General features: G+C 47.7%; 5 protein-coding genes across 8 annotated transcripts; 2 read left to right on the top strand and 3 right to left on the bottom strand.

Annotated features, from left to right (window-relative positions):
- The first annotated feature begins 10,340 nt into the window (after positions 1-10,340).
- Positions 10,341-20,074, top strand: LOC142573984 (uncharacterized). The gene is made up of 3 exons (XM_075683182.1): positions 10,341-10,390; positions 12,997-13,304; positions 17,959-20,074. Exons 1-3 carry the CDS (start codon positions 10,351-10,353, stop codon positions 19,930-19,932), a joined length of 2,322 nt encoding a protein of 773 aa, XP_075539297.1. The 5' UTR covers positions 10,341-10,350; the 3' UTR covers positions 19,933-20,074.
- A 14,925-nt stretch (positions 20,075-34,999) lies between these two features.
- LOC142573985 (sn-1-specific diacylglycerol lipase ABHD11-like) lies at positions 35,000-84,059 on the bottom strand. 3 transcript variants are annotated; one of them, XM_075683183.1, is made up of 8 exons: positions 83,821-84,059; positions 60,424-60,661; positions 54,194-54,375; positions 48,735-48,891; positions 42,433-42,606; positions 38,009-38,194; positions 36,747-36,931; positions 35,000-35,551 (listed from the first exon to the last, which is right to left on the bottom strand). In XM_075683183.1, exons 2-8 carry the CDS (start codon positions 60,451-60,453, stop codon positions 35,377-35,379), a joined length of 1,089 nt encoding a protein of 362 aa, XP_075539298.1. In that variant the 5' UTR covers positions 60,454-60,661; positions 83,821-84,059; the 3' UTR covers positions 35,000-35,376. The 3 variants fall into 3 exon arrangements, with proteins under 3 accessions (XP_075539298.1, XP_075539299.1, XP_075539300.1); XM_075683184.1 differs by lacking the exon at positions 60,424-60,661; XM_075683185.1 differs by lacking the exon at positions 42,433-42,606.
- Positions 84,060-93,744: 9,685 nt separating this feature from the next.
- On the bottom strand, positions 93,745-111,037 carry LOC142575838 (sn-1-specific diacylglycerol lipase ABHD11-like). The gene is made up of 6 exons (XM_075685537.1): positions 110,870-111,037; positions 110,614-110,764; positions 102,922-103,095; positions 101,659-101,847; positions 98,555-98,739; positions 93,745-94,074 (listed from the first exon to the last, which is right to left on the bottom strand). Exons 1-6 carry the CDS (start codon positions 111,001-111,003, stop codon positions 93,930-93,932), a joined length of 978 nt encoding a protein of 325 aa, XP_075541652.1. The 5' UTR covers positions 111,004-111,037; the 3' UTR covers positions 93,745-93,929.
- Positions 111,038-111,312: 275 nt separating this feature from the next.
- Positions 111,313-137,218, top strand: Arc42 (Activator-recruited cofactor subunit 42). 2 transcript variants are annotated; one of them, XM_075685534.1, is made up of 10 exons: positions 111,313-111,431; positions 112,071-112,213; positions 115,725-115,874; positions 116,770-116,881; positions 119,386-119,501; positions 122,417-122,623; positions 124,785-124,922; positions 128,054-128,149; positions 133,781-133,837; positions 136,702-137,218. In XM_075685534.1, exons 1-10 carry the CDS (start codon positions 111,359-111,361, stop codon positions 136,855-136,857), a joined length of 1,248 nt encoding a protein of 415 aa, XP_075541649.1. In that variant the 5' UTR covers positions 111,313-111,358; the 3' UTR covers positions 136,858-137,218. The 2 variants fall into 2 exon arrangements, with proteins under 2 accessions (XP_075541649.1, XP_075541650.1); XM_075685535.1 differs by having other exon boundaries at positions 111,403-111,563.
- On the bottom strand, positions 136,947-218,010 carry Traf4 (TNF receptor associated factor 4). The gene is made up of 4 exons (XM_075685536.1): positions 217,711-218,010; positions 143,987-144,145; positions 141,142-141,294; positions 136,947-140,519 (listed from the first exon to the last, which is right to left on the bottom strand). Exons 1-4 carry the CDS (start codon positions 217,822-217,824, stop codon positions 139,902-139,904), a joined length of 1,044 nt encoding a protein of 347 aa, XP_075541651.1. The 5' UTR covers positions 217,825-218,010; the 3' UTR covers positions 136,947-139,901.
- Between the last annotated feature and the right edge of the window lie 34,902 nt (positions 218,011-252,912).

Here is a 252,912-nt window from a genome sequence, read left to right on the forward strand (position 1 = left end):
CCGCTGGATACATGACAACAGATTCCACAAAACACTGCTTCCATTCATACACAACAGAGGCCTCACAGCACACGTATAATACACATATACGCATCAAGAATTATGCCTTAAGGGCAAGTCCTTATCGCAATAAAAAAAAAAGAGTGGCCTTAGAGGATCAGACAAAATAAGTCATGGTTGCACAAAATAAGTCATGGTCCGAAATGGAAACGATATCGGAGGGAAGGTGGTTCCAGTAATTGCACGTGCGTGGGACAAAAGAATAAAAAAAATATTAGTTCGGCAAGTAGTAACGTGTACCTTGTGGTGATCACCTAAGCGGACTGGACGATAAGACTGAGTCGTAACGAATTGAGCTTTCAAAACTGGGTGATAGTACGTATATCTTATGGAAAAGCGTAAGACGACATGCTTTGCGACGTATATTTTTAATTGCGAAAAAGAACATTATAGAAACGACGTTCCACCTTAGATTAGACTTAAATTTTCGAAATTTACTATCTTTGGGGGCCTCAACCCTTGGGCACAGTGAATGGAAGGTTGGCGATGCCATCCTGGATTTTATTGCAGGGTCAGAAATATTTCGACCTTAAGATCAGCACAAGGTATTGCTAAATTTCTACAAAATTCATTACATTAGCTGTATTTTTGTTTTCATTTCTTCCTACATTCTATTAAAATCATAAGCTAGACTATATCGTTCCCATACACCTATACACCTATTCCCATGGTTCCCACACACCTATTCATCAAATTTGTTTGCAGTTACTTCATGATTCTTTTTTCTCAGTGAATCATATGGAACTGATTATGCAAGAAAAGTTGGAACTACCTGGTTTTTGGCCAATCCTCCAGATTGGGTATGTGCCACTAACGCCTAGGCTCTACATCTACATCTACATAACACAAGCCATGTGTGTCATTGCGGGAATCAGCGCCGGAAAGACAGCCGGGTTACTAGGTGCAACCACCACATCATCTCGGGAAAATCGCAGACCAAAGCTTGGGCATAAACTTAGTACGTGGACTGCATATAACACTGAACTGAGCGCTCAGACAACGCGGAACTAACACTCAAAGGCAGTTCATGAGATTCCTGTGAACCAAGAAATCACGAAGCGCTCTGATGGCACCAATGTTCATTTCGCTAGAATAGCAGCTTGGGCTTGTTGGTTTTCCATCCTGCTAGTAACAGCGCAAAATGTAGACAAGGGACGAGACAAGAAGACACCACAAGCGCCTGCTAGTAACAGCGCAAAATGTAGACAAGGGACGAGACAAGAAGACACCACAAGCGCTGCCACAGCGCTTGTGGTGTCTTCTTGTCTCGTCCCTTGTCTACATTTTGCGCTGTTACTAGCAATGTTCATTGGGGCACGGCCGTGGTCCAGGCACTTTGCTCACTGATAAAAGGACGCCCATAAAAAAGGCGCAAACAGACACTTAGGCGATCCCGTTGGCATTCTATGTGTTCTACTGAAGCGTCAGGGTTGTCGCAGCAGCTACAGTTGAGGACAATATTCCTTTAATACGGCACACGAAGTGACATGCGTGAGCTACGTCCAAGCGCAGACGATGGAAGAGCGTGTAAAACTTGCAGTCAATTATCCCTCGAGCTAACGAACCTGTCTGAAGCTTTATTTACAAGCGGATGCTTGGAGCGACTGAGCTGCGTCGACGTTTATAAATACTAAATGTTCAGCTGCGTTCCAACAGGCGCGTCCGATGCTCAACGGTAACGTGCTAGCGCCTGCCTGGTCGCTGGTGAAGCTGTTGCAACTCCCGAGGTGTACGAATGCGGAGAGTGGAACCTGCACAGTGTAGCAGCATCCCGTGTTGCGCATTAGCAAATACTATCCGCGTTCTCGCAGTCGAATGCGGGGAAATTGAGCTTTTCAGTACGTGCCTGACTGCCGCTGGTACACCGATGTTTACTTCATGGTGGCACACATGCGCGTTTGTCAAAGTTAGATTCTGTCACACATGCGGTAGTGATCCCATGTCCTAGGATGACTTCTTTCTTTTCTATCACCGCGCTCTTTGTGTATTACATGTGTCCGCCCCCCCCCCTTTGTCTGCGTACTTTTTTTCTTTACTAGCTGTACATTCTACAACGCTGTATAGTGACAACGCTGTATTGTGCGTTCTATCCACTTTATCTTGGTCGCCACCGCATATGCTGGAAGGTTGCCCAGACTGCTCCGAATAGCCGGTCGGTCAATCCCTCCGCGTTATCTCGGTCGGAAATGCGATCCTTTTCTCTGCCCCTGACATGTTTATGCTGCACACCGCAGACCACTGCAGATATATATAACGAGCAAGACGCCCCAAGAAGGGCACGGCGGCCACTGGTTTAAGAGATTAGCGGAAGGTAAGAGTAAGAGAAAGGGGACGTCCTCGCGCTTGGACCTATGAGTGCGTGTTTCACTTTTTTTTCTTTTTCATACGAACTCACAGATAACTTGTCCGAAAACGGAAGAGCTGCTGAGTGCGTTGGTAAAGCACACTCGCACAAGAGCTACGGGCGTGACCTAACTTCACCTACCACGACGAAGTGCCACATATAGTGTTACTACTGCTGCCAGAGAAGTGTTTGCAGGAGACGGATGCCCATGCAGACGCTGACGAGCGATGTTATGTGCCAGACGGTAACAATATATGCCTGCCAGCCAGGCAGCCACCACGGACCGTTCGTTTAAAGCGCTTGCTGATTTACATACATTTGTGCGGGCTTTCAAACGTTCGTCTAAAGTGCACCAGTAGAATAAAGTGTAGTTCTATAGTTAAGTGAAACACCCCGCGTGCAGCGACTGACGTTGCCAGAGGGACCAAGGACAGTATTGAAACAGACCTCACTCATTCTGCTCGCGTTTCTGCGTGGCATTGATTTGGTGGAGGACTCGCAGAACGTCTCTGTGGCCTTGAAAGAGCCGCTCAAGAGGAGGAACTGCCGCCCTGTACTGCCGGGCAATATGCGCCTGCTTGGAAAATATGCAGCAGCGCTGCTAAAGAAGTCGCTTCTACTTTCTTGAACACTATATACATATCGGGGGCGTTAAACAAAAAGTCGAACAAACGAGGCTCACCTACGCAGTACCGTCCAACGGCAGAGGCTATTTCAACGCCGCTGCAAAGCAAGGCGTGCGTGTGTGTGTGCGTGTGTGTGTGTGTGTGTGTGTCATAGCTACGCGCATCCACAAATTACTGCGTAGTATTTAGTCTTAAATCGTGCCGTAATAACCCGACGAAGCCAACCCCTTACTTCGAGCAGAACGATTACCTTAAGATCTCGCTACAAGCTCTGCTTATCTTAAACTGTGCCTACAAACTATGATTTATCGTCCGTAATTGGGACTGATATACAACAAAATAAACACTATAACCAAAACGCATTATACTGACGTGTTTTTCTTGTGTGCGCCTCGTCTGTAGTACCAGGATGTATGCCAGAAATAGCGGCAAATGCGGGAGTAATGCTTAACTAAACAATTCAGGTGCGTGGAAGTTATATATATACGCGGGGGATACAGCTGAACCCATTGGACGCTTTGTAATATAGAGCAGCACGGTATTAACCTGAAAGTATTCGCATAGATGACTCTTTCTTCTATTGTTTGTTCCGTCGATAAGAAAGGAGCCCTCACTTGGATTTCTGTGGAAATAAAGAATGAAACATCTCGAAGTTTCGAGAAATAATGAGAAATCGGTATGAAAATTCTTAAACTTCCGGAAGAAAAAGCTACGGGCTGGTAGAGGCACTAATTGCACTGAGTTATGATCAGGGCTTGGGAAAAATTGGCCTTGCAGCCTTGCGTCAGAGCGTAAACAAACTTGACCCCACTCCGCAATGCCGGCACGCCTAGGGAAAAACGCCTACAACACGCGCCAAGAAGCTTCCTCCGTAGTGGCTAGGCAGATTATATATTCAAGCAGCAAAAGCCCCCAGATTTTCTCCCTTGCGCCCGCTCTTACTCGTGCCCACGCACAAACGGCTGGCGATCCCTCAAATGAACGTCTGGTCACGTGTACAGGCGGGGACAAAATAACAGTAACGGGATCTGCGAGCCATATACTGCATATACATTCTTGCGCCGTCTCCTGGAGCAAGCCTATCGTTTCGAGGCATGACAATGCGCATGCGCGCGGTCCTTTAACGCTCGTGTGCATGCCATACGTGTGCTTTAAAATTTAAATTATGGGGTTTTACGTGCGAAAAACCACTACCCGATTTTTACCACGTGTGGTAAAAAAAAAACATAAGTCATTATACTCTGTGAACGTGGTTGACCAGCGAAGCTGTTCAGCAGACGACACGGAGGTCACAAATAATTTTGAACACAAGTACGAACTCATTTATTGTCTTGATGGGTGGTCGTTATTTCACTTGCAACTGCAACCACATTCCTTGATAATGTCAAATCGATGCACGTACGCTGCTGGGTGGTTGGTTGGGCCGGATCAGTGTGGCATCGCAAGGGATATGTCTGCAACATGGAACGCGTAAACCGCTCCCTTTTCGATACCGATACATACACACTTAAATCACCGATAACGACAAGAGAGGTAGTGTCGTCGCAGCTAATTCACGCAGAGTGAGTAGCCATGAACCTTATGAGTCATTGCATTTTTTGCTTGCTAACTGGGGTATGAGCCATTGCTCACGGGGGTATGAGCCATCGACGATGACATTTTTCGACATGCTGCTTTGTATATTGTATGCGTGATTAGAAAGAATTTAAGCACTGTTCGCTTCACTTTACTGAGTGCTTGTAGCCTCTGCCGTACGGGGCTATGAGGCATTGTATTTTTTGCTTGCTTACGGGAGCATGAATCCTTACGAGGTATGAGCCATTGATGATGATAGTTTTTGTTCACGGAGAACAGAAATGCACGCAACTCTAGCCATATACACCTTCGCTGCAAAAGCGCCGCCATCGTTGCGATTTGAGCGTTGCTCCTTTTCCAGAGAACAAGTGTGTGAAATATGGAGTTGGATTCGAGACTCACAATTTTGCAATTGTCGTTGTTCTTCATTATCACTTCTACGTAAGAGTAAAGACATGCTACATTTTTCGTTGAGTGAATACCAGTAAATGGATCATAGACTTTTGCTCTGGTTGCGTTTGCTCTTATAACACAATATTTTACAAATCACAACCGAATTTTTCCTCTTACAGATTGCAAAGTAGAGGAATTTGGATATTAGTAGGATGTTTCAAGAGAAAAGAAGATTTTATTGCTTATTATTCAGGTTTCGCTGGACGGCAGAAAAGGGAAATATAACAGAAAATATGCTTAGCATATTTAGAAGTCGGTCCACTTCGAAACAATCCATTTGAGTCCCTGGTTTGCACGCTGATACCGACTAGAGGAAAAACGAGGGAAAGATGAGCAAAAAAAAGGAAAATATAACAAGAACAGTGAAGGGATAGCCAGAGTGGACAAACTCCAAGAGCAAAGACCGCTAGCAGTCGCAAGCATTCGTACACAGTCTGCAATCGTTTTCGAGAAGCACAGTTGGTCTTTGGGGCCTTGAACATCTATTAGTACGCAGGACAAGTTCCCGAGACACCTTCCTCCGAGCGCGGTCTGCCATCCAAGCGGCTAATACCGAGCCCCTGGAGTCGAGCGTGGAGCGTCAGGCGTTGTGTCCAGCCTGCGTAGATCTAACGAGACGCGTTGGCCTAGAGACGACAGGATGGTTGCTAATTCATTTTGATGACTTGCATAAGTTTGTCAGGAGACCCAAGACAACACCCTGTCTTCTAACAGTCTTAGTATGCTGGCGTTCCCGTACAGTAAACTCAGTTCTGAAGGGACGCCCACCATAACATGCGCTATAGTGTTGCTTACGTTTAACATATGTAACGTATCTCTCCTACGCATGTAAGCCGAAATACACTTTTCCAAACTGCCTGTTTAGAATAGCCTTTCGCTGAACCCATATTGTTAGTATCCCACAATCGCAAGAGTCAAAATTATGACTTGTTCTTCTAAGTTGTAAGCTGTCACGACGACTGAGTTGTCATTCAAAACGCCTGCCTCTAAGAAATACGCAACGAGGTATGGCCGATGAAAATTTAATTGCCAAGAATGGTATTCAGGAAGCGTTTATTACCATGAACTACGGGCGCCTGTACCAATACAAATGACGGATGTTGGGTGGTTACTGCAATCGCTTGCTCGCCACATGACACATTTGCACTGGAATTCAACTGGTTTCACCAACGCCCTCTTGTATTCTCAACACCCCTTAACTGGGACTTCGCCTACTACCAGGACTCTTCACTTTTTTCTCTTGGTGTCAGTCGTCCCCTTCGCAATGTGCTAAGCCGTGCTCCTCCCGGTGTTTGCTACTTCATTTTCTTTATAAATTCATTCATTCATTCATTCATTCATTCATTCATTCATTCATTCATTCATTCATTCATTCATTCATTCATTGCTGCAAAAAATAGCACTTCTTCCCCTTAGTAATCATCCTCTCTCTCACGTGGAATCTGTGTATATTTGTGGCAACACAGTGACAAACCTAGGCCTCAAGTTTAGCACAGAGAAATTGGAAATTATGATCTTTATTGCAAAGGCGAATAATTACATGGTGTTAATTTAAGAAGTCATACCCATAGTCAAACAATGTAAATACATTTGCGTATATACACGGTGTCCCAAGTAACTTGAGCCAAACAGTAAAAGTATGTAACTGCAACGTAGCTGGACAGAACGAAGGTAGCGTTGCTTTCCGTCGCTTGGAGATACTCAGATCATTTTTTTTTCAATACACCTAATACGATAATTAGTCTTAATTAATCAACATATCAAATATTATAGATTTATGAAAAGTGTCAATGAGAAAATCGTAGAGCAACATGAAAAACTCCCCATACAGCTTTCTGTTGCTCGGCTACGTAAAAGTGTCTTTCAGAAAATGAAAGAAGCCCACGAATAGACGTAAAGTGCCTCGAGCGGCCAGTCGCGATGAAATATTGCGTGTATTTGTGGGCTTCTTTCACGCTCGCAAAAACACTTTTATGTAGCACGTATTTAGCAAGAGAAAGCTGTATCGGGAGCCTCATGTTGCTCTACAATTCCCTCATTGGCACTTTTCACTTAAGAGGAAGCTTTAGCTCGGGCCCAACTCCGACGCGGCCTATTCAAATACATGTAAAATGCAAAAAACGTTTTTCTGAGATAATTCGTGGAGCGATTTTAATGGAAGTTGTTGCATTTGAAAGATGATGGTGAATTCTAGTGACTGTTGGTCACGGAATTTCGATTTAGGGCCTGAAGTTTATGAAATGGATTTCCGAGAATTCGAAAGTTTGAAAAAAAAAAAAATAGACGCACGAAGTTTACAAATTAATAGCTCTGCTTCAAAAACAGATATCGCGGTTCTGTAAACGGCGTACATTAGATTATTGCAAGCGGATAAACTCGATATGTCATTTTATATCATACATGAGTTCGATACGTCGTGTACAAGGGTTCGGGAAAAGCTGTATTTCCACATTACTAGATTTTTGCAGAGTCATGTGTGATGTATCAATTTTGTCCGCTTTAGATTTACTATTAGGTGCAATTCACATAATTGTGATATCGATTTTCGTTGCTGAGTTACAGAGTTGTAAACTTGATAGTTTTGTTTTCTAAAGACTTTCCATTTTTGTCAATTTTTAATAAGAAATCGACGACATAAATCGAAAATTCGAAACCAACAGTCACTATATTTTAAGTTTTCCTTTTAAGTGCAACAAACCTCGTCAAATTTGGTGCAGTGGTTGACGAGAAAAACGAATACTCCTTTTGCATGTAAATAGATAAGAGCACCTGAGCTAAAGCTTGCCATTAATCTTTTCACCTAATTATAATATTTGGGAAGCTGATCAATAAATTAAGGCTAATCACCTAATTAAGCCGAATGAGAGCCAGTGTCAAACTAGCGCCGCAATCTTTTTGTGTTGCCAAATTAAATCGCGTATGTCGAGAAAAACACGCAGAGCGGATGCCGCGATAGAAAGGAAAATTGTTCAGGTGAGGGAAAGTGCAATCTGGCGAAACGGAGCTTCAACGGGTATTTTAAATGCGAAGCATTTCTTTGCCCATTCGGAGCCAAGGTCAAACGCGAGGTTTTTCAAGGTCGCAGAGTTTGTCGCCGACGCACGCGCACCCCGACGCGCCCGCTCCACACGCATGCGCACTCTCTCCCAAGCTCCCGCCGCTACCGGCTTGGCGCCTCCTCTTTCTCCACTCGCCAGTGCGGGCGCGCGCGCTACAGATAGACGCGGCTCGGTTGCGCTAGCTACTCTGTGTTGCGCGTGACCTATACTTGCGGATACCTCAATGAGTACTGGAAAGTACCAAGCGGAAGAACGCCAAGGCTCTGCAGTGACTACGAAGGTATTGGATGCATGATGAAGCGGCGAGGCAGGATGGGAAGCGACACAGGCCAACGATTATGCGCGCGGCCAAAGAGCAGCGGCACGCCAAGCGAACGGCCGCCGAACAGTCCGCCGATACCAAGCGGCGCCGATGGGAAGGCCGTCACTTGTGGGACGCAGATGGTGTACTTTCTAAACCACTTTGTCGAATAAAAATTTGGCTCGGCGTTTAGCGTCTGCGACCACCTCTGGTTTCGATCGTACGTCAGGAGGACGCGTCGCGGCCCGCGCATGTGACAGCTCCTCGAGCGGGCGTTCCCTTGAAAGGACGTAAGTTCGTTTGTGTTTCGTGCCTCTCGCAGGCGACAAATGGTTCGCATTGACTTACATATTAATCGAGAATGTCTTCTGCCGTTCTTCTTTGTGCTGCAAATCGACGGCACATTAAAAAAAGAAATCATGAATGGTTTCAGATTTATTAACGTAATTTACAAAAGGCGACGACAGCGTCGGACGAGACGTAAGCAAATAAATTATTAATACTCAACCCTCAGCTTACATGCTGATGACAGTGTTGTTTACCGCAATATAACCATGCAACCCCACTGACGCAATGTCTTCCTTCAAACCGATCATAACAATGTCTCGCATTGGTGTTCTAAATGGCTGATGATGCTCAATATCCGTGAGTGCAAGTCTATGAGAATATCCCGCTCAAGTGGCCTCTCGGAACTTTACCCGTACACTTGACAGTGTACCCCTAGATTCATTTAACTCGTATAAATACCTTGGTATCCATATTACGAATAGCCTCTCATGAAAATGCACACTGACTACGTAATTATTAAACCCGATCGTAGCCTCGGTTTCAAACGCCGTAATTTCTCCTCTCTCCGAGCTCTCCAAGCTAACTCTCTACAAAACTCTCGTCGGGTCAAAGCTCGAATATGGCGCATATGTGTGGGATCTCCGTTCTACTCAATCTTGTTCCCTTGAATCAATTCAAAATCTATGTGCCCGTTTTATATAGTGCGAACTAAGTCCGCAACGCAAGCGTGTCAGCAATCAAGCATTCTCTCAACTACGTGACTTAGCAATTAGACGGAAAGGGGCCCAACTGTGCCTCTTTTCTGATAGAACTTTTTATCCGTATTCCAGAGCTATAACGTGAACTTGTCGCTGCCCCTTCATACATTTTCTTCCTCCCGCATAGGTCACAGTCTGAAGGTGCACGTACCCAGCTTCCGCACACACCAGTGCGAGAATTCCTTCATACCGAATATTGCCTCTGACTGGAACCACCTCCCCGCCTCCATCGACAGCAATACCGACGAGCCTTCATTCAAGACTGCCATTTCTGCATTGCTATTCATGTGCTAACCACTCCTCTATGTAACCTCCTAGTGGTCCTGAGAGTGTTTAAATAAATAAATAAATGCTAAATACATAAATTTGATTGATTCAGTTATTTATTTATTTATTTATTTATTCTATTTATTTATTTTCATCTTCTTTCTTGCGGGCCTCTAGGCCGACCACGCGCCATCGGCAATTTCTCCTCGTAGCCTCATGCCACGTGCAGAAGAAGAAGACGACGCTGACGAACAGGATGGATTCTTCGATGCGGTCTGCGACGGCGAGCGAAAAGAACGCCTCTGGCCGCTCCAAGTCCAGGGCCAAGTCTAAGTCCAAGAAAAAGTCCTCGCGGCGGTCCTCAAAGCGTGGCCGCAAACGCAGCACAACCTCTCTCAGCGTTACCGAGGTGGAGGATGCAGTCCCGTCGCTGTCCGTGGATTCCCGTCGGCCTAGCTCTGCCACGCAGGCCGAGGCGTCGACGAAGTCGTCGACTGAACGGCGCAAGGACCGTCGAGCCGCGAGCGAATGGACGTCGACCGCTGGGAGTATGGGTGTCACTGAGGACCAAAGCGCCCTCGCCAGCTCAGGTATTAATACTGTGTCGACCGCTGGGAGTATGGGTGTCACTGAGGACCAAAGCGCCCTCGCCAGCTCAGGTATTAATACTGTGCCAGTGTCATGACCCGCAAGAGGACGCCTGTAGTCATTCGAGTGGCGATGTAGCCAGTCATTGGTGGTTCAGGCTATAGTCGTACGATGCGCGTGGGCGGGCGCCAACTCAGTTATTGCCCATTCATTCATTCATTCATTCATTCATTCATTCCAGCATTCGCTTATTTGTTTATTTGCCTATCTTGTTTTGTTTACGAACCTCCCCCCTCCCCAGAAGAAAGAAGAAAAAGCAAAGAGCACGCGTTATAAGCGACACCGTAGGGCTCCCAAATAAACTTGGCCAATTGGTATTCCTGAAAGTGCAGGCTAAACTCGAAACACGAGAGTTCTTGCGTTTCGACCTCGATATCCACGTGCGTTCAATTAAAAGTGCTTTGCAACGCGCGCGCCCTAGAAAGCTTTTAAGGTGGCGCCACAGCGTCATGGTGTCGCAATTTCGTGCATTGAAGTCTTCAGAGAACGCGACCGAATGTATTGCGAATGCAGTTTACATTTAAAGGAACACGCCAGACCAACATTAGAAAAAGAAACGATGCAAGAAAAAAAACTTGAGTTAGTTTTTGCTCTGATGCCATTGTAGAACGGTCACGATAGGTACACGTGCGCAAGCGACGGACACATACACAAACAAACGCCAATTTGTTCGCGCCCGTGTGTCCATTGCTCGCGCGTAATTTTCGCGCCCTCCTATCAATATGTAAGATCTAGGTAGATAAGCTATACTTCAGGCCGCGCAAAAGGTTTTGGTCACCTGTTTACCCCTTTCGCTTTCTTCGCCTAGTCATCTAAGTTAATATCAACGCAACCAGTTTCACAGCTCCATATGCTAGCGAAAGCAGTCTGATGGGACAAACGGTGGTCATGCTGAAGGTGTATAGTGATGTAGCACGACCTCGAAGATCTCCGTCACGTGTGGCACGCTTCACATGATCACGGTCGATGCAGTCGAATCTTCGTTCAGCTCCTGCGCGCAGTATTCTGCAGCAGCTAGCTCAGGCTGTCTAACAGGCGTAGTTGTAAGGGTTGATCTTTTTTTTTCCCTATATAAGAAGAGTTAGCAGTTTGCAGAAAATTTTGTTTCAGTAACCGTGCAGTCCTCTAAAAGTAGATAGGCATGATTATCGCATGGACGGCAACTCGTCTAAATGCAAAACAAAATAAGACCTTTGTTGTTCACCCGAAGGCCACCACCCATCTCGTTTTGCATTCCACATCCCCACCCTTTCCACCTTTCCACTCTTCAGCAAAATATGTCCATAGAGGCTGGGTGTCGAACCGAACACCTCGGGCTCCGCAACCGGCCGCTATACCCAATGAGTTGTCGCGATGAGAACGCGGCCTTTTTCGTGCGTTAGCATTATTCGGGTATACTTCACTCATTTGCTCTTGGCTATGTATGTATGTATGTATGTATGTACGTACGTATGTATGTATGTATGTATGTATGTATGTATGTATGTATGTATGTATGTATGTATGTATGTATGTATGTATTTATGTATGTATGTATGTATGTATGTATGTATGTATGTATGTATGTATGTATGTATGTATGTATGTATGTATGTATGTATGTATGTATGTATGTATGCATGTTGGTGTCAACCGTTTTTTCCGCATACCTGGACCGGCCAAAGCGTAGTCCATTCACGAACGGGTAGCGCATCGGGCTGCTGTGCTGAGAGAGCAGAGCTCGAAGCCAACCGTCGGACCAACTTGGGTCACTCAGCAAGTGACAATGTGCACGTACGAGCCGCTATTCAACAAAACCTCCTAAGCGCCGACGTACATACATGGGTCAGGTGCGGCTGTCCAGTTACACTTACTGGCCGCACTGGGAGCACCACCACACGCTTTGTGCTGGTCTTCAGCGGACCTCCTTGACGCCAACTTGGCTGACTGGGTGTGAGCCAGTATAGGTGTGTGCCACTGTTCAATGAACGTCTTTAACGCCAACTTCGGTAACTAATTATGGGCGACTGTGAATGTGCCGCTTCAGAATGACAAAGAACGTGCCTTACATTTCTCCGATGCTTAACGGAATCGAGCCCACATCATGAGGGCATCACATCAACCCCACGCTGTAGCAGGTTGCGCCACAAGTGCACTGGATAGTTGCCGCTCTTCAATGAACCTCGCGCTAACTTGGGTCACTGAGTGAATGCCACTGAGTGTTGCACAAGCGAGGGAACAATTCTCGGCGTTCGCAGGCACCGGAACGCGGAGGTCACGCGCAAACTTCTCGGCAGCGCCTCTAGGTGGCGCAGCGTGTCCAGAAAGAAGCGCGAGTGAAGAAACCGGTTGCCGCATGACGCGCCTCTACGCGGTCGCACGCACCGGCGCGCCATGCATTTCGGAGGCCACGCGGAGGCTTCGTGGTGGCGGTGCTAGATGGCGCTGAGTGTTCCTAGGGAATGGAGTAAGACTTCTAGGGAAGCGCTAATGAGGAGCCCCGCTGCCGTACACGCTTCATACATCACTCGTTTCGGCGGTGACAATGTTGTGTAGCTACATCGATTAATTACTAAGCGCATTACCGTCGACACTAATACGTGAGATGGGTTCTGCCACCTCTTTATTTTTTTTTCAGAGATACCCCGATCAGCGCTGACATTTCTGTCGGCAGCATCGGAGTTGATGGCGGCGCTCGCATCGCCTGAGCCGACGGGGCTCGCTTCGCATCACATAGACGAAGAGGACATGGTTTCGCGGGCGACCCTGCCACCTCCGGCGATGATGCCAACACGTTCTTCGAGACAAAGGAAAGCCGCAACCAAGGACGCGGTGGCAAAGCACGAGTCCGGGATGAAGACAGGCATGACAACTGGACACGACATTGTCACCCCTCTCAACAGGATTGTCCCGTGGCGGAAAGACGTCCAACCAGACCTCGTCGATGTGCGTGTTTTTTTTTTTTTTGCTTTTGTATGCGCACGTCAAACTCTCACCAAAAAGAGATTGCGAAGATAGCGAACGATTTCCAAAACATAACCTACAAATTAGACATGTCCGAAATGTATCTCGCATATAATTCTGTCTACGGCATGAATAGTTCTCGAATGGACGAACTTATTTGTATTGGTCTCCAAAATAATTCGCCCTCAACGGTTTTTTCTGCAAGTTGATATAAGTACGTTAAGGTGCATCTCATGACGTAATGGTGCTTCGGTTTTGTGGATCTACTTAACTGTAGGTCATGCCAATAACTTACCCTCTGCCCTTTAAGCACAAGTAAATGTAAACACCGGAGCGTGAGTTCAGGAGAGAATAGCTTCTAATATTTGTTGAAGGAACAGCATTTCTATTGAATTCAAAATGGGGGAGGAAGAAATTCTCGAGCGATTCGTTAACCTCGAACAACGGTGTTACCGTCATCTGCAAACAGCGTTAATAAAATTTAGACGCAAATTAATATAGTTAGTTTGCACGAAACTGTAGAGCAGGACGACTACGTGTTTTCCTTAATCGTTGAATTCGTGCGACTCAATAAAGCGCCAATTCGGCGACAGCTCCTTTCCATATTTATTGGTGCTGGAACAAGTCTGGCTGCAGCATTTCGCTAATAGAAGCGTAAGATAAAGCAATGCATTGGAAGCTCCGAATGTGGTTCGGGTTCACATGCTAAGAAAAAAAACTTTTAAAGCAATGTGATACAGACCCTAGTTCGAAAACTATAGGTCCGTATCCGAAGTACCGCGACATCTTGAGGCAGGTAAAGTGCAAATAAAACACGGACAATGGAAAGAACGAGGTCATACAGAGCGCTTTTCTAACTAAATTCATCACGCGAGAAAAATGTATATAAACTCGCTCGTATACAGCGCTCTGTATGTCCTCGTTATTTTTGCTGTCCGTATTTTATTTGAGCTTTAGCCGCTTTAAGAGATTATTCGTGGAAAACTATTCCGTAAACCCTATAATCGAACTACTATATGAACAGCCACCAGAACGGCATGTATTGGGAAGTAGACTTTCGTACACTAGGCCAAGGACACCATATTCGTTTGCACAGTTGCCTGTAAACGAATATTAAATGTTTTATAGTGAGGAAATCGTGGTTCTGCGTGTGTGCGTGTGTGTGTGTGTGTGTGTGTGTGTGTGTGTGTGTGTGTGTGTGTGTGTGTGTGTGTGCGTGCGTGCGTGCGTGCGTGCGTGCGTGCGTGCGTGCGTGCGTGCGTGCGTGCGCGCGCGCGTGCGTGCGTGCGTGCGTGCGCGCGCGCGTGCGTGCGTGCGCGCGCGAAATTGTTGGTGTTCATGTGTCTATGGTGGCTGCTAGCTGTTCAAAATCTTCTTAGGGGTGATTAGATAGCTTTAGTATAGCGTAAGTGGCACCACGCTATACACAAAGAAATATCGGGTTCAAACTGCTCATGCGCCCTCCAGACGGTACCGTAGCTTTGCGCTTTGCATGCCTCCACTGTTTTTGCTTGCTTTCACTGCTCGCTAAGATGGTTTAGCGTGGAAGACATGGCGGCGCCTTCGATGTGAGAGTCGCCCGCTTCATATCAATTCTTTGCCCGGCGCTGTTTGGTTTATTCGTTCCCAACAGATGCCGGTAGCAGGGCGCTGTTTCCTAAATCAGTTCTTGATTTTTCGGGACTTTGCGCTTAACAGGAGTGATTGTACTAGGTACATGGCCTCCGAGATTGGACAGCGCGAGCGGCAAGACACGTGCGCAGCCCGATCTCAAAGGCAATTGATTACGAAAGCTTGTTTGTTTTTAGTACAGATGGGACCACAAGCGAAATCATAATTCGCGGAAAAGCGAAGCGCCACCGTGTTGACTGCTGTGCTCATAATTTGGATACATCAGTGTATTAGTGGGACATTTTATGTGCATTAGGCTTACTTCTACTTTGTGAACGTTTACATATATAGGTATACCGTCGCAGCTCTGCTTTTGCGTTAGCGCTCCGTTCGGTTTCGCTGTACTAAAAGACTAGTTCGTGCGGTGCACCCGAAACGTACAATAGCAATATCGTTTCGTCGCTCGCTAACACTCAAGCAAGCATTTTACGCTGTACTAAACTCTCTATTGCTATCCTCCGTTGGCGACTCCACTCGGATTTTGAGCTCTCTGCTCTGTTTCCCACAAGCTGAGCGGCTGCACTAGAACGTTTGAATAATAATATCAGAATGTTCGAAAATTATTTGACAAGTCGAACACTGCGTGTTCGTTTCAGATAATGAATTTTAGTCTGCGGCAATTCGTTCTACAGAAACTGCGAAACGCAATTCAAAGACTGGTACACGCACTGATCCGCCTATATTGCAATCCCCCCCATGTGCTAGGAAATTATTTGGAAAGTCGAACATATGCTCGGTTCGCTCTAAATAATTGACCAAAGGCCGCGATATTTCGTCCGGGAAATCGTGTCACGCGATTCAAGCACTGCAACAGATACTGACCGTCGTATTTTGGGCAATCGCGGCCTCCGCAGCGACTCCGCGTGGTACAGGCCAGTTCCGATCCTCTTGACTAAATTGACACTGTATACGTCCAAACACTTCTGGAAGCCGTGCTTTTCGGGGGTTGCTCAAATGATTTAGATGTCATGGTTCAGGAAGTGCCATGATTGTCGTTGGAAAAACCAAGAGTAAGCGCTATAGAGTCATCGCAGAGTGGCAGATCACTGTTTCCAAACTCGCTCAGGCCGAGCTTTTGAATGTTGCAGGAAAAATGTATTCTCAGGAGAAAGTAATCGCAAATAATACCAAGCTTTTTTTCCCCCCGTTTCTCTATAGGTTCAAGATTGCGGACGTTGGAGTCCTTTACCGACTTGATTCTTTCTCCCATTCTCTTATTCTGCACTAATAAGAGATAACTGCGTAGCATTCAAAAACAATATTCAACCAGGCATCTGTTTTCTTCCTTATTCAAGGTAGGCTGTCTGTAGGCTGTCTTAAGGCAAAGGAACTTAAAAAAGCTTATAAAAATCGATGCAATCGTGCATCAAGCAGGAACTCTAGTAGCGCTCTGTTAATGAGAATCATCTTGAAAACACCTGCTGAAGTCAGAATGCCGGTCAACTCCAGGGACAAGAAAGTCTGAGCAAGGGCTCCAGAATAGGTTGTAGGCCTGGGCAAGTCGACGGTAGGTTTCAGACATCGGCGTCTTGTGCTAGAGCGATTATCTTGTTCCAGGATCGTGCAGTCTGGGCACGTCCTTCATTAAAGACATCTATTCTTGACCTCTTTTGTGAAATAATAAAACGAAATCAGCAAAAGGACTGCGAAATCCGTGCCGACACACGTCCATGACGTCAGTGGTTGCGTGGGCGGTGAACTAGAGAAACTTCAAAATCTTGTTCAACTGCTTCGCCTATAGGCGAAGCAGGTGAACGAGTATACTCGTGCACTTTATGCTTGACGCAACCGAAAGCTGCAATGTGAATTCAAAAGTGGGGTCTCGATAGGGCTTTTCGTTTCATTTAAGGCGCTTTTCGTTTCCCATATGCGTTATTTTCTGTAGACCCGCCGCGGTGGCTTAGCGGCTATGGTGTTGCGCTGCTAAGGATGAGGTGGGGGAATCATATCCTGGTCGCGGTGGCCGCAATTCGATGGGGGGCGAAATGCAAAAACGCCCGTGTCCGCGTGCATTGGGCGCACGATACAAATCCTCTGGTGGTCAGAATTAATACGGAGCCCCCGACTACGGCGTGCCCCATTATCGAATCGTTGTTTTGGCACGCAAAACCCAGGAATTCAATTCATTTTCTATATAGCATTAGACTAAGCTCTCCCACTGGGTTAATGTGACTTGCTTACTGCAGTAGAGTTGAAGTGCGAAATTGACACAGGCGGCAGGGAACCAGACCTATATGGACACGCGCTCCCCTGTCCCCTGCGTCGACTTCGCGCTTAAAACTCTACTCATGGATCATCATCTAGCCCGCTCCCAAGCCTTACTTGGCGGTTCAGAAGTGTAATACTGCGAGACCTCATATTTATCTTCTGTGGTGATCCTCGCTTAGGCATACTTTAGAAAACGTCGCCGTGTTATCTACAAATTGGGCATAGGGAACAAAGTTGCCGTGGCCGAGTCCTGGCAAGCCCTCCTGAGAGAAAAAAAAAAGCATCTGAGTTGCATTTCAGCATTTTTGTCATGTCCGCCTTTTGTCTTTCCCCAAAAATCTTAGACGGAACACTCAGTGCTCTTTATTTCATTGCGCTAAAGAAAGCTGCCTTCTTTACAAATTATTGGCCGAAACACAGAGAATGTCAACTTCATAAACATGCTGCACTCTTTCAACGACAGCAACGTGATTATTCAGTATAGTTTCACACATTTTCATAACATTCTGTAGTTTACGAGGATTGCCCGACCTGCTGCCTACATCTTTAGGCAATGGCGGTGGGAGGCGGTTATGATATATTATGTTCTTGGGGCATACTTAGGATATTATAGCATTGTGAATATCTGTAGTAAGTTCTCTTGGTTAGTATTCTTTTTTGTCTTTCGATCTGTTCTCGGCAAGTGCGGGGCGTCGTTCGTTATGGTTAATCCGCTGTACATTCTTGTAGCAGCTAAATGCGTGCACCGTACACGCAGGTCACCGAAACTGGCCTGTCAATACCTCAATGGTTCATCACGGCTCTCATCGCCCTCATCGCCAGCGCCATCGTGCTCGCCCTCCTGCTGAGTAGCACGTTCCTCCCAGGCGTGAGAAGCATCCCGTGCATGACGCACGAGTGCCTCGAGTACGGGCGCCGACTTGCCTCCTCGCTGAACACATCGGTCAGTCCCTGCCACAGCTTCACCAACTTCGTCTGCGATGGCTGGCGGCGAGAGAGTGCGCTCTCGGTGCACGACGACCTCGTGCGGGAGACTCTGGACCGCATCGGGCGCCTGGTGCGCCGTATCAAGGTCCCCAGCAGTGGCCAGAATGACTTGCAGATGGCGGCCGCAGCCTACAAGAGCTGCTACGACGTAGCCCAGGGCGAGAGAGACGAACTCCCCGCCGTGAGGCAAGCCCTGGCCGAAGCAGGCATCACGTGGCCGCGCCGTCCCGCCAAAGTCGATGTCCTTCGCGTGGCCCTGTACGCGAGCGTCAAGCTCGGCTGGGACGTCTTCCTGCGCGTATTTCCCGCGCAAGTCGACGGTCGCGATGTGGTGGTCGTCAGTCGCGGCGGGTCCTTCGTGCAGCTAAACCACCAGTTCACGATGCAGAGGACATTAGTCGAGAAGGAAGACTTCTTTTACGCGCTCAAAAAGAGTTTTGAAAACGGCGACGCGGGCGACGAAGCGAACTTTAGGGAGTTGACGCACATTGAGAATATAGCCATGGGCGAGCTGTCGCAGGTGTACAACATCACGACAGCGCCAGTAGACCTGCCACCTGGCACCTTCAGTAGGTGGGGGTCGCAGAGTCTCTCCGAGATCAGCTGGCGCCGCGTCCTCGCAGAACTCGACTTCAATGTGACCGGCGACTTGGTCTTCCGCGTACTGATGCTAAAATACGTGAAAGCATTCGTCGAGCTGTGGCGCATTCTCGGTGACAAGAACCTGTACTGGTTAGTCTCCTGGGGCACAGTGCAGGTGGCAGCGCTGTACGCGAACCAAGACCTTATCCTAGCGTTTTACGGTCGAACGAACGTTCGAGCGTTGGTTCATCAAGGTGCCTTCTGTTTGAGCAGAGCCTACCGGTTCTCAAGACACGCCCTCTCCTACAAATACAGCGACGAGGCTTTAGACCTCTACACGCTCACCGCTGCCAGACAACTCGCTCTCCGGGTTCGCGAAGCCGTGCACCAGCTGCTATCGACGTGGATTCATTACGACGAGAGCATCGCTGTAGTGGCTGATTGGCACTCGCTGGACACGTCGTTCGGCGCGTTCCGCAGCCAAAGCGAAGTCAGCGCGAACCATGGCGCCAACCATTCATTCGCGCCTCAATCTCTGGATTTGGGCGACTCGTTTGTTGCGAACTGGCGCAAGTCAGTCCTGGTGCCCGACTGGAGCGAGTGGGACGAGGCCGTCGTAAGCGCCATCGCGTCGCTCGAGTCTGCCGCGTTGCGGCCGGGAGAGGACTTTCAAATGATGGTCTACTCCCTGACCTTCCTCCACTTCAACGTCGACCTGGTTCCCGCGCTTAACTATGGAGGCCTGGGTTTTGGAGTTGCTCAGGCGCTGGGCATGCTTTTTATCTCCGCCTACCTGCAGGACATCTCCAAGCGCAAGCACATCAGCGCCCTGTTGGACTGCGTCATGGCTGGAAGCTTCTTGCACGGCAGGAGCGCCATGGTTGCCTTGGCTGAGATTATCACTAGCAAAGCACTGATTAGCGCCTACATGAGCGGTGCGCAGCAGGACGGCGACCGACTTATGGGACTGGAATTATATGAAAACATGCAGCTCTTGTTTATCGCTGCCTGCTATATGAAGTGCGACGTCACGCAAAAGGCAAGCATGCTCGGACTCTGTGACTCGAGCTTCCAATTCATGCCAGAGTTTGCTGAAGCTTTCGGCTGTTCTCCAGGAACACCCTTGAACCCATTGAGACAGTGCAGACTGTCGAGTACATAGGTGAATGCACTGTAGTACTGCCACTAATCTTCAAGACATCCATGCTTATGCCGATATATTTATATTCATTTTTCTTTCAACTCTCGTTCGGCTTCATTGCACAACGCATGATCTTCACATCGCTGCACGCAATGTCTTGATAAATCCGTTTTAAGTAATCGTACATTTATTTTGTCTTTTTTTCGTAGTACTGATGCTAAAATACCTGAAAGCATTCGTCGAGCTCTGGCGCATTCTCGGTGACACGAACCTGAACTGGCTATAATCTCCTGGGGTACAGTGCAGGTGGCAGCGCTGTACGCAAACCAAGACCTTGTCCTAGCGTATTTTTAACACTCCCATTTTGCATCAAGGTCTTAATGTCTGCCACCGATTTGATTTCAAGTGGGAGCTAGGCATTCAAATTCGTTTAAACGATACCGCGCACAGCAAACCGTATCTTTCGAGTAAAACCATGTTGTGTGGTTATTAAGCTTACAGTGTTGTAATTGCGTTTAGTTCTTTTGTTTCTTACGGTCTCCTTCTTTCTTCTTTTTCTCCTTTTCTTGCGTGCGTGCTTGTTAAACGTATTTTACGAATATCAGTACTCAAAAGCTCTGGGTGACATCCTGTGGGAGGCATCTGATTGTTCCCACTAATTCCCTCCTCGCTCCTTTGCTCACATACCCGCTTTGTTACTAAACGCGTTAAGGGTCCCGTGTGGCAGAAATGCGGCGGCGGCGTCCCGCCTCCAGTCTCGGACGTCGTTTCGGTGAAATATTTTCGAACCATCCATACCCAGGCTCTCCCTGTGGAGCAAGGAAGCTATAAACTAACTGAATTTCTCAACCTAAAACAGCTGTGGCGTCATCTGCTAACTAGGAGTCAAACCAGTTTTACGGGTCTGTGCCATGTCTTTAGTCTTAGCAGCGTGAAAACAAACAGCCGATCTCAATAATTAAGACGAAACATACCTCATGATTTGACCTCAGCTTGAGATGAGACTTACCAATTACATATTTTGCCGGCGATTTTTTTCTGACAGGGCGGAGAGCCAGCATAACAAGCGCGAATTCGGAACGAAGCTGGTGGTAGGCGCTGTATGAACGCTTGCCATGTTGTTATAGTTGATCACGGTTATGGTGGATATTAAGGCTACCGACGGTAACTGCCACAGGAATTCTCGGTACATGACGTGCATGTGCAAACGTCCTAACATGTCACGTATCGCTGTGCCGTATCATGAAGCGATCAAAAATAAAACTTTAGTGTATACCTAATAATCGGCCAGTTACGCCCGGAACTATATACCGCTCCGCAAACATATTGGATGTGTACGCCTTGTACCTTCGGCGGTGTTGCAAGTGAGATGGAGATAGGAGCGGTGAAGCAAAGTTCTGTATCGTGACACAACGAGCACGGACAGCGGGTGTTGTAGCCAGGAAGGAAGAGCGAGACGGCCGAACGAGGAGCCACATGCGCACACGTTTAATGGTCTCTCAGGAGTGTTCTATCTCAAGAAGAAGAGCACGCGCTGCTAGATCGCCGACCAAGCGCAGTCGCGGGGAACTAGGTGTCCCCGTTTTCACTGGTTGGCAGCATATAGAACATCTCCCAAACAGAGCAAGCGAAGTTCGCTGCAGGCGGCTTCGCGTACCTTCCACTTCTAGTGTCCATCTGGGAAGTGTCTGGGCAAGACGAATGGGCGTCTGCCCATTCCCTGTCACTGATAGAAACACTTTCTGCGTTGGTTTTAGCAAGGGAATGGCGAACTAGCTGGGTCCTGTTCCTGCATACAGCACCAGTGTCGGTGTTAACCCAGTAGGTCCGAGGCTCATTCGCTGGGGCTTGTACTGTCGCTTTGCACTTGAGGTCTGTCAACCAGACGTCGTCTCCGTAGAATAGCTCCGGCAGGGCGCGAACTACGTGACGTCTGTCGAAGTATTTTCTTTGACGTTTCCGGTACTGTTCCCCGAACTTCCGAAGGCTCTCTTGATCCGGCAGTTGGGGTGTCAGCTTAAAAAATTATGGGGTTTTACGTGCCAAAACCACTTTCTGATTATGAGGCACGCCGTAGTGGAGGATTCCGGAAATTTTGACTACCTGGGGTTCTTTAACGTGCACCTAAATCTAAGTACACGGGTGTTTTCGCATTTCGCCCCCATCGAAATGCGGCTGCCGTGGACGGGATTCGATCCCGCGATCTCGTGCTCAGCAGCCCAACACCGTAGCCACTGAGCAACCACGGCGGGTTGGGGTGTCGGCTTGGTGGAACTAAGAGGAGGCTTGGTTCTTAGCTGACGACCAATCAGTTCCGCAGGGCTATACCCATTCTTCAAAGGAGTCGATCTGCAAGCTAGAAGCGTCAAGTAAGGGTCTTTCATCTTTGTCATGGAAGTCTTGATGATTTTTACCGCAGTCTCAGAAAGTCCATTGCTCTGAGGATAGTGAGGGCTAGAGGCAATGAACTTGAAGGCGTAGTCTTGAGCGAAGAGTGAAAACTCATTCGACGAAAACTGTGGGCCGTTGTCGGGAACCACTTCCTCGTGAATGCCGTGGCGTGCAAAAAATAGCTTGCAGTGGTTGACTACAGCTGCGAACGTAAACTTCTCGAGCCGAGCCAGTTCAGGGTATCTTTATAATCTGTTGCTATCAACCACCACCGGCGCTTGCAGTCCATCGCAATGCGTTGCCAGGGCCTTTCTGGAAATTCGGAACTTTTTAGGGGCATTTTCCTGCTACTTGTTGTTTCGACGCATTGCTGACATAGCTTCACCAGGGACGTGAGATCAGCTCCTATAGCGGGCCACGAGACACAATTTCTGGCTCGAGCAAGTGTCTTTGTTATGCCGAGGTGTCCTTCATGTAAGAGTCGTAGGTCTTCGTCTTGGCAAGAGCCAGGGACGTCAACTCGAGCAGCGTAGAGGAGTAAATCGTTCTCCAGAGTGAGCTGGTGTCGATGCTCGTAGAAGGGTTTTAGGTCCACTGGTAAATCTCGCCTGGAGGGCCACTCTTTTTTCTTGCTGCACCGGTGAAGTTGTGCACAAACAGGGTCTGTTTGTTGGGATTCCTTAAACCATTGAATGCAGTGCTCCTTTATGGGAAAAGAGGTTTTCAAAGAGCATACGAAAGCTTCCACGCTTTCTTCGAGCTATGTCTCTTCTATTTTTTGGAGAGGCGCTCTGGAAAGTGTGTGTGCGGCTATAGAAGGTCTTTGCCTGGAACGTATGCAATCTTGTGCTGGTATCGCATCATTCTCATCTTTAGCCTCTGTAATCTGAGTGTCAGGTCGTCAAGGCTCTTCGAAGTGAAGATGGGAACCAACGGCTTATGGTCCGTCTCCAGCTTGAAAAGCTTGACGACAAGATAATCGCCGAACTTGTCACATGCCCAGACTAAAGCAAGAGCCTCTTTCTCGATTTGAGCGTAACACATCTCGGTCTCTGAGAGTAATCGAGAAGCATAAGCGATCAGAGAAAACTTGCCACTCGTTTGCTTCTGCCAGATTAATGCACCAAGTCCGAAGGACGATGCATCTGCAGTGACGATCGTTTCTCTTGATAGATCGTAAACTCCAAGGACAGGGTGAAACGAGAGCATCGACTTGCATCTGTTGAACGCCTGCTGTTGTGGAGAATCCCAAGCAAACTCTTGCTTCTTTGACAGCAAAAGATTAAGTGGTTGCAGGACTTCAGAGAAATTGGGAACGAATCTGGCGAGGTATGTTGCCATTCCAAGAATTCTCTGCAGCTCCGTCCTGTTTCTTGGGCTCTCCATTTTCATCATGGCTTCAACTTTCTTTTTGTCGTGTCGTATTCCGTCTTGGTCTAGCCAATGTCCGAGGAGCGTGAGGCGCTGGACATTAAACAAGCATTTGGTTTCATTCAATGTCACTCCAGCCTTGACGAGTAGCTGCAGCGCATTTCTGAGTGTCTCATTGTGCTCATGCCCATTCGAACCCCAGATAGCGATGTCGTCCATATGACAGACAACCCTACCAACGCCTTGTAAAATGCATGACATCTGTTTCTGGAAGTGTTCAGCACAGGCACGTACCCAGGATATTTTTCGAGGGGGGGGGCAACCCAAGGTAACCTTGTATGCAAATGACGGGGGGGTACCTTTACTAGTACAAATATGAATAACGTCCACCATTCGCCATAAAGACGCGTAAACCCGCAAAAGAGAAATGAAATAAGGTGTATCTCACATCTAGGCCTGCGAGATACCACCTCTCCTTTACTTTTCAAACAAAGAACCACATCAAATAGACTGGCGCAGGAAAGAAGCACAGGAAGAACACTGCCAAGAACTAGTAAACAAGCGAAGTTGTAAAATAAATATTTCTATATTAGCATACAACTTAAAAAGAACTGCCGTTAGCAATCAAGGCACACGGACCACGCGGGGTTGTGTTATTCCGCCAGCCAATCATAGAAGCAAACAAAATCATCGTCATGCGGCCTTTTCAAAATGGCGTCGTACTTGATAGCTCCGGAGCATGCACTGTTCTTTACGAGTCTTTTCATCGGCGGTAGCAATGAGGTGTGCAACAGACATGGACAAAGTGTATGGAGTCTGAGCATTCTACTCTTCATACGTCTCTGGCACAGTTCATTTACCTGCTTAGCCCGTTTTACCTATGAAACTTCACTGCCAACTGAAGCGAAAATTGACTATAAATGGATGCAGCGAAGCAACCGTTTTATTTCAGTTCAATAAAGAACTAGACTTTCGCCATTCCACTATAATATGAGAAAGGAAACGTACAAGATTACACGCTAATAATTGTATTTTTGTGGTTATCGCCTTATTTGGGTAACAAGAAAAGTTTGAAGTACGGATTATTTGCAGCATCACGGAGGAGCAATGGATGGCGGTTATATGAGGGCGTGGGTAGGGCTTCACTGCAGACTTAAGTTGTATCCGACTATAGTAGCGTTTTTTTAATGAGCTCTGGAACAATTGCAGAGAAATATATATTTGCGGAACAATCACAGTTATTTTAAATCCTTCGTTTACTGCTCTACGAAGTGCTAAAACCGACTCGTATTGTTATTCAGGAAGTTGCGTAACGATGCGTGGCCGCCAGTCCCGTACAACTGCGTAGAGTGCAGGACGCTGCGGTTCTAGACGTACTGCGCCCACCGCGGAAGGTTACAAAACACCCACATAAGCACAGCAGAGAAGTGGCTACGTCAGGGGTTCGACTGATAACTGTTATAGGCGAGTTATAATAACTGATAAATCGAAGTTCCACCTCAATGAGTTTGTAAACAAAGTCACAAACACACACAAGCGGTCCTGATGTAGACCGCGATGCGCGTATAAACAGATGAGGAATTACACAGAGTTGAAATAATGCACGTACAGAATACAAACAAACAAACAAACAAAAGTGTAATGGGTAATATACTTGAAAAACCCGCTCCATCCTGCGAATACGGTTTCACGAGACACTTCGCGCCTCTAGCTTCAATGCCCGCACTTTTTCAGAATCTCTCTCTCTCTCTCTCTCACTCTCTCTCTCTTTCTCTCTCTCTCTCTCTCTCTCTCTGGCAGCTCGCGGCCCTGGCCCCTCTACTCGAAAGGGCTCCAAGGGCAGCGCCAAAGCAATCGGACTCTTGACTCTCCTCCGTGTTCCTAGCTCGGGTATACAGTGGCCGCGCGTCGTATGTCCTCAGTCTACATTGGTCGGTCGCGTTGCGCTGTCATCAGCAGGTATGTGTCCGGTGCGCTTAACGCTATAAGCGGGACAAAATTAAATCTTAAATGCGGAGCGTTTTAAAGGCCGGAACCACGATTCGAATATGAGGCACGCTGTAGTGTAGAACTCGGGAGTAATGGCGACCACCCGGGGATTCTTGGACGAGCACTCAATGCGCGGTACACGAGCGCTTTGAATTTCGGATTTCACTCTGAACCAGTAGGCCGATACAGAAACGAGTAGGTAAAACAGCAAATAATCTTTCTCGTTTCTTTCATTAAATGTGACAGGATACAGTTGCAGGACTACATGTTCAACCCTTTGCAAGAATTTCAAGGGCACTGTGTAATATTTTCTTGTCTTGACATCCATATTGAAAAAGAAAGGCGCTTTATACCGACAGGCAAAACACGGGTCGTGCATTGATATATTGGTTCGTGTTTGTCGGCTTTCTTTTCTTAAGTTTGAAACTCCAGGAAGCCCTCAGTGCCTTGTGTCAATACATAGAGAAGGTGGGACTTCATTCCTTCGGCTTCTGGATATGTTTGCGCGAGTTGATTCTGAAGCGTTCTCCAGCCTTCACGAAGCTTGTGGGATGAAGCCGATGTGCTTAGATACCTTCTAAGCAATAAATTGAAGGATTCGCTGACAGAACAAAAATCATAAAACTGATAACACATGATTTGCTACATTTAAGTTCCGTATCCCTACAGCTCAAAGTTGGTTTGAGCGTCATGTCGTTGCAACAATATAAAAAATGGCAACCTAACGTCTGCTATGGCTCATGGGGCTACTCACGGACCAGGCTGACGTCGACACAAACACTAGAACGAGAAAAAAAAAGAAACGTGTCTTAACACGTATACGTCCTTCAGCTGCATCATGCAATCCACCCACCTGCATAGAAAACGGATCTCGAACTTGTGGTACTTCGACATTCGAACAAAATGGTTCTATTTTTCGCCATGATACTGCAGCAGGCTAATAGTTATCTCATGCGCATTGAGTGATTACTCTAAGACGAAGACTGTACCTTTCGTCCTTTATGATTTGGAAGAACTCCTTCCGGGGTGCTTCGCATCACTGAGAGTCATGTACCGAATGAGTTCTACTTGCGGTTACATGGTCATATTTGTCCGAGACACACGGCGAGGCACGGAAGTCCCGATAGCCCCTCCCCCAGACAAAAATGAAGTTCATTTAGAAACCGGATTCACATGAGGGGGGGGGGGGGGGACCTCATTCCACGAACGAGCATTGTGCGGCTCAGCGCTGACCAATTACGCCCTCCACAAAAACGAAGCAGAGATACTGTATACATAGCATGCACGTACGTCATTCAAGGATACTCCGCGACTTCCAGTTTACGGCGGCGGCATATTGGGGAACCTATAGGCATTTGCGCGCGCCTGTTGATAAGGTTGCCCAAGATGGCGGAAGGTAGCGGAAGCAGACGACAGCGGAGAATGTGACGTCACGTGCATAATATGTATAGGCTGCAGGAGGCTGCAGTTCGTTGCCGCTTAAGCCACGTCGTGCTCGATTGTCCATGGATTTTGGTCCATCGTGGTTCAGCTTTTGCTGACGCAGTTGCTGTCGCAGAACTGACTTGCACACGGCCTACCTGCGTGCCCGCCGGCGTCACTGTCTGCTGCATTGTCTCGGTCTTCACGTATAGACGCCACGTCACGGCGCGAGCAGACGGCTCGGCGATGGTCGCCGCTCGCAAGAGTAGACGCTGCGTCATTGCAAAGCCGGCAGCAGTAACCATGGTAACACGTACGGTAAAAGGAAATTCAAAGTGGGCACTTCGACCGTGAACAGTTTTCTTGAATTTTCAACCCAATGGGAATTTATCGAGCTGTGAGCTTTCATTTTGCTCAACTATACGGGGTGATCACTTTTAAGTATCACGAAATTTTTTTTTAAATATCAGCTATGGCGGATAGCACAATTATAGTAGTCCTCTGCGAGGATTATTCAAAGAAGTGGAAACTACTTGCATGAGAAATCGAAGCGCATCATCGACTAATCAACAAGAATTCATGAATTAACTGTTTAATTAATTCCTTTAGGACCCATATTTCAATTTACGAATTCTAGCCTATGATGTTGCAAGGAATAACCACATAAAACAAGTTTGGACGATGGTATGGGTTTCTAGACACGCCCCATAAAACTAGCGGTAAAAGTGGACTGTTGTTCAACTTCTTTTTTTAACAGAACGCTCTTTTATGCATTGAAGCACAAAACTGGAACGCACATGGAATTTGTTGATGACTTTGGCAATGAATATCTCGAAACTGATGTCACCCTGAAAATTCATTACGAGTGGTTGTGTCTCGCCAATTCACCGGCTACCATTCGTGAATTGCAATGTGTGCCGTAAAGCAATTAATTGGCAATTACGAAAATTTTGTTGCTTAGTCGACAATATGTTTCGATTTCTCGTGCTATAATTGCCCGCCTCTTCGAACAATCCAGCTCAGCCAATAGAATTATGCTGTCAGCCACACGCGATTTTTAAGGTTTCTTCATAACTTGAATATGATCGCCCGGTATAGTCTATCGAAAAAAAAAAAATTCATCACCCCTTCCATTCTGTGAAGGACGAGCAGCGAAGCTGTGGTGTGTTTGACCTCAATCGACGCGTCTATGCATACGTCGTTGTCGTCGTCGTCGTTGTTGTTGTTACAAACATGGGACTTTCCGCCTCCCTCTAGTATAAGCCCATGTATTCACAGCAGACGGGAATTCTGTAACGTTTACAACTTCACTGTGAACTAAATAATTATGACAAGTAAATGAAACTCGGCGCTCGGCGTAATGATAGAGTCGTCTTCGCGATCAATTTCAGTGCATTTTTTGCCAAGATACCTACCTACATTAGATTGAGAGCTACAGAACATTCGCCAGAAACTGGCGATGGGATGTGATAACTTTATTTGGAATCCGGCGATTGGGAGGCCCGGGCCTGGGGCCGCCTGGACGGCCACTCGGAGCTGTTGCTCCCGTGCGGCTTCTTTGGCTCGCTGGACGGCTCAAAGTTGGTCTTGGAGTTCTGAGCTGAGAAGCGCGGCCGACCACCGCGCCCGTAGATTTTCCGGGGCGACTGCCATTTTATTTTGGTATATTTCACATCCCCACAACATGTGTTGAAGGGTGGCTCTAACAGACTTGCATAGCTTGCACATATCGCTCTCGTATATATATCGGGGTAGAAAGTGTGTAGTTGCACAGGACTCGTATAAGTTTGTTTGTAATCGCCTCCAAGTAACGGACTCAGCTCTGGTCAGTTTAGTGTGAGGCGGTGGTAACACTCGCCTCCGATTTTGATAGAATTTGGTAAAATCGCTAAATCTTGTTAATCTATCTTTTTCTCTCCAGATGTCCTCCTCCGCGTTCTCTTGGGAAGTCACTCTGCTCAGCTCGGCGAGTAAGACCTCGAGCTTCGCGGTGTGCTACCTCGTTGAGGTTGCTTGCGGGAATGCCTGTAGTCGTATGCGCTGCGAACCAGAACAATTGCCTGCCGTTCTTTTCTGCGTTCGAGAATTTCGCTTCATTGACTCTGATAATGTGCCATGCCTCAGGAGAGATCCTACCCTTTGCATAATTTCTAATGGCCGCTTGAGAATCGCTAATGATGTACTGAGCATTCGTGGAGACCAATGCTAGTGCAATAGCTACCTCCTCCGCTGTCTTGGAACGTTTGGTATTAACTGATACGCTTGTAAGGGGTTTTTGGATGTGATCTACGATTACTGCTACGTAGCTACTTCTGTGTGGGTATTCAGCCGCGTCTACGAAGGTTGCTCTGTCGTCTGACCCAAAGCTTCGGATCATTTTCTCTGATTTGCTCTTGCGTCTGCCGTTGTTGTAACCTGGATGCATGTTCTTGGGTATATTTGGTACTATAGGAGTTTGTCACGAATTTCTCTCGTTATCGTCCTCTTATCCCCGTACAGATTGTGGTAATTCATTCCTAGTTTGCTAAGTATATGCCGTCCCATTTTGGTTTTGGTTAGTCGTTCTGCCTGATATGTTTGGAAATAACACAGGAGGTTGGAGAGAAGCTGATCTTACATAATTATGTGGTTGTGAAGTGGGTAAGGATTGTGGTGCTTCTGATGCAACGGAGGGGAGTCCATTATATGGTGATTGGTTTGCCTCTAGGATGCCTAATCTACTCATAATGGCTGCTATTGCCTTAGCCATTTGATTCATCATTCCGTCCTAATTTTCATTTGACATTTGTATCTCTACTAAGGTCTTTTGAATATCGGCTAATGCTTTGTTTACCACTGCGTTATCTTGTTTATCACTTCTGGCTTGGGCCTTGCGTTTGAGGGGAGGGGGGTCATCCCCTTCGTCCATCTTATTGTCCGGGATTTCAGATGGCTCTTTCGTGCTCGCGTGTGGAGCGGAAGTTACCTGATTTATTTGCTTTTTTTTCCTTCCTTGAGAATTTTTATTTCATCACTCATACGTGCTAGCAAAATCCTCAACTGCGTGTTCTCGTGTTTTAGTTGCTTTATCTCGTTATTAATGGCAGTCTGCCCGCCAGCCCCCGGGCGCACGCCATCGACCACGTCTGCCAAGCTCATCGTGTTTGTCTGGTTTGCTGAAGAGGATGGCCGAGTTCTGGACTTGGATCTGGATCCGGGTCGTCACCCCGGTGTCCTGGGGCCGGACCGGGATAAGGATCTGGTGGTGGATGGAGACCTTGTTGTCGATCTGGAGCGTCGTTCCCTGGCGTTTGGGAGGCCAGGCGTTCCACAAGACATTGTTTTTCCGAAGACAAGCCGTTTAAAGTTGAAATGTCAATGTAGCAACTAACGTGCGCTGCCGAAAGCTTGCTTGGTCACAGAAATAATGCACAATTGAATGAGAGTGCAGATTTAGCGCGTCATTACCCTCAATACATTGCGCTGCCTCCGACGGAAGCAAGATAACGAAGGTGAGCCGATTGGCAACTTCTTGCGGGGCCGTGCCAGCCAAGGGCGGCAATACTGACGTCCAGGCGCCTTTTTTTGTCGGTTTCGCTTTCAGAAAGAGATAATGCTACAAATGCAGTGTCATTCGTTCTTGTCTCGTGGATTTAAATACGGGATTTAATGGTCTCCACATCGCGTTCCTTTCCAAGAGTAGGTGTTAGCAGGAAAATGTTCGCTCACACCCGCAAACGCACAAACACCCTCGCACGCGCACGCACGCACTCTCTCCATCGCACGCACAGACATCCATGCGCACACAAACACGCACACTTTCGTCCGCAGACATGCATGCTGAAACACTAACGCACATGGTCACACACGTGCAAATTTACGCGCCGCCGTGCATGCACCGCAAGCACACACGCATGCACTAACACACGCGCGCACTCCTGCACTCACAGATGGAGGCATGCACACACGCCGCGAATGCATACACGCGCTCGCGTGTATGCATATCCAAAAACGGAGGCACTAGCACGCGCACACTCTCTCCCTCGCACTCACACACACACACACTCTCTCTCTTTGTCTCCCTCGCACTCTCCCTCACACGCACGTACTATTTCTATTCGTCGTACGCGCACACACACACACAACGCGCACGCACAGACATCCATGCACGCACAAACACGCACACATTTGTTAGCAATCGCGCATGCCGAAACTCGAAGACACGTTGCCACGGGTACACGTTCACGCGCGCCCACGCATGCACCGCATGCGCGCGCACATGCGCACGCACACGCAGGCGCGCACACACGCCGCGAACGCTCACGCAAGCATACAGGCACTCGCGAGCATGCAAACGACATACCGAGGCACACGCCCGCACACACATACACAGAGCGCACAGGCCCATGCAACCATACCCAGGCAAGCTCCAAGACATGCACACGCATAACCACACTCTACAATTTCGGCTGCCTGTCAAAAACCAGCGCGTAATAACAGACTGTATGACACTCCGTCTACCATCTCAATGCCAATTCTAATAAATCGCTTTGTGGTTTAAATTTGGCGCTTCTTCAAGTCAATGTGCCCTCTACCGGGAGGGTGCAGAACAATTTCCTACTGTCGTGGGACTTCACCGGCCTTCTCTGACCTGCTTTAATTGCTTTAACGCACCACCAATGTTCCGACTAAGTGCCAGAATGCACACGTTGTTAGAAGGGACTACCGTCTTGTCGTAGTCAGTTGAAACTTTTTGACCCTCGGTCGATACTCTGAAATATCATTTTGAAAAGAAATTTTCCCATTGAGTTACACTTGTGCATTGCTGTGAAGTTCCGAAAGAGAATGTCCAGAATTCCTGGACATGTAAAGACTGAAATGACTTGTAATTACTAGTAATGACTACGAAATGACCACTATGTCTAACGACAACTCGTAACGACTACAATTCATTAATATGACTATGCTTAGTAATGACCAGTAATGACTAATGACTGAAATGACTTGTAATGACTACTAATGACTATGATATGACCAACATGTCTAACGACGGCTTGTAATGACCACAATTGATTACAGATGACTTAAAATGCTTATCAGTGAGCAGTAATGACTAACAGAAAGAAGAGAAACAGGCGGATGATAAGAGGAGGAAGAGTAGGCTTTCGCCGTTCCCCTCTTAAGAGAGATCTTAATAGGTCCTGTAATTTTTTCATTCTTCATTCTGTTATCATGCATTCCGCCAAGTGGCCGATATTACAACGATAACTCACAGCGCGGCGGCGTTGGTGCCAATGACCAAACGCAAGAAGAGCGGAAAATAAAATGGATCGTTATGAAATAACGATCCAATTCAGTTTCAACGCAAGAAAGGAAAAAGAAAGCCAACAAGAGGGGCGTCGCGCAAGCAAACATACCGGATATTCTGTAGGTGAAAATTAATTCATAGCGCTGCATACACAGTGTTACGCTATTCCACCCTAGGAGGCTTTGAGGACGCCGTGGGTCGTCAGTAGTGATAGCATCGTCGCATCGTCATCAACTGCGACGCATTCGTCAGCTGTCGCACCCACTTGTGTGTTAGAACCGCCACCCTACGAGTTGAGCGATTCCTGAAGCAGTACAGCAGGGCTGCGACACTGGCTGACATCGGCACACTCGTCGAGTGTGTCGCAAGCGCTGCCATTAGCGCTGCAGGGGAGCGCTGCCAAGTGGCGTCTGCTGTTGCGTACTCCAGGGTAGCGTACCGTACTGCTGCCGAGAAGTAGCGGCGCCTGCCTATCGAAGCTCGATCGACATTACTTATTGGGTAGCGTGGCGTTGTCGGCGGGCTGCAGGCATCCCGTAGATCATGGCGACCAAGCAGGGGCGAGACGATTTGCTAGTGCGAAACTTGCACTGTTTATTCAAAGGTAGTTGAAAGAAAATAAGAAAAGCATGAAGTATGAAGTATCAAGTATGAAGTCTCAAAAGTACATTTCGGAGCCCCTTAAATAGGCTCTCTACAAGTGTGGGTGGGATCTTGCTTCCGACGATGACGCGTGACAGGCACGGAGAGAGGGCCCCTCCTCCTGCCATACCGAGCACGGGCAGGAGAAGTCGATCCTCTTTTCGACGAATCCGGGGAGAAGGTCGGGTGAATGACCTCTCCGGCGTCGTGGGGTCCGGCCAAGAGAAAGTGAAGGGGATGAGGTAAGCACACACGATGCCACGACCAAGAGAAGGTGACGGGGATGAGGTAAGCACGTGGGCTCCGGCTCAGGGGGTAGGGTGAATGACCTGTCGCCACGTGGTGTCAGACGCCAACCCTAACACTGCGGAGGACAGATAACGCGGCTTTCGTTGCAGCAAGAAATAAGCTGTCGGGTCACCGGAATTCTTTCGTGGTACAGGGAAATTCGTTGTAGTGATCTTCGTTGAAGAGGCGTTCACAACACATGATAAAGGCAGGAACGCAGCAACGTATTCAATCCTTTGTATACAGGTAATTTTGTTGTAGAGAGGTTCGCTCTAGAGGCGTTCGACTGTACTTTATTGCCTCGTTCGATCGTATGAATTTGTATGCTTCCTTTTTGTTACTTTGTTTACTCATTTGATTCATTGATTAATTGACCGATTGATACGTTCCCTAAATGATTGATTGATTGGTTGGTTGGTTGGTTAATTGATTGATTGATTCCTGCTGCGCATACGCATTTTTCATAGATATTTGCGCTCGGCACATAGATAATTCAATCGAGTGAAGGCGCTGTTTGTAAGTGCATCCCGATGCCTGGATGTCCTGTGCGCACTGCAATTGCAACATAGACTAACTAACCCAACTTTCAGTAACTGTAACTCTAACTCACTTCCAGTATCCTACTACATTTAATTGGACATTTAGTCTGCAGTCAATTTGTCCACCCTGGTCAAGTTAATGTATTTCTTTTTCTTCCCGCGTTTTTCTGAAGGCATCGCAGCATTGGCAAATTCAAGTCGGCCAAATGGTAAAAAAATGTCCCTGTAAGGAGACGAATATTTGATTTCACTGTTTTCTCTTTCGCTCAATAGACTGAAAAATAAGTCACGCAGATCCCATTCACTGTGGAAGTCGGTCTAAGCGAAGCCGCGAGGCGAGCCGGTTAGACGAAAATCTGTATTAGCATCGGCGTATACCTTTCTATGCTTTCTCTTCACCCCACTAAGGTCTCGGGTGGTGCCACTAAGTTTTCGGGTCATCTAGCGCGAATAAAGGTTCATTCATTCATTCATTCATTCATTCATTCATTCATTCATTCATTCATTCATTCATTCATTCATTCAGCCCCGGTAGCTGCATGTCGATGGGGGCCAAATGCGAAAGCACCAGTGTACTTAGATTTAGGTGCACGTTAGAGAAACCAAGGTGGTTAAAATTATTCCGGAGTATCCACTACGGCGAGCCTCATTATGAAATCGTAATTTCAGCACGTAAAACCCCATTACTGTCTTTTTTAAATTTTTTGGGGACTCATAAAGAGTGCTTTATCGAAGTCCTTTAATTGGATGCAGTCTTTTTTTTCATATAGATTGCTTTGTTTCTCCTCTCATCAACGTGAGCGCGTTGAAACGAAACAATATTGCGTGGAAGAGCCCAGATAGTCGACAAGTCACACGTGATTGTTCCATTCTATCTTTCTTTCTTTCCGACGATGCACTTGTCAGCGGGCTCTGTCCTCATGTTCAACAACCTAATCGCAGCCAGGAATTTTATTGGCGTGTGAAATATGGGTGGGAAGGTGGGGAAGGAGTTGGATTACTGTACATGTGTATACGCCTATATCATGCGTGTGTTCCCAATAGACATGACCACACATAGCAACTTAAGAGGGGGTGGCAGTAGTTTACGATCACAGACCCCTCTCCACATTTCTTCAACACTACTTCAATCTTCAATGATACTTCAACACTACAAATCTTCAATGATACTTTATCCCGAAGGAAAAGTGCCGAGGAGTGATTAATATAAGACGAAAATCGTACAGGAACGGGTAAAAAAAAAGGGGACGTAGCCGGCCCCACTTTGTTGATACACTCATTCTTGTTAGGCGCTCAGCACCGACCGCAGATCCCTCTCCCTCTTACGTCGCCGTTACATCAACATTCGACGATACACTTCTATCCTGAAGCAAAAATTGTCGAAGAGTGGCTGAGACTACACGAAACGCGCGCAGGAATGGGTGGAAATGGGTGTCGACGGCCCCGACTTTGTTGACACACTGGTTCCATAGTTCGGCGCGCAGCACCGCCGAATTCGCGATCGCGCCTCGCTTTCTCCTCCTTGTTCTTCCTCATTCAAGCGGCCGACAGAGTTTTCTGCTGTGATTCCGGGCGACGCGCTGCCATGAAGTCCCTGACCAAGTCGACAAACTCTTCTCTCTTGTCGTTGTAGACCCAGTGGTTGGCCCCTTTTATGGTAACGACGCGTGATTCGGGAAACGTCTGCTTGATGGCTTTGGTGTTCTCGTCCCTGCGAAGACGAAACAGTCTCGGTTCACCAAAGCCAAACCCCAGTGCACGAGCGCCAGACAAAATGTACACGTTCGTCTCGGCGGTTCGCAAACTTAACTCTAAAAGATGCAACTGTATTCCACGGGCTGTGCTTCCACGTGAGTGCTAAGGATTCCCGGGAGAGACCGGTTTCAGGCATGTTTGCGATAACGCTTGCAATAACTGGACCACGACTTTCGCTATGCTGATTTGTACATTTCCAGGCGCCTAGTGTAAATTTCTTTCTTGCTTTCTGTATTTTTTTTCTTGCAGTGGCAAAGTTTGGGACGCCTTCAACAGTGTTAGCGCGCAAATTTACTGATCACGTTCACGCCAAAATCTTGACAGTCCCGGCAAAATCATTCGCTGAGACACCAAGTGTGTCCTGACACAGTGCCGTGATCAGTTTTTCGGTTTCATTTTATGATCATTTGAACGACAGAGCAATTGGTTACAACTCCCATGCAGACCATGGTTCCAAATCCAGGCAAAGATTGCAACTGAACCATCCATTAATGAACATAACGCGAGACAAACGTGAGTACAAAGTAACAAAAGTACTGGGAAGAGTACAAGGTTGAAATCTCGCAATACTAGACGCCTGACATTTCTCAAGACAGATTAACAATCAGCTCGCCCCCCTAAACTGTTCCGTTTATTTCGAAACTCGCTGTTCCCTCGTGGCAGCTGTTCTGGAATTTCACGACACGGTGCTATAGAAATTACACCAGGTACAATAAATTCCCGATTTGCTCGCATAGCTGTATTTCCGGATCTTCATAATTTGTCCCCCCACACGCATCCCTGACTAAATTTTGGGTGCGAGGGCTGGGCTTCCCATTCTTCAGCAACGCATAAAACGTTCGGCACGCAAACCCCACTGTGACAGCCGTGAATCGTATTATGCTGGGCAGAGTGCGCAACGACGGCAACCACCAGAGAGAGCAAGAGATGTTAGCCTCGAGAAATGCTGACGTACTACTGCAGAAGGCTATGGTGAAATGCGAACCGAAAAGAAACAGAAGATAAGAAAACAACAAAAAGGAAAGAAGAAAGGCTAAAAAGTAATTAGCGAATTTCATTTCAAACACTTTTAAGAAAATAAGCTACAAACGACACCCATTAACCGTTATCGCATCCCTTTTGTTAGAGAGCAACAAGCAACGTGCTCTTACGTGATGTAGACAGATCTGTCGGCTGAGATGAACAGTGCTTCGACGTGGGAAATTTTGTTGTTGAGGTAGTGAGCATCGCCCAGCATCTCGAGTTTCTGTCTGATGACCTTGAGGTTGGCCTGCCACTCAAACGTACGAGGTCCCTTGCGGAGGTTCGCTAGCATGTATCTGCGAACGTAGGGTTTCTGCCGGGAAAATAGCATAAACGTCGTATGACGATCCCAGAACGTGACCTTAAAGAAAGAAAGTCACAGCAGATTTGTTTGAGCTTCCAGAACGACAGCCCAATCGCCATCGGAGCTTTTAAACTTTCAAACGTGGTACGCGCAACTGCGAAAACAAGCCTCTCCGCCATTTTCTCCAAATGTAAACTCGGTGTTACATCCACGTCTCCCTGGACAACGGGAAACATTCTACGCACTTCATGATACAGCGCCACTGAAGTGAGAAAAAAGAATAGTGCTGGGTAGTTATCACCAACATACTCTTCATTAACATACTATCGTTAAAACTTGGCCCACACATCACGCCTAACGTGTCTTCCATTGCCTCCAAGTAAGAGAGTCGACTTCATACAGGAGCTTCGGAGACCGACTGGCGAAACCCTTCCGCGAACACAATTTATTTTTCGTAGAACTTGATGCAACATGTTCTAAAAATTGTGGAAACGAACTCCGAAGTGTAAACTTTACGAAAAAGTTCGGAAGAGTTGCCAAGTTCGTTTATGGCATATGTCTAGCAGGCGCCCGCGCGTGAGGCCTTGATGTAGCAAGACGTGTTGGAAAGTCACTAATTCACGTGCCGAAGTCAGATATACGAACGAGGCGCTTAGCCCGTGTCAGTTTTTTTTTTCGTTCTTGTGTCTCCCCTCGTGCTAGCTAGCTGCGACAGATCAATACTGCGTCCAAAAGATCATGTTATCGGGCTTACGTTTGCTACGTATTCCTTGGCTGAGCATAAATTAAAAAATAAATAAATAAAAACAGAATAACAGGCATGACTCATGATGTCTTCATCTCCTGCACCATACATCCAATCAAAAAAGAAAAAAAAGAAACACATTAAGAATTTTTATAACGTGACAGCATGACGCAGCAAACCTGACAGCAAACGTCGACACAGAGAGTGCTCGTTTGTTCTTGCGTTTAGGTTATGCGCGCCTAAATCGAAGCATTCGGTTTGATCAACAACTGACTAATGTTTATGAGCTGCCCAGCGCAATCTCGGCTGCATGCTCTTTCACGAGAAGGGCTATTACTCACGGTCACTTCCCTGCTGAGGTATTCATCGGCCAGCTGAAGAGCCTGATCGAGGCTCATGTCCGGTGACAGCAACGACAAGATGTGTTCCATCGCGTTTATTTGCCAAGGCAGCCACACACTGATCAGGTCATGGGGTAGGGCGCTAGGCGCGACGTCCACCGCGACCAGGCGCTCCACCGCAGAGGGCTGCGAGAATGTGAATTGTAGCGAAAAGAACGCGATAAAAAAAGGAAAGAAAAAGAAGGAAGAGAAAGAATTTCGGCAGAGACACTTAAGACTTCATTACGTGTGGGAATGTGAAAGCACATTAAACCGTTTGTACATCTCGGAACGTCATGAACGGAGTCGTTTTAGACACGCATGATGTGGTGCCACACATCCTCGCCACAGGCTGCGCCGTCACGTGACCAATGGCGCACTCGCTAGGCCACGCCTTTATTCAGCCACATGGCTGCGACGTGACGTATGCAAAGAGGCGAAGCACTAGGCACACCTTCATAGCAGGGCACAACCGTGGAGCGGTCGTGGTGACGGGAACTTGTATATGCAAAAGCGTCACAAAAGTTCGTCCACGTAGGTTTTGCGTTTTCTAGAACTTGGACGTAGTCAGTTCGTGATCTCTAAATTGCATACAAACCTAGTAATAGCAGGGTTTCAACGCTGCTGTTATTTTTGTCATCTTCCAGTGTCAGAAATCTTACGTTATACCAATTTGGGTATATCTGTATACGACAAATACAAGTCGTATGTTGTGCCAAAAGTGTGCTGCGTTTGTACGAAACAAAATTTGGCGTACTCTTAAGCTTCGCTTTCAAGAGCGGAACGCGATAGCGTTATCGCACCCCGTTCGCACCGCCCACTCATTCGCTCGGCATGCTCTTGAGTCACACAAAGACAGTTTTCATATACAACACTTCTAAGTCCACAGCACAACTTTTTTCTAATTATTTGTTCCAGGAGCACCACGCAGATGCATGACTCCTCGCCAGCAGCACGGCCTACATCGCAGGGGACGCTTTCCCACCAGACGCGCTACGGCGCAGCGATCACGTCAGAGGCGTCCCGCATCTGACGCTGCACCTAGGAATCGCGCTGTGAGCGGAAAGAGGAGCAGCGTCGCCTAAACACAAGGGTTCGAGTGACGCACGCTGGAAGTTGCAAGGTGAGAGCGAGAAAACTTATTAAACGCAAGAGTATTGGGGCATCCTCGCACCGGTCCCCGCACGGCCCCAATGCGCTCAAACGAGACGAAGGGGAGAAGCGGGCGAGTGGCGCGCCATCTGTCAGGGCAGCGCCGTACATTTCGAGGAGGGGGTTTTCTGTGTTTGCCGCAAGATGGCTCTGCGTGTGCGCCAAGCGCAGAAGAAATGTAGCGGAAGCGTTCTTCGCTACTCGCTTAACTGCGACTTCTGTAATTTACATGCCCATAATTACCGATATAAACCGCAGTATAACTTTCTATGGCACGTTTCTAAGGCAACACCGCATTCACTAGAGGCGCTTTTGTCCCGCTTTGAACCATCGAACTCTTGACTGAGTGCAAATAAAGAAAAAAAAACTCTTGGCTGAGTGGTTGCGTCTCCGACTCGCACTTCGGAGAGCCTGGTTCGATTCCCACCCATCCCATCTTGCAAGCGGTTTTTATTTATGAATGGCCTTCCGGTATTTTTCGCTCACGGCCAACGCCGCCGACGACACCAGCTTTTCTGCTACACGAGCTCCTTAACGCTGTCGCGTTAAAAATACGTGCTGCACTGCTTCTGGATAGGGGGAAGTGTGCTCGTCTCGCATCCCGCTGGCTCGGGTTCGATTCCCACTCAGACCGAAACGTGCAAAATTTTCTTTTCGACGACATTGCTTTATTTACAGGAACTGATAATAGAAATGTGACTCAATCCGAAAGCATTTCGAGGTAATTTTACTCTTTGCGCCGTCGGCCGTTGGCACCATCGCTTGGTCGCGCAGCCGTCAACGACGCCAGACTTTCGCGTAACCGACCAGTCTAGGGAGAAACCAGGAAGCGAATTTTTATAGCGTGCGTATAACTGTGAAGCGCAGACGCTGCATTAAGCGAGTTATTCGGCGCTATTCGCAGTAGTTTCGTATGATGCGGCATTCCCTGCTGCAGTGTTGCAGGGAATGTGTGTGCAGGAATGGCAGAGCATGTACTCATTACACGGTCAGCATACCGAGGGAACAGTATTCCAGTATATATATAACGTTCATCAACATTACGCCTCATCCCCCACCGCTGCCCCGAACAATAGATACAATTGGCGTACTCACAACAAGCACGGTGGTACCTTCGGAAAAGAAACCGACTGAAGGTACCGAAGACGACAAGATCCAGGGCATGCTGGAGCATGTATATGTATGTCGTATGTTTTTTTTTTCGCGACCGCATTGAGCCCGGCCGCCCAAATAGCGCCGGCCCCCAGATTCTACTTCCCTGTTCCGCATCGACATTCCGCATATGTCTTCGCGGACAATACCTGCCCTCAGTGTGCAATGCTGGCGTTGAGGGCAAGTTTTGGAAATATGTGTACACAACATCGAAGTGGTCCGCGGCGTCATTAGCACTGCTTCGGGATTGTGCGTACAACTCTATGCTTGCCTGTTTTTCTGCTCTCGCTTATCCTACAACCCCACATTCTCCGCTCGAGCAAAGTGCATAGAATCAGGCTATATAGAGACCGCTGGCTAAAGCTCACCTTAATTGAAAAAAATTTTCTCTTTCTTCTTGCCGGTGCGCGCGAATACATGTACTGTAAAATAATTTACACCCTTAAATGTGTATAAAGGTGCAGCTTAGTGTATAACTCGCACCATTACACTCTTAAATGTGAATAAGGGTGCAAATAAATTTAAAACGCACACCTCTGCACTCTTTTTTGGGATGTAACTAGGGGTGAGTTATAGACCGATTTACACCATTATAGGATTTTAAGTCTGTAGACTACTTTACAATGTGCCCTGTCGCCATTTACCTCCGTCTTTTTTCCATATGTGGTCATAAGCATTCACGTACATGCGACAGCGGCAGGCGCCGTGGCCGCCCGTATAACCCAAGATGGCGGCATATCCGCCATGAAAACTAGCTTTCACCTTCCAGACCTACCATCAAGGAGGAAACGCACCTGGTTATCACTCTTTCGTGAAATTTACTATACTAAACCAGACATTGTTTTAATTACCTTTTTATATCACCCCCTTACGTGTCACCGCGAATCGACCACGTCAAGACACAAGTAACAAGTTGCCGTGCAAACATTTTGTTCAACTCCAATTGCTGCCCGAGAAAACATCCGAATGAGCCACCTTTCCCGCCTCGGTCGCCAGCAAACCGGATCATTAATCTTTTTAGACTGCTGTATCTAAAATTGTATAATGTGCAACCACTCCCCTCTGTAACGCCATCAGACATTGAGAGTATTTTAAGTAAATGAATAAATAAAGAAATACCTCAGCCAAACGTGTTATTTCCGAGCAATATCTCAGTAATATTATGCACAGTTGGCTGATCTGCATGGAGTATATAGATTACGAGGGTAATAAATACTTTCCGAGAGGTATACATTGCTGTGGTCCCTTATTTCCGCAAGTTTATATATATATATATGTATATATATATATATATATATATATATATATATATATATATATATATATATATATATATATATATATATATATATATATATATATATATATATAAATTTTTCCTTATAATAATTACGGTCTTGCGTGCGCGTTGGTAAAAACATGTTCACGAAGGATTGTGAACGAAAGCAATTAATGTAGCGAACAGGTTGCAAATGTGTCTGTGCCGGAGATATCGGCCGTTGCAGTATGTCCTTCAACTTTAACGTGCGATACACGACTTGCCTATTTTAATACAAACGGCAACGTGCGCCCACTGCCCATTAAATTCATAAAGAGAGCGACACTAGTGAAAGAGGGAGAGGTTATAATAAATTTGTAGCATAACCCAGCATATCCCTCCGGATGATTAGAGTGAAAGGCAAGAAATACGAAGAAGAAAGACTAATAAAATAAAAATAATACTAATGAAAAATCAGGAGTAGATGATTATTTTTAAGAAAGACCTACAGACTACACATGGGCACACATTCATTAATATTATTAAAGCCTGCGCCACGCAGAAACGCCACACGCATGTTTGCAGCGCGATAGGCAAGAGAAGCGCCTTCTCAAAGGCCCGAAACACAAGGCGTGCATCGGCATGGACATTCAAGAGAACTCCTTGAGCGGCAGTCTTTCGAGCGTGGGGGAAACGCTTCCAAGTGTGAAATACGCGAGCCATGTGCCCTTTCGACAACGTTTGGCACTTTTGAGTAGGTGCTCTGCTGGATGTCTGAATGGGAGAAGCGATCGCCGAACTGTGACGGCGGGCGCTCGCTGACCTTGGTGACGGCGAGCTTCATGGCCGCCCGCCCGCCCATGCTGTGTGCCACGAGGGCCACCCTGGGCAGGCCCCGATCGTGCAGGAACAGCTCCAGGTCGGCGCTCATCAGCGCGTAGTCCATGTCATCCGTGTGGGGGCTGTCGCCGTGGTTGCGCAAATCCACAGCGAACACCTGCTCGAAGAAATTTGATTGATTGATTGGTGCATCGATCGGTGCGTGCATCGATTGATTGATTGATTGATTGATTGATTGATTGATTGATTGATTGATTGATTGATTGATTGATTGATGGTGCAAGAGCAACGTTACTGTAGTAGCAGTTGATTTATTGCTTAACGCGAAGGCAGGCTATGCTAGAGGAAACTGCTTTGCGAAAGCGTTTGGGACCCGCCCTTATGTGCTGTTTACGCTGCATTTTTTGTTTATCCGTAACAACCGTACGCATGACGCTACAGTCGATTCGTATGCATGTAAACGTTTGTACGGATATGCGTTCGCTGTTTCACTGCCATGTTAATTTGACGTAGCTGCGCACAAAACTGAAACGTTTGAAGACCAACATGACGGCAACCAGGAATTCAAGAAAAAGCTCTAAGGGCGGTTAAATAAATCAAAAGAGAGCAACCTAAAGTTGAGCTTCATTTTCTTTACCAACAATAAAGGTATTTCTGCGAAATTAGGAAAAAAGCATAGTTCTGAAAAATTATTTCATTAGCCTAAATTGGTTTGTTTCAGTGTCGGGTTTTTTGACCCACCTCCCGCGTCGGATGACGCATCTGACGCAGCCTGCGCACCTCCAGCGTGAGTTTTTTTTTTTTCTTTTCTCTGATACCATAGAACGAACGCAGCGGTTTATATATAGTCACGCAGAAGAGGTAAAAAATGACACGGAGAAGGAAAAATGTTCTCTTGGTATGCTTCTTACATTCCTGTCTGACGTCAGTGACACGGCGGGACAGAAACGCAAGAACGTACCGGTGCGCTAGTGCAACTGAAAGGATTTTAAAAAGAAATTTCGGACCGAACCCTCCACATGGTGGCGGATTAGCCAGTGAAGCTGTTTAAATTATTAGGTTTCCTATTATAGATAATACATTCACACACACGTATACGACTATATATCGACTTTATTTATCTTATTTCGAAACGATGGTTATCAAGGCTTGTTCGGCCGTGAGCACAACGCGTGGTCTTCCCATTTTTCCCCATTTTTGTTGGAGTTGCAACTGTTCCAGGGGTCTACCTCTACAATGCACGATCCGGTTCTTACAAACCGCGGCGGCTACCGCGGCGCACGTCCTCGTGTTTCTGCCCTCCCCGAAATTTTTTCGCGCCGTCATGCACCGCCGACCAACACAACCCCCGGCGCCAGAAAGCAGTCTGGATTTTGTCTCGAATGTCTTTTTCGCGCTCGAAAAGACATTTCAGTGCGGTAATTGCAAGCTCAGGCTGGATTTCGCGGCAACGCCCATGCACCGGGACTCGCATAGCGCAAGGAGCTCCATCCGAGCACAAAAATTCAAGGGCGTTTCGATGGCGAGCGGGCTCGTCGCGGCATCTCGCGGAGGCGCGTAATCTACGGAGTGCATGGATTTCAATCCCGAAACTTTATGGGCATAAAGTTCTCATAAACTTTTGATGGGAAAGGTGCATTGACATTTCCAAGCTCGTGCTTTAGATTTTCAATTCCGGAGCATTCTAGGTATAATGCTGTTACAAACATTTGACGCCAAAGGTGCATCAACATTTCTAAAGTCGTCCATCGGACCATACAACGAGAGAAGCCAAATCAACACACTAGCAGACAAATCGACAAAGCACGCAGCGAGGTGCGATGAGACTAAGCGCTGTGGTGGTTCATTTGTGCCGTCATGTCAAAGAAAAGAATATCAACATTTTTTTTTTCACCTGCGCCAAAGCATCCATGTCAAGACACTAAAGCAAGCAAAGGTAACTACGTTCTTATTTAGTTTACTACTTTGGCTTTTATTCGCGAGGACCCCACATTGAGCCTCTTCAATTTTCTTGTTCTCGCTACCCGCGGACTGCCAGAACCAGCCAGAGCGCATGCGTTTTTCTCGTGTTGCTCCGACCGAGTGGATTTTCGTCTGGCCGAGTGGAGTTTCGCCTGCCAGAGTTTTGGACGCTTTCTGGCTAGCAGACGAGAAAAAGAAACCATGGTCGCTCGCCGCCATCAGTGTGGGGACTCGACGCATTGCAACGCGTTCGCTTGAGCGCCACCTCTCCGGAAAGTCTTGTCTCGCTGGTGTAGGATACCTGTCACTGTGCGTATGGTTCTCTGTGGGCCAAGCGTCTCATGTTTTCTTCGATATTTCTTTGGTAGCCACATTAGGTGCCCAAAGTAGGCATTCGATTGTGGCCAATATGCTTTCCTTTGTATGTCTTTTTTTTCATTTCGGTGCTGTGTGATTTCGTGCTGGGTGATTTCGGTGCATTCTGTGATCCGTGATTGCCCAACATATTTATTTGCCTTGTTTGACGTATTATATACAGTGACGTTTTCTTAGATGTGTAGATTTATTGGATACTTATACGCATATTTAAATATCTTGTTGGCGATGTTTTGCGTATACGTGCAGTGAACTTTGTTTCCAGTGACACTTTTCTGCCCTTTATCAAGCTGTATCTTCGCATTTGTACATTCCAGTGTATATTCGCATTTATAATGCACGAGGGCGAGTCAAATGAAAGTGAGCCAATCCACACCGCGCAATAATGGTTCGTTTCATTATATGCGACGCATGCGCTTAGCACACAAGCATCTCTCATTTAGAAAAGTGACACGCGAAAAGTGTGAGGATAAATGTTCATGAATGCTCTCATACACTTGGTTGAACATTGTTGCGGGACATAATGGACTCTCCAAAAGTTCAACAGCGTGGTGGCGTGAGGTTTTTGACAGCTGAAAGTGTTTCCCAAACATAAATTAGTCGCCATATGTCTGCAGTGTACGTTGAACATTGCATTTCATTGGCCACTGTGAAGCGCCGGAGGGAACGGTTCTGAGAAGGACGTAATAGTTGCAAAAACGTTCCAAGACCGGGCCAAAGCCACCGTGCAATCACCCCCAACGCACTTGCAAAGGTTGATGAGCTGATTAGACAAGAACGGAGGATAAGCATCGATGAACTGGCAGAGCGTGTGAATATCAGTCATGGTTCGATACACGCCATAATTCATGAAAATCTCCATTATCGGCTCTTGTGTGCGCAATGGATGCCCAAGATTTTGAACCACCGCCAGAAGATGGAAAGGTTCGGTGCTGCCCTAACTCATCTGATCCGGTATCACAATGAGGGTGACGTCTTCTTGTCTGCAGTTGTCCCCGGGGACCAATCATGGGGCCACTATTACGAGCCTGGAACACGACGGCAATGCATACAGTGGAAACATTCGAATTCACCACTCCCAAAGATAGAAAAGGCCGTCATTTCCGGCGGAAAGGTGCTGACTTTTTTTTTTCGATCGTCAGGGGCCATTACTTATCGAATATGCTAAACCTGGAGAGACTGTCAATCGTTTCCGGCATAGTGAAACGCCGGATCGGCTGCGTGTCACAATCAAGAACAAACGACGTGAAACATTTACGAATGGAGTCATCTTGTTCCACGACAACGTCCGTCCCCACGTAGTTGATGTGGCTAACACAAAACTGGCAAAGTTCAAGTGGGAAACGCTGCAACATCCGGCATATAGTGCAGACTGGTCGCCTTGCGACTTCCACAATTTGGGGCAATTGTAGAAAGAAGCAGCTCGACAGAACCAGATTCGTATCGGACGATGACGGGAAGGAGTCAGTTACAGACTTTTTGAAGCAGCAACCTACGGAGCTTTATGAAATGGGAATCACGCGACTCGTTAGTCAGTGGGACAAATGTCTCAATGCTCATGGAGACTACTTTTAAATAAGTTATCCTATTTGTCATATATTCGCATTGGCTCACTTTCCATCTTTTTCGCCCTCGTATGTTTTGCAGAATTCCTGCTTTTTATGTGCTCTCTGTTGCGACTATAATTTCGGTGCAATTACTGACAATACACGACTGTTGACAGCTCCTCCTGCGCAATACATTGGAACGAAAGAAAGCGTCATTCAGATTTTACCCTGGCCGTTGCATATGTACACAAATGTAAACAAAGTTCTTGAACAACAAAGTTTCATTAAAATATTTGTCCTCGACATCTTCATATCAGCGGCATGCACTCCTTTGATGGCTTCAAATTGATACAGTTGTAAAGTTCGTGTGATATTTTCTTTACTTATTAAATAGACACAAAACATGGAAGCATTCTTATCAGTTATGCCGGGCACCATTTTTTCGATATACGAGTACATTCTTTTATGAAAAAATGCATATTTCACTTGTCTTGACAATGCATAGCGTTCAAAAATTTGTTTGCAGCATCTTGGGCAATTGCAATGCAGGTATTATTCAAGTAGTTGATGCCTCGACAAATTCTATAAGGAGGAGGCCGAACTACAACGTGAGCCCGTGCGTTGCGGTTTGGCCGAGTTGGTATTATGCGTGATCCGAAGTAAGTATTGCAAATACGTGCCTCCACGGTTCATTTACTTTACTTTCATTTACTAAATTACTTTACGCACATGTTGCAGCTTACGAATTGCAGCCGGTCAGTTTGCAAGGCGCATCCACTTGTAATGAATTTCCAGAACGACACCAGCTTGCCTATACGGGCCATGAAACTCGCCGTAAAAATGCGCTGTTGTTACACTCACTTTTGTTTTAACAATACGCTGTTTCATGCATCGAAGCACAAAAGTAACGGGAAAACCCGTGTATTTCGTCCCATACTTCGGGAAATGATACCACGAAACTAGCGTCATTTTGGAGATCCACGTAAGTGAGTACGTCTTACAAACTCACCGGCTACAAATAGTAAAGTGCAATATGTGCCGTTATGTAATTCACTAGGAAGCTAGTTAGTTCATTCTTGTTATTAGTTGATTATTCGTTTCGATTTGCCGCGCTAATAATGTCCGCCTCTTAGAATAATCCAGCTCAAGAACAGGAATTATGCTACCTGCCACAGGCGTTTTTTACAGCGAAGCTGTTTATGCGGACCGTGTGCCGTCGTTGCCGTACTTCGCTAAAGAGAGGCCACAAGACCTAGTGGGACAGGAAAAGAAGAGCTCAACAGGGAGAAAGGGGTCGGAGTGACTCCTTTCCCTCTGTGAGAATGCTATCTTATACGCGAATCTTATACTGTTGTCACACGGTGCATTTTATGCGATCGAGCCAGATGGGCATCGAAATTATCGACAACTGACTCCACCCTGCCGAGAAAGAAACCTATTATGCTGGCGTTTTGCCGCCATCGAACAGCGCCCAGCGACTGAAACGCGATACTGGGAGCGCGTGGTTGCCGGCACTTCAAGACATGACAGCGCGGTGTGCCATGCAGTTGTTACTCTTGATGTCAATAAAACTTACAATACTTGAAAATCGGCGCTCATTTTATTTGCGTAGCCCAGGCAAGGACCAAGCTGCCTCGTCTAGTCACGCACATGCCCTCCGGCTTCTCCGCTAGCGCTGTTATCTCGACATGGCAGCTACCGCCATCGTTACAGGCTGCGCGGTCGCGTGTTACGACAGCGGTTCCGGGTTCTTCGATTTTTTATTTCCCCAGCCGAGAGGGGAAGGGGGACAGCTATCATGTTTGCCAATGCCTCTGCCCTGTTGTCAGACTAAACGCCGCACGCAACAGCCGCGTCACATCAGGGAGGAGCTTTGCGCCGATCCTCACTCTCTTGCATGCGTACTCATGCGAACGACAATTAAAATTTGAAGTGGGATATCTCGAAGCACAGATACGCTAGAAGAATCCTTCCAACTTACACTGCGTAGAAACACGACTGCCTCTAACTTTTCAATACAAACATACTCACTTAATGCAGTCAACAATAAGTTAATTATTCATTTTTAGTTAATTGGGCAGCCGACCGCAATAATTATCATCTCACTTTGTGTCCCCCTGGCCACATAACTTATCTGCACAGATGGTCTTCGTGTGCCTCCCAGTGCCTAATTAAAAAAAAACCATAAAGCTTAATTTTGAACACCCTGTATATATATCTCACACTGTTAAATCTGAAACAGCTAAACACCCATGTGCGCCGTATATAACTAAAATAATACTGCAGCGATTCATTTCGGAGTCGCCATAAATATCGCTTCAAGGATCACAGCGAGCATCTGACGCACAGCAGACAAAAAATAAAAGAAAGAAAAATAAGCAGTGATATATATGTGTATTACGTTACGACCAGTCGCAGCGGCCAGCGCTTTAGAAACAGCGGCCATGTTCTCCTTGCGGCCAAACAATGCGTGCAGCGCCACAATCGGAGGCAATGTGGACGCAGTTGCGGCGTCGTCCGATTCGTGGAGAGTGTAAGACAGGCGCACGGCTCCGTCCCTGTAAATAAATAAATAAATGAACAAATAAATAAATAAATAAATCTGCAAACCGAACGCATGCACACCGAACGCACTCGTTTGAGTTTATGCGAAGCGAAGCTTTCTCGAAGCGATTAATTAAATACTGCACATAACACTGTTCATCATCTGCAACGTGTTTTTCCCAACACCGATTACGTGCTTGCCTGGCAATACGCAGAGGCCGCCACCAGAGGAGTCACGTCACCCACGTGACCGCGTAACAGACTAGCTCCGGGATCGGCCCAGCTTACCAACTTCCCTGATCCAGGATTATTCGGGGTGCGGCCGACCGGGCAGGCGCTTTAATCAAGGAACGATGCATTCGAGGGCGCATATGTGTTACAGTGAAGATATTTGGATACCGTTTCCTTACTTTCTTTTTTAAGCGAAGCTTCCTTTGCCTCTTCCGTCGATTTTGCCACTGCTGCCGCTGTCATGCACGCCGTGTCGAGAGGTAGTTCAGTGCGTGCGTGCGTGCATGGATGGATGGATGGATGGATGGTAGGTGGATGGATGCTATGAGCATCCGCTTTGAAGTGGGGTGGTGGGTTGCGTCGCCAAGCTCTTGTTCTTATTCTGCCTAATGTCCTACCTACCGTTAAAGAAAAAGAAAAGCCCAAAGAATTCCCAGCACCAAACTTTCTGAAACACTATTGGGAACTTTGATTTTTGCACACTTCCGTTGTTCGTGGTTTCCCCAATTTTCTGCCACCAAATATCTAATCGCCTCTTATTAATCTCTAATGCGGACATGTTTATTTTCTTCCTGCTCTTATAGAAATTCGGTGCGCTTCTACCGCTTCTGCCGCGTTTCTTCCATACACATTAATAAAGCATGACAGCGAAGAAAAGCGACGCGAAAAAACTCGTTTGGACATTTCCAGCTACCTGGGCGTCCTCACAATACACTTGCGACTGCTGTAATTATCCGTGACCCTCACCAAAAGCACTCCAGAACCACAGCGCTTACATTTGTACTGACCTAGGAGGTACCTAGGGGAGGTACCTCCTAGGGGAGCTAGAGAGAACGGTAGAGAGGAGTTTTGGAGAAAATGCAGAGAATGACTAGAACCGACGCAGTGTCGAAACGAGTAACAGCCTCGCCACTGTTCGTTCGCAGCTAGCATACATGGGGGGGAGGGCGGGCGAAGGAAAAGATAGCTACGTAAGAAGGCAAGGGAACGCTACTACTTTACCCACAGCAGCAGCTACGGTCAAACTGTATAAAATTAATTTTTAGCACGCTGCTGTGCGCTTCCGCTAATTCTGAAACACCGCGCAAATTTGCCAAGCGGACAAGCGACATAGAACATGCGGACACAAAGCCGCACTAAATCATCGCAGCGTTCAGACGACACTACGGAATCGCCGCCCGTCAAATCAACACTGCTCTACCGGCCCCGGTAGTGTTGTGGCAACTGCATTCATTGCTCGAGATTGCGAGTTGGATCCCAACCGCGGCAGCCACATTACGAATGGAGAGAAATTCAAGAATGCTCCAGAATAGTAAAAACGCTCGTTTTCTCAGATTCAGTTGCGCGTTAAAGAATCCCACAGGGTCAAAATTAAACCGGAATCCCCCACCGCCGCGCGCCTCATAATCATATGGTGAGCTTTACATGTAAAGCCCCCTTATTTAGTTAAAGTCTAACACTTCTGCCGAATGGGCTGCCACGTTTGAGGCAATGACAGCTAACCTTCCCAGAAGCTATGAACAATGGCGATCAACAAGCTCTGAAGCAAACACGTCTGGCTATGTGTTGTGTACTACACAGACAGACACAAATGAGGCACCCAAGTAATATTTACCATCAACTCATCCCTCTAGTATTATACTAAGCGCTGATGAACATTCGCCGTCAACACCACCGTCAATTACCTCCAATCAACGCATACAGCACAGGAAGATTTGCTTGCATAAATTCTCATAGTGCGTGGGATCCGTATAATGTTAATTTATGTTTTCATTGCGTAATTCTATAGAGAACAGTGCTAGCAACGAGCACATCTATAAAGCAAGTACCGATGGGACTACATATAGGGTACCCAAGCTAACGTTATCGAAGCTCTCGAACGAAACAAAAAAGAAGATTTAAAAAACAAGATGCGAAATACAATTTTAAGACTTGTGGTGTTCGGTGGCTGGACCTCTGAGGACCAAACACAATATGTCTTTTAAACGTATCTTGCACCGTGGTTTCTTAATCTTTAATATCACTATCTTTTTTTTTTTTGAACAGCTTGGCTAACGTTAGCTGGGGCACACGGTGTAAGTATGATTCGTTATACCAGGGCTGCCCCGCGTGTGAGCTATATGGCCAGACAGCAGCAGCAACAGCGACGGTCAGTAAACTCCGGGCGGCTTCGCAAAGAAAGCTTTCGCTGTAATAAATATGCTGGGTAGAGAGAGAGAGAGAGAGAGAGAGAAAGAAAAGGGAGGAAGGAAAGGCAGGAAATGCACGAAAGTATACTGCACAACATTAGCAGCATGCTAGACATCCTAGCATTCTTCCGGTAGCATCCGGTAGGTAATTAATTGTACAGTTCACTTCCGGGTCCCTCCGGCAACCCTGGGAACGAGGCAGCTCACAATATTGCTCGAGGATCTATCGGCCGAGCTGTGAGCAACACCTAGAGCCCGAAATACACAGAAGGAGGTCTCAGCAGCTTCCAGGAAAACACCCAGCACTTTAACCTATCTAGAAAAACGCTACCATCACTTCACAAAGCTCAAGAGGATAAATAGAGACAACTCCAAACCAATAATCTCTCCAACCCAGTCAGAATTCACCACATCAACTCAGACGAATTCTAACCGGACTGCTCAAAATGTGCCCGGAGAGCCACGACGAAACACATCTTTTGGGAGTGCTCCGCAAATCCACCTCCCGAAGAACTTCATAGGCTCGCAAAAGCGGGAGACCGTGCTGGCCAGCTCTACTCCGGAAGTACAAGTCCGGGCACAGCAGGAGCCCAAAAGGTCGCCTACAGCACCAACTGAGGGTCATCTGGCCATATATAGTGGGGCCGCAGAGCCCATCACACCCAGTACCGATAATAACGTTTTATGACTGACTGAGTGTACGCTTCAGACGAAACATACCTTAATTGTCTTGTGGCTTCATAGTACTCATTGCCGGATGACTTCATATTGTTTCCGCGCCCAGGCATGCAGGGAGAGAAAGCGAGAGAGAGGTTTAATGATACGAAACGCAGAGCGGTCGGCCTGGGATACATTTCTCTAGCACAGTCATGTATGGAGTTTACAAACTGGGTCTCCCGCAAAGCCTTATCCCTACGCGCACGTACAGTACGTACATGTCCAAAGCTATACTCTTTCATACACAACCCGCAACGTTCCGAGCAAACGGGTCATGTGCTGCGTCAGCGTAACACAAGCGCCGTTTCACGCGCGTACGAGCGAGCGTGTTTATGCAGAGCGCCGCAGATTGCTGTTTTCCTGCCACGTCATGAGCCCTGAATGTCCGGCCAACACATAACAGAGGGCAGTGTTCACAAAACAAGCGCCTTCCTTGCGCTTTCGTGCTGGTCTTTCTTGCTAGAACTCCCAGGCTGGTGGTGGTCGTCATTGCAGTGTTTCAGTGTTGTATACTCTTAGACAAAGGTACACCGTTTGGGTCGTATCTTGCCACACTACGATAATCGTCATCTGTCTTGCTTGCGTTTTCTTTCTTGAAAACGCTGCACTCGTTACTTTCCTGTAGAGAATGCTCTGTCATGTTAATAACGCGCATGCCGTTCGTGACTCGTAAGCACCGAGCTCGCAGTATTAAAAAAAAAGGAAATGCGGACAAGACATATGATGATCATTGTTGTATGGCAAGATACGACCCAAAGGGTGTACTCTTTTTGTGAATGTGTAGTGTGATGCCCACTGTGAGAAATAACAGCGTACATTCTTTAAAAAGTTTATGCCCCCCCGGATTTTGGGTCGTGTCTTGTTCCACAATCGTAATCGGCATCTGTCTTGCCCGCATTTCCTTTCTTTAACACTGCGAGCACCGTACTTCCAAGTCACGAACGCCTTCCGCGTTATCAGCATGACACAAAATTCTTGACAGGAAAGTAGCGAGTCCTCAAGAAAGGAAACGCAAGCAAGCGAGATGACGGTTATCGTTGTGGGAGAATCCCCAAAGTGTGTACTGCTATTCCTCCTTTATGTTAAAGACATCGTCCGCATAAGCAAGCTCCCAACTTTTTGCCATTCATAATAATGACACGTCTTTATTCTTGAGAGCCGCACATTTGCTAGATCTTGAGCAACAAGCCTCACATTATTTGCCCTCCATTCTCGAATGGTCTAGATACAATGCTTTAAATATAAACACCGAAAAAAAAAACGATAGCCGTGCTTTTCAGGCCTCGCAATAAGCTGCCCCGCGTGCCACCACTTTAACGGTGGGTTCGTCACTCATCCAAATAGTTCCAGCAATCAAAAGTCTAGGTGTCATCTTTAATGAATATTTATTATGCAATGATCACGTCGAAATGTTAGTGAACAAACTTGTTGTCCGTATTTTGTGTCGATTGAAATACTCCAACCCTAAGCGTATTAAGCAAATGCATATTGCACCGTTTTCTTATGCTGGTAATTGTTGCTTGCTGATTTGGGGTACCACATCTTTTACCAATATCAACCGCTTGCGACTCCTTCAAAAGAAAGGTGTTCGAAATATTGTGAAGGCTCCGCGGCTAGAACACACTGAGTCGCTTTTTAAGGCATTTGGCATAACCCCCCCTTCCCCGGTTGTACGAAATTTTACTCCTCAGACGGTACAAAGCAAGATTTATAAAAAATAACTGTTTTATGCTACAGCTGTCCACATTAAAATCCAAAGAGCCTACGTACTCAACACGAACTAGCTTGAAATGGTTTATACATATAGGACCCGAGCAAATTATCGTCGTCAAATGTTGCGCTACACACTCCCGTGTTAATTAAACAGGGAATCTCAATCGATGCACGTATAGCTAAACGATACCAGATTTCTTTATTTTCTGTTTTTTATCTCAAAGCTGTTTTTCTCTGAAAATTATTTCGTGCTGTTTTCTTGTACCCCTGCCGAGCCTCTGTAGGGTGTGTCGGTCTCATCAAGCCTTCTCACTGGCTTTTTGCCGTCGCATTTGACGTCCTTATGATGTTAAGGAAATATATTGTATTGTATTGTATTGCACTGTATTCTATTGGAATATCAAGCCCGATCGCGAAATTCGCGTGAATTCTTTGGGCAAAGTCGCTATACAAAGCAATTACGTACCTCGGCTGGCTACAGTAACGGGCGACTCCGAGTCGACGCCAACCCATGCACATTCTCCTGCTCGTAAACATCGTCGCGTGGCACTGCGCCAAGCTCGCCGAAGCCAGACGCCGAGTCGTCGTCCACAGCGAACGCGCCAGCTGAAGGCCTCGCGTCACAGCCATGCTGGAAGTAGCCCTTCCCTGCAGTGCGTGGGAGCAACACGGGTCACACATTCAGTTTCGTAGACTGGACACACAAAGCGAATCTGACGTCACATTGGTAACGTTCTAAAGAAGACGTCGCAGTTTCGCCCGCGAAATGAGCCGTCAATTGCGATAGCAAATGGCTAGACAGCTGTACGAAGTCAGGGTAGTAGATTTATCCACCGCACAAACTGGCAAACATTTGCTTACTATCTAAATTAACAAGCGTTGTGTGAGCGCGCACAGGCAAGCATGTGACACCGCGTACGTACACAAACATGTACTGCATATCACACTCGACGACCGCGAACACTCGCTGTCAAAACGTTGGCGTGAAGAAATGCAGTGGCAGCAGCGAGCGAAGTGACTTTCGTGCTGTCCCTCACTCCAGCGCAACTGAGCGGGGAGAACGCAGCACGCGCAAAGGTATGAGCCGCAGTCGCAACTGGACAGCCCCCGACGCAAATCGCTTTCAAAATAAGGCGCGCGCGGCCGCGAAATACCGGTGCACAGTGCCGCCGCCACCCCGCTCCCTCCCTCGCCTCCCCTCCCCTCCCCTCGGCGCCATGCGCGCGACGGAAGACGGCGTGTTTCCTCCCCACTTTCCTGTCGGATTCCACTTTCCTGACGTGTTTCCTCCCTACTTTCCAGTCCTGTCGTGTGTGTTCCTTCACTTCGTCTTCATCTTTAGCGCTCTTTTATGAAACACTGTCACTTTCATCCCTTGCGAGGCTGGCGCACGTTGTATACAAGGCCGCCGCCACCCCCCGTCCCTGCCCTCCCCTCGACGCGATGCGCGCGACGGAAGACGGCGCGTTTGCTCCCCCACTTTCCTCCCTTGCGAGACTGGGCGCACGTTGTATTATATGAGCTCAGGCATGAACGCGCTGGCACTCGATCATCGTGCGTGCACGTCCCTCCTAGCGCATTGCGATTAAAGCTCACGAAGGCGTCTTGCGCGCCGTTTACGTCAGTTCGCTCGTCACTTTACAGTTCCTTTTTTTTGCTTGTGTGGGCCTAGTGTGGCATGTTTACGCGACGATCTGTTTGAAGTGGTTGCCCAGATCTTCGAGGTTTGCTTGACGGCCTCGTACGTGTGTGCTTGAGCGCCGAGTGAGAAATCCTGTCCGCTTGGGTGTTGACACCTCGCTCGCTGGTATTTTATCTTCCCGCATATGTTTAGGCAAGCGCTTGCCTCAATACTTGTGCAACGATCTCTGTGGAATTCACTAGTGCGGCGGGGACGCAAGTTTCGCGTAGTTGACTTCAGAGCTGCAGATCTTGTTTGTTGAATATACCAACTGGATGCCCCGCAACCCTATCCCGATCCTTGGACTGTGTAGTGGCAATCATATTCAATTGCGGTCGAAAGTCTGAGCCGGATAGAGGCTCGATCGCGATCGAATATTTCATTTGGATGTGCCCGCAGTTCGACACACAAAGGAAAGCGATGGTCGGCAGCCTTTAAAAGAATGGTATTCGGCACAGAACCGTTGAAGGCGTCGTGCGGAATACCATTGAAGAGGGCGCTACGACTGCTGAATGCCTTCATTCGAGACACAGGGCTCTTCGACACCTGGTGACACGCACTGTGACACTCATAGGAGGCTCAGGCGGAACAATTGCCACCTATGTATGCCAGGCTAACCCCGCCTGCTGAAGCACCACCACCACCGCAAACGGGTGTTGTTTCCCAGTGCACGGGTACTTTCGATCGCGATCGAGCCAACTCCAATCGGTTGCTCCTACGCAGTCACTTTCGATCATGATCGAGCCTCGAACCGAATCCAGTAGGTCGTGAACCGCGCGTCGCGATCGAACTGCCGGATGGCGATCGGAAACCAACGTAAGCAGTTAGAAAACCAGACACAACGAGAAGGAAAGATAGCCGAAGAAATAACTCCCTAAAATGGCTATTGTAACCAGTAGTGCAAACAAAAAGATAATTGTCTTTATTTACGTATAATTTTGTAAATATTTGTCTGTAGCGTCGACACCATGCATTTATTCCGAGAGTTGCACATGGTCAGAATCGGCAGACGTGGCCCGTCTTTTACCTAAAATAACGAATGAAGAAGCTATTTTTCCGAGAAAGGTATACAAGTACCTATACTACCCATTAGGCACGTTTATTGTTTGCTTCGGACTTATACTCATTTACACTTTCGGCGTTAGAGCTCAACCAACACGATCCCGATCCGTGGACTGTGTAGTGGCAATCACATTCAACTGCGGTCGAAAGTCCGAGCCGGATAGAGGCTCGATCGCGATCGAAAGTGACCGTGCGACAGGGGCATAAGTGGCTGTAACTCAAGTGTTTTCTAAATGAAAGCTCCCGTTCCAACCTTTCAAACGCTTCATTTAAGAGCAACAAAAGCTTAGTAATCCAATCAATATTTATCAGTTATTGGCACTCTAAACCAACTTTTTTAGAAATCCAGACCATCAGTTTAATATCAGACTGCATCTATCGTGTTATCTCAGTTCTTTCAAACATCAGCAAATGTCTCGAAGAGGCAATAAAAATCAGCTTTCGTAATTGCCTTCTATTTTCTTTACCGCAGTAGATGCAAATTTTTCTCCCCCCGTTTCTCAAGGCAATCGACCAAAATGGGAAGCCCGCACAGGAACGGCCTCGAGCATGGGAAGCCTCGACGCAGTGGCGGCGCGCGTATTTCACGCAACGACGTGTTCCACAGATTCATGTCTCCATCGCAGTTATTGCATCCGACCACAACGCAAGAATTTCCTCTAAATCTTCATATTGTGTATAATAAATGTTGTACGCCGCCCGACGACGCACAGCGTTCAACAAACGAAGCCGCTGGCTACGCTTTCGTGACGGAGCAATGCATGGAGGAAGGAAAAAAAAAAACTACTAGGAGGGAGCGTCACGTGACAATCTTGAAGCCCACTCATAAAGGTGTATAGTAACGGGATGATGAGAAATAGGCCCTCAAGTGATGGGCAAGCGGTAGATTTAGACAGCTCGTTTTGGTTGCGTCTGCTGCTGGGGGTGGGTGGAGGGTTGCAATATGCGCATGCAGTGTATAGGCGTGGCAAACGCGTTACTGGCGGCGAGGACTTACGGAGTCGCCATCAGTGGGAAGCGTCGGAAGCGCCTCGCTTGCGCAGTATGAAGGACGACGCGGGGCGCTCTTCATAGGTTTGGCTGTGGGCGCTCAATGAAAACACCCCGCGAGAGCCCTCCGGGACATTTCTGAAAGTACTCTTGATGCGGTGGAAATTTTTTTTCTTTTACCGTCACAATAATAATCTTGGGCAAACAGAAAGCACAGAATGGTTTACAGACGCTATCTCTTTACCGAATACGTACAGTGAACGCCCACTGCGCGCGGTCGCCGCGACGGAGTCCCCCGGACCGAGTTTGTTGCGTGAAAGGTTGGCAGTGGCTGAGAGCAAAGTATGTGAAATATTTTTGCACAGTGGGCTGTCTGTATAACCAAATGGAGCATAACAGAATGAAACCTCAACGCAGCGATCGCACGGGCTCGCAGCGACCGACTGCGCGTCTGCATGCATGTCCACGCACAAAGTTTCGCTTTCGCTGCGAGCGTTTTCGCACCCTGCAGTGAGCTTTGGGCCGCAGCATATGAGCATTTGACAGTACGCAAGCAACCGTTGTTGCGTGTACGCTATCAGAGCCGTCCAAAAATAATTTCGTTGTCACTAGAGTCTTCGACGCCTATACGGCGATTTGTGACGTGCCGTCGCGACGATTCCCTCTTTTTATTTTCTTCGTACATATTCAGTGTCCCATGCCCTGTGGCCCACATTTTAAATGCGTAATCATTTCTATGTCTAGCCAACGAGAAATTTGTCCGTCCGCCGCGTGAGACGAATGCAATGGCTTATACCCCCAAACCATTGGCTCATACCCCTAAGCAAGCAAGAAAATGCAATGGTACTTACCTATGTGAGGCAGAGGCTACAAGCGCTCAGCAAAGTGAAGCGAACAGTGCATAAATTCATTGAAATCAACCATACAACTCACAGAACAGCATGCGTTTCAATAAAGAACAAGCTCAAAACAAGCATACGAACCAACAAAAAAGCATTGCATACCCTCCTAAGCAATTGTAATGGTGGTTTTGCAACAGATCCGCTGGAAATCGAACTTGATGCGGATCGATAAGAGTTGACAAGGGCCGGATCATGTTCGATAAGGTTAATAACGACCGATGAGGGTTGACAACTGCTTATGCTGGTTGAATCAAGCTTCATAACACTGATAATGAAAGCGGGCTGCGTGGAGATGAGCAAGGGGCACAATGCTTACGTATACTTAAGACAACTGCCAGGGGAGCTTCTCTGTGAATTTTTTTGTCTGCTCCGGAATACAGTACCCGCAAAGTTTTATGAGACGGCAGACACAACTTCGCTTTAAAAAGCAAGTAAGAGTAGATACATGCATGTAAAATCCCCCTAATCTAAAACCTTCTCGGGGGCCTCTGAGGTATTGTAAATAAATAAATAAATAAATAATGATGCATGAAGAATATCAGCTGTGGACTGGGCGAGAGATTTCGAAATGCACTCCAATGTTTCTTTATTCTTTCGCAATTACGTGCCGCACGGTGGCTCTGGGGCCGTTGCGTTCAGCTATCGAGCAAAAGGTCTACGGTTCAATTCCCGACCATGGTTGTTGCACTCCAATGGGGGTAAGATGAAAAGAAAAAAATACGCTCGTGCACTTAATTTACGCACCCGATTAACGCATTACGGTTAACAAACACTGCCACCAAGGACAACGCAGGGGAAATTACTTGTGCTTAATAAATTAAATAAACAAATGATAAATTAATGGAAATGAAAGTGGAAAGATCGCTAAATACTTTAGGCAAGATCGCTAAAAAAACAACTTGCCGCAGGTGGGGAACGATCCCACACGCGAAATGCGAAGGTTGTGGGATCGTTCCCCACCTGCGGGAAGTTGTTTTTTTAGCCATTTTTCCCAAAGTATTTAGCGATCTTTCCTAAATACCCTGTAAATATTTTGAACAAATTCGCTTTCGTATACACCTTCGCTTATTCACGTCTCAGTCATCATCACAACGTCAGGGTCGTGCGCAAGTAAGAGACCTTCCAAGTGAACAACTTTGTTCGCAACACTACGACTGTTAAGATTTCAAATTCGCAAACATCCTGCTTTTGTTTTGTTAGGTCATTAAGCTTTAGAAACCTTATACCGCTTGTTTTCCGCTTTGTCCATGGCGAATAATGTCCCGCTTGCACTTAAGTTATCAAAGACTAAATTTACCTTGGTACCATTCTCCCTTTCTTGTGCAGAACTTTCCCCCAGTTTCTTCCTTATTTGACGAACGCCAAGAGAGAAGTCTAAGGAAACAGATATCTTGGAGCCCTTGAGCTTGGCACAGGCCTTCAGTATCGAGATTTTTTCGCGGTAATCCTGAAATGTCCCAATTACGGGACGATAACCATGTTTTTTTTTTTCGCTTTTTCTTTCCCTACCTGTGACACCGTTCTATTCCAGTAACAGTTACATGGAGCTTTTCAAGAAACACGGACTCCTTTATCTTCGTGACAAGACTATCAGAAGTTTCACTGCTTTGTTATTCAATGCTATAGATTATCAAATTATTTCATCGATCCCCCATTTTCTAATTCATTCACTTTGTTTAATAAGCTTGAAGCGTTTTGTTCCAGTTCAGCTACACTGTCTTTAAGGACACTCACGTCCTCCTTCAATGTGCCAAGAGAGGTCACCTTAACTTCTAAGCCACTCAAGCACTCATGTAAGCTTGCTACATCCTCCTCAAGCTTTCCTTGTTTAGTCAATACAGCATTGATTGAAGCAGTAGTAGTATACTGCCCCGTTAAAATTTTTTCCAACATTTCCTCTGTTGGCCCAGAATTTGACTCAACGTCACCGCAAATTAGAAGGCTTAGTTTGAAGGGGACAATAAACAGAACACACTTTAGGCCAAGTGGGCACAGCAGCAGCAATGAAAAAAAAAAACGGTCGTCACTACGATAGCACTTCATTCGTGAATGATCACTAACCTGCACAATAAAGCAGAATGGATTGAGCATCTTGTCTGATGCGCTGCTGCCAAGCCCAGTGGTGGAAAGTCAGGAGGGCCTCTTTTTAGAAGCACCGGAATGACCACGTTATGTGACGACACCGAAGCAGTAGCCGAAGCTGGAGGAAGACACGAAGCGGCGAGGAAAGGCTCGGCAATGTCGATGAAAGGGCAGAAGTCCGCTTGTGCTGATGACTTGATTTCCGGGTGATAGGCAACTGTAGGAATCAGTCGCCCTTTCGTGTAAGCTAGTGATGGCCGGACTTGAAGAAAGACAGCTAGGGCCCGAAAAGGGCCTTTGAGCTATGAGAGATTGTTTCCTTCCTGATTTCGTTTTTTCCTCTTAAGTAGTTACTCGTGGCAGGTTTCTTTTCCATTGCCGTCAGCCATGAGATTATCTCAGCCTCTCTGACTTTCCGCTTAACGTTCTTTGTTGCCGTGTTGCTCGCCATACAGGCCGCATAATTGCTGTTAATCTTCCTAGTTCTTTTCTTCCACTGTGAATCAATGTTTTTTCCTGTACAAATACCTGAGAATTTTCCCAGCCCATTTACTTTCTTCCATATTCCTCAGTCGCTCTTCATAATCAATTTTACTGCGAGCTTCTCTCACTTCAAAACTTGTCCAGCCCATATCACCCTGCACAGCTTCATTTGTATTCTTCCCGTGAGCGCCCAATTCGAGGCTACCCTCTGACCTTTGGTTCACATCGAGTCCTGATTGTACCCGATTTCAAGCAAACAACCGCATTTCCAAATGTAAGTCTTGGAACCATTACACCTTTCCACATACCCCAGAGCACCTCGTACCTATTGTGTCCTCACAGTGCTCTGTGTTTCATTATGGCCGAATTTCTCTTCACCTTTACTGTTATTGTTTTTACAGCAAAAGCTGTACATGACTAACCTTCCGTATTTTTTTTCGGCGTCCGGCAACAGAAACTGACTTAGCGGTTTCTAACAAACTCATAAACAATGGATTTCATTGTTTGCTTTGGGTGAGATCGAGTACGGGTGCAGTGTGGCGGCGCTGATGTCAAAATGCGGAACAGATTAGAACGCTCACCGCGAAAAACAGCGTGACGTCAAGGTTATCTGAGTATATAAGCATGAGAGATATCGGCGCTAAAAGCAGCTGCGTTATCGATCGGGCGGACATGTATAATTCGTACGCCCGAATAACAACATGCGTACGAGGAGCGCCTTAGGCAACAACAACGAGAGTGTAAACGGAGCCGGTGCGTAGCGACCACGGACGAAGAACCTTCGCGCAAGGCTGAACGATGTCACCAGATAGCGCCACGATCGCTTCCGTTCACGGCTACATCTGCGGCGTTGGCAGTCAAGTGTTCGACGAAAACTCGTCCGGCGAGGAAACATAACGGTGCCAAAAAACGTGCACTCGCACACTGCGCCACCTTACCCATAAATAGCCGCGCGCTCATGCTTACATCTTCATTGTGATCAAGGGACCCGTATGGGGCCCGAAACGTCGGTTCTTTATTTTTATTTCATTCTTGGTGAGTGCACGTTTTTGGCACCATCTGCGGCGTTGAGCCATTAGGTATAAATGGCAACATGTTTAAGGACAAGCTAAAGTTTTCTACTTGCGAAATGAAAAATTACTAGAGACACGTACCTGATGTTGATGAGGATGATGATGACGACGACGATGATTTATGAGCATCCCCTTTGAAATGGGGTGGTGACAAATGGTCACCTAGTCTGCTTGAATTAATCAAGTATGCTATACATATGTTACATATACTATAGCTGAACAACAATCGAGGCGCCATCCGGTGAACTTGTGCTATATCAGCGCGTACGAAACCGTTAAATCAACGACGGGCAAATGTGCTGCTCAGGAGCTAATGTAAAGACATTGCCAGCGGCATAGTTATGAAAGTATGGTGGCTTTAAAAAGACAATCATTTCACTCTGTGAAGATGGAATGGCAGCGAAAGTACTTTACTTTTCGTTTGAGAGCTTTGGCTATCGTCAGCTTTCACTGCCACTCCATCTTCACAGAGTGGAATGATTATTATTTTTTTCCTGTGTTTCCATGTATCTATTTCCTTCGTTTATCCATATACCAAGGTATTTGTAATTTCTTACGCGAAGTATTTCCTGGCCCCGTATTGAAACTGTCTTTTCACCGTATTCATTGAATAGAATAACAGCTGATTTTCTAACTCTAAATTTCAGATTTAAATTCTCGCCTTCCTGCCCACAAATATTAGCCAGACGTTGCATATCACTTTGCATGTTAGCTAGCAACACAATGTCTTCTGCATAATACAAACCAGGAACCTTCTGCTCCACTACTGTACCAGCCTGTTTGTACAAGAGATAAACACGATATTACTTCCTCCTAGCGCCCTTTCCATCCTCACCACGTACATCATAAACAGCAATGGGGATAAGGGCCACCCCTGCCTCAGTCCCTTGTTGATATCAACTTTCTCTTTCTCTTCTCATCCATTCCCATTGAACCTAAAAGGTATTTTCTAGTTAAATATCTCTCAAAAGCTGTAGACTATCGTCGCCTACACTTTCCCCTTCCAGAAAAATTTGACTCGCCATCCCGACCCTGCGAAAGTGGATGGCCAGCGAAGATGCTAGAAAACCACTCAAATGCCGTCTATGGGGATATGAAATGTTTTATTGTTCCTTTAAGGTAATCGTAGTAACTATCACATTATGGTCACTGTGGTAAACCATGATTGGTTCAGCAACCGCTTTCCTTACATTTTTCGCCAAGATCAAGTCCAAACACGTTCTGTTCCGCATGGTTGGTTTATTTGAGTCATTATAACACTTCAGTCCAAAGTTGTCCCTCACAGAGGACAGAAACCAGTCCCTCTTGTGGGGTGTCATAATGTCCACATTGAAATCACCAGCGATAACCACTGGCGCGACTGTTTCCTGTCTAACCCACGTAAAGTTTTACGCACGAAGTTCTCAATCTCGGTTTTGGATGTTCCAGGGCTGATGTAAATTGCAAAGGTTAACATTCCATCACTAGGCTTTACACTTCACACATCTGCACAGTCGGTGATGCCTTCCTATAGGATTTGGGACCTCAGTTAATAGGGCTAGAGATCCGAATGTTCATTTGCATAGATGGCTGCAACACCGCTTCTTTCATTAGGTCGCTTTGCACGTGTGGCACCAGGTTACCCCGTAACTTCAATGCGTTCGTCTGACCATGTTTCAGAGAAGCACAAAACAGGTACATCTTTGATTATGAAATCATGAGTAACATTAATTGAATGTGCACCGAGAGATCACACGTTAAGAGATGCAAATGCAAGCGTGTGCGGCTCGTCGAATATGGTCTTGCATCGTTTTGTGACCGTCGTTTGGAGGGGATGATTTTCAAGTCGCCTTGATTCATCCTGTAGGTCATGGTCGACATTTTCTTTGCTATGATAGAACTTATCATCATTCTTCGCGTTGGTGATGCAGAGGTTGTTTACACCAGTGCATCGACTGAGGGCTACAGACACCAACTTTTGTGGATGTTGCCTGCCGTACTCGTAAATAATTTGTGGGTACGTTGAGTCTGCGACTTGCGCACAGTCACTGCACTCGCTTGTACGATGGGGAACTGTTTGCGTTTGAATTTAACTCCCGTATTCTTGTCCAACATGATTGGGGCTGTGTGCAACTCAAAGGGTACCCAGTCTGTTGCAATCTTGATGCCTCACCTCCCTGCATCACTTAAGAGTCTTCGGGCTTTAATCTACGCTACTCGACCTGAATTAATTGACTTAAACTTTAGCCATAGACAGTGCGCATGCGTCGTATCGCCTACACTGTAGTCAATCTCTCTCAGGACGCCCACTGCGCCATTCACAATACCATCCTTGATACCAATGTTAAGAGTAAGCATGTAGGCTTTTCCCCCAGCAAGCATTCTGGTGCATGGCAAATTGCCCATTTCCGTGTGTAACAATTTGGCAACGTTATCTAGTGTCATTTCATAATAGTTCGGTACCCTCTGACCAAAGTATTAATCTATGGCACATGCCTCGTGCACGTCACACATGCCTTGCAGAACAACTTCTGTGTTGAATTTGGTTGTATGATTGTTGTAGTAGAAGACACGCACTGCACTTGACGCTATTGCCAATGCATGATCGGCAGTCATGAACCGGCTCTCGATAAGTTTAGCTTCGTCCAGTGTGAGCGCTTTGCCGTCTCAGATTTTTCTGAGAATGCCAGAGAAGGTCGCTTTCTTCTGTCGTGCCACCTGGCACAAAGGGAAGAGAGGTGGTGCCACATCCCGTCGGTACCGAAAACGTTGTTTTCGTTTCGACTGCGCATGAAGATTTATCTAGCTCGAACCAGAGGCAATTGCCACAGATGACCGCACATGATCACATCAAGTTCCCCAAATGGCTGATCATAGCTGTAGAATATTTGTCTCAATCTGGAGTCGATGCGGGCAAAGGTGTCGGAAGAAAGCATACTTATTTCATCGATGAAGTACTTTACGTTTCAAAACACGTTGCGGAAGGTATTGAGGTCACTGTCCGACGGATCACGATCATTCTGCCTGTTGAGATTGAAGGCAGCATGCACTGTGGTTCCTCCCGGTGCAACAGCTGCCTTTCCGATGCTCGCACATAAGATATATGCATTATATATCCCGTCACCTCCGGTATTGTTGTATCGGTTGTATACTTCCATGAGCTGCTACTCAAAGGTCTTCCCACACCCTGCTGGTCCCCTGAAGAAGGCCCACAGTGGTTCGGATACTGGTGTAGTGATGTCGTGCATGACTTCGCGGATGATCTCGTACTGTTCCGCATTAGTCATTCTCATCATGGCAGAAAACTCATCCATTGGGAGTATTCCAGTCCTCTTCTGTTGTATCGTGCATAACGCTCAGCACGATATAAATGGAGACATTACTCATTTCCTCACCGTTTATTCCATCTTCCTTCTTTCTATGAGGCGGCTTCCTACACGCGCCTTCAATGGCGTTGCAGTCGGCAGCGACGCCTTATATAACATCTTCCCACGAGAGCGCACGGACTATCCGTCTTCATTACAACCACTGAATTCATGATCATCCAGAAGATCCATATCGCCGTCGTAGTGAACATCAATGTCCACATCACGTTTTGATGTTTCTGCTCCTCCTTCTCGTATGATAGTCCTGGCCACTTCCAGGAACTTTTAAAATTTCACATCAGCAGAGTAATCCTTTTGTTTAGCCATAACGGTTTCCAAATGTGGAGCATAAATGTATACAAAATTGTTATCCAAAATGTCCACTTCCCGTTTGAATGGATAGGCGAGTAAGACCTGCTCTCTTCTATAGTTGAACGGGTCATCAATGCTGTAATGTCTATATCTAATTATGGCTGATGTGTCTCTGAATTTGTATAATTTGGTCCTGTTGTTGAAGGTGCACTTTGAGACAGTCTGCAAGGCCCACATCGTCGAGTCTGTCTGGTCTACCTTCATATTTCTGCACGATGTTACGATTCCAGACTAATTGTGTGCAGTTTTCATCCAAGTTTTCCGGCGCCAACTGTTCTATCGTTTTCTGCACTCGAGTTCTCTCTTCCAGGAGGCACGTAGGGCATGTACATTATCTCACTGTCCTTGAAAAATATTGGTTGCTCAAACAGAAACCAGGCGGCTTCTTGCGCCAACATTTCAATTGATTTGAGCCTGGGCACTCCCAACACCTCCAAAGCTTGCTTGTATCCAATTTCGGGGTTTTTCTCAATGATCTTCACAAGTGACTTGTGAAGACTGGGCATGCCATGATCCGCCTTGGTGACGTAATCAACGACGTACGCCACTCATGCGCAATGATCGAGGATCACTTGAATATCCATGTTGGAATCTAGAACCAAATTGATCCAAGGGTTTAAGGCGTTTACCCATTTCTGCTGTACCGTACGTTCTATCAGAATGCGTGGTCTCGAGAATCCTGCCCTGAGAATGTCTACATATTCCTGCTCCGAGTTGACATTGAACTGTGCAAGAAATATTTGCATGTCATCGCATTGGGTCTTTTCTAGTGCTTTATGTATTTCCATGTACTTACTCTTGAACTGGGTGCGTCTCACCCTGTCGTTTTGATGGTCCGTTAGTGGAAATGGTACAATCACTATGGTTTTGTCGCTAGGCATGAATGGAGTACCAAAACGACGCACGTTCCTGTTCTTGTAGCACGAGTGTGCGTGCGCGTGCGTGCGCGTGCGTGCGCGTGCGTGCGTGTGCGTGTTGGTGAATTTGTGCTCTTTCTCTGGGTAACACAGACGTCGCCAATGAGGCTTGGAGGTCAACCACGGTAATTGCTTGCGGCATGTCCACAGTCAATTCTTTCAGCGCATTATTCGGCCACAGGAGAATGCACACATGCGGAATGACCCTGTGCTGGAATCCCACACGCTCGGCGGAACTGTCACTTGCGGTCGTTTTCTCTGGCCCAAACAGCTGGGTTCTTCCTAGTCTTAGCATGACGCTGTTGTTGAGTATTAAAATTTGCACTCTTCGACGCTCACCGTGTTTGCGCTTCTCTTCGGGAGTCTTAACTTTGCGTGGCCTACGCATAGCGGTCTTGCAATGAATTGAATGTGTTGTTAAGCAGGTCTCTCTTTTATATATGAAGTTTGGTGACGTCACTTACTGATTTGTATGCTGCTGTTGCCCATTTCCCACAAGAGCACCTTACTCAGCCGTAATCTTTACAGGGAAACACATGCCGGGAGAAGGAACGTGCCTCACATTGTTCACAGGTGCCTTATCATTCATCATGCGGTTTTCACGCACCTCTACTTTTCTTTATTGAAATGAATATTGAGCTGTGTGTTGTATCCCTGACTCCAAAAAAGATATGCTCTTTTCGGTTCAATTTTAACGCGATAGTGTTAAGGGTGCCGTGTCGCAGAAAATCCTGCGTCGGCGTCCCGCGTCCAGTGTCGGACGTCGTGTCGCAAAATGATTCTTGAACCACCCATACCCATGCCGTCCACTCGGTGCAAGGAAGTTACTGAAATAACTATTTCTCAAGTTAAAATACATACAAAATAGAAGTGCGACTTACAACCTACAGACATGATAGTTCTCAGATTGTAATTTGAATATACAAGATAACATAATTCTGTTACGCAAAAACTCAAACAAACCCCTTTTTCAGCGTTTCTACCATTCATAGACCGGCGACAGGGTCCGCCATTTGCGCGCGCCGGCGCGTGAATACCCCGGAGTCCACGGAGCGCTGCGCCCGCTTCCTTGAAACATTTCGAGATGGGGCCCACACAAGAGGCCGCGTTTCTCCCAGAAAGCCCGGCTTCGTGCATACGTTCGCCGCGAGCGTTTCCCGGTAACCATTACGCTTACATACGCTGCAGTTGCCGGGAAGCTTGAGAAGCAGTCAGGGATCTTTGAATCTTATTACGTTCCACTCCTAAAGGCGAAGCTTAAACGTCCTCCAACTTTGTTCATTTTTTGCTGATGGAGACGAAAAATCCCGACCAGCTAGAGGACAACAGCTTCGTTGTAATATTCCACAAAATGTTGCGGTCTTCGTTGTCATACGCTCCTGTAAGGTTTTGGAAAGACCACATATAACGGTCTCCTTTCTCACCTTGATACTTCGATGCACTGAATAAGAACAAATAAGTTATCATCCAGACACCTACCTATTCTGAAGTCATACTGAAGTTCTCCCAAAATGACATTGTTTTCGGCCTATGCTTGCAGCTTTAATTTGATTGCCTGCATTGCTAACCTGTATATTACCGATGTAATGTTCAACGGTCTATACGAGTGAATTCTAGCTTTCTCCCCCTTACCGCTATAAATTAAATTCATTCTACTTTGCCACCAACTGTCTGGCATTCGTCTATTAAAGTTTTGTTCAATGCTATCAAGAGAGCTTCCTTACTTTTTGGTCCTAGTTAATTAACCAGGCTAACGGGAACCTCGTCTAGCTCCGTGTCTGTGGGCTTAGGAGATTTCTCTTCGGTTTTCTTCCAGTTAAAATTTGTCAGCACCAGCCCCTCTTCCATCTGGTGCTCTTTCATGCTCTTTTTTCCTCAAGTACATCCTCGGCATTGCCTTGGAAAGCTGTTACTTTTCTGATGTAATTTACCGCCTCGTCCCCTTCCAGTTTGCTTCCATCTTCGTCTAGGATAAGTTGTTGTATTGCTGTTGACTTCCTGCCTAATAATTGTACGTGGTTCTAAAATACCCTAAGTGCGGCCTTCTTTTTCTCCCTTATTTCTGACCAACCAACGATCACTTTCAACTTTTATCTTTGTTTGCACCAGTATTTGGACCATAGATTTTTTCTCCTGGTATATTTATCATTTTCTGGCTACTTCACCCTGCGGCAACTGCGCTTTTTCTCTCTGCATGTGCCCGCGGGATGCTTTCTATCATTCGGCGATCGCTTCTCGTATCTCCCTGTTCTACCGGTTTCTCGCTTTCTGTTTTCCTTTCCAATGAACATGTTGCCGTGGACGAACGCATATAACACGGGCTAAGAAACTTTCCCTCCGTAGTGCCTAGGCAGAGTCAAATAGTCAAGGAGCAAACGCACCCACATTCTCCCTCTCACACCCGCTGTTACTCGCGCATGCGCATAAACGTCCGGCGCCTCCGGAAGTGCCACGCCCCAGTGTACTCACTTGCAATTGTAAAGTCACGTCAGGAATAGTGGCCTCTTTGAGAGCCCGGTATAACCGCCGCAGGGAATCCAGTCACCGGTCTTCTTGGGCACCATATGGAGTGGCGAGGCCCAAGAGCTTACGGAGGGTCGAATGATGCTAAGGTCAAGCATGTGTTCCAACTCCTTTTTTGGCGACAGGTAGACGATCCAGCGCGAGGCGACGAGCCCGAGCAAACACGGAAAGGCCAGTCAAGACGATATGATGTGTCACGCTGTTAGCGAGCGAGTACTGAAAGGAGGGGGCCGTAAGGCGTCCGGAAACTCGATAAGGACGGCTCACCAATGGTCGGGAACGGCCATGGGCGTCTAGAGAAGCCGAAGGGGTGGAGCGCAACAGGAAACTCCTTGGACGGTTAAGCTCGTCTAAGAGTCCAAAATGCGGCTGTGCCGCACGTCGATGACGAGCTTGTAGTGCCAAAGAAAGTGGGCTCCAATGATGGGATGACGCGCTGCCGCGATGACAAAGATCCGGGAAAAGGTACGTCTGAGGCCGATGTCAAGAGTCACCGGTTTTGCAAGTAGGTCCGGATGGTCGATCCATTGGCCGCGATGAGAGGAGGTCATGAGTCATGAGGATGGCGGCGCCCAGCCAACGTAGGAGGAAGGACGCAAATCTCGGTGCCAGTTCCGACAAGCTAGCGGACTTTGGTGACGCGGTCGGTGACGTGGAAAAGGCGACTGGATACTGCCCGTCCTTCTCCACTGAGAAGAACGAGCAGCATGCATGCACTGCTTTGATAAAGTGGACAACGACGAGTTAGTCAAATCCTTGTCTCTGCATCGCTTTATAGCTGTGTGACCTCTCGCTGCGGTGCTCCACTCTCCGAGGGCTTCACTAATTAAACCGAAAGGCCTCTCGACAGTATATAAAATTGCAAACAGAGCGTCCTCTAGGCCCGGTATGCACTTAGTTTAGAAAGAAGGAGCACACTTACGAAATGGGCGTGTTTACTTGCTTACGTTTCAGCCATGCACGGCCGAAACTCAATAATTTGCTTTTTGCGTAAGTGAGCTCATTCTCCCTAAATTATACATATATAGTTTATATAGGTTGAGAGCAACTTGAATTAAACAGCCGCATACTATAGTAGCTTCAACGCCCACAAAAGCAGTACCATTATCAACCTGGGAAAGAGGAGCTGTCCCAGCGACTTGCTGGCAGGATAGTACATGTGGATCGAAGTAAGGGTTAATTCAACCGCTGAACATGCACGATTCCGTGCCCTCGTCGGCGATTATCCGAAGCTGGCTCAAGGGGTTCTACCATATAGTTCACAAAAGACTTGATTTACCACACGGTATAGGGACCCTAGTACTTGCAAACGAGTTTCGGTGAAAGTCCAGGGCTGCAGGCGGCGGGAATCCAAAGCCAGACTAGTGAGTCCCCTCTATAATGCCGAAATGGCCCTGAGGGTATGCTAAATGAAGAAAGAAAGAAAGAAAGAAAGGAAGGAAGAAATAAAGAAAGAAAGAAAGAAAGAACGAAAGAATGAATGAAAAAAGAAATAAATAAAGAAAGAAGTATGGTGCAGGAGTGGCCCGACGGTGCTTCTGGCTGTGCTGGTCTTCCGAAGTATATGTGCGGGCGAGCTTCCGGCCCTCTTCCGCGTGTACATTAGCTTCGAACAAGGTAGTGGACTCCGTTTTGTCACGGCGATACGGAAGGATAGTATCCATTATGCAGGAAGCCTCGCGACCCCTAAAGAGAAATGAGGAAAATCCCGCAGTGGCGTGTGCACGTGGCGGTGTTATAAGCATACGTCACAAAGTGTAGGACGCGGTTCCAATTGGTCTGCTCAGACGTACATGACGCTCAGTCATTCCATCAGTCTGCGGGAGTATGCAGTAGTGGTATACGGTAAATTACGTGGTATTTCTTGAGTAGGGCTTCTATAACGTCAAAGAACAAGACACAAACAATGCTGTCACTCGGCGGCGCTCTGGGGGCTCCATGGCGAAGTATGATGTCGTGCAACATCACGCGCAGATGCGCTGGGCAGAGGCGAAGTTTCCGCGTAGCGCGTACGATGGTCTATCGCTACAATCACCCAGCGGTTGCCGTCTGAAGTACTTGGAAGGGGCCCATAAAGATCAACTCCCACACGGTCGAAGGCGCGTCCTTGGCAAAACTATGGCTGTAATGAAGCAACCGAGGGACGAAGGTGATTCTTGCGGCGTTTGCAAGCGAGGCAGGAGCAGACATATCGGCGGACGAATCGGTACATGCCGCGCCAATAATAACGGAGTCGTAGGCGCACTTATGTTTTTAGTACTCCTGCATGCGCGCATTGTGGACCATCGCGAAACGCTGCACATTTATGTCCGAGCGTAGATGCCGAGGGACCACGAGTAACCATTTGCGGCCGTCCGAAAGGTAGCTATACGCCGGTATACGGGAGGGGGTTGCACCTTGTAAGGAAATCATACGTACAGTTCAAGACCGTCAAACTTACGCATTCGATGCACATAAGTCGGCCAAAGCATAACGCCTGCACCGCGTGCACACGTCAGCGTTCGTTTCGATGGTGGTGTAATGCCACTGGGTTTGCCACCTGGTATGTGCCAGTGGGTTTTACTTTGCTTTCAATCGTATATCTTGCCATTATAAACATTCTATCTTGCATATATGTGTAAATATAAACAATATATACAGCATATAATATTTACGTAACACTTCGCTTCACAACAGTTATATTATTCCATTCTACGTCAACTTCAACTACAGTTGAGAGAGCGAAAATTTTTTTTGGTCTATCTTTATATCTGTTCCCACAGTTCCGGAATTTCTCCATACCTCACGCGCTGGAGCAAGAAAGAGGTGGGAAAGAGGGGTGGGCTTCGGAAATAGTTGCGGAAAAACTAACCGCGTTCACTTCGGCCACACTTCGAAAACATCACGTTGCTGACGAAGCCTTCTTGCAGCGTCGGCCCTCTCCTGCTGGTGGTGATAGCGCGTGCCTGAGGCAAGACCGACAAGGCGCTGACCCCAACGATTAGCCAAATATACAGCGCAAGGTGTCGTCGCTGAGACCATCTTATCCCAAAAGGACGACGATGACGCAACCGACGGGCTTTCTTGTCGACGGCACCGACAAAATCAGCGTGCCGACCGTGATCGTTCGACCGAACCCCACGCGATGGGCCGTCGAACCGATAACGCGATTTCGTATATACAATTATTTGCGCTAAACATGTCGAAACATGGCTTCGAAGTTGAAATGCGCAACCTTCAGACCTCTCAAGCTGTGCGCGTGAAGCTTGAGCCAATGTTGATTTCGTTTAGCGAAGTTTGGGTTAGGCCTCGCCCCGTCGAATTCGTGCACCCGCTACCGGTGGACGCGAACTTAAATGTAAGCAGCTACGATGAGGAAAACTGGTTTTATGGTCCAGTTGTGACCCTATAGCGATTCGAAATCAACTACTCTGCTTTGCACGGCGCGTACACAATAAGCGGCAAGCGGCGACACAGCACTGTGCCGACGTCACCGTTCACTGTCACGTGACGTCACTGTACGTCACCGTTCCCGAGGGCTGCCGGTCGCGTTCGCTACGCATATGGGTGGGTCTGTGCGAGTTGTTATGCTGACACACTTCCTAAATAGAGAGAAGCACTGCTTGCCTCTGCGTCAAGCGGGAGACAAGGGGCAGTGCATTCGGTACAACAGCATAAACAACCGCCTCGCTCAGTTACCAACGCTGTCATCGACGGCAGCCGCGTTGTCGCGAGGTGACTCCATGGCCTAAAAACGAGCACTTAGTGCCGAGCACAGTTTTCTCTACTAACTGTTTATGGCAGGCGCAGACTCTAAGCATACGTTTAAGAGTGCAAATCGTTTTTTTTTTTCAGTGTACACCTGTGTAACGGGGTAAAAATGATGGAAAGAAGCGAAGAGAACGCTGCGCGCGCTTAAAAGGAAGCTCTACAGTTCGGGTATTCCTATCTAAATACATGTAAAAGTAAAATTCATTTTTCTCGGCAACCACTGCACCAAATATTGCGATGTTTGTTGCATTTAAAAGGAAAATCCAAAATCTAGTGATTGTTGGTTTCGAATTTTTGATTTAGGTCATTATTCTTTCATTAAAAGTTGGCAAAAATCGCAAAATTTTCAGAAAATGAGATCACATGACCACGGGAAACTAGAAGAAAACACATGAATCTCGAAAAATTTAGTAAAACGGCAATGCAGCTTTTGCAGAACCCTTGTGAATGGCGCAACAAATTTACAAATGTAACAAATTTATAAATTGACATGTAGAATTCGGCCGTCTTTAATGATCTAATAGATGCCATTTACAGAACCGTGATATCTGTTTTTGATGCAGAGCTATTAATTTGTAAACTTCGTGCTTCTATGTTTTCTCAAAACTTTTCGATTCTTGAAAGTCTATTTCACAATATTTAGGTCCTAAGTCGTATTTCGCTTGCAGCAGTCACTAGAATTTATCTTCCTCTCTCAAATGAAATAAAGTTCATTAAAATCGGCGCAGGGGTTATCCTAGAAAAACATTTCTGCGTTCTACATGGATATGAATAGGCCGCATCGGAGTTGGGCCCGAGCTTCCTCTTAACAGTCCGCTACAACGTCTGCGCAAGGAACGCTGATAAACTCACCGTCGACGGAAGAGAAACGCGCAACTGAATACAACTGCTGTGCTAGGACTCCACATATCCACGCACCGCTAAGGCAGCGATCAGCAAAACTTGCCCACCGCTGCGCCGCCTCGCGGTAGCAGAGTTTATCGCTCGCATATCCGACAAAAAAAAAGTATACTTTACAAGCATATGTGCACAGCCACGCCTTTTACTGCACACGCAGGAGGTCACACGTTACTATTTGGTTTGCACGCCAGACACGTACAATATGTGGCAAACAGTTTGCACGAAGCTTCGTTGCGCGGCCTGTTATCTTTCTTTTTTTTTGGGGGGGGGGGGGGTTTACAACAAAAGCCACTTTGCCGGTAGTTTCGACGGGAAGGCGGTGGTTCGTAACGCACTGCTCGCTTGAATGCTAGCACGAAGTTTCGCAATATTACTGAGGTCAGCCACCCACTCCTGCGCCTCTGGCTTGCTTCGTGTTCGCGAGGGCACTTGCATGGGGAGGGTTAACCGTTCATCCGTCGGGAAAGTTGATCTCCCTTGATCGGCCGTTCTTTTTTCGTGTTCGCAAGCGCGTATGCTCCTACATTTTCGTCTACAGGCTTGCCTCTGCGGGAGCTTGTCCTGCTGCCGCGCTTCAATAACTGTTAAACTAATGATTAAGTAATAATAAGTAATAGAAAACTAATAAATAACTAATACATATCTGAGTCCGTACGTGCATGCAGCGCTGCACATGCCCTTGCTGCTCGTTCAACGCTATTGCGAGCGTTGAAGCTTCTATAGTATGCAGCTGTTCAATTCGAGTTGGTTTCAACCTATATAAATGGCGAATCGCGCGCGCGCACACACAATATATATATATATATATATATATATATATATATATATATATATATATAAACGAGAAGAAAGGGGGTTAACCGAAGGGCCCGATTTTTTATTCATCATATAAGAAGCCAACAAGCACTTCAACAAGTAAATTCTTACTAAATAAAATAAGGAAACGATAAATTAATGGAAATGAAAGTGGATGAAAAAACTTGGCCGCAGGTCAAGTTGTTCAAGACTTACGCCACGTGTCAAGTCAAGTGTGTCAAGTTGTCAAGACTTACGTCGCATTCGTAAGCCCACTTACGAATCGTCCTATTACGTTTCGGCCATGCATGGCTGAAACGTAAGCAAGTAAACACGCTCATTTCGAAAGTGAGCTCCTTTCTAAACTGAGTGCATACCGGACCTAGAAAAGGCTCTGTTTAAAGTTTTATACGTTGTGGAGAGGCGTTCTGGCAGGTTTAGTTAATGAAGCCCTCAGAGAGTAGTGCGCCGCAGCTAGAAATCGCACAGCTAAGGCAATGCAGGCACAAGGCCCGACTAACTCGTTGTTGTACTCTTAAATCGAAGCAGTGCATGCATATACTGCTCGTTCATCTCCAGTATAGTTACCTGCCTGGAAAAGAGGAGCCGTCCCGGCGACCTACGGGCATGATAGTACAAGTACATCAAAGTAAAGGTTTATTTAGACCCTGAACATGCACGATTTCGCGCCTTCGTCGGCGCTTATCCGAAGGTGGCTCAAGGGGTTCTACCATATGGTTCACAGGAGACGGTTCAACCACACGGTAGGGACCCTGGTACTTGGAAACGAGTTTCGGTGAAAGTCCAGGGCTGGCGGCAGGAACCCAAAGCCAGACTAGTGAGTCAGGAGCATATATGGTGCAGTAGTTGCCCGACGGTGCTTCTGGCGGTGCCAGTCTTCCGAAGTAAATGTGCGGACGAGCTTTTGGCATTCTTCCGCGTGTACATCAGCTTCGGACAGCCTAGTGACCCCCGTCGTGTCAGGGCGATACGGAAGGATAGTATCCATTGTGCAGGAAGCCTCGTGCCTGTAAAGAAAGAATGGGGAAAATCCCGTAGTCGGTCTGTGGGGCCGTGTTATAAGCAGACGTCACGAACTGTAGGACGTGGTTCCAATTGGTCTGCTCAGACGTACATACATGACGCTCAGTCATCCCATTAGTCTGCGGGGCTATGCAGTAGTGGTATACGGTAAATTACGTGGTATTTATTCAGTAGGGCTTCTATAACGTCAAAGAGCAAGACAACCTCTGTCACTCAGCAGTGCTCTGAGGGCTCCATGGCGAAGTATGATGTCGTGCAACATCACGCGCAGATGCGCTGGGCAGAGGCGAAGTTTCCGCGTAGTGCGTACGTTGGTCTATCGTTACAATCACTCAGTGGTTACCGTCTAAGGCACTCGGAAGGGGCCCATAAACTCCGACGCGGTCAAAGGCGCGTCCCGGGTAAGGCAATGGTTGCAGTGACGCAACCGAGGGACGAGGATGATTCTTGCGGCGTTTGCAAGCGAAGCAGGAGCGGACATATCGGCGGAAAAATCGGTACATGCCGCGCCAACAATAACGGAGTCGTAGGCGCGCGTATGTTTTTAGTACTCCTGCATGCGCGCATTGTGGACCATCACGAAACTCTGCACATATATGTCCGAGCGTAGACGCCGAGGGACCACGAGTAACCATTTGCGGCTGACGGAGAAGTAGCTATACGGCAGTGTAGGAGCCCGTCGCGAACGCGAAGTGGGGTGCTTGGCGACGCAATGCACGGTCAGGAGAATATGTTGATGGGTGTGACAGAAAAGCCACCACAGAAACAATCTAGTGACCCTTGTGCTGCTCCTAAAGCAGGTCCTTGATGGTGAGGGAGGACTTGCATGCTGGTACTTTCTGATAATTAGGCTGGCCTTACACAAGGGAGCGAGACAGTGCATCCGCGTCCTAACATTTACGGCCAGAGCGGTACACCACTCAAATATGGAGGTGGCACTCTTGGAGGCGGAGCGCCCATCGAGCCAGGTGACCTGAAGGATATTTCAAGGACGATAGTCAGCGGAGGGCATGGTGGTCAGTTATGACATCGAATCGGCGGCAGTAGAGCTAAGGACGGAATGCAGTTATGGCCCAAATGACAGCAGGCAGGCATTATTTTTCTGTAACGGAGTAGTTGGCTTCCGCTTTCTTGAGTGCACGCATTCATCGAAACCACTCTCTCGTTGCGCAAGAACAGGGCCAATGTCGACGCCACTGGCGTCCGTGTGTATTTCTGTCGGTGCGCTTGGTTCGAAATGCGGAAGGATCGGAAATGAAGTTGGACAACGACGCAGCGTTGTGAATGCGGCATCGCAAAATGGCGGCCAAGCCGAAAGGTCGTGGTTACCAGCGAGAAGATGCGTTAAAGGCACTATTATGGTGGCGAAGTTGTGGATGAAACGGCGAAAGTATGAGCACAATCCGATGAAGCTGCAGAGTTCTTTTGTGGTCTTCGGTCGTTGGAATTCGGCGACGGCTTGGAGTTTGCTTGGATCTGGGAGCCCACCATCTTTAAAAACAACGTCGCTAAGGATGGCTAGCTGTCGGGTGGTGAAGCGACACTTCTTTAAGTTGAGCTGGAGTCCAGCATCGGCGAGGCAAGTGAGGACGCGTTCAAGTCGGAGCAGGCCTGTGAGAAGTCCGGGGAAAAGACGACAATGTCATCGACGTAACAAAGGCATGTCTGCCATTTGAGGCTCCGGAGGGTGTTAGCCATCATTCCTTCAAATGTGGCAGGCGCATTACACATGCCAAACGGCGTCACGGTAAATTCACATAAGCCGTCACTCGTAACGAATGTCGTTCTCGGGCGATCTGCCTTGGCATCGGGACTTGCCAATAACCGGATCGCAAGTCTAAGGACGAAAAGAATTCACTGCCTTGGAGGCAGTCAACTGCATCGTTGATATGAGGGAGAGGATAAACATCTTTCCAGGTTATCGTGTTGAGTGGTCGATAGTCTACACAAGAACGAATTGTATCATCTTTCTTTTTGACCAGCACTACTGGAGAGGCCCAGGGATTTTACGAAGGATGTGCCACACCGCGTTGGTGCATGTCTCCTAAGTGCTCGCCGATCACACGGCGCTTGCTGATACGGTATGGACGCTGGCGTATAGTGGCGCATGAGTGCCAGTGTGTATGTGATACGACTGTGGAGGTACGTTCTAACATTGTTGTAGTAGGTCAAAAGAAGTACCAAATCGGTTAAGAAAGCCGACAATCTGAACGTGCTGACTCGGAGTGAGGTTGGGATCAATAGACCGAGCAAACGTTGTCACATGCCAGCTCAGACGCATAGACTGGAAGAGCCTCGGCGTCAACCTGAAGAGGAGTAGAGCCACCAGAAAAATCGTAGACAGAGCTCGTGTCAAATTCGTCAGCAGAACTGAGTCACTCGCCATGGTGTAAGCTTGATGAACACGAATGGGAAGAAGCGCAAAAGGAAGCAAGAAGAGATGACGGCGTGAAGAGAACTGTAGAATCGTAAAAAGCAGCAAATGAAACGAACACAAGGGCGGAAGAGAAAGGAGGGATATAGGTATCAGTGTCGACGAACCCTCGAGCAGAAGATAGAGGCAAATTTTCAGAAATATTGCCGCAAAATCGAGACAGTGCAAGTACTGCACGGGCATGATCGACTACTGCGTGGTGAGATGAGAAGTCCCAGCCTAGAATGATGGTGTGACAGCAGCGGGGAGAGAGAGCTGGAGTCCAGCATCCGCGAGGCAAGTGAGGACTACTCTGGACCCCAGAATAGTGCAGCTGGGTGTGTTCCATAAAGTTTTGATGGGTTCATTTGCAAGCACACGAATTTTCGTTGCAGCGTCTGTTCTTGAGAATGGAATGGAGTCTTGCAAGCCATCCTCGTGTGACAGCAGCGGGGAAGAACAACAAACTTAAGGTGGTATAAACAGTCTTGTATAGAAACACGAACGGTACATGTTGCTAAAAGCTCAATTGGCCCAGCTTTGCTGTACGTAGCGAAATGGCAGAAAACGGCGTCGCAACTTTTCGGAGCGCACGACAAAGCAAGTCGGCAATCACTGACACTTCGGCAACCGTGTCGACAAGCACGTGAATGGTGATGCCTTCGGCATAAAGTTCAATGACGTTCGCAGGGAATAAACGAGGGCTTGAGCAGTTCGATGAGATCGCAGTTCTTGCATCCAGAACTGCATCGTTTATTCTTCTGCTACACGACAAGGAGAAAGATGGGTAATGGGAGACAGTGAACGTCGACTTGAAGCTACGGGGAAGAGGAGACGAGCAATCGAAATGCGGAACTGGTGGAGCATAACGTGATGGGGAGTCAGGAGCACTCGATTGTAGTCTCGCTGAATCGGGAGAGTACCAACCCCGCCGGCGGCGCGACCGTGCCACGCGGCCATGAAGCCACACGCAAATCAGATGGACCGGTTGTCTTGGAGACGCCACAAATTGAGAACAGGGGACCCAGGTAGCGGTGTAATAACGCTGAGCCCGGCGTCGGAGTGCAGTTCGCAGCTGCAAAAGGCGACACGCAGAAGGCGCTTGTGGGCGTGTAGTGCGCAGCTGCAGGCGGAGTTCTTGGCCTGGAGACGACGGCAGCGCCGGAACAGGCACCGGTGGTGGCCGATTAGTGAGTGGTATAGTGCGTCGATCACTTGTCCGTGTATATGGTGCGTCGGAGTTCGGAGACAAAGAGGCTCAGACACATTGGTGGGAGGCAGAAGTGACAGTTGGTGCGTTCCTCTCGAACGAATTGTTTGATTTGGTCGAGGAAAGGAGTGGGCGGGGGAAGCACTGGAACTGTCGGTTAAGGCAGAAACCGTGTCGTCCGGCGCTATATGTATACAGCTCGGCGCGTAGTAAGGCATTGTTTGCGGAGCTCGTCGTAGCTCTGACACAGGGTAACGAGCTCGTCAACCTTCTGAATATTTCTTCGCCAAGAACATTTGCAAGGCGTCATCTTCTACGCCTGAAGTAACCGAGACACCGGTCATCCTGACAAGGAATCAGCCTTCATACCCCGCTGAGCAACTCAGATATATAGGGCCGGTGTGACGTCACCGGCAGCATAGGCAAAACCGCCTACGCGGCGACACACTGGGAGAACTACAGCAGGCAGGCACTATCTCTGCTCCGCGGCTGGCGTTATCAGGTCACCACATCTCGTTCCTTCCCAAATGAAGGTATCTTGTCACTTGCAAAAGTCCTCATGTTGGAAAGGGTCTGGTGGCTTTCGTACCCTCGAGCTACGACGAGGTTCTGGGTTGTCCGCAGTGGGAGAAGTAACTTCGGTGTGTGCTGGAACCTCCGGAGCCGTGGAGGGTTCGACTGCGGCCTGGTCGCTCGGTTCACTTTCTGACAGACGGTGAACTGGTTGCGAGAGTGTTTCGGTCTCCTGGTCCGTGCCCGGAAGTCGCGGAGATGTGGAAGGAGCTGGCTCCGCTGGACGGATTCGGTGTTCAGGTCTCGACACGTCGTACGCTCTCGTAGATGTGTCGGCATGTAGGTGATCGGGATGTGCAAACCTAGACTGGTTGTGCACTTTCTCCACATACGTCACCGCACTGACCACTTGAGTCACTACTGCCTCAACACCTGTTCTCCCCGCACAGTTTTCAGGTAGACGCGGTCACCAACACGAAACCCACGTTCAGCCCCACGCCTCTTGTCCCACTGTTCTTTCACACGTTCTTGCTTATCCCGCATAGCATGACCAAAATCAGGTTTTAATGAAGAAAGTCTCGTGCGATGTCTCTTCAAAAACAACTGTTCCAGCTATTGCCCTGTGACACTACTGGGAGTGTTTCGATACGCACACAGAAATTTGTCAACTTGTTCTTGGAATGAGCGGCGACTATCCGCACCGTTCTCTTCCAGAACTTGTTTCAGCAAGGCTCGCTCGGTAGTCTGCACCATGCGTTCTGCCACCCCATTCGATGCAGCGTGATACGGAGGAGTGCGAACGTGTTTCACGCCATTAGCTGACAAGAACTCCGCAAACTCGGCGGACGAGAACTGTGGTCCGTTATCACTGACCAGCGTTTCGGGGAGTCCGTAAGCGGCGAATGAGCCTCGAGTTTTTTCAATTGCTTTGCAGGCATTCGTGGAAGCCATAGGCCACACTTCCACCCATTTCGAGTACGCGTCGACTATGACCAAAAATGCGTTTGCATCCTTCACAGCCAAATCCACATGCACTTGCGACCAACATTTTGCCGGGTACATCCAAGGATGCACACGTACAATTTCAACGGCGGGCTGAACTGCCTGACAAATTGTACATCGTTGAACATACTGTTCAATTCCTGGTCCATTCCTGGCCACCAAACGAAACTTCTTGCGAGCATTTTCATGCGGCTGGTCCCAGGGTGCTCTTCGCGTAACAAGTTTAGCACTTGATCGCGCATGGAATCGGAAATAATGACTCTCGAACCCCATGTGACACAGCCTTGTTCCAGCGACAGTTCCCACCGCCTGACATAGCAAGGTGTCAGATTATCTGCGCAGTCGCTCCGCCACCCATCCATTGTGAATTCGGCCACACGGGACAAGGTTAGAACCCTTTTTCAGGCCTTTGCTATCGCTTCCGCGGTGAACGGAAGGCATTCAAAAACTGCCAAACGTTCGGAGGGCTCTTCTTTACTGCCATCGGCACGTGGAAGTCCCGACAGAGCGTCCGCCACTTCTGTGTTCATTCCGCGTCGATACTTCAGCTGATATTTGTCAGCTGCAAGCGTCATCACCCATCGTTGCATGCGGGCCGCAGCTATGCTAGGTATACTGGTTTATCTTGACCAAGAATGCCGAAGAGCGGCTGGTGGTCTGTGTACGGAGTGAACGTCCTGCCGTACAGGTAGCGGTGGAATTTCTTTAACCCGAAAATCAAGGCGATGGCCCCGCGTTCGCACTGCGCATATTTTTTTTTTCTGCTGGTGTCATCGTTCGCGAAGCATATGCAATCGGCCGTTCGCCTTCCGCCGTCTCGAGAAAGATAACCGCCCCGAACCCGCACGATGACGCGACACACAACAAACTGATCGGCTTTTCTACATCGTAGAAATTTAAGACGTGGGTGCTTGTGAGCAGCCTCTTCGTCACAGTGAAAGCGACGCTGTGTTCCTTGGTCCGAGACCGCTTTTCCTCCTTTCTTAGAAGCCTGTAAAGTGGCTCTGCGATTGTTGAGACATTTTTCAGAACTTTTTCATAAAAATTCAACGTTACTATATACGCCTTTAGTCCGTCTTTGTGGTATGATCAGGTGCTTGCAAGATTACATCTTTCTTTGTGTCAGTCGGGTAGATTCCCTCTGCGTGTGCCTCGTGACCCAAGTACGTCACGGAATCTGAAAAGAACAGCACATGCCCTCATTTAACGCGATATTGTACTCATGGAAACGGGCTAGGACACGCTCGAGTGTCTTCTGGCAGTCAGCCGAGTCCAAACCCGCCACGATGACATCGTCTAACATCCAACTTTCGGTACGCCCCTCATTACTGTTCCATTAGGGACTGAAAAACTGCAGGCGCACTGGCCACCCCGTTCGGTAGGCGTTGGAACTCAAAAAAAATCCAAGCTCGTGTTAACTGCCAACAGTGGTCTGGATTCCGGACTGAGAGGCACTTTTTGATACGTGGGTGATAAATCCAGAACGCAAATACCTTGCCATTTGCGATGCTCGACTAGAAATCCTCTGGTCTCGGAAGTCAACAATGATCGGTTTTTAACACCGGGTTGACGGTTGTTTTGTAGTCCCCGCAAATTTTGTAAGTGCCATCGCTTTTCTGAATAGTCCCGATTAGAGTTACCCAATCACTGCGAGGAACTTGCTTCAGTGTACCCTTCTCTACCATGCTCATTGGCCGTTTTTCTACGGCTTCTCGTATTGCGAAAGAAACAGGCCTTGCGCGGCAAAACACTGGTGCGCAGCCTGTCTGGGGCAGAACTTTCGCTTCAAACACTCTTCTCTCGTCCAGTTCACTCGAGAAAACGGAGCGAAAATCGTTTTTGAGTGCCTGCACCCTGTCTTCCCACGTTATGTTTCCTGTTTCTCGCTAGTCTAGTTTGAGACACTCAAACCAGTTGAGACTCAAAAACGCGGAAAGTATTCTGCCTTCGTCTTTCACTACCACAACTGGCAAGGTCCCTCGCTGGTTATTGTGTTTGACCACTACTTCGCACTGTCTCTTAAGCTGCAGCTGCTCCCCCGTATGCGTGCGTAGTGCTACTTGGGACGGGGTGCACCTTACGTGTGAACAAGTCGCTTTGTACACGCTTGCTGGAACTATCGTCACGGCTGCGCCTGTCAGTCAGCATCTGCAGCGGTCTGTCTTCTACCTCCACGCTGACCATACTGTGCCATATTGACGAAATGATATACTCCCTACTCAGTGGCTTCCTCCGAATATTCTACCGTGCTAGTTCGTTTGCTCCACCTAGGCTCATTTCGACACATTTTCTGCAAATGTCGTATCTAGTCACCTCTGCTGCACCTAGATTCTTCGTACCAGCACATACTTGAGGAATGGTTTTTGCCACATCGATCGCATTCACTGTTCGGGCACGACTGACAGAAGTGCCGTAGCCTTCCTTTTGTTGTCTTTGCTGACTCTTCACATCATTTATGTTGCCATCTGTACCCTTCATTAGGGCGGAGTTACGTGCTGCTAATTCTCCCGCCAAAGCAATTTTGCATGCCTTCTCGGATGTCAAATTTTCCTCGGCGAATAACGCACACTGGCTGTCCTCGTTTCTCACCCCCGCCACCAGTTGGTCCCTCAAGGCGTCATTCAAAAACTCGCCGAAATAGCATTTTCTGGCCAGGTGCTTCAACTCTAAAGTATTCGACACTTACTTGCTCATGCCGAACACGCCTGTTTATTGTGCATTGTTCTGCAATCACTGAACTTGAAGGGCTGTAATGACCCTTAAGCAGCGGTTTCACATAGGGAAATGTTTTGTCAGCAGGCGTGTGTGGCACGACCAAACTTGAGCGCTCCATACGTTTGTGCACCAATTGTAGTCAGGAACACCGGTAAAACTTTCGCCGGTTTTACATCATTTGCACAAATGAGAAGCTCAAAGCGTTCAAGGTATCACTCAAAGTTCTGAGTTCTTGGGTCAAACTCGCTTAACTTGCCCAAGTGAGACATTCTGCAAGAGGTGAAAGCACTCAGCACGTCTGCGTTTCGCGAGCGTGGCTTACTCAGGTGTACAAAGGCGGCCTTGGGGCGTTTCTTGAAGGTCCGTCGCAGAATCCCGATGTTTGCTGGAATGCTGGCGTAGTCTGGAAGCAGGTTCAGTATTCTGTCCGTCGCTCTAGCCGTTCGCACCGCCTGGCTGCCTGCAACACTTCGTTCCTAGACTATACGCGGGCCGCCATCCCATCTTCGTCGCCACATGAAGTAACCGAGACACCGGTCATCCTGACAAGGAATCAGCCTTCATTCCCCGCTGAGCAACTCAGATATATAAGGCCGGTGTGACGTCACCGGTTGCATCAGATAACCGCCTACGCGGCGACACACTGGGAGACGAACAGCAGGCGGCACTATCACCGCTCCACGGCTGCTGCTATCACGTTGCCACAATGCCTTTCGTGGCATTTTTTATCTTTTCAGTTTCGGTCATGGGATTAATCTGTCGGCAAAGGTCAACTACACCTTCCATGTAGCTGGAGAAGTTTTCAGAAAACTCTTTTGCTGAGCATAACCACGTAACCGTTGTTCGTGTGAAGCTTGCGCACAGCAGGACGAGTGAAGACTTCTTTGAATCTAGTCGTAAATGCTGTCCAGGTGGAAACGTCGGATTCATGCTTCCGGAACCAGAGATTGGCGACTCCAGAAAGATAGAAGGTGAGTTAGTGCGTTTAGCTGTGTCACCCCACTTGTTAAGCGCACTCACGTGGTCGTATGACGAGAGCCAATGCTCCGCGGCATGGTCGTCGGAGCCGCTGAAGACGGGAGGATCTCGTTGGTGTAGAGAACCGAGGCAGGCGACAGGCGATGTCCAGGGAGGATGAGGCTGCGCGGCGCCCTCAGGCATGGCAGAAACGGAAGGGAGCATCCGGCTGCGGAGTTCCAAGCGTGTAAAGGGTCCAGCACTTCCAGCAAATGTCGAGAAGCGTTCTGGTTTAATTAATCAAGTCCTGATAGAGTAGAGCACCGCAGCGAGAGGTCACAAAGCTAAGGCAATCCAGGCACAAGGCTTCGACCAACTCGTCGGCGTCCTCTTCCTCGGGGCAGTGTATACTGCTCGTTTTCTCTCTCTCTCTCTCTCTCTCTCTATATATATATATATATATATATATATATATATATATATATATATATATACAGAGAGAGAGAGAGAGAGCGATGTCTATCGCCCTGGTACATATGTGGTGCCTGTATGTATAGTATAGTATACCCGTAAACATATTCCGCTAATGCGATAAACATAGACGCTTCTCCAAAGCAATGGCGCCCTTCCAATTGGACGTGAACCGTCTGCTGCAGATGTAGTGCGAAGATACGAGCGGAATAAAGTCTGTTCCGGAACATTTTGCATTTATCTATCTATCTATCTATCTATGTATCTATCTATCTATCTATCTATCTATCTATCTATCTATCTATCTATCTATCTATCTATCTGTCTGTCTGTCTGTCTATCTATCTATCTATCTATCTATCTATCTATCTATCTATCTATTATTTTAACATCGGTGCCACCTCGGCGCCAGAAACAAACAAAACCAGCTGCAACTATACATACACCAAAAAGGCACTTTGTATAACAAACAATTCGGCAGAAGTCATCTCACAATGCCTGTTGGCGGTAATGCGTTTAATATTGACTTAGTATAGCGATGCAAGGCATTGCCACCGTCGAAACGAGTTATGTATGAGGCGTGTACTGCAGCGAGACTCCTCTTTTGTGCTTCGCTAAGAACACTCGGCGCCATCTAGCGCCGCCGCGAAGCCCTAGCGTGGCTTCCGAAATGCATGGCGCGGAGTTGCGAACGCTGAGAAGCGCGTTTTGCGGCAAACGGGCTCCTCTCTATCGCTTCTTTCTGGACAAGCTGCGCCATCTATTGGCACTGCCGAGAAGTCCGCGTATGTCCTCCAAGACGAGAAGCGTAGCGCACCGGTGCCTGCGAACGCTCTGAATTGTTTCCTGTGATGTGTGGTCACATACTCTGTGACCCAACTTGGCGAGAGGTTCATTGAAGAGCTGCCCATACCCACCGCATTTATGCCGCAGCTCACTAAAGCGTTGAACAAACGTATACATGGCCTTATGCGAGTTCCTTGGCGACACAAGGAGAATATGTAGTTAATTTACTGATTTATTATTTGTGATTTTACCAATTTCCAATTATATCTATAAAAATGTTTTACCTTCTAGCCTGCTTTCCTTTCAAAAACGCACGTTTTCCTACAACCGTTTTCTGTTTAATTGGCGGCTTCTTGGCCACTTCCCTGTAGTGGGTACGCGCTAGGGTATAGGAAACGTCGGCGTGAGATGCGTCGGCGCGTCGGCGTGGGTACGCGCTAGGGAAGCAAAGCGTCGGCGTGAGATATTCATTGAAAAGCGACACTTACCCAGTTCATTTGTGGCGCAGCTAGCTAATGCGTCGGGTTGCTGTCCTTGAAGAACCTTTCATTGTGACGTGGGTTAGATTCCGCTCAGCATCGGAGAACATTAAGGAATATTTTTCGTCAATGTAGAGTCGCACTGTACCAGTGGCACACACCTAGCCACTCAAGTTGGCATCAAAGAGGTTCATTGAATATCAGCGCAGACCGAGTAGCACATGTCCAGTGCGCCAAGAGTGCGTCAAAGAGTTCCTTCGAGCAGCTGTACCTACCCAGTTCCGCATCTGCTGCGACAATGTCGGCGTGAATGGAGACTGGAACATAGGTACACATCGCCACATGCTCAGTGACCCAACACAGCAGCCCGATGCGCTACCCATTCCTCCAAGGACTACTCAGTGACCCAGGTAGGCGGGACAACGGTTGGTTGGTTAGTGAGTGAGTTAGTTAGTTGGATAGATAGATAGATAGATAGATAGATAGATAGATAGATAGATAGATAGATAGATAGATAGATAGATAGATAGATAGATAGATAGATAGATAGATAGATAGATAGATAGATAGATAGATTCACAGGGTCTCTTATGTTATCACTAAGATGACTTGAAGCTGAAAACGCAAGTGCTGGTGCATTATAGACGCACCCATCCCATTTATTTCGCTTCGTCTACTTCGCTTAGTCACCACTCTTAATTCCAAAGGTCGAGGGTCTCATTCATACTAAAGGTAGTGGGTTCGAGTGTCTTAATTAACTCCACCTTAATTATCTACGCCTTAACTTCTCCTTACCACCAAATGTCATGATTTCGACTCCCACCAAAAGTCGTGGGTTCGAGTGTCTTAATTAACTCCACCTTAATTATCTACGCCTTAACTTATCCTTACCATCACATGTCATGATTTCGACTCCCACCAAAGGTCGTGGGTTAGAGTGTCTTAACTCTATATTAATTACCTGTGCATTAACTAACTTCGGCTAACTAACTTCGTCACGTTCTCATGACGCCTGCGGCAAAAAGGACGTTCCACGTCCGCCGCCAAGTTCTGTGAGTGGTGGCGCTGGCTAACACTCCCAGGGTTCTACTGGGACACATAAATACCCAAGAAAGTGGATGGGGAAACGGCGCCGCGGTATCTCAACTGGTGGAGCATCGCACGCGAAATGCGAAGCTTGTAGGTTCGGTTCCCACATGCGGCAAGTTGTTTGTTCATCCACTTTAATTTCCATTAATTTATCGTTTCTTTATTTTCATTTATTAAGCACAAGTAATTTCCCCTATATTGTCCTTGGTGTCAGTGTTTGTAGGCGTCTCAGGATATGACTAGCAAAAATCGGGCCCCTCGGTTAACCCCCTTTCTTCTCGGATATGGAACTTGTCACTCGAGCTCCCAAATACATGGAATCCCCAATTTCTACAATTAAGAAACCAAAATAAAGAGTTAACCATCTCCTATGATTAAAAAAAAGTATTCTAAAGGCAGCAGTTGCCGCTGATATGCGATCAATGCCATTGGACAGATCAAAGTACTACGGTGGAACTTTCGCTCTATCTTCTCAGCTTTTTCAGCTTGAACAGATTTATCTTACCTATCTATTCAACTTAATCAAGATGTCATACTACATAAAGCCAAGAAACTTGGCTTTCACCAGAGAAGAATTTTCATTTGAAACGTTTTCGGTCTTTATGATGACATCGACACTCGCGAGGTAAAGGATTATTGATACTTGTTTCCAGTAAAATTTGTCATAAGGCAAAAATTTCTCTTCAAATCATGGATTCCGACTGCGAAATTTCGGTAATAGATTTATGTCTTCCAAGGTATAATCCATTTTATATTATAAATGCTTATTTCCCCACCGGTGTGCAAAGTGCGCGTCAACTTGGTAGGCCCGTGGCTGCCTGTAGAAATTTTGTTTGCATCACTTTTAGTGGGGGCTAAAAACAGATATGTGTGGTAAGCGACTATGGGAGTGGACTATTGATAGTCACCTTTCATTCCAAAACACAGGACAAGTAACGTTTGCTAGAGGCTGCTTTCGCTCGGTGTTAGATTTAACATTTTGTAGCGCTGGTATCAAGGTTTTGTTGTGAGTAGCGGTTGACTCAGCAACCAACGATCATCATCTTCCTGTGTCATTCGTAATCATTTGTCCAATAACATATTTAGAATACCAGGCATGAACATTTGCGAACCATAAGAAATTTAAGACTTCCTTGTGTTCAGCCGTTTCGAAACTTGCCAACGCCAATGACAAGGAAATCGCTTCAACCATTTGCTCAATACCGGAGGGTTCCCGGAAGCAATCTGAATTTGTCATCCCTTCGGCTAAATCGGCACCGCTTGTCGTTGGTGAAATGATAAGTGTGCGCGGAACTACAGAAAAAGGAAAGCCAATTGGAAAATGCTTCTGCATAATCAGTGCCTGACAAATTGGAAAAATCAGTTTCACGCTGGTGTATTTAACCGTACTGTTAATCGAGCCAAAGATGAATATGATATCAGGCATTACGATTAACTATCAAATCAAATTTAAAAAATAGGCATGCTTTATTCGCATTTCTTCGTGCTAGGAAGGTGCTACCAGCGCCCATAGCATTAGACTCTATCATTTTGACCCCGCAAGAATTGAGCGCCTCCCTAGAATAAATTGCCAAAGGTTTAGAAAATCAATTTACGGCCCGGCTTCCGGCTATTCATTCGGCATTAGATCCTTCGGATGGATTTACTCCAATTCCCCTACCTGAGCTAAATGAGACTGCACTATGCTTGCCAAATACAGCCCCTGGCCCTGACGGTGCAACAAATGCAATGTTAAAAATATTGTTACAGGAATCGCCTAACGTTCTTTTAGACCTGGTAAATTATTTAATTAAATATACTTGGATTCCGTTGCAATGGAAGCTTGCCAAAGTAACATGGATGCTTAAGAAACAAGAAGGAAGGTATGTATTGGACAATATTAGGCCCAATGCGCTTACACCAAACGTAGTAAAATTGACTGAGAGGCTTCTTCACCTTCATATCATGAAATTTATTAATGATAATTCCATTCTTAGTCCTTGTCAGATTGGTGTCAGGGCCGGCTGCTCCATCTGACATGCCCACGTCGACTTAGTAAGCCGAATTACAACTCGCTCGACGTTAAATACGCTGCCTTAGTGACGCTCGATATCGCTAAAGCATACGATACCGTGGGGCACACTGTATTGATAAATCGGTTAGCATCTTGTGATGTTTTTGGGTATATATAGTAGCGTATAGTCAGTCATTTTTAGGTGAAAGAGAATTCTATTGCTACAAAAGCGGCTTTTCTTATTCTAGGTACAAACGAAAGGCGTACCGCAAGGCTAAGTCCTTTCCCCGGTGCTTTTTAATATTCTCATGAGCACACTACCCTGTCATCAAGAAGTAAGTATACTTATGTTTATGCAGACGACATTGCGTTTTTCGCATCTGCAAACTACATCCACAGGCTACATCAACGACTGCAAACTTACCTTTGTGCTCTGGAGAGGTGGTTAGATGCTAATCGCTGTATAACTCAGTGCCAGCAAATATGCTATTCTCGTTTTTCCGATACACGACACAGTGCACATCTCATTGCCTTACCACCTTCAAGACATACCACAGTTATAGTCTGTTAAATACCTTGGAATAGTTTATAACTCCTCTCTCAACTGGCGCCCACACATAGATCGTGTGACTGGAAAAGGCACCCGTGCAATCGGCATATTGCGTAAGGCTGATCATTCGTCGAATAGGATTGAGAAGAGACACACTCCTAACGATATATCGTATGTATCGTATTTATACGTTCGCCCTGTATTAGAATTCGGTTTCGTGCTCTTCTCTGGAACTCCAGCCTACAAGTCCCGTCCTTTAATCCTCTTAGAAAGAGAAGCATGACGTTTGTTTTAGGTCTTCCTAAATTTGTTGCAAATTCTATTCTTTATCCAGAATCCCGTGTTCGTATACTGTTTCGTGAAGGTTCCGGCTTTTGACAGTGCAGACGTTCCTTGAGGACTTATGAATCACCGCTGCCGACATCCCCAAACAATATTTATTTCACAACCTGCGTTGTTTTTCGGTGTCAACTGGCTGCGATTACATACTCCGCAACTTACATCCGTGCAAAAATTACGTGATTCTTTGAACGTGCGCATATGCGATGTACTTCCTATTCCCGACAGAGCTGTTGCAACGGATATTCAATTCGATGACATTTTTCCTAATAATGCAAAATTACTTCCACACCGTATTCTAGACGGTATATTACAGGAACCTAACTGAAGAACCTTCAAACAAACATTGTAATTGCGACAGATGCTTCGCAATGTGAAGTCAGGTGTAGGAATATATATTTTCCCCGATTCTTGATCAGACATTTTCTCTTCGGCTGCGAGATTTCATAAAGGTCTTTTTAGTCCAATTCATAGCAGAGGTGCTGGATGGCATTACGCAAATTAGGACCATCAATTACGTCAGCCGTGATAGTCACTGATTCGTTATCATTGTGCGCATCCCTTACTGCTTCTCGTGATTCTCGCGTGATGAGGACGTTTCATTCATTGGTACCTGGGTACTTGAGAAGCGTGCGTTTAATTTGGGTGCCTGGCCATAAAGGACTAATTATAAATGACATTGCAGATTCTCTAGCCAAGGCATCGATAAGTGGCCCGATTATCCTTCTCATGTTACTGCTGCTAGATTTCGCAGGAGTGTCATTATGCAGGCAGTATCAGGCTCCGCAATTACCAACTCAGTGGATTACCGACATCTTCTATACCCTTGACACACAGATTTTTTGCCAAACACGAAAAATTTAAGTGTCCATCACGAAGCTGCGCTGCCGTATACCTGCATTGAACTTCTATCTCCACAGGTCTGGTATGGTCCCCTCACCATTATGCTCATTCTGTGGCGAAGCGGAGACAATAGACCATTACTTGTTGCGTTACAGGCGTTTTTCTGATGTAAGAAAACGACTACTAGAAATCACGCTTCGCAATATTGGCCTAAATTTATCAGTGCATGTGATACTATTTTTTGGAGCCTCCATTATTGTGTTCAGTCACAGAAATGTTTGCTTGGCAATCCAAAATTACCTGATTGAAACCAATCGATTACCGTATTAGACTGATCGTCCTCTCTCCCCACCATAGCTTTCTTTTATTTATTATCTGTTATTAGATACTTTTATACACAGTTTTCTCCCGATTGTCTTTTTCCCCACACACAAAAAGCTTACTTTTTAAGCTCTAACGTTCAAATTGTTAACTGCCTTGTTTTTTTTTTTTGTTTTTTTATATACACCTGATTTAACCACCCCGATTCATGGCCAATCCCCCACTGTCGGTATGCGCCACAGCCACTCAGGATAACAACAACAACAAAATAAAAAGAACTGCGGAATTGTTCTTTCCTCATTACAAAAGAAGCACAGAGATGGAAGGCACCGAACCCGACCTGCGTAGGTAAAAATATTCGCAGTTCCGCCCGAAAGGCGAAGCACCGATTGCGATAGCAAATTAGTGGGTAGCCGTACGAAGTAAGGAGAGTAGTCTTATCGTCTGTATAAACTTGTAAACATTCGCTTACTAACTAAATTAACAACGGCAAAATGTGTAAGCGTGAATCAACGAGGACGTAGAAACAGACACAGAGATAGCGCTGTCTTTGTGTGTCTGCTCCTTTCTCTACGTCCTTGTTCAGTCATACCATCATGGATTCAAACCAACTAGCTCGTCAACGTGTTTTGACTAACTTAGCCAGCACGGTATCACGCGCGCACAGGTAAACATGAACACATCTCTCTCTCGATGACAGCGGAAAAAACGCTTGAGTTAGGAATCGCGGCAGCAGCCGCAAGCCAATTGACCTTCGTACATATGTCGCTTCAACGCGAACGAAACGTCGAAAGCACAGCACACACGAAGCTACCGGCAGTATACGCGCACTCTGCAAACATCGCAGATCGCTTTGAAATTGAGGTCCGCGTGGGCGCGCACTTTGGCCACGTCGCAGATTGCCTTCAAGACGCACGAGCGCCGGCAACGCGTCCCGGCCTATGGCGTCCGCCAAAGCGTCTACTACGGCGTCCGCGATTCGCGTGGCCAACGCCATAGTAAACGCCGCGGTTGTCTCCACTCTGTTCACTCTGTACAGAGCGGCGGGTGAGGAGGACAACGAGGCGCCGTAGCAGGTGTTGGTAGCAGCCGCCGAAGAACGCCCCCTCCTGCCTCGCTTCACCCCCCTGCCTCGCGCGCCACAGTAGCGGGCGCGCATCCGGGCCACGTTCCTCGCTCGCGCACGCGAGATTGAACCGCGTTCGCCGGCTCACCCGCACACGCTTTCACTCGTAGGGAACCTGACGGCGACTGCGATGGCAGAAATGCGCCTGGAGTGTCCATATAACTGCTATCACAATATAACAATCATGGAGCTGGAGAATACGGCAACATGATTTCGTGATGGTGACTTCAAGCATCCTTGTAGTGAAGGATTTGCTACGCCAGGGAGATACCAGGTGCTTATAACCTGGATAAGCAGTTAGTATAGTGGGTCTGTTAATGGTTTCATAATTGAACACATCTGAAACCTAGCCGCCGCGATGTGTGCTGCTGTTGTTGTAGCCTCAAAACATGGCTCGCAACCACATGGGGGATTGGCCACACTGGATTGATTGAAAAGTACCCCCAACAGAATACCAAAAGGGGTAAAGGCAAACATCTGAAGCGAATTATTAAGCAACTAAACGACAACATAAATTTTGAGAGGGTGTATACATGAACTTCGGTAAAAAAAATTGTTAGTGTCCCTCGGTCAGCACCCTTGCAGCGTAACCTTCCTGACTCTTCAGTGAACCTGTGCAGGCAGAGCAGTAATCGACCAATGACTTGTGCCTAATTGACATGCACCAAAGCGGTAAAACATACAAGACTGGTTGGGCGGCTTGCTTACTTGCTTGTTCCTTCACTTGTGGCGGGCACTTACCCACTACAGGGGATTGGCCAAGAAGCGGGTGGTTAAAAGTTAAAGGGAAGGGGGAGAGAGAACAATGTTTTTATACAAAAAGTCAGGATGAAGTGGAACGTTTATGACAATTAGGAAATATATTTACTTGGTAGAAACAGAAATAAAAATGACTGCAATGATATATAAACAGCAAACACACGATGAGCGATTTAACGAACTATATCCAATTATTGATTTCGAGAATTAACATGGTAGACTTCTTGTGTCACAGAGATATAGTCGCAAATAGCTAAACAGATATTCTTGTGCCTAAAGCCCAATCAAGACGCCCCGACGGAGATGATATATTTGCCATTTAACTAAATACTTAACTATCGGAATGAAAATTCGAAATTTTTTTCCTGCGATTTCTAAATCGACAGCATGTTAGCAGAAAGTGGTCAATGTTTCCAAGTTCCTGGCAGGTGGAACACGGAGCAGATGGTGTAAGACACCTGTACAGGTAAAAATTTAATGGTGGGATGTGGCAGCACAATCTTGTTATCGAGGTTTCTAATTTACGTGAGGGACACCATATACTATATTCATGTGTGATGATGCTAGAATATGATTTCGTTTGTTATTTCGCAGGTTTGTACACAAAATTTATTGAGCAATATGTTCTACTTAAAAGAAGCGCATAACTATTGTACAATTAATGAATAACAAAATACAACAACTGTGCCAACATAACAGTGCAAGATGACAACAGCAACTACGATGTGCCATCACCCATAAACTCTTTGATCAAGTTTAAGAATTCCGCAGGTTTGTCGGCGTGAACCCAATGTCCAGCGCCTTTGATGTAAATTATGTTGGCCTTGGGGAACTTCTCCTTGATGGCACCATGATCCCGTTTGCTGAAACAATGTAATGAAGAGGAGATGAGACAGCAATTCCTCGAATCACATGTGAGGAAAAATTGGACATTCAAATCGCTGCAATTTACAAAAGACTCATCTGGCATCATCAGTACTTTCGATCCAGGGTGATTGCTGATACACGGCACAGTTTGTACAAGATGGTAAATGCATAAGATGGTAAATGTAACTCTTGACAGATGATTATTTGCTAATCGGTAACAGGCCGCAATTGGAATCTGAACCTGGCAAGGTTTAACGTTAGAACGTTATCTAGTGAGGCGAGTCTAGCAGTGCTATTGGAGGAATTAGTGGGCAGTAAGTGGGATATAATAGGGCTCAGTGAAGTTAGGAGACCAAAAGAGGCATATACAGTGCTAAAAAGTGGGCACGTCCTGTGCTACCGGGGCTTAACGGAGAGACGAGAACTAGGAGTCGGCTTCCTGATTAATAAGGATATAGCTGGTAACATACAGGAATTCTACAGCATTAACGAGAGGGTGGCTGGTCTTGTGAAACTTAATAAGAGGTACAAAATGAAGGTTGTACAGGTCTACGCCCCTACATCCAGTCATGGTGACCAGGAAGTCGAAAGCTTCTATGAAGACGTGGAATCGGCGATGGGTGGAGTGAAAACAAAATACACTATACTGATGGGCGACTTCAATGCCAAGGCAGGCAAGAAGCAGGCTGGAGACAAGGCAGTGGGGGAATATGGCATAGACACTAGGAATAGCAGGGGAGAGTTATTAGTACAGTTTGCGGAACAGAATAATATGCTGATAATGAATACCTTCTTCCGCAAGCGGGACAGCCGAAAGTGGACGTGGAGGAGCCAGAATGACGAGACTAGAAATGAAATAGACTTCATACTCTGCGCTAACTCTGGCATCATACAAGATGTGGACGTGCTCGGCAAAGTGCGCTGCAGTGACCATAGGATGGTAAGAACTCGAATTAGCCTAGACCTGAGGAGGGAACAGAAGAAACTGGTACATAAGAAGCCGATTAATGAGTTAGCGGTAAGAGGGAAAATAGAGGAATTCCAGATCAAGCTACAGAACAGGTATTCGGCTTTAACTCCGAAAGAGGACCTTAGTGTTGAAGCAATGAACGACAATCTTGTGGGCATCATTAAGGAGTGTGCAATGGAAGTCGGTGGTAACTCCGTTAGACAGGATACCAGTAAGCTATCACAGGAGACGAAAGATCTGATCAAGAAACGTCAATGTATGAAAGCATCTAACCCTACAGCTAGAATAGAACTGGCAGAACTTTCTAAGTTAATCAACAAGCATAAGACAGCTGACATAAGGAACTATAATATGGATAGAATTGAACATGCTCTCAGGAACGGAGGAAACCTAAAAGCAGTGAAGAAGAAACTAGGAATAGGCAAGAATCAGATGTGTGCGTTAAGAGACAAAGCCGGCAATATCGTTACTAATATGGATGAGATAGTTCAAGTGGCTGAGGAGTTCTATAGAGATTTATACAGTACCAGTGGCACCCACGACGATAATGGAAGAGAGAATAGTCTAGAGGAATTCGAAATCCCACAGGTAACGCCGGAAGAAGTAAAGAAAGCCTTGGGAGCTATGCAAAGGGGGAAGGCAGCTGGGGAGGATCAGGTAACAGCAGATTTGTTGAAGGATGGTGGGCAGATTGTTCTAGAGAAACTGGCCACCCTGTATACGCAATGCCTCATGACTTCGAGCGTACCGGAACCTTGGAAAAACGCTAACATAATTCTAATCCATAAGAAAGGCGACGCCAAAGACTTGAAAAATTATAGACCGATCAGCTTACTGTCCGTTGCCTACAAAGTATTTACTAAGGTAATCGCAAATAGAATCAGGAACACCTTAGACTTCTGTCAACCGAAGGACCAGGCAGGATTCCGTAAAGGCTACTCAACAATAGACCATATTCACACTATCAATCAGGTGATAGAGAAATGTGCTGAATATAACCAACCCTTATATATAGCTTTCATTGATTACGAAAAAGCGTTTGATTCGGTCGAAACCTCAGCAGTCATGGAGGCACTACGGAATCAGGGTGTAGACGAGCCATATGTAAAAATACTGAAAGATATCTATAGCGGCTCCATAGCCACCGTAGTCGTCCATAAAGAAAGCAACAAAATCCTAATAAAGAAAGGCGTCAGGCAGGGAGATGCGATCTCTCCAATGCTATTCACAGCGTGTTTACAGGAGGTATTCAGAGACCTGGAGTGGGAAGAATTGGGGATAAGTGTTGATGGAGAATACCTTACTAACTTGAGATTCGCTGATGATATTGCCTTGCTTAGTAACTCAGGGGACCAATTGCAATGCACGCTCACTGACCTGGAGAGGCAAAGCAGAAAACTAAAAGCAGAATCTAAAAGCAGAAAACTAAAAGCAGAAAACTAAAAGCAGAATCTGCAGAAAACTAAAGTAATGTTTAACAGTCTCGGAAGAGAACAGCAGTTAACGATAGGTAGCGAGGCACTGGAAGTGGTAAGGGAATACATCTACTTAGGGCAGGTAGTGACCACAGATCCGGATCATGAGACTGATATAATCAGACTTATGAAAAGGGTTCTGGTTATACTGAGGACGACGCAACGAGCTATGGAAAGAAGAATGATGGGTGTAACGTTAAGGGATAAGAAAAGAGCAGATTGGGTGAGGGAACAAACGCGAGTTAATGACATCTTAGATGAAATCAAGAAAAAGAAATGGGCATGAGCAGAACATGTAATGAGGAGGGAAGATAACCGATGGTCATTAAGGGTTACGGACTGGATTCCAAGGGAAGGGAAGGGTAGCAGGGGGCGGCAGAAAGTTAAGTGGGCAGATGAGATTAAGAAGTTTGCAGGGACAACATGGCCACAATTAGTACATGACCGAGGTAGTTGGAGAAGTATGGGAGAAGCCTTTGCCCTGCAGTGGGTGTAACCAGGATGATCATGATAATCGTGATTATGCATGGGCTAGGAACGGGGGCAGGAGGCAGGCGAGAGGGCATCTCCTCCACTTGCCTGGCCTTGGCTGTGCACGGCTGTTTTCGCCGGCTGAGCGCATATGCCACCCCCGCCCTATCTTGGAAGTCATGTGCAGCGGGTGCGAGGATTCGGTGAGCCGAGATGGCTGGTGGTGGCATGTGCCCTATCTCTCTGCGTGTCAAGGTGCTGGAGGTCACGTAATCTCAAGTTTCAGAGACACATTGAAATGAGAAACAGCAAAAGCGTCCTCTCCTCTCTGTTAGCGCTCGTCATCATGTCAGTGTTATGGCAGCGAGTGATCGCAGTCATCGGATGAGACCTGTTCATGTTCGCCTATGCATGCATGGTACTATGCTTGTTAATTTTATTAGCGAGCCAATGTTTGCTCCAATTTATACTGCCAATAAAACAACGAACATTACTTCCTGTACTCGTAGTTGTCTAGTACAGTGCTATCGCTATCAATTATTTTCATTTCGGGCGAAACTGTTTTCTCCTTTAGCAAAAGGTAAAAATAACGAACATGGATATAACAAATCATTGGGTATAACGATGTAGATATAAAGTTTTTCTCACCAATATAAGCATGTAACGAATATATTCTTAAAATCAATATTGAATCTAAAGAAAGCATATCCGTGTTCAGACACAAATTTGTTATAACGAGGTTCGACTGTGTTACCCTATAGCTAGCACTCACTTATTATAGTCAAACATCAAGATAACAAACAAGTATATAACAAATAATCAGACATAACAAAGTAGGCCAAAATGTTTCTCACCATTAACGACAGGTAACAAATACATGCATATAATGAATATTGGATTCAACAAAGGTATGTTTGTGTCAGACGTGACTTTGTTATAACGCATTTCTTTACTCATCTAGGCGTTCAGTTTTCTTAGTGTCGTCTGCAAAACATATTTTCTGTGGTACTTTGTTGCTGCTTACAGCTTTTCTGTTCCGAAGAGCAGCAAATTGAGTTATATTCCTAGCTTAATGAGACATCTCACGTGGTCACACTTTTAGGTAACATGAATTTGCAAATACGATTACACACAACTATTGCCAGAACCATGAAAAGCAACAAAAAAGCTACTGCCATCATTTATGAACAAGATAATATTCCAGCCGATGGCTGTGACCAATGTTTTACATGATTTTGCAATGATAACAAACTGTGCTACGCACAAAAAGATTACTGCAAATGTCACCTAGAAAGCATATCGTTAGCTCAGACAGGTGGGCTGGACGTTTACATGAATTCTTTTAATTAGATGGTTTGGTGTTGGGGGGTGCAATTCCTGGAAAAATCTTGTTATTTATTTGAACTTGTTCTGAGAAATCAATCATTATCTTTTTTTTTGCACAACTTAATCTGGCCACCATGCTTAGCACAGTACATCAGTGGCATAGTACCTGATACATCAGGCCCAATGATGAATGTGTGACACGAAAACATGCTTGGCACCAACAGCTCTCCTTACCTTACATACGGAGAGTCACCACCACAGACAAACAGAGTCTCTCCATCATAGGTGAGACCTTTCAAGTCAGGCATCTGGATGATATTGGGAAGGTTTTGCTTCAGTGCCTTCAAGTTGAACTGCCACTCGTATAGGCGTTCCCCCTTCTGAAGGTTGGCCAGCAGAAATTGACGCACAGCAACTTCCTGTGCAATAACAGACAATAGAGTTGAAATAGCCATAGCATATCCAACATAAGCCCTTTGGCTCATCGTATACAATCGACTTCTGTTAATTCGCCCCTGACGGGACCGAAGTAATCAATCGAATTATACGGCAGGTCAGATTAAACAAGATGCATAAGAAACACCTGAATACACCACTGATTCCTTCAGCAATGCTTGCCCGTAGAAAGATTGCCATTTGGGTGAGTTGGTATTGGTTGAACATCTTGAAAGGGTGGCACAAGACGACGAAGACAGAAGGCAATAACTCACAGGACAAAAAAAAAAAAGTATTTCCCCGATTTTAATACGCCCCAAAATCAAACGCGTGCTCACTTTCTACGAGCCCAAAGCAGAAAACTGGCGTAGAAATGACCAGAGTAACCAGTTGAGCTTGTTGGTTGAACATAACAGAAGGCTACAGCGAAGAAACCGACGAAGACAAAAGAGGCATGCAAGTACACAGACGCAGCGCTGCGTCTGTGTACTTTGTGTGCGTCCTTTGTCTCCGTCGGTTCCCGCGCTGTAGCCTTCTACTGTGCAAAACGGCATCAAAGCTGGACAAAATTGACAAGAGTCGAATATGAGTTGCACACAGGCGGCCGGTTTTTAAAGTCGACTTCACCGCATAGTTTTTGAAGTCACCGTCGCCGCAACGCAACTATGTTATATGGTGAAGCATACAAACGGCGCGAAAGTGGTTTCGGTTTCGTATCGATTGCACCGCGCAGGCAATTTGCGGCCCAATTTTCCCGAAAAAGAAAGAGGCGTACTATGATCGGGTAAATAACGTAAGCAGACATTGTGAGCTACAGTTATTGCTTGAAAATATTCCTAGGGCAGGCTGAAAACATGACTTCTCGACGCGAGATGACGTGTGTTCAACGCATTCGCTGTCACTCCGCCGAGATAGACGCTGCCACTAACGGGGTCGCTGTTGGGGTCACGTAAGGGGGCCATGTGCGTGCGCTATGACTAGTTAAGTTTGAATTATCCAGCAAAGGCCAATTGCAAGACCGAAATAACGAAAGTTTGGGTTCATAGAGATGCATGGGCGCCGGCCGGAACCTTCGGTCGGAATCGAATTAATCGAAATAATCGTAGTCGAATTAACGGAAGTCGACTGTACTTTCACCTTCTCAAGCATGCTTGAGATAGAACGATATTGCGCTGCAATGTCCGCACATGCGGAGTTCGCATTGCCGTTTCAAATGCACTCAACTGCAATTTTTGCATTTGCAAGCACCTTGTGAACAACTGAATGAATTCTTGAAACAGGATTATTTAGCGTGCTTCGTGAATACAAAGCAGCATGAACTGGGAACTGTTTTCGTCAAACCTTTTCCTTGTTTGAACTCGCTATTCTATGAAAACAAAAATCAAGCAGGCAGGTCACAGTGATGTGTCTGGCAATCCACATTGCTGTTGCTTTCTTGTCCACACCATGTGTACGATTTCGCAGGGAAATTCCGCACTCTTGAACATCAAAAAATCGCATGCATGGTGAGTTCGAGAGCACATTTGCCACAGCTGCAGCATCGCAAGTGATAAGTCACAAGAAAAATTGCACCCTGTACAAAACAGCCTTGAAGCTTCAAGCCTGAAATGTGCCCTTCAGCAACTGAAACTCTTCACCTACTAATCTGTCATGAGAACTACACTTGAATATGCATGCATCCACTAGGATCCATGCGTTAAACAAAATATTCAGTACCACTTAGAAACGGTCTAGTGAAAAAGTGCAGATTTAGATTTTGTAAGTATCGCACCACGGACATACCAGCAAAGCTAATTAATGAACATGGAATACAAATACTTCAGTTGTGTCTGAAGATGCAGAGACTCAAGTTTTTTTCTTTTTTTCTTTTTGCTCGATAACATACAGTTGTCAATGAATTATTAGCAGTATCTTAACCCCACCCCTCCTAGGAAGAAAATCATGGCATTGAGCCAATCGTTCACCTCTTATAATGCCATGATTAAGATGTTTAAATATTCATTATTCCGTAACAAAATAAATGAATGGAACAATTTACCATTATTCTATGCTGTTGTGATTACTGTCTCTCCTGGTTGGGCCCAACTTGGTGGTATGCAGTATGTTGTAAGTAAATAAATAAAAATAATTTCATCTTTTGGCATCCTTACTGTAGCAATTTAGTGCCAAAGTGATACTAAATTTGCAGTCGTACAGTGAGGAGAAAATTAACGGGGTTGTGTCACAATAAATCATTTATGTGTAAATCCACAAGGTCAACAAAGTTTCACAAAAGAGAAAAATTGTAACCCAGAACTGCACCTTCGTGCGACTGTTGGGTGCATGCAACTATTCCCATTCAAAGTGTTGTATCCACAAACATATTAACTCATTTATTTATTATTACTTGTTTTATTTATTTATTTACTTACTTACTTATCGAAAATACTTCAAGGACCCTGCAGACAGGATTCTACATGAGGGTGAACAGACTGCAGAGGTTGAATCTAAAGCAACTCTCCTTTCTTAAGAATAAATTAATGGTACATTATAAAATGCTTTAGAGAAATGCACAGATATGTTAACAAATGCTCTAACACGAAAAACTTTATAATGTGGACTGATGAACAATTCATTCAGCATTTGTTATATACTCTTTAGCAGTTTCATGTAACTGTGCACCATAGCAAGAAAATTTCCGAAAACATCCTTTCAGCAGTGGGCTTCGTGCCGTGAACTCAAAGCTATTTATTGCGCTTGATGGTACAGTAGTTCACTGACAAACTAACGAGGCATATTAAATGATGCATGAAACTAGAAAAAAAAAGGAGTTCAACACAGTGGCTAGCTTTATTTTTTATCAGTTAGTAGTAACAGTTCATCAGCTTCACAAAATGCCAGCCAGAGGCAGACTGAACACTCACAGGTATATCATTCGCCAGGATACGGTCAGCTTCCTTACGAGCTGCTGGGGAGGACATGTCGGGTGAGAGTTGAGGCAAAACACTATCCATGGAGTTAATGTGGTTGACAAGGACGTTGTCGTGCATGACAATGGATGGCATGGTTATTGGAGACACGTCCACCACCACAAGTCGTTCTACCATGGATGGCTGCAAATAGCAAGTTTAAACAACAAATAGCAAGAAATAAGCATGAAAGGCACGTCCAAAAAAAGGCAAAGTTCACAGGAGAAGTAATAAGTCAATTTTCGCAGCACGCAGCAGAAAAGAGAGACCAGCTGGCACAGCCAAAAGTTTGCAGTATCTCTGGAAGTTGTAACATCCAATACAAATACAGAAATAATAGGATGAAATAGTTACAATCATTGACCAAGTGAAGGTGAAGAAACACATAGATGTTTCAGCGCACATTTGGGTTCCTTGTTAACACTCAGAATGTGAATCTTTCAGCTGTGTTGCAAAGTAAAAGAGTCTACCATTTCAAATTGTGAAGATTGCAACCTGTAAATACCTGTTCCTTGTTATCTTTAAACTTCTGTGTCAAGCTGCAATATGTACATGAATTGGTGCTTAACGTTGCAAAAATAAACTTTTGCCCATCCAGTTTCTTCTAACAGCTAATCTTCCTGAAAACAATGTAGGCACCTGCGTCTATAAAAAAAATGTAATGTTTTCATGTAACAAGGGAACAGTACAGGAATTTAATGAAGACAAAGAGAGGTGCGGAGAAGACGCACACCGCACAGCCTTTATTATGCCTTTCTTTCTCTTCATCAGATTGCTTTGCTGTTCCCCTGTAATGATGACTAAGCAACAAGCCAAATTGAATATGCATTCTTGCAGGCGCCACATGGCTACTCACTGCCACTGCTCCTCTAAAGATATGGCGTGAACTTGCTCCAGCTTTGATTCATGATCTCCCCTTGTTTTTTGTAGCTAAGTGAACTCTCATGCTGCAGTAAAACTGTCAGAGTTCGAAAGTTCAAGTGAAAGAGAAAAGTGACCGTGCCATATTTTAGTGTCATTCTCACAGAAAGTTCAATTGTAGCTGCCAAAGAGTAACAATCATTCCCCGTTAAATAAACAATGCTAAGTGGGAAAAAAAATTCAAAGTGGGTATTAGAAAAATGTTGACAGAAACATCCATACATGCAGATTTACAGGACCATCACACCTACAGTCTCAGCACAGTTTCATATTATGAACCTAAGCCACAGTTCTTACTCTTGTCAAGGCAAAAGTCATGGCAGCCCTGCCGCCCATACTGTGTCCAATGATGGCAACCTTTTGAAGGCCACGCTCTTTGCAGAAGAGATCTACGTCATTGGCCATCAGTATGTAGTCCATTTCTTCGGTGTGCGGGCTTTCTCCGTGGTTGCGGGCATCCAAAGCATAGACCTGCACAAATGTGCAGATGACAGGCATTGTGCATATGCAAACAAGCTTGAACTCCTAACTTGAGTGTATCGCCTCAGCAAAGTGCCACTAATGCTTTCGTCATGTGTGACACACGATGTGCACTGTATGTGCAGAGGGCACATGTTTCATGTGTACAGGTGAATAAGTTGCAAGCATGTATTTGTCAATGAATGGAACAGTGTGCTACCATTGTGTAACCTTCCAGGAACTTGAAAGTCTATACAGCATCTCTGACATGCCCAACTACACATGTGGTGTACGCTAATGTCTGTTGCCAGAGAGCAATGAATAATTTCATTGCACATGATACTATTTGCCAAAATAGTGCTTATTGAAAGCCACGTTATTATATAATCGCTTTATCTCTACATCGACAACCCTGAGTGCACTGCAGTTTCTCAGTAAATATATTTTGTCATGAGAGATTGAAACCTTAAGGATTTGTCCCTGTTAGGTTTCCTACAATACCTCCATGGATCCTGACTAGGCCTTGCTTACAGCTCCAAATATCCATGATCAAGAAGAAGTTACATGCTCAATCAGTCATGCCAAGGCACCTCACCTTATAGCACATATCTACAACATATGGCGGCACTATTCACGTCTATACTAATGGCTCAGTCACATCATCTGCGGCAGGAGCAGCTTTTGTAATCCCGCAACTAGGAACTACACAGTGGCTCAAGCTGTACCACAGATCTGCATCAAATGCTGCCAAACTATGCTCTACCTCAGTAGTTCCCCACCACACTGTGGAAGCTACAGGACTCCTCAGCCAATAGGAAGGCCAAATGCCCCTCAATATGCGTTCACCCGCGCGTCATTGACTGCTCAGCATCTGCTTGCCATCTTCTTGATAGATGCTCCACGGGGGATGGCGTGGCGCTGCAAATGTGCTGGCATTGTAAAAGTAAGCTGTGTTTACATGAATACGACCACGGAGCTTCACTTCATCTGTACGCTTTCTCAGCAGTTCCTTGCAGCCTCCTTTGCCAGTCTTAAAAATGAACAAACCTATAAATGCCGAGTCACACCGTGTCGTTTGTTTAGCATCGATTTGGCATTAGCTTGCCACTGTCATCCCGTACAATACTAGAGTGGAGCAGTAAATTAATGATGCAATGAACAATTAGTTTTTTATAGCATTCCTCATTATCAATGCATCACCAGTGCTAATGCTGTTGTGCCATCTGGTAACTGTAAATGAAACCACTTTTACACATCGGCGCCACCTCTGAAGTCCTAGCAGCCTCAAAACAAATAATAATATTGACAAAACTAATGCTTTGGCCTCATTGTGAGATGAGACTAAGCAATGGGGGATTTTACCATTTATTTCTTGCTGTCAGGGCAGAGAACCAACAGCAAGTGCAAATTCTGATCAAAGTGAGTAGTCTGGGCTGTGTGGGCATTGTCGTGTTTTTGTATGTAATCACAGTTTGAGTGGCTATTATGGTTTGCAGCACATGATGCGCATGCGCAAGGAGCCTAACATGTCATGAATCGCTATAGTTCATTCTATACTAACAAAAAAATTAAACTCCCTAATCCTGGCAGAAATCAGAGAGTTACGCCCTGAACTATTTGAATTTGAATATTATCTGCCAAAACAATACATAAATGATGTAAATACATGAGAGGCATCTAGATCCTTAGTATCATGCTAGTATGGATCCACATGTAAACAATAACAAAGATATATATGTACACAATACCAATTTCAAGTTTATTTTGTGAGCTTATGCAGTTAGCAGACATCTTGCATTGCAATTATATTTCAACATTGATGCAGCCCTTTGCACTGGTGTTTCAGCTTAACAAAAATTTATTTACTTTGTTTTGTTTGAACAGGAAGACTGTTTCACAACACGTATTTTACAAGAGGCTGCAAGAAGTTGCCGGTTTCGTAGCCTTATGTTGGAAACTGGGGAGACATAAATGAATAAAAGTGATGTGGACAATTAGTTACATAAGTATACACCAATTTTTGTAGTTTTATAGTTTATTAGCAGGTCAAGAGGCATGATTTGATATTTGTTAAAGAGTGGCTTGGTAGGGGCTGCATAATTTGAACTCAACAAAAAAGGAATTGCTTGCTTGTTGGTACATTGAAAAACTGGCGACATTTAAGTACTAGAAAGCAACACTGCTGAGCTTTTTACATAGCCACTCAATACGCATTTTCCAGTTTAAATAATGATCTATCATAACACCTAGATATGTTATATTATTCACACATTCAATGGGCTCTCCCTCTACCTGAAGCACACATGAATCAAAGGCTGTAACTTTTTGTAAAGAATGAATTATTATATATTTTGTCTTCTTTACATCTATCAGCAGCTTATTAGCGTGAAACCGTTCACTAATAAGCTTCATTTATTTGTTTACTATACGAAAAGCTTAATTCAGTCATAGACTCATGTGTGAAAATGAGAGCAGTGTCATCCGCATACTTGACTATGACTGAAATTACGCAAAATCAACGGTAGACTGTTCACATGTAACATAGATAATATGGGTCCCAACACTGATCCTTGGGGGATTCCCATTGTGGCCACAGAAAAACCTGATTCAACATTGAGAAATGGTACTTTTCTTTTTGTCTATTGGTGAGATAGCTTCGGAAAAATTCTAGATAAACACCACAGAAGCTGTAACATTCTAATTTCTCAAGTAATATGCCATTATATACGGTATCAACATTTTTTTTAATATCAATGACCAAACCTAATACAATCATATCGTTGTTTAAGTAGGTGTTCACAATATCTGAGAAAGATAACATAGCGGTGGCGGTTCACTTCTTGCTCCTGGAATCTTGCTGGCTAGACGTTAGCAACAATTCTTATTTGACAAAATTCATGACCCATATCACAATGAGTTTTTCAAAAGCTGCATTAATGGCACTCAGAACAGATATTGGGCGGTAACGTTCAGGAAGCCATTGGTCTACAACTTTGTGTATAAGAGCAACTTTAGCAAGCTTTAAGATATGTAGCTGGATATGTAGCTGCGTAAAATGCACGATTAAAAATTATTTCCAATGGAACACGAACTATCTCTATACATTGCTTTAATATAAATGAAGAAAGCTAATCACATCCAGTGCTATGTTTGCATGGCATGATGCTAACTACTGTGACAATCTCAGCTGCCACGATTTCACCGTAATGAAAGGAATTGATCACCCTATCAGAAGAGTATCAAGCGTAATGTCACAAGATGTATTCATAATTTCATTGCCAATGCTACAAAAGTAATTATTGAAAGATGCCACTATTAATTCTGCCAATATTCCTGTCACCTAAGAGTAGGACATACTGTAACGGTTAGGAGTTAGCTTTGTTATTGAGTTTATAATCTGCCAAGTAATTTTAGAGTATCTTGAATTTCTAGCAATGAGTTGAGAATAGTATTCGTTCTTACAAGCACGCATGATCTGCAACACCTCATTTTGGGCTATCCTGAAATTTTCTTCATAAAAAGAGTTACCTCTATTTTGCTTAATTTTTGTGTGCCGATAGTCTTTTTTTTTTGTAAGTTCCAAAATAGCACAGATCATATATAGACAAATAGGCTTTCTGTGGTACCCTTTCTCGCAGATAACAGTAAATTGAACTATGGCTTCTCTCAAGTTATTATCTAATAAGCTATATTGCTGGTTTGTGTCAATCCGGTACAGACTTATGTTGCTAATTTCTAGAACATGTTGTTTTAAAATGTCAACATTAATTTTTTTATCGCAAGTCGCAATTTGTTGGTACACACTGTGTTCATGCGGAAATAAGACTATGGTCTGACAATGATCATCATCATCATCATCAGCTTGGTTACGCCCACTGCAAGGCAAAGGCCTCTCCCATACTTCTCCAACTACCCCGGTCATGTACTAATTGTGGCCATGTTGTCACTGCAAACTTCTTAATCTCATTTGCCCACCTAACTTTCTGCCGCCCTCTGCTCAGTTCCCTTCCCTTGGAATCCATTCCATAACTCTTAATGACCATCGGTTATCTTCCCTCCTCATTACGTGTCCTGCCCATGCCCATTTCTTTTTCTTGATTTCAACTAAGATATCATTAACTCGCGTTTGTTCCCTCACCCAATCTGCTCCTTTCTTATCGCTTAACGTTACACCTATCATTCTTCTTTCCATAGCTCGTTACGTCATCCTCAATTTAAGTAGAACCTTTTTCGTGACCCTCCATGTTTCTGCCCCGTACGTGAGTACTGGTAAGACACACCTGGTTATAAACTTTTCTCTTGAGGGATAATGGCAACCTGCTGTTCATGATCTGAGAATGCCTGCCAAACGCACCCCAGCCCATTCTTATTCTTCTGATTATTTCAGTCTCATGATCTGGATCCGCAGTCACTACCTGTCCTAAGTACATGTATTCCCTTACCACTTCCAGTGTCTCACTACCTATCGTAAACTGCTGTTCTCTTCCGAGACTGTTAAACATTACTTTAGTTTTCTGCAGATTAATTTTTAGACCCACCCTCCGGCTTTGCCTCTCCAGGTCAGTGAGCATGCATTGCAGTTGGTCCCCTGAGTTACTAAGCAAGGCAATATCATCAGCGAATCGCAAGTTACTAAGGTATTCTCCATTAAATCTTATCCCCAATTCTTCCCAACCCAGGTCTCTGAATACCTCCTGTAAACACGCTGTGAATAGCATTGGAGAGATCGTATCTCCCTGCCTGACGCCTTTCGTTATTGGAATTTTGTTGCTTTCTTTATGGAGGACTACAGTGGCTGTGGAGCTGCTATAGATGTCTTTCAGTATTTTTACATACGGCTCGTCTAAGCCCTGATTCCGCAATGCCTCCACGACTGCTGAGGTTTCGACTGAATCAAACGCTTTCTCGTAATCAATGAAAGCTATATATAAAGGTTGGTTATATTCCGCACATTTTTCTATCACCTGATTGATAGTGTGAATATGGTCTATTGTTGAGTAGCCTTTACGGATCATAAATTATTGTGTCATAAACAAGACAAGTGCTTGTTGATGTATTGAAATTGCAAAGTATGTAGTCAATTGACATCGACAATGTGGAAGTGACCCTGGTAGGGATCATAATAACATTATGAAAACCATAAGAACAAATCAGGATAAAGTATTCATTGTTCATGGAGCAAATATTGAAGTCCCCACATATTACTATTTCTCTATTGGAGCTAGTCAAGTGAAGGAGTAATGTCTCAAAGTGATGCAAAAAGTTACCAGTATTTTCTTTAGGGGCACGATAGACAACCACAAATGTTAAGTGGTAGCTTTTACAAAAAGAAAGTCAAATTCTTGAGAAAAAGAGTACGAAGACTGTGGGATGACAGAACACTTGATATCCTTGTTTGTGAACAGACCAACACCCCCACCTCGCAGGCAAGACAACCTTGGCCTTGAAAAGAATGAGTAACATGGTATATTTTCAATTTCGCCAGGATTCAGCCATGTCTCGGATACAGCCACAAAACTGAAATGAATCTATATTGTGCTGCACAAGGATATTGCCTGTGTACTTCATACCTTAAAAATTTGATTTAAATTCTGGGGTTTTACGTGCCAAAAGTACGACCTGATTATGAGGCACGCCATGGACAGATGTCAGAATAATTTGGCCATCTGTGGTTCTTTAATGTGCCCCCAATGCACAGGACACGAGTGTTATTGCATTTCACCACCATCAAAACGCGGCCAGGATTCAATCCCACGACCTCGTGCTTAGTAGCGTGACACCATAGCTGCTAAGCCACTGCGGCGGGTCCCTGATACCTTCAGCAATGCTGCAAGTTACTTGTCAAGATGAAGTATAGTTTCTACTTGCACTTGGATTCATTTACAACTATAATCCTGCTTTACAAATTATCGTGTGCACACACAGACAAAGCCCAGATTACATTTTGGCCTTCGACATGTGCAGCTTAAGGGCATCGCGCAGCAAATGAGTCACAAAATTACATTTCAATTGTCGCCTGGACACTGCACTCTGAAAGGCAATGCATAGCAGAGAGAGAGGGAGACAACTTTATTTGCCACTGCAGAGCTGGAAGTTAGGGCAGGTAGGCCTAGTGTGGCTCCCAGGTGGAGGCGACGTCTTGGGCCCACGAGACGAGCGCCAGTTGCGTTTTCTTGTCTGCTCTTGTCAGCAGCTGGTTCCAACCCTCCTCAGAGGGAGCTGGCAGTAATGATTGTGGATAGCAGACACCAAAGCAAGAGCTGCCCCGTATGACAACACCATAGTGCACATTGCTTTTTCCCGACCTGATATGAATACCCTTCTTGCTTATGTGATATGGAGCTTCACATCCGATCACTGAGCTCAACCAAACCGTCGAAACAGATGCCTCCATAAGTTCTACCTGAAAATGAGGCTTCGTGTGCTACTGAAACACAAAATCTGTGACACATGTTTGGTGCACAGTATGCAAGTTCGTGTGGAATTCATCCACACTATACGCACCTCACTGGCCATGAGATTAGCCTTGATTGTGACCGCTGCCACAGATGCTAACGCATATATTCTGTGTCTCCCCAACACAGACAGGAGCGATGGACTTTAGCCTTTTCTCTAGTAAACATCAACTGCAAGCCATTCTCCGAAGTCTTTATTTCGGGCCCTTGGCTCCACCCAAGATATAATGCAATAACTGCATAACAAGCCAGGCTACAATTTTTACCCAACACAGGGCTACAGCTTTAATACATTGAATATGCTGCTGTGATGAAGCTATACTAGCATCGCTGCACCAATATTCTTGTCGTCGTCATCCTCAATCTCTCTCTTTCATTACGCTTTCCCCTTCCCCATTTGTACAGAATTGCTTGTTAATGTGCACACACTGAGGCTGAGATCTTTCGTTATATAAATAAATTCTACTACTAATTACCCCTACATATGCTCCAGTTTCGTGTTATGCTTTGCTGTAAAGTTAAATTGGTGCGGTGTCACAAAAGTATATTTGACAAACAAATAAGTAAGCAGTGACACGTACAAATACAACGGTTGAGCTTCCTTTAATAAAATGCAGCGTATTTGTGCGCATGCCTCCACCAATCACTAAATTACTAAGTCAATCAATCTAATATTGTCGGGCGTGCTAATGCTACAATGGTAACCGCGATATTACTTACATTACTTTTGCAACAAGACAGCTGTGCACTGTACGTGTACGCTAAAAGTTAAACACCCTCAGATTAATCCTGCGCAAATCACGAGCCCAGTTTTATGTCGCCGTGCAAGCGAGCGATCGTGTTCTCCAAGCTTATCAGCACAGTACTAGATCAAATGGCGACATGTTTGTTGACGGCCTTTTCCGCGAAGTTATATATGTACTGCGCTTGCGAAAGTTGGCACTCGCTTATCTATTGCCTTCAACTGCACAAATGAAAATATTGCGACTGGGAGTGCCGCGCCATACACATACCTCGAACTAAGGCACAGCTTTCAGGCTTCTATTCATGATGTCATAATAAACGGAGTTCATACCTTACGTTTCGTCGCGTTGATCATCGCCTTAGACAGGCTTTTCCAGTTGTTCTTGCTGCCAAAGAGTCCATGTAGGATGATAATTGGCGACCTCTGATCCTCGGCTTGAGTAGATTCGTACGATGCATAAGAGAGGGAAACATGTTTCGACCTGAAATGAGTTCGATAAACGAAAGCGTGAATACGCACATGTCGCATTTCGTCTGCTGCTACAGGTAAGAAGTTTAACCTTGGCGATGCAAAAGAGACTATATACCCAGGCTGACAGCAGTAACTCGCTGATTGTGCTTTTGGAAAAGTCTCTAAGCATTCACAAACTCCTGCTCGTGAGTGAAGCGATAAACACTTTGAAAATAATGTGCTGCACGACACCAACAAACGCATTTTCATCGGGTAGCCTGACTAGACGAAGCTACGAAACTAACTATGGCAACCGCCCAATTATCAGAGTATCTATTTTTAATTTTTTCTGAAATAAAAGCGGTTAAAGTCTAGAAATATCATTATGGCAATTACAAATTATTTATGTCTTCCATAGTGAACTTCTAAGAACAGACTGTGAACACTATATAGAAAACAAAGGAGAAAGTAGTTTAGAAGTAGTCCAATAAATTTATGCGTATCTCATATTTGAGTTCACCTTTCTTTTGTTTAACTTTATAGAGCTTGACGTGATAGCATAGCGTTTGAATAGATAGAAAGTTCTCGCTATGAACAGTGACAACACAAATCTCGGTTTGAGACAATGCGCTGTGAGCATTGCCAGCATTGCAGTGAAGCGGTTTTTCGGAGAACTGCCAATCTACCTTGGAACTGCGGTGAGTGCGGAGCAAGTGCGGTGTAAACATTGCAACTTCAGATTTGAGTCTGTTTATTCTCTAAGGGGCCGTCATTCATGTCAGCGGCAATGCTTCGCAAGGTTCTTCCCAGGCCCCTCACGTGGTGCAATAGTAAGATATCATTACGTCCTACTTTCCTGAACTTATTGAAATTCGGTGGCAGCTCGAGGGGCTCGAGTACCTACATCGTTCAAGCGTTTTCTTTGGCTACCGACGCGTCCTAAGTCTTATTTTTGTAACTTTGTTGTATGTCGCAAGGTTATGTGTGGTAAACACTTAACAAGGCTAACATCATCGCCTTCTCTTGCTCTGCGATTAAAAGCATGCAAACTCGCGGCAGATACCGTTGGCCTTGGATCGTCTTTCTTAGTTTGCCAGCTCTCGTTGCGCTTGTTTACAAAAGATACTCGCCGTTCACGCATAGCTGCGAATGTCCATACTCAAACGAAAGCGAAAAAGTGGTTCGCAAGTGCTCTGCGCACCACATACTTTCTCAGTGCGTATACCATTATACTGTTTCCTCAGTCGCCACATTTGTCCCTGTGTGATCAAATTTCCAAGTAGATAGCTGGCCCTTTGTCATTGCTGCTGACCCCTAACTCCTTCCCTTACGTGCAGGATGGCAGGCCGTACGGAACCTTTACGTTCAGCTGCCAGAAACGCACGAAATGCTGCGCAAGACCTGCAGGGAGTTCGCAGAAAAGGAACTGAAACCTATCGCTGGAACCATTGATAAAGAACATCGGTACCCGCGTGAGCAGGTAAAAATTACAATTTGTCTAATTGTGATGGCGCTGTGGGCAGAAAGTTTGCCTACACTTGCGGAGCAGCGAATTGCTCTTGCAACATTTTCATTAAACTTCCTGCCACCTGCGCTACACAGATGACAGCTCTGTTGAACGTTCGCGAGCAGATTCTTTTGTTTGTTTGCTTGCTTTTCTGTCATAAAGCATCACGCGGGGACAGCTCGTTAAATGCTTTTTGTTGTCTCAGCACGCTTCTAAATGACAGGGGCAATGTGTATGTGGAGCATTACTTTCCATCAATCTACCTTTCGCATTTCTACCTTAAGCAATAAAACGACGGACACCGACCAAAAGAAGTATTAAAGAAACAAATCTAAAAGACGTTTAGGCTTCCCTACAGAAGCCTTGTTCACAATGGGCCATTGTGAATAGCCCATTGCGAACAAGGCTTCCATAGGGAAGCCGAAACGTCTTTTAGATTTATTCCTTTTTTAGTAGATCTTTCGGTCGGTGTCCGTCGTTTTATCGCTTCATGCTTCATCCCGACCAGACGGGCTTCCGTCGAACCCTCAACTTCATTCCTACATTGTCTGCAACTAGAGCTTGCAATTTTATCTTCTTTTATTTTCTATACATTAAAGTGACTGTGACCTGCCAGAAAGTATGCCAGCTGTCCAGTTGAAATGCAGCATCATACAGATTCTAAATGCAGAAACACTCGTGTACTGTGCATTGGTGCACATTGAAGATCCCCAGGTGGTCAAAATTAATCTGGAGCCCACGACTATGGTGTGCCTCATAATCATATCATGGTTTCGGCATATAAAGCCCCAGAATATAATTAATATTAATCATACATATTGTCTCAGTACGGAAACAAGATCTCTACCGAGAAATGACAAAGAGGGTGGGTGTTTGGAGCTCAGTGCAGCTGCAGACAAACTTGGTGCAAAGGCAAAAGTCATGTCAACCAAGACAAAGTATGCTTATCAATAAATTAGATGCTGGTTCCATATCAATAAGACATATATATACATGACAGACGCAACATTATAAAAGACAATGGAGATTCATGTATTATGCAGCTGAAGCATTAGCAATAAGTGTAGAGAATAATACACGGTGAAAGAGAGTTCAGAAATAAGCGGGCATATGGTGACTTGTTCACCAGCGACAGTTGATTCGCCACAGCAACACAAAAAGAGCGACTCTCGAAGACGGTGGTTCTTCTGAGGCTGGGCGGTCTCGTTGAGAGAGTGTGGTGTTGACAGCTGTAGTTCTCGGGAGTAGCTTGGCAGTGTTTTCCCCAAAGCAGACTGATTTAAGTTGGGGTACTGACTAGGTGGGCCTGTTGGCCTCCCTTTTAATGTTGCAAGCTGCTTGCGTAACGACTTTGGAGGCCACATGGAGACACTGGTGACCACCACTCACACTCACACATTTGCAGAGCTTGTGCCATTTCCAAGTTCTGCATGGCAGTCATGTTGAAGCCAGAAAAAATATATATAACGGACAAACAAGACATTCTTCAGGCATTTTTAGTTGGGGTGACATTGAAACAGGGAAAAATAGAACACAAGCAAAACACCTGACACGAATGCGCAGACCTTTGGCACTACTTCGGGCCACATTGAAGGTGAGAAAAAAAGAAAAAGTAACCAATACACAAAACAGCCTTAACACCTTGGCTCTGCTTTGTGGTGCCTCTCCTCTGAAAAAAAAATTAAAGAAAGAACCAGAGCCAGAGATATGTGTACTCTGGTTCATCTACTGCAGTGTTCGACTTAAACAAATGTGACATGTCAAACGAATAGTATCTATCACGGTGCATTATTACATATGTATGAAACAAAATACAGAAACACCACCATTTGTGTGGCACACAATGGCAATGAAATTATTTATTAGGATGGTGTTTCATTTTATTAGTAATATACATCAGTGATGGCATGACAACTTCAGCTGTGAGGCATTGCTTTAAAATTAGTGGTGGGAAAATATTTGAAGTTTCGAATATGAATCTAATATTGCACGCTAACTATTCATATTCGAAAAAAATAAACAAATGTTTTGCAACAACTGGCTGTTAAAATATGGTTACTGTTCATTGTGTGCTAAACAAAGTATTGGAAGTTATCGGAAGTGAAACAACGGCAAAATTTTTCAAGGCAGTGTCTCTAGCAGCAGCGGAGGGATATCGGTCTAAACGGTCTCTAACAATCCTTACAGACTCACAAACAGCGTGCCGCAACTACCTACGCGGCAGAATAGGGCACGGAGCGCTCCGCATACTCCGCTCCGGAGACCACATAACAAACACAACGACAAACAAAAGAAGAACCAATTAGGCATACGATAGTATGGACGCTGGGACACACGGGAGTGGCAGGGAACCAAGAGGCAGACAGGATAGCTCAAGGGTACACTTATTACCGAGCATCCAACGTAGGCGACCTCGAGGGGACCGAACCTGTACCCCAAGACTATTCGGCGATACTAAATTACTACAAGGGCTGCAGAAAGCGGTATCCACCACCACACAACTCCCTCAGCAGAGAGGACTCTGTCGCGTGGAGGCAGCTACAAACTGGCTCGTACCCGAACCTAAACATACTCAGCAAAACTTATCCCACACAATACAATGACAAATGCCCCTGGTGCCACGAAACACCCACGCTGTATCACATAACGTGGGCATGCCAGAAGATAAGACGTGGTACCCGTTATACCAAACCCGAGTGCGGAGCAATAGGAGGGAGTGCTCTCCAGCAATCACCAGGTCGACCAAAAAGGTCTGATTCGGCAAGCACAACTGGCAGCAGCATCCAGCGGAGCCCTGGACTAAGGGTAACCGACCGTTGTGCTAGAAGATGGACAAAGCCATCTGAAGACCAGCGAACCTAAGCTGATAAAGTTTTTCACTCACTCACTCACTCACACAAGGCAGTGTCGGAACAAAATGTGTAATGTAGGCTTTGTTTCCAGTTTCACAGTGCAAGCCTACCTGATGACTTGTGATAACTTGAGATTTTTGCTTGTAGTCTGCCATTTAGTGTTTTTGGCAGTCTAGTCATGTAGCAGTTTTATCTTTTACACTATAACCAGGCATGTTTTCCTTGCAATGGGCCCTTTTACATGTGTCTACAGCACACAAGTCTTTCAGCAGTTTTTCTTTTCTTTTTCTGGAACTTCTTATCCTTTTTTGGCAACCATTCATTTAACATTTTTGGAAACCTAGTCGAACAGCAGCAATTCATTCTCGAAAAGCGTGTGTTTAACCAGGCGCTAAAGATGTTGAGAGGCTATTTGGGCAGTTATTTAATGACAATTAATGATTAATAAGCCGGCTGTCTTTCTTTCACTAGTCAGTACAAGCATTGTGCTTAATTATATTGAAAAAAATATTGCTACTATAACTTTATGCATCTGTGTATGACTCTTCAATATTCTATACTTACTGTTAGTATTAGAAAAAATTGATATTCACCCACCTCTATTTAAAACGGATATGCTTCTCTGTTTTCAGGTGAAAAAGTTGGGCGAAATGGGCCTCATGGCTGTAGCTGTTCCAACTGAGCTGGGTGGTGCTGGCTTGGACTACCTGGCCTATGCTATCGGAATGGAAGAAATCAGCCGTGGTTGTGCATCCACAGGGGTCGTCATGAGCGTTAACAATGTGAGCAGGTTTTCAACATTGAGAACTTGTGACGGTAATTTCAGAGATGAGTTTTAAATTGGAAAGTGGGTTTGAGACTCCCTGAGCCCTCGGACAGCAGCAGTTGAGGAGCCATCAGCTATGGGCGAATGCTCAACTAAGCAGCCTCTTGAGACAGACCCTCAATGGCAGATGATGCTGCCATTGCGCTGTAGTCAAATCACCGTCCTTTTTCTTTGTGTCTGTTGCTGCATATGATGCACTTCAAATTTGCCCCAGACAGAACTGCAACCGGATCATGAAACATAGCCCACTAGCGGCACATTTCACTGATCATTTCTGAGCACTGCTGAAAAGCTTCAGCAGTAATTTAAGAAAGCAACTAAGCTTTATCGTGACTGTAAGCATGCTCCTATAGTGCTTACAAAAGCAAGGTAATGGCACTGAAGTTCTTTGATTCTGTCATGCAGCTTCGTTATTGTTTTACAAAACAATTGGAGCATTCGGACAATGCTCTAAAATGACTATTTAAGTATGTTGTAACGGATGCTGCTAGCAAAATTGTAATATAGCACATTTATTTTGGAGTTAAGTTACTAGCTAGATGCTTCAACTTTTCTTAATATATATTTTGATTTTCAGCAGTGTAGTGTAGCTATTTGATTATCAATAAACACTGAACTTGTCTCGAGCAGAGGATATAGAATTTAACAATGTCACAGGGAACTAATGTAATAACTTTACTGACCCGAAGGCATTTTTGTATTCCAGAAGTGTAGTTTACTAGTCCAGCTTATTCATCTTTACAGTCCATTAACAGGTGCCTAACTTAGTAGAAGGAAGCAGTCATGTTCAGTTTCCTGTAGCTGACTGATTTAACCTGCGTGAATCAATCTGTTTCACATTTCGACAACAGTCTCTGTACCTCGGTGCCATCCTCAAGTACGGCACTGAAGCTCAGAAGCAGAAGTTCATTCCACCATTCACCACAGGAGAGAAGGTCGGCTGCTTTGCTCTTTCAGAACCTGGTGAGTGCGCTTCCTTTGGTAAGGGGGGAAAAAAAACGGCGTAAAAATGGAACAAGAAAGAGAACCTGGAATCTCTTCCTGTCCTGTGCTCAATAATACATGTTGGCAGGACATCTGGTTTGGACTCATGATTAAAATGTGCAGCATGGCTATACAAAGACTCAGAAGGAACACAATGTACACAAACACAGTGCCCTGTCGTTGCCTAATTGCATTACATTACACATTTGAATGATGAACCTGTTTTCATGCTTTTCTTTTTAATTGCGGTTGCTCACAAACTAGCTGCCCTTTGTATCCTACAACACTTCCTTTGTTGCTTGCAATGCACTTAAGTAGAGGAGACTGTGTCTTCTCGACTTTTGCGTCTTGTGGGTCATGGTCAGGTAAAGTGCCTTGACACTGAATTTTTTAAACTTAAATTATGCATCGCATGTTAAACTGTACGCATCCCACAGCAAGCTGACAAAATTTGAGAGCTTGTGGTGCAATAGAAATTCTCCTACTTGATTTTTCTTTATACTGCAGTCTGACCACACTGATGGGTGATGAAATGAAGTGCGTTCTGCAATTTCATTTTCACATGTGCATCTGGGTGGTCAGCCTGAAATAGTTTCTACGTGCATTCTCTGGTTTGGGCTGTTTTTATAGTGCGAGTGAAGGAATTGTGGGCACAATGCAACAGAAACGCCCTTTCTGTGCTGCTGAGTGCCAGACAATGCTGAGCAAAGAGAATCCAGTAGAGTGAGCACACAGTTTCAGAGCAATCAGCACAGTGATGGCTTTACACTTGACGTCAAACTAGCCATGCCAAAATGGTGGCCACTGTTGTTTGGAGGGACTTGCAGGCTGCGATTTAAAATTGAAATTTTAGGCAAGAATCTGCATGAAGCCCAGTGCATGAAGCTGTAATTATGAAAGGGAGGAGAAGGGAGCTTATGAAGGGAGCCCTGTCATAATTACCTATTCCCCTTATTTTTTTTGGTGGGGGGTGGGTCGCCATTTTGCATTTTGGCTGTGTCAATAGTTAGTGAATAGTGCACGCTGTGTCGGCGAAACAGAACTCAGATCAAGGTGAGGTGCGCTCAACGGCAGCCCTTTACAGTGTTGCAGAAGCTGGAAATTATCAGCGTTGTCAAAGAGTTGGTGAATGGAGCTGCTGACTGAATATGTCATAGGGTCGAGTCGGGCATCTGCAAATGGAGACTGTTTATCGAAATAGCTTAGTTGTTTTATGCGCCTATTTTTGCAGGTTATATGCATTTTTTTTTTTAAGGCGAAAGCCCAAAGTGGCCTCATGGGTAGAACAATCCGTTGTAAGGCGTTATCAGAAAATTGACCATCCGGTGTTATGGCACCGAAATTGAATGGCACTGAAATTGATGGTGCCACCCATGACATTTGGTGGGACTGGAACCGGCAGCCTTTGGTGGGAGTCAAACCGATGACCTTTGGTGTTAAAGTGAAATCAAGGCACAGTTAATTAAGATAAACTTAATTAGGGCACTCCATCCCGAAAGCGTTTGTGGGAATCGAACCCACGACCTCTGGTATTAATTAAGGTGAAGTTAACATAAAGCTAATTAAGCCACTCGAACTTGCGACCTTTGATAGAGTCGAATCTTTAACCTTTGGCGGGACCAGAATTTAATGGCACCAAAATTGATGGTGCCACCATTTACGGTCGAAACCACAACCATAGGTGGGAGTCGAACCCATGATCTGTAGTGTTAATTAAGGCACAGTTAATTAAGAGAGAGTTATTTCAGGTACTTGAACCCACAAGCTTTCGTGGGAGAAAGCAAGTAATAGGAAGTAACAACACATTCGAATGTGACTGTCAAGTAAGTTAATTAATGTCTTATGAGGGCGCAGACTTTCGCTTTCATCCTCTTTAGCGTATGCTAAAGTGACTGTCAACTTCTTTTCTTTCTGGAGTGTTATAGTTGGTGGAATTCGTTATGCACGGAGGTGACTTATACGCAGAAAAGACATGGTACCTTGCACCTGAGACAGTCGTGATGCCTAGACAAAGTTGTACACTCATCAAATAAGTGGGCAGCAACCACATGCTTTGCAGTGGACTGAAAGCCACCTCAAGTAGTGGTCACAACAGGTGCATGAGCATATCTAATGATCCAATGAGCATATCTAATAAGATAAATGATTAAGAAAATTGTGCTGAATCTCAGAAGCAGCTGCAACCACATGGTGGAGGGGTCTTCACAGCTCACTTTTATCTCTCCAGATCAGTAGTACAAAAAAAAGGCAAACTCTCGCAGCCTGTACTGAACCTGGCCATCCCATGTAGATTTTCCACTTTGCACCTTACTCAAAGCAGAATCTGGCATCACTTCACTACGGATCATCTCCAACATGCATGCTCTGTAATCAGAACCAAGACAAAATTTGAGTACTAAAGCAATTTATTTGTAACTAGCGCTTGATGTATTTTATCTTGCTTTGGTATTTCATTGCTATCTGACTTTATATACTCTTTCCAGGCAATGGCAGTGATGCTGGTGCAGCTTCCACGACAGCAGTTCTGGAAGGTGACCACTATAGGTTGAACGGCACCAAGGCTTGGATAACAAGTGCATACGAAGGTGAAGCAGCCATTGTAAGACATATTGCATACATATTACTTTTTGTCAGTGCATCTCCAAAAGGAGTGATGAGTCGTTGCTGTTAGCAATAACTCAAGTAAATCTATAGCCGTCACTTAAATCATTTTTCATTAGCTTAGTGTTTGTGCACTAAATTGTCAAGTAAATGAACAGTTCCTGTACAGCATCACTGTCAGGGTGCTGCACAGTAAATATGTTGTAAAGTGAACCTGTATGTTTATCTCTCGAGTGATTTATTACCGGTTAAGTGTTGATTACACTACAGTAGTTCCTGGACATACCAAAACTGGACTTATTGAACAGTTGTAACATTCGATTGGGAATTGCATGCATAAGTATAGTGCTGTGCTACATATGCATTGAACTCCCTAATTCGATGTGGTATTGAACACGGCACTTTGCGGCTGCAAGTGCACTTTTCCTAACGGTGCCATTATCACTTATCGCGTCGTCACAAATATTTCATGCCAACAAAGCAGCACTGTTTTCGCAGACGCTGTCAAACAAGACATTGAATCTGAAGGGCAGTACATGCCATGTAGGCAAAATTAGCAAGGTCTCAGTGTTGTTCGCTTTAAGAAGGGATAGCTCATGCAATGCAATCTGTGGCCATTCATTATCGACAAGAGCAGATTGCCTCACTGCTTCAAGAACACAAAAGGCTTCCCACTCTGATAAGCATTCCAGAAGAAAATGTGGATTACACTCTCATTTTACTGAGTGGCTCCAGGCATGGAATGTCGAACTGGACATGTCTGTTCCACCATGGTTGTCTTCTTGTAGACCGTGTTTCCATGAACGAAATTTCATGGTTCCACAAGTGGTCAAAACGAATCCCATCACGACTTGCAATTGGATGGGTCTATTACTACATGGCAGTTTGGACTTTAAAAGACCACCGTAAGGCTATTGCAAGCTACATGCACACTTCGCGAAAAAAAACACCACGGCCGAAGCGCGCATGACTTATTGCTGCGCAACTCGCAGGCCCACAGTTCGCGCTGAATTTGCTTCATTTGTGTTCGCAGGGTTACGCATGAGTGGAAGTGCACTTGGATTTTCTGCAAGTTGAAAGCCACTTTCAAATCTCACAGCATCTGCCTGGTCGACTCGATGACATATGATGACCTGCCCCTTAAAATTATATTGTAATGGACTAGCAGCAGGGCACGTTCACGTGCGATTTTCAGTAATGCACTGAAAACTCGAAACAAATACTTTGACACATGTGAGGAGCTCTGGTGTAGCGGCTTGACAATGTGGGCTTTAAGGTTAGCATTGAGAGCAGCATGTGAATTACTGTTCCGTAGCATGAGTGACTTGTAACATTCATGCGCGAGAAATAGTTAAACTTTTATGCATGCAACACAGCCTTGGGAAAGCAAATCAGAAAATTCCTGCTTTTCCCACACATATGCAGAGTTTGCAGGTAAGTTTCAGGTAACAATATTTTGTACTACGTATAACCATTGTTCAATATAGCAGACTTTCACAATCTCCTTTGAGTTCGATACATCTGGGATCGACTGTATATGCTTAAAGCTGTGTTTGAAGGGATGCTAAAACAAAACACTGTTAATTTATACTGTAGATTACTCACTTAAAGTGCACCAGAATGCATAGTTTGGGAAGATATTCGGTTGAGTAGTATAAGACAGGTGCAAACAACAAGAGCAGACAAATAAGTTGGGCTCTCCATGTTTTTCTTGCCATCCACTGCTTCAAACAATGATCTTGGGCAAGGAACTATTGGAAACTTTAACTCAAAATGTTAATTTTGGGCTTTGAGATAACTCGTTTCAATTCAGTGTTGTCGCAACGGCACTGATTATGCTCACTAGCTCATGCCAGAAGAATGCAAGTTGGAAAAGCTGTCTGTCCTGCCTACCACCAGTGCAGCACAGTGTTCAGCGTCAGTGGTGTGTGCCTTTCACCTCTGCCCCCCTGTCCGTCAGCCCCTCCTGTTTTCAGGGTAGGGAAAAAAGTTTAAATGCAAGAAAAAAAAATTTTTTTCTTTTGGATATGCTTTACCAAGCTCAAATATTACATTTACACCTTGTGGCTCAATCTCAATAATGTTCCCTGCATTGTACATCTTGCTTTAAAGCTGATTCAGTTAACTGATTAAATAGTATACATAAGTGCTGGCATGAGCTAAAGGGTGCTTTTTGTGGGTGAAACTTGAAAGGGGTACTGACATTATATTTTCAACTATTCATTTTCTTTTAGTTGAATGAAGGCCCTAGACTTTCAAGCCCTAGAAAAAAAATTGTGACAAGCCTTGGACCGTTGTAAGTAATTTGATATGATAGCTTTTCTACAGCCAGGCTCGGTTTCGTTTTCGAGGAGGATCCCATGTTTTGATCTCACAACATAGTATATGGTCACCTGGGAGCAGTACACTGCAACATTTTGACACTCGTTCTGGCTCACTTGGTTGCCTTTTATGCTGCTACTAGTGAGAGACAATGTCCCAGCGTAGCAGACTACGGAGTGAGTTGGAGTGAGTGTCAGAACATTGCAATGTCGCGCTCCCACATGACCACATACTGTGCCGTGATATCATGAAACAGTATCTATCTTCCTGGGAAATGAAACTGAAACTGACTGTCGAAAAGCTCATCCTCAGAGGGGCGCTCTGAGGCTTGTCACTATTTTTTCTAGGGTTTAGAGGTCAAGGATCTTCATTTAACGCAAGAAATGAATAGTCAAAAATGTAATGTCAGTACCCCTTTAATTAAGAAATCCCTAATTTAGCAAGAAAGAAATGGGAAGTGAGGCCAGTGAAGTCTCTCATTCTTGTCAAACTTATCAGTTTGTTTTGGAAGATGAAACAGAAATCCTTATAGGCGTCTTTGTTTGGAAACATCGCAAGTGGTCTATAGCAACAAGTGATTGATGCATGCAGGTGATGGCCACGGTGGACAAGTCCAAGAAGCACAAGGGCATCAATGCCTTTATTGTACCGATGCCGTCACCCGGTCTGAGCCTGGGCAAGAAGGAGGACAAGATGGGAATTAAGGGCTCGTCAACGGCCCAGCTCATCTTCGAAGACTGCCTCATACCCAAGGAGAACCGGTTGGGTGAAGATGGGGCAGGCTTCAAGATTGCCATGGTGAGCTGACTTGTGCTAGAACAATATCTGCCGCATATTGTGGTGCACATGAATTTTGCATGTGCTCACAGGAAAGTTATCACTGCATTGGTGCCCTGCTGTCCACACAAATTGCTTTTCGTACTGATCTGTGGTTGTTAATAAGCCGATGTGGTCCATGACTGCATTTGAAACATTACTGTTTGTCATAGCACCTGGTTGTGGTTTGATCAATGGCTGTACATTTCACTTATCACTGGGAGGAACCATGTGAACCATAGTGCATAATTTCGGATGTTGCAGTAGCAAACTGCTGAGACATAGTGACACATGCACTTGTTTGTATTTTTGTGGGAATTGTTTGTCACCAGCTAACAATCATTAATGTTATCACTCAGAACTGGATATGCCTGCATCTATCGGAACATTCTCAACTGTTGTCACCGAACCTTGTGTAACCACATTAGATGCGTGGCGCAAATAGTATTGTAAATTCTGAAAGGCACATAAGCACTATTGATTACACCGGAGCCTTCGATGAGTTGTGTATGAATAGCAGACACACTTGACCTGCAAGGTCAGATTTCACCGATTGGCTCATTTGCTCATCACCATCATTTGCCCGAGTGTAATTTGTTTTTCTGGGCAGAGGTTTGCCCATTAAAGAATTAGTTTTGTGACTTGCTGTTGTGCCACGATCTAATTCTTAACTGTCACGACAACATTACAACAGCATTGCTACAAGTGGTGCAACCTGTGAGCACGCTTCATCCTACGAGGGGCTTCCAGTTCTGTTAAGTGTATCGTGTCATGCACATTGTACTGTAAAGACAAGGCGAGCTTGTTTTAATCAAACTCAAGAAGATCTTACGAAATTTCATAAACCTGGACTGTCAGTGGATATGTTGACTTCCCTGCGCCAGTGTTTATCAACAAGCAGTGGTGGAACAGTTGCACCAATTGCGCAAAACTGCGCCGAGGGGGGGCTTTTGCACCATTCTGCGCGAAAACAGCATTCTAGCCACAAATTGCACCGAGCCTGCATCAAAACAAGAATACGAGCGAAACTCTCCTTCTGTCGATGCTTCGCAGCTACTAAAACTGAAATCAGAACCAACAGCATGCTATCGTCATCATCGTAGAAGAAAGCAGAGACCTGTCAGAGTCAGCTGGTTCGTAATTCCCACATTTTTCTTGGCGGACCTACAATTTAGTGCCCCTGTGCCGTCTTGCTGGCGCTTTATTTGGGTGTTCATTGAAACCGCGTGGTACCGTGGAGTTTGCCAAAGGAAGATGTAACATTCTGGGATTAAAGGCTAGCTTTTTCAATGTTTATCAGTGGTAGCAGGGTTTTGTAGAAGAGCTGCTGTGATCTGAAAAAGCATGTGGTAAATTGTTTAGAATGGTATTAGGGAGCACACGTCGGCTTCTGCATTTCTGAGTAAGTGAATGGATTATGATTTATATTAGTACCACCAGTTTTACTGCTCGCATGGGTATAAGCCACGTTAGCTTTGGCATTATGTACAAGCACTCAACGTGAACGCATGGGGGCCATTCAGATAGAAAACAGAGAAAGAGAATCGTGCAAGTATTGTCTAATATGATATGACTAATAAAAATCGGGTCCCTTGGTTAACCCCCTTTCTTCTCGTTCATTACATAATGAGAGTCTCGAATCTGGCAACATTGATGCCTTCAGGTAGCATGTGTGGGTTTATTGACTGGTTGCCTTCACCCAAAAAGATCACGCTCTCGTGACGCCTGCGGCAAAAAGGATGTTCCGCATCCACCGTCAAGGCTTGTGAGTGGTGGCACTGGTTAACACTCCCAGGGTTCTACAATGAAACATAAATACCCCAGAAAGTGGATGGGGAAACAGCGCCACGGTAGCTCAATTGGTAGAGCACCGTGCACAAAATGCGAAGGTTGTGGGATCGTTCCCTACCTGCGGCAAGTTGTATTTAATCCACTTTCATTTTCATTAATTTATCGTTTCTTTATTTCATTTATTAAGCACAAGTAATTTCCCCTACGTTGTCCTTGGTGTCGGTGTTTGTTGGCTTCTTATGATATGCATTACACTTGGTCTTTTTAAAAAGTTGTGCTTGCCTGCCATTGATTTTCTGCTTGTGATTACGAATGAATGGCCCACTTACCTTCTTTTCTTCACCATCCACAGAGTGTGCTCGACTCCGGTCGCATCGGCATCGCGGGCCAAGCTCTTGGGATTGGCCAAGCAGCCTTAGACTGTGCCATGGAGTACTCTGGCAAGCGGGAGTGCTTCAATCAACCCCTTCACAAATTCCAGGCTATTCAGGTATGCTGGCAGGGACCAGGAAACAACCAGAAATGTCTACAAAAATTGTGGTACACATCAATAGATCCACTTCTAGCTTACAAGCATTCACACAAATTTGTGTGGCATTAAGAATTATGACTTTCTCTCTTTCTTTTTGAACTTGTCAATAGACAAGGGCAGATTGTGAAAAGTTTGAAGAGCACTTCTCAGTTTCCAACTAGTGCCCAGAGCATTACATTGTAACATTAAAATAAAATGTGAGGGCAAAATGAAGGTGAAACATAAGTTGAAATCTTTGTCTGATCTTGGCTGTTCTGCAATCGTGCCAAAACCCAGATTGTTTCTATTGGTTGCACGTGCAAATCAACCCCTTTACTTTCTCCTTGCTTGGCTTTCACCAAGCAAGGAGAAAACCATCCAAAATGTAGCAGTGTCCTCTTGTTGCTGTCAGCTTATTGTCAACCGGCACTGAAAATGAGTAGATCACCATATTGTTGCAATTTACCATATTGATTACCACATTGGCTGCGATTAAGAAGCAACCGAGTACAGACATTTACAGACATTGTATAATATTCTTTTGTGGGAGTTGGAGCTGTTTCTAGTTGTGTTAAAATGCAACCAATGTGTAAATAACCAGGTTCATCTATTATACTCACATTTCTGCTGGAACTGCAGTTGAGGCTACTGCAAATTGATCATAGCAGAAAAAGCACTCACTATGACATCCTGTGCTATTTCAGGACATTTAATGTACTTCACAATTTAATTAAACTTGTGACACATGGTATTTCATGCCAATGCATGCACAAACAATTTATTCCTCCTCTTCCCTATGTTGTTTGCTTCTGCACTCTTCCTTCATTTCTTTTAATTTCATCTAGTATAAAGTCTTTCCACATGAGCTCTCGGTATTGCACTTGATTATTATTTCTTCACAAGATATTCTTGATTGCAGGTTGTGTTAAATATAATGAGGAACTCATGAAATGCAAAGCTCTTCACAATGAAGAATGCTGCTAGTTTATATACTTTAGCACCATCGCAAAATATATCTTCTTAGGTATTTTTATACGACCTCGTGACGTTGTTACTACAGACAACAGTGCAGTCACTCCTAATGAAGCCCCTGTAGCACGCTGTGATATTTAAAAAGCATGTACTGTTTAACCAAATGAAGCCACGGGACACTGAAGCCAAGGAAAGCATGGTGGAAATTGGCATTGTCTTCTTAATTAAAATGTAGTGATACTAATTATGGAAAGTGTAAGAAAAGACAACTTTTCTTCCGCTTTCAGTTCCTGTTGGGATCTATATCCGCAGCCTCTGAACCTCCTCCTGCGCCTCAGTTCTCCAGAATCTTTTTCCCTCTCAAGCTTCACAACCGTAACACATCACCTCAACTTCTCTCTTCCCATCTATCTTGTTTCATCGACCTGACCTCTCTCCGCATGCTAGACCTTCGTGTCTCAAAGCAGCACACCAATCTTGCTTTTTCATCCGCACAAGCTATCCAGAATTACCCGCATTTGATTAGATCCATCATTGCACCAACCGTGTGGCACCAGCTGTGCATAAAGCATTAGTTTGAAGAGGTGTGCTTAGAAAAGTAGCGAAGAAAAAAAGAACACATCTTCTCTTGTGAGTCTATATATTTTCTGTGCCTACCTTTTCAATCCACTAATCCTTACCAACTCAACCAGCCTATTTACAGCGAATCTGTAAAGGGGAGTTTTGCCGCCATTCTTGTGTTGTGGCGTGCTCGGCATCAATTGGCAACACATCCTGCATCGGATTCCCGAATGTTTGCTTTGAGACGTAATTATTAGTGATTATCAAATAAAATTTACCTTGCAAACAGTTCACATAAATAAGCAACAACTTCTCTGCATGGTTTTTTAGCCACTAATTCAAAACTTTTGTTTTTCGCATCATGTTTTACCGACTCCACATTGGTGATCGCCTACGTGTTTTAAAGCTGGGGCAGTAAAGAACGATGAGAGGCGCTCCCTTTGAGGAAGCCCCGAAGTGGCCGTCTGACTGTGATGTTAGTGAGAATGCACTGGCAACACCACCAACAATCATCACCAGGAACAGTCAGCACAGAGACTCTTGGTACTTGTGAAAGGGTATGGGGAGATACTTGTACAGCTTTGCTGTCTTTGATGTATCAATTGGTCAGATTGACATACACCTGTGAAGGTTTGTTTTTCCCTAATTAATTAAGCAAATTGGGAAGGTAGGCTCCTTTAGGGCCAGCTATCCCAGAATCTCTAATGAACGACTTCAACACGAAAAAAATTAAGAGGAAGCAAGATGACGGTTGCAGCAAGAACTACACACACCAATACAAACCACAGGCTTGCAAGTACTAGTGTCGTCATGGGCAGAAGCACTGAAAGAACAATCTAGTTTCTTGGTACAGTCACCTTATTTGGCAGACCCCACTAATGGCGCATTCTATTGGGCAAATCAGAGCACTCAGAAGCGTCCCCAAAGTCCTCTCTCACGAGCAGCTTTATTCCAATGGCCAAGCAGCAGTGCTGTGATTCAATGGCAGAACGGTTTGGCATTGCTGAGAGCAGTCGAAAGCAGTTTCAAGCAGCTCCCGCATGAAAAGCGGAGTGCTGAGTAAGTAGTGACACGAACGCATCGTATCTTTATATTTCGGTTGTGTTTTCATCGTTTCAGTTCAGTGTGTAGCAGCAATGGCGGTTGAGAAGTGAAGTTCACATGATTATAGTCGCGGATTCGGCGTCACTGGAAACACCTTTTTCCCTTGCCACTGCTCTGCTCCTCCCTGCTCTTTGACTCCAGTTCTGGCAGTGGGATTTGCCATAACATAAGGCACAAGGACGCAAGCAGTGTGACTACATGCGTGGAAGCACAGTCTAGTTATTTGGTTTGGTCACCATATCACATGCATAGAGAATCCCTTACGACTTTTATCAAATTCTGTTGTTTTATGCACAGAGCACTAAAACTGGTATAACTCAGTGTTCAAAAATTGTTGTTCAGTGAATTATTAGAAACCTTTAAATGCACAGCCTGTTAATTGAACTGCATTAATTTCTTACCAAAGTTGTTTAATGTCTATTACAGCCTTGTGAAGTGATGTATTCTTTCTCTTTTTTCCTTATTTCCATCAGTTGAAACTCGCAGACATGGAAGTGAGGTTAGAAAGTGCCCGTCTGCTAACGTGGAGGGCAGCCATGTTGAAAGATGCTGGCCAAAAGTTTACGAAGGTGAGTTTCATTAGATGAAGTGAATATGTTATGTGGTGCACCATAAACATTCTTCAGTTTTTGTGGGCATGGTTTTCTAAATCTAAAATAACCAGCTGCTATTTTTCCTGTCTCCTGCAAACTTTCATAGCACGCTTTGCTTTTTATATATGTAGCTCAAGTCCATATGGCTGGACTGGCTCATAATAACAATGTCATAGGTGCCTTGTTGCATCACAGACAAACGTTGACACGTGGCATCCAGGTAGGCTATGTACACTGTATGAAAAAAAATGCTCGTGGATTCTTAGAGTTAGCTTTTTCTATACTATTCATACAAATAGTGTGTGGAAATGATAGTGTCAATTCCGTGCAAATATATGGAAACATAAACTTTTGACCAAACAGTGTGTGCTTGTGTAGTAGGCAAGCTTGTGTAGCTGCGCCACTGACAACCTTGAAAGGTCATGCTAGCACTTGCTTTTTTTTTAATCCTCTGGAAGTATGGTTGCTGCAGCACATGGCTATATCGCTGTTGTGGACAGCACTGCTTCAAGACCCTTAGGCTTCCTGGATGCACTGCATAGTTGCAGGCAGGAGAAAGCATTGGTGCACATTCCGTGTGTTACTCTTCATTGAATGTAGTGCGGAGTTTTGTTTTAAAAATGCGGGAAATGTGACAGAGGATGGCAGAAGACATGGTTGGAACATTTTGCTTAAGAAGTTGAGGAACACTGTCAAAATTGCATGTCATCTTGTGTACAGCTATGACTGCATTCTGGAGCTGAGCATGAAGTTGTGGGTTCAGTGGCAAGCCCCAGTGGCTGCATTACTGTGGAGTCAGAGTGAAAAAAAAATCTTTGTGCCAACCTTTAAATGCACATTAAGAAGGCCAGAAAGGTTCAGAAATGAGGTGCCTCTTGATAGTCTCTGTGTTCGCTTTAAACCTTAGAGACTATTAGTCAGTCAATCTGTAAGCTATTCTCTATCAAATTTCTTATCAAGTAATGCTTTTATGCCCCATTGTGTGAAGCATTTCCGAATTACTTAAACCCAGCCTGGGTAGGTGCTAAATTTTTTCACTGTTAAAAAATGCTCGTCGTACAATCCCTTCAATTGGAGGAAGTTTGGACACTCCCCATTTTCATTCGCACCGTGTACAATCCTGTGGCTACTTGGTTGCTGGTATAGAAATTTTTAAAAAAGAAAAAAAAAACACCAGCAGCACCTGTAATTAAAATGTGCACTCACAACTATTTGGGTTTATTTAGAAGTGTACCAACTGTCAAGCTGGCATAATTGATGGCAGCTTCAGAGTAGTGCAATAAGTGTCTGATCTTATTTAGGAATCCAGTTGTAAATCTGAGATTTATTTAACACAAGTCATAGCACACTCATTGTGTCACATCACCATGCTAATCTCATTCTTAGCAGCAGAAAGCCATAGCCACTTAATGAAACGCCATGTGTGACGCATTGAGAAAAAGGTAGCACCAGGTTTAAACACAGCTGTGAGTAGAAGATGATTGTAGTATCATTTTGCTGGTGTGTAAGTGGAGTGAAATAGTGGAATGTTGGAGCAGTCCAGTAGTGCCTTTGCAATGTCGCCAAACAAACTGCTTAGCTTGGTATATACTCAATGCTTCAAGAGCTCTGCAAGCATTAACAAAAACAACTTGCAGGTCCTTCCTCTTGAAATTGTGAAAATCCACAGTCTGTCAAGATTCCCATAGACTAATGTTGTGCAAAAAGCCAATATCCTTGACTTTCTGCTCTTAAATATCTTCCCGGGCGTTGTATGAGAAAAAAAGTTATTTGAGTGAAAAAATTGCGCCACTTCACCATCATGCCATGCGAACTTGTATGGGACAGGTACAAATTCTCACAGAAAAATTGCAGGTTCGAACATCAGCAGCACATTGAAGCTTTAATACAGGTCTGCTGAACTCGGCATTACATACATGGATAGTTTATATTGATGTGGTGACGACAAGGCCAATGTATCTCTCCCTAGTGGTGAGTTCAGTGGGGAGTTAAAATGCAGTTATTTCAAGCGTATTGATCTGCCACAGTAGTGCGGTGCTGCGAAGTTAGAGTTTGCAGGTTTGATCGTGGCCATGGCAGCCACATTTCATTAGGGGCAAAATGCAAGAGCAGTCGTGTACTTAGATTTAAGTGTACGTTGAGGGACCCCAAGAGGTTAAAATTATTGCTTAGTCCACCACTACGGTGTGCCTCATAACAGGATCGTTATTTTCACACATGAAACCCTAGAACTTAAGTTTCAAACAAGTTGCTTCTTTATTTGATCACATCAACGAATGAAATTGGAGCAGACTATTTATTTATTTATTTATTTATTTATTTCTTCAAAGGTCTCTTGTTGAGACACTACATGAGGGATTTGGTGGTTCATCATCATCATCATCATCATCATCAGCCTAGTTACGCCCACTGCAGGGCAAAGGCCTCTCCCATACTTTTCCAACTACCCCGGTCATGTACTAATTGTGGCTATGTTGTCCCTGCAAACGTCTTAATGTTATCCGCCTACCTAACTTTCTGCCGCCCCCTGCTACGCATCCCTTCCCTTAGAATCCAGTCTGTAACCCTTAGTGTCCATCGGTTATCTTCCCTCCTCATTACATGTCCGGCCCATGCACATTTCTTTTTCTTGATTTCAACTAAGATGTCGTTTACCCGCGTTTGTTGCCTCACCCAATCTGCTCTTTTCTTATCCCTTAACGTCACACCCATCATTCTTCTTTCCATAGCTCGTTGCGTCGTCCTCAATTTCAGCAGAACCCTTTTCGTAAGCCTCCAGGTTTCTGCCCCATATGTGAGTACTGGTAACACACAGCTGTTATACACTTTCCTTTTGAGGGATAGTGGCAACCTGCTGTTCATGATTTGAGAATGCCTGCCAAACGCACCCCAGCCCATTCTTATTCTTCTGGTTATTTCAGTCTCATGATCCGGATCCGTGGTCACTACCTGCCCTAAGTAGATGTATTCCCTTACCACTTCCAGTGCTTCGCTGCCTATCGTAAACTGCTGTTCTCTTCCGAGACTGTTAAACAATACTTTAGTTTTCTGCAGATTAATTGTCAGACCCACCCTTCTGCTTTGCCTCTCCAGGTCAGTGAGCATGCATTGCAATTGGTCCCCTGAGTTACTAAGCAAGGCAATATCATCAGCGAATCGCAAGTTGCTAAGGTATTCTCCATCAACTTTTATCCCCAATTCTTCCCACTCCAGGCCTCTGAATACCTCCTGTAAACATGCTGTGAATAGCATTGGAGATATCGTATCTCCCTGTCTGACACCTTTCTTTATAGGGATTTTGTTGCTTTCTTTGTGGAGGACTACCGTGGCTGTGGAGCCGCTATAGATATCTTCCAGTATCTTTACATATGGCTCATCTACACCCTGATTCCGTAATGCCTCCATGACTGCTGAGGTTTCGACTGAATCAAACGCTTTCTCGTAATCAATGAAAGCTATATATAAGGGTTGGTTATATTCTGCACATTTCTCTATCACTTGATTGATAGTGTGAATATGGTCTATTGTTGAGTAGCCGTTACGGAATCCTGCCTGGTCCTTTGGTTGACAGAAGTCTAAGGTGTTCCTGATTCTATTTGCGATTACCTTAGTAAATACTTTGTAGGCAACGGACAGTAGGCTGATCGGTCTATAATTTTTCAAGTCTTTGGCGTCCCCTTTCTTATGGATTAGGATTATGTTAGCGTTCTTCCAAGATTCCGGTACGCTCGAGGTTATGAGGCATTGCATATACAGGGTGGCCAGTTTCTCTAGAACAATCTGACCACCATCCTTCAACAAATCTGCTGTTACCTGATCCTCCCCAGCTGCCTTCCCCCTTTGCATAGCTCCTAAGGCTTTCTTTACTTCTTCTGGCGTTACCTGTGGGATTTCGAATTCCTCTAGGCTATTCTCTCTTCCACTATCGTCGTGGGTGCCACTGGTACTATATAAATCTCTATAGAACTCCTCAGCCACTTGAACTATCTCATCCATATTAGTAACGATATTGCCGGCTTTGTCTCTTAACGCACACATCTGATTCTTGCCTATTCCTAGTTTCTTCTTCACTGTTTTTAGGCTTCCTCCGTTCCTGAGAGCCTGTTCAATTCTATCCATATTATAGTTCCTGATGTCCGCTGTCTTACGCTTGTTGATTAACTTAGAAAGTTCTGCCAGTTCTATTCTAGCTGTAGGGTTAGAGGCTTTCATACATTGGCGTTTCTTGATCAGATCTTTCGTCTCCTGCGATAGCTTACTGGTTTCCTGTCTAACGGCGTTACCACTGACTTCTATTGCGCACTCCTTAATGATGCCATGAGATAGTCGTTCATTGCTTCAACACTAAGGTCCTCTTCCTGAGTTAAAGCCGAATACCTGTTCTGTAGCTTGATCCGGAATTCCTCTAGTTTCCCTCTTACCGCTAACTCATTGATTGGCTTCTTCTGTACCAGTTTCTTCCGTTCCCTCCTCAAGTCTAGCCTAATTCGAGTTCTTACCATCCTATGGTCACTGCAGCGTACCTTGCCGAGCACGTCTACATCTTGTATGATGCCAGGGTTCGCGCAGAGTATGAAGTCGATTTCATTTCTAGTCTCACCATTCGGGCTCCTCCACGTCCACTTCCGACTAACCCGCTTGCGGAAAAAGGTGTTCATTATCCGCATATTATTCTGTTCTGCAAACTCTACTAATAATTCTCCTCTGCTATTCCTAGAGCCTATGCCATATTCCCCCACTGACTTGTCTCCAGCCTGCTTCTTGCCTACCCTGGCATTGAAGTCGCCCATCAGTATAGTGTATTTTGTTTTGACTTTACCCATCGCCGATTCCACGTCTTCATGAAAGCTTTCGACTTCCTGGTCATCATGACTGCATGTAGGGGCATAGACTTGTACCACCTTCAATTTGTACTTCTTATTAAGTTTCACAACAAGACCTGCCACCCTCTCGTTAATGCTGTAGAATTCCTGTATGTTACCAGCTATTTCCTTATTATTCAGGAATCCGACTCCTAGTTCTCGTCTCTCCGCTAAGCCCCGGTAACACAGTACATGCCCACTTTTTAGCACTGTATATGCTTCTTTTGTCCTCCTAACCTCACTGAGCCCTATTATATCCCATTTACTACCCTCTAATTCCTCCAATAACACTGCTAGACTCGCCTCACTAGATAGCGTTCTAGCGTTAAACGTTGCCAGGTTCAGATTCCAATGGCGGCCTGTCCGGAGTTAATGGCAAACAAATAAACTACAAGTTACAATGGGATATTTTTGATGAGCCGCTTGAATGTGTAGTAGTTCTAATTGTGCACTATGCCCACATTATGTTATCTCTGACTGCATTTTTATTCTATATTGTTTTGAACTCTCATTTTAGACTCTTTTTTTCATGTAGCAGACTGACTTCTTTTGGTCTCTGTAAAGAGACTGGCAGTACATAATAGCATTTACTGCCACGTGCATGACGCCATTATTACCTCTGTCGGTTAACATACCTGTCTCAACATGTTATTGCCTTGCCCACTCAAAATGTTGCTTTATCTAAAGTTACAGCAGTCCTTGAATGCCACTCAGCATTTTCTTTTTTTGTCCACTATCTTTGCAGGAAGCTGCCATGGCAAAACTAGCTGCTTCAGAGGCAGCGACCTTTGTAGCACATCAGGTGAGGCAGGGGATATTGATGTAACAGTGCAAAAGCCCGAAGAGTTGGCTTTGGTCAACTAAACATTGTCTTAGAGTGGGGCTATCAATGTACAGGCAGCGGGCCACATGCTGTGACCCACTAGTGGATTTTAGTGGCCTGTGGCCAAGTTTAGAAATTTATGGTGCATTAGTGCTGCAATCAGCGCATGGCGATATGAAGAGAAAAACAACAATTTTGTCACCAACCAGAACACACTACTGCTGTCGCAGTAAAAAGGAAAGGTGTGGGAGCGTAAGATGTTTTGCTGGGAACAGATCAGAAAGAAAGGACACGCAACCATGAAATGCATTCATGAAGTTCACAAAACCAAGACTGCATTATTTGCACATTGTTAGTAATTTAATCAACTGACACTTTCTTAATAAGCTTTGATTGAGTTTATAGCGGACAGAAGCACCTCTGAACCGATGCTGCCATCTCGTGTTTGCTTTTCTACTTTCACAAACATGTTCTCACATGGCAGTGCATTCGGAATAAATGTCAGTGAAGGTTTTTGGATCTAGCATCATTGGCTCAAGGCTTTGTACTGTGACAATACAAAAAAGATGCCACTTGTCTCGGGGATCAACATTTGAGGTGCTCGTAATGATGTGACCAAGGCTTGGTGGGCAAATTCTTTGTTGTGCTGATAGCTTGACTCCCAGCATCGCTATTTGGATGCAGACATCCATTCTAAAGGTTCTGAAGTATGCTTATATGCCCGTTATCTCTTTCCATTCTTTGTAATGCTTCCACTTATGAAGATATATATTGTATAGTTCCCCCCCTCACACAACACTCCTACTGGAGAATGTGAGGCTTTTTGAATAAATAAATGAATAAATAAATAAAGCACAATTTTCTTTCCATTTCATACTGTTTAAATGAAATGGGAAGGGTGTCTTTTTCAATATTTGCTAGCATCAGGTAATCAGAGTGAGACCTGCCTTCGGTGTTAAATGACCATCATGACATCACAAGGCGTGCTTGGCACAGCAACAAGTGTAATAACAGCAAACACATAGTTCCCTTCTGCGAGCAAGAATGCAATGTCTTTCAGTACATTTAGGCCTGCATGAGCCTCATAAGGGTTCATTTAGACCCGTGCTGGTTTTAAGTTGTGCAGCCGTGTTCTGAAGATAAAGGATAGATTAGCTAAAAGCAAATGATGAGTCAGCATGTGTCCTGTCCTCCTGTCTCATCTCATCCTTTTTCCACTAGAATAATGTTTCGTCTGAGAGTGTTTTCACACGTACTCAGTACTTACTCTCTCCCTTTCTTCCTCTTTCTATTCCCCTTTCCCCCACCCCCAGTGTAGGGTAGCAAACCGGATGCTGTTCTGGTTGACCTCCCTGCCTTTTCTACCCTTGCTTTCTCTCTCTCTCTCTCTCTCTCTCTCTGAGAGTGTTTTGAGTGGCACTAAAAGCAAGATGCCATACTCCTCACGAAGAGCACGACACCTTCTTAAGACAGAACATCACTCAAGAGGAAGCTTTAGCTTGGGTTTAGCTTTAGCTAGTCTAAATACATGGGAAAGGAGAAATCATTTTTCTTCACAACCACTGCACCGAGTTTGAGGCACTTTGTTACATTTAAAAGAAAAAGTTAAAACCTAGTGACTGTATTAAGCATATTTTTCATTTAAGCTGTCAGTTTCCTTATAAATATTGTCTGGAAATTGCAAAATTCTTATAAATATTGTTTGGAAATTGTAAAATTAAAAAAAATGAAACTATGAAGTTAACTACTCTATAACTCAGCAATAAAAAACAATATCACAATTCTGGAAACTGTACCTAATAGTACATCTAAAGCAGACAAAATTCTTAGATTATGCATCGCTATAATATATACTAATATTATGTAAGTAGCACTCTTGCAAAGTACTCGTAAACACTGCAAAAATGTCACATATGCTGTAAATTCATATATGAAATTTGTCCGCTTTAGATGCTCTAACAGGTGCAGGTTAAAGAACAGCGATATCTGTTTTAGGTGTGGAGTTACCGCATTTGTAAACTTTGTGCTTCTATTTTATCTTTTTTAACATACGAATTTTTGACAACTTCTGCAAAAAGTTCCAGCTCCTAAATAAAAAATTTCGCTTTGAACAGCCACTACAATTTAAGTTTCACTCTCAGTTGCAACAAATTTCATTCAGATCGGTCCAGCCATTTTGTCATAAAAGCATTTCTGCGTTTTACATTTGTTTGAATAGGCAGCATTGGAGTTGGCCACAAGCTAAAGCTTCCTCTTAAGACAGGGTACCATGGGAAGATGGAGACTCAAAGTGATCAACAGTGGTTGAGCAATTGATTTCTCAACATTTCAACGGGAATACTTGTGTGGCGGGCCCCAATGAAGAAGATTAACTTCACTTGTCAAGACATTAGTTCCAGCTTGAGAAACAAACCCCTTGTTTGACCAACTGCTAATGCTTTTCTTTTGTCATGCGAGTGGCTTGTTGGGCTAGTTGGCACATGATTATACTAGGAGAATGCCAGCAAACTTGAAACTTTTGTCGTTATATTGAAATTTTTCCTTTCATTAAAGTCTTTAAGTCTGTTGAAAGTAATACTCTAATGCACACGGTCTCATCATAGGCAATGTGCGACAATAATATGCACTGATTTAAAGCATCCCTGACCAGCAGAAGCCCAGTGATTTGCACAGGTTAAAACCCACCATCCCATTTAGCAAGGGCTGCTAGCACTGAGCATCGTGCTAGTTCATTAGCAGATGCACACATTTGCAGACTGTTTATTGTTGTGTGGAAGCTTCGCACGCCCTGGTTTCTTTCGTTGCTAGTTTAATATTGCCTTCTTTTTTTCTCTTCATTTTAGGGACTACAAATACTGGGTGGCATGGGCTACGTAACTGACATGCCAGCAGAGCGGCATTACCGTGACGCCCGCATCACCGAGATCTACGAGGGCACCAGCGAAGTGCAGCGCATTGTGATAGCTTCTAATTTGCTCAAAGAGCATGGTATTGTGTGATTGGGATTTATATCAGTCCACTCGCAGGTGGGTGATAGCGGTGATACTGTGTATACGGCCGGCGCTGGAGATTTATTTTTTAATGGCAAAAGATATGATTCCAAAGGCCACGTCTTCACTACAAAGCAGCAGCTGTGTCTGCTACGGGGACGTGGCTTTGCATCAGCCAATAGGTCACAGCAAGCCTCTAAGCACTGCTGTTGTCACATAACAATGATTACATGTACAAAATATGCCGTGGACTGAAGAGTGAGATATAACATAGTCATGGTGAGAGACTCTGCGATGAAAAAAAAAAGTTCAGGTCTTCTTGGGTGTGGGCACAAAGTCTTTATCTTTAATAAAACTGTTATAAAGCAGATATATGTGCTGTTCAATTTCTTTCTATACACTACTGTAGCTATGCTATTGCATCCTGATGGTACTGTTGTCAGCTTGGCACCAAATTATTGCTTTTTAAATGCCGATTCCTGAACAATGCCTGTTGGGCCTAGTGAGTGTCACTGGTAGCTTGCTACTAATATGTTCAGCCGTAATCATCATCAGCAATTCACAGACATGAATTGGACTGATCCTCATAGAAGTGATGTTCAGGTCCACGGGTGGCCAGCCGGCAACTACCACAAGCCCCACAATTCTTGCCTGTGTGCTTACTGGACAGAATGGCAAAAGCTGCAAACTGAGCTTGCGCAACGTAGCCCTAGCAGCCATCATTATGACTATCAAATTGCATATGACGGCTACATTTTGCAGCAACACGACAACATGAACGTGTGTTTCGTGGAAGCACAATACTGAGCAAAAGTGTGTAAACAAGTTTTTTCGGCACAGTTCAGTGCTACAATGGCCTCCTAGCAGGTAAGAAGTTTAAACTGTGCCATGCAACACTTCAGGCCTGTATGTAGCAACAAGTCCATTGTTGCTGCAACAAGGCATCAAGTGATATAAGCATTTTACACTTTCAGTATCTTCAGTCTTTATTCAGGCTGGAACAATGAAGGCACGTGCATACTTTCAAATATGACTACAAATCTACAGATGATGAAGATGAGTATGGTGAACAGCAATGACTAGGAGTGTACAAATTATGTTTTCATACAAGCTTCGTTGTAGACAAATGCATATTTATAAGGCATACGTGTATATAGATTCATTTGTTTGTATATACAATATGAGAAAAATACATTATATTAAGGGATATGTATGCTATTATAAATCAATTGTACATGAAGCATGTCCGAAAACACAAGATATATAAGGCAGTTTATGGAATAAAAATAGCAGTTAAAAAGCTTTGGCCTTGCAAGTGTCAGAAGAGAGGGGTTAATAGAATGACATTGTTTTAAAAAGTGAAACACTAGTTGTTACATGACAGCAAGGTGGGAAAAAACATGATAAATCTACTTTATCATTGTTCTTTCAGAAATTTGTAGACAAACAATACCTGGACATCTTGCGCTGTTAATTGTGGACACGACCACTTTTCAAGAGCACTGTTAAATTTAATGCCTAGCCGTTGCAATTTCAGAGTGAGATAGTGCTTTATCAGTGACACTATTTTGTCATGGTACGAGAGATAAATATGTGTTACTCAATGTGAAAGTGTGCTTAAAAAGTAGGAAGTGTAGAAGTACACTGGAATCATTTAATATGTTAGTATGGCTGAAATGCGAAGACTAAAGCTTCATTCCCAAGGCCCACTAGAAGACGGCGGCATTACTTTGCCCTTGAAAGGTTTTCCTGAGATGCCTTGTGTAGCAGATTAAAGCTGCAGCAGTTCACATTAGTCTACAATGCCTTTCTTTTTTTACTCGTGCACATTCCTGAGTGTGTATAAAGTTTTGTTTTTCCCTTCAGCCCTAAAAACATGTACAAAGTAACTTGGTGTGCTCATTAGGTCACTTGTGTATTGGTCCCAGCATTTCACACGCACTGTCTACAACTATAAGAGTGCAAGCATCACTGTGAAAATGTGCACTGTTGATTGCAAGGCATGACTTGGCTTGTTCGAGTGTGCACTGCTCAATTATTTTTCATTCCCAATTTGTCATTTCAAACCTTGCCATCCTGCTTACATTAGAAACGGCACAATACAAGGAGCAGTCCTGCACTGACTGTGTGAGGTGGAATTGCTTCCCCAAAGCTTTCTTTAGCTGCGTCATTGTGATTGCAATGGCTTGCAGTTTTTGCAGTTAGAATACATACTATACCAACTCTTATCTGCGGCCTGCACCACGGTTACTGAATGCTGCTTGCATCTCGAGGACCTTCAATCACCTTGCTTATCTTGGCGTGAGCAGTGCGCACAAAAATATGTTGCCGGAGCAATGTGTATAATGCTATTTCAGTCTGTAGTCCTTGCCTTAACAACTTTAGGCCGCGTGAGATGGGACTGACAGTTTCAACATTCCCAAGCAACGCACGCTGGCTTGCATCATCAGAAAGTGGCCACATCATAAACTTAATTGCAATCAGGCATCGATGATCCAGTAGACGCAAGAACAAAATGGCTCGTCATGAGCCATTGTTACAACTCTATATAGCTTGATATAGCTGCTCTCTCAGGCCTAGTGTAAAATTGACACCGAAGAGTGGCCCCAGCAACTCGCTCTAGCTTCTAAAAGCAGCTGCAGAGAGCAGCTTTATGTACGGTCATCCACAAAAGCTTACGGCACACAGGATTCGGAGAAAGGAAAAGTTCCCATGACGCCTGGGCACATAGCCTCCGGTTCAAAGTTTCAGTCTGTAGCACTTGTTTCTTTTGCGACTTACAAGGTGATCCATTAAACTGGAAGCGCCGTGCCTCAACAGGGCAGAAATCGACATTGTAGTGAAACTCGTGTCCCGTAAACATTTGCGGCCGACTGTATCTAGCATTAAAAAAAAGGGGGGGGGGGATAAGAGCCTTTCCTGCGCAGCAATTGCAGCACTAAAACTCGCCAAGTCACTGCCGACATTTCAACGCCATCGTTCAGCACCTCCAAGGTCACCGCCGGCGCACTTTCGCAGCTTCCGCTGCTCTCCGTACAGTCTGGCGACCGCAGTCACACGGCGATGATCTTGCTCTCGTCCACGGTGACCTTGATGAAGACGGCGTTGTCGCGCACGTAGTGACACTTCTTGAGCATCTCGTGCGACACGAAGCGCGGGAACCCGAACCCCAGCGCGTCCGGCTCGCGGCTGGGCCGCTGGAAGTTCTTCCACGTCGGGTCCGGCACGAAGCTCTCGACGATGTGGCACGCCTTCTCGGGCGTCGACGGCTGGTCCAGCAGCGCGAACGACACCGTGTGCGCGAAGGGCCACGGCAGCAGCGAGTCGTACTCGCCCGGCAGCAGCTTGATGTAGACGGACAGGTGCGTCGACTCGCCGGAGCCGTTGCCGTTGAGGAACAGCGTGGCCATGAGCCGGTAGCCGTACGGGCTGGTGCTGAACGGCGGGCTGCAGATCTCGAGGCCGCCCTCCTGGGCCTTGGCCTCGGCCATCTTGTGCGAGTAGTCGGAGATCTTCCAGAGCAGCGTGCCCGTGGTGTTGGCCACGAGGCCGTGCAGCGCGGTGCGCAGCGCCGAGATCTGCTGCTGCTGGCGCGACACGATGCCGCACAGCAGGCCCAGGTGGTTCTTGCTGCTCTCGTCCAGGTGCTGGTCGAGCGCAAACTGCGAGCCCTGCGGCAGACGTGAGAGAGACGGTATGTGTACCTAGCACGGTGGAGGTGTGCGGAAGGCCGCATGCGTTCTCTGTATGCACACCGAAAGGAGTACGGCCCCCGTATAGTTCTGGAATCGAAGTGCGTCGTCGCAACAACTTGTGCAATTTGGAGCGCTACTGCGGCGCGTGAACACATCACGAAACGCGGTATTTCGTCGTGCATTATAGATTCTGGTTCCGCAGCCGCACTTGCTCGAAACGTGGGCATTTGGCTTCGCAGCATCTCCATGAAGGTGAAATTACGGAAGAAACGAAAAGATTTGTCAAACCTGAAACTTTGTGACGTCATGCTGCGCAGGCGGGCGTGCCATTTGTTCTAATAGCAAGCCTGAGAGACGTCTAATCGAATGTACCGCGGGCGCACTCGGCGGCGTACCACAAGTTCCGCGATTCTCTGCTGTATAGAGTGCATGCTTGGTAAGTCGTTCGGTCGGTCGTCACGCTGAGTGCATGCACCCGTGCGGTATCAGTGGAGAAAAGATACGCGCGTGTCCAGGCCATTCAGTAAGCGTCTCATTGTTTGACAAGAGAAAGAGAGAGAGACGTACTAGCGTGCAAGTGCATGAGGCGCGCCATCACCTTGAACTTGCAGCCCAGATCCTTAAAAACGCAACCCACAGCCGCGGCGGGGCAGAACTCCTTGAGGTGGTGCTCCAGGTCTTCGCGTGGAATCTTCGTCGTCTCGCACTGGTGACACTGTACCAGGTACCGTGGGCACTTGGGAATGTGGTTCTGCAAAGAAAACATGGGGGAAGAAATACGAGCTGTCATGTCCTGCTTGTACTTGCAACGTCGCGGATGTTTGGAAAAAAGGCGTCATTCCTTGGCGCTTTCGTCTGGTCGAGTATAGTCATTCATTCGAAACTCGATGGAGACTGCCAATTTTCTGCACTTCTTTCTAATGCCTTCGCTAACCTTCCACCCTGCTGTCTTTAGTACATCTTTGGTAACCTTCACATCGCTTTCGATATATGGTCGAAGTTCTGACAACATCCATTTCGTCCTTGCTTTTTCTTTCGCGTTGCTTACGCCACCAGACGTGCCTTCGGCGTGTCCCAGACGTGTCACACTGACTAGCCCATTGCCGACTCTCCGGACTGGCTCAGTGTCTTTGCAAGGTGTCCCAGCTAACTTTAGCCAGAGTTTAAAAATATGCGAATGCCACGTAGCTGGACAGAACCAAGGTAATGTCATTTGCCTTCGCTTGGAGATGCTAATTTTTACCATTCTGAGTAATTAGATAATTAGTCCTAATTAATTAATCAACTTCTCAAATATTATAATTATAGTAAATGTGCCTATGAGGAATTTGTAGAGCTACATGAAAAACTCCCGATACAACTTTCTGTTGCTCAATACGTGCTACATAAACGTTTTTTTTTTTTCCGTGCGTGAGAGAAGCCCGCAAATACACGCAAAATTACCGCGCGACTGGCCGCTCGAGGCACTTTGCATGTATTCGCGAGCTTCCTTCACGCTCGGAAAAAGACTTTTATGTAGCACGTATTGAGCAATGGAAAGCTATAGCGGCTGTAGCATGAACAGATGTTGATAGAGCTGCAAGTGTCACTGTGCTGTGCGATGACAGTATTCGGTGACAGTGACCGATTGTGATTGTGTGTCTATGCTCCTTCCTTTCCTTATCTCCACTTTGTTACCACTTTACCTCCCCCTCCTCTCTCTCCCCAGAGTAGGGTAGCCAACCGGATCTTTTTCTCTGGTTAACCTCCCTGCCTTTCCCCTTTCCTCTCTCTCTCTCTCTCTTTCTCTTTCTGTATCGGGAGTTTCTCATGTCGCTCTACAATTTCCTCATTGGCACATTCCATCTAATTATAATATTTGAGAAGTTGATTAAGACTGATTATCTAATTCGGCGGAATGAAAAATATAATAATTTGAGTATATCCAAGCGACCGCAAACAACATTAATTAGTTCTGTCCAGCTACGTGGCATTCGCACATTTTAAATTCTGGCTAAAGATGAGCTGGGACACCCTATATATGGCGTTCTGCTTCTCAGTACGACGCGGGCGGAATACCTCATGTACAGATCCTAAGGCACACGTGAAGCAACACCAGGTAGGTGGAATTCACATACGTGGTTCTCCAGCCCCTGTGCCGCCCTTGGGACTTTACATCCCAACATCGGTAAATCAATAAACCCCGATGCTGTAGACTCCAATCATTATGAACCTTTATTGTCATGCGGCGCGCGTAGTGCAGGTATCATCGAAAGGCATTCTACTCTTTAAGCGTCCATGCACCAAATGTTCTTGGTAGCACAATCAGTCGAACGCCAATCTCGGAACAGAACCGGAGGAGGGGGTGGTGTAGGAAGCATACTCAATTCTGGCTGACGTGCGCTTGTTTATATACAACGACAATTGCCGTTGTCATAGTAGCGTTTTTCTGTTGGGCGCGCAAGTGCATGCCTAGAAGCGGGTTTCGCCCCACAATGAGCCTTTCTGAGGAGAAGCCACCTTAGACGAGCGAGGGATTTCAGGGGCGCTGCGCGCTTGCAGGCTAAAGCCCCTGGTGCCGGCTCCGGCCTTTGCTAGCACGTCGAACCACCGTGACGTCAAGGTTTCCCTGTACAAATTCTCGCCTGTAAGACATTGGCATAGTGCTTATTATGTCATTGGAAGGAGCAGTGGCAGATCGGGCGAAACAACGAAACAAATGAAAAAGAAAAACGTCACACGTGTGTCGTCTCGTTTGACTAGCTTAGACCATTCGTTTATCCTGTTGCGCATCATCTCGACCCATTCGCACGCGGAACAATTAGTTGCGCGTTTGCGCAGGAGGGACGCAAACTGGCCCGGACAGTGGCTCGATATGGCAGGCAAGCGGAGCGGAACACGGCGTAATCTAAAACGTCGCAACCATTCATTTGCGAGCTGCTTCGTACCTACCCGAGAGACGGGAAGAATGACAACACAATAGTAATCCATAAGAACGGAAGGGGGCGTTAAAGTCGTGTGGTCGAATTGACAAAGCTTATAGTTCGCGAGTGTTGTTCGCCCTTGGCCTGCCGCCATCGTTAGTAACGCGTACAGCAACGCGATTTTTGCTAGCATCTATTCTTGAAGATACCTTGACTGTTCTATCGCAAGAACTATTCATATGAATACAGGCCCTGATATATTTTTTTTCTTTCTTCACCCAATCTCGGCGCCCGTGAAAAAAAAAAAATAAGACGGAACAAGCGCAGTAGAAACTGCTGCGTCAATTTCCTGACATCTTTCTCAGAACCGCGCGTCCTTCTAGCTACCCAGCTAGGTCTCTGCATGGTATGTTCTGCAGTGTAGACCACAACATCAAAGATGCGGCGACGATGGTCGTATCTCTCTCGGATCGCTGTTACTTTGCGACGGCGTTCATTCACTGCGCACGCGGGCCCTGTTTGTGTGTGTCGAGTGGTTACCTTGAGCGTGTCGAAGACGAACTCCTTGCGGCAGTAGGGACACGGTACGAGCCGCTTGGTGCAGTCATTGGTGCGGTGCTCCTGCAGCAGCCGACGCGACACCTTGACGCCGCACTTGTTCTCGCAGTACACGGGCTCCAGCGGACACTGGCTGGCGTGCTGCGAAAGAGGACCAAGACAAGGGGGCGCGAAAGGTCAGTTTTGGACGCGCTGGCATATGTACGGTAAACATTTCTGGTAATTAGAATGAAACAAAGCGAAAACTATTATGTTCACGCCAAAAGAAAAAAAGAAGGCGCCTCAGTTTGTTTGACGGCAGGCTTTTCTCAGTCATTTCTACCAGGAAAAAAAACAAATAAAAGATATCTGAGGTGGATCGAAGACAGCGTAATGTCTGAAAATTTTGTGAAAAGAGGCAATATAACTACAACAGAATGTTCGCAATGATTGGTTGATTGATTGTTCGCAACAGATTGTTCGCAATAATTGATTGCATGGTGCTTCGAGCTGCAAGGAAGTGAGGCTTGCCTTTCGTCATTAAGCAGTGACACCACAGAACAGTCGTAACCGTGACGTTATAAACACGAAAGCGATGCGTTGCCTATCGAAGACGTCTCGAAGGTGAAAGCAGTTAGCAAATTCCACGGCTGTGTAATACCGGTGTCACACGGCGCACTTTCGATCGCGATCAAGCCCTCCGGATCGAAATTCTCAACCGCGATTGGCTCCCTCGCGCAGCTTGCACAAAGGAACCAATCGGGACCGAAAGTGCGCTGTGTGACATCCGTATAATAGCTGGTAACCTCATCGCTCGGATGTCCTTGAGAATATATGGTAATGGTCAGACCAACTGCATGTCGCCAGGTTTGCACCCTGGCCATGCAGACGACCATGGTCGTCTGCATTAGGCAATTAACTTAACCCCTCAGTGATCAATACGTGTGCGCGCGGTGTAGTCTCGTCTAAGCCTACTGGCAAACATAAGATCACGGGAACGTGAAGCGGGTCACCGATTCATCGGCCTCAATGCGAGATGGCAAAGACCATTAAATTTCCATTCGCGCATTTGCGACGCTCTATATGCACAAAAAAAGAAAAAAAGAAAGAAAGCAGACCTTCATATCTGACACCGCGCGCCGTTGAATCCCAGAAGGCGCCAACTTGACCTCGATCTCCGCGATCCAATCTCGCCATCTCGAGTGCGTTAGAAAGCGTCAGCGTTGCAAGAGCGCTCCGGCATTCTTTTTGTATACACAAGGGCACCAGGTCCGTCAAAGCCCGTCACGCGCTGCCCTTGCTTTGAGCGTAATATCTTTCTCTCTCGTTTGCTCGAACACAACAGAAACGAACGTGAACGAACGTTTATAGTACTCGCAGCTGTACCATACGTATAAGCTGCGCGTTCGTGTACGCGCGTATTCGCGTGCGTTATGCAGACACATACACAATCTCACATAGAGTGCGCCGCATACGCAAGCGACATTCCTGCGTCGACGAAGTGGATAAGAGAAGTGTTGGCGGCGTTCGTTGCATGCGGCACAGGTTTACAACGCACGCGCGCCGGTCGTACGTGTGGTCACATCCTCACGAACTTTCTCCGCGGGCAGAGATGACCTATCGCGCGCACAGGCAGCTCTGGGGAAAAAAAAGAAAAGAAAATTCGGGGCCCCACCGTTTTCCCACTGAAACGCATTGTCGTCGCCCGGCCGTGTGGGTGACAGGGGTCACGCATCGGTCCCGCCTACCCTTCCTCGGAGTCCTTTGTGTTATACCGGGAGAACACACACACGCATGCAGTCGTGACAACGACGCGTACCGCAGTGCTGACAAGGTTCCCTCGGGGTAGAAACAGCGCGAGGTCATTGTGTGTCTGGCGCACGTGAGCGTCTCGACTGTTTCTCCTTTTCTTTCTTTCTTTTTTTCTCGCACCTTTCGATTCAAAGCTGTTTTTAGCCTACTATCTGTATCTCTCTCTGCCGCTTTTTCCCGCTGTCCGCTCGGTTCGTTCCGCAGCGCTGGCCCTGGGCTTCGTTCCCTGCTTGGCACTTGTCCCCCATTAGCGGACAGTCAACCTTGAGGTCTCTTGTATGCCCTCGTGACCTTGTGAAGACTATAGTAAAAGGGGCGACGGTGGGACGAGAGCTGGGGGGAAGGGGTAAGTTTTGGCAACGTCCCCATTGCATTGTTCGCCTGCTATTCTCGTACATTTCGCTGACCAGTCGTAATAACTCCTCGGTACACATACGCACGTGCACGACTCCTGCGCCCCCCCCCCCCACCCCCATCCCGTTTCCGGTCACTTTGCAGGCTTTTCCGCTGTCAATACCTCCGGCTCGATCCTAAATTGGAGTCCGGTGTGCTGCTAGAAGACTGTACCCTTTTTTCTTGTAATTGCGTCAGCAGAATGGTGTCCGGAAATCTTCGTTTTATGTTCAGCTGTCATTATTACATCTATCTCGGTTAAATTTTGTGGATCGGCGACTGCATTTCACTTAACTCTGCAATGTCCATCGTAAATAAAAAATAGAACTTATTCGACACCTCTATTTCCTGCCATATGGTGCGTACGGTAGTGCAGTAAGAAAAGAATAAAATGTTGTTTGAGGTAACACTTGTCTATCATTTGCCGTTATTTATTAGTAATTCCTCTGCTGAGCACTTCCCAGCGGAAAGCTTGCGCCAGAGTGTCAACATATACTACAAGGGTATGCGTTAGTTTTCCCGCGCTGTAACAAGAATTCTGGGGACTCGAACTTAACGTAGAATATATTATACGTATGGCACTGCAGGTTTCAAACATACATTGTAGCTATACGGCTTGCTCAGGGTTTTCTCGATATCCTTCAGTCAAGCCGAGGGGGGGTGGGGGGGGGGGGACATGGGCGCGTACAGGTCCCCAGACGTATAACAATGCGTTCACACTGGCGAGCTTCAGCCTTCCACCGAACAACAGAAGCCCGTGAGCAATGCCCACTGCTTTTCCTCCGTGCATTAGTGACTGCGGCGTACGGCAAGTAGCTCAGTGGCCTCCAACAACGCGCACGAAACGCCCTGGGGGAAAGCACGAAGGAGCAGCCTCCCTACAGCGGCAGTCGCAGTTCAGGCCTCCGGGCGGCATGGCATAAAGTACTAACGTAACGTCCGACAGCTTCGCGACGGCCCAACGGCGAAGTACGCACGCATTCGGCCTGCGTTCGGCTTCTTGCGAGCTCTCTCCCACGCTCCTTGCTCGCACATATCTTAAAGGGCACCGTATACAGGATCGTAAGCTGCTGTTGCTTTCTCTTGGGCTTCTTTCATTCGCTCTTTGCTGCCTAATGCTCTGCTTCTTCCTCACTGTGGTAGGATCAGACTGCCCATCGCGGTGCCTGTGCGCACCCGGAGAAGGAAGAAAGAAAGATAGGGCGAAGTCACGCGAGTGCACCGTTTTCTCGAATTGCGACGTCACGCTCGCGCCCCGCGGCGACTATACGGGGACCACGTCGTTAACGAGTTAAGTGGCGCGCGCACACGCAAGCACGCGAGTACGCCAACAACAAAAAAGTCGCGAGGACGGGGCCAAGGCGGTCAGAAGAGAACGTGGTCGTTTTCGCCGATTCTTTCTTTGGCACCCCTAACGTTCCCGTGATGTGAAGCGAGCTCCATCGGATTGCGCTACGCACGGCGCCGCAGCCGTCCGAATAGTTGCCGCGAGCAAAAGGCCCACTGATCTAGCCTCCAATCGGCGGAGCCATTAGTGCCATATGCGTCTTCAAAGAGCTACAGTATAGCGATTGAAAGGAGAGACGGGCAATGTTGCAGCGAATGGGAGGAAGTGGTCACATTAGTCTGAATTTCCAGCAGCTGTGGATTGGCTCACTTTGCTTCTCGCGGAAACCCCATGCGAGCAACGTTCTTACGTTCCAAGGTATACCTGCATTTTTACGCAAGCTTCCATAGAACAGGAGGTGTTTGCAGGGCCGCCAGGGGACACCCGATGTCGAATGACAAGACATATGACTTTCGCATGAAGAATCACTCTCTGTCTCTTGGCAAGAAAGTCCACGTGGTTGTATGTGTGTCGTGCTTCCAGGACATCTTCACCAAAGGCGAGAACCGCAGCATCCGCTGGCAGTCTCGCGAGGTTGAGGTGCAGTGACTTCGATGGCGGTGATTTGTCTTCGACTCGTGCATTGGTTGGGTCGGGTGTGCTATTTATATGCTCGGAGGCGCGGAGCCACATCTGGTTCTCCGGTTCGTGCGCGTCTCCTCGTGTATACGTACGCGTATACGCACACGCCTCGTGTGCGTTGCGCCAGGCATCACCCGCGACTTTCAGCGCGACGGCCGCATAGCGCTTGCGTAACGTGGTTGTAGCTGAGCGATGCCATTCTCTCCCGCTTCCTTGCCGCGGCAGCGGCATCTGCAAGCGGCGCCGCGTTCCTTCACGGTCGCCTCACGCCGCGTGCCAGAGGGGCAGATGGAAACGGGCGACAGCGCGCGGGGCTTCCAAAAGAGGCAAGCAGCCTGCTGGCATGGGCGCGCGAGCCAGCCGTCATTGGAAAGAAAGAAAGAAAGAAAGAAAGAAAGAAAGAAAGAAAGAAAGAAAGAAAGAAAGAAAGAAAGAAAGAAAGCGGCGCGTGGCTGCCGGTTCTTCTCGCAAATGGCCGTGTCCATTTGCACTGAAGGAACAGCTGGTCGTGGTTCCTTGGCTGGCTGGTTAAAAATAGGCGCGGCCGTAGCCGCATGCTCCTTCGTCGCCGCTGTGATGTAATCTTCCCTGATGCGTCGATCCTGTATCTCTTTTCCTTTCAACGTACGTAAACCGACGCGTGCCACTTCTAAAGCGCGTAACGTGTACTTTGGATGCTGTACGGCATGCCACATCTTTCTGTTGTGTCCTATATATATATATATATATATATATATATATATATATATATATATATATATATATATATATATATATATATATATATATATATATATATACACTTAAATAACACTCGTCTCTACAGGGCTGTTGAAGGGACACCGAAGAGAAACTTCTATCCGAGACTTTTGCGCACGGGTACATTTCGAACAACACCTACAAGCTTTAAATTGGGATGCTGTATTACGTTTATTCGCGGTCATGAGTGCGGAGTGCTTACATATGGTGGAGGAACCAACAGTTTACAACAGTCAGAAGCCTTCCTTCATGTCCTCGCCTTTTATTATTAAGTTTTGGTCACTGAAATATACACCTCTCACTTTTATAGTTTCCTGCAGAAATGGAACAAGCACGTCAATACCTTGCTGTCACTTTCCAGTCTCGCGATGGCACCGTCTTTTTCTCCTCCTCGTGCGAAGCGCATCGCGCAGTCCGCGAGGCGTCAAGCGCTTGCTCGCTTGGTGACAAGATGCCTCATCTTCAGAACGCCTCTGGATGGTTACCTTATTGAGCCTCCGTGCCGGCTGTCCCCAGCCTACGCGCTAAGACTACGACGCCGTTTTCTAAGAAGCACAAGAAGGAATACACAGCAGCGACCGCATGTCCACAGAAGGAGCGGTGTCGTGTATATATATATATATATATATATATATATATATATATATATATATATATATATATATATATATATATATATATATATATATATAGCGCTCGTGTTAGGTGATTTACGCCCGTCAAACACTGGATCCTTTGCTAAAGAAGTCCAAAAATTGCTAGGTGGTACTCTGGCGCCAGTGTCTACAGGAGCTGCAAGCATGGGAATTCAGCGGGCAAGAGGGTTATGGGTATAGTACAGTTTCGTCAAATTTAGTCCTGGTCGCAAACGGTTTTGTGACGAGCAAACTTGATAATTACCAAGATGCAGCATATTATCTTACATCTGCAACAATTCGCATTGACGATGTATGTGCGCAGATACTAGTCGCATTGCTGTGTTTAGGAAACTCTTATCGTATGAACATCTAAACTAGACAAAGCGTTGCATATATTGCCACCAGAGGGTCTAAAATATCACGATAACGAACATTCTACACTATACCCATCCCTCCCGTGGTAGCCGAACGACCGCAGCGCCACAGATCGATCTTGTAATTTTCGTAGGAAACTCTATGGCTGCCACGTGGCCTCCGAGATAGCGCGAGGAGACGGCGCGCGCCGCCGCATCTCGGAGGCGGCGGCTGCCAACACTGCACTCGTACGCTCGCGACACTGCTGGGAAAGCGCGGTCACCTGCCGGGCATGTGACATCGGATGCTCGAGAGAGCGAAGAACATTATGGCGCGGCGGGGCGCAAGCTTCCTCGTCACCCGCTGCATTCCTCGCGTACGATGTCCCCACACGGCGAGGCTCTTCGGCGCACGACGGAAGCCTTTGCCCCTCCCCCTTGCGGGTGATTCACTGCCGCGAAGACTGCGCGTCCAAGAGTTGCCGGTCGCTTCGTGGTTCAGGTTTCGCGGCATAATGCGAACACTATACATGTGCCCAACTCCTGGTGTAAATGTGTCCCACGGGTACTTACGTCACGTCGCGGAAACTTTCCAGTGGGGTGACTTTCGCGGCGATGCAATAATTTTACGCCAGAAAAAGAAAAAAAAGAAACAAAAGCGCGTTCTTAAGTATTTTGATGTTTTGATATTCTTCGTGGTAGCATGCCTTTCAACTTAATCTGACTAGTCAGAGGAATTAGGTGCTCCTAATTGGGTATATCAAGTTATAAGGCGTACACAACGACGATGAATTATTTTGTCACGACTGTACAGCCACCTCCTGCTTCATACATAAAGATAGATAGATAGATAGATAGATAGATAGATAGATAGATAGATAGATAGATAGATAGATAGATAGATAGATAGATAGATAGATAGATAGATAGATAGATAGATAGATAGATAGATAGATAGATAGACAGACTAGGGTTTGCCAGACGCGCGTCAGGTTTGTCACCAAGCACAGAGCGAAGGGGATTAAGTCATGTGTAGAACACGAAATAAAATGCAACTAAAGCGAGGGCGTACGGTACGTCCGTGAATAAATGTGGTTTGCTATACCTTGCACTGATGGAAGAGGATAAAGAGATGCGAGGACATATATTTCTGACGAAATATATGGGAAAACCCGAGTATATATAGGGTGCTGGCTTGAGCTCAGGGGATATTGTGTAAGCCCACAGGAAGATGCTGCTGGCTGGCTAATACTTGTAAATGAGAAGTATGGCGAGTCACGCTATCGTTAGCAGCCCGGAACCGCAAGGACCCGGAGTAAGTGCTGCCCTGACATCAGCTGCAGCCTGTATCTATGAGCTCCGGACCGTCGGCCAGATTTCGGAGCGACATGTCTCTTCTGACCTCGCCCAGCTGGCCTCGCACATTAAGCGCCCCTCTTGCGGAGCTGTCCCGGGTTCCTGCCTTCGAGGCTCCACTTCCTGTCGAAAGTGAGGCAGCATATAAGCGGCAGCCTGGCTATAACCATATGTGACTCTACGGTCCACCACAACATAGGTTCCGCTGGACTTGAATGAAGAGAACAAATTATGTGTGTACATACAAGAATCTTAACCCGTTTGGTGCCACAGGGGCAAACTTTCGAATTTGAAGAAAGAAAGAAGTGGGGGAAGAAGAAAGTGAAAAAAAAGCGTTTCTCAATGGCTTCGTGCGCTCAGAGAGCGTGTATGGCGAGCTGTGACCACTGCGGTATTCCGAAACCATCGTAATAACAGAAGCGAGACTTCAGCCGGTTGTGGGTGAACGATCGCCGAAAGCACCATGCCTGCCTGCATTGGCTAGCAGCTGGGCGACGGCAAGGCGGGCAATTATGAAGTCGGCAGTCTTCGAGACCAGCCGAGGGCGACCGGCCGCGTCGTACCTTCATCTCGGAGCAGCGACGCGTCGCAAGCCACTTCCTGCGCATCATCGCCGCTTTTTTTCTCTCGACGCAGACGCGCACACACGGGCGCATTCCTACGCGTCGCTGGCGCTGCAACGCTTCGCGGAGTTGGTGGACGCGCGCACCTTTCTGAGGCGGCAGGAAGGAAATTCATTACGCCCGCTTGGCCGATCATGCTATGCACACGCGTTTATACGCGAGCTCGGCGCGCGAGTTAGGTCGCAGCTACATGGTCGCGCTTGCTTGCTTGCGTGCCGCCGCTGACCAGACGCGTATAGTCGCCGAGCGTGCCAGCGACGCGCGCGCGCGCGCGTATACGAAGGCTAGTCGTTTGAAAGTCGCCGAACCGGCGCAGCGCTCGACGTACACGCGTGCAAGGCGCGGCTTCACGGAGCCGTGGCCCCCACTTTCTATGCGTGCGGTTGCACGGGCGATGGCGCTCGCACCTGAACGCGTTCTTCTTGGGCAATGCGTATATGACGCATAGCTTATTGACTGCACTCGTGCCGCGTATACGTGCTCCCGAAAGACGTATCCTGAAGACTGTCTGTGCAGACGTGTGCCGGTGTAACATACTCACGAATGGCGCATATATACGGTCGGTGGCGTATAGTCAGGGGTGGCAAATCGTGCACGTGCTACCCCCCCCCCTCTCCCTCTTGAAATATCTGTGCTAGTATGTGCGGCCTGCCCAGCCCACTTGCTCGCTTCCTCTGCCTTCCCGTCCTGTGGCAATACATTTCTGGGTATACGCGACTGCACTGCATACTGTGAACACGTTTCTGGGACGAAAACGAGCTCTCACGCGAACTTGCGATCTTCAAGGTCGTTTTCGTGCACGAACTCGTGTAGTACAACAACGCCCACGGTTGATCATGATTGAGCACACTGTAGGCTATATCGACGATAGCCTCAATACGACGTAGTCCGTGCGTACAGCTTTCCGTTCTATAGAGTTCGAATTCGGCAGCTGACGTGTTGACTCGCCGACTCCGTGCGGAATCGACCACAAACGGCCCTTTTATATGTACATATATGTGTGCATGCGTCGTCAACTGCTTTTTGTTCCTGCGATACGCCTGCACGCAGACCACGGCCGCTCCGGTACAGGCCGACGAAAACGCAACGCGCAAGCCACGCACGCTATGGCGAGCATGCGTGCTCTTCCTTCGCCGAGTTCCCCTTGCCTCCCCCCCCCCCTCCCACTCCCACAAGTCCCTTGTTCGCTATACACAGTCGCCGTAATGGCGGCGGTCATCAAAACTGCAGACGGCACCCATAAACCGCTGCAGAGAAGCCGTCGTCACGAGCAGGGTGTACCAGCAGCGAGGGCAGCGGTGGTCAGCGCACGGAAGCCTCTTCCATGGCTATTAAATCGAGTTTCCAAGACGGGAAGCCGGGCGCATCCCGTCCGTTCGCGTGTGCCGCTGCATGCGAGTTTCTCTCGTTATGCACGTCACGCCGAGCAGCACATATGGGCACGCTTCGCCGCAGCGCATCGCGTATATACATCCATCCGTGGCATGCATACATGTTGCTCGCGCTGCCATGGTTCGCGATGGCTGTCTGGCCCTGCTTCCCAGGCGCCCTCGTTTTCACGCGGTTCTTCCACCAGAAGATCGCCTCCGCGGTTTTCTGCTTCCTCTCTACTCAGAAGTGCTGCTACAGCGAGGCCTTATATAAGTGTGTCTACGTGATAGTCGCTTTCGCTCGCTTCTTCATTCCCGCCGTCCAATTCATGTATTCTTTCTCTCTTAGCGGCGCTCCACTCCTATACGCTCGGTGTTTCCCGCTCTTTTGTTTTTCGCCGGTGTGATACTTCAGTATACGTATAATATCTCTGGTTAAGTTCAGTTCCCTGCCGCGGTGGCTTAGCGGCTGTGGTTGCTGCTAAGCACGAGGCAGCAAGATCAAATCCCGGCCGCGGCGGCCACATTTCGATGGGGCATTAATGCAAAAACGCCCATGTCCCGCGCATTGGGAGCACGTTAAAGATCCCCTGGTGATCAAGATTAATCCGGAGTCACCCCCTATACGGCGTGCCTCATAACTGAATCGTGGTTTTGCCACCTGAAACCCCCGGAATTCAGGTTCTTTTCAAAGTCATATTTTAGTGTGAACGCACAATCAGCGCGCGCAATTCTTTCTAATCTGTACACACCTCACGTTGAAAGGAAAACATGTATCGACCGATCATTTGCTTCGTTCAAGAATATACCATACGAATAAGCGCAAGAATATGCTAGAAAGTACAGAATACGCACGCACGCACAATCGGTGCCAGAGCCCTTAATAACGGCCGGATTCTGGACCTTCTATATAATTCATATACATCATCTGTCGCTTGAGTCCTTGCTTATTCATTCTGGCCTCTCTGGCATCGACGTGGTCAATGGGCCGCCCGTCTGTGTCTTTTTTATTATTATTCGCTTCTCGAACTGTATACCGCCTTATTTGCGTCAGTTCCCTCAAACTACACCCTTCCCCTATATCGCTCCTTTCTTCTTTTTTCTTTTTCCGTCTCTCCGTTGTTGTTCTAGCAGCCTTCTGCTGGCCTCTTCAAAGCCCGTATGTGAGTCTCTTGCGCACGCGGTCGAGTTCTGGCGGGCCCCTAATCGCCCATCTACCCTTCCCCTTCCTTCACCTCCTTCTGCCGCGGCGCCGACGACGTAGAAGAGAAGCGCGGGCAACGCGTACGCGCGAAGCGTCGTCTCGCGTGCGGCCGACCGACCATCCGTCCGTCCGTCCGTCCAGCCTTCGCAGTTAAACGCCCCCATTATCTCACACCGACGGGCGGCGGCGGCACCGCGCGGGCAGCGTCATCAGCGCGACCTTCGGAGCGTGTCGCCTGCAAAACCGAGCTCATGGGCCTCATTAAGACGCAGGCGCCCCTTAACAACCAACGAAAGTATAATGCGCCAGTCTCGGTCGGACGTTCTGCAGGAACCCCCGCCGCGGACGTTCTTTTAAGACACGTACCACCCGAACGGAAGCGTTCGGGAATCGCTTTCAGCAGAAGAAGAAGCCGTGGAAGATAACCGGATGTGTACATGATGAATACACTCTAGTTCCGTGCAGTGCGACGGCGGAATGCAAGTTCTCTGCTACGTGGTTTAGTACAGATGCGTGGTAAATTCGACCACTGTTCGGAGGAATAAGTAAAGTTAATGTCCGGCAAGACAGAAGACGAACATGAAGATGAAGACGAAGTGACCGATAGTGGTCGAACAAATGCAATGTCTCTGAAGCCAACAAGGACAAGGAGATATTCGTATTCATCAGGCCCTGACGGCTGATTTACGTACATGCACTGCGGCTATGCGAGAGGGAAGTCATAAACTGACAATTCGTAGTGGGCTTGGCGTTTTCGGCCGCAGAATTGGCTTTCGTTGCAATATACGTTGCTCACGAAGCGATGTTTACGCACGACGATAAATCGAATCGCTGCGTATAGCCTTAGAATGCGTAAAAATTTACTTGAGCCGTTTCTGTCATTTATAACCTCGCCATGCCATGACAACGCCGATGAACGTGCCCGTACGTCACCTATAATTTTTTCGGCGCGAACACCTTTAACACAACTTTTCGAAGGTCGTACATACGAGTAGCTAAAAGTTATGCTTCAAGACTTTAGGATTCCACAGTGCTGCACCGCGTCTAAACACGGGATAGCACGCTCCCGGCGCACGCGAGAGCTCAAAGCTACGCGAGCGCCCTCTTTAATGCAGTTCACGGCGCCCTCCAGCGGTGCGCGCCCACATTGCCTTCGCAGATGCGGTAATTAGCATTGTTATCTCTAGTGGACGTCTAACCCTTCCGGCGAGAATTCTTTTATTACACACTCGCTTGAAAGACAGGAACAACGTAGCTGGGAACTATAAGCTCTTGCAGCACTTTTTTTTTATGTTGTTCACGTTTTCTCGGTGTCTTTCTCTCGCTTGCAAAACAAAGGGATCCGGTTGGAGACGTTGACGCCTAGTTAAGAGTATCCGGCGGCCGTCCGTATATACTTAAGCCGCGTCTGTTAAAAGGTCCAAGGACCCGCGTCTGCGTGCCTGCAGAGATTTGCACGCCCGCAGCTTTCGAAGGCGTCGCCGTGTTTTCGTGTAATCCACCCTGTATATACACGAGCTAAAATGCTGCTCGTATTTGAAGCCACCTGGGCACGCAATGCAAAGCGAATGAATATGGAAATGGGTGCATTAACGCATTCGATCGGGGCGTCGTGGTAAACAACGCCAGCTGCTACACCTTTTCGCGAAAGCTTTCGAAAATGCAAGGGGAGAGCACGCTCAAACGACCTCGTGGTATAGGCAACGGCGCATTAATTCCTACAGATTGCGTCCAAAGTGAGCTTTCCTGCAGTTTTCGCTTTTTTGAGGATCGCGAATGCATGCACTTACGTTATACATACTCCGCCATCTGTATACGCATATGTTTATCCTTTGCTATTTCTTTGCGATATAATTTCTAAATGAAGATCGCGCAGACGTGGTTTCGATATTTTGGGCATTCCTTGCCTAATCTTATATTGTATGGGTCGTATTTTGTGACTCTAAGGCAGCCCTTTATAGCATCAAGTCCGCATTACGTCCCAGAACTTACGAGCAAATGACATCTGAAATCAGGGGACTGCACCACCATGCTCTGGAAAGAGGACACTACATTATATTTCAGTGGATTCCTGCTCACTGTGGCATCGTCGGCAACAACCTAGCTGACAAGGCTGCCCGGTGTGCCCACGAAGATACCAAGACGCGTCCAACACCTTTGGCGAGGTCGGACGCTGCCAGAGAACTTCGCCTACTTGCGCGCAAGAAGTCCCAAGATCTCTGGATTTCAAGTGGCTTCAATTGCAGATTGCGTAAACGGGACCCCACGCTACGGCTACAACTGCCATCTAGCCTTTCCCGCGGCGAAGCAACCTTGTTGTGTCGCTTGTGGTTGGGAGTGGCGTTCAGGAACGCATACTCCTACCGTATGGGAATGGCCGAGAGCCCGATGTGCGACTCCTGTGGGTGCGAGGAGACCATCGAGCACCTATTGTGTACCTGCCCTCGCTACGATGTCCCAAGCCTCTCTCTGCGGGCAACTTTACGCAGACTAGACTCGAGACCGTTCCCCGATTCAAAGCTACTCGGACCGTGGCCACACCCGTCACTGGCTCGAAAAGCGATTCGTGCACTAGTGCGGTACTTGAAGTGCACGGGCTTAAGAGACCGCTTATAGTGTCATTGTGTATGGTGTCCCTCCCACACGTACTCACTGTTTACTCTCTGCCTTTCTTCCTCTTTCTATTCCCCTTTCCCCACCCCCAGTGTAGGGTAGCAAACCGGATGCTGTTCCGGTTGACCTCCTTGCCTTTCCTACCCTTGCTTTCTCTCTCTCTCTCGGCCGACCTGTTGCATGTATAGTGAGGTAAGTGACGCAATATTGTGAAAATTTGTATGTTTATTGCACTGCATGCTACGGTGACGAGAGCCGATAAGAATGCATGGGCAGTTCAGTGTGCATCGCAATAATAAACTGGCAAAAATAGCTGCGTTCTCATGAAGCATGTTCAGCGCCTCCTTACGCCACCGCCTTTCCGTTGCCCTCCCCAGCCCCTCCTTTCTTTTTTTCTTCCCATTTTATTCTCCGTTTTGTTTAGAAATTTCCAAAAGGTTTTAGCCATTTAGAAGAGCGATGTACATAGTGGAAGGAAAATGAAGGCTTTAGCTATACATGGTTAAATTCCCTGAAGAGTGCAAGCTATATAATTTGATTTGATTTGTAGATTATTATGCACTTTGTACGGGCGCATGATGTCAAGACTTCTTGAACGATGAAATTCGTATGTTACACGTATAATAGCATTTTTATTTTATTTTATTTTTATTGCATTATGGATTCGAACCTCTTTTACCGAAAGCATATACCAGTGCACATAAAAATATGCTACTGGATTGTTTTCTTTTTTTTTTGTATTTAAGTTTTCTTTATGTATACTTGGTATGTTTAAGTTTTTGTGGATATGTGTGCGTGCGCGCAATTGTGGAGAAATGTTTAGTTTCGATGTATTCGTTGTGTCTTCCAAGAGCCGGCTCTAACAGTTGCTAGCCTTACCGCTTATCTTCAGAAATCGCCACTACAAGGCGACGTGAAAACGATGGAACAAAACGGACGAACAACGTATACCAGCATTGCCATTTGTCGGGCGTGTTGGTGAACTGACTTGGAAATCATATTTAGCGCCAGCAAACAAGGACAGAAGGGAGACGCACTGCGGTGTCTTCTCCCTTCTGTCCTTGTCTCCTGGCGCTAAATATGCTTTCCAACGTATGCCAGTTCCAGGCGGCGAAGTGACCGTCTATGTCGAGGGTCATAAGATCGGAGAGAGGGTATGGCCTCTCTCTCTCTCTCTCTCTCTCTCTCTAAAGAGGCTGCAAGCGGCTTCCGAAAGCGCTCGGAGTGCCCCCAGCAGCGAAAGAGCCGCCGCTTTCTTGACAGGCGCGTCATCAATCTTGTTGCGTCTGCAGGTTTTGACGGCCGTACGCGCCAACGGCGATCGACGCACGAACGAACGAACGAACGAACACGACGCTCGCGCCCGTACAAGCGCGCATACCCACAGAAAGTGTATTAGCCCCGTTTCACCTCAGTGGAGTCACACTGTTCGGCTGATCCGTTTGCCTTCAGCGTGCTTCGCGTTCCTTGTTCGTCTCTTTCTTCGCCCCTGTCAGAAGAACGAGCCAGCGTTTACCGCGATGCCCTCCCCATACAGGTGCTTCCGCAGGCTTTGTGTTTTACCTCACCGGCCGCGAGGCACGGCTGCAGGAATACGAGGGCGTCGTTTAGAGCGCTGCACGTGAGAAAGACATCACCCGCGGCAACCCGATTCCCTGCTTCTCCTTGGGAAGGAAGCGGCGAAGGGGGCCAACCAGCGAGAGCCGCGCGCGCGGGACGTCCCGCGACTAGCGACGGGAGCTTTCGCTGGGGAAATGGGACGTTTTGAGCTTCTTCCGTGCGGCTTCCTGCATACGAAGGCAACGCGGATGAAACGTCGCACCTGTGTGCGTTGAGTGTTCTGGGTGAGCTCTAGATGCTGGTTTGCGTGTGCGCTTGTGTTTGTTGAACATGTCGTGTGGGTGCGTACTGTGTATGAGAGGGTCATTTCATGCATCCCCAGTGTGACCAGGGGTAGCGTGCCAGGCGTACGACAAGGTAAACATCTCGAGCACTAATTAAGAAATCTCTCTCTCTTTCTTTAAGGTGGATGTTTACATTGCAGGTTCTTTTGTGTGTGTGTGTGTGTGTGTGTGTGTGTGTGTGTGTGTGCGCGTGCGTGTGTGTGTGTGTGTGTGTGTGTGTGTGTGTGTGTTTGTGTGTGTTTGTGTGTGTGTGTGTGTGTGTGTGTGTGTGTGTGTGTGTGTGTGTGTGTGTGTGTGTGTGTGTGTGTGTGTGTGTGTGTGTGTGTGTGTGTGTGTGTGTGTGTGTGTGTGTGTGTGTGTGTGTGTGTGTGTGTGTGTGTGTGTGTGTGTGTGTGTGTGTGTGTGTGTGTGTGTGTGTGTGTGTGTGTGTGTGTACTTTTACTATTGTTTGCTGGATTTCTCTATTCCTTTGCTGAGAGAAGGTGAAAAATCTACAAGGAATTTAGCGCAAGGTAGCGCATACGATAACGCCTGCATAGTCATTATGTGGACATCCTACTTTGCTCCTGTCTTGATAAGGTATAGAAACACTCGTAAGCGCTCTGACCGACAGCACATCGCTCACTGCGACTCATAATCGCTCACTCGACTCTTCTATGGGTTCAGTGAGCGATCACGAATTACTCCTAATTACTCCTACGACGTCAGCATACCCATTTCTCTCTCACTCTCTCTCCCCTCTCGCACCGACGTTTCGCAAGTACACAACACAGTGCGCGCACGGCACAGCTCGCACACGGCACAGCTCGCATCCCCCTCCCCCCCTCCGGCCACTTATACCTACGTAGTTTTTCCACTGTATTCACTTTCACTTTCTCCGGCGACCTCCATATAAGTGTTGCTTTCCTACGCGCAGTACCGGATCGCACACGCACGCACACGCACGCACACGCACGCACGCGCTGTCGGACACAGCCGCAAATGCGCAGACGAACCGCGAAGCCGGTCGGACCACTCGCGATCTCCTCGCTGGCTTCTTCTTTTCTACATCCCTCCATCCTTGGCATTGCCGCGTTTTCTCGCTACATCACAACCGGCGGCGCCCTTCTTTCTCCGGCGTCTCGAGAGAGTTCAAGTTCTCGAGCGAGTTTCTGCCCTCTTTTTCTTCTTCTTCTTATTATTATTATCCGGCTTCTGCCGCGGCTTTTCCGCTGTCCCTCGCCTTGCCCTCGTGCGGTGCGCCGTGTATATACAGATAGACAGATATACGTATATACCGTCGGTTCTCAGCGGGTGGCGAGGAACGCGTAAATGCAGCGGCCGCGGCGCGGCCTCTGTCGCTCTCGCGCCGAGAGCACGCCCTCGACTCGGGAGGCGAGCGTGCCGTGTTTGGTCGCGTACAACGACACGCGGGCGGCCACGAAAGGGCAAGCCCGCGGGAGACGTGCGTACTGCTTCGAGTATGTGCGGTAATAAACACCAGTCGCCTTGCCTCTACCGTGGAGACGGACGCACGGAATGCGGCGAGGCGTGCACGGTTTGAAAGTTACCCGCGCTTCGGCAACTATCCTGAGGCACCCCGTGGCGCCTTACTGATGCGACGTATCGCGGAGACAGGCTTGCATACCGCCACGAAGCGCGAACGCGAGAAAGCGAGGCGAATTTCGCTTTCTACGTTTGGCCTCTGGGTGCGAGTCCGGGGCGACTTCTTCGCAGAGCTTAGTTTTTGGGGCCGCAGCACATTTAGCGAACAGCTACGCCTCGATCACGCATCTCGCTTTGAACTAACCAAGCGTGAGAGGTGTTCTTTATTTCATCCCGTTCGCGTTTCACTGTGGCGTGACAGCACAGCTACAACCACTTAAGCCACTGAGCAAGTTGAGTGCACGTAACGTACAGAGTACGAAAGAAAAACTTGAGTAAATAGTTACTGCAGCGAATAATTAATGCATAGGTAGGCAGGGAGTAGCTTAATTCAGTTCCAATGAATAGTTACACTCGACTTTTCGTGAACAGTTTCATAGAAAGCAGTTTCAGTTCTTTCGTCGTTACTCTGTACGACATAATACTCTGAGTCATGGCCGAAATGACGAAAGCTATATATGGCAATCCCGCCAGTAACCGCAGCTACGACGGATGACGCAACATTGCAATGACCAATGGCCTCAAGCTGACACTTCCACCAACCTATAGAGGGATTTTCTATATATGATAACATTTACTCAACATAGAATTGTTATGCGCCACGCCGCATAGAAATCCGTCGATCTGAACTTTTTGCGCTGCCTCTGCATACTTCGTAGCCTCCTATGTGGACCAGAAGAAAATTAAGTGATCGCGCTTACTATAACAGAGTGAAAACACTGATTGACTTCCGTGACAGGTTTCACAGGCGACGTGCGTCGGCCGCCGCGCGTCGCTCGCAAGCGGTTACGCGCAAAATGAACGACCATAAATTGGTCATGCATATCCCACGTTTAGCTGCTTTTGGCAACCACGCCCGAACTGTAACGCGCACCCTTTCAGCCCAGCTTCACATTACCTATATGACTATCGAGCTGTCACATGCAGCCCTGGCTCGAAAACGTTTAACGTGCTCGAGAGGGCTGCCAATTCTCGCACTGAGGCCTGTATATAGCCATGCATTCTGGGAAACAATATCGGAAACAATAGACTTCTATCATATTTCATATATAAGCCGACGTACGTGAACGCGCAATTTTGTTGCTGTTCTCTGTATCTCCCTCTTCTTTCTTCTGTATCGACTGCTTAGGCTTTGCAAAAAGACGTTTATTGTCGGTACGTTTTCTTATCACCTGACGTTGGAACACTCGATAGAATATTTGCCTAAATTTTGAATTTCATCCAAACAAATCAACCAGGGTCATCCTCGCTCGGAGTTCACAACTGGTTTCCATCTCAGGGTCTGACCAAGCTCGATACTGCTCCCGCTCACTGATCTACGACTGACAAGAACCCGGAAGCATGAAAAATGTCACGGCTTGTCAGATTTACACAGGCATCACAAACGAGGACCGGGTGATCCGCGACTGGTTTTCGAGAAATAGGGGCGGCACGGGGGGATCAAATTAGATAGATAGATAGATAGATAGATAGATAGATAGATAGATAGATAGATAGATAGATAGATAGATAGATAGATAGATAGATAGATAGATAGATAGATAGATAGATAGATAGATAGATAGATAGATAGATAGATAGATAGATAGATAGATAGATAGATAGATAGATAGATAGATAGATAGATAGATAGAGGAAGTAGCGTGCGCGCACTGTAAGTGCGTAAATGCGGCACCCGGGGCGCACCAGAAAACAATCAGCAGCAGCAGCAATACAGCTTCGGCGGCACGCACGTGCACGCATGGGACGATGGAGAGCGCGACCATCCGACCGGCCCAGTCGATTAGAAACGCGGTCGTTCGCTGCGGGTCCGCCGGACGAGGAGAAACCGCGGAGCCCACTATTCCCCGAAACTCTCTTGAAAGAGGAGGAGGATGAGGAGGAGGAGGAGGAGGAAGCAATAAAGGAAGAGGTGGAGGCTTGAGCAAGGGCAGCGCCTCCCCCTCCCTCCCAGCCTTGTTGATTAGACGAGTGTTGTGGCGACATGATGTCCCCGCGGGGGAGAGCCGCTTCGCGAATACTACTTTCAATTGGGAGCCAAAAGACCACCTCTACAGCCTTAATACAGTATGGCGTGCCCGTGAGCAGGGAGTCCATTGAATGCCGCCGCTGCGGTCTCGTATATAATTGCTTTCGTCGAGGAAAATATAAAGGAAGGAATAAGTGGCCACCTAATCTTATACGTGAGCGCCGGTTAACGAGACGATTGTGGAGTGTATGCGCGATATTGCGTAATCACCCGAGATGGTCGTTTAATTAAAAGGGATGTTCTTGTTTTCCCTTCGTTATTTTTTTTTCTTCTTATTTTCATATCGGAGCCGCAATCGTGCGCAGAAGTTTGCGGTCTATTTAGTCTAGTATCGTGCATGAAAGGCCGTAAATTGAGAACTGTGCTAGCAGCATACAGGCGATTAACGGACCGACGAATTTCGCTGTCTTTCTTCGCTATTAGGAAAGAACATATACTCGTTAACTAGGGTGAACGATTGCTCCCTAATTATGCGTGCAAAAAATAAAATGGACAGACATTTTCTTGTCAGTTATAATAGTGTGAAATAGCGATCATGTAGCTAAATCCCGGCCATGGCGGCCGCATTTCGATGTGGGCGAAATGCGAAAACACCCGTATACTTCGATTTAGGTCATGTTAAAGAACCCCAGGCGGTCCAAATTTCCGGAGTCCCCCACTACGGCGTCCCTCATATTCAGATCGTGTTTTTGGCAAGTAAAACCCCATAATTAATTTCTTGTTATCTTGTCGCCGACTCATAGGTACTTCAAATAGCGCACCGAATTCCACGTTCCTCACAGTTACATAATCACTGACGGCGATACTATCGCCGTCAGGCACGCGCTGATTGGCTGGTTGAGCACTACGTCACGCGAAGGCGATAGTATCTTCGAAGCGATCGTCACAGCTAGAATACGTCCCCGGTACTATCCGCGGACTTAACCATTCACCCAAGTACAACTCGTAAAGTCGTTATTGTGTCTCGTAACTTATTTACAAATTACATACTCTTAGTTGTCTCGCAATATTTTACTAACATACATCATCTGGGGCTCATGTACACTTAAAACGATTATATAGTAATCTAATATATCGTCAACCGCATGGTATTCAATGCAGCCACGTTATCAATGTTTTCTTTAAGCGATGTGTTTAGCTGTCGCGTGTAGTCAATTGTAATGGAAGGGAAAGTATGAATCTGGTAGATGCGTTTTCATTTGTTTCTATACTTGTTCTGTAGGCATCGCACGTGCAACCTTTGCGAAGACCTGTGCTCTTTGTCCCTATCTGCTAATTTAATGTGACTTTTTTTTCTGAAATCGTATATGAAAAGAAGAGCGGTGCTTTTTTGATCACCGTATATAAGCTTTTCACGTCGGGATTATACCTCAACTCTTGTCTCCAGGTGTGCTACGCAGTCTTATCCAATGCCAGCAGGGAGACCCCCTGTATAGTTCCTTACCGCCGAGGCCGTGCAAAAAAGGAATTCCTCGAATACGCTGCTGCAGGCGTCTTTTAGAGCAACCGATTACACGCAGCGAACGCCTCAGGGATGCCAGGTGGCTATGTTGAGAAAGGGAATGAGAGGGAGAGAGAGGGCAGGGTGCCATGCGCTGCATGCCGCTGGAAAACACAGTCGACGGAACAGGAGCGGGCCGCGGGAGCAGCTGTTCCTCTCCAATGGTTGCGAAAAAAAAAAAGAAAGAGGAAAAACAGAAAAGAGCACGCCGGCTGGCTGCGGAGTGACTCGGAAAGCGCGTCTTCATCAAGCAACCATAAAGACGCCAGAAAGTAACGGTAACACGCGCGCGCAGGCGCGCAGGCGTGGCGCTTCCTCTCACTAAATAGATGCAGCGCGGTGAAAGCTGCGTCACGCGTTCCTATAGGTTCATCGAGCACTGGCTGATCATGTCGGATATCGGGATAAGCAAAAACGTACGACGCGCCGACTGTTCGCAAGGAATTCGTAGCAGCGTTCAGGAAAGTCGGTGGGCTCTCGTCGTCACTATTCTCGGCGATGACCTGAGAGTTTTACTAGAGTCAAGTTTCATGTTCCTGTATCGCATCTTTGTACCACATGCTCGACGGTGTCATTGTCAACGAAGCTTGTGGGCCTCGGGAGCTTGTCAAGCTACGGCTTTTTTTTCCCCAGGTCCACTGCTGCTTGAAGCAGGAAATAAGAAATGAAAATGAAATGAAAAATGAAATGAAAGTTTATTGCGAGTTCAGCGGCCACGAAACCACATTGTATTTTTACTCCGCTCATTGTGTCTCCGCTCGCTCCAGAGAGAGAGAGAGAAAGAGAGAGAGAGAGAACGATTTTAATATTCTCCAAAACATAGTCCCCGAGAGACGCCGATATGAAGGAAGATCGCCTTCGATGTGACGTCACCAATGTTAGCGAATGTAATTGGTTGGCGTAATTTCTCTTTTGAGTTGGACGTACCGGTGTATTCAGGTTGAACTTTGTCTACAGACTCTACCTTCCACGATGATGCACGTTTCTTTGGTGACACCGCGGAGCATGAGGACACCTCGAACTGCGCACGAGCAGTGAGCGCTCAAAAGCCTCGAGAAGGGTCCTTCCGCCGACCATACGGCGGGGGTCACTCGCTGATCGCTAGGTGCTCGGTCAAAAGGAGAGCGGTCTCAAGTGATGGTCTCCGGTGATGGTGCTGCTGGTCCGGGAAGAAGGAGGGTGGCTTCTCGCTGGGCCACAGGTTGATGCCGCTTCCCGGCTCACACACGCGCGCGCTGTCGCGCTTCCTCCTCGGCTGAGCGGTCGCGCGTCGACCTGGCCGAAAACAAAACGGCACGAAGATGCGTACCCCTCGAGCCGCATTGGACAAAACTAGCATCCGCGTCGTGGCTCCCGCTCCTGCCAGGTAAGAAGACAAAAAAGAAAAAGAAAAGAAAGAAAAAAGGAAAACGAAGTGCTCGGGTCGACTGTTGTCGAGAGGTAGGGAGGAACTTCTGTCCGCTTTAGTGCGGAGGGGGGATCGTCGGAAACGAAGGACGAAGAAACAAACAACGAAGAGCGACGACGGGTGAAAGACAGAAGCCGCGGCCCACCAGTCAATGCACGCGTGCCGAGAAGCGGGAGAGGGAGAGGAGGGGAAGAGAAGAAAAATAGTTGGAGACGCGGCGCGCGCGCCACCTGTCTCCAGGGCGCCCCAGCCTTACGTTATGTTATGCGTTTTCATCATTTCTCGTTGTTCTGTTGAGTCCGCATAGGAACACGGCCGGTTCTTTCTGCGGCAGATGGCTGCCGGTGCAGCAGGCGACTGGCGCGCGCCGACTCTTGTTTATGGGGACCTTCGGTGCCTCGATCGAGTGTTGACTTCTCGTCCGCATCCTTCGTGTTCTCTCTCTCTCTCTCTTCGCAGAAACGCATGATTCGAAACATGCGGGTTCGAAACGGTGTGGAACGCAAGCTTTCGCTTGTTGTGTTTCAGTCAAGGGGTCCTTACAGCAAGGCGCCTATTACCTGACGCAGAGGACAGCGGAATCTCCGACAAAAATAAGATAGCAATTACAAGATACGACCCTGCCATGGAGCTGGTGAAAATAAAAACAAGTATCTGTTTAATAGTACAGAAATAGCGTTCACACCTGCGGCAGCACGCTGGCTCGAGCCTGCCACGCGCCGCAATGCTTTGCTTCAATGCTGGTGCGTGAAGTCACGCGCCCCGCGGTGATCGAAGCGTGCGTGCCACGAGGCATGCGCGCCTGCCAGCTGCGCATGGCAGTGAGGCATCGTCGATCGTGAGGATGCACGCTGGCGTAGGGAAAGAAACAAACGTCCGTGAACCGGAGGACAATATCTCGAAGTTAGAGTGCCTTCTGTGAGCGTCGCCCACCCACGTTCTGAACGCAAATTGCGGCTATTGCGCATGCGTAGTACAGTTTGCGTGATGTAGCTGTGATCTATATACAGCACGCAAACGGCCTTCTTTTGTCCTTTGCGTCGCGTCATCATTTACTGCGAGTTGTTCTTACACGACGCTCTTCGACTTGGTACCATCATTTACTCCTCATTTACTCCATTTTTTTAATTGAAGGTAACTTCCGAGTGTCCATCTGCGTCCGTTCTCTAAAGGCCCATTGCCGTTCGCGTCAACCTTAAATTTTAGTTGTCTTCTTGCAGATATGTACACGTAGCTCTTACCCTTTGTCTTACGTGACTGAACTATTTCAGCAGTCCCTCTTCCTTTGCATCCAGACAGCAACCCCGGCAACATTGAGCATGCCTATACGGACGGCCGCTCCCCGAGTCCTTAATTATTTATTTTTTCGAACGACTTGTCCTACAGCATGTATGTGTGCTCAAATAAGAGCGTGGAGGCCATTCTCGTGTCGAACTTGTAGTATGGCTAGTGGCTTAGCAGACTCATAGTCCATAAGCCAATGCCTATAACAGTCTGCATGATCCGTTCGTAGCTTGGCAGCTCTTATACACGTAGATCCCAAGCATACCTTCGTTTCTGGGTGAAGTGACAACGAGTGGCGAATGCCCACTGCAGATGCTGGAGCTGCAAACTTTAAAGAATTCGTGGGATATACAGGTGTTGAACCTCAGGTCCAGGTGACGAACTATGTATAAGCCGCCCTAGCCCAAAAGCCCTAGCCTTCCGCGTCGGGACAGGCGTGCCTTCTCTCCGTTTGTTTTTTCTCCGTTCCCCGTTATCTTTGGCAGCTGGAAGAGGTCTCTCTCTCTCTCTCTCTCTCTCTCTCTCTCTCTCTCTCTCTCTCTCTCTCTCTCTCTCTCTCTCTCTGCGAGTTACTCTACACAGTATATACTTATTTGAGAGTTACAAGAGTGTGCAGGACGTACTGACAAGTAAACGTTCACTGTAGGTATCGCCATGACGCGAACGACAGTGCCCGTGGCGACACTTTTTGGCGCTTTGTGCAGCCAGTTAAGATTTATATAGTCCTTTTGTAATGACCGGCTCTCCTCCACTTATCTACCATCGTAAACATATCCGCCATATAAACGCAACCATCACACAGTAAACATATCTACCTTCGTAAACGTAACCAATCACGAAGGTGTTTCTTCTAATCCATGATGGTAACCACGCAACACGAGAACATGCATGTAACCAATTATGTTTCGTCACAACACCACAAGTTGCCGCGACCAGCAAGGCTTTCCCCGCGTACTCCTATTTGGCATACTCCGGAATACGCCAGCGCTTGCATGTATCCCCGCTATATGCTAAATATCTCCGTTGAACCACTCTGCGAGATACCACACGTCGGAGTCGTGACGAACCACTACGCTATACACCATCTCTGCTTGCGCTATGTATATAGCCGTCATGGTCACCACAGGATCGCATCGGCAAACAACTGGCGTGAGACCCCTTGACGACCTACTTATTTGTTAAACACTTGCTGCAGATCAAGAACTCCGTGCCGGTATAAGACAAGCCATAATAGGGGGCCCCGGAGTCATCGCGCACGCGCGGAAACGCCTCCGCAATCCCGCGCGCACGCTCAGTAGTTCCGATCCAATACCGTATACATGCGCGAGTTCCCGCTACGCTGCAACGGCCTATTGTCTCCATTCATGATCGACCGTATAAATAGCAGCCGTTCCGCTTCCATAATCTACCAAGCGCGCGCGCTAAACGTTCTCTTTTGAATCTCGCATAACGTCGCGTGCACGTCGTCGACTCTTATAAGAACAGCGTATCATCCATCGCACGGGCTCCGCGCAACACGCGCCGAACATTAACCCGGTTCGCAGTCGTGACACGACAGAAAAAAAAAAAAGGGAAAAGAAGAAGTAAAAAATTCTTCAGCAGCCGGGCAGGCGCACGACACAAAAGCAAGAAAACTGGCAAAAAAAATATACATAGGAAGGAAGTTTCGGGTTTTTTGAGTGTTTCGAGCTCGGAGACCCGAAAAACAAGTGACGAGAAAGAGAGAGGAATACGCAGAAGAAATCAACCCCCGTATACGGACAGCTATAGCGCCTGCGTGTTCCTATTACGCAAGCTTGCGCTTATTCCGGCTTTTGAATGAATGGCGGGGCCGTGGGAAGAAAAAAAAAGAAAAGAACCAGAGACAAACGGGAAAAACGGAGCACGTCTATTTCGACAGTGGGGCAACTTTCAGATCCCCGCGGGGCTATGCTAGGGAGAAGCGAATGGTCGAAACGGTTTCGGCACGACTTCGACTCTTACTGTTTCGCACAGTACGTAGTACGCCTGAAAGATTACGTCACATCTATCCATGCTGTCTACTACAAGGTGTGCATTTAAAAAAATGCAAGAAAAAAAAAAGTCAGCACCTGTCCATTGTTAGTGGGGCATGCAATAGTGCGCCCTTGAAGTTCGTGTCGATAGTAAGCGCCGACGCCGCGTTTTCTTTTCTTTCTCATTTCGTCATTCTTCTTCGCCGAGTTACTCGAACGAGAGAGCGAGTGTGAGGGAACCCAGCGGGATTGTACGATTTGCCTTCTCGCGTGTGCGCGCGAGTTTCATTGAGCGTCTGTACCAGAATCCTTACGCAACACATTACCAAGAATTGTAGAAGTACATTCTACTGCCCTATATAACACTGAGGAACGGTGTACACATTTTGTCGAAAAGAAGCGACAGCTGACGGTATCACCCATATACTATGGAGCTGCAAATAAAACGTATAAAGAAAGAACTAAAGGTCTGCAGCAGTCGGGAGAGGGTTCATTCAAGGAATCCAGCCCACTATATATAAGCGGCGGATTGAATCAACGAATCTCGGCCGTATAAAAGAGCTCGTCCAGTTTATGAACTCCACAATCTGATGCAGTGGATCCATAATTGCTTTGTTTAGCGCAAAACAACGGACACAAGATTCGTACCAACTAGCCCGCCAACGCGTTGTGCTGATGCAGTGGATTTGGACGCGCTTAATTTGGATACTTCCGTATAGCCTTGACTCCCCTTTTCGTTTCAGCCTTAAAACGATCTCAACAACAAGACCGAGGCTCAGTGAGTATTTGCCACTTATTTGTGCCTGTGCACACAACAATAAAGATGTGCATTCCAGATGTCCTTCCAACAAAGACTACATGATGCTGTCGTCGCGGTTGTTCTTTATGCAAGCGGGTGGGACCCGGTGTCCCTGTGTGTGCTCTTCACGTGTACACGCTCCCGTCTGGAGGGCCACACTACGGGTGTATATCCCCCGGTCCGTTTTCCAAGACCGAGGAATGTATTTAGTAGAGCGCGACACCTTCTCCAGCGGATTCTCGCAGGGAGCAGCTGAATTTACCACAAGCGCCTGTGTATTCTCCCAGCTTGCTGCGTCCTTCGCTCTCCTATGCATGCTTGTACCGTGCTTCAGCGTCAAAAGCGTGGACCATCGCAGCTCACTCACTCATCGGCACACGCGGCCAATAGAGAAAAGAAGATTTGCAAACACCTCGCGCAATAAGAAACAGGACCAGAGGTTCATTTTCTTTCCCGCGAACATCCGTACACGGAGGCACCGGATACACTGCCTTCCTGCTGGCATACTGTATCAGCGCGGCGCTCTCCGCAGGAACTCCGGGGCTCACCGTGCAGGAGTGCACAAGTCCGAGCGCGTCTCTTGTTGGGAGGGGAGGGGGAGGGGGCGAAACCGATCGGCTTTCTCCACTCGCTCGGCCAACGTGGGTGGTCGGTCGCCTCGTTTGCGCGGCCCCGATGATTAGAAGACGACGATACCGCCTCTTCCAAGCAGTGCCGTGTGGTTCAAGGCCGCGTTGAAGACGTGCGCGCAGCCAAGCCCTGTATACTACATAGAACAAGCCCAGTTCTTCTCGGTCAAATCCGCAGTGTGTATGCCAGTGTATAAGGTCGATCCCCCCCCTCTCTGCATGTGTTTCCGATGAAGGCGACAGTGAACGCGCGAGAATGGCCTATACACGTCTCTATCTGTACGTACGCAGCGTAAGTATACGCTGCCCTCTCCTGCTTCTCCCTCTCCCTGGTATCCCGCAAAGGGCAATCAGCGTCACGGCTTAATTCGCGCTTGCGAGCGTGCCTCTATGCAACACACGCGCACCGCTGCTGAGCTGTCTCTCGGCAGGGTGATGCATGATGGGAAAGCGAATCCGCGTCCGTGCTGCAACCACCGCGCGAGGGAGTGCGCAATGTCGTCGTCTCGGTGGGCGTTCTACTTGCTACGTTTCTTACAGTTCGCGCTTGGCTGAGTGCTTGTATGTATATACATAAATATATATAGCCACGGTTTCCGGTTCACGCGTCCGAACACGCCGGCGCGTTTCTTTTTGTTGACGAAGCTTCTTAGACAGTTCCGAGCGCGAATTCCGCGCTAGAGAAAAGAAGGGATTGTTAGCTGTTACAGATGCAACGTTTCGTGACGCATAAAACTTGAGGCGCCGCGTTTTTCATGGGAAGGGACTCGCGAATACCGTCACGCCTCAAAATAAGGCGAAAGGAGTGGGTATCACGTTACAAATTACCGGGCAGAAAGTGACGAGGGGGCCGTCATCCTAAAGGCGACAGAATGCAGTATGTATTTGCCACGGCGCAGCGGGATTGGGGAGCCGAACTTTTATTAGGTGTTTGCATTTCTTCACGAAAACCTCGCGTACAGCTTTGTGTCCTTGTTGCGGCCGCGCTAAACGTATATAGCTACGTAGAAATAGAGGCGCGAGAGACTGCGCGCGTTGCGCAGTTCAAAGTAACAGGTTCGTCTACTAGGAGACTTGTGCAACGACGACGACGTCGGAATGCGACACCCAACCAATCGGAATAGAGCGTTTTAGCGTAGAGCGCGGTGCGCAACCTGCCATACGCATGCAACCTCGATCAGCGCCGGCGAGTCTCCGTATATGCGCAGCGTGCTCGAGCAGTTGTACGGGCGCACCGGCACGTGACCTCTCGCCCCCACGTATTGCACCATTAATGCGAAACCGTGCCGAAACGACACGTGATAAAATGAACTGTACCAAAACAAGCTAGACTAAATTGAACTGCAACGCGAAACTATACGCTCCTGTAAAAAGTAACCTACGCTAGATAGATAGACAGATAGATAGATAGATAGATAGATAGATAGATAGATAGATAGATAGATAGATAGATAGATAGATAGATAGATAGATAGATAGATAGATAGATAGATAGATAGATAGATAGATAGATAGATAGATAGATAGATAGTGAAGGAAGGTCAGGGATGTTATATATCTAGACTTTGTCTAATTTGATACCCTACACGTGGGGAGTGGCATGGGGGAGGGAGAGCGAGACAAAGGATAAGACCGCATCAATCACTCTGACTATGTATATAGACAAGATGCAACGGGTATACATAAAGTCCGCCGCTTTCAGGTAATTATAGAAGTACTCGTTTGGCTTTCTGAGCTGACGAGCGGTGAGGCCAGGCTATGGCAAGCTGCAACGAACTGTGCTGAAAAATGACCTATGCTAAAACATTCGAATTTCACTCCCCCAGTGTCTTTAGACGCTCATTTTATCACTCTGTGTGTTCTCTGCCATCTATTATACACTCATTCTCTTGGGTATGCGCACGAACGCGGCCATAACTTCTGATTTAGGATGCGTGGCCGCTTGCCTACACGGACGCATGCATAATTTACGATGGGGAACGGGGCGGGTGGGGGAGGGGGGGGGGGGTCGTAAGGAGTGCGTGCGAGCGAAGAGTGATCACTGTCCGTTGCAGTGGTCCGCTGATTTTCGGTTCATGACGGGGTCGCTGTGTATTGGGCATCTGCACTTTGTCGTGCATGTGTCGAGACTGCTCGCCCTATGTGCATGTATTTTGCCAGGTGATGAATTGCCGACGCCACACACTCACTGACCATCTCTTCGCTTTGGTTCGAGCGTATGACGTCATTCGATACGAAAAAGAATATTGGTGTGGCACGAAAACTGTCGCCCGAATTTGCGGCAAGGGTGTTTTCATTCGAGGCTTTCTGTAGTCATCACTGTATACGTTGATTTTCCAAAATATCAGTTAATATTTGTTTTTTTCGAGTCTAGCATTGATTGGTCTCTTAATTTATTATCCGGCATCTTCACAGGTCTATACTTCGAACCTGTAGAAAGTGCCGTGTAATAAGGAGCTTTAGAAATAGTGCCACCAAGGGGCTCTGCGTAGTCATTAAAAAAAAGAAAAGACATCTGTACGCGTTTTGCGTTCTGTTGTATGCGTGGCCGATAGCGTCCTCTATAACTTCAGGTCCGCCATTTCTAAAACTCCATAATGTAATAACGCAAGAAGCTTTACTTCAATAATGGTAACAGCTTCCTTCTCCTCTGCGTCTATTTCCGTGTGGTGTCTACGTAGTTCAGAGGTACCCTAGCCCCATTTATATATCACTTATGGATTATGTATCTTGACTCCACACATTCCGCTTCAGGTTTACGTGCCATCCGTGCGAAGATTCCCTATTTGAATGAATGAAACTCAGCTTGCGTTAGAGGCCAGTATGTTTAATGAAAATAATGCTAATAATAACAGCAACAATAATGAAGAAAAAATCTGACTCGATTTACTGACGCGTTATATTCGCGTTTCTGCTGTTGATTTCGAAGGCGCGGTATCAGCTCTGAAAGCGCATCAGTCCGGTTCCAGTAGATGACACACATAGAGGCTTTCGTTCATTCTCACACATTCATCAACAAAGAGCTATTCGTTCCTCATCGGGACGAGTAACACCCCTTCCTGCGACAGTTGCGGTTAAAATTCGAGGGTCCTATTTGCACGTGTCCTCTGCATCCGTCCTGCTATGACGACAAGTGCCTATACCCCGTTACTCACGTTAGATAACCTGGATTCGAGGTCATTCACAGTGGCGAAAGTACTTGGACCGTGGTCACATACGTGGCAAGCCCGGAAAGCGACACGTGCATTACTGCAGTTCTTGAAGTGGACAAAAACTCCGAGAACGACCGCAGTTTCGATGTGCACTTGCGGACGAAGCGACACGCCCTCAGTGGTTTCTCTCCTTTCTCCCTTTGTTTTCATCCCCTGTAACAGCGTTTGCACTGCGTTTATAGGTTAGCAAAGCGGGCGTACGCGGCCTCCCCTGCCACTCCTTTATTCTCCTTCCACCTCCTTCCTTTATTCTCCTGCCACTCCTCTCTCTATCTCTCCATTAATTAAATTACGAACAAGCTTCACGGAGGCGAATTAGTGCAAACCGTCGTTTAGCTTGCCGTATCGCGCCCTGCGTTAGGACTTCCACCAGTGTTTTTTCTTTTTTTTTCACATTTCACATCATCGTCGACTTCACGTCATCCACTGTGAACTCCACGAGGTGATACGAAATTAAAGCCGTCAGCACGCTGACAGTCGCCAGCTACAGGGGGCTGTTTCGCTTAAGTGAAAAGGGCCGACTGTTTGTGCGCGATGCATCATCGAAGAGTCACGGTTACAGCGCGCGCCTGCGCACAAAGCGGAGGCCATTAATAACCCTCATGCATTATGGCGAGCTCATCCTGAACTGAGGCGAGAACTGAGGCCGTTCGCGTATGTATAAATATAAGAAAAACTCGAGTGCGGGAACGCAATTCAGAGCGGATTCTTTGCGTCGTACGCTGCTCTCTCTCTCTCTCTCTCTCTTTTGAAAAACCTATAGCGCATGCACACTATGAACCAACGAGGGCAGCAGGGTTGCTCCTACGTTCCTGCAAACTGTGTCCTTCAGGACACAGCTTGCAGAATCCTCGCGGTATCCTTCAGAGCAATATGCGGGAGCGATGGCCCCTAAATGTCAGCGTTAATATGACTTGTGGATGAAGATTTATGAAAGAGTATTTGTCACGGTTGATCCTCAAGGTCTTGAACGTTGCAACTTTGTCACGACGATAATTTTGTTATTTGTCGTTCTCCTGTTAAACGGTTGCTGCTGAATTTTGCTGACACCGCAATTTTAGTTTTAAACATCCGTAAACATTATAAACCGTGACATATGCGTAACACGAAACACACGGGCGAAGAAATGCTGGCAGTTTCTTCATTACTAACCTCGCCTGTACACTAACAACTGACCGACTTATTCAGGCACGCGGTCCTCACTCACTCACTCACTCACTCACTCACTCACTCACTCACTCACTCACTCACTCACTCACTCACTCACTCACTCACTCACTCACTCACTCACTCACTCACTCACTCGCTCGCTCGCTCAGAAGTTACTTCGGCACATTGAGTATGACTCAGAGTCGCACCGATGTCGTCGACGTGCCCCGTCACCGACCAATCTCCCCGCGTCAAAATAGGTCGAGTGCTTGGAATTCGACCTTGGCGACACACCCCTCTGGAGGCATTCTGTATAAACGTGTGTGCTGGAGAAACCGTCTGTAGAGTGCTCAGAACTTAGTGAATAAAAAAAATCAGTCAATCAAAGAAGCAAAACTTTCTTCTCTCTCTTTCTTAAATTTTGTTTAGCCCAGTGAAATATATATATGCGCTGCTCCTTAGAACACCGCCCAATGCGCTACTGTTTTTCTTTCCTGGCTTCTTGTGAGTAACTTTTTTTTTTTCTAGTGACACCCAAGGGGGCTTGGCGTCGCCCGAGACGCGCCAGCTGAACAATTACAGAAGAACGGAAAGATTACAAACACACAGACAAAATACAGGCGACCAACGCAACCGGGAGGGTGACAGGAAGCGAGGCTAATCTGTCCATGCCATACCATGAGTGTTATTTTTGATCGCTGCCTGTGTTTAATTCATCTTGCGCTTGTATACCTCGCTTACTGGGACGACGTCGAGGAGAGAGAAACTCAAGAAAGGAACAGGCAGATGGGTTCCGGAGAGAGAGGAGAGAAATGAAATAAGGAAAGGAAAGTAATAAGAGACGGGTGAGGGGGAGGCAGGAAACGCGCAGTGACAGCTGTGGAATGCGTTCCAAGGAAGGCGCTTTCGTGCCAATGCATGATGATCGAGTCGCCCCCCGCGCAACCACCACCGCATCAGCCGTCGAGAGCCGCCTGGATTTCCCAACTTACATACGCGCGCTTATGCTCCACCGGTCGCGCGTGTATAACGTTGCCCAACAAGAAATGCCGCTCGCGGGCGAGGTTTCTCGGGCGCTCGTAATATTACGAACGTCGCCCGAGGGGGGGCTCTCGCTCGCTCATCCTCTCACCGCCCGGCCTTCTCCGAGTCGCCCCGCTATGCGCTTTCCTTTCGTTCGACTGTTCTCTCCGTCCCAACCCCCGTCTTTCGACGCGCAGTAAACGCGAGCGCACACACACACACACGCACACACACACCACTGCTTCCTCTCTCTCGCTTTCCTCAACCATAGACCATGGCCAACCTATGCCCCAGCACTCACCACTCATTCTATGCTCTCCTCAACGTCCGTACCGCCGTGCTGCCGTCCGTCCATCGTCGTCGGGGCAGGTCAGACGGAGCGCCGACGCAACAATAACAACAATAGCTGCGTCGCCGCTCCGCCCGAACCTGGCGAAAGAGAGCCGGAAGAAAGAAAAAAAAATGGCGGTGAAAATAATAAAGGCGAGGCCGCCCTGCCCTGCAGTGCCCCGGCAGACACAGGGCGACCATCTGTCTGACCGTGTAGCGTTTCGCCCGGCTGCGTGTGTGCCCGCGTCTGTGTTTGTGCCCGAGGGGTCACCCCGAGCTCGAATGGCCCGCCCGGGCATCCGCCCTCGCCCCGACCGCGTAATGAATGCGCGGGCGCCACCGGCCACGAACCACGCTGCAGTGATAGGGGACCGCGAGCCTCGCGTCGCATGCGACGGTATCCTTTCGTGCGCGGGGACACAGAAGGTATCGAGAGTATGTACTCCGCGGCTTCTGGTGAGCGGTTGTTTGTTTGTTTGTTTGTTTGTTTGTTTGTTTGTTTGTTTGTTTGTTTGTTTGTTTGTACCCGTCGTGCTCGTGAAAGAAACGTTTGGGGTTGGGGAGGGGAGCCAGGATATACGATACACTGCACGGGTCAATGGAATCCCAGTCAATGAAGGCGTGCCTATATGAAAGCAGTTCCGCCAGCCGCTGTTCCTCGCCCTTCTTTTCACGAGCAATTCCTTGCCGTTCCTTCCCCCATTCGACGTGGACGCGGTGTAGTGTACGTAGATTCAGTTACGGCCGAAATCTAACGGCTCGCATATGTAGTGTGTGTAGCGCTATCCATCTATATATATCTGCAGGTCTTCCATGTGGTTGAAACAGCCACGAGGGACTCGGCGGAGAAAGAGAAGGCCAGTAGCGCAAGTCGAGATGCACATTCACCGATATCGCGGAGAGTTAGAGAATCCGAACGTAAATGGTTGCTGCTAATCTCGTCGTAAACTGCTGCTGCTGCCACTACTACTGCAACACAAGAAAAAAAAAAGACGTTTTTGTTGGCTCGTAAGGATGGTGGCGTTCTTTTGATTTTTGTATACATTCTAGCCTAGTACGAGTTACGTGCAGTGGCGTTATACAAGTTTTGAGCACCCTGTTTTCTCTCCCTCTCACAAACACAAACAAACCACAAATAAACAAACAGATGCACACTAAGCGCTTTCCAAGCCTGCGTAGACGTGGATGTCGAAACATACATGCGCGCGTTTGTAGGCGCGCGTTCCAACTTGTATTGAGAGGCAAAGTATCGGAAGCATTCTGCGCCTCATCATGAAAGAGCTCGGGTAACGACTCAACGCGCGTGTCACTGCAGCAGCAAAGTAAGAGGGCAATAACTTTTTCTCCTTGGATAGCTTGTTCAGCACTTGCACTGAGCTCTGTACAACTGGCATCTCTTAAAAAGACGGAATGCAGTTCGATGTGGACGCCTGAGAAGCAAGAATAAGCTAAAGGTAGCGCGAGGTTCAGAGACGAATGGTCGCCGGACGAACATTGCAAATAGGGGAATTGAGTCAAGGATAAAGGGGAGGGGGAGGGGGAGCGGATGCAGACAAAGAATTTCGTCCTTTTCAGGTGCCTTGCCGAAGTACTGGACGTCTGCTGCGCTAATGAAATCACTCCGCAAAACTGCAAGGTACGCCATCACTCGCCCTGCCTCCTGCTCCTTCTCACGCCTATCGCCGACCGACGCCACCGCGGAGAAACCGGCGAAACGCTTGCACGGCCTTTGCTGAGCCGCTCTCCCGCTGCACACACGGCGAATGCATTCACTGAGAACCCGAACGCAGCCGATGCGTGGCCGCAGAGCGGGGAGTACGTACACAAGGCGCGCTGCGTTGCGCGCGTTTCTTGCAGCACAACGTGCCCGCCATGGAGCCGCCGCACCGTGAGGTCATGGGGCGGGAAAAACGAAAGGGAACGCGGAAGAGATCGGTCCGAACCACTGGGTGGCTGGCTGACCGTCGCTGGCGCGCAGGAACGACGTGCGCACACGCGCGCAGGAAGGAAGCCATGGGCGAACCAACGTGCCTGCCGCCTGAGCTGTTGCCTTTTTTCCGGCCGTGGAAATGGCTCCGCTTGCGTGGACGGCGAAGTTGTCAGTTTCGGGCCCGAACAATCGACACGTATTGTACAGCTCGCTTCAAGAATGTCAGCTCGAGCCGCGACTAAACGGGCTTTCTCTTTCTTCCCTTCCTTCTATACGGATTGCAATAAACCTCATCCGTACAAAAGTCACTATAGAAATTCCGTTGTGTTTTTTTTTAAATACAGCTGTCAGCTCCGAACGCTCTCTTCTTTTCTACCTCTGTCCCCTTTCCGTCTCTCCTCCTTCACCACACTGCTGACCGATGTTCGGGCGTCAGTCACGTGTTAGACAGGTTAGATGAATGCGGTCGGCGTGCTTTCGTCTTCTCTGTCAACCAATCTCTATCTCTCTCTCTTCGACTGACTGTTTGCTGTCCTCAGTTGAGTTTTTGTTGATCTGCAATTGAATGTCGTGTAGGGCTTTCGCACGAGTCTGTAATGTCTCACGTGCTGTCGCTTCTCGCTCATCGATACTAGAGAGAGAGAGAGAGAGAGAGAGATTCGCGGAAAATCCTCCAGCTAATCATGGTCCTTCCTCGACTCTATATGCGCAATGCAAAATACCAACCGCTCCTTAACAGTAGCAGGTGCTTCCGCTCTCATATAACGACCGTCGGCGCAGCCCTTCCTGTGTGCGATGAAGAAGTGATCGAGAAACGCGTTTATGTTAAAGTTCACAGACGCTGAAAGTATACACGATTCTGCACCTATAGATACCGGTCAGGAGTGACATTTGTGAAGCGCAGTAGAGGCATTGACATATATAAACTGGTGGGATTGTCTTCGTGTTGTTACTAGAGTAATGATGGTCGTAACCCACCTGTTGAAGAGAAGAGAAAAAAGGTGGACGGAGGCAGCGAAGTTTTCTAACATCTCATAAGCTTTTCATTGACTTCCCGGAAGGTTCTAGAGGTTTAGAGATTCCGAACGGGGCTCTTGTGGATTCATAAAAGAGAAAAGCTGTAATAATCTATAGAGAGATGAATTGATAGGCGGAGAGCGTAGCATATAGCTCTGCTCCACCTCTGCTTGCATGGGCTGTCAGAAATGCGCAGTTCTGTCTCTTTCCACGCATCGCAAGAAGCACGACATTGAAACGCAGACCACAGCAGCCATCGAATGCAGCAACGCGTGAAGTCAACTGAATCGAGGCGCCCACTAATCCACACATGCAGTCAGTGACGCGATACATGTTTGATGTATGCGACTCAAGTTATACATAGATTTCCGTGTCGGGAAGTGGTCACGTTATATACGCGCTTTGGTAACGCTTTTTTCCCTGTGCACGCAGTCCTCGGGTTGCTGATGTTAAATATGGCATCGCATCACGAACGAATGCGCTGCAGCCACTCGTTGTGTAATAACGGTCCAAGCGCTCTGTTTGAAGAATCCGTCCTTTTATCGAATTTGCCTTGCGTTACGAGGGCAGATTTGACTGACCTCTGGCAACATCCACCTCGAGCAGCGTGGAAACTGTGTGCATGCGACTTCATGCCACTACCAGGAAAAGTATAACAACGCGTTCTTACGGATGCGGTATGCTAATTAAAGCGCAATAATTGCGCTAATTGCGCCTTTATATAAGACAGCTGTGCGCTGTCTGCCGTTCATTCCTTCCACGTCTAAGTCGCAACGCATCTCTCAAGCATGCAAGTATGAAAACGAAGTGGCAGAGACTGCCCTGTGAGCAGAAGACATCGATATTCGCCAAGGGCGCTTTGATCTGCACCCCACTTTAACGTACTCCGCTGACAGCAAGAAAATGGAGCAGCCCTTGGCGCCAACCGCAGCTATACCTCGCACTGAAATTGTGCGAGATTGCTCACTCTCTTGCAGAGCACCTTATATAAAGGCGAATCCAGATGGACTATAACTATACGAGCCCGCGTCATCATCGTCAGGCAGAATGAATGAATGAATGAACGAATGAATGAATGAATGAATGAATGAATGAATGAATGAATGAATACCTATAGGCAGAAATATGTTTTTGGTCTCGCACATTTGTTTGTGCAGAACAACTTCACTGAATTCTGTGCTACGGCACTTCGACATACACGTGTTGGTTGACTCTGCGGCAGTATATAAATATATAACCAGCTTTATAGGTGTAATTCACTGTGCGCCTTAATATGTCTCCACGCTACCATTTACCTGACCCCATTTCATCGGCTATGTAGGCCTCATGACTCACAACCTTGAGAGTCTAGCTGTATACGCAAAATGTACAGCGGCACACCGGATCTCCGATAAGCCTGAAGGTATAACAGCGCCGCTTCGCGGTAATTGAGCGCGTACAGAGCCTTTCGTTTACAGCACACCCTTTGGCGACTATATCAGGTATACAGCGAGTCCTTCGGCGCCTGCTCTGGGAGCGGCACCCGTGAAGTGGGCGTCGTTGACGCGGAAGAGTCAACGGCGGCGCGCTGGGCGCGTCTTTCGCGCAGGCTACGGGTGCACGCGTCACCGCCGCGCATCTATACGCGGCCTTCGTTCACGACGTGCGCGTTTGAGTCACGTCGAGCTCTTGCGGCAGCAGGTGTGAGTGCGAGCGTGTGATTTCCGTATACCTGCGCCTATCCTAACGTATACATACATACTTACTAGGGTGTGAAAATGAATGCACGCGATATTCCTGTTGTCGGCTGCTTCGCATACATGCCGGTCGCCTCGCGTAACTTATTTTCGGGTCCCTTGCCAATATTACACCAGCGCGGCTGCCTCGACGTCGGTACGTATGTACTGTACAGATTCGTATTTGGCTGGGCGCACGAATTCGAGACGCGGGACTTCGTCGGGGAAGGTGTCAGACGCATAGCAACACGCATCGTGCTTACAGTGATGATGCAGCATTAGCAGCATTCGTGACGCCTGACGGGTAAATACGCTCTGTACAGTATACGATGCTATAACTCTCTAATGACAGTTGCGCAAGCGGTGGGTCTGTCTTGCAAATGAGATTGGCGTTCACCCAAAGTACTCAGCACTCACGCAGCAAAACACCTATACGAAAATAACGCCAAAAGTTTCTAGGGAATAGCACAAAACGGTGTTACTAAAATGTTACTAAAATGAGTGTCCTTCAAGATCAAGTTGAACCATGGTACAACGGTGCCGTCCCATGCGGGGATGACGATGGGCCATGTCGTATGTCACGTTAGCCTTACGTTATATGAACCAATTATGAATGTCACGACTCACGGGTCCAAATTTAACTTAGATAGCATTGCAAAGTGTATACTCAAATAATTTGTCGCCGCAAGCACACTTATGTGACGCACGCGTTCAAGTGGTTCTAAATAAAACTACTCTACAGTTAGATAAAGCAGATGGTGCTGCGAAACCTCTGATCACGCTTGGAGGCAAGACGCTTGTGTGCAGTGTTTAAAACTGTGAACCCCAAATGGGGGGCCATCATGGAAGAAAGCCTCCGCGCATGATTATCGAGCATGCGTACTGCGTCGCCAATTTTCCGCACGTGTCACTCGACTCCCTGCGGCGTAGCTCCTGTAATTGACTTTCGCAAGAGGGAGCGCCCAACTCGAATCAAGCCCATTTGCTGCATTGCATCGTTGCCATTCCGTTACCGCAAGTCACAACCTCCATTCGTCTCTCCAGTAGTTCCATATAAAAGCGGAGCTCCTGCAACTGACTTTCGTGAATAGAATTTGGCGCACTCAAAATCGAACCAACCCTTTCTGCTGCGTCGCATCGTTACGATTCCGTTATCGCACAACCATCTCCTCCCTTCCTGCCCAGCCCCATTCGATTCGGTTCCAAAAAGTGGCTGTTTCTGAAAGTCCCTGATTAATGAGTGTAGAAGCAGATTGGAGAAGGAAGACCGGCGGCCCTTCCTGCTTATATGTGTATTATGTGTGTATGTGTGTTTCTTGAGGCCGCGTAGCCGGTTGGGAAGATCGGCAGCGTACGGCGACGTTGTGGCTGCGGAAAGCGGATCTGCAAGTTGGCGGCGTAGCGTGCGGGACACCTTTCCCACGGAAAGAAGCCGCCACTGCCGCTTTTGCCCTCGCTGCCCTTCGCCTGTGTGAACAGCGACACGGCGAAAAAAAAGAAGAAAGGAAGCACAGCAAAGAATATATATATATATATATATATATATATATATATATATATATATATATATATATATATATATATATATATATATATATATATATATATATATATATATATATATATATATGTATGTATATGTATATATATATATATATATATATATATATATATATATATATATATATAGAGAGAGAGAGAGAGAGAGAGAGAGAGAGAGAGAGAGTACACGGGCGCGGTGCCGTGTGATGATGATACGGCGACCAAGGACGAGTTGGTTTTATTCGCGACCGACGGGCGAGCCCTAGCGGCTGCCCATTGACGGTGCACGCAGTGGCCACGAAGGAAAGCCGGTAACTTCGGTATCGGTAGCCCAGCAGAACGCTTTGAATGTAGAAGGTCAGGATCGACTATTCGAATGGCGTCGTCGCTGTTGGATGCTTATCTCTCTGAGAAATGGTGTCAAAGATTGATGGTGGGGTAATTCGCACTCTCCGAACAGGAGGGGATGGGGCGACAACAAACCCACCCCGCGTGCGTTTAGTGAGGGTTCGACTGCTGACCGGCGATAAGGTCCACGCCTGATCGACCGTGAACCAGAGGCATGAGACGGGAGGCGACGTCGTACAACACACACACTCAATTTAATAAAATGAAATCATGCGCGAGACATACTGGAAAGACATACAAATTACCAGCAGCGGAGACTAGTTCGCGGAAGGCGTGCGGGTCACGCGACACACGCCCTGACGCGAGCTCGCGCGACACTAAGCCCCACCACGTGGTAAATCCTACACTCGCAAAATAACAAACAAAATACGCGACACCAATACAAAATATGCGCGACAATAAATGCGGCAAAGACTAAACTAACAGGACATATAAGAAACAACACTCGATGGATAATTAAACGAAAGATTAAACGCGATTAAAAAAAACACAGTCGGGCGGAAAGTTTTGAGAGCGGGCTGGAACACGAGGCTTAACTGTGGCGTGCTTGCCGAGATCCCGGTCTGAAGAGCGTCGGGCTGCTGGTACCTCGCTGCCGAAGATCCTGACGGACTTGCACCGTCTGTCGATCGAACGGCGAAGACTTCGGCCTGGAGGTCTCAGCCTGCCGACCACATCTTCAGCTGTCTCCCGGTGCACGGCCACGCTGCTCCGTCTTCCAAAACCGCTCTGCCGGCTCGCCGAGCCGCCTCGTCCCTCCGCCGCGCTCCGGCGACCCACGTGATCAACCCGTCGGGCGCGTTCGGGGACAATGGGGAGCGCTCTCCCTCATCGCCGTGCAAGCAGCGTTGCGGCTGCGGTGGCAATGTCGGCCCACTCGAGAGGGGCGCGGGCATGCACTCTGTGACACCACCCCGACGACAAGAATGTTATTCTAATAACATTCAAAACTAACACATAGTCATGCACGCGCACCTTAAGGACACCGCACTCCCCACGCATTCAAAGGTCACGCGCACAATCACGTCGTCGTGTGGGTCACGGTTTGGGAAGTCCTCCGCAAAGGCACTTGTGCGCGCATATCGCCGCCTCGCTCTCGGCCAGTCAGTGCAGTCCACAGCCCAGCTCAAACGCAAAAGAACAGAAAACTTGTGATAAAATCATGGTCCCGGAAATCCCCAGCTCCAAAATACATGCGATACGGTATTGTCCCCTGGGGCCCTGTGACTGGCGCAACCCACGGCAGAGCCGGTACGCGCACTTTACAGGCAACACGTATTACACACACACAGAAGAAAACAAACAAATCAGAGATCAGTGTATTGAAGCGCAGGAAAACCAAACAACAAACGCAGTGAAACATAACAAAAAATGTAGCGTGGCACTATTAACAAAACTAAATTATCAATGCCGTGCCGTCTTCCCTTCTCAATACCTGCTTCTTTTCAGTCGTACTCGCTGGGGTCGCATTCCTGCCGTCCCCCAAGCACTCCCGGCGCAAAGGTGGCGAGACACAAAATGCGCCCTGCAGCGACATGCCGCTTCGCGCCTCGGCTGCCTGCTTTTGCCACGCTGCTTGTGGTACACTGACCCCTGCCTAGTCCTCACCCATGCACAGCGCATGAGCAACTGAGTGCCACGAAGGGCGCGGCTCAGTGGCACCTGCCGTCGATGAGCCGAATATATCGCTCGCGCTCTCTTTCGCGGCGACGAGCAACGCTCCGCGCCCGCCAAGCTCTGTCGACGCCTCCGTGACCTCTGCGCCATTTTGCGCGGCCTCTTCCTCACCCTCTGGTGTCTGCCAAGGGTCCGCACCTCGCGCCCCCGCGGTGTGTGGTAACTCGCCAGCCTCCGCCGCGCCACACACTTCGCCGCCTCTCTCGGCTTGCGATGTAGGCACCATTTGCCTGCGCGGCGGCTGACGTTTTTCGTGGCCAGCCTCTGACCATCGTCACCCACCACACCGCCTGATTCCCGAAGCACCGGCCTCTCGTTCGCTTCGAGGGCCCCGGCACCGAAGGGCTTAGGCACGAGGGAGGATACGGGCTGTACACGAACCTGCGCAAGGCCCACTCCAGAGGGATGAGGTTGGTCAGCGGCGACGGTCGAGCCCGGCAGGCACTCTGTGTTCCGAATGCTCTCGACACGGCCCTCCCTCGCGCGCAACAGCGCAATTTCCCTCTCTAACTCGAGGATGCGCTGGGAAGACCGTGCCGCATCGCACTCCTCCGCCTCGCGTTGTTGCAGCTCTCGCGCTTCCCTGCGCTCGCGACGATCCGCCTCTTCTTTGGAGCGCATGTCGCGCACAAACTCCCGGAGCGCTGGCCCCTCAAGGCCCATCTGCCTCCCGACGGCCACGATGCGCTCCAACTCCTCGAGGAGTCCATCAGCCATATCTTGGCCTTTTCCCGCTCTCCGCGATACGCGTCCGTTCCGCCCGCTATACCTCGTGGTCACGGAAGATCGTGGTCAGCAAGTCCTGTCGCGGACGCCAGTTGTCAAAGATTGATGGTGGGGTAATTCGCACTCTCCGAACAGGAGGGGATGGGGCGACAACAAACCCACCCCGCGTGCGTTTAGTGAGGGTTCGACTGCTGACCGGCGATAAGGTCCACGCCTGATCGACCGTGAACCAGAGGCATGAGACGGGAGGCGACGTCGTACAACACACACACTCAATTTAATAAAATGAAATCATGCGCGAGACATACTGGAAAGACATACAAATTACCAGCAGCGGAGACTAGTTCGCGGAAGGCGTGCGGGTCACGCGACACACGCCCTGACGCGAGCTCGCGCGACACTAAGCCCCACCACGTGGTAAATCCTACACTCGCAAAATAACAAACAAAATACGCGACACCAATACAAAATATGCGCGACAATAAATGCGGCAAAGACTAAACTAACAGGACATATAAGAAACAACACTCGATGGATAATTAAACGAAAGATTAAACGCGATTAAAAAAAACACAGTCGGGCGGAAAGTTTTGAGAGCGGGCTGGAACACGAGGCTTAACTGTGGCGTGCTTGCCGAGATCCCGGTCTGAAGAGCGTCGGGCTGCTGGTACCTCGCTGCCGAAGATCCTGACGGACTTGCACCGTCTGTCGATCGAACGGCGAAGACTTCGGCCTGGAGGTCTCAGCCTGCCGACCACATCTTCAGCTGTCTCCCGGTGCACGGCCACGCTGCTCCGTCTTCCAAAACCGCTCTGCCGGCTCGCCGAGCCGCCTCGTCCCTCCGCCGCGCTCCGGCGACCCACGTGATCAACCCGTCGGGCGCGTTCGGGGACAATGGGGAGCGCTCTCCCTCATCGCCGTGCAAGCAGCGTTGCGGCTGCGGTGGCAATGTCGGCCCACTCGAGAGGGGCGCGGGCATGCACTCTGTGACAAATGGTTGCGCGGAAGGGTTCCCTTCGGAGCACGTGAGGCGTTTCTTTCTTCGGCGACAGGACGAATAAAGATAGGGTACGTGCCCAGTTTCCCCTAGGCGTTTTATTTTTTAATGCTTTCGCGCTTCGATGTCACTTGCTGCTGCGTTGAAGCGGTGTTCTAATCCTGACCGAAGGGCTGCTGCGCAGCAGGGAAGTCCACTCTAAGTGCCTTAAACCCGTAGGTTATCAGAAGGGAGTGCCGACCTGACGTTGCTAACTGTAAGTTGCTGAAATTCGACCGACTTTTTTTCGGAAACCACTCTTTTAAAAAATGCTGTCCATTTGGTTACGTTGGGGCATTGCGGTGAAGTTCGACAGATGGTTGGCAGGGACAATTAATGTACAAAATGCGTCGGTACAATAATTATATACTAGTAGGATTCACCGATTCCAAGAACTTAGCAAAGCGTTGCCATTGCACCGTTGCCGCTAAACCTTGGTAGCGCACGCGCGGTAAGCACCACTGTCTGCGGCAGGTGGTATCAGTAGCGGTATAACGGTAAGATACCGGTCAAATTATATCTTCTAAATCCCTGCCTTGTATATACGTTCCAGCTTCCAACCAATTTTTATTTCTCTCGAAGTTTCCTTCTCAATTTCCAGGTCCCCTGCCTTTACTGTAGTTGTTTTATCCTATAGATATCCGTTCTCTTGCGCAACTTCGATGTGTACATGTTGAGGAAGGCACACAAGCAATAAACAAGGACGCCGCGCTGCTTTTTTGTCTTTGCCTGCTTAGTGTCTATTTTCTTTTTCTGAGCTTTTCTCAAAATGAATCCGTTCCGATCTGCCTAGCTTGCAGTTGTCCTACAGTTTTAAGATGCTGACCAAGAAATTACGGAATTTTCTTCCTTTGCAAAGCTATCGAACACTGCCTTTTATACATGTGCCTATTAATGCTGAAGCCTATATACTGTCGTACATTGTTGGTTAAGGTCTTGGATAAGTCGTGGTAAGTCATATCTAGCTTCGCTGAACAAGCTGTAAATCCCATGTTCCGGAGATATGCCCCGTCCGTCGATCCTCGCAACTAATCCCTTCCCAAGCTAACGTTTTCAATACTTCCACAAACTGTTTGTTACCGCCAAAAGAAAAAGCGACGCACGCCTGAGCCTTAGAAACAGCTAGTTTCTAAGGCAACACCGCGTTCACTAGAGGCGCTTTTGTACCGCTTTGAAGTATGGAACTCGTGGCTCAGTGGTAACGTCTCCGTCTCACACTCCGGAGACCCTGGTTCGATTCCCACCCAGCCCATCTTGGAAGTTGCTTTTTATTTATGAAGTTCCTGCCGTGATTTATCGCTCAAGGCCAACGCCGCGGACGCCGACACCGACGCCGACGACACCGGCTTTTCTGCGACACGAGCTCCTTAACGCTATCGCGTTAAAAAAAAAGAACATGACGCTGTGCACCCGGCTTAATCGGTGACCACAAGGAACACATTTTGGGAGGGAGGGAGAAGCGTCGCTGTCATCGTATACACACAGTGCAAAATAGACGCGCCGACGCCGGTCAACACCAGGCCGGAAATGCGTCGGAAAAAAAACATTCCATGTGGCTGGAGCTTGACAATTCCAGACGTGGGTAACTACCTGAAGGCAACAGACTTAAGTGCCAGACTACAGACATCCTGCACCTAACTTAGTGCATGTGAAAGTGCAGTATAGACTCATGTTTTCTCTCTCTCCTTTTCACTCCCCATTCCCTTCCCCACGTGTAGGGTAGCAAACTGGACTCAGTCTGGTTAACCACCGTGTCTTTCCTCCATCCCTTCTCTCTCTCTCGCTCTCAGATGTGGGTATATTGCCGGGATCGCGTTTGTGTAATGTCTTACGGTTGTTCGCTTACAAAATAGCGCAGGGAGCGGGAAGGAGACTGTTTTGAGAACGCATGACTACGCCACGTGTGTGCGCCTGCTTGCACATGGTGTGCTTGCGCGTATATACACGGATATACTTCCATATGCGGACGATGTCGGCGTCGCTCGGTTGCCCGCGTGGCCTATTCGCTTGAACGCGCCGCTCTCGTCTCGCCGGAGCATCGACGACCGTGGAGGCGGCTATTCTGGTCGCCCCTCCCCCCCTACTCTGGGCACTTTTTTCTTTTTTTTTTTTTGTCTGGTTGTTGGCTTTCTTTTTTTGCTTGCATGTGTGCGCGGCTTGCCGCCGGGTCGGTGATGTCTTGCAGCAGAGGGGGCGGGGCGTGGTCGGCTATCACGTGAAACGCGTTCAGTGCTCTTTCGCGGCGTGCACGCATGTTGAAGCACCCAAGACGATCATGGGGTTGAAATACGGTGCAAAAGAAAGAAAGAAAGAAACTCGGCGAGCCGCAGCCGACCACTCGCGCTTGGCGTTCTATTTATTTATTTATTTATTTATTTATTTATTTATTTATTTATTTATTTATTCGTGCACCCCAAAATTGTAATTTAAGGTTGCGTCGCTCGCGTTGCAAGATACTCTTGCAATATGGTATCGCTGGGACGAGCAATGGAATGCGTAACAGGTTCTGTGACGAATTTGAAGCCACTTCGGTGATAGTTTGCGCCTACGCAACGTGGGCACCAGCAAATCGTGCCTATGATTATGATGCCTCAGACTCAAAGGTGTTAGCCTCTATATAGTTAGCGTCTAGGGGTTTGTGTTTGATTTTCCGTGTAACAGAATTATGTTTTCTCGTGCATTCGAATTACAATTCGATGCCGCCATGTCTTTAGGTTGTGTGCTAGCCTTACTTCGCTAATTTTGTGACGCAGTTTACTTTGAGAAGTTCAGTTAGTTCAATGGCGCACTTGCGCTAGGCGGAGGGCCTGCAAGAATGAGGGTGCATGTTTCACTTGCACGCACGCGTGATCAACATATCTGTTTGGAATTGTCGGGGACGGTCCTGGTGGTATTGTCCCGTCATGTGACTCAGTCTGGTATCATCTTTTGTTGAAATGAACTTTGTGTAAACGCACGCTTTGCCCGTTGCACTTGTCGTACAGCGTGCGCTGCATGCGATCGACATTATGGCACAAACCGATGCTACGTTATGTCTGTAGGTTGCGTGTAAGTCGTACTTCAGGAATTTTCTGACACATTTTACTATGAGAAATTCAATTAGTTCAATAACGTGCTTGCTCCGGGCGGAGGGCCTACAAGAATGAGGACGGACTTCAACAGGCAAGCTGGAAAAGGGCTTTGTCTTTGAGCATTCGGGTAACAATAATATGTTTCCGCGTCAATTCGTACTACACCCCGAAGCTGTCACGTCTGCTGCTCGTGTGTGAGTCTTACTTACACATTTTCTGACGCAATTTACTTTTAAACATTAATTTAGTTCAGTAAGGTACTCGCGCTTGGCAGACAGCACAGCATTGAGGAAGAACGATGCACAACCGCACACGTACGCGCGCGCGTGACCTTCGTCGCTTGTGCTGGTGGCACTTGTGTAACGTCGTCTAACGTCTGCACTAGCTTCGCTGTACAGTCGACCGATTCGTTGACACTACCGTCTACCGTGCGAGCGGCGGTCAGCGCCTTCTAACCGCGCGAAGCGACGAGATCAGCAAGAGTAGCGCATGCGCACCAAGTTCAGTGGAAGCCGTTATCTCCGATAAGCCGGGGAGCTTGCACGGAGTTAATCGTGCCAGGGGCTCCATGGGCTGTGTCGTGCTTGTGGAAAGAGCCTATAGCAGACGAAACTTGTGCTTCCAGTGAGCTGTCGACTGTGCTGTATACATCCATTTTCGCAGGGTGGAATGGAGGCGGACTTTTTTTAAAAGGAAATTCGTACTTCTGCTGACTGCCAAATCCTGCAGTCTGACCTGTTTTCTTGTTCTAAATGGTGCAGATAACCTCACCTTGAATGCTGCTATAAGACCAAAGTCATGACTTTCACACGCAAAACAGCAAGTATTTCTTTTCTTTGTTTTGCAGATTCTGTACCATTGCGTAAGGTCTGTGAGATAAATGATCTCGATGTACACTTTGATATACAGCCTTACACATTTCTGCTCAGACTAAACGCACAGCTATGCGAGGTCTGCGCTCTTTGGGATCTTCCTTGCAGGCTATTAAGACAATTAAATTTTCATACCCTTTAAAAAATAGACCCAATGGCTTGTTCTTCGGTACCTAGCTTAAATGATCGAGTGATTGAGCAATTGATAGTGACACGCGTACTTGTTTATCTTTTCCGCATGACCGCTTTTCACCGGCTAACAAATGTCATACGTTACCGCTCAGCGCAGGACGCGCCTGCATGTATCCGAAGTTTCTCGAATGCTATCGATGGCTCTATCGGTTAATTTTTGCTGTTGTCCCCGAACCTTGTGTAATATGATAGTATGCGCCACGCGAATTGTGTATTCATTTCTGGAAGACACGCGGGCACCCGCGATTACACTCCTTCGACGACTGATGCATCAAAACCTTAGAATGACAGAAAGCCGAGCAAGTTGGTAAGGATTCATTACGCAAAAGGGTGAGGCGTGCAGACAGGACACAAGAGAAGTGGACAACACGAACGCCGTGCAGAAATGCAGTGCCAACTCGCCCAAATGACCACCAGGCGTGTGCTCCGCATGAACCGTCGATGTTATAGGACAGAGCGGTGGCAGTGACCCCTGAACCCGGAATGTCCGCATAACTTGCTCATTGCTGTCGCAACTATACTAATAAATAAATAAATAAATAAATAAATAAATAAATAAATAAATAATCAACAACATAGCACCACTAATTTTTGAAGTATGCAACCGCAAACATTGAATGTGACGATCGCCTCGTCCCAACAACAGCGCGCGCGCGTCGCAGGCGACCTTGCACTCTCAGCTATAGTTGTCAAAGTAACGGTTCGTATCTTTAGCCAACTTGCGAATTCGTGCGCGCTGTGGCGTGCTCGCGTACTCACCTCGGGTTAGATATCTACGAAGTCGGTGAAGCCTGCCTGTAATGCTATAAGGCAACGCACGGCCGATGGTGGGACCGAACCTGTCCCTTCCAGCACAGCATGCAATTGCTCTGACCGCTCGCGCACGATGGCAACCATGCGTCCCTCGTGCCGAAGTCACACGTTGAAAAGCCCGGGTTGTGCGTCAGGTCTCATTTTTCTGGCATTTTTTTTTTTTCTCGCAGTGCCGGCTTTCTCATCGAGATGCTGTGTCAGAATGCGAAGCCTTCGGGATCGGCCCACGTTAAGACGCTGTTTTAGAATGCTCTGCCTACGAAAGTGGCCCACACATTTATCGTCGGAGGAATACAAAGTGTGCAGATCACTAAAAGAAACAAATAAGCGCTTTATACGCAAAAATGAAAACGTAATGGATCGACAGCGGTTGCCGGTAGCGCCTGGCTGACCTTTATTTTATTTTCTAATAGCGATAGACGGTACTTTTTTTTTTTGTTCAAACGTAAATTGGATAAAAAGATTACGCTAGGTGTATATTTCATTGGACACAAAGCCTTTGTTTTTGCAAAATATTAAGATTAAAAGTTTTGTTTGTAAAATAATCTACGGAGGTCCCTTGAGAAACTATGTAGGTTATACAATGTGGCACCCTGGTGCCCCTGCGGTAATGATTGGCTCCGATGCACGCTAGCGATCTGTGAAATTGTCCCGTCAGTGTGACTCAGTGTTCGTATCGTATCTCGTTGAAATAAACGCCCTGCCCGTTGCTTTTCTCGTACAGCGTGTTCTGCTATCCACATTATGGATTTTTCTAAACACACGAATTGGGCTGTGTTCTCTGACTCAAAACCGGCATTACAGTGCACGCAGCCAGTTCTCCGACGCGGATGTCATGAACAGTTGGCATACGAAATCGTGAAGCTTCACCATCACGTCCAACAAAAAGATCACGAGGTTGTTTTTCAATGGGTACCTGGACATTGTGGAATCAGTGGCAATAATTCCGCCGATAACGCTGCTCGCACAGGACATCAAGAAGAGCACAGCGTTCCACTTCCGCTTTCGAGGGCAGACGCCGCAAGGCAGCTTCGACAACTGGCACGCAGTCTCTCACTGACCGAGTGGAACTCGCCAAACTTAAGACATACACGACTGCATCGATTAAACCCGTCACTGCAACTCTGACCTCCACTCGGACTTCCTCGACGTGAAGCTACGCTTCGGTTAGGAGTTGCCTTCACAAAGGCATACTGTACATTAATTGGAGTGACAGACAGTGCAGCATGCGAGGTCTGCGGCACTGAACAAAATATCGACCACCTGCTGTGCCACTGTCCACGATATGCACCAGAAAAACAAGAACTTGCTAACGTTATCCAAAAACTGAACAATCGGCCACTTCCTGTGCAGATGCTGCTAGAACACCGCCCCCATCGCTCGTCGGCCCATAAAGCGGTGAAGGCGCTTTTGTGCTTCTTGAGGGCGACGGGCTTGTGTGAATGTCTGTGACTATCAATGCAATTTCTATTAGACCACACGCGTCAGCGAACTTACCGCTAATTTTCTCCTTTCCTTCTTTTCTTCTCTCTCTCTCTCTCTCTCTCTCTCTCCCTGTTTTCCCCTTTCCCATTCCTCCGGTATAGAGTAGCCAACCGGACGTTATTCTGGTTAACCTCCCTGCCTTCTGCTTTTCTCTTTTCTCCTTGCTTCCATCATTTCCCAACGTTGACAGGTTCATTGTTCATTGGTTCACCACAGACACGCCTAAGTCCCCTTTTGCGTCTTCAAAAGAGCGATTCTCCTCGTATTTTAGGTCTTGATTACACCTAGGATGGCACATCAGACTCTGTGTGGCTCTCAATTCTTGAAGGTGTAAGGCGAAATATTCAAGATGTTCAAAGGTTTGATTTACCCCTATTAGAAAGAAGGTACTTAGCACAGTCTGTATTTTGCGGCCGAGTGTGGTACGTTTGTCACGTTGTACAGCCACCATTACGGGTTACTAGTTCCTTGCAGTCCCCTTCTTGGTTCTTTCTTCTGGTCGGGCAGTACAGAACTGCTCTGTCGCGTGGCGCTTGGGCAACCACGCTCTCGCGGTGGGTTCGCATTCCCATCCGTGTCCGCTCGCTTCCGCCTGCTTGCTCTGCGATTTCTGCTCTGCCTGTTACAGCGTGATCCGTGTCCTGCGCGTGAAATCGCCCGCTATTTCTCTAGCACAAAAATTCGTTACGTGTTTGATTGTTGTATTCATTGTTGTAGGTGTTACGTGCACTTAAATAGCGGACCACAAGTGTTGAACGCCCCCACATTTTACTGTACGGCCGTGGCATTATATCGCCACATACAACACGTCTGTCCTGATGTAGACGTTCTTGAAAACCGTGTTTGTAGATACCTTGTGAGCCTTATTGCTTTCTCTAGTTCCCCCAGCGCGCCTCGCACGTTCCAATAATGCGTCCTGGAATGCGATAACGGCGTCATTTCTATATAACATGTATATATGGAACATCGTTTTATACATGTGACAATTAGTTTATGTGTAACTGTGCCTTTCCGGAGGTCTATGTGGTTATACGTTAGTGCGTGAGGACTATGGTTGAGGAAAGCGAGAGCGAGAGAAAGAGGAAGCACCGGTGTGCATGCGTGCGCGCGCGCGCGCGCGCGTGTGTGTAATTATCAAAGTATGTTCTGACAGAAAGTGACTTCGCAAGGAACTGATGATGTGTGTCGACCATTTCAGATAAACTATAAAAACGTGGTATATATTAAACATAAAATTAGAACAACAAGAAGAGTCGGCTCAACTACATCTCAGTTTGCCGGATAACGTTACAGGTTATCGTATAATGAATGCTGCTTGAGAAGACTCCGTCCCCGTCGCATTCCGTGCCGCAGGACCGGTCAGTCGTGCCGGGGCGCATCCGTCACGCTGGACGCAGGTCACGCAGGGCGCAAGTTCCAGCTCAGACTCAAAATACACGCACATGCGACATTCATGCGCGAGAAATTCGCGCGCCATACCTTCCCGCGAACGCGGATGCGCCCAAGTGGGCGCCAATTATTTTGTCACATATGAAAAGGGAAGAGAAAAAAAGATTGGGAGATAAAGAAAAGAGCGAAGCGATGATAAAGGGGGAGAATAAAAAATCAAGAGATAAAAAAAAAATGAAGAAGCGACTTCGGCGGATGGCGACTCCGTCCGACCTTTTTGCTCCGGGCTGCTGTAGCTCGAGGCCGGCATGCCGGCCAGCGTGATGCGCATGGAGCCGGACGAACACACACACGCACACGCACGCACAGGCGTCGGTCGGTCCGCGCCGTGGCTGTCGGCGGACGCGATTCCACGCCTGGCTGCCCGCCCGACCGAGCACCGTTCCATTGTTCTTGCTCGTCCCTGAACCCCGAAACAACGCCCCCGGGGGCTAGTCGTGGCGCCGACGGACGAGGCCTAATTACCGCGACCGGTGTGTGGCCGTATATATACCCCGAGGTGGGGGGGAGGCAGACACGGCATGCCCTGCCTCATAGGCGACGTCCAAGAAGCCCTTGTCTCTCTCCGAGCCGCGCACATTGTCTCTTTCTTCGTGCCTCTCGGGCCGCGACGGAGGACACCGTCCGTGCTCTGCGCGCCGCCGCGCAAGGGTGCCGAAGAGTGACGGTGGGAAACAGACCAGGCCCTTATATAGTGACTCGTTAGCCGCTACATATATGCACCATGCGTGCAGAGTGGGAGACGCCACGGTGATTGGTTGCTATACACTGGTGAAGCGTAGCGAGTAATGTGAACATGCACTGGTGTACACAGCCGGTATACAAACAACAGGGTCGCACGCGCAGCACGTGCTGCATGCAGGTACAATGGTATGCGAGAGCTTGAGTTACATAATCTCCGGAGACTTCTAAGCATGCGCTCCACAGCGTCAAGGACCGCGTCACTTAATTAACCGAATGATAAAAGATAGGACTATAATGACCACGCACGCACTTAATCGTTTTCGTTACGAACGTGCCACGGGAATCCAACTATATAGTCGAACGTGCACGCAGTCAAGTTTGCTGCGTATTTCCGGTTTCGGTGAGGGCACTACCTCTTGCGTAGCTATGCATATAGTTCGCCCACGTGTTTAAAAGTATGTGCAGGTCTATACGTGAGCTCTCAACGACAAACTTCAAGCACGCCGTGTTTGACTTCGGGCACAATTAAACCGCGCACGAAAAGGTTTCCAACACCACGTCGCTTTACTAACGTTCCCTACATAGACGCGCTTATCGGGGCTTTCTTGAGAGATCTCACAATTAAACCGCGCGCAAAAAGGTTTCCAACGTCATGTCACTTCACTGACGTTTCCTTCATAGACGTGCTTATCGAGGCTTTCTTGACAGATTTCACAATTAAACCGCGCGCACAAAGGTTTCCAACATCATGTCGCTTCACTAACGTTTCCTACATAGACGCGCTTATCGAGGCTTTCTTGAGAGTCCTCACATAATTAAACCGCGCGCGAAAAGATTTCCAACACCATGTCGCTTCACTAACGTTCCCTACATAGAAGCGCTTATCGAGGCTTTCTTAAAGGGATCTCACACAAGAGGATGCGCGCTTCTAGCATTCTCAGCAGCGAACGCGCTTGGCGTGCGCAGCTTCTTCCGGCTTCCCGAAGGAGAATAACCCCGCACCGGTCGGGCTCTCAGTGTAGTGTAATAGTCTCGCAGGTCAGCACGCAGCTATCCTCGCAACGCGCATCTCGGGGCGTGTGAAAGTCACGGTATATATACTATATATACGAGCAGGCCTCCCTCTAGAGGCGAAGAGCACGCCTATGTAATTCACTCCATGTAGAACGAGAAGGATAACCCGCGCTGTTTGGGCTACCGGTGTGTATATGTACCGGTAAAAGCACGTGGGGAGGCTGCGATTAGAAGCGACAGAGAAAGAAGAGAAGGGTTAGACGTGTTGGTGAGGGGAGGGGGGAGGGAGTGTAACGTGGGCTAGCTGTTCGCGGCTCTACGAAGTGCGTAGCATGGGAATGTGAGTGCCCGACATGCAGCGCCAGCTTTCCTGTTCCTTTATTTCCCCAACTTCATTCGGTGAACACAATGAAGAGCGCGTCCTTGAGCTTAATTATTCCCTCCTTCTTTCGCTCCTTATTTTGGCTTAATTTGAGAGCGGGGGTCACTCCACTGCAGAGACAAAGCGCTGATGTATAGTGGCAACAAGACCATTGTTCTTGGTTTAAGGGTCACCGCGACCCGCCACTGCCAGGAGGTCGTCGGCTGGTTTCTGCTTTACGGGGTGTGCGTGACTGTAGGTCAAAACGCGTTGTATATAGGGGTGAGCTTCTTTGGCCGAGTCGAGCTCTCCTCACATACACACTGCGACAAGCAGCGCTTAAGCTCACCTGAACTACTGCTATACTATATATATATATATATATATATATATATATATATATATATATATATATATATATATGGGGTTTTACGTGCCAAAACCACTTTCTGATTATGAGGCACGCCGTAGTGGAAGACTCCGGAAATTTTGACCACCTGGGGTTCTTTAACGTGCACCTAAATCTAAGCACACGGGTGTTTTCGCATTTCGCCCCCATTGAAATGCGGCCGCCGTGGCCGGTGGTCAATATATATATATATATATAAAGGTCCAGCCATTGTTTTTCTTATGCGCGGCATATTGATGTTGCAGCTGCGGAAAACACGGCATCGCAACACGTTCGCCGGCATTCGCGCAGCCCGAGTTCTGCGTTGCCATTTTGTGACCGTGCAATCGAGAAACGCTCGCTTGCCTCGGTTGAGTCCTGCACCGCGAACGCAATGTAAGGTAACTCGAAGTATAGTAACTTAGCTCGATGAAAACCACAGAGACAAAGCGCTTGTTTTTCTCGCGCTAATTAAGTTACTACTTCAATTTTGAAAAACAAGCTAGCCCAACAATCAACTCGTCTAGAAAGCTAAATAGGTCGACACGTTATGCCCTAAATTGCGACATTCCGCAGCAAATGCGGCACATGGTCATATACTCTATGGGCCAGAACAGCCACACCCGCATCAATATATATATATATATATATATATATATATATATATATATATATATATATATATATATATATATATATATTGATATATATAGTAAGCGCTTGTCCTCGTCTTTCTGTGTCCCTTGTCCTGCATTTGGTAAAAAAGCTTCTTTTTTTTATTATTGTTTACATACGGTCCGTCCCGATAACTGACCCGATTTCGGCGATAGCCGGCCAGAGCTTCTTCGTGCGAGCCAATTAGAACGTAAAAGAAAAAAAAAAGCAATGAATCGATGAGGAGGATCCTTACAAAATTTCGGTCACTCGCTTTCGTATTTTTCAAAACATCCGTCGCCAAACTCGCACGGACGCGTCGCGAACCGATCCCGCCGCCTCCGCGGCCCCCGCCTGCCGCAATAAAAAGGGCTGCAAGCGACCGCTCGAGGGGCTTATAAACTACAGCTCGTTCTCCGCGGCAGCGGCTGATTATCACACGCCGGCTGCTTGTTTGCGCTTCCACTTGCGTCGCTGCTGCTGCTGCTGCTGCTGCTGCTGCTGCTGATACCCCGGCAACGATGGAAGACGCCTGCTCCTCCGCTCCGTGGGAAAGTCGCTGTCGCGACTCCGAACGCCACATCCGTCCTTCTCTCCCTTGTTGCGGACCACAGTGGGACCGCTTGTCTGGCCGGCCACTCGAGTGCGATGTTTAGTCACTATACAAGTGACCTCAAGTATATTAACATCTGCTTACCACACGTGGGGAAGCGTATATGAAGAAAACGCGCGGAGAGAGAGAGAGAGAAAATAAATAGACGAACCATTCAGCTCTGGAACCGAAATAAGGTCGCCGGAAAGAACTGACCCTCTGTAACAGACTCGAAAAGTACAGCGATATAGAAGAAGAAGAAGAAGAAGGCGTCTAACGGATGCAGTCTGCCCACTTTTGAGACCTGGTTCACAAGCTCGCTAATAACCGCCAGGGGCTACGTCGTGCGCGACCTGATACATGTACTTGGAGAAGCGCCGTTAAAGATCTGCAAAGACACCCTCGCGGTTCTAAGTTTGTGAATGTCAGTTTCTGAATGTCAGTTTCTGAATTTCATTTTCCTGTCCAAATGAACCATCGCGACGGCTCTGCTAATAACGTTTCTGTTGCGCAATCGAAGGCGATTCGGTATGCGCTCGGCATTGGAAGCGTCATCTAAATGCGACCTCTATAGCTACTGTATGGGGCTGAGAGAAATCCGTTCGCAAAAAACGACTATATATGCGGGTTCGGTAGTGCGGTAGTCTGACAGCGTGTAACCAAGGGGTGATTAGCGAAAGATTAGTCCTTTTGACTTTCGAAAGCAGTGTTTTAACGTGGTGAATTATCATATAATATACGGGATATATATATATATATATATATATATATATATATATATATATATATATATATATATATATATATATATATATATATATATATATATATATATATATATATTCACAACTTAGATCAGTTTTGAAGCCTAATTTCCATGGCACGGCGCCTTGTATTTGTCCCGTAGAAGCCACGCAATTAAATGTGTGATTTTTATCGGACGCAGCCCTTCGGACCGCGCAGTCGCAATTTCCCGGCCTTTACTAACACCGAGCGCAATGCGAAGTCAGGCAACAACTCAAACTCCAATTGCACTTAGCAAGCGTATACATGTTCTCTCTCTGTCTCTCTCACCTTTTAATTATTATTATTATTATTATTATTATTATTATTATTATTATTATTATTATTATTATTATTATTATTATTATTATTATTATTATTGTTGTTGTACAGAGCCGTATATGCGCTTAGCATGCGGATACTGGTGGTATGTACGCGCATATTGCGGAAGCTGAACGAAAAAAGTGAGAGCAAAAAAATTTTTGATTTAATAAAAGCACGCCACTCACGTCTCAGGGTTGACCACACGCAACGCGTGGAAGCACCCCTGAGATCGGCGAATGAACACACACGACGCTTAGAAAAGAAAAGAAACAGGCAGAAAGAAAGAAAAGAAAAGGAAGGAAGAAGAAAAAGTGCGCGCGGAAGTAAGGACACCAGAGGATAAAGTAAAACGCCTGGCGCCCCGCGTTTTTTCCCCAACAGTGAAACCCTTGTGCACACAGGCGCGAAGGCCTTTCTACGCGCCCGTAGCGCGTCTAACGGGACCTTTCTTCATCGCCTCACGCTCCGCCTGACCCGGAACACTTAACGCGCGCAGAGGCGCCGCGACCTCTCGCTACACGTCGATTCGGCGGCTGCTTCGCGCACGCATAAAGTGTATAACATCGACGAGTGATCGGCAATAAAGAAGACTAAGAAAGAAAAAAAAAAGGCTACAACTGAAAAACAGGTCGTGTTCGTGTAGCTCGGACGATAATCAGACACGCGTGAAGCAAGCAACAGCGCCTGGTAAAAAGGATAGGAGAAAACGTGACGGGCCCAGCGCGTTCGTGTCGGCCTCCGTATCGAGCCTTCACAGAAGAAGAAAGACACGCAGAAAAACGATTCCTCGCGCGTTCGGAACCGCTAGAAGGGACAGGGGAATCCGAGGCGAGGGCGCTGGAACGGGATCGAAGCATCACCCGTCCGTCACCCGCACGTGTCCTTCACTGTACAGTTCACGTACGCGCACGCAAAAGGTGAAGCACGCGCACGTAATGCATCGACACGAAGACGACCTATAATACACCGGATGATGGACCCGAACCCCCCCCCCCCTCCCTCCTCCTCGCCTTCCGACGACTCCTACCAAAGACAGGCCGCTGACCGTACGACTCGAGACTCTCCCCCTTTCCTCTCGCACACCTTCTTCCTCCACCGACAACGGTTGTCTAGTGCCATCGCTTGCGCATGCGTGCAACAAGTCTCTCGGTACGAGAGAGGGGCATATGAGAGGGGGGGGGGGCGAGGAAGTGACCCCCATGGGATCGGTCGCCGAGGCGCCCCGCGGATGGGACCTTCGCTTCGCTTCGCTCGCGTGTACTGGCTTGCAAGACGGGCCACACGCTCGTACGAACGCATACGAACCGTGCCGATCATCGGTCTTGGTTGGGCGGCCAGAACGGAAGAAGTCCTTGCCGCAGGCCTGCTTTGTGCTGCGCAGCAGCCGTGCTTGTGCGGAGTTCGGCGCGGCGTGTTACAAGGGTTCCGTGTGTGCTGCGGGCCTGTCCGTTAATCGGGGCCGTCAACGAGGCGTTCGAGTGAACAATGTATCACTCTCTTCTGCTGCTGCTGCTGCTGCTGCACGCTGCCACTGCGAGCCGTAGTGGTCTTTTCTCTCAGTCGCCCACACGTGTAATCGCGTCCATGCGCAGCAACGGCTGCCCACCCCCCCCTCCCCAGTCACGGTACGACCGGTGTCCCAGTTACCGGCAACCGAAGGAGAAAAGGTTGCGAACGAGGCTGCTCGCTGTTCGAGCCTTCTAAAGACTATAATTAAATGAAGTCCCGTTTCTTATCACGCGCCTCATTAAATTAAGCGGTGTTCGACTTTTCGAATGCGTGTTGTTGCTGATCAGTCAATGGTGAGGCGGCGAGAGCCTCTATGCTGTGTGAGATAGTCGTTGCAGTGTTTCTAGGCAGTCCGTGGGACACCTGCAGCTCATATGTGCTGAAGACACCGTTTGGAATGTTTCAATCTTTGCGCGCGCGTATATGAAGTGTGCAGATAGAAAAATGAATGCACGAAAAAAAAAAAATACTTGCTCAATGGTTCCGACGTCTTTGCAAGCAGAAGAGTGACATTTAGGAACACTTTGCTTCTGGTACCGTATGCCCTTGACGCCTGGGTTTTCTTTGACTGGGGCCGCAATTATAGACAGCCGCCTCCATCAGGCCAGGCCGTCTTTTGTTTTCCTGGTTGATGGTCAGGAGGATTACGTGTTTTTAACTCTGTGGTAACAAATGGAAGCTCTAGAGATGTTTCTGCGCTTTCATCACGATCACTGAACATGACGCAGAAAGGAGAGGTACTTCAGTGCTTCTTTCTTTCTTTCTTTCTTTCTTTCTTTCTTTCTTTCTTTCTTTCTTTCTTTCTTTCTTTCCTTCTTTCTTTTTCTTTTCAGGAAACAACTCCAGCTTCTTTCGGTATCGGCGTAGTTTTCAAGGATTGTTTTTGAAGCCCGTAGGCACAGACTGCGGATGCGATGAGGTTCTGTGGGTAAACGTTTAACTAGGTTCTGACATTGTCACGGAACATATATAGAATTTCTTTTTTCGTTCCTCTGTGAAAACGTGCGAATGTGCGATATACTTACCAACGGCAGCTCGGTATAATATAATTTGCACAGGCACATATATACGCGTGAGCGGCTCTATAATCGAAACAATCAAAGCTGGAAGCACTACAATATATATGTATTTAGCAATTGCGCCAGCACCCATGCGTCCCGCATGTTTACCGTAGTGCACCCGCGAGCTGAGCTATCGCAAAAGACAACCGCTCAGATTGGAGGGAGCACACGCAAGACCGCCGCGTTATCGCTATATCTAGAGCGGCGAGAGAGAAACGATATATAATCACCGTCTCGGGCGTCCTCAAGTATGAAGTATGATCGCAATGATGAGCTGTTGTTCTGCCTTCGCACGGCGTACGCGGACACAAAGACGCGCGCTTGCCGTAAAAGGGCGGGGGGAGGGGGGGGGGAGGGGTGATTCGTTGATGCCTCAGTGTGGCATGGAACGAACCGAGGAGCTCTCGGATTGATTTGCGCGCATGAGAACCAAGGCTGTCTCGCATGAATATGCATGCACGTCGCCGCCGGAAAGACAATCGTACTGCATACGAGACCGGAAGCGTTGTCTGGGATCGAAGAAAGGAGGCACGCCTTCCGGTTGGCGGATGCCACCTGACCCGCTGTGCATACTATATGTATAGCCCTCGTGCGAACCTCAGGATATCCGTGGTCGGCGCAATGTTACGTGTTCTTTTTTTTCTCACGGGGAAGAAGACTCCATGGGACCTTCTGCTTCTACGAGTCAGCAACCTGTTGCATTTCCTTTCACTGCAGGTGCTGTTGCGTTCTTGTATGCTTCGTGCGTGTGAGAGCTTAATACGTTTCCTGCTGGTCAGGGTGAAACTTGTGAGGCTTTTCCTTACGGCTGCTCAAGCGGAACATAAGCAGAACTGCTCCGCTTGAAATAAAAGCGTTGTCCGCTTCCGCGAAAATATTTGTCGTGAGATTCTTAATTGGGGGCCTTAGCACTTCGCTCGTCTGATGGAATCACATTCGTTCGATTGTGAAAGTACAGTGCATACTGTGGCGTTATTGTTTTCGCCGTGGCGTATAAAAAAGTAAAAAAAAAAACGTGGGTGGATGGGTGGGTGGGAGTAATGGTAAGTGTGGGACCTAGCGGTCGGCCACGCCAACCTCCGACCCACTCCAACTGCAAGAAGCTGTGGAGACGCTCAGCCACCAACCAGTCAACTAAGGAGAATGGAAGTGACCGTTGCACCCTCCCGAAAGGCTGAACGTTTCTTACACCCCTGGGCGAGCATGCATGAAAGCGTGAGAGCTCTGCAGCGTAGTGCACTGTTGGTACGTATGTACATACGTTTCACCAGTGCGTTCGCGGCGCGAAGCACCATCGAAAAAGCGAAGAGGGTGAGCTTTTCCTAAAAGGTTGTGCCCTGTTGTGGCTTTCTTGGCAGTTTCATTATTTTATGTTTATCTTATGCACATGGCCGCGAAGATTGTTTGCGGCGCAACCAGAATGAGCTTTCCTTGACTGGCCCCTGTGTTCACCATGGAACAGGGGACTAGTATGTCTGTCGTCACATGGCCTTGTCCGTTTCCTCCGAGGTCCGACATTTGTGGGCTTAAACGTAAAGAAATGACGCGTGAGCGGCAATTACAATATACCGGTAAGGTACCGACATAGTCGGTCTGGCTGGTACGGCACGTCTAAAACAGAACTTGTGTGCGACGTAGTAGAGTGGTCTGAGAATAAAACAGCTGGTATACAGTCGGACGCCCGTATGTGCGAATTCTCTGTGCCTCAACGCCATCCTCGTTCAAGTGTGACGTTTAAACTTAGTACAGGAACTTACGTATCACTGGACAAAGCACGGGACACAGCAAGGGAAACTTATATGCATAGCACCGTATATGTATATTCCACACCTGCGTTGCCCCGGCGTATAACAAGAATTAAATTCTGGTGTTTTATGTGCCAAAACCACGATTTGATTATGAGGCACGGCGTTGGGTGGGTCTCCAGAAATTTGGACCGCTTGGGGTTCTTTAGCGTGCACCTCAATCTAAACGCACGGATGTTTTCGCCCCCATCGAAATGCGGCCGCCGTGGCCGGCATTCGATCCCGCGACCTCGTGCTTAGCAGCCCAACACCATAGCCACTAAGCAACCATGGCGGGTATCGCGGTGTATACCGTGAGCATAAGTTGCAACGTACGCACACAGCAAGTAACTGGTCAGAATGATTGTTACACGTAATTACACAACAGGGCGAGTGCAATCACTCCGTAGCCAATTTCTAAGCAAGGAGTGCTCCCAAATGTACGTGTTGTAGTCTGAATCGAGCCACTCTTACAAATGCAGGTGAACCTGGAAAAGGGAGCAACGCATTGCAGTAGTGCCGGAATCGTTCGCGTTCGAATTTATTCTGATAGTACAACTTCCAAAAACGGCAACCAGAACTTGCGGATGAAAGAAACGTGGTTATGACCTCGCTGGAAGCACGGGCGGAGCACCACAACCATATCGGGATTAGCCCAATAGCACTTGTACGACCCTGAAATAAGAGCCTGCCGCTAGTCTTGTTATGAGCCTCGTTTGCTTTTGTCTTTTTTTCCCCCACCTTCTTGAGGTCACCGAGCCACCTGTTCTTTCGCGTATACCCGTAAAAAGCCTTTGTTGTCTTGCTTGCCCAACACGCTCAGCTCTATAGTGTCATGGGGTTGGACCACGCACTGCAACGTTTTCGCGGACCAGCAGCAGCTGTTTGCGAGATAAGGAATTCTCCGGGGCACGCGGTCGGATCGACGCGGAGACACCCACGCGACCGACTTCGATGCGTTCGCGCACGTGGGCGGGAAAAGCGGTTACAGCGAACGCCGTGGCAGCTTCGACGACGACGACGTGATGTGCGCGCCTAATGGCCGGACTCGGTCGGCGCCGCGGCGCTGCCTCCCGTGTGTACACTTTCCGCGTCGACACGCCATCCACTCGAAGCGGCCTCCTAATATTTGTCGCGTCTCCAGTCGGCGGGCCGGCGCAATGTATGCACACGCGGTGGATCTATACATTGGCGTGCTCGGCCGTCGGCGCGGCGGCCTTGAGGCTTGCGCGCTTGCGAGTCTTATATACAATACTGCGCGACGTACACGGGCTTCACCGTAGTTCACACTCGCAACGCGGTCGACACCGTGCGAACATGTTTGATGCGCACCCAGAAGTCTTCCTCTTTCGTCGGTGAATGTATAAACACATGCACGGCGCACGCACCGGGCGCGCCTCGTCGATACGTGCACGCGCATTTGCTTTGGCGAGCGCGTCCAATTTCTATAATGCGAGTGTACAGAGGACAGTCGGTATACGCGCGACAGCAAAGCGCGCTTGGTGTGCATACCGGGAAATCGTATTAGCGACGAGGAACGCGGATACACACACAGACGCTCGAGCTTGCACGCTCCATGCGGATGGCAAAGTTACGCGCCAGAATTTCTCAGACCCTCAGCACGAACTTCAAGGAATCGTGCGTGCGATATTCCGTCGCAGGCCGCGATTGTTACAGTGCTGCGCTGACACTGCTGCGAGTCCCTTTTGCGGTTTTCTTTAATGAAGGAGTTCATGCTGTCAGTGCTCTAAGCATCCTCTGGTTGTTTCGAAGGGAACTGTGAGCGAATAGCGGATTGTGAAGACACTAATTAGAAAAGCATACACGGTTGCTTCTTCCAGTTCGGTTTACGTCCCCTTGTGCCAATAAAGCCCACATCATCATCATCATCATCATCATCATCATCTTTGGTTTATCTGTACACTCCGTGTTGTGGTATAAACACAAGGAAAGCTCACTGTTTTTAAACATTTTCTGCTTATAGCGAATTTTATTGCATGGGAGAAAAACGGTATTTTAAAGCCATAATTCCAAATGCCCAGAGAAGCTATTATCTTCGCCCAGTTCCCTATATTAACAGTTAGACCGCTCGAGGTTTATGAAAAAAAAAAAAGAATTTCGCGTTGCAGAGGAATGGACGACTGCCCCGGGGTAATACTGTCAGATATTTCTCTTAAACCGGAGCAGCAGAGGACGTATACGCTCACAGGCTATAAGCATAAAGCGAGTAATTCAGGCACTATGCTCGTCTTCCCCCGATCATCACATCTAAAACACCCGCGTGCAAATGCGAGCGCGAACGACTGAACATTGCTAGCGACAGCACATCGCATCCGTCGCGTCTTCCGTGAGCGCGCCTCCATTGTACGTGTCCTTCGTGCAGACAGGCGTCCTGTATACCAGCATAAAAAAAAAAAGAATCTCGAGCTGGTCCGCCTATACAACTTTCTTCGGTTGTTCCTCGATCTGTGACTCAAGTACCGAGTAATCCTGAATCACACCATCCGTGAAGCAAGACATTTCTCTGGATCACATTCGCACGGCTGAAGCGTAGGTGTCAAAGCAATTGAACCGCGTGTCATGCAGGCGGCAGTTCCCCAAACCATACTTAGCAAAAAGAAAGAAAGAAAGAAAGGGACAGCGGACCTCTCGAGTTTCGAGTTGACGAAAACACTGCACGACTCGGGCTATTCCGGGATGGCGTCAGCATATACATACGTGCAAGCCCAACCTCGACCGCCAACGCGAGAAAGAACGGATTCTCAACCCGAAGCATAACAAACAGGCCCGCTGCTCGGCGCGAAGGACAAAAGCTTCGGGCGCTCGCGAAGAAGTAAAAAAAAAACAAAAAAACGAAGAGACGTGGTGGCACAGCCGAGTCGACGGCGAAGCGGCAAAGTGAAAACCCACGCCGAGGCATGTGCGGACGCGACGACCTCCCGTCGTGTACACCTATGTGTCTGTACGCGCGCGTACGTGTGCGTGCTCCCTATGCGAGGTCGCGTCTGTGCGTAGTGGTGGTGGCGCCTGGTCCTCGGTGCTAGATGAGCGAGCTGCTGGCAGCATGTGCCGGCACGCCTGCCGCGCGTGGGCGACCGCTCTGCATTCGCCGATATGCGAGAGCGGTCGGTCGGTCGGCGATGAGCCTGTTTCCTTTTTTTCCCCCTTGCTTTATTTGTTTTCGTTTACGTTCTGTTAGCCGACACGGCGCCCACTCGATATCCGCCTTTCGGTTGGACTCTGTGCTTCGCGAGGCAGCCTACAATTAAATGATGAACCCGCCTCCCCCCATCCGTCCTCCCCGGTTCAGAACGGTGTATACACATAAATTTGCGACAGGACTGCACACGGACACATGGGCAAGGAATGGCTGGTCTGCAAGCTTAAATTAAGGTGACGGCTTTTGTCCTCGATGTTCAAGCTTGTCGAGAATGAGATCCGGGGTCGCAGGCTTTCAGCACGTATATGTAAGTTCGGTCCAGATGAGGTCACTGCGACGCTTCGCGTATGTCACTGGCAGAAAACGTATATATTCCAAAGGTCGTTCCAGGTTTTCAGTGCCTATATATTATATATATTTTTTGAAAGGCTTTGGCAAGGACGCTATAGATGAGGCAGTTTGGTACAGCACGATATAAAGCACACCTACGTGGCCTGAAGACTGTGCCGGCGGTCCCGTCTATAGTACACCAGCGTGGGTGCAATCACCTCGTAGCACTTTTCGAAATCATCTCTCAAATGCTCTTTTGAATGTGTTCCGTAAGCTCTGTACTCTTGAAGCGCAGGGAGCAAGGGCAACGGAGCTGATCCATTGTTTCTCTGTAGCATTTCTTCAACCAAAGCTGTGTCCCGTATACAAAGCCGAGTAATGGTTATGCTCCTCAGGTGCTGCAAGAGATCGAAGAGACCTTCGCAAACACTTTGTACGTGGCTGCCAGCCGCCGCTGCGGAGCTGCCTTGGTCGTCGCACGCATACCACGAACTCTCCCGACCACAGCTGGAGAGCCCGGAGGAATTCGACGTTGGTTCGGCCCTAAGACGTGCCGCCCGAATAGAATTGGTGGGCAGGAACCGTCAGCGCATTGTGAGCAATTACACCGTGACACCATCGGCTACATGCACCCAGCTGTCCCACGCGAAAACACCGGGCTGATTATAGCTCTTCAACTGTTTGAGTCACTCTCGATGTCCTTGGTGGCGGCAGAGCCCGCTGTAGACGGGACAGGCATTGCACTTGTCAAGAGCCCGATTGAGGATCGTGCTGGTTGCGCTTCTCCGAGGAGCTGGAAATACTCCCTGTTATTTAGAAAAGTGCGCGCTGGTGATTCGTCGTTCAGCCGATGGCAACATTGCTGTCTTCCGTGGCAACCGAGACACGTATATGCACGTGGTACCAAGGTGGCTAGCCGAGGTTAAATGTGTTAATACTGCATACTAGTGTCAACTCCCTTCTGAAGAGTAGGCAGGCGTTGTGCCCCTTCCGGTGGCTGTTGCCAGCCTGCTCCTATCTTTCGCTTTCCTGTTAATTGAATACATGTGTTGAAAACAAATAATAATAAAAATAGTAAGGCGGAGCCGTATATAGATTGGTGCGCGCGTTTCTCTGGTGTTAATTCCGAGGGCGCGAGGTCGTTTATGCCGAAACGTTGTCTCGTATAGTGCAGATACAAGCGGCGCCCGTACATCCTTGATCTGGATGTCTGCCTGTGCGGCACGCGCCCTCGGGTACGCTATACTTTTCCCAGGTAAGCGTCATAAGCGTCATGCGCCGCAGATAACGCGGGAGAACGAGCACGTATGTACGCATGTAGGATCAGTGTTCAGCTATACATCAGTGGGATGTCGGGAACTACACGGTGCGCACATCTCCTCGAATATTGCGAGAAAGAGTGCGGGGTGAGAAGCGAAGGTTGCTTCAGAGGTGAGCCGGAAGACAGTCAAAATGCAGAGGTTCGAACAATACGTGCCACTCAATGGACAACGACAACTACTGGCGCAAGCCGGAAGCGAGGTGAAGATGACCCTGGCTAAGATTTTTTTTTTAAACATAATGTTTGTTCTTTTTCCTCCTCCTTGGCGAACAGATTCGGGACTCGGCCTATCAGCGACGTCCTAATCGACTACAAAGCGCGCAATTACACGACGCGCTGTAAAGAGCTGAATCATTCCGCCGACCTGATCGGCAGCAAATTACGCCGTCCACTGAAAAAAAAAAAAGGCTCCAAAGGCGAGCAGCTAGGGACGGGATTCTGCGCCACTGATTCACAGCACACTCGGCCCACGAAATGGATTAATCATCGTGTTATGTAAAAAGACAGTTCCAGCCAGCTTTTTCCTGCAGCTATACAGCTACAACTGGCGCTAGATGCTCGCGACTGCGCTCAGGCTCTGCGAGGCGTATACCTGCAGTTAGCCAGTTAGCTGGCCGTGGCGCATCCACATGGCCTTCCCGGGAGGCTTGCTTCTGGGAGGCGCCGACGCCTATATAGGTTGCGGCGACGTCTCGCGCAGGTTACGTCACGCGCTCGTACAACTCATCGCCCCTGGTACAGGAATGAGGCCAGCGCCGACGACTCTATTCTCTTACAAAGGAGCCGTGCACACGCATCGTGAATGTGTGCGCGCGCACAAGCGCCATGTACCGAGCGTGTGCGCCACTCTGGAGAGAGAGAGAGAGAGCGTGTCCATTGTTTCTGCGCCAGCAACAGCGCTTCCTTTGGCTTCCATCGAGGGCGCATAATACGAACGCGCGCAGCTCGGTGTTCTGTGTGCAGAGAAGAAGACTTCCTCAAAGTGAATTTGAGGCAACCTTTTGTCCCTGGTTCCGCCTTCACTTTTGCGCTACCGCTCTCAAAGGGGAAGCTCGAACAACGACCATGGGACGGGCTACCGTTATGGAGTTCCGAAAAAAAAAAAGAAAATAAAAGAAGACACATTGCAATAAAGGTGGACGGCTTCCGGATGGATTGTATCTCTCCCTTTTCACCCCCACCCCCTTTTATCATCTCTCTCTATGTTTTTTTTTTCTCTTTGGCGGTGGCTCGGATTATTGTATACGTGTCGGCTGTAACATTCATGACCCAGTGAATGGGTCGACGGATATGGACTGTTGATGCAGGACGCGTGACTGAGACATCGGGGCGTTTACGTGGCGCAACTCGTACATAAACGCTCATTGCACCAGCGGTGATACGAACGACGCGATAGACGACGAGTCTCGGATCGCCTTTCCTGCAGCCACCATTCGAGCAACGCGGCGTTCACGACGCGTGTGGAGTCGTACAGATCGACGGATCTTCGCGTGAGCGTTACGAAAGCGGGATATCAACTGCACACAATTGAAAGACGCTTTCGCCTTTCTTCGCTTACATCGCGCACTCTCTCGCAGTTATTTCTTCTTTGAATCGCGGCACGCATTACCTGCATTGCGTGGAAGGCTGGACGTCTAGAAGTAGAGCGTGTGTACCATACCGATAGAATGCCGTATAGAGTAACCGAGAAATTGCCGGCTAGAAAATTGCTACAGCGGTGAACTGGGCGTGCGGAGCTTGCCAGACGGGGTCATTATATGACAGGAATTTCGATAACGAAGAGAGCTATAGGTTGCGTGTCGCAACGTTTCCGGCGGCGCGTCCCATCGGCGCGATCAATGGACGCGTGACAATCGGTCGTGATGCATCGGACACGCATTGCGTCGTACACAGATCTCTGCCACGTCGAATTCCGAACGGTCTTGCAAAACTTAGTCTTCCGGAGTCTGGCTCGTTCTCAGACCCGGCATGGGCATGCTGCAATGCCTTTCAAGCGCCTTGCGGGCGTTCCTTTTTCTCGTTCTATTTTTTGTTACGCTGCTTCGGCATTGCATGCGTTGTAAAGCAATTTGTATCGCCGGTAGCATTCATCACGTGTCGTGCGCAATGGTACGCGTATACTAAAGAATACGGTGCAGAGCTGAGGGCATTGTTTACTCCTGCTTTCTTCCTTCAGCTTGCGTAGCGAATGCTAGCAGTGTATACTCGAACCGTATCGAGGGCGAACTCCGTAGGTCGCGACATGTTCGCATTGGAATGTTCGCATACTCCGTGGACTACGGTGATTTTGAGAGATTGCAGTCACCGGCGGCTTTCAAAGTGCGACCAAGCATCCCACCCTACCCCCCCTCCGAAAAAGAAAAGAAGGAAACGGCAACGGTGCAAGTCCTTTGCACGACGTCGGCCACTGCCATCACCTGTCACGTTGCAGTGACATTTCCGCCCACGGAACACATTCACGTTCTCACAATGGTTTCAGTAAACAATCTCCAATGCTGCACCGAAGAAAGCTCTGTTTTGAGCCAGCCGATGTTGCTGTTACAGCTCAAAATAGCGGGACAAATAAATACGTAGGCGAAGACAACAGTTTCTGACGCACGGGCAACACTAAAAGAGAGTAAAAAAAAAGAAAGCGAGAGAGAGACAGAAGGAAGCTGTAATTTGTTCTGGATAAGCCTCCGTCCAGAAAAATCTCGCGCTATAGTTTTCACTCACACACGAAAACGAAGCTATAGTCCTTCTCGATTCCAAATTGTATGTGTGCGGGTGTGACGACGACGAAATACAGCTTCTTCGCAGCATGCCCGTGGTCCGCAAACTTTTGTCTCTGAATGCACACAAAGCACACGTGCGTACTCTAAAGCCGCATCTTTCTAAACCAATAAGAAAACGAAATTGCACGCACCGACCGAACGTCTTTTTCCTGCGCATGCAAGCTCAATGCATTTTCGTAGTCCCGCAGCTAATCTTAACGTCAAGATGTTCGACGAGTAATCCGTAATCAGCCGTCTCTACACATCACGTCTTCCCCTATCACCTTCCGGAAACATCAAATTGTTGCCAAAGCAACTTCTACTATAATAACTCTCCACTGGAGCCATATTTAACCACCCGATCAAACTATCTTGGTGCCTGATAGCTTTACCTTCACTCGCGCATGTATACCTAGCACCGGCGCTCTCTTTGTGATTGCTGTAGATCGTGTGCTGCGAACAGCGAAAGTCGTTGCAACGTCGACGTCACTTCTTTGTTGAACCGACGCCGAAGCAGCCTGTCGACATTATTATCATTTTTTTTTCCTGTCGCATAAATTGATTGATCGTTATTCGTTTGTTCTATCGCGTTTTTTTTTTAATAAGCTGTGCTGGCAGACAAGGCCGTTCATAAAATGAAGCGGTCAACGCTGTCACGACGTTTTTGATGGCCGATAACGCGAAGTCAGTCTCGGGGCCCCACCTTATATCATTCCCACGAACATGATTTTCATTCTTCCGTCGAACTTACGGGCGTACAGACAACGAAACTCCAATGACAGCAGCTGCAATACGCGTTTCTTTAAAAACAATTAAATGTGTCTAAAACTAGCGCGCACCCTGACGCTATAGGGTACATCTTAGGAAGAAAATAATGTCAGCTCATTTAGTTTTTTGCCCCGTAATTCCGTACCGAGCCTGCACATGACCCCCGTGGTCATTATTGCATCATTTGCTGTCGTTTAGCCACCGTATTCATTGCAGTGAAGTTTCAGGAATTATATTATTTCTATTTTTAAAGGCACAGTAAAGAGCAGTACTGAAGGCAGTTGATACCAACAAAGTATGTTCTTTCAAAACGTTCTTTTAAGTTTGCGACAAATGGCTAAATAAAAATAAGGACCAAACTTCTTTCTTCCTGAGTTTAACGTCGACGTCGCACAGTGCCGACACACACCAACGGTGGCACTGCAGATTTCAGCATGTTTTCTCGCGTACATGGCCCGTTTTGGCGCAGGAAAAAGTCAACTATAGCAAACTATAGCAAACTCGAGCAGACGCTCTCAACATACACGACATCGCGGCAGGCTCGTGCAGAAACTATCGCTTTTGCATCTTTTCACTTATGAAAAGTTGCGATGGCCCTTCCTGCGCCTAAAACGCGTACAATAAGTACTTTGAAACAGCTGATGACTGGCGCACCGGCGTTAGCTCTCGGTGCGGAATTCGTGACAATCTGGCGGTCATTTTATCCGCTATAGTAATAAGCCCTTCACTGCGAAATGGTTGAATATAGAGTGAGAAAAGAACAAGTTATATTTCTTTTACGTTTTGTTATAGTTGGGTTACTGCCATTGATTGATGTAAATAATGCTTCTGTATGTTACTCCATTTCGCCATGTGTTATACAACGAAGAGTAAATGAAAAAAAACTGAAATAAATTAATGAAAAATAAAATGACAACGGCACCAATAAAGTTAACAATGCTGCAACGGTGAGTCACGTTGACGCTTGTCCATGCCGCTATCCCGGATGATATACACACGTTGTAGACCTCATACATTAGTGCAAGAGTTCGCCACGTATACTAAATGAATGTTATAGGTCGAAACACACACACACACACACACACTTCCGGTCGAGCTCAAGTCCATAGTGCAAAGCATAAGCGAGTCACTTCTTCATACGCAACTGTAAAAGACTTCTCATCCCAAACGCTGGTTCTAACTCTGTCCACCGAAAAGCGTTTCGGGAATACGTCCGCGTTTTGCCACAGATGGACTCGCGCATCACGGTCCAACTAATTTTTGTATTGACAAGGGGGCGCTTGTCCGAACTTCATAGTTTTTTTTTTTCGTTAACGTTCTATACTTTCCACGATGTATTTCGAGCACTCGAAACAAACGTGGCAGACATTCTCAATATTCAATGGTCACAGTCTAAAATGACCTTTGCTTTTAGTGTTGTTTAAGGCGTCCCTCCAGTTCGTGTACTTCCGGCGACAAGTGGAGAGAGAAAAGAATACGTATCGATGTACTTACACACTATAGCTCTGTTTACGTCAAGGAGCGTTGAACCCCAGCACTGCAAATCGATAACACGAGGATGTCATCGGCGGAAAGCCCAGCGACCGCTTTGCGTGCCAGTTACGCGTCATACTATAGGAGAGGTCAGCCGGTGCGGATGGCCGTACGAATATCCGGTCTAGGCGACCAATAATGCACGCCCGGGTCCAGCATCGATCACGCTCATTTATAAGGTAATATGTTATGTTCGGTTTGCGATTGTTGGTGTCGTTGTTCCACCTTGCCCTGCAGTATATTTGTTTCAGACTGGCAAGTATGCGTTAGTGTTTTACGCGTGTAAGCGTGTCCGTTTGTCTGATTTCTCTCTCTATCTCTCTTTTTCTTTTAACGTGTACCAATTGCCTCACAAGTGCAACGGCAGCTACCTCAGAGTCGAGCGGTTTCGGACCTCTTCGCCTGCAGACCATGATTAACGCTACCTACTTACACGTTTAATGACTGTCTTGGTATACGAGCGACGGCGAACAGGTCGGGTAAACAGCTTAGGATATAAACCATGGTGCAGAAAAAAAAAAAACACGAACAATTTCGTTACCTGTTCGCAATATTTTCTCGAATGTCACATGTAAGACGAGGTAAGCTGAAAAAAAAAAAAATGGGTCGTGCTGCCTTTCACTGGGTCAGGCAGTTGACGACGAAGTACGCCGGAGGAGGCTTTTTTACGGGCGTCGCATTCATTACTCACTTTCGCAGCAACGCTCTCTCGACTCCCTTTTCGTTCGTATTTTGCCCGCTTCCATTTTAGATTTGCGGTCACTTGCTAGACCGTGTCTCGCATCTCGTTTCCGAGACGCATTTCAGTCGAGTGCTTAGGGAAGAACTGCTCATGCCTCGCGTATAAGCAACGCGTGCTGCAGCTTTCGCCGAAGAAAAAAAAAAAAGAAGAAAAAGAAAGTCGCAGGGTCGTTACACGACACGCGAGGTGTCCGACATCCTGCCAGATGAGGTCTCGGAAAATACCGTTTTTTTTTTCTTTTCGTTTTTTTCCCAAACCCTTGCTGCCGCTCAGTCAAGCACACGCACGACGCCATTAGAGGAGTCAAAAGTGTCCGTCGCTGTCGCGCTATAGGAGCACGTGCACGTTGTGCGACCCGCATGCACGGTCGGTCACACTTTCGTTAACGAGCGTTTTTCGTTCTGTCTGGCATGCAAGGCGAGAAACGAAGCGACCACGCAACGGTGGCAGCTGCCACGTCCTGCACGCGCGCGAGAAAACAAACAAAAAAAAAAAGAACAGGATCGCACTAATGGCCGTCACGACAGCACGTGCGACCTATAGTGCAGATGACGAGAGAAAAAAAAATATTAGAAGAGCGAGATGGAAGGAACGTAAACAAAGGGAAGAATAAATATTATCGCTTCTTGCCCGCGCTGGAGAGGCTGGCGCCGGAAGTCCTCGTTCCGACGGCTTCCGGTCGTGCCTGTCTGCTGGCGACGCACGCGCGCGCTTTTTTGTCTTGAGCGGGGCAGCTTTGTTCGAGGGGCCTCTCGCGGAGGAAGATGATGGCGTGAGCCGCCTGGTGTTTTCGCTTGGTCACGCGCAGAGGAAGCGAGGTGAGGAGATAACGAAAGGGGGAGCTTTCGGGGGAAAAACGTGGGGTGGGGAGCGGAGATGGGGGGTGCCGGAAAGTGCCGTTTCTTGACAGAGTTCGGCCGGAGGCCATTTGTACAGCTGTAGAGCATCTAGAGGGGTCACAGCAATGACGTCGTCACGGTCATCCGGTGTTAGCGGGTGGGCTACACGCGTCGGCTCAATTAGAAGCTGAATACCTTCGCAACTGCAAGGAAGCTATGATAGATGGCCCGGTATGGTTTCTGCGGCTCGATGCTAAATCTTGCATCCTGGTTTTCCGGTAGACTAGATAGAGATCGTAGATCGCGATAGCTTAATTTCGTTCACCTGCCGTCGCGACTTAACTTTCCGAAGCGGCGCGCAACCGACCACGCGCGTGCACGAGTTAACGAACGGAGCTAGGCTAGCTTTGCCATAGCCGGGCTTCGGCACTTTCTCTCCCGCTTCAGTCCCCCCAAAGCGCGGAAAAAGTGTCTTTGGTGAACTTGCAGCAAGCCAATCAGAGCGACCGAACCATGGAAGTCTGTATACGGCATAGATTACAAAAACACACACACACACACACACACACACACACACACGCACACACTCCTGCAAGTCTAAATTTTCTTGCGGATGGTCTGCCTGTAATGAGTGTCAGCCTTTGCTTTCACCAGTTTTTCATATAAGTAGCAAGCAAAAGTGAGCACGAAAATGATCGGCGGCAGTTAAATTTTACAACCCCGAGCGGATGACTGCGCGAAAACTTGCAAATCGACAGCATCCGGCGAATCCCAAACTCGAAGCCTGCAGCCCTCCTGCGAGATTCACTCTTCCCCGGAAATGAAATGTTAAGCGAGAGCGGCTCCCGGTTGACGGCCAAGCTATGCTACTACTGTCTTGCCGCCCCGGAATGCACTGCCGCGCTTCCGGCAGGCCCAACGAGCTGCTCGCTGCCGCACAACGTGTGCGCGCGCGAGAGAGCTTCCGAACGAACGCCTTGGCTCCACAAGAAGCAAGCAGACTCCGTCAAGAGCCCCCCTTCTTTCTTTCTGGTTTACCGACCAGCCCCCCAGAGAACGCGGGCGGGGCCGGCGATCGGGCCGACGAACGGGAAGTGCAGGACCCCGAAACCGTATAAACAAGTCCCGGCCTGCTGCTGTCGAACGCCGGCTGCTGCCTCTGTTCGGTACGCGCTCGTGTCGCGTGCATGCGAGCGCACCCGCATGGATGGATGAATGTGTGCGAGCGAGCGAAGCAAACGCAGAACAGAAGAAGCAGAGGCAGTGCTTCCCCCCACCACGAACCACACACCCTCTCTTCTTCCTGTGGGCGAAGCAACCCGCAGCTGGATATACTTATATACTCAGGCGCCACGAGCCATGCGCCCGCTCTTCTCCAACACTTTTCTTTCTTCCTTTTTCTCGTTCCTGCTCGCTATCATCGCTCATAAATTTCTTTTCGGGGGAGGCTTCGCGCGTAAACAGTACGCACGCGAGGTAACCTAACGCTGCGCGCGCGTTCGGCATTGATGTAAAATTACGTGCAGGCGACATCTGCGAAGAGATGCGACGCAGGATGTGTTTTGGCACTTGGGCGCGAACGAAAACGCGAGTGAAGAAAGCCGCGCGAGGCGCTCCGCGTTGCCTTCCTTTTAGGAGACCTGCTGTGCATCTGTGTATACATAGGAGACATCTGCGCGCTGCATGCAAGCGCGTATATGATCCGAAACGAGCGGAGGGATGTTAGCGACCGCGGGCTTGCCTTATGGAGCGCTGATTGATGCCGGATGACAAAAACTTCGGGCGGTATCAAGAGCGCCAGCTGTGCGGCGGTCGCTGCATCCATTCCGTGCTGATCGATTTATGACAGTAGCGTGCGCATCTTCTATACGGGAGGGTAATTTCTTTTTCTCGAGCGTATCTAAACAGTTATCATATTACGGTCTGCGTGCTGGCAATTCCAGGCCACGTGGCTTATCCGCAGATGAACAAGCAGATTAAGAACATATGAATCAAAGCTATAGGTTCCATGTATGGAAAGAGGGAGGTGAACGGTGTGCATAAGAAACAAGATTATCTGACGACGGGAACAGTTAACGATGGCCGGCTACCGATACAATTTTACTTGCCTGTAATAATCAGTCAGCTGATGACCATAAAGGCAGGAGCAGCGTAAACTAGCAGTTAACGTCGACTCCCTCTACTTAGGCAACTAACAAACGGTTCAACGTCCGGATGAACGTGCTGGAACATGTTGGAGCATCTGTTGGCGAGGGGTGAATGCATCCCTTTTGCTTTGCGTGGCGCTTGAGATTTTGCTTAAAGTTCACAATCTTGAGAACTTCTCGTGCATGTATTATATATATATATATATATATATATATATATATATATATGTATGTTCATTTGTTTCATCAGCACCTTAGAGTTGCTTGGGCAACTTTAATTCCAACTCTCCCATGAGCGTCTTTCATTCCATCTTTCGTGCTTTGCAGTCCCCTTTACTGCGCATGGGCTCAACGACACGGATTCGAAGTTTTGAAGTGAACTTGTTTCACTGCCCTTTTTCTTTCGCGCACGTACAACTGTGAGGAGACCTTTTGCTAGACAAGTTCTAACCGGCCCGTAATGTTTTCACTGACCAAAATTGAAAGCAAAGGAGAAATACTGAGGGAGATTAATAGCGGAGAGATATCAAAGCCTCGGAAAGGCAAGACCGTCGAAGTACGACAGTAAAACGAGGACACGCAGCACAAGCAAGAGGCGGGAAATACAACAGCATCGAACGCACCGGTTGGTACATCAGCGCAGATTTTGAATGTATCCGAAAGGAGATGGATTCTCTGAAGTGAGGACTCAAATGATGGTCAGTGCCGCGGAGTGCCCAAACACCCCTTGGCTATTATACACCGGTTTCGCAAAGTCATCATTGCATCACAGAGGGCTGCTCCCTTTTACTTGGTGCTTATTATTCCACTTGATACGCAGTGTAGCAAATTCCTTAGGAAAGCAAAATTACAAATACTAAAAAGGAGGGAAAAGAAGCCGTACGCGAGTCCTGAAACGTCCACTGATTTCCGACTCGGTCAGTGACCGCAACTTTTTCGATAACGTGTAACCTGACCGCATAACGTTGGCCACAAACAGACCACGCGCTGCGGAAATTACTATGCGCTGCCCACACCCGGTGCCTTCGCGTGTCGCAAGCGGAAAGCTCACCTGCATCCGCTCGGAGCCGAATGCCTTGCAGACTGGACACCGCTTGGCCGCCGGAGGCCTCGCCGGCAGGATGAGTTGGTCGTCGATCATGGGGCCCCTTCGCGACGGCATCATGGGACAAAGTCCTTCTTCTAACACAGACCACCGTACCTTTGCCTCGCGCAAATCAGACAAGATCCCGGATAACTCGTAGGCCCAAGCGGGGTGAGCGCGTCACGCCGCAGCGCGTCAGCAGAAACGACGGCGCTGCCAAGAGCACGACGTCGGCGGCACGAACCGTGGCACACGGCATCAGCGGAACATCTGCCGTCGCCGGAGGAGCGGCGGCAGACCTCGCACGAGGGAGGGGTGGGGGTGGGGGTGATGTTGTCGGAGAAGGAGGAAAGCAAGCGGCGGCGACCGACCGACGACGAGTCGCCGGGCGACCTTTCCTCCTCTCTCGATGCCTCCGGTTAACTCTCCCGTACTCTTCGCCTTCTTCCGACAACACCCCCCAGCCCTCCGTGCTCGAGGCTCGGTCGAAGTGGCGGTGGCAAGGGCCGCGCGATTGTTGTGGTGCGGCCTTCCCGAGACGCGCGACCGAAGCGAGAGGATATGAGGGGTTGGAGGTGAGAGGCACCCGTTATAACGAATTCCCTTTTCGTGAGCTCTAATTCGATGGAAGAGGGGGGCAAAGGTGCTCCTTTGTAGGAAATCCGCTTCTCTGTGATTTGAATACCTTCTCTTCCCCTATTCTCGATTTCGAAGCAGCGCAATGTTCTGTGACAGCCGTTCTGACACACGTGCGCCCAAGTTTCTTCGTCTGTCGACGACTAGAGCTGCTTTATAACGACGTCAGCGCCCTCGGCGACAGCGGAGAAACGAGACAGATCAGTAACGGACCCCTCTTGGTTGTCTGTCCGTAAACAGTATGCATGTTTTCTCGCACTGCTGCAAACTTCTCTCGGGTCGGCTGATCTCTTTCCGGAAACTTCCGGAGAAGCTTTGCGAAGAGGCTTGTGCCTCTATGGCGGCACCGGCTGCTCCTTGTCACTTGCTACTCAGTAGAACACCAGATGTACAAAAACAATACAGTCCAACAGTACATGAATCGCAAAGCTTGTGCTTGAGTCTAGCACACAAACGCATATATAAAGTCAAATATTTTTAATGGCCAAAATACAGAACACAAGTATTTACACTGCAAAGCACAGAGCACAAGTAATTACACATATCATACAAAAACACAATCGCCACAGAAATCAATTTTTAACACAGAACAACATTTATATCACCCCTTTCACTTACTATGATAAACTGAAATTTAATACTTCCTCAATATGTTTGTGTCCTCGAAAAACTTTTTCAAAACAAGAAGTGCTCTTTTGCGAAGGCCCGCTGTTGACCATGAACTAAGCATCTTTTTTAGAGTGAACGGTATTCTATCTAAATGTAACACATTTACTTGCAATACCCTTCGTGGTGAATTATGTTTAGTGCACTCAAGGAGGAGATGATGCAGATCTTCGTCTGGATGGCCACAAGAACACTTAGCACTAGAGGCACGTTTCATCCTGTATAAAAAGTATCGCATAAATGCAGCACCAAGTCGCAGGCGGGGTACTAAAGTTTCGGATTTTCCGTTTTTCTCTCAGACTTGACGAAACTGTCTGTGCGGGGATGCGCGACTCTCACGCGTCCCCTGATATGTTGTTTTCCCGCATAGCTCCCGTCTCCTGTAATCCGTCTTCGCCGTGTGGCTTTACAGCAGCGGTCGGTATTCTTGTGGGGTAGTACGAGAGATTGCGCGAGTGTGGCTCTGCTAACGCCACCTAACGGCGGGTTACTTGGGCGCGAAATGGAGAAGGCTCTTCCTCTTTGGCTCGGGCTCGGAAAGCGGCGCGGACGTTCTGCGCGTGCACTGATCCATGCTTCTGGGAGACCGTCTCGCGAGGCCTACCCCGGAATGGACGAACACGATCGTTCGAACGCGCCACCGTTCGCGTGACCGTACGCGCGAACGACCAGGCGTTGGTGTCCAGCATGGGGCGAACACATTCGCTCGCTGCGCGGCCCCGGCGAGTCGTACTACCGCGATTTGTCGAGCGCCCATCGGCATGTTTTGTGGATAGCGACTCGGCAGCAGGCATTAGTCTATGAAAGGTGAAATAAATGCCCTTGTGATTGTTTGCACTACTGTGTTGTCGTTCCTTTTTCCCAAGAGCACAGGTGAGAACCCCACAACTGATAGGTTAATAGATGGGTCTATAAAGTATAACTCAGAGTTTTTAGATTACTGATCAAATCAGGCAGCCTTGCTGAGACGACAGGATATCTGTCTCAGGAGCAGACGGACTTCACTGCGCAAAAGAGGAAGATTGATTGTATCTACGTTATTGTGCGCCGGCTTCGCAGCTGCTTCCGCTGCAGTGTTACCAGGAATATTGCAGTGTCCGGTTATCCACTGAAATGCAATTACGTGGCTCATGGCGCTTACTTCCTTTGTGTGTTCTTTGAGCGTCCCATAATATAGCAACGTGCTAAAAAAATTTTTGTTCTTGCTTTGTAGTAATCTGAGAGCCGCTTGCGAATCGCTAAAGATAACCAATTTCTGCGTATATTTTACTGATGTTATGGAACGCAAAGCACACAGGATTGCAAACAGTTTTGCCACGGTGGAAGATGTCTCTAGGGATATTTTAAATGTTTTTCTAGCGCCAAATGTGGAATGACGAATGTTGGAGACGAGAAATATTTATGACATGAACCGTGTGTATACACATGGGTGCACTGGGAATATAATGAGTAAATTTTGGGTAGTGCCAGTTGCTGTGCGGCTGCCATGAACATGTCTCTCTGAGATCTGATCCCCTCGACCGATAATTCTATTTTAGGACTTGTTAACATCCAAAAAGGGTATTTAAAATCCACTTTGCATAATTCAAATCTTGGTAACAATGCTTTATGTTCTTGAACAACGCCATGGATTTCGCTTTTGTTTCGTTCGCTAAACGCGAGGTTTAGTGGATGCTCCTCGTGTTGAGTTAAGATGCGATAAATATGTCGGTGTGTTTCAAGCATTCGTATGACTGAAAACGGTGGCTGACGAGCTTCAGCAATTACTAGAGAACTCGAGCTAGCCTGCGCAACCCCAAGGCGCACTCTCAGCCCCCTTGCCAGTAAATGTCGAAGACGTTCCTCAGAAGTTTGCGATAAACCATAGAGAATAGGTGCCGAATAAGTATTTTTTTGTTTTGTTTTATGAGTGCTTTATGAACTTGTAAAACTGAAGAAGCTGATCCCCCCCCTCCCAGCGAGTCGCCGAAGTATGTTTATTACATTATCGGTCTGCTTTTCTGTTGCGTGGATGCGTGATGCCCATGACAGCTGGGGATCAAAAATAGCGCCAAGAAATTTATGCTTTTTCACGCACATTGAAATTTGCCCTTCAAGCGTAACTTTGAAATTATTCAGCTATCGTTAGTGAAAGGGAGTGCGGCTGCCTTTGCGTATGAGAGACTCGTGCCTCTTTCTTTAAAAAAAGGTGTCGATAATATCAAGACCCTCTTGCAGCGTTGTTTGCATCTTATGTGTATGAGAGTGTCAGGGGGGGGGGGGCGCTCCTGTGGCATTGTTGAGCATAGGGTAATCTCCGCATGGCCGCCAGTCTCCAGGAGACGCCTTGTGCACCATGCGCATTGGAGGTGCGTACGGGCTTGAGGAAGGCTGCAAGATCCCGAGTTCGAGTATGTGTTGAAATTTGCTACGTGCAATCTTGAGCCGATCAGGAGGTAAACGATGAGCTCGAACGTGGCGCGGTGGGCCGATTGTAATGATATGGTGCGTGACGTCATGATTGACCGGCAAAAGGAAGCTGGCCGGTCAGGGATGGGAATTGCTCAAGCAGTTTTATGTAAACTGACATCGACAATGCCTGTGTGAAGGACCATCACCCACTTCCGCACATTGCATATTTCTCTGCCCCACTGCATGGAGCATCGATATTCTCCAAGATCGACCTGGTGAAGGCTTACCATCAAATTTCTGTGGAACCAGCGGATATTCCCTAGACGGCAATCATCACGCGATTTGGACTCTTCGAGTACGTACGCATGCCGTTCGACCTTCGGAATGCTGCGCAAGCCTTTCAACGATTCATCGACGCAGTGACAAGAGGCTTTCTGTTTCGCGCATTTTGACGATATGCTTGTCTTTAGTCGCGACGCAGAACAACGCATCAACATCGGTGCCAACTCTTTCAACGCCTCGCCGGATACGGCCTTTCCATCAATAGGGCGAAGTGTGAATTCGGCGCGCTCGAGTTGGATTTCGTCGGTCACCGTGTTGACAAGGATGGCATCCGTCCCTTGCCGTTAAAAGTCCAGGCCACACAATATTTTCCTCAGCCATCTTCCATCCGCAACTGCGCGAGTTTCTTGGCCTCGGGAATTTCTACAACCCCTAACAGACGTGCTCCAGGGCAACAAATCCAAAATAACTGAACTCACCTGGTCCCCAGAAGCACTACTAACCGCTTTTGGTACCATCAAGACCAAGCTGTCTCAGGCAACCCTTCTCGTCCATCCGATACCAGGAGCCCCACTTTGCCTCATGAACGATGCGTCCGATGTTGCAGTGGGGGTGGTGCGTCAACAGTTTGCGGATAATGTCTGGCAGATCCTTGCCTTCTTCTCGCGGAAGCTCACCATGGGAGACCCGCTACAGCACATTCGGAAGAGAACTCCTGGGAATGTACATGGCTGTACGTCACTCCAGACACTTCCTGGAGGGTCGAGAGTTCCACATTAAGACAGACCACAAGCCTTTGACCTTCGCCGTCCGGTCGAATTATACCAAATTTTCACCACGGGAAACATGCCATCTAGCCTTCATCGTGGAATTCGCGACGGAAATACGGCGCGTGCACGGAAAGGACATTGCCGCAGCGGACGCACTCTCGTGCTGTGCCTCTTCCATCACTATGGACGACAACCCGATGAGCATCGACTTCACCGCACTTTCTGCCCAGCACAAGACGACACAGAGGTAATTGCGCTTCGCGGAAAACCTGGCGCCTTAGATCTGCGCGATGTCCACTTTCCACCTTCTGCCGTCCCTATTCTTTGCGATATCTCCACGTGCACCCCACGTCCAGTCGTTCTACTCGATTTCCGACGCACCGTTTTCGATGCCCTTCATAAACTATCTCACCCTGAGATCCGGGCTACCCAACATCTGGTGAAATAAGATTTCGTCTGGCTGGACATCAACAAGGACGTACGTGTCTGGGCGCGTGCTTGTCTGGTATGCCGACAATCGAAGGTTCACCGACACACAAGGACACCTTTCGGCTCGTTTGCTCCACCATCTGCACGATTCGACACGGTACAGATTGACACTTTGGGGCCATGGCCGCCATTAAACGGGAACACGTACCTACCTCGTAACCTGCATAAATCGCTTTTTCCGATGGCCCGAAGCTGTCACTCTACCCGACATCTGTACTGAAACCATCGCAAACGTGCTCGTCGCGGGCTGGGTCTCGTGATACGGCGTACCATTTACTATTACAACCAATAGAGGACTCCTGTTTGAATCGGCACTATTCAATAACCTGCTGACCCTCCTAGACACTTGTCGCATCCGTACCACGGCATATCACCCCATTGCCAATGGTCTTGTTGAACGTTTTCACCGCTCCATCAAGACCTCGCTCAGAACGGAGCCTGACGCCACTCACTGGTTATGCTGAGTCGTAGGGCTACACTGAAGCAGCACCTGCGCTGTACGCCTGCCGAGATGGTTTTTGGAGCACCACTATAAGCCTTCCAGGGGAGTTCTTCCACCCTAGCGCTTCATCGCCGTGCCCTCACCCGACCGACTACATCAACAGGCTTGCGAGATTCATTCCGAAAACTTCGTGCACCTGAACCACGCTGTCAATACCGCGTACCGCATGGCGTGTTCCCAAAGAGCTGGTGACGTCCTCTTATGTCTTCGTCCGCCGTGACTCCGTACGGAAATCCCTGCAACGCCCTTACGACGGTCTATACTGTGTCATTCATCGTGCCGACAAGCATTTCACTGTGGACTTTAATTGCTGACAGGACACTATCTCCATCGATCGCTTCAAACCCTCCTTGGTTGAGGACCCACTCCCTCAGTCACCGGATAAACCAATTAGCCCAGAGCCAGTTGGTCCTCGCCTAACATGGGATCATACGCGTATTCAATATATACACCTGGACAGACAGCACCGATTATCGAAACAGCTGGGCCATTTTCCAACCCTCCCAACATAGCCACTCTGGAAACTCACGCGATAATATATGCTATACAAGAAGCCTCTCTACTCACTAAGCACCACTCCAGTAACATCATCCTTTATACCGACTCCAGCAAAGCCATTCGCAACATACGACACCGACTGTTGGAGACACACCTACATAGCATCCTAATAGAATCCTGTAACCGCAAACTGAACATTACAATCACCCTGCGTTGGGTACCTGGTCACGCTGGGATCGAGGGAAAAGAGTTGGTTCATCAACGTGCCCGCGAAATTAACCTCCGGGCGCCCTCGATTCCCTGGCGAGATCCAACGACAATGGAAGACGCTGCCACGTACAAAGAGCAAATAGCTGAACACTACAAGAACATCAAGGAAAACCGCACTATTTGGCCCCAACCTCATCCTTTACTCAACACGGAACAAGCACATGTCCTTCGCAAAGTTCAAACGAACACTCTTCTCACGCCACTAAAGCTCTAAAACTTCGGTTGGCGTAGCACAGATGACTGCCCCAACTGTCCGGAGGTAAAGGCAGCTACAGTACACATTCTGTACTCATGTAACACTGCCATTACCTCTTCTTATTTTCCTTACCCTTCCCCTCCTTCCTGGAGTGCTTGGCTTCACTCGGACTCGGCGGATGAACAACGGGCCTTAACGGAGCAAGCGCTCTACTTTACTGGGCCTTATTGTTCGCCTTAAATAAAGTTTTTTCCTCCTCCTCCTCCTCGCCAGTAATCAAACACACTTCAACTACCAACACCCCGACCCAAACTCCTAAAGGTGTCGTTCCGGCTACCTGCCCGGCGGGGGGCCTCCTGTAGCAGCATCGACTTCGAGGAAGATGAGGAGAATGGCGGCTCGCTAGGGACAGCCCATTGCCTATGAAGCAAAGCGGGCGCGTGGCTAACATCATACGCCGCCGGCTCGAGGCCAAGGTGATTTATCCGCCGAAAAATGACCGTCAGCTAGAGCCTTCTTGTCAGCAAAAATATGCTCCTATTCATTGTAGCTCATTGCCATCACTGATTTTGCACGCCACAAGATCATATATGTAATATGTATCTTCTTCTGGCAGAGAACAATTATTGAGACACTGCGTTGAGACCGTCGCCGTTTACAGGCAGCCGGACAGGCTATGAATTGAGTGAAGTCATGGCATTGTTGGGTTTTCGATTTATTGAGGAGATAAAGCCCGAAAATCAATGACCTCACTGAGCGTTCCTGCACTTAGCGCTAAGTACGTCAATATCGTGGGCCTACCACTTCCGGCCAGTCCCTAGCTCGCAAAATGGATATCCGCGTCGCGCGTGGCACGCGGCTGTCATTTCGTTCGCCAAGACGTGCCCTCCGAAACCATGCCTACAACTTATGGAATGAGATTTCTCATAGCACACAACAAAGCTAAGGTAGTCAGGTCAGGTCAGGTCAGTTTATTTCCTTAAAGGCCCCTTTATCAGGGGTGTTACATAAGGGGTGGGGTACATCTTGTAACAAAAATTCAACATGATAACAAACGAAACATTTGAAAAGTGGTAGATACTTTGTACAAACAAGTGCATACTCGTGTCAAATTGTCAATTAGAATAAAAAAGCAACAGTTAATTTGGCCGAAGAGAAGAAACAGTGGTAATGGACAAATCATTTCAGTAACTAGTGTAACATCTGAAAAAAAGGTAGATACATTGCATACAATCAAAAACGTACAGTAGGTGATGAATTTGTACAAAATGGTAATTAATTTGACAAAATAGAAGCAACCTCAGCAATGAACACATGGTGATTATTTGTATATACAACATGGTGGGGAAGGGCATTCCAATCAGTTGCTGTTCGCGAAGTTTTCATAAAAAAGCGCTAAAGACGAAGGCGAAGACGAAGGAACACATAGGACAGCACTGGCGATATCCAGTCCTGTCGTATGTGTTCCTTAGTCTTCGTATTGCGCCATGGTCCTGTCGTATGAGTTCCTTCGTCTTCGTCTTTAGCGCTTTCTTTATGAAAACTGTCAAGATGAACCAACTCGCCCAAATCAAGGTATACAGCTAAGGCGTATGGCGTAGACGACACTGAGACCCAATATACAGTTGAGTGATATACGAAGCGTGCTAAAGGATAATCGCAGAACATGAGCAACTATTACATCGTTATTTATGATGTTGATGTTATTTGCATGGAAAAATGTTTAGGAGTTAATTGATAGCTTATAATTGGTTTGAATATAACCCCGGCGGATGTGCTTCTTTTTCTTGTGTGTATAAAGTGCCCATGTTCTCAAAAAATATCTTGTTCTTTTTTTGTTTTTTTTTAAGCATGCTTTGTATACCGTAACAATTTTTACTGCGCACCTATTATGCGCTCAACTGAGAGTGGCTGTATTGCAAATCAGTGAACAAAATGAGCAATCGTAACTCACTTTCCTCTTCAGATTAAATATGTTTCACTCAACGATGCGGCCATGGAAGAACGAGAAATGGAGAGAGAGAGAGAGAGAGTGGATGTGGCAAATGGGAGATTAGATGTTCTTTGCGTAGAAGAAATGAAATATGAAATATAAACATGAAATAAAGATTGTTGCAAGTTAGCGCCTGTGTGTGTCACGTCTCCCTTTCGTCCTTGTCCTTTTCACGCGCTATAATCCTCACCAAGAAAACAAGATGGAGAACTACAGGGATAATTTTAAATGTGCAACAGCAAAGGAAAATAAATAAATTATAGAAACGATCCTGTCAACACCAAAGACAAGCTGGTAGCTGTGAACCGTTAGGAATACGAGTGCTCGACGAATAAAGTTTTCGAGCTGGAAATAAATAATTGGCGGAAATCTGGCCTCAAATATTGGATAGATTACTAATTGTAAGAGAAGAGCTAGAACACGTCACATAAACCATGCAAACATAGTGAGCTCCACTAAAGACGCAAAAAAAAAAAACAGAGGGAGAGAGAGAGGCAAAGGGGGAGCCATCAATTACGCTGAAAGAGCTGAGGGGTCAGCTTGGACCGAAGTTTTGATCATGCTGATTACACAACATTGGGGAACGGGAATAGTCTACGTAAGTCGACATAACAGGCACAAAGACCAAAAATATCCTTTATTAGTTAAACTTATAGGGGACCGCAAGATGTTTCGCAAGGAAGGAGAAAACAAAAGCAAGACGTTACACCGGGAATCGGTACCTTTGCTTAGCAACAACGCCTTCTGAAACGTAGTTACTGCTTGGTGTTTGTTTGACAACAGACATATGAAGTGTCCCATAATTTTTCTTATCTTTCGTCTCATTTCTAAGCCGTGTATTCGTTCAGGAGAGAATATTTTAGGAATAGGAGTATCGAAGACTCGGAAACGAATACTAGTCGAATATAGGACTCCTGAATTCGTGCTGGAAATTTCGAATATTCGCGCGCGCTAATTTCTTAATCGAGACTTCTGTCTGTTACGATGTTGTATAAGGACTGCGAGATACTGGCTACGGCCGTCCAATGCAAAAAGCGATGGGGCAGGTACAGTACGCTAAACAGCAAAACTGAACTTATTAACCGCACGGTGAGAGTCAGAGATGAGAGAGTGTAGCAAAATGGATAGGGACCTGCTCACCTTTACCCATTTGTAGGCCCCCGAACTGTCATGAGTTTCCTTGGCGGGGAACTAGCAATATTCTTGGAACACTTCTGCGGCATAGTCGACGACCTAGGCAAATTCCGGCAGTGAGAAGTTCTATGTCACAAATGCAGTGACGTCGGCTCGAACCGGGAGCCCCCCTTAAGCACAAAGGTCGGTCAGTGAACTTTACAAGGCTTGACACGCTCGACCCTGTTGCTATGCAACTATAACATGTTAAAATATGATGGGGACGAAAAGAAAGGAGTCAAGACGAGCGTCATTAGGGGTTACGTGAGCGGCGACTTGTGGGCAGGCGAAACCCAGTCGAGAGAGGCGTGCCTTATTGCAACGTCTGAGCGACGGCAGAATTTGACAAAAGTCACAGTTTGGAGCCGACAGGCGAATCATTCACTGCGATAGCAAATTATGACACACCTATATGAAGTAGGGTTATTCGTTTCATCAGCTGCATAAAGTGCTGTAAACATTCGCTTACCAACTAAACTAACAAGCACGTTGTCACGCGTGCACAGGCAACCATGAATACCTCTTGCTCGACGACCGCAGACTATCGTTGTCAGAACGCTGACGTGATGAAGAGTGGCAGCAGCGGCGAGTGAATTCTCCTTCGTGCTGCCTCTCGATTCAACGCGAACTAGGCGCGGGAGAACACAGCGCACGCGAAGCCATCAGCGGTATCCGGCAGCTAGCCTTCGAACCCAGCGCAGGTGGTCATCAAGATAGGACGCCCGCGCCTACAAGTTATCTTTCCATCCACTTTCATTTCCTCTTTTCTTCGTTATTTTCTACATTCAATTTCAACCACAGCTAATGGACCCTGTGCTTTCCTTGGCTTCATTGCCTGCTGGCTTTATATGGTCGTGATTATATATATATATATATATATATATATATATATATATATATATATATATATATATATATATATATATATATATATATATATATATATATATATATATATATATATACGACTGTCCAGCATCAATATCGGCTGGGGTTTGCACTTGCGAACGATTCTAGCGTCAGAGCGAATTCCAGCCAATCTTGATGCTAGGTCGGCCTCACCGTAGCTTTATAGAAGACCAGTTTCCAGACTAACAGCAGATCTCTCGGATCATTCTCCGCCACGGCGCTTGATCGAAGCTATGAATGAGTTATGCGGTTGCGCTCGCCCGTAGAGTTCCTCACCGCCCTTCTATCGATAAATTTTGACGAAAAACAAAAGACGAACAACAACAGCGACGCCTGCGCCAATTTTCAAGCCTATATGCCTCCGTTTGCGTAGAATCGAGGCGTACCTGTGAAGATTTAATTTTCAGGAAAGCTTTATCCGCGAAGCCACGTCCGCCCATATTTGATGCCAAGCCACAATCAAGACAAGCCGAACATTTAGCTTCTCAGCATTGTGACAGCGTCACATACAAATAGCACCTAGTATTCCCGTATACGATCCCGTAACCTATACAGCGACTCAGGTAGCAGCTACGGTGAAGTCACTTTTGTCTTTCTTGAGGGCGACTGGCCTGTGTGAACACCCTCGACTTGGTGAGGCTCTCCGCGCGCGTGCGCAAACTCACTGTGTCTTTCCTTATGAGTTAACTAGAGTTATACTTCATATGCTCCTCTTGGGCATCAAGCGGATAATATGCACAACACTAGCAGCAGCACTTTCTTAGCGCCATCTACGGAGGAAGAGAATAAAGAGATGCCAGGCAACAGCGTGGCCTCCAAAACCCGCAGTCCTGAGACTGGCAAAGGGCACAGGTGTGCGACCAACCTTGCATGCGATCAGGTATGCCGTGGAAGACAGGGTGTGGCCGGAGGTGGGCGGGGTCATAAGCGCTTGCGTTTTCGTTCGACTGGGTCCGATCTGGTGTAACCCGGACAGGGTCGAAGTTCAAAAGGATGTGCCCTGTAGGTCAGGCACGTGATTCTTGTCGTGCTGCTGTTCTTTTTTTTTGTTGTTAGTAACTATTTACTCGATGCTTTCTTTCAGACCATCCCAGACGTGCCGAGCAAGGACATACAGGCGCCACAAGAAACTGGCAGAACATAACGCACTCCTACTATTTTTTTATGTGGCTGTTCCTGCCCTAGCTGTGTCAGAGGTGAATCGCTCGGGCAATCAATGATCTCGCTTAACTCGTTTGCACCCATAGATCCTAGTTTGCGAAGACGTCGCATTTGTTTGTATGCAGTGTGCAGCGCTTTTCGTACCGACTCACACGCGGACACGTTTCGTTCGCACGTTGACTTCATGAATAAAGTGATATTATTAAAGATCGCCCTTATGAGACGTCGCCGTAGCACGCGAGAACTTTCGATCTAATATATTTTATTCTTTATAGTCAGGTTTCAAACGAGTTGGCAACATTGTTTGGGTTGTGGCATCAAAACTTGGCCGATCTCTTATCGTGGATACGTACGTAAAGTATAGTTTGCGAGGAAACAATCTGAAACCCCCTTTTGGCCAAGTATTTTATAACAATGCGCAAAGCGTTTCATAACAACAGGAGCCAGTCAATCGCGTGTATATAGCGAGCATGTTAGTGAGACTGACCAGGCGATCGCAAAACTCCTGCACCCCTGGATCAGAAATAGCGACGCAATACGAGCCATGAAGGCCTAAATGAACATGCTGCTGGGCTAGTCGGTAGATCACTATAAATAAGAGGTTTCTTGAGCAAACCGAACGACCACCAAATAAATACACACACACGGATGGACCGGACGGCGCCCACCCTGTTAGTGTGCGTACTCCTTTCGCAGTCGTCTCGTTCGCACCGGAATCTTCTTACTTGCTGTTCAAACCTTACAGGCACTCAACGACCTCTTTGTCAGTCGCCTGGGCTTGATGTGTCTGTTGATTCAAATTTCTTCCCTGCGTTTATTTTCTTTGCCATCACCTTAATTCAAACACCTCATAGTATCTAGCCTGCCCTGCGTATATTCGGTTTTCATTAAATTATTGCTCTCTCTTACGAAAGAAAGCGCGCCCTTCGCGAGTTCCGGCTATTTGCTACAATATATTTCTTTTTTTTGCCGGGGCTAAATGGTAAAAACTGACACATTCAATCTGGCCATCATTTTCTCATCAACCACTATGGCCATCGTGAGGATAAATGAGCAACTTTCACGATACTCGGCGAGGCTTGCAGCCACCCATCTGCGGCTTTCCCATACATCGTCCCATCGCCGTTGAGCGAAACCGGGGTGGGAGTGGGCGGGCGGTGCACCCCTCCTCCACCTCCCCGCCGGGTTCGCTCAATCGCCGACAGCCGGGCGCCTGCCCTCAGCGCGTGACTCACCGCGGCGCGCCGGAATAATAATAGTCGCAGGTAAGCGACCAATTACCCCAGTGTGTGTCTCCTCGAGCGACCTGGCGTGATCTTTCCGAGAAATACTGGGGAGCCCAGATAGCTAGACGCACGAAGTTTATCGGTGCTACGAACACACACACACACACACACACACACACACACACACACACACACACACACACACACACACACACACACACACACACACACACACACACACACACACACACACACACACACACACACACACACACACACACACACACACACAGCGAATTCTATATTTATAGAAACATAGGAAATTAAACGAACAAACTAACTATACTTATACGCTATCCACGACGTGAGGTAGGTCTACCAATTGTACCATAAGTGTGGTACTGCCGATTTAATGCAGTAAACAACAACGAAAACTACAACACAAAGACGCCGTGCGTGAAAGGCGTCCCTCGCCTTCGTACTTGTGTAGTGGCCCTGACTTTAAGGCCGGGAAAGGAAGAATCATATAACGGGTCGCTGAACACCGGTCTGAGATGTTATGATGTAATTTCCGGTAAATAGTAAATACTGTGCCACAACCCATCTCTCGACATTTCTGTGATGCTGAAGCCGCGTCAGACGTCTCGCGAGAGAGCGAACCGCACGTTTCATTAAAGTGGTTTTGTACATACGTTTCACTACATCATGCTTTCATTCCCTTTTTGTTTTTCAGTGATCATTAATGCATGCAAATGTTGACAACGCGAAAGAAGATACTTGTAGAATACAGGCTAATCCAATAGTTTATATGATGCGCTGCTAAAAAATAAGAGAGCGTGAGAAATACGCAGATCGCTTCACATGCCTATGAAGCGTAAGATGGTTTACCGGGAATTCAAAATTGAAAAGCTGTCGCAATGCTCACGCACCCCAGGCTATACGACTACTGCATCGCAATTCAGTTCTGGCAAGATTTGTTGTCAGCAATACAGCCGTTTAAGACCTCTCGGAAATTTTCGTCTTACCAATAAGACATGAGTGCAGCACGTATCGTTATACTATATTTCTAGATAAAAATTCCTATTCCTTATACATTTTGTCCAAGCTTTACCGTATGTCTGAGGAGCAGGTCGCCACAACAGCGCACGCCAGCAGCGTTGGAAGTTGCAAAATATGCAATCAGGTGTACGTCTAAGCTCTTTGTCTTCGATTGTGTTCCTCGCAGACGTTCCAGTACAGGGACAGGTTGTACCCGCCACTGTGCACAGGTGACGACAACCCCAAAACACACAGCAAATACACCGGTTTCAGGAAGGTCGCACATTCATATTCAGAGACGGACACGTCAAACGACAGCTCCAGTGCAGCTTTTTTATATTCTTGCGTGTCGATTAGACACAACTTACCGACTATCCCATAAGACATCGTTTACAGTAGCTGGGTTTTCTGGGTTATTACAAGCCGCAAGAGTTATTGCCGAATGTGACCGCAGTCGGCACTAAATGGTAATTCCGACGCTAAAGGAGCCCGACAAGTGACAAAATAATTTCATTCTCATGCATATTCTCATTCATTGATATGTACAATTATGAAAGCATTAATTATCGCTTCCCTTGGTCATGAGGAAGGTTTTTCAGTGGTTACCGAGTGTTGTAATCGCGCCGCTGGCACGAATTGTTGGGAACTCGGCGCTGACGCCCGTGGTTGCACCTGGGTCGCAAGCCCCAAGGGTAGCGTTGGCCTGGCGGCCTGGGGTACAACTGGAAGCATCCGAAGGTCCCGGCAAAGCATGAGTCGACTGGTAACAACAAAACAACTTGTTTATTCTAACATCGCAAAGAGTTGGCGGTCAGGTTGACCGAAGTAGAGAGACGGGAGTGCACTTTACTCAACAGAAGAAATCGGAGCCCTCCTTTGGCGTCCGGGGGCAGCTGCTTTTATACTCTCGCAGTTGAGGGCAAGAAGGAACCCCTCTATAGACGAGCACGTGACTGTGCCTGCTCGGGCACAATGGGATAAGGTGACGCATACTGTCGTGTCGCCGCCGGTCGGGCACAATGGGGAGGAGAAGGTGGCTCACACTGTCGTGTCGCCGCCGGTCGGGCACAATGGGGAGGAGAAGGTGGCTCATACTGTCGTGTCGCCGCCGGTCGGGCACAATGGGGAGGAGAAGGTGGCTCACACTGTCGTGTCGCCGCCGGTCGGGCACAATGGGGAGGAGAAGGTGGCTCACACTGTCGTGTCGGCGCCTGTCAGACCCCCTCGCTTCACAGTTGTTGGGAGCTCCTCTCCCCGGCTGACGCGCTTCGACAAGCGTGGGCACCAATATGCACATACACTCACACACGCACATGAAGACACGTGGCATCGGAACATGCCTGGACGCGCTTGGCGGGGAGGCGTAGCGGCGACGCCGAACGGGCCAAAATGTCTGCCGCTTTGTTGCAGCCGCGCCGGCTAAACCGCGCGTCGTAGGCGAAACGTAACAGACCGCCCCGCCGGGGGAAGGAGATCCCGATGGACAGGGGACTGCATCCGCTGTCCGGAGGGATGTCGCTCGATGATGCTCATAACCGAAGTCGGGCGTCCCTCGACGTTTCTTGAGCGCAGCGCACAGAGAAGGCCTCGTTCTCTCGTTCAGGTTCGCACAGGACACTGCAAAGTGACTTCGGGAGAGTTCACATTTTTGTTCTCGTTCCCGGCAAGCGTTAGAACTACGCTGAAACTCAACCGCTCAGTCAGCAAGCACGGCACAACCCTCACTAAGCCCTGCCAGGCTCTTTCCCCTTCTATACCACTGCCTAGTTCCTTACAGTAGTCTAGCAGCACTTAGAACGCGTCCACAAATTGGAAAATTGCACTAGAAAGCATGTCATCACTTTGAAACACTAAACAAAAGCAATATGTTAAAAATCCTGCCTCAGGAAGAAAAACATCAGTAACAAACAATTTTGAGGCTGATTCCTACGTTAGGGGCTTCGACTTAAGCCATCGGCGTTACCGTTGAGACTCCCCTTTTTGTAACGCACCTCAAAGGAATATTGTTGCAAAGCGAGGCTCCAGCGCAGGAGGCGGCCATTTTTGGGAGAGATGGTCTGCAGCCATTGGAGAGGGCAGTGATCCGTCTCAATGATAAACCTCGAGCCGGCTAGATAGCATGACAATTTCTGAACGGCCCACACGAGACACGCACACTCTTTCTCGGTGGCGCTGTACGCCTGCTCACGACTGGTCAGCTTACGACTAGCATACAGGACGGGGTGTTCTACTTCTCCATTTTCCCGTTGGCACAGTACAACGCCCATGCCTCGCTCACTAGCATCGCACTGAACTACGAACCCTTTTGTGTAGTCTGGCGATCTTAGCACAGGCTGGCTCGTTAGGGCGCTCTTTAGGGCGCTAAAAGCTCTTTCCTTTGTCTCGTCCCAGACGACTGTTTGAGGCTCTGTTTTTCTTAGAGCATCCGTCAGGGGAGCCGCGATATCAGAGTACCTGGGGATGTACCTCTGATAGTAGCCGGCGACACCTAAGAACGACCGAATATCGGTCTTCGTGCGCGGTTGCGGGAAGTCTCGCACAGCGGCCACCTTTATTTCAGAGGGGCGGCGACGACCCTGACCAATCACGTGACCGAGGTAGACAACCTCGGCCTGTGCTAACTGGCACTTAGGAGCCTTTACTGTCAAGCCCGCTTCGCGCAGGCGGGTTAGCACTGCCCGCAAGTGTGCCATATGCTCAGACCAGGATGCGGAGAATATCGCTACGTCGTCTAGATACGGTAAAGCGAATTCTTGCTGTCCCCGCAACACTTTATCCATGAGGCTTGAAAAACAGTATGGCGCGTTCTTCAAACCAAAACTCAACACTTTAGGACGGAATGTTCCCATTGGTGAAATGAACGCCGCATACCTACTAGCCTCTTCTGTAAGTGGAACCTGCCAATAACCCCTGACAAGATCTAGGGTGGAAATAAACTGAGCGCTACTAACTTTCTCAAGGCGCTCCTCGATGTTAGGGATCGGATAAATTTGATCCTTAGTGATGGAATTAAGCCTGCGGTAGTCGACGCAAGGACGAGGTTCCTTGCCCGGTACCTCAACTAAAATCAAAGGGGAGGTATAATCACTCTCACCTGCCTCAATAACACCGAGCTGTAGCATTTTCTTTACCTCAGCCTCCATAATATCGCTCTGGCGGGGTGACACCCGGTACGCCTTGGATCGTACTGGCTCTGGGGAGGTAAGTTCTATGTCATGAGTAAGGACAGAAGTCCTACCAGGCCTCTCAGAGAACAGACCTTGAAACTCTTGTAAGAGCTGGTGTAGTTCGGTTTTCTGCTCACGTGACAGCGATGCTCCACTGACTAAGTCACTAATGACTTGACCGGTGTCTTCCCTGTTCGTCACTGAGCCTAGTCCCGGAAGCTCGACCGGAAGCTCTTCAGGAACGTTTACCATCATGCACACCACTGCTTCCCTTTGTCTATAAGGTTTGAGCAGATTACAGTGGTAAACTTGCTGTGCTTTCCGCTTTCCTGGCAGACTTACCACGTAGTTAACGTCCGACAGTTTCTGAACAATTCGTGCTGGGCCCTCCCACTGCACGTCTAGTTTGTTGTTTAGCGATGTGCGCAATATCATGACCTCATCGCCCACCTCAAAACGACGGGCCCTGGCTGTCCGATCATAATAAACCTTGGCCCTCTGCTGGGCCTTTGCCATTGCTTCACCTGACAACTCCTGTGCCCTTCTTAAGCGTTCGAGGAGCTTAAGCACGTACTCCACCACGACTGGGTCGTCGCCCCTGCCTTCCCATGATTCTCAAAGCATGCGAAACGGAGATCGCAGCGAGCGACCGTACACCAGTTCAGCTGGCGAAAACCCCGTAGCCGCATGCGGCGCGGTCCTTAATGCAAACATCACCCCAGGCAGACACAGCTCCCAGTCAGTTTGATGTTCAAAACACAAGGCTCTCAACACGCGCTTCATGACGGAGTGGAGCTTCTCAACGGAATTCGACTGTGGGTGGTACACTGAGCTGTGTAGCAGCTTTACCCCACACCTTTCGAGAAAAGTTGTCGTCAAAGCGCTAGTAAACACTGTGCCCTGATCTGATTGGATTTCCGCAGGAAAACCAACTCGCGCAAATACGGACAGTAGTGCATTGACTATCTCAACTGAGCTGAGTTCTTTAAGCGGCACTGCTTCAGGGAACTTTGTCGCTGGGCAGATCACAGTCAAAATGTGTCTGTACCCCGTGGCTGTTACCGGCAGAGGTCCCACTGTATCAATAACGAGCCGTCTAAAAGGCTCCGTAATGATAGGTACCAACTTCAACGGCGCCCTCGATTTGTCCCCTGGTTTGCCCACCCGCTGACAGGTGTCACATGTCCTCACGAAATGGTCTGCGTCCCGAAAACACCCTGGCCAATAGTACTCTTGCAAGAGACGGTCCTTAGTTTTCTTAACTCCAAGGTGTCCGGACCACGAACCCCCATGCGTCAAGCGCAACAGATCCTGACGATAGCATTGAGGAACGATCAGCTGATCGAACTCCACTCCTCTGCGGTCTAGATACTTCCGGTACAGGACTCCACCTCTTTCCACAAAACGCGCATTTTTCCTGGCGATACCTTCCTTGACATTGCAGCGTATGTTTTCTAGGCTACCATCCTTCTTTTGCTCGGCTATCAAAGCCGACCGGCTGACTTTTAGCAACCTATCAAGTCCGTCTGACGTAGGCGCGATGAGCAAATCTGTAGATAGCTCTTCTAACTTTCCCGTGTCGGGCATTTCCTCTCCAGTATCTGGCGGCTTCAACGCTACAGACTCAATTTTATTCAGTTCGGGCGTGCTCTGAATATCAGCTTGCTGCGCCTCTGACCCTTTTTCATTGTTTGATAACGTCGGCCCCGCAACTACCGCCTTTGCAGCGAGCTCCCGAACCTTCTATCTGGTTAAGGCCTGAACGCTAGCCTCACCAAACAAAAGCCCCTTCTCGCGCAGGAGGTGATCGGACCTGTTTGAAAATAGGTACGGGTACTGGGGGGGCAGCATAGATGACACTGCCGCCTCCGTCTCAAGCGCTCCGAAAGGTCCTTCAATAAGCACTTTTGCTACCGGCAGACACACGCTATGAGCTTCCACGGCTTGCTTGATCCATGCGCACTCGCCCGTGAACATATGGGGTTCTACGTAAGAGGGGTGAACTACTTCCATCGTAGCTGCGGAATCGCGAAGCACTCGGCACTCTTTCCCGTTCACGAGGAGGTCTCGCATGTAAGGCTCGAGAAGCTTCATGTTCTCGTCAGTGCTGCATAATGAAAAAAACACAACTTTTGGTGTTGTTTCCGGACACTGCGCCGAAAAGTGACCCGGCTTCTGGCACGTATAACACACGCGCGCTTGCCTCATCTCGAACCGCTTTCTGTCCGGACACTGCGCCGAAAAGTGACCCGGCTTCTGGCACGTGTAACACACGCGCGCTTGCCTCATCTCGAACCGCTTTCTGCGTTCGGCTTCGGCTGCCGCCGTCTCCTTACGTTCTGTCGGACTGCTTTCACTCGCATCCGCACTACGCGTGTCCCCCTTTAATCTCATGGGCGTGAACTTCGGCCTCTCAAACTTCGAGCCAAATTCACCCTTTTGACCGTCCTTAGCTCCGCGAGCCCGACGCGTCACAAACTCCTCGGCTAGCTCAGCGGCTTTAGCCACCGTACAAACGTCTGGCCTATCCAAGACCCAGTACCGCACGTTCTCCGGTAACCGACTATAAAACTGTTCTAGCCCGAAACACTGCAGAACTTTCTCGTGGTCACCAAACGCTTTCTCTTCTTTGAGCCACTCCTGCATGTTTGACATAAGCCTGTACGCAAACTCTGTGTATGACTCACTTCTGCCTTTCTCATTTTCCCGAAACTTCCGACGGAACGCCTCCGCTGACAGCCTGTACTTTTTTAGCAGACTCGATTTCACTTTGTCGAAATCCTCTGCCTCCTCTCTATCCAAGCGAGCGACTACGTCGGCCGCCTCGCCGGGTAACAAAGTGAGCAAGCGCTGTGGCCACGTTTCCCGAGAGAACCCCTGCTTCTCGCACGTTCGCTCAAAGTTAACCAGGAACAAACCAATGTCCTCTCCAAGCTTAAACGGCCGCATCAGGTCAGTCATTTTGAACAATACTCGTTCTCCTGCACCGTGTGCCTGACTTCCATTACGAGCGCGTTTCATCTCTACCTCGAGACGCTTCATTTCCAAAGCGTGGTCGCGCTCTTCTTTTTCTTTCTCTTTTTGTTCTTTACGTTCTCGGTCCTGTTTTTTTGCAGTCTCCCTCTCCTCAATGGTCTCAAGGCATTCCGACAGCTCGTCATCCTCAGCTTCTAACTCAAGAATAGCCCTTAGCAGTTCTGGTTTTCTGAGTTTGTCCGAGACATCCACACCCAACTCTCTTGCAAGCTCTAGCAATTTCGGTTTGCGCAACGACTTCAAATCCATGGCTGCTCTGAATGCTGCTTTCTCTACTGCCTATTATTGTCTTGCCGCAATCTAATCCGGCAGCAACGACAACCACAATTACCAGCTCTGTTTCTGACACTAACAAAAGCCTGGCAAAGCTCAGAAGAAGAAAGTCCCGCACTCACCAAACCTCGCAGCCAAGAGTTCAGCGCAGTCGTTCCGCTGCAGGCAACCAGTCATCACACAGGGCTCGTTGCACTGCTCCCGGATCGTTGTTGAGCTGCTCAGCATACAGTCAACTGCATCTCTTCGCTGCTGGCCTCCGTTGTCGCGATCTCACCGCTGGCAGACAGTTGTTTGATCGCGCCGCTGGCACGAGTTGTTGGGAACTCGGCGCTGACGCCCGTGGTTGCACCTGGGTCGCAAGCCCCAAGGGTAGCGTTGGCCTGGCGGCCTGGGGTACAACTGGAAGCATCCGAAGGTCCCCGCAAAGCATGAGTCGACTGGTAACAACAAAACAACTTGTTTATTCTAACATCGCAAAGAGTTGGCGGTCAGGTCGACCGAAGTAGAGAGACGGGAGTGCACTTTACTCAACAGAAGAAATCGGAGCCCTCCTTTGGCGTCCGGGGGCAGCTGCTTTTATACTCTCGCAGTTGAGGGCAAGAAGGAACCCGTCTATAGACGAGCACGTGACTGTGCCTGCTCGGGCACAATGGGATAAGGTGACGCATACTGTCGTGTCGCCGCCGGTCGGGCACAATGGGGAGGAGAAGGTGGCTCACACTGTCGTGTCGCCGCCGGTCGGGCACAATGGGGAGGAGAAGGTGGCTCATACTGTCGTGTCGCCGCCGGTCGGGCACAATGGGGAGGAGAAGGTGGCTCACACTGTCGTGTCGCCGCCGGTCGGGCACAATGGGGAGGAGAAGGTGACTCATACTGTCGTGTCGCCGCCGGTCGGGCACAATGGGGAGGAGAAGGTGGCTCATACTGTCGTGTCGCCGCCGGTCGGGCACAATGGGGAGGAGAAGGTGGCTCACACTGTCGTGTCGCCGCCGGTCGGGCACAATGGGGAGGAGAAGGTGGCTCATACTGTCGTGTCGCCGCCGGTCGGGCACAATGGGGAGGAGAAGGTGGCTCACACTGTCGTGTCGCCGCCGGTCGGGCACAATGGGGAGGAGAAGGTGACTCATACTGTCGTGTCGCCGCCGGTCGGGCACAATGGGGAGGAGAAGGTGGCTCATACTGTCGTGTCGCCGCCGGTCGGGCACAATGGGGAGGAGAAGGTGGCTCACACTGTCGTGTCGCCGCCGGTCGGGCACAATGGGGAGGAGAAGGTGGCTCATACTGTCGTGTCGCCGCCGGTCGGGCACAATGGGGAGGAGAAGGTGGCTCATACTGTCGTGTCGCCGCCGGTCGGGCACAATGGGGAGGAGAAGGTGGCTCACACTGTCGTGTCGCCGCCGGTCGGGCACAATGGGGAGGAGAAGGTGGCTCACACTGTCGTGTCGGCGCCTGTCAGACCCCCTCGCTTCACAGTTGTTGGGAGCTCCTCTCCCCGGCTGCCGCGCTTCGACAAGCGTGGGCACCAATATGCACATACACTCACACACGCACATGAAGACACGTGGCATCGGAACATGCCTGGACGCGCTTGGCGGGGAGGCGTAGCGGCGACGCCGAACGGGCCAAAATGTCTGCCGCTTTGTTGCAGCCGCGCCGGCTAAACCGCGCGTCGTAGGCGAAACGTAACACGAGCCACATCACAACGTTCCGAAACGAGGTGGCAGACAAATTAGCTACCGCAAAACACACATTAGGTACCTCAACATATATGGTGGTTTTTTGTATCAGACGCCAAGAATGTTCTTCGCGCTCTGCGGCACGAACTTTGTAAAGATATGTGGTTCGAAGAACATGCAAATTATTTACTCCTAAACAGAGTTTAAACATTCCTGCGGTTTCTTACTGAACCAAAAGATTGACACTACGTTCACCATGTTCCTCAATCATTTATGCTTAGATGTAGCCTAAATTAATTATCAAGTTTCAAGTACTTCCTGAGAAGAAGGGGAACCGAGGGGTTCGATTTCGTTTATCATGACCATAACGGACAATGAAGCAAATTTCTAGCGGAGCTGTTTATTTCGAGCAGCAGCACTATGAGTTTCAGTTGTCTATAATTAAACCACCCACTTGAAATGTTGCCCCTATATGAAATCTCCTTTCAAAACCTTGCCCGCATAAAGCCCTTTCCAACACTTGTTAAGGAACTTTTTACTAAGGCAGTAATTAATCCAGGCACAATTTACATCGAAAGAACATTGGCAATAGTTCATGGGTCACTGAGCCGGTGCAGCTGCTCGAAGATTCATTGCCGCCGACTTGCAGTACTGGACGCGTGCCACTCGGTCTGTGTTAGTATCCATTGAACCTCTCTGATGAAAACTTGTCTCAATGGGTACGTGCCAGTAAGTGTGCGCAGCTCTTCAATGAACGTCTGTGGCGCCGAATTGGGCAACTAGGTATGTGACACTGGGAATGCGCGGCCCTACAAGGACGAAAAACATCCCTATAAATTTCTCCGATGCTGACGGGAGTCGAGCCCACGTCACAAGGGTTCCTCAAAGAGAGCAACCCGACGCATTAGCAAGCTGCACCACATCTGCAGTGGGGATGCGTCGCTTTTGAACGAACGCCTTACACGCCAAAGATTTGGCGACATGCGGCACGAATGCGCTGGGTATGTGCCACTGAGTGTGCGGCAAGCGAGCGAACCATTCTCAGCGTTCGCACGCAGCGGTGCGCCACGCTGCTCGTCTCGGAGGACGTGCGCAGATTTCTCGGCAGTGCCACTAGATGGCGCAGAGTGTCCAGAAAGAAGCGCGAGAGAGGAGTCTGGTTGCAGCATGACGCGTTTCTCGGTGTTCGCACGCACCAGCGCGCCATGCATTTCGGCGGCCACGCGCAGGCTTCGCGGCGGCGGCGCTAAATGGCGCCAAGTGTTCTTAGGGCAGCTAGAAAAAAAGGAATACCGCTGCAGTACTTGTCTCATAAGTCGTTTCGCAGGCAATACGTCGTGTCGCTATATTGATTCAACGCTAACTCATTTCCGCCGACAGTCACCGTGACATGCGTCCTGCCGCAATTTTTCGAACAAAAGTTGTATTTGAACCACAGCCGTGTAGGTTCGTACAGGTATTTGCCATGATCAAACAACGATTTTCATTAAATTTGATCTCTGTGGCAGTTGTAGTTGTGCCAGAGCAGCATGCTGAATTCTGCGAACCCTGTTAGACCCGTTCGTAACGCTCTAGAGCGCTTGCTTCCATAATTTACTGCCAAGCATCCATTTAACCCACTCGCTTTCAATTTTGGCGACATATCACTAATTACACGGCCCATACTGCCACGAAACATGCTACCTCGTTTATTTTACTGGGGACACCAGGTGAACGTCCTATCACACACAGAAAAAACAAAAAACAGCCAGGTGCAATATTTCTTAACGCTTATAATTAGGCCGGTAACATGAAAACTTCAGTAAATATCGCAGTTCACATGCCCCCCCCCCCCCCCCCCCCACACACACCCCATTTCTACAGAATATTTTTTTTTCTAACACAGATCCTTCTCTGGAGGCACAGGGAGACGTTGCTGAAAACGGTAACGTGACACACTCGAGCACTTGGTAAATGAATTCGTAACAAAAGCGGTAATTGATGTACATGCGTTTAACGTGGCCCAATAATTGCAATAGCATTCCCTCTAAGTTCACTGATACTGGTCTTTCTGGCATTTCTAGTTACACTGTTAAATAATCTATCCGTTTACGGAGAAACCTTCTGGCACTGCGTTGCCGGATAGCTTCCCGCACTTAACAGACGGAAGAACGGTGAAAAACGGAGAGACCATACTACGGTCTCCGTAAAGCCTTTACGGAAAGTTACGTCTTGTGCATGCCTTAATTAAACACGAAGAGATCGTAATACGGTCTTGGTAAAGCGCTTACGAAAAGTTCCGTCTACTACGTACATTGATTTCGTTAATTAAATTCAGAGACCTTACTGCGGTCTCCGTAAAGATTTTGCGAAAGGTTGCGTTTTGTACATACATATATTTCATTAATTGAGTACGGAGAGACAGTGATACCGTATCCGTAAAGATGCTACGAAAAGTGCCGTCTTCGACATATATAGCTTCCGTTAATTAGGTACGGGAGACCTGTGAAAATTAGACAATGCAGTATGCTTTCCCCATCAGATGAGAGCGAGGAGTTCGTCTTCTGTATGCGTACGAGCTAGACCAAAAAATGCGCCCAAGCAAAATGGAATGGTGGTGTACTGTTCGCTATAACACTTCCTTGAAAAAAGAAATCACTTCCTTGATTTTTTTTTCCGCGTTTTGAGCAACATGCATGCAGGAATTAGCGCATGCGGCAAGCCACTTCTCTTGTTTTCGTTCACTGTGAGCCATGAGACCGACTCACTGTGAATAAGGCATTCGAATAAATATGGGGTGTTTTAAATGCGAAGCATCCCTTCGCCTGCTCTCATCAAAGACCGAAAAAAAAAAACTCAGTGGCGATTTAGCGGTAAATGTGAGATAAATTTAACATTACGTCGAAACTCTTTGAAGTCCCGGATCCATGATTTAAACTGTGTTCGCCACATTGCCAAGCGTTGTTCAGGAGCTCACTCAATACACGTCCTGCCTCTTTCTTCGAGGAGCCAAGTGCAACTGACGATGATTCGGAGACGACCACCTTCAGTTGCACTGTATATGTACAGGGTGTCCCACATAACTTGAGCCAAGAATTCAAATATTAAAGGCGCGTCGTAAGCGAATTGAACCGAACGCATACTATTCGCCTTGTTCACCGAACGCACGCTTGAGAGCACAGCACGATACCGCTACGCAAGCGCTCCGTCACCTGGCTTTTTTCATATTTCGCGGGGCTTTCTTTGGAGCCCAGAAAAAAAAGAAAAAAGACTACGTGATACGTATCGTAAAGGGAACAACTCTACCGGTGGTTTCTGAAGGTGCTCTGCAAATCTGCGTATCATACGTGGGGTCCTCTGCCATTAATTGAAAAGTTGGGTAATTCAACTTAATTAATTAGTGAGTTATGGGGAAAAATTGTCTGAGTTACTATAGGTTATTGCGAATAGTATGCGTTCCGTTCAATTTGCTTCCGACGCGCGTTCCATTTTTATATCCTTGGCTCAAGTTATGTAGGACACCCTCGAACAAGATTTTAAAAATGTGCAAATGCCACGCAGCTGCCCAAGACCAATGTAATTTGCCATCGCTTGGAGATACTCAGATTATTTTTACATTCCGTCTAAATACAGACTAGTATTAACTTATTAATCAAATTCTCAAATATTATAGTTATATGAAAAGTGTCAATGAGAATATTGCAGAGCAACATGAAAAACTCCCGATACAGCTTTTTCTTGCGCAGTGCGTGCTACATAAAAGTGTTTCTTTTTTCCGAGCATGAAAGCAGCCCGCTAATGCAGGCAAGATTGCTGCGCGACTGGCCGCTCGAGGCACTCGAAGCACGGAATGGGGTGCCACCTGGTGTAATAATATGCAGCTGCAACGGGAAGTGCGCACGTATCGACGCTAAGCGGCGCGCATCTCACATCGCATGGCAAGTGGCACGCTGCCATGCAAATGATGAACATAATGATGATGATGATGATTTATTGGCGTCCCCTTTCAAACGCGGCGGTGACAAACAGTTACCTAGCCTGCTTGATTTATTCAGGTATGCCACACATATCTTTCATTCTAGGATTTTTTATACATATCCTTAATCCTCTTTTTCTTCCTCAAGGCTTCTTTATCAACCCTACCGCTACCTGTGCAACTGTTACATGATGTGCTACCTGGTGCGATATCGTTACGGGCTACTCTCTGTGTAAAGAGGGTTTATTGGGACGCAACCGACGGTCCTGAGCACCAGCCGAGGTTCCGTTATCGCTAGGCGAACTCCCCTCTTCTTCTCCCCTCTCTTACCCCGTGTCACACTACTGGCGGCACATGCCCAAATAATACAAGACTTCCACGCTTGTAACAATATGATTCAACTGCATTGCAAAGTGTGAACATATCGACGCCGCGTGGGGCGCATCTCACATCGCGTGTCTCCTCACGCGCTAGGACACGGGTATAGGCAATTTTACCACTAAAAGCTAGCAAGCGCTGGCATGGTTAAGAAACAAATGCACAGAACGAAGCGTGCATGTTCAAATGTAATGTAACAATATTGGTTTGACACTACTCATAATTCCATGGATTAAAGAAAAAATAACGCTGGCGTACGTGGTTCAGTGGTAGAGCAGCTGACGCCCGCGCAGCGGGCCCGGGTTCAATCCCAGTGGGCACTGCGTATCTTTTTTTTCTCATTGCGGGCAATAGCAGCGACGGGCACCATCGCCAACCGAAACGTCTGTTGGAATGAGCCCATAACAGCTGACGCTGTAAAAATGCTTTACTAACGTTTCGGCCCCGTGGCACGGTCGAAACGTTAGGAAAGCATATACACATGCACAAACACACATTCTTCTAAGCTCTCTCATCACCTCTCTAACTCTACCGCGTGACTGGCTTCCCATATTTCTCACACGTACTTTTTCCCACTTGGTACTTTTAATGCTAACGCATTAAAAAAGTCGGAATTTCACCCGAAAGGTGAAGAATCGATTGCGATAGCAAATAAGCTGACAGACATACGAAGTAAGGATAGTACTTTATCGGTCGCATAAACTTGTAAACATTCGCTTGCTAACTAAATTAACAAGGATGGTGTCAGCGCGCACAGCAAACATGAACACATCACGCTCGATGACCGCGGACACTCGCTGTCAATACGCAGGCTTTAGGAAACGCGACAGAAGCAGCGAGAGAAGTGACCTTCGTGCTGTCTATCGCTTCAACGCAAAACTGAGCGCCGAAAACACACAGCACGCACAAAGCTACGAGCCGTCGACGCACCTAGACTCTGTCCCCAACGCAGATCGCTTTCAATATACGGCCGCGCGATCGCGCGCCGCCGCTACATACGCACTTGCAGCAGGAGTAGAACGCCGCCCCCACTTCCTCCTCCCGGTGCCTAACAACGTTGGATGCCTCGCGCGCGACGGAATACGGCGCGATTCCTCCGCGCTTTCCTCCCTTTCTCGCGGGCGAGATTGAATCGCGATCGTCGGCTTCCCTCGCACATTTACACTCGCACATACAGCGTATAGGGTGCGTGGCGACGGTGTTATCGCCGTTGGACTTTATACGAAACGTCACGTCGCCGTCCACGTCGACGACGCCGACGCCGACGGCAGAAATGAGCCTGGACTGTTCCATACTTTTCTATAGCAATAAAACATCTCTGACCTGATCTGGTCTTTATAGTAGAACGTCGCACGTTCAAAAAAATATCCCGCGTTTTGACGGTGGCACATATCGGGCCAGGGACTTCGCGCTCGACAGCCGAGCGTTTTAACCATTAGGCCACTTGCACAGGCCTTGAACGTATAAATAAATTTGAACCATATGCCTGAGTCACTCGTAAAAAAAGAAAGGGTGGACCAGCTGTCGGCGCTAAACAAGACAAGGTCGAAGTACGTGGTGGTTCAAATGACTCGATGATTTCATGTTGATTATATCTCTCTATTCTCTTTGTCTATTTTTCATGTTCATTATACACTCATTTCGTGTCTTATTAGTATCGCGTTTCACGCACAATTATGTCGACCTTGTCTTATTTATCATCGACACTTGGTTGACAACTTTTTTACCGGAAGGCCAGGTGGGACGATCCACGAGCTAGTACAGTCTATGGTGTAATGTGCTTAATTTTTGACTATATTGGCGCTAGTTATGCCCGTATTGCTATTTTATCTGATGTGCTACTAATTCTCGCTTTATGAGGGCACTGCCGAAGCCTCCTACCAAACACTATTGCCTCGCGTGAGCCCTCCCTAGTTGAAGCGAACTTGCTCCATTTCCCAAAAATTGTGCCGTATGGCGGCTTTGCCTCAACAAGTATATATCTACGGCGCCGCACCCTTTACAGGAGTATAGTGCAACGCGGTTAATTTTTTATATATTCACGCTACTTAAGCCAAGACCGTTACCTCTAACTACTCTGCGGCTAATTATTGCTTCTTGTATCGTTGATACCTACACTTTGATACCTCTTGCGACCCCCTACAACGCTGTGGAGGTGTCAAGGGGCCGCTTTTTTTCGAAGTGGGTTTACAAGATGCTCAGGTCCCAGATATGGCAACCCGCGTGACGCCAGCTAAGAGATTGTCCTCAATAAGAGATAAAATGTGCAGTTGCAGTGACGTAGTGTCTCTTAAAAAGACTTCATTCGAATCGCAGTCACTTGTAAAAAGAAGAGATAGCAAATGCAGGCGCAGTGACGCAGTGTTTCGTCTCTGTTTCTCTACCAGAAAGAATGCAATTCAGGTGACTAGCGTCACGTCGTTCGCTTTGCGCTGCAGTGGTGCTGTAGAGTTTGGACAGACAGACGACATGGGTCCTCGCAAGTTATCACCACCTATCGTAGAACTTCTGGAACGAAAACATCGTCGTGCTACACCTGAACGTTGTCAATACGCGGCGAGGAAGCAACAGCATTATATAGGCCCCTTAGCAGCACTCACGGAAGCGTTAGTTGAGGAACAAAACTGTTGTTAGATTACATTTGCGTCTTCACTGAATTCAGAAGTGTCTCACGTAAACTTAGATAGTCATTCTAGATTGTTTATGCCATCGGTATCTTTTCAGCCTGTCGCAATTACTTGCGTGGCAGAATCAGTCACCGAACACTCCGCATACTCTACTCAGTAGACTACGAAACGCAACGAACAGGCACAGTACCACATGAAGCGATCACACACAACATCGTATGGGTACCGGGACACACGGGTATGGCAGCGAACCAAGAGGCGGATAGGACAGCTCGAGAGTACACTAATTACCGGGCGTCCAACGTCGAGAGCCTCGAGGAACCCGCGCCTGTACCACGAGAGTAGTCGAACATTTTATGCAGTTACAGAGGCAGCAGGAAGCGGTACCCCCCGCCGCACAAGTCCCTTAGTAGGGAAGGAGCTGTCGCATAGAGACAACTACAAACAGGGTCGTACCCTAACCGTAACGTGCTAAGTAAAACTCACGCCGAACTATATAAGGACAAAGGTTCATGGTGCAATGAGAAGCCCACATTATACCACATAACATGGGCATGTCAAGAAACTGACGTAGTCCCAATCATATCACACGCAAGTGCGGAGCAATGGGAGGAAAGGCTGTCCAGCAAAAACTGCGAAGACCAGATAGGTCTAGTGCGGGGAAGACACAAGGAAAAAGGCTCCTTGTGTCTGAATCACGAAAACTGACTGAGTTTGCACTCACTCACTCACTCACTCACTCACTCACTCACTCACTCACTCACTCACTCACTCACTCACTCACTCACTCACTCACTCACTCACTCACTCACTCACTCACTCACTCACTCACTCACTCACTCACTCACTCACTCACTCACTCACTCACTCACTCACTCACTCACGCACTTACAATATTATTGAACTACCACTTATACGGACATTCGAGGTGCACTCGCACCGCCACTTTCGACACCGTCGTGCTGTTTTCGTATTGGTGGCGTAAGCGCGTCAATTTTGAAGGGCGTATGCATGGTGGGTTACTCCGGGCGTGGAGGGTTAGATCTCCAGAGACGCGCGTAGCGGATGGTTGAAAAAAAAACGACAAAGCCAAGTAGACGAGCCACCAGCGCTCCGTCCAGTAGGCGCTGCAGTATCCCAACGTTCCGTATCCCAACTGTCCTTCATGATCAGAAAACGCTGATCGAAACGTAGGCACAGCTCGATCGGGTGGTCCGTCTCAGTTAGACTCCACTGTGCGGTCGCCAGGTGCTGCTAGTACTCGGCTTCCGTGTAGGTCGGCGCCGGTGCCTGCTTGTTAAACTTGGCAAAGGGGTACTCCTTGCCTTGGTCGGCCAATCTCCGTCAGTGGCTCAGCATTACGCCACCTTTGCGAACAGGGTTGTTAAACGGCATCCAGCGCCGTGGCCGAATGCACCGGATTCCCAGCTTGGCTTTGTTGCGCTTGTAGCCTTGGCTGCTGTCAGCAGGCAGAGGAGGCTGGTTGTCTCGAGCATCAGATAAAAGAAGGGCACAGAGCTCCCGGTGCATCCAGAAGCTTTCGCTTCTGTATAAGCTTGCTGTTCCGAGTATCTGTGCCCAGGATGCACTCCAACTCTTCATCCAAAATCACCTATACCCCCCCGACGTCATCTGCCTTCAGGAGGTCGGGAACCAGCCGATCAGGCTACGGGGTTACTACGTAATTAAACACGCGGGATCACCGAAGGTCGCGGTTTTAGTTCACAAAACAGTGACGGCCGTGGGACAACATTATCAACATCATGACATTAATCACGTGCTAGTGGAAGTCCTCCCGCAGAAGAAGGGTAGACGTAGCACATTCATCCTGAATTTGTACAGTCCGCCGAGGGCTCAGAAAGACGACTTCCGCAACATCATTTACGACAGCGTGAGAGCCGCTGGCTGCAACCAGCTGGTTGTGGTTGGAGACATGAACGCTAGACACACGACTTGGGGCTACCAACAAGACACGCAAAAGGGAAGGTCGCTCCTCCATGCGGTTGACCAAATGGGCCTCGAATTGATAACCAACCTCCTCCAACCAACCCGAGTAGGCAACAGTGTAAGTCGAGACACGTTTCCGGACCTGTCATTTGTCAAAAACGTAAGGCAATACTCATGGGCGCACCTGGGCGAAACATTGGGCAGCGATCACTATATCCTCAGCATCTCGGTATCCACGCCGAAACTCAAGAGAACAATTGGCGAAATTAGGCTTACGGACTGGGAGGCATTCAGGCAGTACCCCCCGCCCGAATATGGTATCACGGACATAGCGGAATGGATGCAGCACCTCCGGGACGCCCACATTCAAACCACTAAAACCATCCAGCGCACGGTCGAGACGCCCGAAGTCGACCGCCGGCTCTTACACCTGTGGGAAGCCCGTAACGGCCTCCTCAAACGGTGGAAGCGACAGCGGTTAAACCGGAAACTACGTCTACGAATCGAAAAAATAACAGACGAAGCCAGAAATTACGCAAACGAGTTGACACAGCAAAATTGGGTACAGTTTTGCACCTCGCTCAAGGGTACCCTGAGTACGGCGCAGACGTGGGCCATCCTACGTTGCCTGATCGAGCCCGACAAGGCGAAATCGACAACCAGTCGGACGCTTCTAGAAATCGCCCACAAGTTCCCCGGAAACGACCAGGATCTGATTGACGCCCTAAAAACCAGATACCTGGGTAGTGACCCCATACAACCCTGCCTCCTAAAATATGAAGGAGAACCAAGACCAGAACTGGACGCTCCCATCACGGAGGAAGAGGTGTATGCCGCGGCACGAGCCTCACAGCGCAACACTGCTCCCGGAGTTGACAAAATCACCAATGCCATGATTAGAAACCTGAGCCCGATGCACATCCAGGACTTGACCGAATACCTAAACGGGGAACTCTGGAGCAAGGGCCACGTACCGAACGAGTGGAAACACGCGGAAATCGTGACCATTCCCAAACCCGGCAAGAAGCCCGCGATCAACGCCCTGCGTCCCATCTCGCTGACTTCGTGCCTCGGCAAGCTGTACGAGAGGGTCATCGAAACCCGCCTCCAACATTACATAGAGGACGGTGACCGCTTCCCGCACACCATGCTTGGCTTCAGGCCGGGACTTTCTGCTCAAGATGCGTTCCTAATCCTAAGGGAAGAAGTTCTCAAGGGCATCCCGAAGGGAGGAGAACACCTCCTGCTCGCACTCGACCTAAAAGGCGCCTTCGATAACATCTCCCACGAGGCCATTCTCAAGGGACTGAACGACATCAGCTGCGGGGAGCGCATTTTTAATTACGTTAAATCGTTCCTGACGGGCCGGACGGCAACCATCGGAATAGGCAAGACTCGATCGGATACGATCGACGTGCCGAACAAAGGAACACCGCAAGGGGCGATAATCTCCCCGATTCTATTCAATGTCGCGATGCTAGCGCTGACCAAAGAGCTGCGGAAGATCCCCGACCTAGGTTACGTCCTGTACGCAGACGACATCACGCTCTGGGCCACCAAGGGCTCCCTAGCGCGAAAGGAGGCGACCCTTCAAGAGGCCGCGACGGCCGTGGAGAGATTTGCGGCAGCGAGCGGGATGCGTTGTGCGCCCGAAAAGTCCGAAGTGATCCGGGTGCACGGAGGAGGAATCTACAATTCCCCCGGCCCTATCGACCTCTATCTTGAGGGCCAGAAGATAACGGAAGGCAATAAGACTAGGTTTCTGGGTTTTTGGATCCAGAGTAACCTGAAAGCCTCCCACACCATCCAAACCCTAAGGTCTGCCACCAACCAGATCTCGCGGATTATAAAACGAATTACAAGAAGCCGCAAGGGCATGCGAGAAGAGGACACGATTCGCCTCGTCCAGGCTCTGGTGATCAGCAGAATAACGTATAGCATGCCGTATCACTATCACTCGCTAAACAAACGCGACCAAGAACAAGTCGATGCCATCATCAGAGGCGCGCACAAAACGGCCCTGGGTCTCCCTGTCACCACCTCAAACGAGAAGCTAGCGGCCCTCGGGATCCACAACACCTTCGCTGAGCTGTCGGACGCGGTTATGGCTTCGCAAAAGGCCAGACTACAGAACACGGCGGCGGGCAGAGCCATCCTCCACCGGACCGGAACGGCAACGGAGCTCCGTGCCCTCGATGGGCAACGATCACTCCCGCCAGAGGTCAGAGGCAAGATCAAGGCGAACCCGATACCGAAGCACATGAGTCATGAACTCCATGAAGGACGACGCAAGGCTCGCGTCGACAGACAGCGCCGACAATTCAAGGGTGGCCCGTACGTAACGTACGTGGATGTGGCGGCGTACCCTGTAGGGGGCCTCTTCGCGGTAGCCGCCGTGAACGGGAGAGACAACTCCTTGACCCTCGCGGCCTCCGTAAGGGCAGAGACCCCAGCTGCGGCTGAGACCATAGCCGCGGCGCTGGTAATAAAGCAAGAAGACAGGGTAGGCAGGGAAGTCCACGTCGTTACCGACTCGCAACAGGCCTGCCGTAACTTTACGAACGGACGAACACCGCTGCTGGCGGCTCAGATTCTACGCCCGGGGCTGCAAGAATACCATCAAATCACGTGGACGCCGGGTCACGCGGGTCTGGAGGGGAACGAAAGGGCGAACGCCCTAGCTCGAGCGCTAATCAACCGAGCGGGGCAAGACCAATCGTCTCATCAATCCCCACCCTTTACCTTCATGCCCCTGCCATCCAATTACTGCGACCGACTCGAGATCCAGCGACTCAACCGCAGGATTTATCCTCCGCCTCACAAAAAGCTCAGCACTGAAGATGCCGTAGCTCTCCGACTTATACAGACTAACACATTTCCAAACCTACACAGATACAGTAAAATGTTCCCACATACATATCGCGGCATCTGCCCCTGGTGCGGCGACACACGCCCTACACTCTTTCACATCTCGTGGGGGTGCGAGGGCAAACCTCAACACTTAAAGACTCCTAGCACGTCATTTGAGCGGTGGGAGGTACAGCTGAGCGGCGATACCCTGGCGGGACAAGAAGCTCTCGTCCAGCAAGTACGTCGAGCAGCCATGGCCAGTGGAGTCCTGGAATGAGGACACCACCCACTCGACCTCAAGAGCAACCACCTCGATGGTCCGAATAAATGTTTTTTCTCTCTCTCTCTCTCTCCTTGCTGATTAGTGGTGTGTTGGGACGCTCCACCTCCAATGTCCAGGACGTCACACATCTTGAGGCTCAGAAAATTGTTACACGAAGGGCAGGGAAGACGACTTCAAATTGTTGCTGCGGACACACAGACGGCAAAGGAGCATATAAACATCTCGTTTCCTACTGTCCAAGCTAGAAAACTTCGCTACTTTGCGTTAAACCTGTGCTAAGCTGTTTGGGCCGTGGGCAGTGTTTGGGCACGCACACACGCACACACTATGTGTGTGAGTGAGTGCGTGTGCCTGCGTAATTTTTTGGCTAAATGTTATTTTCCTCTAACACTCGTCACGCAGTAATTAAGATTTAGTTCTATGTTCGTCATTTAGTTCGTCATGCAGTAATTAAGATTAGTTCAGAGCCGCGCACGCGGCTCTGAACTAGTAGAGGGTAGAAAGGTAGGTAGGCTCCTGTCTCGCCTCGTTTTATTAAAAAAAGCAACTGATGGGAATAAAATGTACCTAAGTTGGTCGAGCCGTACCTCTGCCGTAAGATGACAGGTGCCAGGAGCTAACTATCAGGCCACAACTGCACGAGTACATCTCACGTTCCAAAGCTCAGAATAATTGCTCAGATTGGCATATATGTGTTCTGAACACTGTCACAGAGATTTTAATACTTTAGTTTTCTTTTTCTTTCCTAAGGGGTTCTCCAGCTAATTTCTTTAT

The sequence above is a fragment of the Dermacentor variabilis genome, chromosome 3 (genome assembly GCF_050947875.1).
Source record: "Dermacentor variabilis isolate Ectoservices chromosome 3, ASM5094787v1, whole genome shotgun sequence".
NCBI lineage: Eukaryota > Metazoa > Arthropoda > Arachnida > Ixodida > Ixodidae > Dermacentor > Dermacentor variabilis.

Bases quoted from the DNA above. Each gene is read 5' to 3' on its own strand.
- LOC142573985 (XM_075683183.1), bottom strand. From the start codon at position 60,453: ATGCTCAATCCATTCTGCTTTATTGTGCAG. The intron at 38,195-42,432 runs GTCAGCGAGCGC...ACATTCTCGCAG, and splicing joins TGAAGCTCGCCGTCACCAAG to CCCTCTGCGGTGGAGCGCCT. The intron at 36,932-38,008 runs GTGAGTAATAGC...TTTTCCCGGCAG, and splicing joins ACCTCAGCAGGGAAGTGACC to AAACCCTACGTTCGCAGATA.
- LOC142575838 (XM_075685537.1), bottom strand. From the start codon at position 111,003: ATGAAAATGCGTTTGTTGGTGTCGTGCAGCACATTATTTTCAAAGTGT. The intron at 110,765-110,869 runs GTATATAGTCTC...AACTCATTTCAG, and splicing joins AGTTACTGCTGTCAGCCTGG to GTCGAAACATGTTTCCCTCT. The intron at 98,740-101,658 runs GTGAGTGTTCAG...GTTATTGCACAG, and splicing joins TCCTGGCGAATGATATACCT to GAAGTTGCTGTGCGTCAATT.
- LOC142573984 (XM_075683182.1), top strand. From the start codon at position 10,351: ATGGGTGTCACTGAGGACCAAAGCGCCCTCGCCAGCTCAG. The intron at 10,391-12,996 runs GTATTAATACTG...TTTTTTTTTCAG, and splicing joins AAGCGCCCTCGCCAGCTCAG to AGATACCCCGATCAGCGCTG. The intron at 13,305-17,958 runs GTGCGTGTTTTT...CCGTACACGCAG, and splicing joins TCCAACCAGACCTCGTCGAT to GTCACCGAAACTGGCCTGTC.
- Traf4 (XM_075685536.1), bottom strand. From the start codon at position 217,824: ATGATGCCGTCGCGAAGGGGCCCCATGATCGACGACCAACTCATCCTG. The intron at 141,295-143,986 runs GTAACCACTCGA...TTTTCTTTGCAG, and splicing joins TCGTCTTCGACACGCTCAAG to AACCACATTCCCAAGTGCCC. The intron at 140,520-141,141 runs GTGATGGCGCGC...CGTCTGCCGCAG, and splicing joins ATCTGGGCTGCAAGTTCAAG to GGCTCGCAGTTTGCGCTCGA.
- Arc42 (XM_075685534.1), top strand. From the start codon at position 111,359: ATGCGCTGTGAGCATTGCCAGCATTGCAGTGAAGCGGTTTTTCGGAGA. The intron at 116,882-119,385 runs GTGAGTGCGCTT...TACTCTTTCCAG, and splicing joins CTTTGCTCTTTCAGAACCTG to GCAATGGCAGTGATGCTGGT. The intron at 122,624-124,784 runs GTGAGCTGACTT...CACCATCCACAG, and splicing joins CAGGCTTCAAGATTGCCATG to AGTGTGCTCGACTCCGGTCG.